The sequence below is a fragment of the Manis pentadactyla genome, chromosome 14 (assembly GCF_030020395.1).
Source record: "Manis pentadactyla isolate mManPen7 chromosome 14, mManPen7.hap1, whole genome shotgun sequence".
Taxonomy (NCBI): domain Eukaryota; kingdom Metazoa; phylum Chordata; class Mammalia; order Pholidota; family Manidae; genus Manis; species Manis pentadactyla.
Genome location: NC_080032.1, coordinates 65,574,159 through 65,779,902, shown reverse-complemented (window position 1 = coordinate 65,779,902; position 205,744 = coordinate 65,574,159). Strand labels below are relative to the sequence as shown.

Below are 205,744 nucleotides of genomic sequence, written 5' to 3'. Positions count from 1 at the left end.
TGCAAACAGAAGTTTATTAGTTTTAACCATATAATCATACAGCTTGAACTTTATATAACCTAAGATAAATGCATTGAACTTTATATAACCTCACATGCTTAAAAGCAAAAGCATAGCGCACACTCTATCTCACGCCGTTTTCTGTCTAGCACCTAGCACGCAGCTCTTATGAATCACTAATCAAAGCAGGATGAAAGAAAGTTAGAAATGAAATGTTAAAAAGAAACTGTTCAAAGAAGTGTTGATATGTGTTCATGTTTAAGGGTAATGAGCTGGAATTATGCAGAAACTGAAAGGAAAAAAAGGATTGTATCATTGATGATCAAAGAAAGATATTTTGCTACATGTAGAATTAAAATGCTATAAAAATGAAGACACTGCTGGCTTATGCTAGGAGATGTTTCACACTGATTCTCGTCTCCTCATTCACCAACACTGTCCTTTCCTTCGTCGTTTCCACCCCAGTTGGAGCTGGACTCCGACAGGTGAATGTTGAAACCATAATGTTGTTCATGTGAAACCTTCATAAAATTATATATCAATGATACTTTAATTGGAAAAAAAATAAGTCATACAGTGTTTATCTTTTTGTGACTGGCTTACTTCACTTAGCATAATGTCCCCAAGTCATTCAAGTGGTAGCATGTGACAGTATGTCCTTCCTTTTTAAGGCTGAATAATATCCCACTGTGTGTATCTACTACATTTTACTTATCCATTCATCCATTGATGGACAATTGGCTTTGCTTCTACATTTTGGCTATTGTGAACAGTGCTGCTATGAACCTGGGTGTGCAAATATCATTTTCAGTTCCATCCCTGCTTTCAATTCTCTTGCACACATAACCAGAAGTGGGATTGCGGGATCATACGATGATTCAATTTAAAAATTTTTTGAGGAACCTCCATACTGTTTCCATAGCAGCTGCACCATCCATGGGTTCCAATTTCTCCACAAACTAGCCAACATGTTATTTTCTGTTATTTTTTAAATAGTAGCCCTCCTCATGAGTCAGCTGATTTTTAAGCAATGCATCAAAACCATTCAAGGAAGAAGGAATAGTCTGTCTTTCAACAAATGTCACTGAGATAGATGTCCACATGCAAAAGAATGAATCTGGTGATTTCACTTGTTTGTGGAGTACAAAAACAAAGAGACACAGAAGGAACAAAATAGCAGTAGACTCATGGACACCAAGAAGGAACTAATGGTGACCAAGGGAGGGGTTGGGAAGGGTCAAGGGGAAAGTGAAGGGGATAAAGGGGCACAATAATTAGCAATCACAATATAGGATGGTCACGGGGATGGTAGTAGAGCACGGAGAATACAGTTAAAGATTCTGTAACATCTTACTACATGATGGACAGTGGCCACACTGGGGGGGGTGAGGACTTGATAATATGGGTGAAAGTTGAACCACTGTATTGTATATTTGAAATCATCAATAAGATTGTATATTAATGATACTTTAATAAAAATAAAGAAAAGAATGGATTTGGATCCCTACCTCAATCATATACAAAAGTTAACTCAACATGGATCAAAGACCTAAATGTAAGAGTTAACACTACCACACTCTTAGAAGAAAATATAGGTGTACGTCCTCAGACCTTGGATTAGGTACAGTTTCTTAAATATGATACCTAAAAGAACAAACAACAACAAATAAATTAACTTTGTTAAAATTCAAAGCTCTTGTGCTACAGAGGATGTTACTAAGAAAATAAAAAAACAGCTCAGCATTGGAGAAGATATTTGCAAGTTCTATATCTGATAAGGGTCTAGAATCATAATTAGTACAATCAACAATGAAAAGACAACCCAGTTAAAGTGGGTGAAGGATTTGAACAGACATTTCTCCAAAGAAGGTGTACAAATAGCCAATAAGCGCATGAAGAGATGCTCAACATCACCAATCATTAGGGAAATAAAATCCGAACCATAATGACATACTGCCTCATAACCAATAGATGGCTTTAATCAAAGAATTTGACAATAACAAGTGTTAGTGTGGATTTGGGAAAATCGTACTTCTCAATCATTGCTGTTAGTAATGTAAAATGGTGGTTACAACCACTCTGGAAAACAGTTTGACAGTTCCTCAGAGTGTTAAACAGTAGTGCCATATATTCGGCAATTCTAAGAAACCTGAAAAGATATTCACACAAAAACTTGTACACGAATGTTCATTGCAGCATTATTCACAACAGCCAAAAGGCTACAACAACTCAAATGTCCATCAGCTGAAGAATGGATAAGTTGTAGTCTATCCAAACAGTGGAATGGCACTCCCCTGCAAGAGGTAATCAAGTGCTGATATCTGCTGCAGTACAGATGAACCTTGACATCATCTTCAGTGAAAGAACGCAGGCACAAAAGGCCTCATGTATGATTCTGTTTACATGAAATTTCCAGAGTAAGCAAATCCATAGAGATAGAAATTATGTTCATGTTTGCCAGGTGATGGGGGCAGGAAGAGGCAGGACTAGGAGGTGTCTGCTAATAGGTATGGCTTTTTTTTGGCGGGGTAATGAAAATGTTCTGGAATTAGATAGATAGTGGCAATGGTTGTGTACCCTGTGAATACAGTTTTATAAAACAGTGAGTTGTATGCTTTTAAATGGTGAATTTTATAGCATGTGAATTCTACCTTATTTTCTTAAAGACCAAAAAAATGTTAATTGGAGTAAGGAAAACAGAAGTGAAAGGACTGGTCTAAAGAAAGTCAGGGGATCGCCTTGCCTGGGCCAGGAGAGGATCGGGTGCTACAGGGAGTTTCATGAACAGAACCGGGTTTCAGAAGTACCACTGAAACGGCAGTGGGGAGAACGGGGTGAAAGGCAGTTGTAATAATGAACCCGCCATAGAGAAATGAGGGTGGAAAGAAGTGGACGATGTGAGAACTAAGTCCCTTAAAATGAACTGAATGTTACAAAAGAATTCGCATGTAGTCACACACACAGGGTCCTAAAGGGAGAACCAAAAAAGGGAAAATACCTGACTCAAGAGAAATGTGTTCACCAGAACCTCATAACTTAGTCTACAGGGATTCCATGAAGCAACTGAAATTGTATGCAAAGTATTGTATGTTTATGTGTATTATTTTCTGGGGGAGAGTCGATATGTTTTATCAGGTTCCCAATAGGACCCTTGATCCTTCAGACATTTTTTAAAAAAACGTGCTTTTTAATAGATTTGCTCTTCTCTGTTTTAGTCAGCAGAGGGCAGAATAACAATATGATTAGCAGAGCCAGCACCCTGAAATAAATTCCTAAAACTCAAGTCCTCAATTTCTGCCATGTTTCGTGCCTTCACTTTAGCTTTCCTCTGGAATAGGACCCCCTGCCCCCTTCCTCAGCCGTCGGAATCTTACTGCCTCCGACTACCCGCACTAAAGGCAGACCTTCTTTTTTTTAAGTCTGAATTGGATTTTTTTTTTTAGATAATTATTTTTTATTGAAGGGTAGTTGATGCACAGTATTACATTACATTAGTTTCAAGTGTACAACACAGTGATAAAACATTTATATACATAATTCTAGGTTCCAGCTATCACCCTACCAAGCTGTTGCAATATCTTGACTATATTCCTTATGCTATACATTACATCCTGGTTACTTATTTATTTTACCATTGGAAGTCTGTCCTTTTTTTTTTCTTTTTTTTTGTGAGGGCATCTCTCATATTTATTGATCAAATGGTTGTTAACAACAATAAAATTCTGTATAGGGGACTCAATGCTCAATGCACAATCATTAATCCACCCCAAGCCTAATTTTCATCAGTCTCCAATCTTCTGAGGCATAACAAACAAGTTCTTACATGGAGAACAAATTCTTACATAATGAATAAGTTACATAGTGAACAGTACAAGGGCAGTCATCACAGAAACTTTCGGTTTTGCTCATGCATTATGAACTCTAAACAGTCAGTTCAAATATGAATAATCATTTGATTTTTATACTTGATTTATATGTGAATACCACATTTCTCTCTTTATTATTATTATTTTTAATAAAATGCTGAAGTGGTAGGTAGATACAAGATAAAGGTAGAAAACATAGTTCAGTGTTGTAAGAGAGCAAATGTAGATGATCAGGTGTGTGCCTGTAGACTATGTGTTAATCCAAGCTAGACAAGGGCAATAAAACATCCACGGATGCAGAAGATTTCTCTCAGAACAGGGGGGGTGAGGTTCTAAGCCTCACCTCTGTTGATCCCCAATTTCTCACCTGATGACCCCCCTGCGACTGTGCCTGTCTTAGGTTGTTCCTCCCTTGAGGAATCTTACCCGTCTCTGGCTAAAGGCAGCCCTTCTTTAATTTCGATGGCTTCACTCCTTCCTTTCGGTTTCTGTTTGCATTCTGCTGACATCTATGGTGGTTACCACTTTCTTCCAATTCAAAACAGCTACTGATTTAATTATTACTGTTCCTGAGGACCTTGGGCAACTATGGATATCAATTACCACATAATTATTGTTTTCTTGAAAGGTGAAAATAAAGATTATAGCTAAAACAATCTTTCTCAAGTAAGTTTCCTTAACATGTGTGCATCTTTCTCAGAGGGATAAATTTTACATGAGTGCAACATGGCAAAGGTAATGTTGCAAAATATGTGATAAATTTTGTCAAAAAGTAATAGGTGCCAGCTTGCTGGTCAATGTTGCTAAACAAACAAACAAACAAACATGTCCCACCATGAACTGACCTTTGCCTCGGTTGCCCCCGAATGTCTCCTGAGCATACTTCCTCATGTTACCTTCATTGTTATCACTTGCTTTAAATCTGTTCCCCTCTGGCCTGGCCGCTCCTGAGGGTGAGTTCCATGCCTGCTTGTTCTGGTTCCTGTGCTTAGTGCACTCCCACACACACACAGGAGGCCTCAAAATATATTAGCTGCATTACTGAATAATGAGACCCAAGTAAAAGCCGAGGATGAGAAAACTCAGTGGCAAATGGATAAATGGGCTTTGAAAGGATTTCGGTACCATGTGCCAAATGCTAAAAGATATCTGATATCCACATTACTGGAGACTCAGAGGATATGTCTGCAAAAGAGAGATTGCTGCTGTAGACACAGCAGGCAATAGACGGTTATGCTAGAATACGGTGTGAAAATTTCACTACTAGCTGGAGAGATGGAAAACTATTTAATGCCATCATTCATAAATACAGGCCAGACCTGATCGACATGAATACTGTTGCTGTTCAAAGCAACTTTGCAAATTTAGAGCACGCTTTTTATGTAGCAGAAAAAATTGGTGTTATAAGACTTCTGGATCCTGAAGATGTTGATGTCTCCTCACCTGATGAAAAGTCGGTAATAACTTATATGTCATCTCTCTATGATGCGTTTCCGAAAGTCCCTGAAGGCAGTGAAGGCATTGGTGCAAATGCTCTGCAAGGACAGATTTCAAGTCAGCAGGTTGCTGTAGAAAAACTGAAAAAAATGGCTGAAGTGCTTTTAGATGCCAAGGGATCTTTACTTCCAGCCAAGAATGATATCCAGAAAACACTGGATGACATTGTTGGGAGATATGACGACGTGTCCAGGTATGTCACTGAACGAAATGAGAAACTCCAGATAACCCTGACCTGCTCACTGAGTGTGCAGGATGGCCTGGACGAAATGCTGGACTGGATGGGAAGCGTGGAGGGCTCTATGAGAGAAACAGGTCAAGTGCCCTTAAATTCTGCTGCTCTTCAGGATGTGATCAGTACACACGTTATGCTGGAACAGGATATTGCAGGGCATCAGAGCAGTATAAATGCCATGAATGAGAAAGTGAAGAAATTTATGGAAACGACAGATCCGTCCACGGCATCTTCATTGCAGGTCAGAAAGAAGGACTTGTCTGTTCGTTTTTCAGAAGCAAGTCATAAACACGAAGAAATACTCACCAAAATGTAGGACCTAAAAACCAAAGTTGAACTCTTTGAGAACCTCTCAGAAAAGCTCCAAATATTTTTAGAAACAAAAACTTAGGCTCTTCCTGAGGCAGCTGTGCCAGGAAAAGATGTTACTGAATTGCCTCAGTATATGCAGGAATCAACTTCTGAGCTCTCACTCAGAACACAAAAAAGATCTTGAAGTTTTACATAGTCTCTTGAAGGAGATTTCCAACCATGGCTTGCCAGGTGATAAGGCTCTGGTTTTTGAAAAAACAAATAATTTGTCGAAGAAATTCAAGGAAATGGAGGATACCATCAAAGAAAAGAAAGAAGCTGTGTCTTCTTGTCAAAAACAGATGGATGCTTTCCAAGTGCTTGTTAAGTCATTCAAGTCATGGATAAAAGAAACCACAGAATGTGTTCCCATTGTTCAGCCTTCCTTTGGTACAGAGAACTTAGGAAATTCTTTGGGAGAAACTAAGAAATTACAAGAAGAGGGGAGTTTAAAAACACCAGAGATTCAGAAAGTAAACAACAGTGGGATCTCACTATGTAACCTAATAAGTGTGGTGACTACCCCTTCAAAGGCCATAGCAGCAGTTAAATCAGGTGGAGTAATATTAAATGGTGAAGAAGCAGCCACAGATACTCAGGATATTTTGGCAAATAAAGGATTAACATCCATTTAAAAGGATATGACTGACATAAGCCACGGTTATGAAGATCTTGGCCTCTTACTTAAGGACAAAATAGCTGAATTGAATGCTAAGCTCTCCAAACTGCAGACGGCTCAGGAAGAATTGAGTGCAATGATGCAGTGGTTACAGAAGATGAACAGAACTGCAGCACAGCTGGATCAGGCACCTGCACCTACGGATACTCAAGCCGTGAGGACTCAAGTTGAGCAAAATAAGTCATTTGAGGCAGAACTGAAGCAAAATGTAAACAAAATACAGGAGTTGAAAGACAAGTTGACAGAACTGTTGGAGGAGAACCCACATACTCCTGAAGTCCCCAAGTGGAAACAGATGCTGACAGAAATAGATTCTAAGTGGCAAGAACTCAGTCAATTGACAGTTGACAGACAGCAAAAACTGGAAGAATCCTCTAATAATCTAACCCAATTCCAAACTGTAGAAGCTCAGTTAAAACAGTGGCTTGTAGAGAAAGAACTGATGGTCAGTGTTCTTCGTGAACATCCTTCTTTCCATGGGGTTGTGAAAGAGCAACTGGCAGCTGTGACCCAAAAATGGGAGAGCCTAACAGGACAATTGAGTGACAGATGTGCCTGGATTGACGAAGCCATTGTTAAAAGCGCCCAGTATCAGAGTCTGCTGAGAAGGCTTTCTGGTAACCTGAGTGACCTGGAACATGAACTCAGCAGCAGTGTGGCTATGAGCACACACCCTGATGCTATGAACCAGCAGCTGGAAACCGCCCAAAAAATGAAAAGGGAAATAGAACAGGAAATGAAGCAGATAAAAGTGGCCTGAAAAAGACAGATGCACCCCTATGTTTATTGCTGCACTATTTACAATAGCCAAGATATGGAAGCAACCTAAATGTCCATCAGTAGATGAATGGATAAAGAAGATGTGGTACATATACACAATGGAATATTATTCAGCCATAAAAAAAACAGATCCTACCATTTGCAGCAACATGGATGGAGCTAGAGGGTATTATGCTCAGTGAAATAAGCCAGGCAGAGAAAGACAAGTACCAAATGATTTCCCTCGTATGTGGAATATTAGAACAAAGGAAAACTGAAGGAACAAAACAGCAGCAGAATCACAGAACCCAAGAATGGACTAACAGTTACCAAAGGGAAAGGGACTGGGGAGGATGGGTGGGAAGGGAGGAATAAGGGCGGGGAAAAAGAAAGGGGGCATTACGATTAGCATGTTTAGAGTGTGGGGGGCATGGGGAGGGCTGTGCAACACAGAGAAGACAAGTAGTGATTTTACAGCATCTTACTACACTGATGGACAGTGACTGTGAAAGGGTATGTGGGGGGGACTTGGTGAAGGGGGGAGCCTAGTAAACATAATGTTCTTCATGTAATTGTAGATTAATGATACCAAAATTAAAAATAAATAAGCAAACAAACAAGCAAATAAATAAATAAATCGAAAAAGTGACCCAGACCCTCTGTGAGGATTTGTCAGCACTGGTTAAAGAAGAGTACTTGTAGGCAGAGCTTAGAAGGCATCTTAAAAATCATTTAAGGATATTGAATGCAAAGTAGAGAGTCATATTCAGCACCTTCAGTCAGCCTGTGCGAGCTCTCATCAATTTCAGTGAATGTCTCAAGATTTTCAGGCTTGGTTGGATACAAAGAAAGAAGAGCAAAGCAAGTCTCATCCAATATCCGCCAGACTTGATGTCTTGGAGTCATTAATTAAAGATCAGAAAGACTTTAATAAAACTTTGACTGCTCAGTCTATTATTTATGAAAAAACCATCACAGAAGCTGAAAATCTGTTAGTAAAAACACAAGGGTCTGGGAAGGCAGCCTTACAGTTACAAATAAACACAATTAAGACCAATTGGGACAGGCTTAATAACCAGGTGAAGGAAAGAGAAGAGAAAGTAAAAGATGCATTGGAAAAAGCTCTCAAGTATAAAGAGCATGTAGAGACTCTCCAGCCATGGCTAGACAGGTGTCAGAATGTGCCAGGAGCCATGCTACTCAAGCTGTGTAGCAAAGCTCAGGCTGGAGGAAGACCCCCACAAATCAAGGGCCTTTGCAGCTGGCTCCCTCTATTACCCACCTTGATTTTGTTATTCTCCATTATACTATTGGCTTTGCTTTTGCTTGCATTTTTGCCCAAGACTAAGCTAACCTTTGATAAGCAGCATGGAAAGGAGGAGAACATAAACTTCCCCAAAGCTTATCAGGACAGTACTCCTGAAGAATAGAACATGCAGGGGCCAGATGGTAATCTTGGCATAGAATACCGAAACCTGCAGTCAGTTAGTCAAACATTGACTACCCCATCTCCACCTAAGTAGGAATGCCTCCCTTGTTTGCAATGATAGTGAAATTAGTGATGAAGAGTTTTGTAGGAAAATTAGAGAAATAGAGTTATAGGGGAATACTGAATGGAATAACCCTGATACTTAATCAATCTTCTCATGTTTTCTTCCCTCTGCTACTTCTATAGTTTTTCTTCTTCCTTCCTAATTACAGCCCTTTACTAGAATTTGTGCCTCATATGTGAAATTACCAAGTACCATAATTCTTCCAAGTGATAAAAATACCTCATGACAAGTGCTGGGCATAGAAGCCACAGGGCATAAATCTGCAAAGAAGTGAAAAGCTAACGTTTTCAAAGAACATTACTTCTCCCTCACTTACCAGCTTTACATCTCCCTGCATGGCCCTGGAAGATGGCTGGTTAGACAGAGACGGGTAAGATTCCTCACAGGAGGAACAACCTAAGACAGGCACTATAGCAGGGGAGCCATCAGGTAAGAAAATGGGGACCAACAAAGGTGAGAATTAGAACCTCACACCCCCCCTGTGTTGAGAGAAATCTTCTGCACCCGTGGATGTTTTGTTGCCCTTGTCTAACTTGGATTAATACTTAGTCTATAGGCACAAACCTGATCATACACTTGCCTTCTTACAGTTCTAAATCATGCTTTCTATCTTTATCTTGCATCTACCTATAATAGAATAAATATTATGAGGGGATAAAATGTACCCATTGCATTAAAAATATAGATGATGATAACTGCCTAGCTAACTGTAGTAGTGAGTGACCTGTATTTCACCCTGAGCTGATAGACTCCATAGTCACTGCTACATGCTGCATGTTTCTGTGGTCACATGCATTACTTAGAAACCACTTTGCATAGTAACGTAAAACATAAAAGAGTACATGTTGCTAGGAAAAGTTTCGGTCAAGGAACGGAAAAAGATCGCCTGTCTAACACTTGACCAACCATGAATAGATTAGAAAGAAGAAGAAAAAAGCTTGCCTATACCTATTAATCAACTGCCTATACCAATTAATCAACAGAACAATAAAAAATAATCATATCCTTGTGCAAAATGGTATAAATAAAGCTGTCATTGGCACTTTGTCAAGAGACCACCTCCATCTGACTCTGTGTCCTGTCTCTCCGTGCACCAACTCCATCTCATCCTTTTAGGCTTCACACACCCCCACTGGAGCTGGACTCCAGCAAGAATGACCTGCAGGAAATAACATTTTCCTTGGATCCTGCTGAAACAGAGGATTCTGTTAGCAAATTAAAGTCTCTGCAGAAGGAGATGAACCACCACTTTGGGATGGTAGAAGTGCTAAACAGCGCAGCCAATAGCTTGCTCAGCATCTGTGAGATCGATAGAGAGGTTGTTAAGGATGAGAATCAGTCACTGATCCAAAAGGTAGACATGGTCACTGAACAACTTCACAGTAAGAAACTCTCTCTTGAGAACATGGCCCAGAAGTTTAAGGAATTTCAAGAAGTTTCCAGAGAAGCTCAAAGGCAGCTTCAGTGTGCAAAGGAACAGCTGGAGGCCCATAATTCCTTAGGACCCCAGGCCTACAGTAATAAATATCTGACCACATTGCAGACTCAGCAGAAGTCACTTCAGACCTTGAAGCATCAGGTCAGTTTGGCCAAAGGACTTGCACAGGACCTCGTGGTGGAAGCCTCAGACTCAAAGGGAAGCTCTGATGTTCTCTTACAAGCTGAAACCTTAGCTCAAGAGCAGAGTGCCCTATGCCAGCAGGTTGCTGACAAGTGTTCCTTTTTAGAAACCAAGCTTCAGGGCATTGGGCATTTCCAGAATACCATAAAAGAAATGTTTCCTCAGTTTTCAGAGTTTAATGATGAACTGGATGGCATGGCCCCAGTGGAGAGAGATACAGAAACTCTGCAGAAGCAAAGGGAGGCTATTAAAGCCTTTCTGAAGAAACTGGAGGCCCTCATAGTGAACAACGGCAATGCCAATAAAACCTGCAAGATGATGCTGGCCATGGAAGAAGCCTTGCCTGACCTTGTTGGAATCAAAAGGGACTTGGAGGCTTTAAGCAAACAATGCAACAAGTTGCTGGACCGAGCCCAAGCCGGAGAAGAGCATGTTGAAGAGACAATTGAGCATCTAGAAGAATTCTACAGCAAACTGAAGGAATTTTCTGCTTTGCTTCAGAAGGCTGAAGAGTCTCAAGGTATTCCAAGAAGAAGAGATGGAGCCCTTGCAGGTTAAACAGCAAGATGTCAACTGGCTAGGTCAAGGCCTTATTCAGAGTGCTGCTAAAAACACCAGCACTCAGGCTTTGGAGCATGACCTGGACGAAGTCAATGCATGGTGGAAGACTCTCAATAAGAAGGTGGCTCAGTGAGCAGCACAGCTGCAGGAGGCCTTGCTGCACTGCGGAAGGTTCCAGGATGCCCTGGAGTCCCTGCTCAGCTGGATGGTGGACTCTGAGGAGCTCGTGGCCAATCAGAAGCCCCCATCAGCCAAGTTCAAAGTGGTGAAGGCCCAGATACAGGAGCAAAAGCTTCTCCGAAGATTGTTGGATGACCGCAAATCTGTTGTGGAGGTAATCAAACGAGAAGGAAAAAAAATTGCTGCAACAGCAGAACCTGCAGATAAAGTGAAGATTTTGAAACAGCTGAGTCTCTTGGATACCAGATGGGAGGCATTGCTTAATAAAGCTGAGATATGGAATCGTCAGTTGGAAGGTATCTCCGTGGTAGCACAGCAATTTCATGAAACCATAGAACCACTGAATGAGTGGTTTACAACCGGAGAAAAGAGGCTGGCAAATTCTGAGCCCATCGGAACCCAAGCACCTAAACTTGAGGAACAGATCACCCAGCACAAAGCCTTAGAAGATGATATCAACCCATCACAATAAACATTTACATCAGGCTGTTAGCATTGGCCAGTCCTTAAAGATTTTGGGCTCCAGGGAGGATAAAGATATGGTGCAGAATAAATTAGACTCCTCTCAAGTGTGGTACATTAAGATCCAAGAGAAAAGTCACAGCAGGTCTGAGCTTCTCCAGCAGGCCTTATGTAATGCTAAGATTTTTGGCAAAGATGAAGTTGAACTGATAAACTGGCTGAACGAAGTGCATGACAAACTGAGCAAACTCTTAGTCCAGGATTACAGCACTGAGGGACTGTGGAAGCCACAGACGGAACTTTGGGTTCTACAAGAGGACATCCTATTCAGGAAACAAATTGTAGATTGGGCCTTACTAAATGGTTTAGAACTACTTAAACAAACAACTGGTGATGAAGTTTTAATCATTCAACATAAATTGGAAGCCATTAAAGCAAGGTATAAAGACATTACTAAGCTGAGCACAGATGTTGCCAAGACCCTGGACCATGCGCTGCAGCTGGCACAGTGGCTGCACTCTACACGTGAGGAGCTCTGTACCTGGCTGGGACAAAGTGCAGGTGGAAATGCTTTCATATGAAATTCAGGTCCTGCAGGGAGAAGTGGCAAGCCAAGCCCAAGCAAGACAACAAGAGCTGAAGAAGGAAGCCCAGAGCAACAAAGCCTTACTGAATGCCCTTAATGAAGTGACCAGTGCTTTACAAGAACTGGTGCCCTGGAGGGCCAGGGGAGGGCTTGAGAAAATGGTGGCTGAGGACAATGACCACTAGCATCTGATGAGAGACACCATGACTCAGAAGGTGGAGGAGATCGATGCTGCCCTTCTGAGGTCACAGCAGTTCCATGACAAGATTGACCAGGTCCTGGAGAGCCTCAAATGCATCATGGAGCTTTTGAGGCAGCTGCCTTCTATCTCTGCTGAGGTGGAGAAGATTAAGGAGCAGATCCGTGAAAATAAGAACGTGTCAGTAGACATGGAGAACCTACAACCATTGTATGAAACTCTTAAACAGAGAGGAGAGGAAATGATTGCTCACTCTGGGGGCACTGACAAAGACGTATCTGCCAAAGCTGTTCAGTATAAGCTTGAGAGAATGGTTTCCTTTTGGGAGAACACACACACACTGGTGGAAGTAAGGAAAGCCAAACTACTGGATGTAATGGAATTAGCAGAGAAGTTCTGGTGTGATCACATGTCGCTGGTGGTTACCACTAAAGATGCACAAGATTTCATCTGGGAATGGAAGATCCTGGCATTAATCCCTCAGTGATAAAACAACATCAAGAAACAGCAGAGTCCAAGAGGGAAGAAATAGATGGGCTGCAGGAAGAGCTGGATATAGTTATCAACCTGGGTTATGAACTCATCACTGCATGTGGGGAACCAGATAAACCCATTGTCAAGAAGAGTATAGATGAGTTACATTCAGTGTAGGATTCTCTAAATAAAACTTGGAAAGACTGGGTGGAAAAACTCAAGGAGGCAATGCAAGCTGCTGTTCAGTACCAGGATGGCCTGCAGGCAATATTCGACTGGGTGGATACTGCAGGGGGTAAATTAGCTTCAATGTCTCCAATTGGAACAGAACTTGACTTCGTTGTTAAGCAGCAAATTGAAGAGCTAAAGAACAAAGTGTCCTTATAAATCCCTCTTTTTTAAAAAAAAGTAATTTAAGTCAGAGGCCTACCAACAACCAATAGAAATGGAAAGACTGAACCACCAAGCAGAGCTTCTGCTGAAGAAAGTAGCAGAAGAGAGTGACAAACACATTGTTCAAAACCCATTAATGGAACTGAAATCGATATGGGATAGTCTGAATGAGAGAATTATCAATCAACAGCATAAGCTGGGGGGTGCTCTGTTAGCACTGGGGAAGTTCCAGCATGCTCTCGACGAACTGTTGGCCTGGCTGACTCACACCGAGGGCATGCTGAGTGAACAGAAACCTGTAGAAGGAGACCCTAAAGCCATCAAAATTGAACTTGCCAAGCACCATGTGCTTCAAAATGATGTATTATCCCATTAGTCCACTGTGGAAGCTGTTAACAAAGCAGTAAATGATCTAATTGAATCAAGTGCAAGTGAAGAAGCAAACAACCTTCAGAACAAGCTGGAGGTTTTGAATCAACACTGGCAAAATGTTTTGGAAAAAACAGAGCAAAGGAAGCAGCAGCTGGATGGTGGCTTGCGCCAGGCCAAACGCTTCCATGGTGAAATTGAGGGGTTGCAACAGTGGCTGACTGACAGAGTGTCATCTGTTAGCATCCAAGCCTCTGGGAGGTTTGCCAGAAACAGCCAGGGAGCAGCTGATGCCCACATGGAAAACTGTGCTGCCTTTGATGATAAAGAAGAACCATATAGAAGCCTCATGCAGAAACACCAGCAGATGCTTGCAAGATGCCCCAAATCTGCAGAGACAAATATTGACCAAGACATAAATAACTTGAAAGAAAAATGGGAATCTGTGGAAACCAAACTCAATGAAAGAAAAACTGAACTGGAAGAGGCCCTCAACTTGGCATTGGAGTTCCACAATTCTCTCCATGACTTTACCAACTGGCTTACCCAGGCTGAACAGACCCTAAATGTAGCTTCTCAGCCAAGTCTTATCTTGGACACAGTCTTATTTGAAATGGATGAACATAAGATCTTCACAAGTAAAGTAAATTCCCACCATGATCAGATAATAGAGCTGGACAAAACTGGAACCCACCTGAAGTATTTCAGTCAGAAACAAGATGTTGTCCTAATTAAAAATCTACTGATCACTGACTCTCAAGATGGCAGCATGAGTAGAGCAGTGGAAATCTCCTCCCAAAACCATATATATTTTTGAAAATACAACAAATACAACTATTCCTAAAAGAGAGGCCAGAAGACAGAGGACAACAGCCAGACTACATCCACACCTGCAAGAACCCAGCACCTCGCGAAGGGGGTAAGATACAAGCCACGGCCCGGCAGGAGCCGAGCGCCCCTCCCCCCAGCTCCCGGCGGGAGGAGAGGAGTTGGAGTGGGAGGGGGAGGGAGCCCAGGACTGCTAAATAGCCAGCCCTAGCCATCGCACTGGAGTGCAGACACACAGTGTGTGGTGTGCTGGCTACTGGGGAAACAGCACAGTAAGACCTGTGAGCAGGTCCCCTCAGCCGGCGCCCCTGGGACAAAGAAAAGTGGGTGCCCTTTGAAAATCTTCAAGGGACACGGACCCCACACCTGAACAGAAGCACCCCAGTGCAATCAGCCCAGTAACTGGGAATCCCAGGGAACTCCAGGTTCCCCAACCCCTCGGGCAGTGCAGCTCGGAGGCCCCTCACAGTGATAAACAGCCTCCCACCCGTTCCCCCTCCAGTGCAACCCCACCATAGAGGCAGTGGCCACGCCCACAGCAACAGGAAGAGCTTCTTCCACAGCGGCCGGGCAAGAATCAAACACACTATCTGCACGCAGCTGCCCAGCACAAGCCGCTAGGGGTCGCTCTTCTCCCAGGAGAGGAAGGCCACAAACCAGCAAGAAGGGACATGCTTCCAGCTGACACATGCACCAGCTCCCCACAACTACCTCTATCGCCATGAAAAGGCAGAAGAATTTGATACAGACCAGATTAACCCAGACATTCTCCCCTGAGAAGGAATCTGGGGAGATAGACCTAACCAATCACCCTGAAAAAGAATTCAAAATGAAGGTCATAACCATGCTGATGGATCTTCAGATAAATATGCAAGAGCTAAGGGATGAAGTCCGGAGGGAGATTACAGATGAAACAATCTCTGGAAGGACTTAAGTTCAGACTGGATGAGGTGCAAGAGGCCATTAATGTAATAGAAATCAGAGAACAGGAATGCAGAGAAGCTGACACAGAGAGAAATAAAAGGATCTCCAGGAATGAAACAATATTAAGAGAATTGTGTGACCAATCCAAACGGAAAAATATCTGCATTATAGGGGTACAAGAAGAAGAAGAGAGAGAAAAAGGGATAGAAAGTGTCTTTGAAGAAATAACTGCTGAAAATTTCCTCAAACTGGGGGAGGAAATAATCAATCAGACCATGGAAGTACACAGAACTCCCAACAGAAGGGACCCAAGGAGGACAACACCAAGACACATAATAATTAAAATGGCAAAGATCAAGGACAAGGACAGAGTTTTAAAGGCAGCTAGAGAGAGGAAAAATGTGACCTTCAAAGGAAAACCTATCAGGCTATCATCAGACTTCTCAACAGAAACCTTACAGGCCAGAAGAGAATGGCATGATATATTTAATGCAATGAAACAGAAGGGCCTTGAACCAAGAATACTGTATACAGCATGATTATCATTTAAATATGAAGGAGGGATTAAACAATTTCCAGACAAGCAAAAGTTGAGGGAATTTGCCTCACACAAACCACTTCTACAGGGTATTTTAGAGGGACTGCTCTAGATGGGAGCACTCCTAAGACTAAATAGATGTCACCAGAGTAAATAAAATCAGAGCAAAGAAAGCAAACCAACCAAATACTAACCAAAGGCAAAAAATAAAATCAACTACCCACAAAAGCAGTTAAAGGAAACACAAAAGAGCCTAAAAAACCCTAAAGACTCCACTCCAAAACTACTAGAACTGATATCAGAATACAGCAAAGTTGCAGGATACAAAAATTAACACACAGAAATCTGTAGCTTTCCTATACACTAACAGTGAACCAATAGAAAGAGAAATCAGGAAAACAATTCCATTCATAATTGCATCAAAAAGAATAAAATACCTAGGAATAAACCTAACCAAGTGAAAGACCTACACCCTGAAAACTCTAAGACACTCTTAAGGGAAATTAAAGAGGACACTAACAAATGGAAACTCATTCCATGCTCTTGGCTAGGAAGAATTAATATCGTCAAAATGGCCATCCTGCCCAAAGCAATATACATATTTGATGCAATCCCTATCAAATTACCAACAACATTCTTCAATGAACTGGAACAAATAGTTTAAAAATTCATATGGAACCACCAAACACCCCGAATAGCCAAAGCAATCCTGAGAAGGAAGAATAAAGTGGGGGGGGATCTCGCTCCCCAACTTCAAGCTCTACTACAAAGCCATAGTAATCAAGACAATTTGGTACTGGCACAAGAACAGAGCCACAGACCAGTGGAACAGATTAGAGACTCCAGACATTAATCCAAACATATATGGTCAATTAATACACGATAAAGGAGCCATGGACATACAATGGGGAAATGACAGTCTCTTCAACAGATGGTGCTGGCAAAACTGGACAGCTACATGTAAGAGAATGAAACTGGACCACTGTCTAACCCCAGACACAAAAGTAAATTCGAAATGGATCAAAGACCCGAATGTAAGACATGAAACCATAAAACTCTTAAAAAAAAACATAGGCAAAAATCTCTTGGACATAAACATGAGCACCTTCTTCATGAACATATCTCCCAGGGCAAGGGAGACAAAAGCAAAAATGAACAAGTGGGACTACATCAAGCTAAAAAGCTTCTGTACAGCAAAAGACACCATCAATAGAACAAAAGGTACCCTACAGTATGGGAGAATATATTCATAAATGATAGATCCGATAAAGGGTTGACATCCAAAATATATAAGGAGCTCACGCACCTCAACAAACAAAAAGCAAATAATCCAACTAAAAAATGGGCAGAGGAGCTGAACAGACAGTTCTCCAAAGAAGAAATACAGATGGCCAACAGACACATGAAAAGATGCTCCACATGGCTAGTCATCAGAGACATGCAAATTAAAACCACAATGAGATATCACTTCACACCAGTAAGGATGGCTACCATCCAAAAGGCAAACCACAACAAATGTTGGTGAGGTTGTGGAGAAAGGGGAACCCTCCTCCACTGCTGGTGGGAATGTAAATTAGTTCAACCATTGTGGAAAGCAGTATGGAAGTTCCTCAAAATGCTCAAAATGGACATACCATTTGACCCAGGAATTCCACTTTTAGGAATTTACCCTAAGAATGCAGCAGCCCAGTTTGAAAAAGACAGATGCACCCCTATGTTTATCACAGCACTATTTACAATAGCCAAGAAATGGAAGCAACCTAAGTGTTCATCAGTAGATGAATGGATAAAGAAGATGTGGTACATATACACAATGGAATATTACTCAGCCATAAGAAGAAAACAAATCCTACCATTTGCAACAACATGGATGGAGGTAGAGGGTATTATGCTCAGTGAAATAAGCCAGGTGGAGAAAGACAAATACCAAATGATTTCACTCATATGTGGAGTACAAGAACAAAGAAAAACTGAAGGAACAAAACAGCAGCAGACTCACAGAACCCAAGAATGGACTAACATGGGTATAATGTACTAATAGGTAACATGGACTAACAGTTACCAAAGGGAAAGGGACTGGGGAGAATGGGAGGGTAGGGAGGGATAAGGGCAGTGAAAAGGAAAGGGGGCATTACGATTAGCATGTGTAATGTGGGGCGGGGCACAGGGAGGGCTGTGTAACACAGAGAAGACAAGTAGTGATTCTACAACATCTTACTACGCTGATGGACAGTGACTGTAATGGGGTTTGTTGGGGGGGACTTGGTGAAGGTGGGACCCTAGTATATATAATGTTCTTCATGTAATTGTAGACTAATGATAACAACAACAACAAAAATCTACTGATCAGTGTACAAAGTTGATGGGAAAAAATGGTTCAACGGTTGGTAGAAAGAGGAAGATCCTTGGATGATGCAAGGAAGAGGGCCAAGGAGTTCCACGAAGCTTGGAGTAAACTTATGGAGTGGCTGGAAGAGTCAGAAAACTCTTTGGATTCTGAACTGGAAATCACCAATGATCCAGACAAAATAAAAATACAACTTGCACAGCACAAGGAGTTTCAAAAATCACTGGGAGCCAAGCATTCTGTCTATGACACCACCAACAGAACTGGATGTTCTCTGAAGGAGAAAACCTCCCTGGCTGATGACAGCCTGAAACTGGATGACATGCTGAGTGAACTCAGAGAGAAATGGGACACCATCTGTGGAAAATCTGTGGAAAGACAAAACAAGTTGGAAGAAGCCCTGTTATTCTCTGGACAATTCACAGATGCCCTGCAGGCCCTCAATGACTGGTTGTATAGAGTTGAACCCCAACTGGCAGAAGACCAGCCTGTCCATGGAGACATTAGTTTAGTGATTAATAAGGTCAAAAATCACGAGGTCTTCCAAAAAGAGCTGGAGAAGAGGGCCAGCAGCGTGCAGGCCCTGGAGCGCTCGGCCTGAGAGCTCACAGAAGGCAGCCGAGACGACTCCTCCTGGGTCAAGGTCCAGATGCAGGAGTTAAGCACACGCTGGGACACCGTGTGCACACTTTCTGTATCAAAGTAAACACGGCTGGAGGCGGCTCTGCGTCAGGCGGAGGAGTTTAACTACGTGGTGTACCCCCTGCTGGAGTGGCTATCAAACGCAGAGGAGACCCTCCTTTTCCATGACGTTCTCCCAGAGGATGAGGATGGTCTTTGGACTCTCATTGATCAGCATAAAGAATTCATGAAGAAACTGGAAGAAAAACAAGCAGAACTAAATAAAGCTAGAAGCATGGGAAACGCTCTGCTGGCCCTCTGCCCCCCTGACTGCAGCACCACCTTTAAGCACTGGATAACACTCATCTGGGCCAGGTTTGAGGAGGTGCAGGCGTGCGCCCAGCAGTATCAGCAGAGGTTAGCTGGTGCCCTGGCTGGGATCCTCACTATGCAGGAACTGTTGGAAGCTCTGCTGGTGTGGCTGCAATGGGCCAAAACCACACTGAGTGATAAGGATAAGGAAGTCATCCCCCAGGAAACTGAAGAGGTGAAAGCCCTCATTGCAGAGCACCAGACCTTCATGGAGGAAATGACCAGAGAACAACCCGATGTGGATAAAGTTACCAAGCCCTGTAAAAGGAGAGCAGCTGATCCCTCCTCATTACAGTCCTATATTCCGGCCTTGGATAAGGGACAAGCAGGAAATAAGCAGTGGTCAATTTCTTCAAAATAAATATGGTTAAGCAAGAAAAAGAAAAAAAAAAAGAAACAAAATTCAGCCAAGTTGTTTCTGCTACCTTGGAGCCTGTAGAGGGCTACTGGGAACGGGACTTCCGAACCAGAAAATACATCTGGAAGGCTGTGGTCCAAGGCCGTTGTTGCTGGCTATGAGCAGGGTCTCTGGAACCAGAGGGAACCCACAGCTCTTCTTAAAACTGAAGGTGTTTATGCTCAGATGAAACTGACTTCTATGTAGGCAATAAATGTACAGAGCAAAGAAGAGCACAGTGACTCCTAGTGGCAAACCAAACAAAACTGGAGTGAATCTGGGGAAATGTAATTTGTACCCATAGAAGTGTAGCCTGGTTCCTGCCAAATTCTGAAGCAACCTTCCTACTAACGCCATTGAGCATAGAATCTGTGTGATGCTGTACCTTCAAGGATTTAAAATTATTGAAAAGTAAACAAATAGCAGTGTGTATTTGTTAAAAAAAGGAAGAAGAAGAAACAAACACAATTTAGGCCTGACCTGACTTGGGGATGCATCGTTTTATGACAAACTACCCAGGAGTGGAATCTGTGCCTTCTTTCTGCCTTCCAAGGCATTCAATAAATGTCAAATTGAACTGAAATGTCAAATTAAATCGATGGTGAAATTTCAAACCAAACTGGCTTACGAGTGAGTGGATGGGCCTGCCGTTAAATAAGACCACGAGGCCTGAAATGCTCTGCAGCCGCTGTGTAGCCACACATGCACAATTTATGTGTGTTTTGGAAAAGGAAGTCCTCATCCTCCCCTGTGATTTTGTGCCCAAACCATAGCATGCAACTTGACTTACAGCCACATTTGTAGACTGATCCCACAGACGTTTAACATTCTAACAGAGAAAAAGGAAAACGTGGGTCTGAAAACCATGAGGCCAGGAATGCATGTTCCTCTCTGGCCTTGGGTATAATGACCTCAGGAGATAGCTTGATTGACTCAGGAATGAACAGACCATTACTAGCAGAAGGAAGTAGCCACTATCTTTTTAATAATTAAAAAAATAATAATATGAATGTATTAAACACAGACACCAAGTCGAGGGCTGGTTGTTAGACTAAGGAAACCTAGCAGTAACCATCCAGTTCAATTCAGGAGTTTTAGCAATGCTGCCCCAGGAACTGTGATCAGTTTGGATGTTGAAACACACCGGCAATTCCAGAAAAAAGTCCAGGGAACTCAAAGTTTAAGGTATGAAAGGCTGTGAGAAGAAGATAGATCATCATCAGGCGGTGTCAGGAGATCAGGATCATTAAAGTCAATATTGTACTGAGTACACAGGAGCAAAGTCAGGCCCTTGACAAAGCAGGACTCTCCAAAGTGGGGAAATAAAATATTAGAACTTCTATCCCTGTACAGTGAGATGAGGAAAGAAAGCGTCAGAACTTCTCTTTGTATTTATATTATGGAAAAGTAAAACTCTAATATGGGCTTTTTCAAATGTGTACAATATAGAATATAGTAGCCCATATCTATAATTTGTGAATTAAATATCACATACTGGGGTATATGCTAATTTTTTTAACTTGTAGATATTCAAATATGCTAGACTTTAAACTCTATGATAAAAGCAACCATCTATCTTGATATCCCAGGACCTAGTACAGTATGTATACAATAGGCGATAAGTAACAACTTAGGAGGGCAGGGGGCAGCCAGGAGGACTGGCTGCACATATGGTGGGGCCCATGGCCGCAGCCATCCAGCCAACCTCAAGTGCATGTTGCTGTGCCCGCTGGAGCCAGGGGGCCCTGCAAACAGTGCTGGGCACACCCGGGCAGTGCAACTATTCCCCAGGAAGAGAGTGATGTGTTTTTGGACCCAACACAAACTCTGGAATACATATAAATGTGGTGTGATGTCCTGGCCTTCTATACAACTGACCTTAGCATGAGATCTGCCAGGGAACGTTGGTGACTTTAGCAAAATTTGTTATTCAGCATCTCTAAATCTCAGCTTCTTTATCTATGAAGTCTAAATAACAATGTCTATCTCAAAGAACAGTGAAATGATGTATAATAGTAACACACAGAATGATGCCTGCCCAGACAGGCCATCGATAAATGTCAATTTCCTTCTCTCCAGCATCTAATATACTGTCCTGTACATAACGACTAAGATCATTAGGGTTGTATGTGTAGGGGCTGGGGAGAGGTGTAAAATTAGGGACATCATTAATCATGAGGGATGTTGCAGGAAGACATAAACAAAAGTATATTGATATTTCAGGCGCAAGAGGTCATAAGCCAGTTAGGTAGTTTTATTAGAGTTACCTGAAGAATACTCCTGTTTCTCTTTCTGACAGCCTACCCACACCCACATTCATCAACTACCATGTCTTCATAATGTCGTAAAATGACATTGTCATTGTTGTCCTGATAGAGCATGGAAATGGGGGACAGCTTGATGGGGATACAGACAGCCTGGGGGATCTCTGGGTCAACTGCTTGCATTAGTGCTTGCATGAAAGCATAATTGGAGCTGTTGAGGGAGGTGGTCAGTGAGAAAGGACACTCTCCATGGCAATAATTTGCCATGAACCCCCTGGGAGCAATGATCCACTTGTGCCAGCCCAGGTCCTGGAAGCTGATGAAGAGCTGATGACGATGGCAGAGGTTCTTGCAAGGGGCCTGAGGGACGGGGATGGCTGCCCTCCTTTTTCGGGAGGAACGGCCGCACTGCTCAGGGCTGAGAGTCACCACCAGCAGGGAAGCACGGAGGGAGCGCCGCAGTCTGGCACAGGTGTCCTTGAGCTGAGAGTCCACCCCGGGGTCTCTGTCTCCTTTGACCTGTATCTCCAGGAACAAACCCGAGTTCTTCTGGGGGTTGTCGTTCCAGTCCTTAGCCATGTGCAGCAGGTTGAAGTGAAGGATGCCTTGAGGCCATGGTACCGTCTGCAGTACAAACACTTTACCTGGCTTAGGGAAGAACCTGCCCCACCCAGGAGGCTCCTGAACCAGGGACAGAGCCAGCTCCAGGTCTGGTCCCGGGTTATAGTAAGTGCTGGGCCCCAAGTCCAGGCCCAGCTGGGCCATTGTTAACTGCTCCTTATCTTTAGTGGTCGACAGGTTAAAGTAGAGGAGTTTCTCCAGGCAACAGGAGGCTTGGGAGAGTTGCTTGGAGTAAAGAAAGACACCTACATGGTAACAGAGAGACATGAGACGCACCATATTTTATTTCATATCCACCTATATGATAAAAATATCAGATGTTATATGTACATCCACATATACAAATAAGGGCAGGAAATCATCACTTCTGCTCAAACCCTATGGTTTAAAGAAACCCTCCTTCAAGGCCAGAGGTTCTTAGCTTCACATCCACAGGTCCCCAAGGGGTCCTGGATGGAACTTAGAAGGTGCCTGAACTTGGATGGAAAAAAGAATTACATTGGCTTCAAGAGACCTGCCAAAGGGGCCCCTGGCACAAAAATGTTTAAGAATATCCTAGGCTGTCAGGTGTTGCTAGCCAAAATCTAACCACTTTGATGGACTTCAAAATACACTCTCTCCCCCAGCCAGCTCTAGCCTTCCAGAAACCCCTATGTCTTATCCTTAGATAATTCCTTATCCAAAGGCCATGGTTGTCAGTATCAACAATTTCTAGCCTGGTATCTCTGAGTACTTCGTCTCACTGAATACTGAGGTGCACTTTCCCCACATGGACCCCCTTCTCTGTACTTTTCGAAGTGTAGATGAGCTCTCACTGTTTTCAGAGCCAACTTTTCTACCTGGATTTTCAAACCTCATCTATTCCTCTGAGGAAAAGGCACAGTAGACTTTAGTGGGTTTTTGTTTTCTTTTGTTCTGTTTTTTGGCACCTTCAAGTTTTCCCTCCCTGGGAATAACTTCTTTGGCCTAGAGCCACCATTGTTTGGTGGGGTAGTGCCACCCTAATTAGGGGTAGAAGGTCATACAGCTTGTGGATAAACTATAACAGAACCCGAATGTTATAGCCACACTACCATAATGCCTCTTAATTCCCAAGCCTCATTTAAAAAAATGACAGCATTTAAAAAGCGTTTAGCATCTCTCCTTTTCATTGGCCATCTTTTAAAAAGATCAGTCTGTGTTTGCTGTCTCTGCTCCTTACTTAATATTCTTCTGTTATGTCCCAGCTCTTAGCCTCCAGTTCCACAGAAACATTTTTCTTCAGGTTGGCTGTGAAGTGCAGGGCTGTTTTCACAGATCTTATCCCTCTCAACCTCTCAGAAAAGTTTGTCTTTCCAGGTTAAGGCTCTAATTCTAATTCACTGGTCTCCCTTTTTACTCATATCACTAATCACTAGGCATGAAAGAAAACCCAAAAGCCCACATGGAAAAGAAATGGACAGATTTGAGAGCATGAACATGAAAAACTTCCATCTGGTAAAGGCATCACTAACAAGATTAAAAACACAAAGAACCAAGAATACTTAAAATATGCGTGGTGAGTTAAAACTCATAATTATAGCAAGCTCTTCCAAATGATTAAGAGGCCTTAAAAAACCCACTATGAAAACAGAAGAATCCACAGTAGGAAAATGGTCACATGCACAAATAGACAATCTTTTGAAAAATAAAAATGAATGAATCATTAACCATTTGCAAATGCATTCCACCTCATTAAAGCAATAAAAATTAAAACAGTGAGATCATGTTTTGCTACTAGATTAACAAAAATTAAGAACTAAGACAGTGTTGTTACCCAGTGGCCATCCAGCAGCACAGATAAGCAAATTGTCATGTAGTAAAAGTATGAAAGACTACACAGAATGGATAAATCTCACCAGGGTAATGTTGAGCCAAAGAAGCCAGACACAAAAAAGGATACCTTCCACATTTCCATTTATACGAAATTCAAACAGAGGCAAAAGTAATATGTGATGTCAGATGTCAGATCAGAGAAGTAGAGGAGCTGTGATTAGCCAGAATGGGGCATAAAGGGTCCTCTGGGGTCCAGTCATGTTCTTTATGCTGCTAATTCTGTAAACATTCATTGAGCTCTTCTCTATGATTTATGTGCTTTTCTGATTGTATGTTATACTTCAATAAGTTTTTATTTCTAAGGAGACTGCTGTCAAATTTTGGAGAAGGGAGGCTTCTCATTTACTCACAGTTTGGTTTAAATTTTGGAGGACATTTGCTATATAAATGTGCCTACTTTTAATCCAACAATCCCCTTCTAAGAATTTACCCTAGGGAAATAATAGAAAAAAAGTAGACACACAAAAATGGATGTAAAGCATCTTACTACACAGATGGACAGTAACTGTGAAGGGGTATGTGGGGGGGACTTGGTGAAGGGGGGAGCTTGGTAAACATAATGTCTTTTATGTAATTGTAGATTAATGATACCAAAATTTTTTTTAAAAATAGATGTAAAGCTGACTTATTTATATTGTGACCATGGCATCACCAGAAAATTGGGCCTGTAAATCACAGCATGTCTATTCAATGGAATATCATGAAACCATTAAAATGAGGTCAACGTGAATTTTTGTTCTGAATTGTACAAGATGTTCATAATACTGGAAGATAGCGTAGTGTGGTTCCATTTATAAAAAATACTACAAGTTTCTACTATGCATATGCAAAGACAAGAAGTCTGAAAGCATACACATCAACTATTAATGGTGGTTTTCTCCAGGGGAAGGGCTAGGGAGGGACAGTGGTGAGATTACATCCTTTTCCTGTATCATTTGACAGGACTATGATCACCACAAAAATCAAAGTTTTTTCCACGGGGGAGGAAGGGAAGTATACTCAGCTGTTTTCTACACTTTTCATGAAAAGTCTTCAAACTAGCTCCCCTTACCTCTTAACCTTCCAGGAATTTTCCCAGAACTCCCACCCCCAGGCCCTTGAGCCTCTAACAGGATACTTAATCCCAGGTGCGAATGTTCTCTCCCCTCCCCTCCCCTCCCCTCCCCTCCCCTCCCCTCTCCTCCCCTCTCCTCTCCTCTCCTCTCCCTCTCCCTCCTACAAACTCTTAAAGGGCATACTTTATCTTTAATCTCTGTATTCTCATAGCTTTACACAGTTCCCAGCACACAGGGTATCCAATAAATGCTTCTTGGACAAATAAATATTTAAATCTCCGGTTGCTGTAAAACTAACCAACCAGAGTTCTCAATTCCTCATCTGAACCACCTGCGGGATATAAAGAAATGTACATTGCAACACCCATCTCGAACTTTGAAAAAGAATTGGGTAGGAGAGTGGGGGTCAGGAACTGGGCTGGAGAATCAACTCTTAACAGACCTGGGTAATTTTGGTGGGGGTTCAATTTGGCAAATTATTTAATGATACTCTGATTCTTATATAAAGGGTATGACAATGACATATAGTATTGCTGTATATTCACAGATCTAGAATAGCCTTTCACACCCAACAAAAGTAGTGGGAATGTGTGAAGGGAAGCAAGACTCATGGTCAAAGCAAAACTAAAAATTGTCACCCCATGCTCGGCATACCAAGGACACCAGGATACAAATTGTGGGCTGAAGAGTGGGAGACTGAACCGTAATTCCACCCTCGCCCCTCCCACCTAAACTGCAGCACAAAGCTGTTGATTCAGCAAAAAAACTCTTTTGAGTCCTGACTATGTTCACGTTCTAGTTTAGGATCTTGACTAGGTTACAAGTTATCTACTGTCTGAGCTTTAATTTCCTTATTGTTAAAAAGCCGATAAGAATACCTGCCTTCTGGGTCTCAGGCTGTGCTTGGGATTAAGTGAGATAAACTATGCAAAATACGAGCACAAAGCCTTCTACAACCCTCGTGATTACTTCACTTTATTTCATTTCTTCACCCCACCCACTGCCAGATTGTCCTCTAGGAAACCCTACAGTTTCCTTACCTTGATCTGGGAGAAGTCGGAGTACATTCCCACGGACACCCAGATCCTTTACGTAGCATGAGTCTTGGGAGTCCCCAGCGGCTGCTGCTGCCTCTCGATCCTGGAAAATTTTCCTCATGATATAAGGCACAGGTTGGAACTTCTGGGGTGAAGGCACCTTGTCCAAACCCAGAAACTGGATGAAGACAGAGTCCTGGAACTGGAATGTCTGGCCCCAAGCCAGGATTAACAGGCCCAGAGCCAAGACTGGCAGGGAGGGAATCATGGCCTCTGAGCTGCCCCAGAGCTGGCTAGGCAGGCTGCAGGGAGCTCTAGCTCCTGACTGCCCAGCAATTCGGTTGCGGCTAATTTATCTGATGTGAGATAATCAGGTGTGAATTGCTCTCTTCCCAGCTCCTCAAAGGCAATTGGATGTGAAAAGACACAGACTTTTTTTTCTCTTCCCTTGTTCTCTTCTCTTCTAGAAAAAAGGTTCACAAAACAAGTTTACCAATGCATAGACCTAACTACAAAAATCTGAGGTTTGTCAGCAGTAGAAAGAGTGGAAGGGTGACATGCACTTATTCACTTAACAAAGATTCATTAGGCATCTATGTTCAAGGCTCTGGGATAGGTGTTTGGAACATAGTAATGAGTGATTCAAAGTCTGGTCATTCATAGTCTAATTAGACAAATACATAGGTAGACTTCTATTAGATTGTTTCCACAGCTTTGTGGGCAACCCCTCCCAAGGAAACTGATCTACACTCCCCATCTACTTTCAGCTCTAAAAGGGACTGAATTTTGTTCACTAACTTTGTTCTTCCTGGTGACAAGTCAAGTCAGACTGACTTTAAAAGGTTCCATTACTTATTAGCTATATGACATTGAGCAAGTCACTTAACCTTCCTAAGTTTTTGTTTTGTCAACCGAAGATAAAAACCGACCTAATCTGCCATAGCATATGATTAAGTGATGTGTTTAAAGTGCTCTGCACAATGCCTGCCGTATGGTAGGCACACACAGACAGTGTTCACAGAGGAGATAGCTTCGAAGTTTACATAGACATTTTTCAGCAAGACAATCAGGCATTCAAGGTTGGAGGAAGTCCGTGTGGAAAAGCACAGAAGTTTTGAGAAGATTAAGTGTGGTGGCATGTACCAATTTCTGTGTTTTTGTTTCATTTTACTAAACTACAAGATTTTCAAATGTTATTGAAGAATTAACCTGTTTGTTGCCAAAACAGTTTTCATGCTTTTATGAGAAGAGGGACTTTATCATTTTACACTATTTTATCCCACGTATTATAAGAACTTGTTTCCCCTAAAGGAATAATGCAATGTTGTATCTAATATATAATAGTTTCCCATAATTGATGGGATAAAAATCTAAACTCTTTAGCATGGCATTTAAGTACTTTTCAGGCCTAGCACCCACATCCCTAGACAGCTCCCTTCCTACCACCCACCATCATCAGTGTTAATGCTCCAACGTATTGACCTAACTGTAGTTCACCTATGAGCTCATTTCTTCTGAGAGCCTTTGCACACACCAAGTTCAAAGGTCACTTCTACTGCAAAATCTTCCTTGACTCACCAAATTAGATTTAGATGTTTCTTCTTTCTCCCACTGACCCTTCCAGGGGCACGCATGATAGCACTTAACACAGTGCCTTTCACCCTGCTGTGCCTGTGTCTCTCCCAGAGCATACGCTTCTTGGGGACCGGAATCTTGTCTTTTCATCTAAGGGTCTCCATCCCCCAGGAAAGTGTCTGGCAGGTAGTAGACATTCAATAAATGTCCGTGCGATATAGACATGAATGAATGAATTGGTGCTGTTTCCAGAGTTCTCACTCTCCTAGATAGCAAGTTTTCCCTGTTCCCTTGTCTCCTATCTCCTCCTGCTTGCATCCTGATTAACACTTTTAATCTACAATCTCTGCCTGTTTTCAACACTGAGTAGTGGGTTGTATTTGATTTCTTTATTTAACTTTCATGACCTAAAGTCAGAGCTCAGACTACCTGGTTTAAATCCAGGTTCTATGACTTATTAGTTGTGTGATCATGGGCAAGTCACTCATCTGTGAAGAAAGACTAAACATTCTTTCTAAGGTGCTCAGGGAACCTGATGAGACAATGCATGTGTAATGCTCAGGACAATATCTGCCAGATGGTAAGCATTTGATAGACTGAATTTGTATATCAGGACCCAGAAAATGTAGGCCATTCCAGAGTCTGGCTCCATGTCGCAAACCTAAACCTAAGTTAGTCTGTGCTTACAGGAAACACCTATTAAGGAAACCTACCATACACCAGCCACAATCCTCCTGCTCAGCTTTAGCTCATTTTACCCTAGAAAATAGGAGCTGCCAACCTTATAAGGACATCTCCCACTTAGTCAATCATGCCTTGTTTCCGAGCTGCCTCTCCTAATGCTCTATAAAACTCATTCTTGCCCCAAACTCCTTGGGAATAGTGGCCTACTGCTTGTGAGGCCTTGCACTCCCCCAACCCATGGATTGTATTCCCCTTTCATAAAGGACATCAAATTCATTACTGAATTGTTTTAGTTTCATTATTTGACACACTCAAAAGTTAGCTGGTATTAATTATTGTTATCATTGTTATCATTAGTATTTATTAAAGGGGAGCTTGATTTGATGTAGGGAAAGGAAGAATTGAGGGTGTGTAGTCACTAATAGAGCAAAAAAGCACCAAATCAAGAGTGGGAGGATCTGAGTTCATCCCACTCCTTCAGCGACTATGAAATCATGGGCAATTCACTCAGTGTGAGCATTGTATGATACATACCCAGGGCATGGACATTTTTTAAATAGAAGGATTTGAACGGTCTGAGATGTCATAAAGGGTTAACCTATTTGCCCTCACTTTCTTTACCTAAGCACACAATGTTGAATTTGATCATCTTTAAGGGTTCTACAAACAAAAGATTGTAATTCTGGACTCAGCCCAAATAGAAAATCAGAAATGAGGCAATATGGCTAAATAGCATAGAACTAGTTCTGTTGTCATGGACTTAGATTAAAATCATACCCCTGTCACCCACTGGCTGTAGGGTCCTGAGCAAACTGTTTCTCTGGCCTTTGGTTTTCTAGTCAATAAAATAAGAACGGTATCACTCCAGCAGCATTATTGTGATCATAAGCATGAAAAATATTCAACATCACTAGTCAAAAAAAGAAAAAAGGCAAATTAAAGCAATGAAATGTCTTTGTCTATCCAATTGGCAAGATGAAAAAAAACAATAGCCTGGTAGGTGAGGAAGGAATTATTATCATAAATAGGGCAGATCTGGGGTATTCATTAATTTATCTGGAGGAAAATGTTGCAATTTTTATTAAAAGTTATTAAACAACCCATGTCCTTCTTTTATAAGGCATGTAGAGGGGTCAAATTCATAAGAGACAGAAAACAGAATAGCAGTTGCTGGGATCTAAAGGTGGAGAGGCTGGGAAATGGCAAGTTACTGTTCCATGAATTACAGAGTTTCTGTTTTGCAAGATGAAAATAGTTCTGGAGATGGTGGCAATGGTAGCACCACCGAATGTACTTAATGCTATAGAACTGTGCTAGGAATAATTAAGATGATAAATTATATGGAATGTGCATTTTAGCACAATTTTAAGAAATAAATTTTTAAATACCCACGTCCTTTAATTAACAATTCCAATTCTAGATAATTGTTCTAAGCCACTAGAATGTAAGCTACACATGTGCAGGAAAAGGATGAGCAATTGGTAAATATTTGTGAGTGAATCAAACAATTGGAAGTGGTCAAAGAATAAAAATTTACTCATTTTACTATTATTTTTTATTTATTTTATTTTGGTATGATTAATATTCAATTACATGAGCAACCTGTGGTTACTAGATTCCCCTCATTATCAAGTTCCCAACACAAACCCCATTACAGTCACTGTCCATCAGTGTAGTAAGATGCTATAGAGTCACTACGTGTCTTCTGTGTGCTATATACTGCCTTCCCTGTGCCCACCCTCTACATTATGTATACTAATCATAATACCCCTTTCCCCCCTTATCCCTCCCTTCCCACCATCCTCCGCAGTCCCTTTCTCTTTGATAACTGTTAGTCCATTCTTGGGTTCTGTGAGTCTGCTGCTGTTTCGTTCCTTCAGTTTTTCCTTTGTTCTTATACTCCACAGATAAGTGAAATTGTTTGATACTTGTCTTTCACTGCCTGCCTTATTCACTGAGCATAATACCCTCTAGGTCCATCCACGTTGTTGCAAATGGTAGAATTTGTTTTCTTCTTATGGCTGAATAATATTGCATTGTGCATATGTACCACATCCATTCATCTACTGATGGACACATAGGTTGCTTCCATGTCTTGGCTATTGTAAATAGTGCTGCAATAAACATAGGGGTGCATCTGTCTTTCTCAAACTGGGCTGCTGCATTCTTAGGGCAAATTCCTAGGAGTGGAATTCCTGGGTCAAATGGTATTTCTATTTTCAGTTTTTTGAGGAACCTGCTTTCCACAATGGTTGAACTAATTTATATTCCCACCAGCAGTGTAGGAGTGTTCCCCTTTCTCCACATCCTCGCCATTTGTTGTTGTTTGTCTTTTGGATGGTGGCCATCCTAACTGGTGTGAGATGATATCACAATGTGGTTTTGATTTGCATTTCTCTGATGATTAGCGATGTGGAGCATCTTTTCATGTGCCTGTTGGCTATCTGAATTTCTTCTTTGGAGAGTGTCTGTTCAGATTCTCTGCCCATTTTTTAATTGGATTATTTGCTTTTTATTTGTTGAGGTATGTGAGCTCTTTGTATATTTTGGATGTCAACCCCTTATTGGATATGTCATTTATTAATATATTCTCCCATACTGTAGGATGCTTTTTTGTTCTACTGATGGTGTCCTTTGCTGTACAGAAGCTTTTTAGTTTGATATAGCCCCATTTGTTCATTTTTGCTTTTGTTTCCCTTGCCTGGGGTGATATGTTCATGAAGAAGTTGCTCATGTATATATTCAAGAGAGTTTTGCCTATGTTTGCTTCTAAGAGTTTTATGCTTTCATGACTTACATTCAGGTCTTTGATGCATTTCAACTTTGCTTTTGTGTATGGGGTTAGACAATAATCTGGTTTCATTCTCTTACATGTAGCTGTCCAGTTTTATCAGCACCATTGTATATCCATGGCTCCTTTATCGTTTATTACTTGACCATATATGTTTGGGGTAATATATGGACTCTCTATTCTGTTCCATTGGTCTATGGGTCTGTTCTTTTGCCAGTACCAAATTGTCTTGATTACTCTGGCTTTGTAGTAGATTTTGAAGTTGGGAAGAGAGATCCCCCCTGCTTTATTCTTCCTTCTCAGGATAGCTTTGGCTATTCAGGGTTTTTTGTGATTCCATATGAATTTTAGAACTATTTGTTCCAGTTCATTGAAGAATGCTGTTGGCATTTTGATAGGGATTGCATTGAATCTGTAGATTGCTTTAGGCAGGATGGACATTTTGACAATATTAATTCTTCCTAGCCAAGAGCATGGGATGAATTTCCATTTATTCATGTCCTCTTTAATTTCTCTTAAGAGTGTCTTGTAGTATTCAGAGTATAGGTCTTTCACTTCCTTGGTTAGGTTTATTCCTAGGTATTTTATTCTTTTTGATGCAATTGTGAATGGATTGTTTTCCTGATTTCTCTTTCTGCTAGTTCATCATTAGTGTATAAGAGTGCAACAGATTTCTGTGTATTAATTTTGTATCCTCAACACTGCTGAATTCAGATATTAGTTCTAGTAGTTTTGGAGTGGATTTTTTAGGGTTTTTTACAATATCAGGTCATCTGCAAACAGTGACAGTTTGACTTCTTCCTTACCAATCTGGATGCCTTTTATTTCTCTGTGTTGTCTAATTGCCGTGGCTAGGACCTCCAGTACTATGTTGAATAAAGTGGGGAGAGTGGGCATCCTTGTCTTGTTCCCAATCTTAGAGGAAAAGCTTTCAACTTCTCATTGTTAAGCATGATGTTGGCTGTGGGTTTGTCATATATGGCTTTTATTATGTTGAGGTGCTTGCCCTCTATACCCATTTTGTTGAGTTTTTATCATGAATGGATGTTGAATTTTGTCAAATGCTTTTTCAGCATCTATGGAAATGATCATGTGGTTTTTGTCCTTTTTGTTGATGTGGTGGATGATGTTGATGGATTTTCAAATGTTGTACATTCCTTGCATTGCTGGGATGAATCACACTTGATCATGGTGTATGATTGTCTTGATGTATTTTTTAATTCAGCTTACTAATATTTTGTTAATTTTTTTGCATCTATATTCATCTGGGATATTGGTCTGTAGTTTTCTTTTTTTTATGGTGTCTTTGCCTGGTTTTGGTATTAGAGTGATGGTGGCCTTGTAGAATGAGTATTCCCTCCTCTTCTACTTTTTGGAAAACTTTAAGGAGAATGGGTTTTATGTCTTCTCTATATGTTTGATAAAATTCAGTGGTAAATTCATCTGGTCTGGATGTTTTGTTCTTGGGTAGTGTTTTGATTACTGATTCAATTTCATTGCTGGTAATTGGTCTGTTTAGATTTTCTGTTTCTTCCTGGGTCAGTCTTGGAAGGTTGTGTTTTTCTAAAAAGTTGTCCATTTCTTCTAGGTTATCCAGTTTGTTAACATATAGATTTTCATAGTATTCTTTAATAATTCTTTGTATTTCTGTGGCGTCTGTAGTGATTTTTCCTTTCTCATTTCTGATTCTGTTTATGTGTGCTCTTTTTTTCTTAAGTCTGGCTAGAAGCTTATCTATTTTGTTTATTTTCTCCAAGAACCAGTTCTTGGTTTCATTGATTTTTTTCCTATTACTTTATTCTTCTCAATTTTATTTATTTCTTCTCTGATCTTTATTATGTCTCTCCTTCTGCTGATTTTGGGCCTCATTTGTTCTTCTTTTTCCAATTTCAATAATTTTGACTTTAGACTATTCATTTGGGATTGTTCTTCCTTCTTTAAATAGTCCTGGATTGCTATATACTTTCCTCTTAGAACTGCCTTTGCTGCATCCCACAGAAGTTGGGGCATTGTGCTGTTGTTTTCATTTGTCTCCATATACTGCCTGATCTCTGTTTTAATTTGGTCATTGATCCATTGATTATTTAGGAGCATGTTGTTAAGCTTCCATGTGTTAGAGAGCTTTTTTGTTTTCTTTGTACAATTTATTTCTAGTTTTACACCTTTGTGATCTGAGAAGTTGGTTAGTACAATTTCAATCTTTTTGAATTTACTGAGGCTTGATTTTTGGCCTACTATGTGGTCTATTCTGGAAAACGTTCCGTGTGCACTTGAGAAGAATGAGTATCCTGCTGCTTTTGGGTATAGAGTTCTGTAGCTATATGTTAGATCCATCTATTCTAGTGTGTTGTTCAGTGCCTCTGTGTCCTTACTTATTTTCTGTCTGGTGGATCTGTCCTTCGATATTAGTGGTGTGTTGAAGTCTCCTAAAATGAATGCATTGCATTCTATTTCCTCCTTTAGTTCTGTTAGTATTTGTTTCACATATGTCAGTGCTCCTGTGTTGGGTGCATAGATATTTATAATGGTTATGTCCTCTTGTTGGATTGACCCCTTTATCATTATGTAATGTCCTTCTCTTTCTCTTGTGACTTTCTTTGTTTTGAAGTCTATTTTGTCTGATACAAGTACTGCAATACCTGCTTTTTTCTCCCTATTAGTTGCATGAAATATCTTTTTCCATCCCTTCACTTTTAGTCTGTGTATGTCTTTGGGTTTGAAGTGAGTCTCTTGTAGGCAGCATACAGAAGGGTGTTGTGTTTTTATTCATTCTATTACTCTGTGTCTTTTGATTGGTGCATTCAGTGCATTTACGTTTAGGGTGATTATCAATAGATATGTACTTACTGCCATTGTAGGCTTTGAATTCATGGTTACCAAAGGTTCAAGGGCAGCTTCTTTGCTATCTAACCATCTAACTTAACTCACTTTTTATGCTATTATAAACACAGTTTGATGATTCTTTATTTCTCTCCCTTCTTTTTCTTCATCCTCCCCTCTTTATATGCTAGGTGTTTTATTCTATACTCTTTATGCTTCCCTTGACTGATTTTGTGGATAGCTGATTTTATTTTGCATTTAATTAGTATTTGATTGGTCTACTTTCTTTGCTGTGGTTTTATTTTCTCTGGTGACAGCTATTTAGCCTTAGGAGGGCTCCCATCTAAAGAAGTCCCTTTAAAATACACTGTAGAGATGGTTTGTGGGAGGTAAATTCCCTCAACTTTTGCTTATCTGGGAATTGTTTAATACCACCTTCAAATATAAATGATAATCTTCCTGGATATAGTATTCTTGGTTCAAGGCCCTTCTGCTTCATTACATTGAATATATCATGCCATTCCCTTCTGGCCTATAAGGTTTCTGCTGAGAAGTCTGATGACAGACTGATGGGTTTTCCTTTATAAGTGATCTTTTTTCTCTCTTTGGCTGCTTTTAATACTCTGTCCTTGATCTTTGCCATTTTAATCATTGTATGTCCTGACGTTGTCCTCCCTGGGTCTCTTGTGTTGGGAGATCTGTGGACTTCCATGGTCTGAGAAACTATTTCCTTCCCTAGTTTGGGGAAGTTTTCAGCAATTATTTCTTCAAAGACACTTTCTATCCCTTTTTCTCTCTCTTCTTCTTCTGCTATCACCATAATACGAATATTGTTCTGTTGGGATTGGTCACACAGTTGTCTTAATATTCTTTCATTCCTAGAGATCCTTTTATCTCTTTCTGCCTCAGCGTCTCTCTATTCCTGTCCTCTGATTTCTATTCCATTAACAGTTTCTTGCACTTCATCCAATCTGCTCTTAAATCCTTCCATTGTTTGTTTCATTTCTGTTATCTCCCTCCTGATTTCATCCCTTAGCTCTTGAATATTTCTCTGCATCTCCATCAGCATGCTTATGACTTTTATTTTGAATTATTTTTCAGGAAGATTGTTGATTTCAGTCTCACCAAGCCCTCTCTCTGGTGTTTGAGGGATTTTTGGACTGAACAACATTCTTTTGCCTTTTCATGGTGATGGGAGTGGTTGCCCGCGAGTGGTGCATGTGTCAGCTGGGAGAACAAAGTCCCTTCCTGCTTGCCGGTTGCCTTGCCTGTCTCTGCTATCTGTACCAGTCAAATGCACATGGGAGCAGCCTCTGGGTTAATCCCCTAAGCTGCCATGGGTGGGGTGGCCTTCGAGATGGCCTAGAGCAATGGCAGGGGCCACAGGCCTGTAGCACATGTTCTGCTGTAAGAGCAAAGCCTCTTTGTGCTTCCTGGTCTCTGCACCCATCTCCTCTTTCTGTGCTGGTCAACTGCGAACAGGGAGCAGCCTCTGGGTTAATCCCCTTAGCTGCCATGGGTGGGACGGTCCACAGGATATCCAAGGGCACTGGCGGGGGTCGCAGGTGAGCAGTGTGTGTTCTGCCGTGAGAACAAAGACCCTTTGTGCCTCCAGGACTCTGTGCTGGTCAATGCTGTCCATGCCACTCAACTGCGCACAGGGAGCAGAGTCTGTTTGGGCTGGTTAGCCCCATGCAGTGAGAAGCCTCTGTGCCAAGCTGTGTGGTTGCTTTGGCTGGGGCTGCTCCCCCACTGGTCTGCAGCAATGGGGGGGAGGGGAACAGGCAGTTTGCTTGCAGTGCCGGCAGAGGGGGGATGAACAGCAGGCTGCTTATTGCTGTGAAGAGGTTTGGAGCTGCTTTGCCTTTCAGGGGATTAGGGTGCCTGAAGTTCCTTAAAGTTCCCAGCCTGCTGAGCTGAGTGTGCCAGGATGATTTTGTCCATCTGTTAAACCCTTGTCCCTTTAAGACTTTTAAAGCGTCCATTTTTCTTTTGTCTCAGGGCAGCCTGCTGTGGGAACCTGTTAGCAGTCTCAATCTCAGACCTTGTTTTTCTGCTCCTCCAATATCCAGTGCACCATGCAATGTGTGTCTGTGCTCCAGGGGCAGACCACCAGGGATGGTTATTTAGCAGTCCTGTGCTCCCACTCCCTCCCCACTCTGATTCCCTTTCTCCCTCCTGTTAGCTGGGGTTGGGGGAGTGCTCGGTTCCCACCAGGTCATGGCTTTGTATCCTACCCTTTTCTGTGGGATGTTGGGCTCTCACAGATGTAGCCTGGCTCATGTACTGTATCTTCCGGTCACTCTTTTAGGAATAGTTGTATTCGCTGTATTTTCAAAATATATATCGTTTTGGGAGGAGATTTCCACCACCCTACTCATGCCACCATCTTGAGAATCTTGCTACTATCATTTTTTATAGTGAAAACTTGATCAGTTAACTTGCAATAGTAAATATATTTTAGAACACCTATAAATTAGATTAGTCAGCCACAAATAATGTTGCAAAAGAATATTTAATGGCATAGAAACTTGTCCATGAATATTATTAAGCAAAAAAAAAAGCAGATTTTTGAAACAATATACAAAAAATAATCTAATTTCACAAAAATATGCACCAGAAAAATCTCAAAAGATTGTTATCAGAAGGCCAACAACTATTATTTCTTAGTAATTTTTTATAAGTTTTCTTTTCAAAGTTTTTCTAATAAATATGTATTATTTTTATCATCAGAAAAAGTTACTTAAATAACACAATATAGTCATAACCACTAAAACAGTGATTTAGATTTTTCAGTCAGTAGACAAGTATTTATTGAGTTCTAAGTACTAAGGATAGACTAAAGAATTGGGTAAACTTACATTAAAAACTAAGGATAACTCCAAACATATAGTGAATCTGTTCCAACCATGACACTGACCTCATTATTCACACCCTCATAGTGATATTTTTTTTTAGTCCCTTTTCCTATAATAAAAAGAGGTTGGGATTTTTTTCGTTTTTTGTTTTTTAACCTTTCTTCCTCATCTGAATTGTAGACACATCCTGTACCATTTCTGAATATGTGAGCAGGACATAGTATGGACATAAAAAGAAAAGTTGAGATGAATCTTTGGGAATTAAGGAAAACTCATTGAGATTTTACATACTAATTAAAACCCACACCTTGGTGACTTCTCTTGCTGGTTTTTAGAGAAGAGAGGAATGGGCGCGGACAGTGAGGGATTACCAAAGTAGGTAGAGTAAGAATTTGCTGAAGACACCTGCATAACCAACACACTGAAAATAAATTTTTGGAAAGAATGGAATGTTTTAAAAATTGAGGTAGCTATCAAGGAAAAAATCTGAATTTTTTTTAACGTCCTTAGATGTGCTTTACTATTAAATATTTATTTATAATTATGTCTAGTGGGTAGGTGAATGGCAAAAAATATTGTCTGAATCAGAGTAGTAATAGGATGATAAGGAAAGACCCCAGAAGGTACACAGGATTAATATTTGTAGTATTTCTGACATCCTGGGAAACCTCATTTAGTATTTCTTGCACCCTGGGAAACTGCATTTCATTTAACAGCTTGAACATTTTATCATACTACCAAAAACAAAAGCAAAACAATAATGAAAAAGAATCCCTTAGAATCACATGAATGGGTACGTAGTAATATTACTTTGAATGGACATACATTTTACCCATTTAGGAACTTTAAAAAATTTTGAGACACTAAATATGTCTTTAACTGTATTTCATTACATGCCAATTAAACTTCATCTGTAGTTCATATTATATCCTTATTAAATTACAAGTCTAATTATCACTTGGTTGTCCATAAAGGCTCTTAAGGGTCTTAATTCTTTTGGACAAATTGGTTTAGATAATGTATCATTTTATACAGCCAGCAGCAGTTGTGAATCAGAGTTCATTCGTAATAACTCTGGCTAGCCTGGGATAGTCTTTCTCCTTTAACTTTTAGAAATGAGATATATATGATCGATCCTTTATATTTAATTTAGATGTATTTCAGGGGGCGTTATTCAGCCTATCATACATTGGTTTTAGCCCCAAAGCTGCATTCTTAAATTTACTTTCAGAGAGCAATGTGGGTTCTCAGTTATATCAGACAGAACTGTTTTCCACAATACACATGTCAGGCCCTGGTCCTCATGGTAACTAATAAAACAGTTTGATCCTGGATGTAAACCAATACATAAAAAAACCTTTGTAGGTTTTTGTGAATTTCAGGTGTCTGGGGTGCTACCCATCAAATCATTTAAAATCACTATGTATCTGTCTGTCTGGAAAAAGTTGATGAATAATACTAGAGGAAGCAGTCACACCATCACCATGCAACCCAAAGTCAAAGAGTGTGGAACTGTGCCAGCATTTACCAAATTTTATCACCATTTTCAGGAGGTTTTGCATGTGCGTGTGTCCATTATTAAAGATAACATTTTGTGTTTTATCAGCCACCAACTGTTTCTCATCACTAGCAAGACCTCTCTGTAGCACAGTGCTACCCTTTGGGCCTCCACACCATTGAACTTCTTTCTGATAGAGCTACCAAGAATCATCCCAGCCCCTCTCCACTCATTGTGATTTCTTTTAGTTTAAAGTGTTTATTTTTCCAGAACGAGCAGTCACTAAATAAGGTAGTAATTATCAGTTGACATGTAGTTTAGTTTTTTTTTAACAAGTTTCACAATTACAAACAATGCTAGAGTAAACCACCTTGTACTCATCATTTCATATGCTTGATTTCAGAATAAATGCCTAGAAGTGGGATTTTTACAAAAGGATTTGCATATGTTTTATAATTCCTGTCTAAGGCTTATCTTTGACATGTAATTTAAAATGTTCTTCTAAAAGGGTGTACAAATTATATCCTGTCATGAAGGACTGCTAGTCATGCTATTCGAGAGGTCATAGGACAGAAAAGCTCACAAACCAAAATAAGATGTTCAAAGTTCATTTATCAAAAAAGTAGGGTAACACATAATAGAAGGACCATACTACCTACCACCTGAGTTATTGATTGTTCATATGTCTAGTGTCCCTTTCTGCCACACAAGTCTTTTCCACTGCTGGTTGAGTTTTGAGAACCAGAGTTGAACTTTGAGCAGATGCCTGGAGCTAATATGGACTTGCTTTGTCAGAGATACAGGGGCAAGGACGCCTGCCTCTTGGCCTGCTAGGATGGAGTACAAGTGGGATAGAACGGAACCATAATGGGTGTCCTCAGTGGGTTACCAATCTGGGATGACAGCTGTCAGACAAGAGTTGGCACCATTTCTATGTGTACTTGAACCCCATCCCCTTCTAATTATGATTAATACCTTTGTTCCATCATATATCTTATTTATTGTATTATCTTTAATATGTCTTACAGGTACTAACTTACTTTATATTTAGCATATCTAATGAATTCTATGTCTCATGAACATCTTGTTTACTCATTATGCATATTAACACTTCTTAGGAGTCTTGTCCATATTTCACCAGCTACTATAAGTCATATACATATTCTTGAGTTATACACTGCAAGCTGTTCTATTAGTTGTTATCCACTGGTAGGGATCAGGACATACTACCCCAAAATATGGCACCTTGGCCTGAAGAATATCATAGGCTGAAGGAGTTTGAGAAGATGACAGAAGCAGGAAGGTCACTCTGGCCTTCCCCCACACTTCTCCCCTAAGATAAGTCATACAACCCTTATATGAGAGGTGGCCTCCCTATACCCAAAGGAAGGAGCATCCTTATCTCCAAAGACAAAGGGATGCCAAGAAGAATTGTAACAAAGAGACCATGCTATGTTTCTCCCAGTTTACGTACTTACCTCATATTCCTTAACTTCTCATGTTTCTACATGACTGCCATCAACCTTTGCATAAAAATACTCAGATCTGAAAAAAAAAAAATACTCAGCTCTAACTGTTTCTATGGGTCTTCATATCCTTATGAAGACTCCTTTGTCCCATGTCATTTTTTTTAACATTAAATAAATTTGCATGCTTTCTCCTGTTATCTGTCTTTGTCAGTTTAATTTTCAGATCCAGCCAGGACCCCTAAAAGGCGGGTGATGGAACTTTTTCCTCCCCTGCACTGTGGTCAACACTGCTTGCCAGTTTCATCCATCCCATTTGTTTTCATTTTGTTCTATAACGCAAGGTAATAGTCTCAGATGACACAGTGCTTGCTGCAGACCCTGTAGCAGTACATTTAAGTACCATTATCCCCCACCTTATGCACTGACACTGCTTCACCAACTTGTTTTTGTTTTTATTTTCCCTAACCCAGTAGAGAGAAAATGCATAATTGTTTTCGCTTAAATTTATTGGACTTTTAACACAGTTCACAATTTTTTCATTTGTTTCATGGCTATTTGAACTCCATTTAGAAACTCCTTTACCCATTTTTCACTTGAATTATTCATCTTTTAACATTTAAATTAAGAAATAATTAACAAATTATTTGGATAAGAACTTTCATCTGTCGTATTTGTCAAATCTCTTCCCCCCAGTTTACATCCATTTTTCAACACTGTTTAAAATGGTTTTTGCCACTAGGAAATTTTTAACCTTTATTTGGTCAGGTTTTGAAATCTTTCATGGTGTTTGATTTTTGTTTCATGCTTAGACAAGATTTTTTCACCATGAGAATATAGACTGACAACCATATTTTCTTTCTAATATGTATTTATGAATCTTGTGTGACTTGGCAAGGTAATTATCAGCTCAGTTCCTCACCTGTGATTCAATTTTTTCATATGTAAAAAATGAAGTTAATAGGAATACACACTGATAGGGTTATGAGAAATAAATTGTCGCTCCATGTAAAAAACATAAAAGAGTGCATAGTACTTAACAAATACATAATCGGTGTTCACTGCCATTAGCTCTGCATCAATATCACACAAGTTTGAACACTTCAAGCATACTACTTGGGTTCACGAAAGTAAATATTTTTTGTTTGACCTATATCCAAGCCAGAAACATAAGGAAATAAAAATAACCTCACCTGCAAAAATAATAGGTGTTAATGGATTAGTGACTATTGCCCAGATATTTATATTCCTGTGGTAATAAATATATATAGAGAGAGAGAATTATTGCTTGCCTTATATAAAACGGAGCTATACTACACACAGATTGCTCTGCTTCAAACTCTGTCACCTAACATCTCTTGGACAGCTGTACCCAAAGCTGTACTTCATTCTCTTTAGTGGCGATATCCTCAACTCAATAATTTACTTAGCTGTTTCCAATTTTTCATATGACAAACATCTTTGTTTATTAACCACAAGGGCTTCCTGGGAATCACACTAAATTTCTGACTCTTCCAACATGTTTCTCTTTCTTTGAACTTCTAACATCTCTCATCCTCATTCTCACTTGTTCCTATTTCTCTGAGAAAACTGAAGGAATCAGCAGAACTCCCAGCACTTCCCACAAGCACACCGAGCGCCAAGGCGGCCCTGCTCCGTGCCTGCCTCTTCCTGCTGGTGGACTCTCCGGTCCGGCTTGCATGCTGACTGCATCCCTCTCTCTTACTCCACGTCACCACTCGGCACTTTTCTCTTCATTCTCACCCACTTTTCCCTCTTCACTGGATCCTTCCTAGCAGTAAATAAATATGCTTTTGTTTTTCCCATCTTAGGCATTTTTAAAAAATCTTTTAACCTACTTTCCACAATACCTACTGATCCATTTCCTGTTCCCTTTTGCAGAAAACTTCTTGAAATAGTTGATTATATTTGCTGGGTCCAGTTCTTATTCTTTCATTCTACAGCACGGTTTTTGTCTGGGTCACCAATGGGTTCACGGGGCCAAATCCAGAACCCAGTTGTCATCCTTTGTCTCACTTTATCCCTCAGCAGCATTTGACACAGTTCTACCTTACCTGGCTCCCTACTTCCTGTCTTACCTGGCTGCCAGGACAGCTCCCTGTCTTGGTTTACCACCTTCCCCATTGGTCACTCATTCTCAGCCTCCCTGTCTGGTTCCTCTTCTCACAGGTCTCTTGCAGTTGGGGTGTCCCAGACCTCAGGCCTCAGGTTATATTCCCTTCTCTAATTATGTTCCCTTTCTTAGTGAGTCTCATCTAATCTATGGCTTCAAATACCATATACATGCTGGTGACTTTCAAATGTATATGTCTAACTCGACTTTCTCTGAATTCCAGAACCATTTTATTTAGTTGTCTCCTCATTTCTTCTTGGATGTCTACATATTCTATATTGGATTCTAAGTATTTATATTATCTAAAGTGGAATCCTGATCCAGGCACCCTACCCCTCTTCACTACACCTGCAGGCTTTTCCACATGAGCTAATGCCAACTCTGCCCTTGAGTTGTTCAGGACAGGAATTACCTTTGACTTCTTCCTTTCTCTCATACCCCATATTCAATTCATCAGGAAATTCTACTGGCTCTACCTTCAAAATATTTTCAGAATCTGGACTCCACCACTACCACCCTAATCTGAGATGCTATTATTTCTCATCTGAATTGTAACATAAATCTAAACGGATCTCTAATTCCAACCTTGTCCTGTCTCCAGTTCAGTCTGATTTCCACACACAAGCCAAATTCTTTTACAAGCTCAGTTGACTCATTCACTCATCTGTTCAAAACCACCCACTGGCTCCCTATTTCACTCAGAGGAAGCATCAGTGTCTACAAAATCCCACCTAGTTACCCCACTCACTGACTGCCCCTTGCTCGCCCACTCGCTCTGCTCCATCCACCCTGGCTTTGCTGCCTCTCTACTTCCTCACGTACTTGCTGTTCCCTCTGCCAGGAAGACTCACTAGACGTCCCCACATCCAACTTTCCCACCTCCTTCAGTCCTAACCCATTCCTCACCTGCTCCTTAAACTTTATCCTTAACTTTCTATTTTAATCTCACCTACTGCCTCTCTCCCACACTTCAATCTCCTGTTCTATTTTGTTCATAAAAAGAAAAAACAAACTGTTCTATTTTATTCATAGCAGGTATCTTCTAAAATACTGATAATTTCATTCATCTGTTCAGTGAACAATTGTGCCAGCATTTGGGATGTAGAAGTGAATCAGATAAAAATCCCTGACCTCAAACAACTAACATTCTAGTGGGGTAAGTCAGGACACAATAAATATAATAAATAAGTAATATTACTTGTTGAATAAATAAATGAAAATAGTTTTGGGCCCAGAACCAAGTACTTCTACAGAACAAATTTCTGGAAAAAAAATTGCTGGGTCAAAGAATATACACATTTTAAGTTTTTGTATATAATGGCCAAATTTCTGATCAATAACCAACAGGAAAAAATAGGTCTAGCATAATTATGTACTGTAAAAATTAATAAAGGGACACCTTGCTGACATGGTGTCAGATGGCCTGCAGGGGAGCTCTCATGCCCACCATTCCCTATAAATCTCAGACCCTACTGGAAGAGGTACACCAAACTGTTCAGCTACTTTACTCCCGGGCAGAAGCAGGAAGGTCTCCGCCTTCTTTCCAGAAACATCCCAACCAATGAGACACTGTCTCAACTCAGCCAATGAGAAGCCATAACATGTGGGATTCCCAGTTTCCTCCAGTGGACTTTTTACTGTGAACAGCCCCCCCCCCAACTACCCGCCTCTTCCTCTACTAAAGAGGGGGCCTCTCCTTCTTTCTCTGGACATGTTTATGCTGTAGCTTGCATGTCCCCAGTTGCAATTCTCTGCTATTCCTAAGTTAAACCTATGTAATCAGTAAAAATTTTTACTGGTAAAAAACTTTTATTTTTAAGGTTAACAGTACACACACACACTTGCATATATTCATACACAAATATTTGTTATTTGAATAACAACAGTCTCTTCTGGGTCTGGCCTGTAACTTAACCTGAGAATATATTTTTATTTTATATTGTATGATGTGATTGTGAGAGTAAAATGGTGGCATTTTTTTCATTAATTTTTTACTGGGGAAAAAAACACATGGAATATTTTTGTGAAAAGAAATGGGAAATGTAATTGACGTAAGTTACCGAACTTACATCTAGAAAGTCTAGAATCGCTGACTTAGAATACTTGGTATTATCAATGTTTCTCTTTCATAATAAAGATGGATTTTTTAAAGTTAAGACTTAAATCTTACCAAGGAAATTGTTACCTTTGAACTATAAATTTATATCCTCAGAAGATTTTCATAATCAGAATAGCCTCCCTCAAAGTATTGCATTTGAAAAAACTTAACTAGGAACAAAAATACATATAAGCATATATCAATAGTGGATAATATATCCTTATATATCTATATTGTACACATATATATATATGAATATTCATATTACATATGAATAACTTTGTAAATTAAAATTAGGTGAAAAATAGGGGGGGCAGAGCCAAGATGGCAGTATGAGTAGAGCAGGGGAAATCTCCTCCCAAAACCACATATATTTCTGAAAATACAACAAAGACAACTTTTCCTAAAAGAGAGACCAGAAGACACAGGACAACAGCCAGACCACATCCACACCTGCGAGAACCCAGCACCTTGCAAAGGGGGTAAGATACAAGCCCCGGCCCAGCAGGACCCGAGCGCCCCACACCCCAGCTCTGGGAGGGAGGAGAGGAATCAGAGCGGGGAGGGAGAGAGAGCCCAGGACTGCTAAATAGCCAGCCCTAGTCATCCATACCAGAGGGCAGACACAGTGCATGCGTGGGGTGCCGGAAACTAGGGAAACAGGACAGTAAGACCTGTGAGCGGGTCCCTGCAGTCAGCACACTGGGACAAAGAAAAGCGAGTGCTTTTTGGAAGTCTTAAAGGGACAGGGACCTCACGGTCCGACGGAAGCGTCCTGGGACACGTAGTCAAGCTGCAGGGAATCTGGGGAACTCTGGGCACTCTAACACCCTGGGCAGCAGGGAGCACGGAGGCCCCTTACGGAGATAAATAGCCTCCTGGCCGTTCCCCCTCCAACACAGCTCCACCATATCAGAGAAGCTGCCCAAGGCAGGCCACGACCACAGCAACAGTGGAGATAAACTCCATAGCAGCCGGGCAGGAAGCAGAAGCCCTGTCTGCATGCAGCTGCCCAGCACAAGCCACTAGAGGTCGCTGTTCTCCCAGGAGAGGAAGGCCACAAACCAACAAGAAGGGAAGTTCTTACAGCCGTCACTCGTGCCAGCTCTGCAAACTATTCCTATCACCATGAAAAGGCAAAGCTACAGGCAGACAAAGATCACAGAGACAACACCAGAGAAGGAGACAGACCTAACCAGTCTTCCTGACAAAGAATTCAAAATACGAATCATAAACATGCTGACAGAGATGCAGAGAAATACGCAAGAGATATAGGATGAAGTCAGGAGGGAGATCACAGATGCCAGAAAGGAGATTACAGAAATGAAACAAACTCTGGAAGGATTTATAAGCAGAATGGATAAAATGCAAGAGGCCATTGATGGAATAGAAATCAGAGAACAGGAACGCATAGAAGCTGACACAGAGAGTGATAAAAGGATCTCCAAGAATGAAACAATATTAAGAGAACTGTGTGAACAATTCAAAAGGAACAATATCTGTATTATAGGGGCACCAGAAGAATAAGAGAGAGAAAAAGGGATAGAAAGTGTCTTTGAAGAAATAATTGCTGAAAACTTTCCCAAACTGGGGGAGGAAATAATTGAACAGACCATGGAAATACACAGAACTCCCAACAGAAAGGACCCAAGGAGGCCAACACCAAGACACATAATAATTAAAATGGCAAAGATCAAGGACAAGGACAGAGTTTCAAAGGCAGCTAGAGAGAAAAAGGTCACCTATAAAGGAAAACCCATCAGGCTATCATCAGACTTCTCAACAGAAACCTTATAGGCCAGAAGAAAATTGGCATGATATATTTAATGCAATGAAACAGAAGGGCCTTGAAACGAGGATACTGTTTCCAGCACGATTATCATTTAAATATGAAGGAGAGATTAAACAATTCCCAGACAAGCAAAAGTTGAGGGAATTTGCTTCCCACAAACCAGCTCAACAGGGTATTTTAGAGGGACTGTTCTAGACGGGAGCACTCCTAAAACTAAACAGATGTCACCAGAGAAAATAAAATCACAGCAAAGAAAGGAGACCAACCAAATACTAACTAAAGGCAAAAAATAAAATCAACTACCCACTAAAAGCAGTTAAAGGAAACATGAAAGAGCACAGAATAAAACAACCAACATATAAAGAATGGAGGAGGAGGAATAAGAAGGGAGAGAAGAAAAGAATCTCCAGACAGTGTATATAACAGCTCAATAAGCGAGCTAAGTTAGGCAGTAAGATACTTAAGAAGCTAACCTTGAACCTTTGGTAACCACGAATCTAAAGCCTGCAATGGCAATAAGTACATATCTTTCAATAGTCACCCTAAATGTAAATGGACCGAATGCACCAAACAAAAGACACAGAGTAACAGAATGGATAAAAAAGCAAGACTCATCTATATGCTGCTTAAAACAAACTCACCTCAAACCCAAAGACATGCACGGACTAAAAGTCAAGGGATGGAAAAACATATTTCAGGCAAACAACAGAGAGAAGAAAGCAGGGGTTGCAGTACTAGTATCAGACAAAATAGACTTCAAATCAAAGAAAGTAACAAGAGATAAAGAAGGACATTACATAAGGATAAAGGGCTCAGTCCAACAAGAGGATATAACTATTCTAAATATATATGCACCCAACACAGGAGCACCAGCATATGTGAAAAAATACTAACAGAACTAAAGGGAGAAATAGAATGCAATGCATTCATTTTAGGAGACTTCAACATCCACTCACCCCAAAGGATAGATCCACTGGGCAGAAAATAAGTAAGGACACGGAGGCACTGAACAACACACTAGAACAGATGGACCTAATGGACATCTATAGAACTCTACACCCATAAAGCAACAGGATATACATTCTTCTCAAGTGCACATGGAACACTCTCCAGAATAGAACACATACTAGGCCACAAAAAGAGCCTCAGTAAATTCCAAAAGATTGAAATTCTACCAACCAACTTTTCAGACCACAAAGGCATAAAAGTAGAAATAAATTCTACAAAGAAAACAAAAAGGCTCACAAACACATGGAGGCTTCACAACATGCTCCTAGATAATCTATGGATCAACAAACAAATTAAAATAGAGATCAAGGAATATATGGAAACAAATGACAGCAACGACACAAAGCCCCAACTTCTGTGGGACACAGCGAAAGCAGTTTTAAGAGGAAAGTGTAAAGCGATCTAGGCACACTTAAAGAAGGAAGAACAATCCCAAATGAATAGCCTAACATCACAATTATCAAAACTGGAAAAAGAAGAACAAATGAGGCCTAAAGTCAGCAGAAGGAGGCACATAGTAAAGATCAGAGAAGAAATAAACAAAATTGAGAAGAATACAACAATAGAAAAAATCAATGAAACCAAGAGCTGGTTCCTTGAGAAAATAAACAAAATAGATAAGCCTCTAGCCAAACTTATTAAGAGAAAAAGAGAATCAACACACATCAACAGAATCAGAAACGAGAAAGGAAAAATCACGACAGACTCCACAGAAATACAAAGAATTATTAAAGACTACTATGAAAACCTATATGCTAACAAGCTGGAAAACCTAGAAGAAATAGACAACTTCCTAGAAAAATACAACCTTCCAAGACTGACCAAAGAAGAAACACAAAAGTTAAACAAACCAATTACGAGCAAATAAATTGAAACGGTAATAAAAAAACTACTACAGGCACACACCTGATCATCTACATTTGCTCTCTTACAACACTAAACTATGCTTTCTACCTTTATCTTGTATCTACCTACCACTTCAGCATTTTATTAAAAATAATAATAATAAAGAGAGAAATGTGGTATCCAAATATAAATCAAGTATAAAAATCAAATGAGTATTCATATTTGAACTGACTGTTTATAGTTCATAATGCATGAGCAAAACCGAAAGTTTCTGTGATGACTGCCCTTGCACTGTTCACCATGTAACTTCTTCACTATGTAAGAATTTGTTCTCCATGTAAGAACTTGTTCGTTATGCTTCAGAAGATTGGAGACTGACGAAAATTAGGCTTGGGGTGGATTAATGATTGTGCATTGAGCATTGACTCCCCTATACAGAATTTTATTGTTGTTAACAACCATTTGATCAATAAATATGAGAGATGCCCTCACAAAAAAAAAAAAAGTACACACTTCCAATTGTAAAATAAATAAGTAACCGGAATGTAATGTATAGCATAAGGAATATAGTCAAAATATTGTAAGAACTTGGTATGGTGATAGCTGGTACCAAGAATTATCATGTATATAAATGTTGAATCACTGTGTTGTACACCTGAAACTAATGTAATACTGTGTGTCAACTACCCTTCAATAAAAAATAATTATCTACAAAAAAAAAAAAAAAAAAAAAAACTACCCAAGAACAAAACCCCCGGGCCAGACGGATTTACCTCAGAATTTTATCAGACATACAGAGAAGACATAATACCTATTCTCCTTAAAGTTTTCCAAAAAATAGAAGAGGAAGGAATACTCCCAAACTCATTCTATGAAGCCAACATCACCCTAATAACAAAACCAGGCAAACACCCCACCAAAAAAGAAAATTACAGACCAATATCCCTGATGAATGTAGATGCAAAAATACTCAATAAAATATTAGCAAACCGAATTCAAAAATATATCAAAAGGATCATACACCATGACCAAGTGGGATTCATCCCAGGGATGCAAGGATGGTACAACATTCGAAAATCCATCAACATCATCCACCACATCAACAAAAAGAAGGACAAAAACGACATGATCATCTCCATAGATGCTGAAAAAGCATTTGACAAAATTCAACATCTATTCATGATAAAAACTCTCAACAAAATGGGTATAGAGGGCAAGTACCTCAACATAATAAAGGCCATCTATGATAAACCCACAGCCAACATCATACTGAACAGCGAGAGGCTGAAAGCTTTTCCTCTGAGATCAGGAACAAGACAGGGATGCCCACTCTCCCCACTGTTATTTAACATAGAACTGGAGGTCCTAGCCAAGGCAATTAGACAAAACAAAGAAATACAAGGAATCCAGATTGGTAAAGAAGAAGTTAAACTGTCACTATTTGCAGATGACAGGATATTGTACATAAAAAACCCTAAAGACTCCACCCCAAAACTACTAGAACTGATATCAGAATACAGAAAATTTGCAGGATACAAAATTAACACACAGAAACCTGTGGCTTTCCTATACACTAACAATGAACCAATAGAAAGAGAAATCAGGAAAACAACTCCATTCACAATTGCATCAAAAAGAATAAAATACCTAGGAATAAACCTAACCAAAGAAGTGAAAGACCTATACCCTGAAAACTACAAGACACTCTTAAGAGAAATTAAAGAGGACACTAACAAATGGAAACTCATCCCATGCTCTTGGCTAGGAAGAATTAGTATTGTCAAAATGGCCATCCTGCCCAAAGCAATATACAGAAACAATGCAATCCCTATCAAAATACCAACAGCATTCTTCAACGAACTGGAACAAATACTTTTAAAATTCATATGGAAACACCAAAGACCCCGAATAGCTAAAGCAATCCTGAGAAAGAATAATAAAGTGGGGGGGGGATCTCACTCCCCAACTTCAACCTCTACTGCAAAGCCACAGTAATCAAGACAATTTGGTACTGGCACAAGAACAGAGCCACAGACCAGTGGAACAGATTAGAGACTCCAGACATTAACCCAAACATAGATGGTCAATTAATACTTGATAAAGGAGCCATGGACATACAATGGGGAAATGACAGTCTCTTCAATAGATGGTGCTGGCAAAACTGGACAGCTACATGTAAGAGAATGAAACTGGACCACTGTCTAACCCCATACACAAAAGTAAATTTGAAATGGATCAAAGACCTGAATGTAAGTCATGAGACCATAAAACTCTTAGAAAAAAACATAGGCAAAAATCTCTTTGACAGAAACATGAGTGACCTCTTCTTGAACATATCTCCCCGGGCAAGGAAAACAAAAGCAAAAATGAACAAGTGGGACTACATTAAGCTGAAAAGCTTCTGTACAGCAAAAGACACCATCAATAGAACAAAAAGGTACCCTACAGTATGGGAGAATATATTTGTAAATGACAGATCCGATAAAGGCTTGACATCCAAAATATATAAAGAGCTCACCTCAACAAACAAAAAACAAATAATCCAATTAAAAAATGGGCAGAGGAACTGAACAGACAGTTCTCCAAAAAAGAAATTCAGATGGCCAACAGACACATGAAAAGATGCTCCACATCGCTAATTATCAGAGAAATGCAAATTAAACCACAATGAGATATCACCTCACACCAGTAAGGGTGGCTACTATCCAGAAGACAAACCACAACAAATGTTGTCAAGTTGTGGAGAAAGGGGAACCCTCCTACACTGCTGGTGGGAATGTAAATTAGTTCAACCATTGTGGAAAGCAGTATGGAGGTTCCTCAAAATGCTCAAAATAGACTTACCATTTGACCCAGGAATTCCATTCCTAGGAATTTACCCTAAGGATGCAGCACTCCAGTTTGAAAAAGACAGATGCACCCCTATGTTTATTGCAGCACTGTTTACAATAGCCAAGAATTGGAAGCAACCTATGTGTCCATCAGTAGATGAATGGATAAAGAAGATGTGGTACATATACACAATGGCATATTATTCAGCCATAAGAAGAAAACAAGTCCTACAACTTGCAACAACATGGAGGAGCTAGAGGGTATTATGCTCAGTGTAAAAAGCCAAGAGGAGAAAGAGAAATACCAAATGATTTCACTCATCTGTGGAGTATAAGAACAAAGGAAAAACTGAAGGAACAAAACAGCAGCAGAATCACAGAACCCAAGAATGGACTAAAAGGTACCAAAGGGAAAGGGACTGGGGAGGATGGGTGGGTAGGGAGAGATAAGGGGGGGGAGAAGAAAGGGGGTATTATGATTAGCACACATAATGGGAGTGGGAGAGAGGGGAGGGCTGTACAACACAGAGAAGACAAGTAGCGATTCTACAACATTTTGCTATGCTGATGGACAGTGACTGTAATGGGGTTTGTGGGGGGGACCTGGTATAGGGGAGAACCTAGTAAACATAATATTCTTCATGTAATTGTAGATTAATGATAACAAAAAAAAAAGAGAAAGGAAAAGGGGATTACTCCCTGATAGGATAAAACTAACTGCAAATCAACGAGTAATGCATGCTTTACATATCCTTAATTTTGATCTCTTAAAGGGTGTCAGATGATCAGCTATGGAAGTACATTTTTCTGATAATATTCCTTTCTCTTAAAAAAAAAAGCAGTTCCTGTGTGGTGATCTCCAACAGGTTTTTCACAATGGTATAAAGGTCATATCAAAGTGTGGGCAAATGGTTTGTTTGTGTTTATACAGAGGATGAAAGCCTAATTTGGCTACACAGAAAATGAATTAAGATACAATATGAGGAAGAACTTCCAACATCAACATCCTCTGGAAGAGTCATTCTAGAAGATGATCATCAAAAAACTTCAACAAAGATCCTGGCGCTGTTGGCAGTTGTAGCTGCATTCATCCCACCAGTTCCTGGACTTGCCATGGGAATGAAGGAGATATCTAAGCTGGCCTGTGCATACAGTAAAACAACAGATTTGACTGGATCTATACTCTCCGAACTCAACCAAGAATTAGGAGAAGTGCAAGTTGCAGTGCTCCAAAATTGTGCGACTATAGACTATCTACTGTTGAAAGAACATATGGGATGTGAACAGTTCCCAGGAATGTATTATTTTAATTTGTCTGATTTTTCTCAAACTATTCAAATTCAGTTAGACAATATCCATCATATCATTGATAAGTTTTCACAAATGCCTAGGGTACCTAACTGGTTTTCTTGGTTTCACTGGATATGGCTGGTAATTGTAGGTCTGCTTTGGTTATGTAGCTGTATTCCTATTATGTTAATGTGTGTGCGCAATTTAATTAGTAGTTTAAAACCTATACATGCTTATGTTACTCTACAAGAAGATATGTCAAAGAAATAATCAATCTTCCCATGTTTTCTTCCGTCTGCTACTTCTATAGCTTTTCTTCTTCTTTCCTAATTACAACCCTTTAGTAGAATTCGTGCCTCATATCGAAAATTACCGAGTATCATAATTCTTCCAAGTGGTAAAGATACCTCAAGACAAATGCTGGCATAGAAGCCACAGGGCATAAATCTGCAAAGAAGTAAAAAGCTAACCTTTTCAAACAATATTGCTTCTCTCTCACTTACCAACTTTACATTTCCCTGTATGGCCCTGGAAGATGACTGGTTAGCCAGAGATGGGTAAGATTCCTCAAGGGAGGAACAACCCAGGACAGGCACAGGCGCAGGGGGGCCATCAGGAGAGAAATTGGGGATCAACAGAGGGGAGGCTTAGAACCTCACCCCCCGTTTTGAGAGAAATCTTCTGCATCCGTGGATGTTTTGTTGCCCTTGTCTAGCTTGGATTAATATTTAGTTACAGGCACAGACCTGGTCATCTACATTTGCCCTCTTACAGCACTAAATTGTTTTCTACCTTTATCTTGCATCTACCTACCACTTCAGCATTTTATTTAAAAAATAATAATAATAATAATAATAAGAGAGAAATGTGGGATTCACATATAAATCAAGTATAAAAATCAAACGAATAATCATAAAAAAATTAGGTGAAAAATAATATTACATTATAAAACTTTAATATTTTATACATTATGATTAAGAAACATTCTTAAGTGACAATTTTACATTTAAATAAATGTTTGTGAACAAATTTCTCTTCTGGATAACAGAGTTTTGAATCTTTTTGGTTTCTCCAAAGGCAAGGAAAACAAAACAATGCTAAAATGTCTAAATTGTCTATCTTATCTAAAAGACTACTTTTACTGTCTGGGCCTAGGGCAAAGAAAACAAAAAATAATTCTCCTTTTCAGCAAGAGTATCAATACAAGTTGATAAGGATTGGTGGGGTCATTTTTTACTGCCTTGGATAACAATGTTTTGTAAGTCTTGCATTCTCAGATAACTATCAACTATCTTAAAAGTATTCTTGTTTAAGGCGGTGAGAACACAATAGAAAAAATGTTGCTGGAGGCCTTTACTCTTAAGATTAACCTCTTTGACCTCTTTTGAGATTTTAGGAGCTCCAAGTTTATCTTTGTTGTTTCAAAACTAGTGACAGAAGTTTTAAGGGAAATGAAAAAGCAAAAACCAAAACAAACCTGAAAACAAATGCACTCATTCTCTCTGCACCCTGTGACTTAACTATATACAGTACGAAATACACATGCCCAAGTGACTTCAGAAGGAATGAGTGAATGGTTACAGACATTATGATGCACCAACTTTGCTCCAGGCAATGACTTGCACTGTTTGTCAAGCTTTGTTTTGACTCATTAAAGAATGGTGAAATAAATTTTGTGTCTCTACCAGCATTAAAAGAAAAAAAAAAACTATGTAGAAAATATCAAGAGCGCCTTATACAATGGCTAATAATTCTTTCCTGAAACTTTCTAGCTTTCTAGTTGCTAACCTGTTAATATTTACCTGGACATGCTATGGAGTGTATTTCTTAATGTGGGTTGCTGGCAAGAAGGTGTGAATGCCGCCATACGAACAACGCTCTTGGACAGCAGGGGTTACCCTTTCTGCCATGGAGTTTACATTATGGTGGCCTTTGTAAGCAGACCAAAACTAAATCTGTAGATGCCCTAAGTTTACAAAATCAAAATACTAAGGACAACCAACAGACAGTCAACTGGCTTCAAACTACAGCCAATCAACTAATTTCCTTTCTCTGCTTCTGCACTTTCTCTGTATAAACCCTTCCCCGGTCTTCTGTCCTCAGAGTGCTCCTAACCACTTTCAGTTTGGTGCTGATTGATTGGAATCAATTTTTGCTCAAATAAACTCAAAGATTTTAATATGCCCCAGTTTTTCTTTTAACAGAACAAAACACAAGGGAAAATTTACTTCCCTCGGTATTGTGGACGCCAAGTGAACGTATTTAGAATGACTTTCTGAAGAGGGTCAAGTATTCCAGAGAATAAAGAACTGAATAGTGTCCACAGGGTGTCCAGAGGGCTTGGATAAACATGAACAGAACAGCTACAGAAAAAGCTGTTCAGGGGAGGGAACTCCAGAAGGGCCACAGGTTGAAGGGTGAGACCAGAAAAGGAAGGCACACATACTGAGAAATCAGCACTGCATGACAGGTGACAGATGAAGTGGCAGTGAAGCTTCCCCATGGGCTGCCTCTGTGCGGTGGAAACAGACTCTGGGCCATTATGACCTTGTCTTGCATCTGCCACTCTTTTGTGATCATAAGTGAAAAGTTACTCCATTTCTTCAAAGCTTGTAAACCCCACAATGATCATAAGTGGCCTGAAAATTACTTCCCACTGTATCAAATATCTCCAGAATCAAAATCTGGGGGACTATAGCTTTGATCTCAGTATTATTTTCTATCATTGACAACTGCCTTAACATAATCTTTACTTTGGACCAGTGCCTCCCAATTATGCCCAGTTTATGTTTATGTTTTAGTTTTTTCTCAGTTGTGATAAATATATATAACATGAACATTTTAATCATTTTAAAATGCACAGTTCACAATGTTGTACAACCATTACCACTATCTGTATCCAAAATGTATTCGTCATCCAAAATTGAAACTCTATAACCATTAAGCAATTACTCCTCATCTCTCCCCAGCTCCCGATAACCTCTACTCTACTTTCTGTCTTTAGGAATTTCCCTATTCATATAAATAAAATCATGCAACATTTATCATTTTTTGGCTGTCTTATTTCACTTAGTTTAATATTTTCAAGGGTCATGCATGTTATAGCTTGTGGCAGAACTTCATTCCTACATATGGATGAATAATATTCCATTGCACTCACATACCCATTTTGTTTACCTATTCATCTGTTGATGGACACTTGAATTTTTTCCCTTTTGGCTCTGGTGAATAATGCTGTATGAACATTGGCCTGCAAGCATCCTTTTCAGTGTCTGTTTTCCATTCTTTTGGTTAGGAGTGAAATTGCTGGGACATACAGTAATGCCATGGTTAGATTTTTGAAGAACCATGTCAGTGCATTTTCGTGCTGATTCCAGTAACTCCTCACCCAGTGCTATCTGAATATTTTCATTGAGTTTGGTAAGTAACAAGACTGCCTTGTCTTGCCCTCATGTCTCCCCTGGATAAACTTCTCCAGAACTGCTGACCTTACTCTGATGCATGCAAGTACTCTACTGCCACATGTATAGTCTGCCTCTCCCTGCTGTAGACTTCACATATCTACATATTTACTGGATGGAATATCTTTGCACTGGGATGCAGAACCAAATAAACAACAAATACTCAAGTTCAAGAAAGCAAGCATCTGTAGGGTTTTTATTAAGAATGATTCAAGCCTCTGTAAGTCTTTGTTTTACTAAGATACTCTGATCAGGAGATGGAGGGTAAGGGTTTTTTACCTGTTCTGTTTCCCTGATTTAAACCTGTTGCGGAGAGATCATAGTGGCTGCTCAGTAGGTATTTGTTCAATGAGTGAATAATTGATCATCCTGGCCTATTATTGTTAAGCCTAGATAACAAAAGGAGAGCTTTTTATTCTGTGATCTCTGGCACTTTGGCAACAAAGGTTGTTCTCGTCATTGATAATTTAATCAAGTGAGATTCATATGGACTCCACAGTAAGGTCTAGCTAGTGATGCAGCTTTAGAGCACTTGACCTCAAGCTGTATATATTTTTTAACTGAGGTATAAGTGACATACACTATATTAGTTTCAGGTGTACAGCATAATGATTTTATATTTATACATAGTGCCAAATGACCAAGCTATATATTTCAACCAATTTTCCCCAAATTCGTAAGTTCAATATTGGTATTCTTCCTAACCAGAAATTTATCTACATCCTTGCAAAACCCTTGACTTCCACATTAATGGGCTTTCATTGGCTGAATGGAAGATAAAAGTGGTAAGAATACATATCCTATGGGATTATGGTTATGTATTACATATATCAGGGTACCAGAGTCTAGAAAACCACATATATTGGATGTGTGATCCTGTCTTCAGGAAAGGTCATTAGTGTGGATGCTCTTCTGTATTCTCTCATGTCTCCTGTGGGTCTGTAACATTTGGCTTCTTAGGTCACCTTAGAGTGGCACATGAACTTAGGTATTAGAGAACACCTAAAGTATCGCTTTTAAGGGGGTTTTACTTGCATTCTTGTAACCCACTTAACCAAAGCCATAATGTTCCTGTACCATTAATATGGTTTTCTAATAAGGTCTCAGATCAGTGTTTCTGCCCTAACAGGATATAAGATGTGTTCATTTCCTATTGCTGCTGTAACAATTACAAGGTTGGTAATAACTTAACTATCTTACAGTTCTGGAGATCAGAAGTCCAAAATGTGCCTCCCCAGGCTAAAATCATTTAGGCAACGTTTCTTCGGGATCCTCTAGAAGAGACTCTGTTTCCCCACCTTTTCCTGCTGACAAGAGTTTATCTTCATCCCTTGGCTCTGTGGCCCCCCCATCACCCTTGGAGTTTCTCCCTCTGCTCTGTTGTCACATAGCCTTTTCTCCATCTGACCCTCCAGATTCCCTTGTATAAAAACCCTTGTTATTACTTTGGCTAGACCTGGATTATCCAGGACAAACTCCTAATGTCACAATTCTTACCTTAATCTCATCTGCAAAGTCTCTTTGCCGCCTAAGGTAACATATTCACAGGTGCCAGAGCACAGGACATTCCCTGAGCGCCAGTATTCAGCCTGCCACATAACACTTCAGAAAACCCTCGTGTTCTGCAAAATTACACATGTGCTTAAACACCCGCACAGATAGTCGTTATGAGAAATATGGGGCTATGGGGCAAAAGCACTCAAAAGTCTGTGAAACTCCAGTAACAATTCTAATATAAACATACTAGCGCTGTTAGAAAGATATTCAAAACTCTTAATAAAGATGAAGTTGCTTGATGGAAAGGAATGTAGAGAGGTCTGGGGCTGCTGACTTTTTATAGAGAACAAAATGCAAGGTCCAACTACCAAAGCTGGACTCTGGAGGGAACAGAATATATTTTTTAGAACAGCTTAGATTTACAGAAAAACTAAAACTAAGATAACACAGAGTTCCTGCATGCCCCACACCCAGTTTCTCCTACTATTATCTTACATTAGTATGTTTGTTAACATGAATTAAACCAATATTAATATAATTAAATGAGTCTATTTAGATTCCCTTAGTGTTTAGTTACTGACCTTCTGCTCCAGGATCCCATGGAGGATCCCATGCTATTCTAGCTGTCATGTCCCCTTTAGCTTTTCTGGCTGTGGCAATTCCTCAGACTTCTTTTGTTTGATGACCTCGACATTTTGAGGAATCCTGGTGAATATTTTGTAGGATGCCACACAACTGGGATTTTTCTTATGTTTTTCTCACGATAAGACCAGGGTTATAGGCTATTGAAAGGAAAATCACAGAACTAAAGTTCCATTTTCACCAGATCATACCAAGGGCACGTACCATCAGCATGACTTATCACTATTGGTGTTCTGGCCTTGATCACCCAGATGAGGTAGTGTTTGTTAGGTTTCTCCACTGTAAAGTTATTCTTTTTTCCCACTTTCCATACTGTACATTTTGAAATGAAGTCAGTATGCGCAACCCACACCTAACGAGTGGAGAGTTATGTTCATCCCGCTTGAGGAAGGAATATATACAAAAATTATTTGGAATTCTTCTGCATGGGAGATTTGTTTCTTCTCCTCTACTTACTAATTAACCAATCATTTATTTGTATCTATATGGACTCATAGATATAATTTTATACTTTCAGTCCAATACTACTTCATTTTTTCGATCAGATTGTTCCACCTCTTTCAGTTGGTTCTTGTATTCCTTGTGCCTATCCCTGTCAATGTGTATATTGTGGGTATCAGTTTAACACTTCCTTAGTTTGTGACACTACAAGGTGTTCTGGACTTATCTTGTGTACTTCCTGTCTCAGTCCTAAGAAATAACCATTTCCCGAAGGAGCCTTGGTTCCTTTTACTGGAGAATTAAACCAAGATCCAGGCATAAGGCATGGTCATTACTACTAGGGTGTCATTTTTTAGGCCATCTCAGCTAACAGAGCAAAAAGTATGTGTTCATACTAATGTGTGAATATATACATGCATTTTTAATTGGGTTTTTATATGTCTTTGTAGTCTTGCATTACATACCTAGGAAGTTCTCAAGGGGTGCAAGATCAGGGGAAAAACAATACTTGGTCCCTGGATTTCCTTTCTAAAAAAGACAGAGGTAGACTGTCAATTGAACAATTTGTTCAGGGGCATATGGATGGCACTGCTCTGATCTCTGGCCAGGTATTTTTAGCTGACTTAGAGTCCTCATAAGTTAATACTTCCAATTATTATACAATGCCATATCCCCAAGTTCTATTTTCACTTTCCTCGTCCAAACTATCTTTCATTTCAAATTGTTAATATTTCATCTCAATTTAGTGACATTAGAATTCTTCAACACTTGCAGTCCATGAAACCTAGTGCTTCCTCCTGGTGCCAATAAATAAAATGGAATAAAAGGTCACTGAAATCAGAAAGGCATTCAAAGTACAGATGACCCTTGAACAATGTGGGGGTTATAGGCACAGACACCCCCTCTCCACCACAGTCGAAAATCCACATTTAACTTTTGACTCCCCCAAAACTTAACTGCAATAGCTTACTGCTGGAAGTCTTATCGGTAACATAAACAGTCGACTAACACATTTTGTACATTATATGGGTTACATACTAAGTCTTATAGTAAAGTAAGCTAGTGAAAAGAAAATGTTTTTCAAATTGTCAAAAACCTTCCCTAATTTTCCAATATATTTATTGAAAAAAATCCACATATAAGTGGACCTGTGCATTTCAAACCTCCACTGTTCAAGCGTAAACCGTACACTGCTAGCTCATAAAATGGGGGTATGGGAGGAGAGAGAGAGAGAGCTGGAGGGAAAAAGACACCTGGGATCATGGGAATCGGCCTATGGGAAGTTAGGAAGCAGTGGTGTCTCACCTTCCTGCCCTGTTCTCCTGGTAGAGGGGATGGGGTTGGTATCAGAGCTGAGGCCCTCTACCAGCATTTCACAAGGCTGGTGAACGAAGACAAGAACTATTTAGGGTGGGCTGCACACCCACCCCCGAGGTCCCCTGGCCCTCTTCGATCAGACACCCTCTCCAAGGAGTGAACAGTGGACTGGAGTTCTTCCGAGGCAGTCAAAGGAAACACGACAACCCTTTGCCTGAGTCCCTTTCTCAAAAAGAGAAGCCGAGGCAGTGGGTCAAAGAAACAACGGAAGCAAAGGCACAAGGCATCATCCCTTTAACCTCTGGACTAGATTTCCAGAGCTGAAATTCCAAGTTCCACTTCGACCAGATCGTGTCCCACCAACATTACTTACTTATTTATAAGGCGAACCTTATAAATCAAGAAAACAAATCTTGTCTTGAGATCTCATCCTTAAGCAAACCTGAGAGTGCTGACACTATTTGCTACTCACCCCTGATAGCCCAGGTGACTAGGGAACCGGTCCTTCGCGGTCCCAGCTCCACCCACACCCTCCCGCCCAGACCTGCCCCGCACGCTCCTTTAGAGGCCTGTCCTCTTGGGAGGCCACCACGCAATGGCTTCCACGAAGCTACTGAGCAACTGACAAGACCCAGGATTTCGCGTCACTGCGGAACTTCCGGCGCTCGGGTGAGTCCCGGGCCAGGGAGGCAACCGAAGGTGGGGGCGTAAGGGAGGCACAGTGACCGCGGCCCGCGCAGGGACGCGCGACCCCAGCGCCGCGGCCTCGTGTGCGGGATCCGGGCGGGGGCCTGGGCGCCGGGACGCACGGGGGTGGGGCGGGGCCTCGCGCGGAGGCCCCCAGGACCCCAGACCCACGAGAGAGAGAGAGAGAGAGAGAGAGAGAGAGAGAGAAGCGGAGATTCTGCCCCCGTCTCCCCGCCTGAGGCGGATCAGAATCGGAAAGTTAGACTTCACCTGTTACCCTGGCTGGACGGGGCCATTTCACTGCTCGTATCCATCCCTGCAGGGCAACTTCGGTTAGGAAGTCCAAGGTGTCACACACCAGTGAGAAATTAAGACCTAATTTAACTGAAGTCGTAATCTTACGTGTAGTTCTTCCCTTTCTCCCATCCCCATTTATTTTTTTTTATTTAATTTTTTACTAAGATATTACTGATATACACTCCTGAAGGCAAATTATGGCGCGCTAAGACCCCCACCCCTTAAGATCCAATCACCAACGCAGAACACACCCTACTCCTTAAAAACGCACTTCCTCACCCACAAGCTGCTGCTCCCTCTCTCTGGAGGCAGCTATTTTCTCTTTCAGATAATAAAATCTCTTGCGTGGGCCCGTGTCTCCTGAGTCGTTTTGGGTAAGGAGGGTCACGCGGGATACCCTTTCATTGGTGCCATGACTTCGGATGAGGTTTTTCCACTGACCTTGCTCTTCCTCCGGGAACCTGAGCTGCTCTGGGAACCCTCACTGCCCGATCCTCCTCCACGGGCTCACCATCCATTTCCCCGGTCACTCATCTTCTCGCCCAACACTGGCCTTCGATTTGGTGAGTCTCCCCTTCATGGTCGACTTAAATGTCCCTTTGGAACCTGGGAAGTGACCGTTGAGTGTCCGGTACCCCCAAGGGCTCCTCCGGGACAGGGGCACCCCCCAACCACAACTTTCAGAGTCATGGTTGATCCCCATAGTCGACCCTTCTCTGCCTCCCCATGGTGAGAATCCTCATTCACTGAGGCTGGGTCTCCCTTTATCTACTCATAAATTCCTGGTACCAGGTACTGATCCTCCTCAGCTTTTTTGCCTCAACTGCTCAGTTAGAGGTAGTGACGACCCCCTAACTGTGTCTGGTCTTCTCCATGACCATCTCAATCGCTCTGGGATGCCTCAGCGACTTGTGAACGGTCTCATTCTCACCATGGGATCTGGCCCCTCCATTCCCGCAGATTCACCGCTGGGGTGCTTAACGCAATAATCTAAAAACCCCTCCTCCTCACTCCAGACCTCAAACCTTTTAAGCTTATTTGCTACTGTAATGAGCTCTGGCCACAATATTCTCTAGATAATCAGTCCAAGTGGCCATCCAATGGCTCATTAGATCCTAATATTCTCCGAGATTTATATAACTTCTGTGAGCGCATGGGCAAGTGTAAAGAGATTCCTTATATCCAGGCTTTCTCCTACCTCCGAACCAAGCCTTCTCTCTGCCTCCCTTGCAATCCTAAACATCTCCTCGCTCTAAAAAACTTCACCCCACCACCCACCAATTCCCACCAAGTCCTCTAACTTTGACCCTGCTGATGAACCTCCTCCCTACTGATCTCAAACCCCTACAGCTCCCCCTCAACCACCAGTTCCTCTCCCGCCCCAACCTCCTTTCTTCTCTGCAAGATCAAATCCCAACCCTCCCAGCTCCCCTAGTTCCATTGCAGGAGCCGCAGCACCTCCTCCTCCTCCACAACCAGTTCCCCTTCCCTCACCCAGTCCTGCACCAAGCCCTCCAGCCACTCGCTCTCGAACCCAGATCCTAGCCCCACTATGGGAAGTAGCCGGTACAGAGGGCGTTGTCCAGTTCCATGGCCCTTTCTCTCTCTCCGACCTATCTCAAATTGAGAAAAGATTAGGCTCTTTCACCTCCAACCCAGCTACTTACATAAAAGATTCCAGGACCTAACTCAGTCATATGATCTTACCTTTCATGATATTCACATGATCCTATCCAACACACTTTTGCCCGAGGAGCATAGTCGAGTCTGGGAACAGGCTAGAACTCATGCCGATGAGGTTCACCAAACTACTCCAGCTCATCCAATTGGTGCTGAGACGGTTCCTGACCGAGACCCTAACTGGGACTATAATATGGCAGGGGGAGTCACCAGTCAAGATCAATTCATCACCTGCCTCTTGGTGGGTCTCAGGAAGTCAGCCAATAAAGCCATTAACTATGAAAAACTCCAAGAGGTTATTCAAGATAACAATGAGAATCCCTCTATGTTCCTAGACCGCCTCACCAAAGCTCTTTTACAATATACAGACCTAGACCCTGAGACCCCAGATGGGAGACAATTATTAATGACCTACTTCTTCACCCAGAGTTTCCCTGACATTAAGGCTAAACTTAAACATCTGGAGAAGGGACCCTTAACTCCTCAGGCAGAAGTCCTGGCAGTGGCCTTCAAAGTATATAATGGAAGAGAAATAAAGGCCCATAAACAAAAATATCAAATGCTGGCTAAGGCCTTTCAACCTACCCCAAACTGGTGCTCGGGTATCCTCACTTCCTAAGAAGCAGCCAGGAGGACCTCCTGCTCCATGCTTCAAGTGTGGTCAAAGGGTCATTGGGCTAGAGCCTGCCCAAATCCCCAGAAGCCTCCCGGTCCATGCCCTAAGTGCCATCAGGAGGGACACTGGGCTGTTGACTGTCCTCGCACACCAAGAGGTGCCAGGCCATCCAGCTCTAACACTCCACACGTAGACCTTCTGGGTCTGGTAACTGATTGAGGGGGCCCAGGACTCCTCCACCCGACCACTACCATCACTGTACAGGAGCCCAGGGTAACCACTGTGGTAGTGGGTAGGCCCATCTCTTTCCTTTTGGACACCAGGGCCACCTACTCAGTCCTGAAGGAGTTTTGGGGACCTCCCTCCCTCTCACAGTCCTCTGTAGTCGGGTAGAGGGCACACCTTATCAACCTTTACAGACTCCCATGCTTCACTGCATCTTTAGAGGCATTACTCCCTCTCATTCCTTTTTAGTGATTCCCCGTTGTCCCATTCCCCTTATGGGAAGAGACCTTTTATCCAAGCTAGGGGCTCTTATCTCCTTTACCTTTGGCCCACGCCTCAACCCCGACTCGCCTTCGATCCCTTTTCCACTTGCTCTCCAAACCATTCCAGACCCACCTCCCTCCCCTTTTCCCTTGCCCCCTTGCCAAATAAACCCCACAGTCTGGGACACCTCTACCCACCTCTATCGCCTCTATCACCACTTGCCCATCAGTAATTATCAAACTCAAAGACCTTACCTCCTTCCCTTCACAATCTCAATACCCCTTCTATGAAAGGGCCTTTTGAGACCAGCCAATTCCCCTTACAACACCCTGATACTGGCTATCAAAAAACCTAATGGCTCTTATAGGCTAGTTCAAGATTTAAGAATTATCAGTACAGCTGTTATTCCAATCCATCCAGTAGTCCCTAACCCCTATACTTTATTATCCACTATTCCCACCTCTTCTACTCACTTCTCTGTCGTTGACCTCAAAAATTCATTCTTCATGATTCTCCTCCATCCCAATGGGACCACTTACACCTTCAACTCCACAGACTACAAATTCTCCAGTAACCTACTCTACAACCCAAACAGGACCTCCTTAAGCTGCATAAGGCGGCATATGTGCCCTACTCCAAGAAGAAGGCTGCTTCTATACCAACAAATCCTGTCTTGTCCCGGATGGCACAAAACACCTGCGTGAACAAGCCTCCAAACTCCTAGAAAACTCCCCTAACAATCCGTTCCCTTACCCCTTCAATTGGCTCCTGCCCCTCCTAGCCCCTATTACCTTTATTATTATTATTCTGCTTTTCCTTCCCTGCTTCATTAACCTATTCCAAAAATGCGTTCAAAATCACATTTTGAAAATTTCTAACCATACTGTCAACCAGTTACTCCTCCAGGGCTATCAAGGCCTTCTCACGAAGAATAATGAAACCAGCTAGATGACATCACGAACCATCTCAGGATGCCCGCCCTTCCCCAACTCTACACCAATGGCCTCGCTAACCCCAGAATCTGCGCCCCCTTCCAGCAGGATGTAGCTAGAGAATGAGATTCTACGCCCAGTTCCCCAGAGGCCCAATTAAGAAAAGAAAAAGGTGGGACTGAAGGCAAATTCTGGCACGCTAAGACCCCCACCCCTTAAAATCCAATCACCAACGCAGAACACACCTTCCCCTACTCCTTAAAAACATGCTTCCTCACACACAAGCTGCTGCTCCCTCTCTCTGGGGGCAACCATTGTCTCTTTCAGATAACAAAATCTCTTGTATGGGCCTGTGTCTCCTGAGTCATTCTGGGGTAAGGAGGGTCGCAGCGAGATTCCCTTTCAACTCTTATGAAGGTTTCACATGAAAAAACAATGTGGTTACTACATTTACCCATATTATCAAGTCCCCACCCGTACCCCAATGCAGTCACTGTCCATCAGTGTAGTAAGATGCCACAGATCCATTGTGTGCCTTCTCTGTGCTACACTGTCTTCCCCGTGACCCCCCACACCATGTGTACTAAACATAATACCCTTCAATCCCCTTCTCCCTCCCTCCCCACCTGCCCTCCCACACCCCTCCCCTTTGGTAACCACTAGTTCCTTCTTAGAGTCTCTGAGTCTGCTGCTGTTTGTTCCTTCAGTCTTGCTTCATCGTTATACTCCACAAATGAGGGAAATCATTTGGTACTTGTCTTTCTCCGCCTGGCTTATTTCACTAAGCTTAATGTCCTCCAGCTCCATCCATGTTGTTGCAAATGGTAAGATTTGTTTCTTTCTTATGGCTGAATAGTATTCCATTGTGTATATGTACCACCTCTTCTTTATCCATTTATCTACTGATGGACACTTAGGCTGCTTCCATATCTTGGCTATTGTAAACAGTGCTGCAATAAACATAAGGGTGCATATGTCTTTTTGAATCTGAGAAGTTGTATTCTTTGGGTAAATTCCAAGGAGTGGGTTTCCCCGGTCAAATGGTATTTCTATTTTTAGTTATTTGAGGAACCTCCATATTACTTTCCACAATGGTTGAACTGGCATACATTCCCACCAGCAGTGTAGGAGAGTTCCTCTTTCTCTGCATCCTCGCCAGCATTTGTTGTTCTTCATCTTTTTTATGCTTCCCATCCCCATTTCTTAACGGCAAAAGGTTTACTCAAAACCCATACAGATTCCCGGTCCATCCTACCTGGGTTCTAGTCAGAACCTTCCCAGAAGTGAGTCTTGGGAGACTGAAAGGTTCTGTGCTGTTAAAAGGTAAACATGGGCATATTAAAAATTGTTGAGTTTATTTGAACAAAAATCGATTTGTATTGGGCAGCATTCGATGTAGCAGATAGAAAGGAGATCCATTGTATAAAATGAAGGCCTTTTACAGCCAGAAAGGAGCAGGAACAAGCTGGTTACACCAGCATCAGCAAATCCATTCTGTCTCATTAACAGTACATTGTTGATAGTTTTCTCCCTTGTAGATTTTTTTCTTTGCTTTCCTGTTTTGCCACTGGAGGGACCTATACTTGTTCTTCCTGTTTGAGGAGGTTTACTTAATCACATTCCTCCTTCAAGGGCTGGAAATAAATACAAAGAATATGGATTTCCACCATTGTCAAGAAAGGGGATAATCTGTCTAAACTGTGTCTTTCCATGGAAACTTTTCTTTTCTGGTCATCTGGGAATACTCGGACTCAAACCTGAGTAAATTCCTGTGGTGGGCCCATGGAACTGTAGTCATGGCTTGAAGGTCCTCTTATATCTTTGGGTCTGGACAGAGAGGTGTGACATTCAGGGCTTCCCCAATTAGACCAGACTGCCTATAAATGGTAGGTGAAACCAGCCTGGAAATTGAATTCTTACCTCCTTTAGCCTAGCACATAAACCCATCTGCCAGCCCTTTAAAGATGAATGAACCTTTGGCTGAAAGAATTAGGTGGGTGGGTACTGAGATTAAATAAATAATTATATGATTCCAATTCTAGTCTCTTACCACAACTACACCTTCTGCTAGTGTATTGGATCATTGAAAGAGGGTATCTCTTCTAGTTGTATCTCTTTGAGCTTGCCTAAAATCTCCCTGACTTACAAGCTGGGACTGGCTGTTCTAGGGAGGGAGAATGAAGCATCAGAGAAAGTTTTATATCAGAAAGCTTTTTCTGGAGCTCTGGAATTTCAGGTCTGGAAATTCTGTCTTCCCCAATGCATAGAAAGGTTTAATTTAACTGGGACTGTTGGCTTAGAGGTTTTTTTTTTTTGTCAAACACTTGTTCAGCCTCTTGTGTCTGTCTCACTTTGTCTTCTGCTGAAGGGAATGGAGTACATGCAGAAACAAGGAGCAAAGCGTTCAGGCTCTACAAGAACAAATGATATGCAACTAGTACGTAAATGAGTCCTGGAGAGTCACATGCACAGCATAGTGATTATAGTCAAAAACACTATTATAAACTTCAAAGATGCTAAGAGGATAGATCTTAATTGTTCTCACCACAAAATAATTATGTGATGTGATAAAGCTATTAGCTACACCATGGTGGTAATAATACTATAGTACATAAATGTATCAAAACATAACACATTAACCTTATACAATGTCAGTTATATCTCAATAAAAATAAATAAATAAATAAAACTACTTCATTAATATTGCCCCCAAAAGAGTAAATCATGCAGTTCAATAAATTGATATCAGTTAGATATGTGTTGTGCAGTTTTGATGTTAATTTACTTTTTAAAATTTTTAATGGAATTGTAACCTTTATGAGCAAATTAAGTTTGATAAATTGACTTTTCAGGGGCATTGCTGCAAGGGGAAAGAGAATGGAACCAGGGGAAACCTGGTAGGAGGCTCTTCCAATAAGACATGATACCAGATGTGGAGTCACCACAAACCATGCCAAGACCCTTCAGGCAGCTCGGGGAAGATGGGGGTTGACCTATAATTCTGAGAAGTTTCAAGGCTCTTCCAGTTTCTGCCCTAATCCCCAAATTCCTTTGCCAGTACTATGTAGTCCATGCCTTGGCTCAATCCAGCAAGACAGATTTTGGAAAGGTCCCCTTGCCTTCTCCTTGTGCTGCCTTTCTGATAATAAAGCTTTCTCTGATGCCTCATTCATAAATAGACAAAAAATAAATAAAACTAACTTAGCTTGGTCTTGATCTTGTGTAATCACATTTGGCAGCCCTTTTCTTTCCACCCTTTGTTCTCTTAACTCCTCAAACCTTCCACACACTGTAAGGCCCCCAGCCCGCAAAACCCCTTAAGTGTGAAAATTACGCAGTTCTATTTCCTATTGTTTTTCTAAGGATTCTTTTTTAATTAGCTGTTTAATCTACCTAGAATTTGTTTCACAGTGGGAGGTGAAATAAAAATTTAAATTATCAACATCATCCACCACATCAACAAAAAGGAGAACAAAAACCACATGATCATCTCCATAGATGCTGAAAAAGCATTTGACAAAACTCAACATCCATTCATGATAAAAACTCTCAACAAAATGGGTATAGAGGGCAAGTACCTCAACATAATAAAGGCCATATATGACAAACCCACAGCCAACATCATACTTAACAGCGAGAAGCTGAAAGCTTTTCCTCTAAGATTGGGAACAAGACAGGGGATGCCCACTCTCCCCACTGTTATTCAACATAGTACTGGAGGTCCTAGCCATGGCAATAAGACAAAACAAAGAAATACAAAGCATCCAGATTGGTAAAGAAGTCAAACTGTCACTATTTGCAGATGACATGTTATTGTACATAAAAAAACCCTAGAGCCTCCACTCTAAAACTACTAGATCTAATATCTGAATTCAGCAAAGTTGCAGGATACAAAATTAATACACTGAAATCTGTTGCTTTCCTATACACTGATGATGAACTAGCAGAGAGAGAAATCAGGAAAACAATTCCATTCACAATTGCATCAAAAAGAATAAATACCTAGGAATAAACCTAACCAAGGAAGTGAAAGACCTATACCCTGAAAACTACAAGACACTCTTAAGAGAAATTAAAGAGGACACTAACAAATGGAAACTCATCCCATGCTCTTGGCTAGGAAGAATTAGTATTGTCAAAATGGCCATCCTGCCCAAAGCAATATACAGAAACAATGCAATCCCTATCAAAATACCAACAGCATTCTTCAACGAACTGGAACAAATACTTTTAAAATTCATATGGAACCACAAAAGACCCCGAATAGCCAAAGCAATCCTGAGAAGGAAGAATAAAGTGGGGGGGATCTCGCTTCCCAACTTCAAACACTACTACAAAGCCACAGTAATTAAGACAATTTGGTACTGGCACAAGAACAGACCCACAGACCAGTGGAACAGAATAGAGACTCCAGATATTAACCCAAGCATATTTGGTCAATTAATATAAGATAAAGGAGCCATGGACATACAATGGGGAAATGACAGCCTCTTCAACAGCTGGTGTTGGCAAAACTGGACAGCTACATGTAAGAGAATGAAACTGGACCACTGTCTAACCCCATACACAAAAGTAAATTTGAAATGGATCAAAGATCTGAATGTAAGTCATGAAACCATAAAACTCTTAGAAAAAAACCTAGGCAAAAATCTCTTGGACATAAACATGAGCAACTTCTTCATGAACATATCTCCCTAGGCAAGGGAAACAAAAGCAAAAATGAACAAGTGGGACTACATCAAGCTGAAAAGCTTCTGTAAAAGCAAAGCTTTTACATCAAGCTGAAAAGCTTCTGTACAAAAAAATAGAACAAAAAGGCATCCTACGGTATGGGAGAATATATTAAATGACATATCCAATAAGGGGTTGACATCCAAAATATACAAAGAGCTCACGTACCTCAACAAATAAAAAGCAAATAATCCACTTAAAAAATGGTCAGAGGAGCTGAACAGACAGTTCTCCAAAGAAGAAATTCAGAGAGCCAAAGACACATGAAAAGATGCTCCACATCGCTAGTCATTAGAGAAATGCAAATTAAAACCACAATGATATATCACCTCACACCAGTAAAGACCGCCACCATCCAAAAGACAACAACAAATGTTGGCGAGGTTATGGAGAAAGGGGAACTCTCCTACACTGCTGGTGGGAATGTAAACTTGTTCAACCATTGTGGAAAGCAGTATGGAGGTTCCTCAAAAAACTCAAAATAGAAATACCATTTGACCCAGGAATCCCACTCCTAGGAATTTACCCTAAGAATGCAGCACTCCAGTTTGAAAAAGACAGATGCACCCCTATGTTTATCGCAGCACTATTTACAATAGCCAAGATATGGAAGCAACCTAAGTGTCCATCAGTAGATGAATGGATAAAGAAGATGTGGTACATATACACAATGGAATATTATTCAGCCATAGAAAGAAAACAAATCCTACCATTTGCAACAACATGGATGGAGCTAGAGGGTATTATGCTCAGTGAAATAAACCAGGCTGAGAAAGACAAGTACCAAATGATACTTGTGGGTCCCACAAAAGTCCCACAAAAGTATAAGAGCAAAGAAAAACAATTAAGGAGCAAAATAGCAGCAGACTCACAGAACCCAAGAATGGACTAACAGTTACCAAAGGGAAAGGGACTGGAGAGGATGGGTGGAAAGGGAGGGATAAGATGGGGGGGAAAGAAAGGGGGCATTATGATTAGCATGTATAATGTTGAGGGGGGCATGGGGAGGGTTGTACAACACAGAGAAGACAAGTAGTGATTCTACAGCATCTTGCTATGCTGATGGACAGTGACTGTAGTGGGGTTTGTTGGGGGAACTTGGTGATGGGGGAGTCTAGTAAACATAATGTTCCTCATGTAATTGTAGATTAACAATACAAAAAAAAAATCTAAATTGCTGTATTTCTCCCATATTCTTAACAGGCTTTCACAACTGAACGTATTTTTTTTAACTATAATTGTGTGTCACTAAATTCTTAAATCATTCTCATTATCCAGATTCCTGCAATATGGTATTCTCCGTGTTGATCCCTACATTCATTTTTGCTCCCCTTCTCCTGTGCATTTTGCATTGGGTTATCCCCCAACCCCACCCTGCCCTTTAAGTTATATGTGCATATTCTGTGAAGTGGCAAATACTTCTAGATTTCTTAAGACAAGCGCCTGTCCCAGCTTCTGTCTCCTGTTGCCCTCCCCATTTCTCCAACAAGTACTCACTTTAAACTTTTTGGGGGACTTATATTTCTCTGTATTTTCAAAATAGCAAGTTTATAGTATTTATTAAATTCTTTCTTTTTTGTTTTGTTTTGTTTTAGGCATTATTATTGACTTCAAGCACACAGATTTAGCTTTTTCCTCTCCCCTACCACACACTCCCATATTTCCAAATTCCTCATCCTTCTAATTTGGTTATTTTCTGTTTTAGTTAGGTCAACATTCCTGGTCAAGGTTATAGTGTGCTTTTGAAGTGTAATTTAAGAATATTCAATTCTGCAATAGAGGGGAAGAAATGGGGTGGATGGAACTCTCCAATATTAAGAATAGACAGTAAACTAGTAGCTTATGAGGCAGAGGTGAAACTCATAGTAACTGTGGATATGAGTAAACAAGTGGCAAGTGAAATGTAAGCAGGATTCCTAAGATGTGTTTAAATATATAGTACATAAAATGGTAACCTGTAAAATAGAAAGAAGTTATTACTTACAGAAAGAAAAAGGTGGAAAAAACAAGTCATGATTGTATCACTGTGGACTGATGACTGTCTCCTAACCATCACCCATTGGTGGCACCCACTATTATCCCATTGTGGGTCTGCATTATCTGTCCTAGAAATAAAAGTAAAATTCATGGTTGTCATGGCTAGGCTAACTGACAAGCTACAGCTATGGCCAGGCCTGTGTCACTGGTAGAATCAGTGTATGTCATTGGTACCTGGCACTCTGTCTTAGGGGCCCTTTCCTGCAGCTCAATTCTGATCCTTATAACCACCCATCAATGGGAAGGATTGAAGCAGTGGGAAGACAAAATATAGGAACACTGTGTAGAAAAAATTTTTCCTTGACCTTGTTAAGCTCTCTGGCTGGGTTTGAAAATGAGACTGACAAAAGCTGATTAGCAGAAGAAAAACATACAAATTTATTGATGTACATTTTCATTAAATAGGAGCCTTCATAAAGAAATGAAGATTTGAAGAAATGGTTAAACCTGAATGTTTTTACACTAGGTTTGATGACGAATGGAATGTCTTGGAAAAATACAATAGGACAAAGAATAGGAGCTTATTGTAGTAAACTGGGGGCAATTGAGCAAGGCCAGGTCATTAGCTTCTTCTCAGTGTCCCTTGTCTTGAAGATAAGATGTTCCTTTCCTCCTACAATACGGAGGCACCTCTCACAGGAGGTTTTTATGGCTTGGTTCAGTAGAGAGAAACAGGGAGGAGGGTCAGAGGAAGATTAGAGAGACATTCCTGCTTCTGCTGTTTTCTCAAACTTCTTCAGCTTAAAATATTCAACTTGCCAAGGTGCCATATTTTAGGGTAGCATGATTTGAACCCCAGCAACTGAATCTCTCTTAATTTGGGAAGTAAAATCCTTCTGCCTATCTTGTAACCTCTTAAAGAATAAAATTCAGTGGAGTAAATGTTAAAGATCTTATTGGCTTTATTCCGTGATTCATGAATCAGGCAGCACACAGTCTAGCAGACAGAAAGGTGCTCCAAAGAGCTATACAAGGAAAGATATTTTATAGGCAGAAGGCAGCATGAATAAGGAAGTGCTAGACAAAAAAGCAGGTTGGTTATTACAGGATTACTTTCCTTTAGGGAATGGCAGGGATCTATTAGACAGATTACCTAACTACTATTGATTCAGAAACTCCTGGTTGACCGGTGTAAGATTCTGCACCTGGGAAAGCCAAACTGTAACTAAGTTAAATCTCAGTTTGGTGACATATGGCTTAGCATGAGCCACTCCATTTGGGGCCTGTTGTCTTGTTTTTAACATTGTAAATATGTTAGCTTACTCCATTCTTTTTGCCTTGGTTTTTGCTGTGCATCTTAAATTGACTTTTAAATAGTAGAAGCTTTTAAATACAGTCTGTGAGACTTTCTGTTTCATGACCTTTAGAATAGTTTACCTGGCAGTGTTCTTGTATCAAATCAATTTCCCACAAAAGAACCCATGTCAGTGGTGTCATTTTTGAGAAATGAAATGTCTGAAAATGTTCCACACTTGTGTAATAGTTTGGCTGAATACAGAATTCTAGGTTGGAAATCATTTTCCTTCAAAATTTGGAAGGTATTTTCTACATTATCTTCTAGCATCCAGTTGTAGTGGGGGATCCGAAGCCATCGGATTTCCTAATCTTAGATTCTCATTTTCTCCTATTTTCTCTTGTATTTTACAGCTGCAGTTTTGCTCTACTCAGAGGGTATCTTTGATTTAATCTTCAAGCCCTTCTATGATGACTGCTCCAAATGCAGCACCAGATTTCAGCTCCTTTCTGGGATCCGGTGAGATGAAGAAATGACAATGGAACACTGGGGGTAAAAAGGCTTATACCAAGCTTTGTTCTCAGTGGGGTAGGTCGAATGGTAGAATCACGTCCACATCCAAGAGTCTGCAAGGCAGTAATCTATCTCCATCTCTTCCTCCGCCTTCAGCACAGAGCACTGGGTGAAAGTCTTTATATAGCAACATAGTTGATAATGGCTCATTGCCAACACGTGTGTAAGCATGAGCCTGCGCAGTAGGCTGTTAGGGTCCAGGACTCCGGGGTTTCCCCAGAGAGCAAACCACATAGACACAGAGATGTAAATCCAAGCAAAGTCTTTATTCAGCTAGCTAGCTGGGGCCGACAGCACCTCCCCTGACACGCAGGCCGAGTCCGAGCTGCCGACCCCTAGGCAACTTTAGGTAGGGATTATATAGGGTTTTCACAGCCGTTGCACTGAAGCCCGCGCATTTCTACAACCAATAATTTTCAAACATATTCTATATATTCTATATTTTAACCAATGGAGTTGAAACGAGAACGCCCCGGTTACCTAACCGCTTCCCGTAATCTCTAGCTCACACAAGCGTGTCTACGTGACTTATCATGGGTTATGTCCCGAGGCTACTGCCCACCTCTGGTTATCTAACTTAGGGCAGGCGTATTAGCTTTGGGCAGTTTCTACGAAAACTGGGTGGCTCTTGCTCTAGGGTTTAGCTAGGTTTTATTAGTTCTTTTTCCTGACTTTTGCTGCCCTTTGCACTTCTTTACATTCCCCCCTTTTCTGGATCAGACCGAGGAATCTTCTACAGCGGCACCTAGGGCCTGATACTTTTGACGAAGGACCAGAAGTTGGACGGTGTTAACCCTCTCCCGTACAAACCTAAGCAGCCTGTTTATTATGCACGGACCAATTATAAGCAACAACAACAGGATGACTAATGGCCCCGCAATGGCCGAGAGGAGGGTAGCGAACCAAGGCTTGTATTTGAACCAAGACTCAAACCAGCTTTCGTTACTTTCATATTCTTTATGCCTCTTCTCTAGATCCGTTTTTAGTTTGGCTAAGGAATCTGACTGCACCTGTCTTATCTACATAGAAACAGCACTCTTCCTTTAGGGCTGCACACAGTCCACCTTCCTTTAAAAACAAGAGGTCCAGGCCCCTTCAGTTTTGTAGGACCACCTCTGACAAGGAGGTGAGGGATTGCTCCAGGTCTGATACTGACTGTCGGAGTTGTTCTAGGTCCCTGTCGACTGCCAGCCTCAGGGCTGTGAGCCCTTTTTCCCGAGTTACAAGGGCTGCTACCCCAGTGCCTGCCCCTGCTATCCCTAGGGAGAAGAGGGTCCCAATGGTCAGGGCGGTAACAACCTCCCTCTTGCTCCGGTGGAGGCTCGGCCTTTCTTCCCAATAAGAAAGGAGAGATTCATGAGAATGATACATTAGGCGAGGTAGAATGGCCACCAGCACACAAAACTCACTGTTAGCATTGAACACAGAGGTGGATAGGGCCGGAGTGAGGCCTGTCTTTGAGCAGAGCCACTAGCCCGAGGAGGGTATAATCCACTTTTCCTGCTCCCACGTGGTGTAAGTGGAGGAAGAGCATACCTGGCCCTGGGCCGTCAAGACTGTGCCTACACACGTGCCAGCGACTGAAACCTGAGGGATCGTAAGTCCCCACAGTTTCCCGTCCCAGTAAGTGGGATGGGAGTTGCTGATAGTGTAGGAGCCATTTATCCCGATTGCCTCATAGAAGGGGGGTGAACCTGGGTAATATAGCCAACAGGGATCGGTGAGGGAGGGAGTGGTGTGGTTAAGAGTCTCTGCTACTGCCTGCACCATTTCCCACATGGGGTTATCTGACCTGGAGGGACCCAGACCCGGTCCTCTTGTGGGCTCTGGAATCAGGGCTACAGCACCTACTGGAACCAAGGCTACGGCTACCAGCAGGGCTACGGGCCAGGCTATGGTGGCTCTGATGACTCACCCCATGGCTATTACGGCTACAGCCCCGGCTACTACTACAGGTGGGTCCGGGGCATGTGTTCTGGCGGTTGGCTGGCGGATGTGGCCGTCGGTGCCCGCCAGGGCGCCCCTCAGGGAGCTGAGCCGGGCGTGAGGTGCAGGTGTATGTCCAGTCGACATTTTCTCGTCCCTTTGGCCCAGGCCCTTGTCCTGGATCAAAGGTGTCTGGGGATGTATAACCAGGTTGGGACCTACAGCGGTGCTGGGAGTTGACACGGCTAATTTGATGGTGAGGATTGAGCCTTCATGTTCCCTATGTCCCCCATATTTATAGTACTTTATCTCCCATTTTAGTCCTTTTATCCAGTGCAATACCTCAGTCTTTTTGCCCGTCTTGGTGAATTGAATTCGTACCCAATCCTGGTCCCTTCGGTCACAAGCCTTGTCCATAGGCACGTGATGAGGGATGCCCTGGTTGACATAAGAAAATTTGACAGCATCCTTTTTTGTAACTGGCCATCTCCGATCCCCGTCGTTCGAGGTCACACAGTCCCCTATGTTGGCACACCAGAAGGGCCCCCACCCACATGACTCTCCTTTACCTGCTTCTGGGCAAGCATAAAATCCATGGGAGCGAGCCAAGTTTTGAGAGACATTGGGCTGCCCCCAAAGGGTTCGGTAACCTTGGTTGATCCGTCGAAGGCAGAAAAACAGGTCAGGCCACCAGGTTCCGAGTGGCGCAGTGTGTTCTGTGGTACTGATGACCTCCCCAGTTGCGCCGTTAACCAGCATCCAGGTCAGGTCCCATGGCTGAGGGGGTTGGTGCCTTCAAGCGTGCTTCCTTGAAGGTCCATATTAAGGTGCTTATCAGCAGGATCCCCTTCATCTTCGGCTTAGGTGTAGTTTTAGGGGATTCGCAGGATGCTGCTGCACCTTCCACTCTTCCTTGCGGGCCCCTGGATCTTTATGAGGCAGGACCTTCCGAACGTGGGTGTGATGCACCCAGGGAGTGATACCATCAACCTTGAGAGCAGTGGGGGTGGTAAACAATACAACATAAGGTCCCTTCCACCTGGGCTCGAGAGTCCTCACTTGGTGTCTCTTGACCCATACCATATCCCCTGGGACTATGCCATGTTCCGGGCTTGGAATTTTCCCACCCTCGTAATATGCTCTGATCAGGGGCCAGATTTCCTGTTGCACTTTAGCAAGAGCTTGCAACACATTCAGATAGTCAGGGGCCGGGTCCTCTGCACCGGGAAGCTGCACTCGCCGAGTTATGGGTGGAGGGTCCCCATACATTATCTCAAATGGAGTTAAACCATGTACATAGGGGGCGTTCCAAGCGTGGAAGATGGCTAAGGGAAGGAGGGTCACCCAGTCCCTACCAGTCTCCAATACCAGTTTAGAAAGGGTCTCCTTCAAGGTCTGATTCATTCTCTCTACCTGCCCAGAGCTTTGTGGGTTGTAAGCACAATGTTAACTTCCAATCCACCCCCAAAGCCAGGGCTAGTCCCTGCAGGACTTTGCTAATGAAAGCCAGGCCGTTATCGGAACCTATGGCTTCAGGGACCCCATATCTAGGGACGATCTCTTCAATTATTTTTTTTGCTACCACCTGGCTGGTATCATGCTTGGTTGGGAAAGCCTCCACCCACCCCGAGAAGGTATCCACCATAAACAGCAAATACTTATATCCATACTTCCCTGGTTTTTCTTTGGTGAAGTCTATTTCCCAATTCTTCCCTGGAGCCCTCCCCCTTTCCCGAGTACCTGCCGGGTGCAGCTCTCTTGGGGTTGGTCTTAGCATTGCACAGCTACTACATTGTTTCGTGATCTGACGAGCTGCCTCATTCTGGTGGGGAAACACCAACTGTGCAGACTGGAAAAGGCTGAGCAGCTTTTTCCAGCCTAGATGGGTGGACTTATGCAGATTAGCAAGCATATACTGTCCTAATGCTTCTGGCAGAATCAATCTACCTTCTTGGTCCCTACCCCAATTTCCTTCCCCAAACACTTTCCCTGAGACTTGTTTCCTAATCCACTCGAGGTCCTGAGGGGAATACTCAGGTTTGGGTGGCAGGGCCGGCAGTTCAGGTATGGGTATCTCGAGGGCTGCAAGTACAAGGGAGTTCGAGAGGGCCGCCCTCCTAGCTTCCGCATCAGCATGGTTGTTGCCGATGGCCTCAGGTGTCTTCTTTGGTTGGTGGCCCAGTACATGTATAACTGCTACCGCCTTTGGTTTTTCGATAGCGGCTAGTAGTCTTTGGACTTCTTGTAGATTCCTCAGTTCCTTTCCTTCCGCGGAACGGAATCCTCTTTCTCGGTAGATGGCACCGTGGAAGTAGACAGTGCCAAAAGCATACCTGCTATCTGTGTAGATGTTGGCCCGCTTGCCTTCGGCTCTTTCCAGGGCCTCAGCGAGAGCAATAAGTTCCGCCTTCTGTGCTGAGGTGCCAGGGGGCAGAGCTGCGCTCCAGACAACTTCCCCTTCGTGAGTCACTACCACTGCCCCTGCTCTCCTGACCCCTTCCTGCACAAAGCTGCTCCCATCTGTGTACCAATTTAGCTCACAGTTCGGTAACGGTGTGTCTTTCAGGTCTGCTCGCACCTGTATAATTTTGGAAAGGATGTCTCTACAGTCATGGATGGGGGTTGACAGATCTGGGTCTGGCAGAAGGGTGGCAGGATTTAGGGTCACCGAGTCAGAGAAGACAATTCGTGGAGAATCTAGTAGGAGCCCTTGGTAGTCGGTGAGTCTTGTATTCGTCATCCATTTTCCTGGAGGATGCCTGAGGATCCCCTCTACAGTATGTGGGGTTTTTACCCTCAGGTTCTGGCCAAAAGTCAGCTTGTCTGCCTCTTTTACTAGTAGAGCAATGGCTGCTAGGATATGCAGACAAGGTGGCCACCCAGAGGCCACTGGGTCCAGCCGCTTGGACAAATAGGCCACAGGTCTCTTCCACAGGCCCAGCTGCTGAGCCAGGACTCCTTTAGCCACTCCCTTCTTTTCATCTACAAACAGGATGAAGGGTTTTTCTGGGTCTGGCAGAGATAGGGCGGGGGCCCGGAGGAGAGCTTCTTTCAATCTGTCAAAAGCCTCTTGTTGTTCCTGATTCCATTGCCAGCCCGGCCCTTCTTTGGTCGCCTCATATAGCGGTCGGGCTATTTCTGCGTATCCTGGAATCCAGAGCCTGCAGAACCCGGCTGAGCCAAGAAATTCCCTCACTCCCCGGGGTGAGGAAGGGATGGGGATAGTCAGGATAGTTTGTTTCATGGCCTGCGTTAGCCACCTGGCTCCATTAGATATTTTATACCCCAGGTAGACCACTGACCTCTGACAGATGTGGGCTTTCTTGGCGCTGGCTCGATAACCCAGTGCGCCTAGTTCAGCCAGCAAGTTCCCCATGGCTTCTTCGCACTCCTCACGGGTTTCTGTGGCCAGCAACAGGTCATCCACATACTGCAGCAGTGTCACGTGGGGGTGGCTCCTGCGAAAGGGCTCCAGGTCCTGGCTTAGGGCTTCATTGAATAAGGTGGGAGAGTTCTTGAAGCCCTGTGGCAGTCTAGTCCAGATAAGTTGCCCATTTCTTCCTCCCCCGGCTCCTGCCACTCAAAGGCAAACAAAGGCTGACTAACTTCAGAGAGTGGGATACTGAAGAAGGCATCTTTCAGGTCCAGAGTAGTATACCACACATGTGAGGGTGGCAGGTGGCTGAGTAGGGTGTAAGGGTTGGGCACTGTAGGGTGGATGTCTTCTATTCTCTCATTGACCTTTTGCAAGTCCTGCACCAGTCTGTAATCCCCACTGCCAGGCTTCCTTACTGGAAGCAGGGGCGTATTCCATGCAGATTGGCAGGGTTTAAGGATTCCTGTCTCCAACAGTCTGTGGATATGGGGTGCTATCCCTTTCCTAGCCTCTTCCGGTATTGGATACTGCCGGACCCGGATGGGTAGGGCCGCGGCTTTGAGTTGAACAACAACCGGGGGCAGATGTTTGGTGAGACCGATTCCTCCGGTTTTGGCCCATGCGGAAGGGAACCTCTGCAACCAAAAGTCAATTTCTCCCTGTTCTCCCTGGCCCCCCTCTTCTTGATCCGCCTGAAACAGGCGATGTTCATCGGCCAGGGATAGAGTCAACACATGTACTGGTTGTAAGGGCTGCCCTTCTTTGTCCATGATCTTTATCCCCTCAGGTTCAAAATGGATGTGTACCCCGACCTTGGTTAGTAAGTCTCTGCCCAGCAACGGTGCGGGGCTCTCGGGTACAACCAGAAATGAGTGAGTGACCTGATGCCTTCCTAGGTCCACTTTTCTGTTAGTAGTCCAGGCACTTCTCTTGGACCCTGTCGCTCCTTGGACTATACTTGTGCGTCGTGGGTTTAGGGGACCATGGGCTTGGTTGAGAACTGAATACTGTGCCCCAGTATCTACCATGAACCCAATGGGAGTCCCCTCCATGCACAGGGTTACCCAGGACTCGGGGAGGGGTGCCAAGCCCCGTCCCCATCAATTCTCCTCTCCTAGGTGTAGGGTCTTAACGGGGTTCCCTCCGCCTTGTTCCCTCCTTTTGGGGCACTCCCTCTTCCAATGCCCATATCTCTTACACAGGGCACATTGATCTCGTCCTAGTCGGGATTGGCGGGCCCCGTTCTTCGAGGTGATCTAGGGCTCTCCTTCACCCTGGCCAGGAATATCCTGGCCATCTCCTCCCTCTGCTTCTTATTCTCCCTCCTCTGAAATTCTCTGTCTTCTTTCCTATTTTTCTCCTGCATTACCCATTTCTCTTTCCTCAGCCTTTCCTCTCTGTCTTCTGGAGTTTCCCTAGCATTGAAGACCTTCTCCGCTTGTTGCAGGATTTCTCTAATAGATATTTCCCCCAGGTCATCCCGCTTGTGGAGTTTCCTCCGAATATCAGGGGCTGCCTGGTTGATGAGTGAAAGGAGTACAGCTGATCTATGTTCCTCTGCTTCTGGGTTTATGGGGGTATATTGCCTGTAAGCATCAAACAGCCTTTCCAGATACGCGGCCGGGCTTTCCATTTCCCCCTGAACAATAGTTTTTACCTTAGCCAGGTTAGTGGGCCACCTGGCGGCCGCCTGGAAACCACTCATCAGAGTCTGGCAGTAGACCCGGAGACGCTCCCTACCTTCTGCAGTCCCGAAGTCCCAATTCGGGCGCGCAAGTGGGAACGCCTCGTCGATGATGGGCTAGAGGGTAGTGGGTCTTCCATTTTCTCCGAGGACATTTTTCCTGGCCTCATTGAGGATACGCTCTCACTCTTCTGTTGTGAAGAGGGTGCGGAGCAATTGCTGGCAGTCATCCCATGTGGGACAATGGGTAAACATAATGGACTCCACCAGACCTATAAGACACTTGGGGTCCTCCGAGAAGGGAGGGTTCTGAGTCCTCCAATTATAGAGGTCACTAGATGAAAAAGGCCAGTACTGATATTGTTGAGCTCCGTCCAGACTGCCTGCACCGATGGCACGCACAGGCAGGACCGGCACTGCTCCTTCTGAGGTGGAGGAGGGAGCCTCCCCTTCTTGTTCCCTGGCCCCCCGAGGCCTTAACTGCATTCCTCCCACTATCCCTGGCCTCCTGCCCTCTCTTGCTGGAGAGCCTGGAAAAGCTGCGGCCATTCCTCCTGCTCTCCCTGGCCTCCTGTCTTCTCTTGCTGAAGAATCTGGAGAAGCTGCGGCCGCCTGGTCCCTGCTGGGCTCCCCAACCTCGTTTTCTACCCCCCCGGCGGCTTCACCCCATTCCTCCCTCGGAGCCGCATACGGGGGTGGCCGCTCAATTGGCAGAGGGGGGTAGAGGGGAGAACTGTCCGGGAGAACGGGCGGTGCACTCAGGGTTCTGGCCCTGCAATCAGAGGGCTTTAAATCTTCCCGGGCAACTAGGACGGAGGTCTTTAGTGGGTCTGTGTGAGGTTTCCCCACCAAAAAGGGCCTCAGCCAGGAAGAGGGATTCTCGGCCAAATTTTCCCAGACAAGAATATAGGGAAGTTGGTCGGGGTGGCCCTCAGGGTCTGGCCAGGAGATAATGGCTTTGAATTTGCTGATAAGGTCCAAGGAAAGAGACCCCTGCGTCGGCCAGCCTACTCCAAAGGAAGGCCACTCGGCCGAGCAAAGGGTGTCAAACTTACCTTTCTTGATGCTAAGACCCATATTTAAGGCCTGTTCCTTGACCTTCGGAAAATGGGAAAGGTTCAGACCTTTAGGAGTAGCCCGAGTTTGGCCCATAGTGAAGAAGACAAAGGTGAAGGATAGAGATGCCACTTAAAACAAGATGACTGGTGTATGTGCTTGTGAACGGGTGCCTGTCGTTGCACAGTTTTTTCTTCTGCGGGGGACGCAAATTTATCTGGGATTCGCGGCTGTGACCCCCTTATCCTGTCATGGGAATCTTCTGGCGGCGGGCGCCCTAATGGCTCTTAATTGCCCGACCCGTGCCCGTGGGGAATGATTTAGTGGCAGAAAGGAGGAACGGAAAGAACAGGAGAACCTCAGAATAGGGGAAACTTAAAATGAAAAGCGCAGAAAGAAATATAAACCAAAACACAATAAAACAAGCAACAATAACACTAAACACACACACCACATCTGATCGCACTCGCTCGGACCGGTCCTTCTCTCACTCTGGTGCGCACCACACTCACCACTTTCAGGATCCTCAAAAACTCGTGATTCTCCTGAAAGGCGTCCACTCGGACTGCCGCAGGGTGATGAGCTCGATCTTTTCCTCCTCGGGTGCCAGGTTCCTGCCGATAGGACTTGCCTTCCCAAGGCCGAGTCACTCGGACCCCAGGGCCAGGATTGGTTACCTGGACTTCACCCAGGGTCGCTAACCTGGGGGCCGGGACTACCAACCAAAACTTCCTCACTCGGGGTCACTAACCCGAGACCATACACGGGATGGTGACTCCCGCTTTATAATGGGTTTATGCAGACACGAGGGGGCGACCCTCGAATTACACTGCCCCGTCCGGACAATTAGACCTTGCCTCCAGCCGTCCTTTGTTCTCAGGGAAGTCGCTCAGATCCTGAACGAGCCCCCAAAATGTTAGGGTCCAGGACTCCGGGGTTTCCCCAGAGAGCAAATCACACAGACATGGAGATGTAAATCCAAGCAAAGTCTTTATTCAGCCAGCTAGCTGGGGCCGACAGCACCTCCCCTGACACGCAGGCCGAGTCCGAGATGCCGACCCCTAGGCAACTTTAGGTAGGGATTATATAGGGTTTTCACAGCCGTCGCACTGAAGCCCGCGCATTTCTACAACCAATAATTTTCAAACATATTCTATATATTCTATATTTTAACCAATGGAGTTGAAACGAGAACGCCCCGGTTACCTAACCGCTTCCCGTAATCTCTAGCTCACACAAGCGTGTCTACGTGACTTATCATGGGTTATGTCCCGAGGCTACTGCCCACCTCTGGTTATCTAACTTAGGGCAGGCGTATTAGCTTTGGGCAGTTTCTACGAAAACTGGGTGGCTCTTGCTCTAGGGTTTAGCTAGGTTTTATTAGTTCTTTTTCCTGACTTTTGCTGCTCTTTGCACTTCTTTACAAGGCCAATCATAACATCATGGCATGTGCCCAGTGGGCAAGTAGATCTGGGTCAGGTGAGGATCCTAGCCATGGAATCTTCTATTTTACCTATGTGTTTTTTTATTTCTAATTTCAGACTTAAACAATTTCCAGATATTCTTTTTTTTTCTGAGTTTTCCTTTTTAAAAAAGAGTGTTCTGTTTGTTTTAAAAATATATGCCTTATCTCTCAATAAAATTAGTGATAGTTTTTCTTGGCATGTTCTTTTATGGTCTTATTCCAAGTTGCTTCATGCTACTTGTCTGGCTTTTTATCTCATCTTTTTTACTATAAAAATACATGGCACTATGTAAGAATTTGTACTCCATGTAAGAACTTGTTCGTTAAGCTTCAAAAGATTGGAGACTGACGAAAATTAGGCTTGGGGTGGATTAATGATTGTGCATTGAGCATTGACCCCCCTATAGAGAATTTTATTGTTGTCAACAACCATTTGACCAATAAATATGAGAGATGCCCTCACAAAAAATATATATATATACACGCACTTCCAATTGTAAAATAAATAAGTAACCGGGATGTAATGTATAGCATAAGGAATATAGTCAAAATATTGTAACAACTTGGTATGGTGATAGCTGGTACCTAGAATTATCATGTATATAAATGTTGAATCACTGTGTTGTACACCTGAAACTAATGTAATACTGTGTGTCAACTACCCTTCAATAAAAATATAAAAAAATACATGGAAGCTTTTTTTATCTGATCTTCTTAAGCATATTTAGGGATTGTGTTTTCTCAACTATCCTGTCTCAGGATTTTTACCTTCTGTTGCTTTTCCGTCTGCCTCTGTCATATTTATGCAAACTGAAACTCCAACATCTACATCCCACATCCTCCTCTAGCAATGGTTCACTTACCTTTTTTTTACATCTGGATTTCTTGAGTGAGTGTATGTCCGTTCTTTTCACTGTCTCACCTCGTAATTTTAAATCCCCTGTACTTTGGTCTTGGCCTGACTTCTCCAGTGGAATTCTCACCGATTGCAGTAGGAGAAGCTTCCAGGGCAAAAGGGAGAAGAGCCAAGAGCACAGCAGGAGTAGAAAGTGAAGACCGCCATGAAGTGTGCTGAAACTTTCCCACACTTCAGAATCACCTGCGAGGCTTGTTAAAACGGCGTTGGCTGTGCCCCAGCCTTTGATTCAGTGGGTCTTGGCTGATGCTCAATCATTTCTAATGTTACCAGGTGCTGTTGACACTGCCTGTCCTGAACCACACTTTTTCAGTTGCTCACAATGGTGACTGTACTTAAATTCATAGTTCAAAACGAACTAAAATTTACAGGTCCAAAAGACATGTTCATAAAATATCAAGCTATTCAGCTGTTTATAACAGGCATTTCATTTGTCCTGTGTGTTCCTTGACTAGCATCCACGGGTTTAAGAGATGAGTCAGGCAAGATAACTTTAAGGAAACTTTCTCCGTTAACTTAATTGGGAGTTCATCAGCAGTGGGGGGAAAAAACTACTAATTAGAACACTTGAAGCTCAGTTCACAAAACAGTAGTCAGCTACAGAAGTAAAAGCTTGAAAAAAAACTGACGTAAGGCAACGTGAGGGAGATATAACTGCAGAAACTCTAGATAAATTTTCCTGCGACTTGACAGAGGGCGTGATTGTTTTCACGCAGAGCAAAAGAATTATCCTATTAGTCCACTAATAGTGCAACACCCACTCACCTTATCCCTTTAACAGTAGCATTTACATTAAAATAGCCTGGCTGATTGGCTTACATACAGTTTTGAAGAGGAAACTAGACCTATAACTTTATATATTACTTCTTTCTCTCCCTGTAGTTTGTTGAGGGTTTGGGGGTTTTCTCGCTCTTTCTGGGCTATCTGGTTCTTTCCAGGCTACTTTGTAACAGTGTGAGACTTGAACATCGCATTGCACTGCAACGCAGACATCTAGGAAGGAGCTTCAAGCTGTGTCTCGGCGTGCAATGGATTCGCCTAAGTTTAACCCACAGTGGACCCCGGAGATGCCCGGTGAAGAAAATTCCCAGGGAGCTTCAGGTAAGCCAGATAGTGCCCCTGACTACTGGGGGTTCGGGAAGTGAGGAGGCTGCGTCCTTTCCACTTTGGCTGGAGTCTTTTGAAGAGGAATGCATGTTAAGTACGCCTCTTAGCAGAGGACGGCCAGGGGCTTAGGTCCCCCGGGTGAAAAAAAGGACAGAGAAAAGGGGGGAGGGGTGTTGAATCGCACTGTTGGTTTATTGCGCGCTCAGAAATACTTGAACCTCTTACTTTCAGGCGAAGAGCAATCGGGATTCTAGGTTTGCGCTCGTGGTGTCGGGCCTCCAGTATCTCCCCCATCAGCAATTCAGGTCTGGGATGTTAAAAGCAAAAAACCTTCAATTTAGCCTAAAGGTTTTTTTAATCTCACATTTTCGGGATTGGCTTTCCAGCCTTCAGGAATGTTAATAAACAGGGAAATGGCTTTTCAGAGGAAACTGAAGGAGGGGCGGATTTATGAAAGCCAGTGAGTGTGCTCTGTGATGTAAATCAGCAGGTCGTGCGGTGAAGGGCTGCCTCCTTAGAAACGGTGCTGCAGAAATACTTCTAATTAGGTTCCCACCTTCCTGGCTATTCAGCGGCGGAACTCCTCTCTTTTTGGAGCTGCGGCCCAATCCCAGGCGTAGGCACGGGGGCTTGAAACCTTATTACCCTAGTGGCTGGGCTGCGTGGCCTGGAGCCAAACACCCCCCACACACACACACAGCTACCTATCCACAGGACGACTACGAAACTGGGTCGGATGCTTGCCACCCCCGCCCACCGCGCCGTCCAGACTGCTTCCCCTGCGTCTTGAGGAAAGTATCCTGGCCGATAATATATACAACGGGAAACTAAAGAGTATCAAGATAATATATCCAGTCTCTTTTTCCTTGAATCCGCCTTAGCGCCTGGCGGTTTCACAACCAGGGCTCTTTATTTCCGTGTGTATAGTCCCTAAAAGTTGAGCGCGGCCCGACTCTTAATATTTAATACGTTTCTATACGGGGAAAGTGAGTGTTACCTGCCTTACTTACTGTGTTGAGATGTGAGTGAATGCGATATGCATAATAGTTAGAGTTTGGATGGGAGAGGCAAGAGTTGAGTAGTTGATATCCCAAAACACTAAGGTTTGAGTGGAAAAATCGTATTAATACCATGAAACAGTTATATAACTGGAGAGGATAACAGCCACTTCAATTTCCTAGTTCTGCAAAAGGACAGGAATTTGGGGAGAGACAATATTTGGGGTTTGTCTACGTTGCTGTCTACGTATGCTAGTTGATGTCTAACAAGGTTCCCCACCCGCATTCCCAGTCCCCAGCAAAATGTGACTGGTTTTTTATTGTTAGAACTGCAGACACTTGTTCAGAGACATTGCCTTGCATTTAATGCTTTATGTCCCCACATTTACATTAAAAATTCACACAAACGCAAAACTGCCCGGATTTCATTTCTGTTCCATATTATTCCACTTGGAGTCGTATACTTAGTGTGTGTCCTCCCCACCCCCATCCCCGCCCCTCTCCATGGGTCAAAAGGAACCTAACATTCTACCAATAACCGGAAGAGAAAGGATTATTGAGAATGAAATGTTTCTCATCACAATGGATTCTAAGCAAGGTTCTCATCATCTTGCAATGTGTGCAGCGTGCTAGACTCAGTAGGTGTGGTACGTGTTCTTTCTAGCTGAAGAACCTCCCATTCACGTCCAGCGTTCACCTGGTTAAGAGCGGAGCTAGTTAGAGCATGAGAGGAGTGACGTCTGGTTAAGGCAGTTCACCTTAACGCATCTTAACTTTTTCTTTCAGCTGCCTCTCAATCTATTTCAGAAGCACTGATAAAGAACCTCAGTAATTTGACTCTCAACCCCAGTACCAAATTCTCTTCCCTTGTACCGGAAAATCCGCCCCAAAAGCAGGGCGGAGAAAACACTCAGAGGCTGGACGAAGGCGCGCTCTACATGAGGCGGCGGCGAGTGAGGACACTGTTAACTGCTCGGAAAGAAAGGATGGAAAGGATGATCCAGATTATTAAATACCGTTACCTCAACCAGCTTCCCCAGGTGGGTGATGTGGGCGGTCGGGACGCCCAGCCCTGCGGGCGGGCCCCTCACGTCAGTTAAAAAGGTAGAGTGATGAGCAGGTCACTCACCTGCACTCCGAGTCCAGGATATGTGTAACACGTTTTTGAGATTCTCCAGCTTAGCTTAGGGTAGATGTTTAACATGAGTGATCCAACTAATTTTCTTGATAGTTTTCAATGATTTTTTTTTTCTTGAAGATTCGAAGAGAAGGACGGCCAAAGGACGTTGGGGTAAATAGAAGTTATTTCTTAAATGTGTGGGTGGGTATCTGGCTTGGTGTTGAGTTTTTTCCTTTTTTTTGAGAGGAAAGGGGAATTGGCTTGCACTTGATAATTCTGCAGGAACCTGGAGAAATCCATTCATGTTTACACTTCTGAACATATTTTTCGAGCAGTTTTAGTTGACAGCAAAATTGAGCAGAGTTCCCATCTACCCGCTGACCCCACTCATCTGCTCCATAGTCAACTTCCCACACCAGGGCAGCACGTTGCTAGTTGATGATCCTACATTATCACCTAAAGTCAATAGTTTATATTCAGGTTCAGTCTTAGTGTTTGAGCTCTTTTGCAAGTGTTATCACATGATTCTCATGGCAATACAGTGTAGAACAGCCGGAGTTACTCACATTTAAGGCATCCACAGAGCTGACGCTAGGATATATTTTGACAATCAGCAGCTGTTAACAACATTACAAAAATTACCCACAATTTGACATTCTTTGGTACCCATACATGTCAACTTATTTGCCTTTTCTGATTCCTTAAAAAGTTTTTTTTTTCTTAGTGTTTCACATTCCAAAGCCTTTTCTAATAGATGCTATATTTGAGGGTTGTTCATCTCTTTGGGTGTAACTAATCTGTTTCGTTATTTTAACCCGATTAATCCCTTTTTACCCCCAGGTTGAATCGAGGATGGCAAGGTTTAGATGTAGCTGTCATTACTGCCTGTATCATAGAGATCTTTCTGAGGATACTGGCGCAGAGAAGAATGACAGCACAGAGAATAATTAGGATGACGTGGAGTCGATTTAGCTGTAAACCTGATTCTTACTGCCTTTCTTTGTAATAATTCTAGGATCATTAGGCAGCACCTTGACTAGGCTACTCTGCATGGATAGACTGTATACCATTATTTAGATGTAAATTCTGTGATATCTTTTTCTTGCATCTTGTTTGATACCAGTAATTTATGAGGAATCTATATAGTTTGCATTTGAATGACTCCACTATACTTTAGTTCACTTTTTAATTTGAACCAAAGCAGCACTATTGAGTCTCCAGGATTGCCCCTGTGTTTTAGAAGCCTGAAGCCAGTAAGATGAAATCCAACATTAAGAATTTGAAGCCAAGCAACTTGTGCAGAAGGAATATAAAGAAAACATCTGGTGGTTTGGCTAGAGTGTGGTTAGGGCAGGCAGAATTAACTAGACTTTCTGGTTTTCAAAAATTTGAATAGTAATTTTTTTGAAGTGTGTTTTCAGTAGCAAATAAATGTGTGTATACAGGATTTTATTAAAATTTGAGTACCTTTTAAAATGTTCTCTTATTCTTTATATTTTGTTGCTATGTATTTAATGAATAATTCTTGTTCTCATCACATTCCTAGGTTGTAAATATTTAGCATCCTAGTATTTGTTGATGTTGTCCTACTGAGAGGGAACTTCACATTTGGGTACAGTTAGAAAACAGGGCACAAATATTGTACATACAAGTCCCTGGAAAAACTAAAAAATGGATGTGGATAGATGGGTGAAATAGGTGAAGGGGGGTAGGCAGAATGCTTGTCTTTTTTTTGTAAGTTCCTTTTAAAGTATTGTTGATAAACAATCTTACATTGGTTTCAAGTGCACACAGTGGTTCAACAGTTACCACAGTAAGTCTTCACCCCCACTAGTGCTGTTACTGTCAACACAGGAAGATGTTACAGAATCACTGACTGTATTCTCCTTCTCCATGCTGTACTGCCATCCCCGTGACCAGCTTATGATTGAGAATTTTTGTTCCCCTGACCCTCCCCACCCTAACCCCTCCCACATGGTAACCACCAGTCACTTCTCAGTGTCTGTGTCTACTCAGAATACTTGATATCTTGATGACTGCTTAAGTGTCTACACATGTCAAAACTGAGGTGTATGCACTAAGATTTGTGCGTTTTACTGTACCTCTATAAAACATTTACACAAAAGAAAAAACGAAGTAGAAGGGAAGTAGAACATAATAGGTTGTGATTGGAAGGAATTGAAAGAAACAGTTTGAGATTTCTGACATTAGGGTGTGGATATTTTGGGGGAACCATTTCCTCCAATTATATAACTTTAAGGCTAAAAATTTTTTCAAAATAAGTTTAAAAAATGGAGTAGTTATAATACTAAGGGAAAATGCCATCCAATGATATTTTACTTATTTTTGCTAATGACCTATCATGTACACAGATATGAATTTTTTTGTGGGATACAAAAAAAGAAAATTTGTCTTCTGCCCTCCAATTGTCTTGTGTTCACTATTTTGTTCACTTAAAAGAATCAGAATTGAGTACCTACAGAGAAGCAGCTGGAGGTCTGGGGTGGAGAAATAAATGGCTCTGCTGATAGGTACATAAGGAAAAATAACCTGTTATATTCAGAGTGGAGTGGAAGCAGAAACACCACAAACCTGGGGGGTTCTTGTATAGGCCTGGCAAGTTCGGTGATGAGTTATAATGGGATATTCATGTTAACATTAGCTCACACTACTAAATTTGCTCTTCAGAGGTTATTCTCCGTAGAACTTCCCAAGCCATCATGGTCTAGTGACCTAGGTAAGTGTTAGTCTAGAGGTTTTGTTAAACTGGAAGGTTCCTAGTAGCACAGCCATCTTGACTATTCTGTATGAATTTGAAAATCTTTGATTAGTTAGGAAGACCCAACTTATTTTTATTGTAATTGTGTTAAATTTATAAATGAGATTTAGCAATCAAGAGCACAGATGAATAAAATACATCCTAATGACCTTTAGTGTCCTTCAGATGTATTTAAATTTTAGTTTCACATTGTTAGGTAGTCTTAAGTATATGCATTAACTCATTTATTATGAGATGTTACTTTTCATATCATTTTACAGGAAACTGAAGCAGAGAAATAACTTGTTAACGGCTACATAGTAATGGGCTAACATGAAAGTTAAATGAGTGTGTTTTGGCAAATATTCTCTAGTGTGTACCTCTTAACAACTTTTGGGTCCTTTTTAAGGTGTTTCAAGGTATCTCCATCAGATTTTCTAACTGGTTGCAATATGTGTAAGCTGTGAGTTTCTACTTTTATTCATCCAGCATTTTTCATTTTAACTTTTTAAAATTCCAAACTACATAAAACTTCCAAGTTAGGACAATGAACTTTTGTGTACACTTCCCCTAGATAACAGCAATGGTTAGCATTAGCCACATTTACTTTTTTTTATTATTAGAGTATCATTGATATACAATCTTATGAAGGCTTCACATGAACAACATTGGGGTTTCAACATTCACCCATATTATCAAGTCCTCACCGCCCCTCCTCCCCCTGCCGATTGCAGTCACTATCAGTGTAGTAAGTTAGCCACATTTACTTTTAAAACTTTTTTAGCTGAGATATTTGAGAGTAAATTTCTGATTATAACCCTTCATCTCCAAATACTTAAGTCTATATTTTAGAATAACATTGTCTATGACAGAGGATCGAATTCAAGAAATTTATTAAATTGTCTACCTTTGCCTATTGATATTCAACCTTTTTGAATCACTGTGTGACATCTATAGCAAAGATTCAAGTTTTGTGTAATACAGTCTGGAAGAATTTCAGTGGGTGAAAACTCATTTCATCACATCAGCTATGTTTGTGTGTATGTGTGTAGTTCCAAAGGAATTTAGGAGGGTTCTCATTTTCTTCCTAATTGTTACTGTCATGACTTAAACGTCATAATGCCTTTACTTCCTTTAGTACCTCTTTTTCTAGTGTGGACGATGATTATTGTACATCTCCTCTTCCCCCTCCCTTTCCCGTCTACCTCTTAAGTCAGTTAAATTATCTTCCAGTGTTTTGTGGTTCAGAATTGCCAGGTTTGATTTATAACTTTTAAACCCAATTACGTATGGAACCACTTAACTCTATAATCTCATCCCTTCCTTTCAAATTTGTTGTCATCTCTATTAGATTATCTGCATGCTTTTTAAAGTGTCTTTTAAATCTATGGTTAGATACATTTAATGCTCATTGCCATCTCTGCTGTAGGCAACCCAGTTACTTCTCAACTGACTTCCTCCATAGTGTTTTCTTCAGAAAAGACTCTGTGAGTTCTTTCACGTCCAGAACTGTCCTTTTTTCTTGAAAGAATGCTTGTCTCACTCCTCTTCAAGGATATTGGTAAGTATTGTTCTAATGTTGTGAATGTTGACTGTTGATGAGATCTGAGGCCAGCTTGCTCCCTTCGCTGCCTCAAGTGTCTTATTTTTCTGCTCAAAAGTGTCTCTCTTTGACCGTTTAGTTTGCCAGAGTAGCTCTGCTTTGACCATTGTGGGTCATTTCCTCTTGGAACATGGTGTGTTCTTTAAGTTTGTTTTCTTAATTTTTCTTGAATGGTATCTTCAGGATCGTTCTGTTCCATTATTGTTACTTTCTTTGGGGAGTACAGTTGTGTGTATTTTGGATTGCTTTTGCTTGTCTTTATTTTTCTCTAATCTTTGTAAAATAGTTATTCCCACTCAATAACTCTTCTATCTCCTACTGAGTTTTCCAGTTTCTCCCTTGTGCCTCCCACACCATGTGGTTTCTGAGTTTTGCAAGCTCACATTTTCTTCCCTCCTGTGCTCTTGGAGTTTCTTCCCTGATTCTTGAATTTGATTAATTTCTTTATGGTTAGAGGTCCTTCATGGTCCCCTGTTCTATGTAATCTTTCTCTCAGCTCTGGCAAGTTTGCTTAGTGTTATTCTTCCATTTCTCATTTAAGAATTGCATTTGATATTTTAATAGAGGGCAGTATTTGGTAGTGATTAAGTAGGTGGACTCTGAAACGGGTTGCCTGGTGTCCAGCCCGAGTTCTGCTACTTGCCACCAGTTGTATGCCTTGTACTTAAACCTCAGTTTTCTCATCTGTGAAACAGCAGTCCCTGTCTTTCCAAACTGATGCCTTGTACTTTTCTTCGGTTAAGTTCCCACAGCAAGTCCGCTGTGTAAGGTGGGTGCAGCAGTCTGGGTTCAGGGGTGGAGAAGGGACCTTGGTGGGTTTGGCTGCTGTTACTGATGCTCTTTCCACATCCCCTCTGCATCCAGAGGCATCTAGTACCGCAAATTCTAGCAGTTAACCTGGAGTTCTGAAGCACCAAAGGATGTATGTTGTGTGGCTATCTCATTCTCAGGCTTAATTTTTAGTCTTCTCTGGACAGCAAAATAGAGAGCCAACTTCTTGGGAGAACTCATAAGTGGTCTCTGACCCTCTGTCTACCTCCCTTAGGCTTTTTTCCTCTGTAAGCACTTGGAGCATTCAGGAGTCGGCAAGAGATCTCCAGATAGACTCTCTATCCTAAACCAAGTGAATTATATTTGCAAACCAGAGTTAATATTATCAATGTAAATACATTTCCCCAAATAGTATAGTGCCCTTTTTCTTGTTTCATATGAAACATAATTTTAGCTGTCTATTATCACAAATTAAGTAATGGGAAGTTTTTATAGATTTAAAAAATGGATAAAAGAGTTGTATTAGACATTCCATAATTTAAAATAAACTCTAAAAACATTCTGAAAGATACATTTATAATTTCTCAATGCTTTTTTCCAAAATGAGTATTTATATATGGTTGTATGAATAGAAAAGTTAGATCTTTTCTGACATAAGTCTGATTTAACTAACTGCTTTGAAAAGATTGGCTTTGCAAATTAAGTTCAGTCATAGCCATTGTTACAGTAAATGTGAAACAAGAACAAAAAGAGAAACCATTTCATCCTCCCCATCTTCTCGCCACTGCCTTTATTCCCTTGGAGCAGTATTAAGAAGCTCTGCCATCTCTTCCCCATTCCAGAGTGCCTCCCTGTGAGTGAAGAATGAATTACTTTGTCCTGAAGTAGCAAGTCTGACATCCTCTGGGTCCATTTCTTTCCTGAGAGGATTGCCGCTCAGGTGCAGTTTGCCTGCTCCGGGCTTTGAGCGGTCCTGGCCTGGCATGGTTGATCAGCTCTCCCCATGAGGTGACCACGCCTAGACTTGGGAGCACCTTTTGGACCTTACTCTATCCCGTATTTCACCATTCAGTTTCACCATCAAAGCTGACAGTTGTATTATCTGGATCCTGTGCATATTTATTTTGGTTAATTCAGAACTCTTTGGGGATCGGGTGTCATGAATTGGGTGAAGGAGTGAGCATGAGCACAGAGGGACTTGTAGAAATAGTTCCCAGGTTTGAGTTTTGGACGGTGGTAAGTGACAGGGCAGGAAGAGGAGGGACAGTTTTGAGAATAAAATCTAGGGCTTTGGTTAATGCTTAAACTCTGAGAAGTCTACTTAAGATATCCAAGTTGTTTGTTTGATTAAACCAGTTCGGAGTCTGAAAATTTCAGTACCAAAAACATAAAATAGCTGATTGGGAACTTGATTAACAAAAACCGAAGTCTAGGTGCTCATTGCAAAACTACCTCCCCTTTGAAGAAGGAGGTCAAACTGAATGGCTTTGACACCTGTGTACCCTGAGCAGGCTCTTGCCAGTTATGCTATATGCAGAATTGTGAGTCACTGGGAATGGGAAAGAAAGATTAATCTTCTAAGTGCACCTACATTGGGCCATGGAGCCTTACAACCTGTTGTCTGTCTGATCCACTTCACCCTGCGGTTTCCCTCCTCACGCTTCTTCCTGTGGAAGCCCGGTAAGCACTGCGATGCCAACTCTGCTTGTTTGTTTATAAGTTTACATACATATCTTGGTCTCCCCCTTCTCGAGTGTAAACTACAGTCTAGGGAAGGAATTCACATGGCTGTATGCCCTGCACCAGGAATAGGGGGCTGCTCCGAGTAAGTCTTCAGTAAATATTCATTTGTGGACTCCCTAGTTAACAGCTTCTCCCTAATTCTCTTAACCCTAGAAATCACAGGTCTTTGGATTTTTCCTGAAGTTTTCTGATGGCTGTAACTACCAGTAAACAGATGGGGTAAGATTAAAAATAAGGTGCAACCTAACCTTTTGGAGACATTTAAACACCTTTCACAAAAGACACCTTTCGTTTCTTTTGTTATTGCCATGCATGTGGAGCAAAATCTGATATTCTCTTCACTTAATTTTTTAATCATTTATCTCATCATCCTGGTTTTAAGCAATGTATTCTCAGGCAGGTAAACTTAGAACATACCTACTACAGGCTTTGCTATAAATCGATAGCCTCTATAGAATCTATTATAGACTTCGCTAATCAAAGAGATATTTAGATGGAAGGACGAAGCTAGTGGGGAAATAGATAATGAGAAATAACAATTAGACTGACTAAGGAATCTCTCCCAAGAGTTCAACCAAGATTTAACAATTAGAGGGAAGAACGAGAAGGAATAGTTTTGAGGTAGAGGCCATCCACTGAGATGTTTTAGGATCCAGACCAATGAGAAAAAATGTCTTTTAAGCTGTAAACATGCCAACACAATGTGAACCCTGTTTGATCTCTTGCCCCACTCCCACTGATGGGACCTAATGCCCCTAACATGCCTCTGCCCTGCCCACTGGGCCACCCCCTTTTTTGTTCCCCTTTTTCTATTAGAATGTAGACTACAAAGGTGTCCCCTTGAATATACAATGCTGAAATGAGAGGAACAATGAGAATTTTAAGTAAGTCAAAAAAGGAGTGAGAGAATGACAAATACTTTTTCAGAATGAAAGAACTAGGTGTAGGTCCAGGTCGGGTAGGAAATCCCAGCAGAATGTGTTGACTATGACCAGAGAGTGTGGCAAAAGCCACAGCTGAAGAGGACAAATCTAGTTAAGCATCGGTAGATGTTTTATTCACCTCGTCTTCACCCTGTAGGTGAAGGAGGGAGGCCTACCCTAGCGATATGGCCCGTTTACACAACACTTGACACCGGACAGGTAAGGGTGACTGCAGTTTAGTCTCCCATACAAGCCTAGGGGGTAAGGCCATGCAGGCCACACAGTGGGGGTTGCACTTGGGAGCAGAGAGAACAAATAGAGACCATGCGAGGCGGGATTTGTAGTAACTAGAAGGAGGGGTGCCCCTGGTTCCTGTAGGAAGACGTGATCGGCTTGTCTGATGATTTTTGTGAGCTCCAGGGAAGGGAAACCTCATAGCTCGGGAAAGGCAGAGTACCGCTAGTCCAGCTGCGAGTAGAGCCAGCTGGATGGGGGGCATCTGGCCAGAGCAGGGAGTTCTGAGATACCAAGCTAGGCCCCTGGGTTCCTAAGAAGTTCTAAGATACCCAGGCAACACATGAAATTTTAGTCCTTGCAATTCAGGAGTACTAGGAAACATTGAGCACAAGCTCTTCAGATGAATCAATAGTTACAAGACATACAAATCAACAGTTTTAACTTCCCTAAGTCTTCTTACCAGGGAACCAGCATTGGGGATGCTCGTTTAACAGGAATGTCTAGTGTTTGGAGTAAGAAGAGTATCAGTTAGGTTTTGCTGTACAACTGCTTACAGCTTAGTCTTAAAACAAGCCGCCATTCATTTTGTTCACAGTTTTGAGGGTCAGCAATTTGGGCTGAGCTCCAGTGGGTAACTCTGGTTTGGACTTAATTTGACCCATCCCAGTTGGGCTCACCCTTGTGTCTGCAGTCAGCTGGTGGGGTAGCTGGGGCTGGCTGGTTTATGATTACCTGTATGGGATGGCTGGGATGATATGGAAGAATGGTATCCACCATTTGGCATCATCCTCTAATGGGTTAATCTGGACTTACTTATATGGTGGTAGGAGGATTCCAATAGTAGCAAGAAAACAGGCCTAATGTGCCTTGTTAAAATTCCACTGAGTGCCTTTGAAGATCTAATTGGCTTTATTAAGTGATTCGTGAATCAGACAGCATCCCCTCTAGCAAGAAGGGAGATGCTCCAAGCAGAAAGGGGGAGTTTTCTAAAGACAGGACAAGAAAGTCATAAGCAGAAAAAAAGGATCCTTTCAGGTGGGGTCACCTTCATTTGGGGACAAAAGGGTCTTATTAGATGGATTACTGCATCTTTGGAGAGGACACAGGTGACATCTTATGGATGCTGAGCAGGGAATTCCTGACTGACCACACTTCTGGGGGAGGTTGAGACTGCAGTTTGGTGAGGTATTAAGCTCAGACTTGGTGACTTGGCCCAGCAGAAGTGACCCAGGTTGGGCCTGTGTCTTTATTTTTAGCATATGCTTTTCAAGTCCTCTGTGCAAGCAATTTACCAGTCCTTTCAAATGATAACACTAAAAGACAATCACTGTCTTACACTTAAAATGTTATTATTTAATTCAAATGCAAGCTGCAGCACAATAAAGTTGCTTCATCATGTAAATTTAGGGCCTATAGACTTAATTTAGGAAGTAGCTTGTTGACAAAGAGAAAAGCTCTTTACACAGTGGCTTTTCTTTCCTCCCAAAAGTCCAGCCCACCCAGAAAAATAATTTTCAGGAAAAAAATACAAACGTATTAGGAACACTAGTCAGGATTATGTTAATTTTAAGGATTCCCCCCCCACCAAGCCAGGGGCAGTCCTTTAACATAGACACACACCCTGGCCTTGGCCCTGTTGGTTTTAGGAGGAGGCAGGGAAAAAAAGAGTCAAAATATGTTCCCTCTACTTTCAGTCCTAGAGTTGCAACAGTCATTCCCACTGCAAATGCATTTTGTTCTTCCAGATGATGGCAACAGTGTCTCTTTCTCCCAACAGTTTTACCCAGGCCTTGCATACTTGCAACATGAAAATTAAAGGGAAAAGCATACACCATACAGGAGAGCAGGGAGAAAGAAAGGAAAAGTATTTGCACATTCTCATACATAGTCTCTTTATATCTTCCACCAAAAACTTACCATCTAACCTGAACCCTATGTACATAAGCTTGAAGACTAGATCTTTTTCCTTAGTTGATATTGAAATGCCTCTTAAGGCAAAGTAGTTGAGGGGCAGGTAGTCCTGAATTCATGTTAGAAAGTGATAGTATTAAAACTACATGGATCTGGACCCATTTTTCTGGGGATCCCTGAGACCCATCCTCAGAAAAATGAACATTAAATATATTCACATACAAGTTTGCATATAATATTTTTTATTGGAAAATGAGTTCCTTTAATAAGGAAATTATGACAGTGACTGCAATGATGGGATGGGAACTTGATAGTATGGGTGAATGTTGAAACCACAATGTTCATGTGAAACCTTCATAAGACTGTATATCAATGATACTTCAACAAAAATAAATAAATATTAAAAAATTTTTAATTTCTTTAAAAAAGGAAATATAATGAATATGGCTTTCTCATTCTCATTTTTCTATGCAAAAAAATCAAGGGCCACTTTATTAAAAAATAAAAACAAATTTTAAAACACAAGACAAAATAAAGTTTAAGTCATTTGAAATGCAAATCTTAATGAGAAGTTTGTTATTATTTTCCATGGATAAGAAGGGGAAAATTGTCAAGTAATCGTTGACATGGCAGACATCTTTAACTCCCAGTTAAGTTTTACTGTTTATTTCAGTGAAGGTGCTGTGAACCCAGGGTCTCAAAGGCATGGAAAAATAGGTTTTCCAGAGTTTGAGTTGCAGTGAGAGGGTGGACCTATATTTAAACACCAAAATTACCTTGGAGTTGAATTTCCTTCTCTGACTTATTTTTATTACCTAACAAATACAAGTTAATTTATGAAATCTACAGAATATATCTGATATTTCATGTCTTCCCATCCAGGTTCTACCTCACATAACTCTTTATTCAGCTCTTCCCCCAGGAAGGTAATTTTTATCTTGCATTAACAAGCTTCCTTGATCTTCCTTCTGTTTGACTAAAGGGAGGGACAAGTACAAGGTTGGAGGGATGGGAAAGAATGAAGTTGATGTATTTATTTTTCTGGCTTAGAAATGGGTTTGGTAATGATACACAATCAGCATATGACATCATCCTCAAGATAATTCATGATCTATCACAGCCGCTAGAGCTCCAGCCATCCTGACTACACTGCAAACCAGAAGAAGGAAAGAAAGCAAATTAGTGCATGACCCTTTCCTTTTCCTTTCTTAATTATACTTTTTATCGAAGTAATTGTAGACTCACATGCAGTTGTAAGAAATCATACAGAAAGAGCCCAATTACCCAGTTTCCCCCAATGCTAACATCCTCTAAAACCACAGTACAAAATCACAACCAGAATGTTGACACTGATATAGTCTCAAGATTCATTACCATCAGTGTAAGGATACCTCATGTCACCCTTTTAAAGTTATACTCCCTTCCATCCTTACCTTCTAGTATCCACTCATCTATTCTCAATTGCATTATTTCAAAAATGTTCTATAAATGGACCATACAGTAGTTAACCTTTGGAGATTGGCTTTTTTCACTCAGCATAATACTCTGGAGATTCGTGCAGGATGTTGTGTGTGTATCAATAGTTCATTCCTTTTTATGGCTGAGTGGTGTTCCATGGTGTCGATGTACCACCATTCACTGTTAACCATTCACTGATGAAGGTGTTTCCAGTTTCTGGTTTGGAGCTGTAACAGTAAAGCTGCTATAAACACTCACATAAAGGTTTGGATGTGACCATAAGTTTTCATTTCTCTGAGGTAAATGCCCAGGAACACAATTGCTGTGTCACATGGTCGTTGCATGTTAGTATTTTAAAGAAACTGCCTTATCTTTTCCAGAGTGGCTGTACTGGTCTCCATTGCAGCAAGGTATGAGGGATCTTGTCTCTGCACACCCTCACCAGCATTTGGTGCCATCTCTACGTCTGTTCATGTTTTTTGCCCATTTTCCAATTGGGCTACTTGTTTTTTTTTTAAACTATTGAGTTTCAAGAGTTCTTATATATTCTAGATACTAGTCCTTTGTGGGAGACATGATTTGCAAACACTTTCTCTCCACACTGTAGCTTGCCTTTTCATTGTCTTAACAAGGATTTTCATGAAGCAAAAGTTCTTAATTTTAACAAAGTCCAATTTATTGATTTTTCCTTTTATGGATTATGGTTTTAGTGTAGCTCTAAGAACTCTGCCTAGTTCTAGATCCTGAAGAGTTCTTCTGTGTTTTTCAGTTTTATGTTTTAAATTTAAGTCCATAATACATTTTGAGTTAATATTTATATAATATATGAAACTAGGTTGGGGTTCACTTCTTTTACATATAGATGTCCAATTTGCTCTAGCAGAATTTGTTGAAAAGTCTGTCTTTCCTCCATTGATTATTGTAACTTTACCAAAGATCCAACCCATTCCTCCCTCCCTTTTTTTAAACTGTGGACAGATGTACCATAACATTTATCATTTTAGTATGTTGTAATTGTACGGCTCAGTGGCATTAAGTACATTCACGTCATTGCACGGACATCACCACTGTGCATCTCAACTTTGTCATCCTCCCCATCAAACACCAATGCCCCACTCCCTCCTCCCCCTAGCCCTGGCTAGCCACCATTTTACTAATAGGAATTCGACTATTCTAGGTCATATAAGTGTACCTTCACAATATTTGTCCTTTTACGTCTGCTTATTTCATTTAGCATAATGTCTCCAAGGCTCTCACCTGTGTTAGGTAGCATGTGGCAGAAATTCCTTTTTAAGGCTGAATAACATCCCACTGTACCATACGTATTTGCCACATTCTGCCTATCCATTCATGCTTCCATCAATCTGTTCCTCTTAAGAACCCTGTGGGAAGCCTCATATAACACATCTACTTGGCCCTCTTTGGCTGGAACTTAACCCTGTGGCCATATCTAATTATAAGAATAGCGTGGAAATGTATACATTTACCTGAACAGCAATATCTCAAGCTAAAACTCAATCTTTTGCTAAGGAAGATAGTGAATTCAATCTCTGGTCACAGCCGTATGAGATGGCATCTAAAGGAGTCACCTGGACTGCAGAACTGAGCTCCTTCCGCTTTTCAGTGCTCAGGACAGTGAATTCTAGAATCTTCTTCCCGTTGCTTAGTATTCTACTTTTGAACTATATATCCTGATTCCCCAATTTCTGTGAGTGAAAAAAAGTCTCATTCTTAGTTCATTTAGCAAATATTTAAGAACCTAAGAAGATTTAAAAAATAATAATTATGCTAAAGAAACTGAGGAAAGATTTACACATGCTACAGTCAGAAATACAAAACAGCAGCTCTCCAAGTCTCTCATCAGAGGGCACTGGATCTCATAGATTCTTAGAACACTAAAGGGAAAAGTTTTCAAGAAAGTTAATACAACTGCTCAGATATTCCAAGTTCATCTATGTGTTTAAATGGTACCATCTGGGCATCATCGTGTGAAAGAGGACAGAAACTACATGCTGAGTTATAATTAATATTAAGTCCTTAACTTTATTAAGAATGACATAGGCTTTTCCCACCATTTTGAAAGAGGGAGCCCACAGCTCTCCTTAAAATTGAAGGTGTTTATGCTCCGATGAAACTGATAAATTACATCTACAAGAGATGTACAAAGCAAAGAATACAGTGACCCCTAGTGGCAAACCAAACAAAACTGGAGTAAACCTGGAGAAATGTAACTTGTACCCAACGGAAACAGGAGCATGGCTCCTGCCAAATTCTGAAGCAACCTTCCTGCTACGGCCATCGGACACAGAATCCATGCGATGCTATATGCCTTAAAGATTTAAACTTATTGAAAAGTAAATAAGAGTATGAATTTGTTAAAAAAAGAAAAAGAATACCAGAAATGATGGTATGATGATAATTAAATAATTTAGTGATCCATGTATAAATTGCTAAGTAATAAATCCCTGGGGTTTTTTAATTCTTTTTTTAAATTGAAGTATCCTTAATATACAATGTTACATTTGTTTCAAGTATACAATACAGTGGTTCAAGTGACCCCTGTTATTAAATCCTCACCCCCACTAGTGCTGCTGTCAACACAGAAAGATGTTAGAATCATTGACTATATTCTCCATGCTGTACTACCATCCCTGTGACCAACTTATTTATCTAAGTATCACTGGTATATAATAAATTCCTGTTTTAATTTGCTACCAGAATAAAGTTTAATTCTCTTGAAGAACTGCTGCTATGTTCTCTTGTGAAACAATATAATGAATAAGTCACTCTATTTCCTTCTTCACTGCCCTGACAAGGAAGATTACTACAGAATTTAATGTTCAAGCATGGTTTCTAGAGATAGAGCTACCACAGCTAGTGAATTTGCTTTGTTCTCTTTTACAAGGTAAAGATGCTCTTTTTATTTTAACTGGGTTTGTTTTAAGTATTTATCTTATTTTAAGCCACTTCAAATCCAATTTTGGAAACTAATTTCAATGATCAATATTTTTCTTAAATTTTGAAGATTTTCCCCACATATATTTAGAAAGGAATCTAAAGTCTCTCCTCTGTTTTCAGACAAGCTGCATCCATGTTTCAGATATTTGGACCTACTGGAAAATCATCCTTTGCCCCAGCAAGTTTTATCCATGAAAAAAATATATTTTGAGCTGAATCATTGCTTGCTGCCAGCATTCCTTCAAACCCTGGATCACAGATTCTCAGCAGAGGTTGTAAATAGACTAACCTGAGGCACTTTTTTTTTATTAAGGTATGATTGATGTGAGAAACACACTCACTGGTCCAAACTCAATAAGTGGACACGGAGACAAAGAGAACAGTGGAGCGAGGCTTTAATGACAGTCTTGCAAGATCAGGTGTCTGGTGGGCAGGCACACATGTGGGGAGTTTGGCGCCAATAATTTATCTCCTAGTACGCGAGTCCCTCCCCTGGTTCCTCATTGGCTGAGTACTACAGGGCTCACATTCTTGCCCGGACGTCGCCTAAGCCGGTTATATCTTTCCTTTACATTTGTCTTATTCTTATTGGTAGGTTTGAAAAACTCAAACAGGTATTGCCAGGCCCTTATCAATTCCCCACCCCCACCCTCAGCCCGAGCAGCTTCCACCACGTGGCCCTTTGTTCATACCTTACTGTTAAAATGTTTAAACATCCTAGTGGGGATAAATCACATTTAGGTTTTATACTCTTTCCTAACAATTGATATACACTCTTACGAAGGTTTCACATGAAAAAATAACATGGTTGCTACATTTACCCGTATTATCAAACCCCCCCATACCCCAATGCAGTCACTGTCCATCCGTGTAGTAAGATGCCAGAGATCTACTATGTGCCTTCTCTGTGCTACACTGTTCTCCCCGTGATCCCCCACACCAAGTGTACTAAACATAATACCCCTCAATCCCCTTCTCCCTCCCTCCCCACCCGCCCTTCCCCACCGCTCCCCTTTGGTAACCGCTAGTCCCTTCTCGGAGTCTCTGAGTCTGCTGCTGTTTTGTTCCTTCAGTTTTGCTTCGTTGTTATACTCCACAAATGAGGGAAATTATGTGGTACTTGTCTTTCTCCGTTTTAAAACTTTTTACTCCCAATACCTCTCAGACTAAGAAGGTAGAATCAGTTTGACACTGAGAGCAGTAAATACTAAAGTTCAGGGAGGTGATAAACACAGTTAAGTAGTTCTCCACTGGGGGCAATTTTGTTCCCCTCCCCCCAACCTGGGGATGACTGGCAATGTCTGAAGGCATTTTTTGGAGGTCACAACCAAGGGAGTGCGACTGACACTAGTGGGTAGAGGCACGGGAATGCTGCTAAACATTTGAAATGTGGAGGATCGCCCTCCCCACCCCCATTCCCATAACAAAGAATGATCAGATCCCAAATGACAATAGCACTGACATGTTTACCAGAGTCCTTAAGTCCAGAATTTTTTATTCCTTCAGTTCCTGGAGAAATTGAACATAACACTTCCACACATTTAATACTATGATTAGAAAGTGAATAGATGATTACTGAGGATGAAATTTAGGAGTGAGAAGGGGGTAAAAAGCATGTTTATGTTGAGGGAGGACAAGATCCTCTGTGCTGTAGGTTTTTACACTTTTCCAAGCACTTCTGTAAACATCAGCACATTTGAATTTCACAATGTAGTTTTCTCTATGCTGATTGGTAATTCAACTCCAAATTCTTTACCAGTCATCCCAGTTCTCCCGTGGAGCCTTCTGAGCACTCATGGGCACTGTTGCTCTCTCTGCCTGTGCACACTTGGCACTCACCATCATCCTGGGGCGATGTGTGAGATCTCCTTTTTCCAGATCTTGCATTTACCTCTTTTTGTGGTTTACATCCATATTTTGATGAATATATCCTCTGCAGCTTCCTAAGAAAGGAAGCTTGCCTATCTGAAATGCCTTTATTTTATGCTCACTCTATAGTATATTTGGGTATAGAATTCTAGGATACTATTTTCTGCCTGTTATCAAATGGCCAGAGTTCTGAGGGACCTTCCTTCTCCATAATAACCCCATAAAATGTGTCCCCCTACTGGGACACAATCCTTAAGGTATTGTTGATTTTATAGGAGGTTTAAGAGGACTTCCATTGTTTTGCTCTCACAAACTAACAAACAAACATGCTGTTCTCTAAGCATCTGAGTCCAGAGAAGAGAGGTAAGATTGCAGGTGGCAGGAGCTAAACCAGGGCCAGGGTTGGAGCAGTAGGGAGTCAGGAGCTTTATACAGGCTTCCACTTAACTTTGTCAGATACGTTCTTTAGTGAAAGTGGCATTTATTTTTGACTGTGAATGCATGGTGGTGTAGAATATAGTGACCTCCAGTGTGTGGTTTGGTGTCCCTAACTTGATTCGTGCAGTTTCACCCACCATTGCCTTTGCACCATCAGTGCAAATGTCAACACAATTGTGACAGGGTAACCATGAGATTTTAAGTTGTACAGCATTTTGAATATTTCAACACTACTAATATTGGTAGTGGTGCTTTGCTACTCACTGCCCACCTCAAGCCAAGGAAGTGGATGCTTTGGACAACCACTCAGAGAATTAACATGTGCTTTTAGAGTTTGGGAGACCTACCTGTCTCATTTCTTTAAAAACAAAAATGTAAAGGTGAGTGGTCCAATGATCTTCCTGTTTGTTTTCAACTCCATTTCCATTCTTCAGTGGGATGAAATGTACTGGACCCCTCTAAACTGCACTTCCTGGAATCCGTGGGCAGCCAGCTTCTAGTTGTTTAACCAGTGCGGAAAGCACTGGGGGAAATTGGAAAACAGGAGCTGAGGAGACATCATCACTCTTTCTCTGTGTTTGTGGAACCATCTCCTGCAACAATGAGTGGCTGCAGGCTACAGCCTTTTTCCGTTTCAGCAGCAGGAACTAGGGGTCTAATGGCAGGAAGAGTGTGCCTGTGCAAAGGATCTTCCAGCCCTGGGTGTGGAGCAACTGCCTTATGTAAACACTGAATTCGGGGTTAGCCTCCCTTCCCAGTTTTGCTCTATGAGTTCTTCAAATATTTTTGTGACAGATCCCCTTGATAAATTTCTATGTGTGAAATACCTGGAGTATTTTCTGCTTTCCTGTCTGGACCTGACTGATAGAGTAAGACTTCAAAGTAGCCTAGCTTGGGTGGACAAGGACAGAGGGCTCTGCTGGCAACTGCCCACACTTCCAGAGTCGAGAGGCCTGTGTTGGCTTCCTGCCAGGCACACTGGCTCCCTCAGAAGGGCGGTAGACGTGAGTCTTCCTCAAAGGGGCTCCACCCAAGAGTAACTCCTGCAAGGCCAAGGGGAACTCAGACTCTGCGGGGTGGATAACTGGCAGCCACTATTTGGGGCATGAGTCCTGAGCCACAAAAGGCATAGCCCTTTCCAAAGAACTGTATGTTGAAGGTTCCCAAAGGGGGATCTCTGAAGAACTGGCAAAAATATTTCAGGTAAAACATTTAGACATCTGCCATTCCCAGTGGGTACCAACATTAGATTAAAGCCTCCCAGCAATGCAAGACTGTTCTTTTTTTCTCATACACAATGCACGCTAACCTCTCTGAGCTCTGGAAAGAGTGGAGAAACTTTTGAGAAAATGAGAGAATAAAGTTTTGTCTACGTCAATATTTAAATATTTAAATAGGTAATCTATTAATAGATGAGCAAGACTAGAGAAGCTCTGGATCTAGACAAAGTTGCATTTAAGGGCAGGAAAGAACTACTGAAGTGAGAAGAGTAAATGGATAATTTTTTAGAAAGAAGTTTGTTTATTTCTTGCACCCTACCAGGTCCAGCTCATCCCACACTATTACACTGTGTTTTTTAAAATATTTTTTTAATTAAGGTATTATTGATATACACTCTTATGAAGGTTTCACATGAAAAAACACTGTGGTTACTACATTCACCCTTATTATCGAATCCCCCCTATACACTGTTGCAGTCACTGTCCATCAGTGTAGTGAGATGCCACAGAGAACTACTTGTCTTTTCTGTGCTACACTGTCTTCCCCGTGATCCCCCACACCATGTGTGCCAATCATAACACCCCTCAATCCCCTTCTCCCTCTTTCCACACCTGCTGACCCCCACCCCTCCCCTCTGGTAACTGCTAGTCCCTTCTTGGAGTCTGTGAATCTGCTGCTGTCTTGGTCCTTCAGTTTTGCTTCACTGTTATACTCCACAAATGAGGGAAATCATTTGGTACTTGTCTTTCTCCACCTGGCTTATTTCACTGAGCATATCTTTCAGCTCCATACATGTTGTTGGGAATGGTAGGATTTGTTTCTTACGGCTGAATAGTATTCCATTGTATATATGTACCACCTCTTCTTTGTCCATTCATCTCCTGATGAACACTTAGGTTGCTTCCATATCTTGGCTATTGTGAATAGTGCTGCAATAAACATAGGGGTACATATGTCTTTTTGAATCTGAGAAATTATATTCTTTGGGTAAATTCCTAGGAGTGGAATTCCCAAATCAAATGGTATTTCTATTTTTAGTTTTTTGAGGAACCTCCATATTGCTTTCCACAATGGTTGAACTAGCTTACATTTCCATCAGCAGTGTAGGAGGGTTCCCCTTTCTCCGCATCCTCACCAGCATTTGTTGTTCTTAGTCTTTTCGATGCTGGCCATCCTAAGTGGTGTGAGGTGATATCTCATTATGCTTTCTATTTGCATTTCCCTGATAATTAGTGATGTGGGGCATCTTTTCATGTGTCTGTTGGCCATCTGAATTTCTTCTTTAGAGGATTGTCTGTTCATATCCTCTGCCCATTTTTTAATCAGGTTACTTGCTTTTTGGTTATTGAGGCATGTAAGTTCTTTATATATTTTGAATGTTAACCCCTTGTCAGATATGTTGTTTACAAATATATTCTCCCATACTGTAGGATGCCTTTTTGTTCTGTTGATGGTGTCCTTTGCTGTACACCAGCTTTTTAGTTTGATTTAATACCATGTGTTCATTTATGCTTTTGTTTCCCTTGCTCAAGGAGATGCATTCAGAAAAAGTTGCTCATGTTTATGTTTAAGAGATTTTTGCCTATGTTATATTTTAAGAGTTTTATGCTTTCATTACTTACATTCAGGTCTTTGATCCATTTCTAGTTTACTTTTGTGTATGGGGATAGACAATAATCCAGTTTCATTCTCTTGCATGTAGCTGTCCAGTTTTGCCAACACCAGTTGTTGAAGAGGCTGTCATTTCCCCATTGTATATCCATGGCTCCTTTATCATATATTAATTGATCATATATACTTGGGTTTATATCTGGGCTCTCTAGTTTGTTCCATTGGTCTATGGGTCTGTTCTTGTGCCAGTACCAAATTGTCTTGATTACTGTGGCTTTGTAGTAGAGCTTGAAGTTGGGGAGCATAATCCCCACAGCTTTATTCTTCCTTCTCAGGATTGCTTTGGCTATTCAGGGTCTTTTGTGGTTCCATATGAATTTTAGAATGATTTTCTCTAGTTTGTTGAAGAATGCTGTTGGTATTTTGATAGGGATTGCATTGAATCTGTAGATTGCTTTAGGAAGGATGGCCATTTTGACAATATTAATTCTTCCAATCCATGAGCACAGGATATGTTTCCATTTATTAGTGTCTTATTTAATTTCTCTCCTGAGTGTCTTGTAGTTTTCAGTGTATAGGTCTTTCCCTTCCTTCGTTAGGTTTATTCCTAGGTATCTTATTCTTTTTGATGCAGTTGTGAATGGAATTGTTTTCCTGATTTCTCTTTCTGTTAGTTCATCATTAGTGTATAGGAGTGCAACAGATTTCTGTGTATTAATTTTGTATCCTGCAACGTTGCTTAATGTAGATATTAGATCTAGTAGTTTTGGAGTGGATTCTTTAGGGTTTTTTATGTGCAATATCATGTCATCTGCAAACAGTGACAGTTTAATATCTTCTTTGCCAGTCTGGATGCCTTTTATTTCTTTGTGTTGTCTGATTGCCAAGGCTAGGACCTCCAGTACTATGTTGAATAAAAGTGGAGAGAGTGGGCATCCTTGTCTTGTTCCTGATCTTAGAGAAAAGGCTTTCAGCTTCTCACTGTTAAGTATGATGTTGGCTGTGGGTTTGTCATGTATGACCTTTATTATGTTGAGGTACTTGCCCTCTATACCCATTTTGTTGAGAGTTTTTATCATGAATGGATGTTGAATTTTGTTGAATGTTTTTTCACCTTCTATGGAGATGATCATGTAGTTTTTGTCCTCCTTTTTGTTGATGTGGTGGATGATGTTGATGGATTTTCTAGTATTGTACCATCCTTGCATCCCTGGAATAAATCCTATTTGATGATGATGAATGATCTTTTTGATGTATTTTCGAGTTCAGTTTGCTAATATTTTGTTGAGTATTTTTGCATCTATGTTCATCAGGGATATTGGTCTGTAATTTTCTTTTTTTGTGGCGTCTTTGCCTGGTTTGGTATTAGAGTGATGCTGGCCTTGTAGAATGAGTTTGGAAGTATTCCCTCTTCTTCTACATTTTGGAAAACTTTAAGAAAAATGGGTATTAGGTCTTCACTAAATGTTTGATAAAATTCAGTGGTGAAGCCATCTGGTCCAGGAGTTTTGTTCTTAGGTAATTTTTTGCTTACCAATTCAATTTCATTGCTGGTAATTGGTCTGTTCAGATTTCCTGTGTCTTTCTGGGTCAGTCTTGGAAGGTTGTATTTTTCTAAAAAGTTGTCCATTTCTTCTAGGTTATCCAGTTTGTTATCATATAATTTTTCATAGTATTCTCTCATAATTCTTTGTATTTCTGTGGTGTCTGTAGTGATTTTTTCCTTTCTCATTTCTGATTCTGTTTATGTGTGTAGACTCTCTTTTTTTCTTGAATAGTCTGGCTAGGGCTTTATCTATTTTGTTTACTTGTTCAAAGCTCCTGCTTTCATTGATTCTTTCTATTGTTTTATTCTTCTTGATTTTATTTATTTCTGCTCTAATCTTTATTATGTCCCTCCTTCTACTGACTTTGGGCCTCATTTGTTCCTCTTTTTCTAGTTTCATTAATTGTGAGTTTACACTGTTCATATGGGATTGTTCTTCTTTCCTGAGGTAGGCCTGTATTGTAATACACTTCCCTCTTACCATGGCCTTCACTGCATCCCACAGATTTTGTGGTGTTGAATTGTTGTTGTCATTTGTCTCCATATATTGCTTGATCTCTGTTTTTATTTGGTCATTGATCCATTGGTTACTTAGGAGCATATTGTTAAGCCTCCATGTGTTTGTGCAAGTTCTCATTTTATTTGCAGAATTTATTTCTAGTTTCATACCTTTGTGATCTGAGAAGCTGGTTGGTACAATTTCAATCTTTTTGAATTTACTGAGGCTCTTTTTGTGGCCTAGTATATGATCTATTCTAGAAATGTTCCATGTGCACTTAAGAAGTATGTGTATCCTGCTGCTTTTGGGTGTAGAGTTCTGTAGATGTCTGTTAGGTCCATCTGTTCCAATGTGTTGTTCAATGCCTCTGTCTCCTTACTTATTTTCTGTCTGGTTGATCTGTCCTTTGGAGTGAGTGGAGTGTTGAAGTCTCCTAGAATGAATGCGTTGAATTCTATTTCCTGTTAGTAGTTGTTTCACATATGTAGGTGATCCTGTATTGGGTAAATAGATATTTATAATGGTTATATCCTCTTGTTTTATTGATCCCTTTATCATTATGTAATTTCCATCTTTGTCTCTTGTGACTTTCTTTGTTTTGAAGTCTATTTTGTCTGATACAAGTACTGCAACACCTGCTTTTTTCTCCCTATTAGTTGCCTGAAATATCTTTTTCCATCCCTTTGCTTTTAGTCTGTGTATGTCTTTGGGTTTGAAGTGAGTCTCTTGTAGGGAGCACATAGATGGATCTTGTTTTTTTTTATACATTCAGCGACTCTATGTCTTTTGATTGATGCAATAAGACCATTTACATTTAGGGTGATTATCAATAGGTATGTACTTATTGTCATTGCAGGCCTTAGATTCATGTTTACCAAAGGTTCAAGGGTAACTTCCTTACTATCTAAGAGTGTAACTTAACTCACTTTGTATGCTATTACAAACACAATTTAAAGGTTCTTTTGTTTCCCTCCAATTCTTCCTCCTCCATTCTTTATATATTAGGTATCATATTCTGTACTCTTCTTCTATCCATTGACTGACTTTCGTGATAGTTGATTTAATTTTGCATTTGCTTAATAATTAACTGTTCTACTTTCTTTACTGTGATTTTATTACCTCTGGTGACAGCTATTTAGCCTTATGAACACTTCCACCTATAGCAGTCCCTCCAAAATATACTGTAGAGACGGTTTGTGGGAGGTAAATTCTCTCAGCTTTTGCTTATCTGGAAGTTTTTAATCCCTCCTTCAAATTTAAATGATAATCTTGTCAGAGGGAAGAGTATTCTTGGTTCGAGGCCCTTCTGCTTCACTGCATTAAATACATCATGCCACTCCCTTCTGGCCTGTAAGGTTTCTGCTGAGAAGTCTGATGATGGCCTGATGGGTTTTCCTTTATATGTTATATATTTTTTCTCTCTGGCTGCTTTTAATAGTCTGTCCTTATCCTTGATCTTTGCCATTTTAATCACTATACGTCTTGGTGTTGTCTTCCTTGGGTCCCTTGTGTTGGGAGATCTGTGCACTTCTATGGCCTGAGAGACTATCACCTTCCCCAGATTGGGGAAGTTTTCAACAAAAACCTCCTCAAAGACACTTTCTATCCCTTTATCTCTTCTTCTTCTGGTACCCCTATACTATGAGTATTGATCCGTTTGGATTGGTCACACCGTTCTCTCAATATTCTTTCATTCCTAGAGATCCATTTCTCTCTCTGTGCCTCAGCTTCTTTGTATTCCTCTTCTCTAGTTTCTATTTCATTTATCATCTCCTCCACCATATCTAATCTACTTTTAAAACCTTCTATTGTATTCATAATGATTGGATTTCCAACTGGAATTCACTTCTGAGTTCTTGAAAATTTTTCTGTTCCTCCATGAGCATGTTTGTGGTTTTTATTTGGAAATATCTTTCAGGAAGATTGACAAGGTCAGTTTCACTTGATCCTTTTTCAGGTGTTTGAGAGATTTTTCTTTGAACCAGGTTCCTTTCAGTTTCATATTTGTGTGTGGCGCCCTCTAGAGCCCAGAAACTCTACTCTCTAGAGCTGCTAGGCCCCTGGAGCAATGTCAGGGGTCACAGGGGACTGGTGCTGGTGCCTGGGGGTAGGAAAGAGCTGTTTCTTGCTTCCTGTCTATTATGCCTGTCTCCACTGCCAGAACCAGTGGGCCAAACACATAGGTGTAAGCCTCTATGCTTTGTGTTTGTAGTTACCATAGGTGGGGCTTCCCTCTGGCTGGCCTGATGCCAGGGCATGGGCTGCTGGTTTGCAAGCCAGGTGTGGGCTGGCTGGGAGGAAGGCGCAGCAGGCTGCCTGTCACAGTGGGGGGCCTTGGAGCTGCATAGCCAGCCAGGGGAATGGAGTACCTGTAGCTCCTGAAAGTTCCCAACCTGCTGAGCAGAGTGAGCCTGGACAATTTTGTCTACCTGTCCTTTCTCCTGAGCAGTAAGCTCTGTGCAGTCCTTGCCCCTTTAGCAGCCCTCTGGCTGTTAGGAAGCCTCTCAGACTGCCTGCCTTTCTTTTGTCCCAGAGCAGCTAGATATGGATCCCTGTTTTCCACAAGCATCTGGAATCTCAGTCTCTCCAGGTATTCCACCTGTCTTAGCTTTCCAACCACACTAATCACCAGAGCACATGCAATGTAGGTTCAGGCTCCCAGAGCAGATCTCCAGGGTTAAGTGTTCAGGAGTCCCAGGCTTCCACTCCCTCCCGCTCCTTTTCTCTTCCTCCCGCTGGTGAGCTGGGGTGGGGAAGGGCTTGGATCCCACCAGGTCATGGCTTTGGTATGTTACCCTGTTCTGTGAGGTCTGCGCAGCCTTCTTTCCCGTTGCTCTTTCAAGATTAGTTGTATTAATTATATTTTCGTATTATACATGGTTTTAGGAGGAGGCCTCTGTCTCACCTCTCACGCTGCCGTCTTTAATCCAATCATCTACACTGTGTTTTATGATGACCATTTAATTCTCCAGCAGCTACAGCTTATGAAATGGGTGTTGTAGGTTTGGACAAGGGTCATGGGGTAGAAACTTGAGGAGAAGTCAGGGACCAGAGAGCACAGAGTCAGCTTCAAGCAATGGTGTGGTATGATACAGTAGAGTCTTATGGAATATTTCATAGAGTTTAGGTTATCAAGGGAACAAAGGACATTTTCCAAACTTTCAAAATGGCATTCCATATTTTTGTGTGAAAAATATGAAAGACAAAGCTTTTAAAAGAAATACTATGATCCTGCTCACATGATGCCTGGAATAGAAGCAAAAATATCCTAGAAACTTCAAGGAAAAAAATACACTATAGAACTACAGAAAATGTTGAACATTATTGTATCCAAGATAGGAAAAGCTTCATAGACGTTGGCATGCCACAGAATACCAAAATTCACAAAATGAGAAAGGGGAAGTTATTTTTTCATGCTGCATCTATCAGCACATTTTTTAAAAAGAACCAGCTAAATTTTTCTGTCACCAAGATTTTTCACACAGTTCATTCAGAAGCGCACATATTGACAAACTTGAAGGGCCATCAAATCCACTAGGCCTGTCAGGATGGGAGGCCCTTGTGAGGTTCTAATTTCAAAATACATTTCTGTTGATGGTATTAAGGTTTCTTTTTATTCTAGGGTGTTTTTCTCACTGGATGCCCTCTCTATGATTGAGAGATCATGTTAAATCTTGTACAACTAATGCTTTTAATTGGTTTAAATGGCAGTTCATTAAAGGCTAAACTTCAAGGTCCATGGCCACTGGGAGCACAAGAGGCAAACACACTCTGGAACCACTCCCTGTTCCAGCCCTGCTCCCATCCGTGCATGCTTTTATCTGCACTCTCCTACAAAGACAGACAAGGCAGTCAACACTTACAGCTTCACAGTTTTAAACGTCATTAGCAAAGCCCAGACCCGACAAATATAAATCTGGAGACTCTCAGGAGCTTCTTCAGACTTATAGAAGTATAGCATAAACCATTCTCTACCCTTCCACAGATTCTGCCAGAATTTTATATTTTACTTTTGTTTTTCTCACCTAGACAGTAATTTTTCTCAACTGTGTATGCTTTTAAGTCAAGGAGCCTTTTGTTGAAATAAAATCTGGTTTAGAAGCAAACATAATCAGTGATGGGCAAATGCAAGTCAAAACCAGAATGAGATACCATTTTATGCCCTACGTAAAGAGGATGTGGACCCACAGCATCTCTTACATATCGTAAACAGAGTGTGAACCATCTGGTAGAGTAACTTAAGCACTCAGAAACTCATGACCTGAGTGTTACATTCCCAGGTTCATAGCCAAGGGAAATTCTGGCTGGTGTTCAATAGACGACAGGCCCAGAATGTTCACAGCAGCCTTGCTCACAGTGATAAAAACCTGGAAACAAGCCCATCTACAAGAAAGCTGATTAGTAAATCATAACACATTCAAGCAATGGAATATTAGACAGAAATCAGAATGAATGAACTGCAGTCAAACGTAATACTGTGGATGCATCTTAGCCAAAAAAAAACATTAAGTGAAAATAGAGAGTCTCAAAAGACTGCATATGTAGCTCAATATCCATTGGAAAGTTACAAAACAATACAAATTCAAATACATACACTCTATAGTGGTACACACAGAAGGCACAGACATCTCAAAAAGAAAGCAGGGTAACGACGAACAAAGGATACAAGACTATTACCTTGAACACAGAGAAGCAAGAGGATGGGATGGTGGTGTGATGGGCAGTGATGCCTGCCTCCAGGAGATGTCCACATCCTAATCTCTCGCATCTGTGAATTTGTTAGGATATGTAGCAAAGGGGAATTAAGGTTACAGATAGAATTAAGAGTGCTAATCGTCTGTTTTTCAGATTATCTTGGATTATCTGGGTGGGCCCAGTGTAATCAGAGGGTATTTAAAAGTGGAAGAGTGAAGCAGAAAAGCAGAGTGAGTCAGAGGAAGACGGGGCTCTGGATGAAGGTCAGGGTCTGATGCAAGCTGTGAGGACTCAGCCCGCGTGGCTGACTGTGAAGATGGAGGGCCGTGAACTGAGGAGTGAGGGTGGCGCCAGCAGCTGGAAAAGGCAAGGAGAGGGCTTCCTCCCCAGACCTCCTGAAGGGAGCCTGGCCCCACCAGCACTCCAGCTGTAGCTCATGGGATCTGGTGGACCTCTGACCTGCAGAACTGTAAGACAATTAATTTGTGTTGTTCCAGTCCACTATGTTTGTGGTGACTTGTTCCAGCTGTGATAGAAACTTAACATAGGTGAGGGGATAATATGAATAAATCACTAGTTCTCAACAGGGGCAGAGGGCCATTTAGCAATATCTGCAGACATTTTTGCTTGTTATGAATGAAGGGAGGGTGCAACCAGCATCTCGCGGGCAGAGGCCAGGCTGCTGGTGAACATCCCACCATGCACAGGACGGCCCGCAACAGAGAATCACCCAGCACAAGATGTCAATAATGCTGCTGCTGGGAGACTGACGAGAAATGAAGGTCATTGTCAAGGTCCTGGCATTTGTTTTGAATACTGATTTCATGGGTGCTTATTTAATTATTAAAACTAACTAATGGCATATTTGATTCAATAAATAAAGGCAGGCCCTTTGTGGCCCAATGAGGACTTGACTCTAATGGTCACAAACCATGGATTATGACTGATCCGCACCTGTCCCAGATCGAAAGTCTGTCACCAAATCCAAACTCAAGATTCAAGGAGTCAATAATGATTAAATAAATACATAAAAGTAGCTATGAAAAAGTTTGAGAGTTAATTCACCACATCCTCACTACCAGGTTATAAGAAATAGGTGAGCTTCACACCGAGTACTTAGTCACAGTCAGATATTTGACATTTACTGTTTGAAAAGGATCCATGAAACATTTCACACAATCTATTCTATAAACTCCGTGGCATTCTGGCTTTCTGTCTCCTGACCAATACCTTTCATGAAAAGTTCATGGCCACATATGTAACAACATGCGAGAAGCAACTAAAAGTTCTGTCAAACAGGGAAAGTTAGTGTCAGCTGCTCATTATGATCAGGACTTCAGGATTCTTACTCTCTCTCCATGCAAGAAAGGAGAATGTCTCTAAAACATTTCTGCCAATGCACATCTCTTAAATACCTTTACTTTCACCACATCCTCCAACTCCATTTCTAAAATTTATCATGCTTATTAACAAGTCTCAAATTTCCTTAACAGAAACCATCTTTTCACTCTGCAAATTCACAATGTCTCAGGTTTTAATCAAGAGATGAATAATGGGAGCCTTTTTTCATAGAGGCACATAAGTGCCTCTAGAGTGTGGCCTTTCTTATAAAATCCTGACTCTCCCTGGAGTATGGATATTGGATTAAGGCAGTTAACTACCCATGAAGTGCAGACTAACTAGTACATACAGCATACCACTGTTTATGATGAAATGAGGTAAGGTAAATTATAAGCATTATATTACTAGAATGTAAGCCTTACAAGAGCAGAAATTTCATAAAAATTAATTAATTTCATAAGCCAAAACATCATGAATCTAAAAATATATATTCATATATATTTATTTCTGTAACAGAATTGAATTTCCTATTGGAGAAACCATTCCCTCTGACAGTAAGCTGAATCGAGTCATTTCCCAGAAAGTCAAGGTTCAGATTTTCTCCTCTTGCATTTCCATTAGCTTTAGTAGCTAATAGGAATGCCATAAGGTTCGTGGGGAGATGTGTCCACTTTTTGAACTTGTACTCTGATTCCCATGAGAATTCAGGTTTAACTCATCCTGTTTGGGTCTGGGTGGTTCCACTCCACACCGACATTCTGCGAAGATGTGTCCCTCCTGCTGGAACGGGGCAGGGCTCTTCCAAGGCAGTGCCCATCCACCCAGCTCGCATGTTCCCTTCCAGGCCTTCTGGCTCACTCTTTCTCTCCTGGGTCATCAGAACTTTTCATTGTCATTCTAGCCTCTTCAGGACCAAAGACAAGCCCAGTGGGGGGTCTCCAGTCTTCTCTGCATCATCTCTGTTCTCAGAACCAGCACCTGGCAGTGACCCCATGTAGGAATTCCCTGCGGGCCTTACCGTAACTGGGAACTTACTTTGTACAAGGCATGCATGGTTCCTCTCCTGTCTCAGATGTCCAGGAAGAGAGAATTCCTTACACTCCCACACCTGCACTTGGCCTCAGGCAGGGGCAGGCTATAAACTACCTCAAAGTGACCTAGAACTCTGTAGCAGCTCCCACCCCAAGTCCCTCCTCATCTTAAGGGGTCATCTGGTTGCGGAAGGGGTAGGATTAAGCTTGGGCCACCTCCGTGCATCTTTCAAATCTCTTCCATTTTATACCAGGGCTGTAAGCATGGAAGACAAGGACCCAAACAGTGTACCTCTGCTTTTGCCACGCCTGTACTAGAAGGGAGAGTCTCCTCAAGTGAATACGGGATCCAAAAGGGAAACCAGGCCTCCATTAATATCTCACCTACACCCACCACAATGGGCTACGGATACTTGACATGTAGCTCAGATTATTCCTGATCTATTGCATCCTAGTCAACAGAGAGGCCCCTCAAGATAAGGGCTGAAAATTACCCACTGGGAGTCACAATGTGAAGGTTATCATCGGTCATGTAAATTTGAGCAGTTTCTCTGGAGTGGTAGGAAAATTGAAGCAGCAAATATAGACGTTATTTTTGAGAATTATGGATGGGAAGAGGATGTAAAATATTTGCCAAATTTTGGGTTTTACTTGCTGCTGTTCTGATAGGAGGAACTTGAGCACATTACTCGAAAGAGGAAGCAGCAAGTCTGTGAACCAGGTGGAAAAGGAATGAACAGCAGGGCGCTGGTGATGGTTGGCCCGAAGCAGGAAGGGGCAGCCAGGGCGCTTCAGCCTTGAGGGTGTAAAGCAAGAGATGGGTGCTCGGGAGCAGAGGTGACTTTATGCATGGGGAGAAGAATTTTCTCATATAATGGCCTCAGTTTCTGAGGTCAATTCAATTTCAGTAAAGTAGGAAGAAAGGCCATCTGCTTAGAGTGAGGGAGACAAAATTATACGGTTGACATGGGAACTGGTGAATAATAAAACAATACTGATCCTCATGAATTATTTATTGAATGTTCTAGGTGCCAAGCCCTACGCTGGGTACTGTACACACATTTTCCCATTTACTCCTCACAGCAGTATGCAACAGGAGCTCTTCATTATTGCCATTCCCTGTCTGAGGAAGCAGGTTAAGTGACCTGCCCAAGCTCATACCAGTCACGGTGTGGAGTGTGGAAGGGAGCCAAGGCCATTGACTCCAGGCAGAAAAGAACTGCACAGGGATAATTAAGGGACTGATTTCACTGCCCAACAGAGATTTAATGTGAGCCACATATGTAATTTTAAGTTTTCTGGTAGATACATTTAAAAATTTTAGGGAAATACTTTAAAAAAGCAATGCTACATTTAACCCAATATATCAAGCATATTATCATTTCAAGTAATCAACATACAAATTATTGATCAGATATATATATATATATATATATATATATATATATTTTTTTTTTTTTGTATAGTGCCTTTGGAATCTGGTGTGTATTTTACACTAACAGTACTTCTCGATGCTTCATTTTGGAGAGTTTCTATTGCTGTCTTTGAATTCACTAACCATTCCTTCTGCCATGTCTAATCTGCTTTTAACTTCATCTAGTGTATTTTTAATTTCAGATGTAATTTTCATTGCTGCATAACTTCCACATCTCTACTTAATATGGATGATCTTGTCTCTAGTTTCTTGAACATATTAAAATATAATAATATGGAATTATGATCATTGTTTTAAAGTCTTTGTCTACTGAGTCTATCAACTTGCTTATGTAACCTGTCTAAGGCCATTTCGGTTTGGTTGTGGGTGACTGGTTTTTCTCCTCATTATGGGTTTTATTTTCCTTCTTTGCATAGCTGGTAATTTTTTATTGGATGCCAGATATTGTCAATTCTACTTTGTTGAATGTGGGATATTTTAGTATTCCTATAGAGATTCTTGAGCTTTGTTCTAGGACACAGTTAAGTTACTTGGAAAAAGTGTGATCCTGTAGCTTTTTTAGGTAAGATCAAAGCAGCTTTTCTAAAGGGCTAGCTATTCCCCACAACTGAGACAAAGCCTTCCGAGTACTTTAAACAATACCCCGAAGTTGTGTTTTTCATTCTGGCTGGAAGGAACAGGCACTGTCCCTGGCCTCTTGTGAGTACTGAGTGCTGTTCCCTCTTTCGCTCAGCTCGGGGGGGTCCTTTCTCTGATCTGGGGTAGTTTCCTCATATGCATGCACTGGTCACATGGCTGAGGACCCAAAGGGATGCTCTGCAGATTTCCAGAGCTTGTTCTCTCTGCAGCTCCCTCTGCTCTTTCTGCCCTGAAACTTCTACCTGCCTTGGCCTCCCTGGACTCCCAGCAGTACCCCCCCATCTCAGAGAGACAGCTGGGCTCTGCTAGGTTTCTCTTGTCTGTGCTGTGGTCTAGAAACTCTGTTTAGACCTTAGGCTGAGACAACTGTAGGGCTTGCTTCCCATGTCAGGGGTCACTCCCTTCATTGCCTGATATCCAGTGTGTCGAAACTGTTATTCCATGTATTTTGTACTGTTTTTCTTGTTGTTTCAGGTAGAAGGATAAATCTGGTCCCTGTTACTCTGCCTTGGCCAGAAGTCCTTACAGTGTATCTTCATTTGGACCAGCCGCATTTCAAGACCTCAGTAGCTAAACGTGGCTAGTGGCTACCATGTTAGACGGTATAAGGCTAGAGGGACTGAGAATCTAGATGGAGTTGAAAGTTATGAACTAATAGTAAAATAGTTCTTCGGGGCAACAGATTTTTCAGTTCTAAGCGAAACAGGAGTGGTAATAGGTACTTTGGAATGTAACATTGATTCATCTAGGGTGTGAGATTTGCTGGGCAGGTGGGATGAAAAGACAGAGATACAAAATAAGTAATGCTACTGGTAAAAGGTTCAGATGTTCACCTCAGGGATCCAGGCTAGTTAAGGCAATAAGAGAAACTAGGAGGATCTTACAGTCTGCAGGTCATGAAAAGGGTAGGGAACTGAAGAGGGCATGTGATTGGGAGGGTGACAGAGATCATGCACTGTCATGCTTGGAGGTGGTTCAATTTAAGGATTCATTCTAGGATGCTGAGATTCTTGAAGCGTAGCATTTCTAGGTCTGTCTATGCAAATATTTAAGGATAACATACATCTACATGTGAAATAGAAGGTTTTGCATTCCTTTGGCTAGTGGAGTGGGAGTCTTAGAAGTGATAAAGAACCAAATAAATAATTTTTAAAACACTGAGGAGTAATACAAACAGGAGCCTCTGAACATCTTTAGCATCACCAACCTACATATATTGAGACAAAATGCCTTTTCTTTTTCAATAAGTTTTTTTTTAATTGTGCCAGTCCAAGAATTTCACTTCCAAGGGCACAATACGAATGCTTCAGCTGTTCCTCTTACTCATGGCCTCAATTCCAAAACCCAACAAAACCAGTTCCATGACTCCAGCTGTGGTATCTGCTGCAGCGTTATTCACGATAGCCAAGACACAGAAGCAGCCCAAGTGTACGCAGATGGGTGAATGGATAAAGAAGATGTGGTCCATATACACAATGGAATATCATATTCAGCCACAAAATCCTGCTATTTGTGACCATGTGGGTGGCCTTTGAGGGCTTTATGCTAAGTGAAATAAGTAAGAAAGAGAAGGATAAATACCATATAATCTCACTTAAATGTGGAATCTAAAAATGTCAAACTTACAGAAACAGAATAGAATGGTGGCTGCCAGGGGCTGGGGTGTGGGCAAAATGGGGCAACGTTGGCCAAAGGGTCATATACATAATGAATATACAAAGGATTTAAAGTACAGCATAGTGACTATATTTATCAAGATAAAATTATATACTTGAAAGTTGCTATGAGAGAAGAGCTTTGATGTTCTCACCATCACAACAACAAAACAATAATGATGCGAGATGCAGGATGTAACTATATTGTGGTAAATAGTTTGCTGTATGTACATATATCTAATCATCACATTGTCTACCTTAAACTTATGCAATGCTGTACGTCAATTATATCTCAATAAAGCCGGAAAAATGAGAGAATATTATGTAAATCCTCACCCTGATAACTTTGAAAATGTATATAAAAATGAAAAAATTCCTAGGAAATCACATGACAATAATATCTAAAGGAGGAAAAAATCCGGAGTTAGTTTTAACTGACTTTAAGTAAAACCTTTGTGACAAAGAGAAAAAAAAATAGGTTAAAGTACTATTAAATAACAGCAGCTGCAGCCTTAAAATATAAACAAACACTGAGCCACAAACCACAGTCACTCAGTCCTCAGTCCTGTAAGGTCCTAATTAAATCAGGAGCAAGCAGTCCCAGACCATTGACTGCTCTGTCCTCCTGTTTAGAATCGGAAGCATGAAGTGATGTTCCCCTTCCTACCAGCAGATGGCGTCATTGGGACATGTACAACTTCTGAGAGAAAAAAGCTAAATGCATCTTAAAAGAGATTCTTCTGTGATGATTTAAGAGTTGAATGCAAGGAGTCCTTCGTGATTGAAACTGGCAAAGTTCCTGATGCGAATGCAGCTAACCTGTAGGAATTTTTAGTCCTGGTAAGGCCAGCCCCCAGGAATACAAAAGCTAGGGTAAACTGTGCTTACAGGGAGAAGCAGGCATTTTATTTAGGTCCAGAATCCCAGCCAGAAGGAAGTTAAAAGTGAAGTCCTCCTTCCTGCCTGTGACATCTGTGATGAGAGACCATCTTTCGCTCTGATCCAAGAGAAACGTGATGGGTACCATGGAGCCTGTCCACAGGCAGAAGAGGAGCCGGCACTCCAAAGCTCCTCTTCTGACTAAAACCACAAACAGTAAAAACAACCAAAATTTAAAAAGAACCTCTTCCCAAAATCTATGAGTACTTATGACTTAGGAAGACAGGGATTTCAGTTTGAATATTGTTACCTTTACAACGTATTCTCAAGCAAGGAAACCAATGAGAAAAGTAGTCTACAGAGTTTAAGGTTCTATTTTATTGCTGGCAAGATAGAGGTTTGGAGGGAGGACTGGGCCTTGGTTAGAAAAGTTCCGGGTCAGACAATGCAGGGTGAGGTCTGGAATATATCCAGTAAGAACCATTAAAGGCATGAAAGCAATGCGGTGATAGGATCAGATTACGTTTTGAATTATCTCTTGGTTAAATGGAGAGAGATTTTTGGAGAAGGGTAATAGGTGATGTGAGTAGATAAGTTAGGATTTTAAAGCATTCCTTTCAAGAAGTAATGGTATCCTGGATCAGGGATGGCGTGGAGATGGGGAGATGAGAACAAATTCAAGAGATGTTTATGAGGCTGAGTCTGCATGACTTGGTGACAGATTGAAAATGGAAGACTGGAGAGACCGAGGTCCCTAGCACACCTTCCCGGTTCCTGAACGCACGACCAGACGGCAGGGGCTGCCTTTCATAACACAGAACCAAAAATGGGTTTATGGTAGACACAGTCTACACTAATCAGTGAGAGGGAAAATAAGTTCAATGTAAAAATTTTTAAATTCCAACTTTGAATGTAGTGTTTTAAATTAAAGGATTAAAAAAGACAAAAACTTTCTGAGTAACACTGCCGAGCATAAAGACAAGAAATGTTCACAGATAGGTAGAAAATCAAGTGTCAAAGAAGCCAAGAGCAAAAGTAAGGTCTCACAGTGATAAAAAATTTTCCATATTTTTATAAACAGCCATGTTCAAATACAGTATTATTTTTCAGCTAGTAAATTTTTCCTTCACTTCGGTGGCTGCATTAAATAAGTGAATATGCTGTGTTTCACAAAGAGCATCAGGATTTACAGATCTCTGCCACCCAAAAATATGCATGTATAGATTTTTTGTAATGAAAAAATAAATTAAAATGAAATTTTATGAGACACCATTAGTCTAATACCCACATACCTGTGGGTGCGATTACAGCATCTATTATTTCATGCCTTAGTGGGGAGTAATCAGTGATGTCCGCTAGTGTACCTGGACCTAATTTCAGTGTGTGTGTGTGAGTGTGTACGCGTGTGTAGGGGGATTCCTCACATTAACAAGCAATTCTTAGGAAACCAGCTGGTTTTCAGACAAGGCAACACTATCTACTCAGATTCCACAGGTTAAGACCTCAGTTCCGTAAGAAAGCCTGCCCTCCCTCTGCACCCCCAACTTCAGATGTCAGTCACAAGTCCAAGTTGTCACCAGGGCTTCTGAGCAACCTGCTATTGACTGGAGGTTCCCGTGACTCCCTCCTTGGGCTCAGTTTTCTAGAGCCGCTCACAGAAGTCTAAGAAACATCTTACTTCCTAGATTGCCAGCTTATTATAAAAGGATATAACTCAGGAGCAGCCAGATGCAAGAGATGCCCGGAGCAGGGTGTGGGGAAGGGACACGGGGTTTCCTTGCCCTCTCCAGGGGCTCGGCTCTCCCTATATACCCATGTGTTCATCAATCCAGAATGGCTTCCATACAAAGTAAGCAACAGAGTTCATATAATCTTGAAGAAATATATTCTAATGTTTTTGTTTTATATCCCTTAGCATGGCCCTAAAATGGGAAAAGAAAGAGGGAAACATATTTCCAGAATTGTCACAACTAGCTGACCCCTGAGGACAACTCTGCAGGTAGAATTTTTTTTCCTTTATACTTTTCCAAGTATCTTCCTAATAGCCCCACATATTTGGAGGAACAGACACTACTAATTATGTTAAACACATGAGATTAACAGAAGAAAGATATTGACTTCCTTTGGATCAGTTGAATTGAGAGGTAAGTTAAGAGAACCTTTTTCAAATGATATCAATTTTACTGCTGTTCTTATTATAAGACACTAATTTATCCCTTCTTCATAGATTAGGGTAAATATTAAAGAAGATTACACACAAAAAGTGCTCAGAATAGTGCCAGGCACATAATAAACACTCAATAAATGATAGCTAATACTATGGTAACATTTCTCCTCTCCAATATGCTCCTGATTATCATTTTATGTAGCACTAAGAAAATAAAAATACTGCCTGATAAACTATGATACTTCAACTGGAAGGCACATCCCAATTTCTGAGTTACTAAAATGTGAAAAAAAGGGCATCTTAGAATTAATGAAATACAGCACTATTTTAAATATTATTACTCATAATGTCACTTTGCTAGAATTATTACTGCAAAGTTGTATATATTCTCCCCCCTTTTCCCTCTTGCTATACATTTCCTGTTCAAAGGAAGTTCCCCCAAATGACAACTGGTTCCAGAGTTGTCACAACCAAATTTGAATGTAAGAAACAAATTAATCTACATCTATCTTTTCCAGAATGGATCAATAAATAAAGGAATAAAATGGATACATATGTTGACAATGTAAGATGAAGAATTCTGAAAACTGGGAAGAGGCAAACACTAAAAACTACAATTTACGGAGTTAGAGAAAGCAAATTTCTCTGTGTTTATCCTCATTTTAATACTTTGTTTTCCTGCTAGAGTGAGGTTAGGATCACTACGGGATATGCCGAAAGGAATTTATCAAAATAACAGATCAGATACCAGTGCTTTTAACCTTCCTTTAATAGGATTTTAGTCACGTCACATCTTTCTCCTACTTGGCTGTCTAATTTCACTCTCTAATGAGTTCTTTATCATTGCTAGCATCTATGTCATTTTTTTATCTGACTAACGTTTAAAATGCTACTACTAAATTATTGGCTGGCTCTACGAAGAAGCCCCAGGACTCATGGAAAGCATTTTTAAATCAATGAGGAAATGAAAGACAGTATCAAAAATGAGAAGCAGAAACTTCCAGTTCGGATTGTGGCTGAATTGCTTGTATCAGGCCAGTCCCCTTCAAGAACAGCTAAGAAAGTGGAGAAACACAAAAACAACTATTTGAAAGCATCAGGGAGCTTTCAACAGAGCAAGGAATTTAAGAGCCAAGACGTCAGAGAGCAGGGAAGCCTGGAGGTGGCCTTTGCTCTGGAACAGAACCTGAAAGACTGGGTAGCTGCCGAGAAAGAGGCAGCTGAGGGGCTGATAAGCTGAGTGGAGTTTTCAGAAGTCTGACAGGGCAGGAGGGAAAAACTGGAGATTCGGAGCCACCAGGAAGCCCCCTGGGAATTAAGGAGAACTGAAAATAGACCCTTACCTCACAAAGACTAACAGCAGCAAAGTAAGTTTTTCTCTGGAAAAAGGTAAGACCATTTAGCTGCATATTTCTACGACTTTTAAAATGAACTTTATATTATAGCATGGTTTTAGATTTACAAAAAAACTGAGGAGATAGTACAGAGAATATATATTACATACCCAGTTTTCCCTATTATGATTTTTTTTATTAGTGTGGTACATTTGTCACAACTAATAAGCCAATGATGATACATTATTAACTAAAGCCCCTACTTCATTCAGATTTCCTTCCCTAACATTCTTTTTCTGTTTCAGGATTTGCCCAGGATGCCACACTACATTTAGATCTTCAGGTCTTGTGAGATGTCTCCACCTTGTCTTGACCTTGATGGAGGAATATTGTTCACATATTTTGTAGAATATCCCTCTTTTGGAATTTGATGTTTTTCTCATGAATAATTGGGCAATGGGTTTTCAGGAGGAAAACCAGAGGTAAAGTGCCATGATCCCATCTTATCAAGGGTACATAGCATCCACATGCCTGCTGTTGCTGATGTTCACCTTGATAACCTGGCTGAGGTAGTGACTGTCAGGCTTCAATTGCCTTTATTCTTCCTTCCTACTGTGTCTCTTTGCAAGGAAGTCTCTATGTATAGAGACGGGCTCGTATTTAAGGAGTGGAAGGTTATGCTCCACCTTAGGTTTTTATACATAAAATGTCTTATCCCACTGAAAATACTTAGACATGCAAAAATAATTGACCTAAAACCTAAAGTAAAATAAAATCCATATCCAGAGTTATTAGAATCAAATGTAACATACTTATGATTAGTATGTTCAAGAATGCAAGTAATAAATTTCAGCAGAAACTAGACATTATTTAGAAATTAAATATTTAAAGTTAAAAAATAAGGAATTCAACAGATGAGTTTCCCCACAGATTTAAGCACAGCTGAATAAGAAATAAGTTTACTGAAAACTAGGTGAGAAGATATTTTCTATAACTGCAGAAGAGACAGAGGACAGGAAATGCAGTCATAAGCAGCATATATGGGGCACAGTGAAAAGGCCTGATAGACATAATTGAGTCGCAGAAGGAGAACTGGAAGAGAATGAGGTAGAAGCAATTTTTGAAGATGCAATGGCCAAAAATTTTCCAAAACTGAGGAATGACATCAAGACAGTCAAGATATTCCTCACACCCGTGGGTTTATGAAATTAACAAAACAAAATAACAACACAAAACAAGAAACAAAGAGAATATCTTCAGAACACACAAAAAAAATGGAAATCAAAATACTATGAAGGGTAAAGTTTATGTAGAGAATGATGGCTTTTAACTATTTAATACAGTAGCTTAGGAAATGTATATATATGTATGTATATATATTTGGATATTCGATGTTTTTTTATTGAATATTCTCAATAAATAGCAGTGGAAGAAAACTCTTATGTTGGTTTAATATCAGTACCAATTGAATATGTATAAAAAGAAAATTAAAGATTAAAATTAAACATAAACTACATTTAATTTTTTTTTTTGTTTAGGTCCTTATGTCTTGGCAAACATACATTCCACAGGGAAAATTTGAGCTCATCTTATTCCAAGGCCATAGGTTTTGGAGTTCTTGATATTCCTTTGAGAGATTTCTATGACCCTCTCACTCCCCACACCCCCCACCTAGGCTTGTGCTGATACTTTAAAAACCTGGGTATGATTAAAAAGAAAAAGAGACATGCCAGATCACTCCATGAAAAATAAAGTTATTACTTCTGTCAGTGTTCTAGCTAGATGGCATTCACTCTTGAGCATCCGGAGATTTTTACCCTGTATATGGCATTTAAAAATTTGATTCCCATCCTTCAATAGGTCTGTCAAAATACTTCAATTTGTTAAAATATTCACTTTATAATATTCCTATTAGAAATTAGGCTGAAATGTAAATACTTGTAGCATAAATGCTTTTGCACACATCTCAGGTGGTTTCCTGGAAGTAGCATTCCTTCCTCAAATGGCCTGCATGTTTTATATTTGGTAAGTAGGGTTGTTCTCCAAAGTAGCAGTCGAATAGGATGATGATCAGAAAGACTCTGGAGAAACTGTTGAGGGAGGGAAAATGTACAACTATGTGTAAGAGGCTTGAAACATAGTCCAGGAGTGTTATACTCAAGTACTAAGTGTCCATTACCTGGTACCCACTGTTCTCATGTGGGGTAATAAGAATTCTGAGATCTTTGGCCTTAACAATCTTAATTATTATTCAATAGCTTTCAGCGATATGTTAAGACTAACTCTGTTTTGATAGATTGTGGCTATTCCCCTGAAGTGGAAAAGGTAGAAAGTGTGGATGGTTGGGCCATTCAGCTCACTAGCTAGGAGACAAGAATACTTTACTCAGGAAAGTAGGAGAGTTTTTAGGTATGTCGGAGGGCCTTCTGTTGATCTGTGATGGTGCGGTAGATAGCTCTTACAGGTCTGAGCTGGAGGCTTTGCTGGTGGTACATAGGATTGACTAGATACAAAAGTGGAAACCCACTGGGATACCAATGGGAAAGTACCTGGATGTCTAATGCAAACAGAAATATCAAAGGACAAAACTAGAGAAATGGCAGAAAGAAACTCAGAAGCAACTACACTCCAAGCCTTAATAAGGGAAAGCTGCACCCACAACTGACCCATAACTTTGTAGGCGTATTTACTTTGGCATCAACCTTGCTACCTATCGTAACATCCTCAACCCAACCCCATCAAAGACAAACACCTTGACCAACTGACATCTACCCAGAGAATGTTACTCTGCAAATAATACTATTTTGGAGGATAACTGCAGCTATCAAAATACAAAAATATGCCTGCCATTCGAGAAAGTAATTTACCACCAGGAAACTACCTTAGACATGTGCAAAAAGATTTATGTTCAGGTATTTTCGTTTCAACATAATTTGTAAGAAGAATATTATAAAGTAAATATTTTAACAAATTAAATAATTTCTGATAAAATCTGGGCCTGCGTACCACCTTTCGAATAAGCTCACCCACCATCTCAGAGAGACCTAGGTGTCGTTTTACCTAGGCTACAAGCATTCTCCAGAGGACACGTCAGCAAGCCACAAGCCCACCTTTCCCCTGACCCCTCCCCTCAAAGAGCCTGCCCAAAACCCTGGTCATAAAAAGCCTCTTGACCTGTTAGAGACTCTTTTTCCTTTGTTCTGCTGGCCAGACAGAGGGGTTCCTCTCAGGTTCAGCAGTAAACCTGCTTGGACTGTTGAGTTCTCATCCCCTCTCTTCTTTCAATTTCTATGTTATGGAATTATCTTCTGACCTTGTAGAAATGAGGCTTTTCAGAACTGGAAAGAATATATACCTAATATCTGTATTTCTATTTTTTTAAGTTATGTATGTAGAGGCTTTTAAGAAGAAAATCAAATTGACATTAGAATTTTCCCTCTACCTACCATCAATTGCACCCATATACTCTGCCTTTTCTCCTGTTATAATGGATGACCTATCTATGCTCCTGATCAATGTCAAGCTCAGCATTTTTGCACTAGATCCCATCCCCTCTTATCTAGTCAAGTATGTTGTTCTAGCTATTCACCTCTCTTTCCTTCTTTATCAGGTATTTTTTTCTCTGTAGATTACTCCCAGAAGCATCAAAACTGTTCTCATTCCTCCATTCTAAATGAATCTTCTTTTAAAATTAAATTTGCCATCAGCTACTGCCCTATAGCTTTGCTCCTCTTTGGAGCCAATTCCCCAGAAGAGTATAATATTTCTTGCTCATATCACAATCCACTCGGAACATTCTTGGCCAGGTGGCTTCCCACAAGGCCGAGATCTAGGTTTCTTTTATCATCTGTGCTGCCATTTTCTAGGTCCTAAGAGTTTTTTCCATTCAAAAGGTAGATGTGAAAAGGAGAGAAGGGACTGTGCCAGAATCATAAGGAGTGCCCCTCACTTCTACTCACATTTCATTGGCCAGAATTCAGGTACACAGTCACCCCTAATTGCAGAGAAGGTTGAGAAATGTAGTGTAGCTGGGTGACCCAAAAGAAAACACAGCTTTGGTGAATATTAGCAACTGATCTCTGCTATCCAGGCAACTTTCAAAAGGGTGAGATTGTGAGTTACAACCTTGAGTCCTCTGACCCGTCAACTTTCTCTGTACCCTTTTGTAGAAGTACTACCTGCTACATTTCCTGCCTTAACCATGCTCCATAATTACAATCACTTTTTTTTGTATCATTAATCTACAATTACATTAGGAACATTATGTTTACTAGGCTTCCCCCTTCACCAAGTCCCCCCCACAAACCCCATTTCAGTCACTGTCCATCAGCGTAGTAAGATGCTGTAGAATCATTACTTGTCTTCTCTGTGTTGCACAGTCCTCTCCATGCCCCCCCCCCACATTATACATGCTAATCATAATGCCCCCTTTCTTTTTCCCCCTCCTTATCCCTCCCTTCCCACCCATCCTCCCTAGTCCCTTTTCCTTTGGTAACTGTTAGTCCATTCTCAGGTTCTGTGATTCTGCTGCTGTTTCATTCCTTCGATTTTTTTCTTTGTTCTTATACTCTACATATGAGTGAAATCATATAGTACTTGTCTTTCTCCGCCTGGTTTATTTCACTGAGCATAATACCCTCTGACTCCATCCATGTTCTTACAAATGGTAGGATTTGTTTTCTTCTTATGGCTGAATAATATCCCATTGTGTATATGTACCACATCTTCTTTATCCATTCATCTACTGATGGACACTTCCATTTCTTGGCTATTGTCAATAGTGCTGTGATAAACATTGGGGTGCATCTGTCTTTTTCAAACTGGGCTGCTGCATTCTTAGGGTAAATTCCTAGAAGTGGGATTTCTGGGTCAAATGGTATTTCTATTTTGAGCTTTTTGAGGAACCTCCATACTGCTTTCCACAATGGTTGAACTAATTTACATTCCCACCAGAATTACAATCACTTTTGCAAATATATCAATATCCCATCCTTCCCACCACATAAAAAAACCCATCCCTCCAGGTCAGGCTGCAATCCCAAGCCAGTGGTCAGTCTCAGCCATATTTTTGTGCAACAGCTAGAAATTATGTTTGACCTGATGTGAAGCTATATAAAATGGCATCAATTATCTTATATCATTGCCAATAACATTATATTATTACCAATATTATTTAACTTCCAGTTGATAAAAAATATAAGGACAAGCTATGTGACAAAAAGAAGAAGTCATCAGAAAAATCCAAAATAGGACATATTCTGGAAGATCTAATTTCTTAGCATGTTGATGTTATGAAGAAATACTGCTCTAGATTAAGAAAGACTTAAGGGATGCAACAAACAAATGTAATGCCTGATGTTAGATGGATAGTGGCTTGGGTGGTGGAGCTTCTCGACCAGGGATTCTAAGACCAGACTCTAAGAAATGGGTTGAGGTTATTGGAGGTCCTCATCATGGCAATCAGACAACACAAAGAAATAAAAGGCATCCAGATTGGTAAGGAAGAACTCAAACTGTCACGGTTTGCAGATGACATGATATTGCACATAAGAAACCCTAAAGAATACACCCTAAAACTACTAGACCTAATAACTGAATTTAGCAAAGTTGCAGGATACAAAATTAATACACAGAAATATGTTGCATTCCTATATACTAACAACAAACTAGCAGAAAGAGAAATCAGGAAAACAGCTCCATTTACCAATTACATCAAAAAGAATAACATACCTAGGAATAAACCTAACCAAGGAGGTGAAACACCTACACTCTGAAAACTACAAGACACTCATGAGAGAAATTAAAGAAGACATCGATAAATGGAAATACATTCCATGTTCATGGATAAGAAGAATTAATATTGTCAAAATGGCCATCCTGCCTAAAGCAATCTACAGATTCAATGCAATCTCTATCAAATTACCAACAGCATTCTTCAATGAACTAGAACAAACAGTTCTAAAATTCATATGAAACCACAGAAGACCCCAAATAACCAAAGCAATCCTGAGAAGGAAGAGCAAAGCTGGGGTTATTACACTCCTCAACTTCAAGCTCTACCACAAAGCTACAGTAATCAAGACAATTTGGTACTGGCAAAAGAACAGACTAGAGAGTCCAGATATAAACCCAAGCAAATATGGTCACTTAATATATGATAAAGGAGCCATGGATATACAGAGGAAATGACAGCCTCTTCAACAACTGGTGTTGGCAAAACTGGACAGCTACATGCAAGAGAATGAAACTGGATTATTGTCTATCCCCATACACAAAAGTAAACTCAAAATGGATCAAAGACCTGAATGTAAGTCATGAAACCATAAAACTCTTAGAAGACAACATAGGCAAAAGTCTCTTGAATATAAACATGAGCAATTTTTTCCTGAATACATCTCCTCTGGCAAGGGAAACAAAAGCAAAAATGAACAAATGGGACTACATCAAACGAAAAAATTCTGTACAGCAAAGTACACCATTAGCAGAACAAAAAGGCATCCAACAGTATGCAAGAATATATTCATAAACAACATATTTGATAAGGGGTTAACATCCAAAATATATAAAAAGCTCACACACCTCACCAGCAAAAAAAAATAACCCTATTTTAAAAAATGGGTAGAGGAGCTGAACAGTTCTCCAAATAAGAAATTCAGATGTCCAACAGGCACATGAAAAGATGCTCCACATTGCTAATTTAATTGCTAAATGCAAATTGAAACCAGAATGAGATACCACCTCACACCAGTTAGGATGGCCAACATCCAAAAGATAAGAAACAACAAATGCTGATGAGGATGGGAAGAAAGGGGAACCCTCCTACACTACTGGTGGGAATGTAAATTTGTTCAACCTTTGTGGAAAGCAATATGGAGGTTCCTCAAAAAACCAAAAATAGAAATACCATTTTACCTGGGAATCCCATTCCTTGAAATTTACCCAAAGAATACAACTTCTCAGATTGAAAAAGACATATGCACCCCTTTGTTTATTGCAGCACTTTTTACAATAGCCAAGATATGGAAGCAACCTAAGTGTCCATCAGTAGATGAATGGATAAAGAAGAGGTGGTACATATACACAATGGAATACTATTCAGCCATAAGAAAGAAACAAATCCTACCATTTGCAACAACATGGATAGAGCTGGAAGATCTTATGCTCAGTGAAATAAGCCAGGCGGAGAAAGACAAATGCCAAATGATTTCCCTCATTTGTGGAGTATAACGATGAAGCAAAACTGAAGGAACAAAATAGCAGCAGACTCAGAGACTCCAAGAAGGAACTAGTGGTTACCAAAGGGGAGGGCTCAGGGACGGTGGGTGGGGAGGGAGGGAGAAGGGGATTGAGGGGTTTCGTACACATGGTGTGGGGGATCATGGGGAAAACAGTGTAGCACAGAGAAGACGAATAGTGAATCTGTGGCATCTTACTACACTGGTGGACAGTGACTGCATTGGGATATGGATGGGGACTTGATAATATGGGTAAATGTAGTAAACACGTTGTTTTTTCATGTGAAACCTTCATAAGAGTGTATATCAATAATACCTTAATAAAAAAAAATATATATAAAATAAAATAAGAAAAAGAAAACAAATGCTACCATGTGCACCAACATGGATGGAGCTAGAGGGTATTATGCTCAGTGAAATAAGGCAGGCAGAGAAAGATAAGTGCCAAATTATTTCACTCATTTGTGGAGTATAACAACAAAGCAAAACTGAAGGAACAAAACAGCAGCAGACTCACAGACTCCAAAAAGGGACTAGCGGTTACCAGAGGCAAGGGGTAGGGGAGGGTGGATAGGGAGGGACAGAGAAGGGGGTTAAGGGGCATTATGGTTAACACACATTATGTACGGGGGGTCACAAGGAAGGCACTATAGCACAGAGAGGACAAGGAGTGACTCTATAGCATCTTACTACACTGATGGACAGTGACTGTAATGGGATATGTGGGTCGGACTTGATAATATGGGTGAATGTAATACCATAACATTGTTCATGTGAAACCTTCTTAAGATTGTGTATCAACGATACCTTAATTTAAAAGAAAAAAAAAGAAATGGGTATAAGCTAACTGCCTTCTTCACGATTGAGAAGTAGTCTGGTTTCTCATTTTGTCTAACTGACTTACTAAAACCGAGAATCTCAGATGATTTAGGAGCAATAACTAGAATGGTTATTGAGAAACCATTGGACTAATTGCCTTTTCCACGAAGCACTCCATATCTTGGGTAACTGAAGCCAACATAGGCAGAATTATTAACCCTTACAAACTACCTAGGAGATAGTCCCTTATTCCCCAACTCACCACCATCTACCCTGAGGTCTTTTCTCCTCATCTGTTCTTCTGCATCCCTGAACATATCTTCCTTGTGTACTCAGGATTTACGACAGTATATACCAGTTAGCTTTGTTGGTTCTTCAGCTCTCTCATTCTTGAGACTGAATCTCATTGGCCCTCCTCTGGGCCAATATGAAGGAATATATCTTTGCAAGGCAGGGCTGGATCTTGTCTAGCCAATGATGACATTATATAAGATCTCAGCAGAGGTCTCTGTCTTTCCCCAGGGTTCTCATGACTCCAGTCCTCCTTTTCTAAAGAGATTGCGTCCACAGTCAACCACACAGAAAAGGGAAGTCCATCTACTCCAGTGGTGCTCAAATTTGGCTACACACTGGTGTCACTGGGAGGGAATACTGACCCCTGGTCTCTACCCGCAGAGATTCTGATCTAATTGAACCAGGATGTGCCCTGGATCTCAGGATTTTTTTTAGAGTTCCTCAAGGATTTCCAGTGTTGACAGCCATGGGTCTAAACTGATACTTTTCAAACTTTTATGAAACACTAAAGGGTCTTGTTAAAAATGCAGGCATTACTTCAGTAGGTGTTGGGTGGGACCCAATTTTGAGAACGAGTTTCATATGAACACGATTACATCAGGAATTTCAATCATCTCATTTTCTACAGCCAATTGGGAAAAATTATTTTTAATAAATTAAGATGTTTTAATGGCCTCCTACCAGATATCCCCAGATGGCTCTAGAATTCTGCATTAACGTGTTTATATGCTGACGGGAAATACCAAGTACTGAGGGAAACAGTGATGACAACAGAGCCATAAGAATTCCCGGAGTAATGTCCAAGAACAGTTAGAGCAGGTGAGATCAAGCAGAAAACAGGAGGTCCTGACTGGTCAGCAGGAGTGTGGATACTTTATGCAAGGACAGTGTCAGGATGCACAATTGTACTGGCTTTTCTTGCAGTGTCAGGAGGCAGAGAATATCTTCTTAGATCTAGTAACTTTTTTTTTTTTTTTACCATTAACTTTTTGTGAGGAAGGCCTGCCTTCTCAAAGCTGGACACAGGAGAAGCAGTTCTGAGAAGCTCAAAACTGACAATATGAAGAAATTAAAATCAAAGAGTTTTTGTAACGACTGGAATTAAGAAATAAAGTTTTAGTCCCCCAACCTAGAAATGAGAAAATGGTGGTTCTGAATTTTGTGCTGAGATTTCTAGATAACTGTTGGGGAAAAAGGGACCCTGTTCTTCTGTCACAGGAGCGTCCCCTGTGCTTGGGGCGCCTCTCTGCTCACACAGGCACCGGGCAGGGGCCGGACCTCGCTGCCTGGAACAGATGAACAGCCACGGATCAATCTGCTTACTGTTTGCTGTTTGGATACATGACTTATTATTTCTGTTCATGGCATTTCTGGGAAGATAGCTCCAAACTGTTGTGTCCTAAATTTAACTCATGTCGATTAATAAAAACATGACATTTTTATGATTATAAAAAAAAAAAAAACACCAGCAGTGAATAATGATCTGTACTTAGTGGGGAAGCTAACTCCTTACTTACAGGGTCTAAATCTTACATCTCAAGTCACTGTGAATGTGCCCACTCTGCTCTCTCCTCACTGCTTATTCACGCAAGGATAAACTGACAGGTGAGCAAATGCGGTACGTCTGAGGAACTTTGCATTTAAAAGCACACGAGGCATAAAATAGTCTGCTTTTACACGTTTTGTCTGGACAGATAAAAGAAGCAAAACTAGGTATTTTTTTGTATAAACAAAACGTGTGTCATTTTTTGATCAAATGTGCTGTGTGTGTGCATGAAAAGTCATGTTTTAGCATTTATATACAAAATAAAAAATATATTCTAAATACTAAATATATCTAAGGCCATACATTAAAATGACACTGAAATCATATAACATGTTTAACCAGTAGCTGTTTTACTTTAGACAGAATATTGTTTAGGGATGCCTTATTTACTAAAATCGTACTGTAGGAAACCTGGTACTGCAGTTATGGCAATGAAGCCAACCCTGTAGGTCCTTCCCCACACTTTTTGATGAATTTCATTCAATTTAAAAATTCACATAGATGCGTTCATATTGTCTGGTAAATGCGTTTCTTTTGTAGATGTATAAAAATCTATTCTTACAGGATACCTTGTTATAGTGAAAAGAAAATAGCTTTATAATTTCTCACTAGAGATTGCCTGTTTTCATACTTAGGGGAGAAAATGTCTCAGAGTAATACATCTCAATAAATATTAGTGTACAAACATTTTTGCACTGTCATTTTTATTCTTGATGTTCAAACACATTTGAGAACAAGAAGGATTTAAAGAGCAAAAGAGCTAAAATCTCTAATAAACACAAATGCAATTATTAAGGCCAAAGCCTTAACTCTTCCACCAAAGATTTTGAGAGCCACACAATTATGACAAGCAGATTAAGATTTCTTAAGAAATTATGGACAGGCCCATTAAAATGCTTGCTCCTGCCCCATGACTTTCATCAAATTACAGAAGTAACCAGTGATGTTATCTCATACTGTGAAGCTCTTATTTGTTGTTTTGACCTGCTTTTATAGGACAAGTCCTCCTTCCTGTGGAGTTCCCGTAAATGAACTGCAGTGCAAAGGTTCATTATCATTCACATAACCCACAACACCAAGAACAAGAATCTGGACAACATAGACATTGCAAAATAGTCCTGGTACCAAGGATGACCCTGTGGACCGCATTTTCCTGAAGCATGATGCAGTCATCATCATGTAGCAAACACACAGTACATGCAAAGGGCCTTGTGCACACTGGCATCCCCGGCTGGCATGCAGTTTCCTGGTGTCTGGTTCATCCTGGCTTTTCTGGTGTTTCAACTTTCAGTCCAGGAAACAAGGATGTACAATGATGTGAACTGTGTGTGAATGTTCCTGCCTGCTTTCCAAGCTGGTTCCATGTGCTACTGAGCCAATTACAACCTTGACTATGAGATTGTGATAGGTAAGCCCAGAAATACTGTTTAAACTTTAAGGCAGCACCTCCTTTGAATTATAAACTGACATAATATGGCCAGTAACATATGCGATAGCTGATTATATTATTTGTACCAACACAACATTGTAAATACACGCATATCTTATCACAATGAACTGATGAAGGATGTTGGAAATCCACAGGATAGATTATTATTCATCCATTAAAACTCACATGTTTTGAGATATGTTTAGTAACAGGAAAATATCCTTGATGTAATACGTGAAAAGAAAGTCAGAAAAAATTGCTAGGGGGTTTAAGAAGGTAAGGAAATAAGCACTCACTAGTAGTCCCAAAAAAACAAATTTAAAAATTTTCCCAAAAAAGGACTATATAAATCAGCATATATATGGTTTCACAACTTTGTCTATATTGCACAAACAAGTGTACATATATTAAAATAAAAAAATAAAGAGACCTCAAAATTAATATTTCTGTATCCAACTGGTGGGGCAAAGGTGATTATAATTTTCTTTTCCTTTTGTTTACTGCATTTCCTTCAATATGCCCCAAAAAATTATTTTGTTAGTTAGAAATATGTAACTACTTTTCTTTAAAGCTCTGGTCCGATCTAGACCACGTTTTCACCCAAAATAACTCCGTAACTGACCACATGTCACTCTTCAACCGCAACCTGGTCACAGCAACCCCCACGCAGTTATTTTTTTAGTCATTCTTCTAATTAATCAAGAGTTGCCACTATTCTCATGTTCGCTTTGCCTCCGTTTTTGGTTAATTTGTCGGCACCTTCCTCTTCGATTCCCGGTAAAGCCTCAGTGTTTCCTCTAATGCATCTTGTCCAGATCCGGAGTTTCTTGGTTTTTAACTCAAATCCCTAAGTCATCTTTCTAAATTGAATCATATCTCCTCATTCTAATATTTATATCTGTCTCTCAACCTGGTCTTGATATTCTAGTCAAATTCTAGCCATTTTTTAAGTATTGTTTTTACCTTCATATTTACTTTTAGCCTATCTTTACTGAACACATACTGATGGACAGCATGTAATGGAAAATGCAAAAGGGAGGCTAAGAGTAAACACCCAAAAGAACCACATGTGGGTGTTATGAGGGAAAAGCCATGAGTGCTTAGAGGGAGAAGTATGGTTAAGGGAGACTTGTTCTTTTAAGATGAGAGAATTTTGAGCATGTCTAAATACTTACAGGCAATAACCTAATATTCTTTCAAGTCGCCTCAGATTAGTTGTGCAGTGAAATAAATATTGATCTGTTGCATTTTCTTAATGTTTCCATGGAGTATCACAACCCCAACCCAGCCCTAATAGCTATGTGGAAGCAGGGAGGGAGGGAGGAAGAAAATGCCCAGAAGTACTGGAGCCTGGAGCAGCTAAAATCAAAACACTGATTTCTCACAAAGAGCATTTCCCAAACAAAATTCTTCCCAAGGCTCAAGTGTTGAAACAGACCTCTCCATCACTCACACACACACATTGCAGTGAGCACTGGGTGATAGCTCTGAGAAATAAGCAGGGAAATCAGAAAAGAGAGAGAAATGTTTTTCACAGTTTCACATTCTAAATGGGTGCCAGTTTTCTAGAAAAAATATCCCTCCTATGAATTTTAAAGTTATTTAGAAATTTCTCAATTTCTAAGGGTTAACTGTGATTCTATGCTTCTCATTTCCTGGAAAAAATCCACCAGTCTTGCAAACACTTCCCTTTTCTCACAATTATGTAAGCTCTCCCAGCTCTGGTCCCATCTGCTTTACTCACTGATGTGAGCGGAAACCTAAAAGACAGCTGAGCACATAACAGGTCTTCAGTAAGAAGCTGATGAATTAATCAGTAATGACTTCTAATGCAGTCCTGTCTTCTTGCCAAATTTAGCCGTTGGCAATAAGGGCACTCAAACTGGTTTTCCCTGGGACTCTCCTTCAATTTTTAGTCTCAATGTCATGTGCATGAATGCCCTCTTTTTTCTATTACTTCTCTTTTTGACCCCTGGCTCCCCAAGGCTGAATTGAGCTTGGACTGCTACCTGTTCTCTTATGAGTGTTCTTTACTACACTGACCAACAGGAGAACGTTCAAGCAAAGTCTGGCATGCGTGCTGCTCACCGGGCCAACGCCCCCTCCACCCACGTTCAGCCCTGTGCCCAGTCTCTGCTGTTTCCACCTATTACTCTGTCATTTCTTAGAAAGAGCGAGCCCAACCACTGGGAGAATTTCCCCACTCGTTATCACGTGTCCTATCAGTAGAAAATCTTCCCCCTAGGTTTCAGAATGGTAGCTCAAATTGTTGGTGATTTCCCAGCCTGCACCTTTAGGGGAATGGCAGAGACTGATAGAGGGTCCTGAAAGGGGACCCTCCCCAGCTTCTGAAACCCCAGAACTTCATACTCCAAGGCAGCCATCACTTTGCTGACGCTCCACACTGTGCTCCCTGGTATCTGTTTCCCTCAGGAGTTCCCCTACCTCTTCCGTGTGTTTCAGTTGAGTTTTTAACACAACCGCTTCCTGCCCACCCCCTCCCCCCAGGTTAGGTCAGAGGAGATGATTTTGCATAGACTCCATTATACTAGAACGAGCGGCAGTGGCCACTCCTGGGAACTTGTTAAAAATGAAAATTCTTGGGTTCTGCCCATCACCTACTGAATCAGCCTCTACACTTCCCACATGATTCTGAGTGCTTCATAAAAATCTGAAAAGCACAAGGCGGCTCTCAACACTAGAATCATGTGAGGCGCTTTAAGAAATCCTGATGTCCAGGACAGAGCCCAGACCCATTAAATAACAGTTTCAGGGGGTGCAGCCCAGGGGTATTTTTTAAAGCTCTTTCCAGTGGCGACAAAAGGTAGCCAAATTTGAGAACCCCCGGAGTAGACAGCCTTTTCCTTTCCTGTATGGTTGACCGTGGGTGCAATCTCTTTAGAAAGAGGACTGCAGTCATGAGAACCCCAGGGAGAAGTACAGCCCTTACTGGAATGCTGACAGCTTATCCAGCCCACGTCTTGGCTAGAAAAGATCTTGTCCTGACTGCCAAAGAATATTTCTAAAGACTGGGCTAGGAGGTGGTAGTGTAGCATAATGGTTAGGAGGCAGACAGGTCTGGGTTCACGTCTTCCACTTACTATGTATGTGACCTTATTAACACAATTTTTAACCCGTAAAATAGTGGTCATAATATCACCTGTCACAAGCTATTTATCTTGAGTGGTCATCTGTTTTTTCCCCTCCAGATTAAAGCCCAGAATCACAGGCCATCTGCTTTCTTAAATAAAAAAAGTCTATGGACATTACATGTTCAAGATAGGCATTATCAGGGAAGTGTGTCTAACGCTATGCCACACTTAAATACATTTTTATTTACCTAAATTGTGCATCTGTGTGTTGATGAGGACATTTCTCTAACCATATTGAAAATACGCTTACTTAGTAAACATTTACTGATACTGTGGACTGATGTGTCCTTAGGGTTTTAAGGAAATACCTTACATCTTTTCCTCTAAACCAACCAAGTGTGCATGATCAGCTGAAGTGACGATAATAAGTCTGTAGGGGGAGTTTTTTCCTCCAGGGATGGCATTGATTTTGCTTTTACAATCCTAGTACCCACCTAAAGTTTATATATGGCAGTGGTGGTTGTGAAAAACATCTGTGTGTGTGTGTGTGTGTGTGTGTGTGTGTGTGTGTGTGCTCAGCCTCTATGTTATCTCCTTTCCTACTTGTAGACAGCTGAAAATTCCTGGTTAAAAGCAAATTTTTTTATTTTTTTGGTGAGTGGATGAAAAATAGCCTGTAGTCACAGGAGCCATAAGAGGTAGGAAACAGTAGCCTGCCTTGCAGGGTTCTCTCTGGGCACACCTTCCTGATAGACTCTAGCTCATCTATACTACTCACAATATATCCTACCTCTTGTGTGCCCATGAGGTGGAACTACACAGGAGTAAGAAGTTCTATCAGGTCAGATTCAACAGAGTTGGGCATGCGTTAGCCTTGATAGAGAAAAAATTCTGAGACATCCTAAAATTAGGTGCCATAAGGGCTGGAGAGTGAGGGAGACAAGGGGAAGGTCAATAGCCATAGCTAACCAGTCTCCAGGCTCCCGGATGAAGTGTTTTCAACAATTACCCAGAAGGCCGCCAGAACCTCTGCATTCCTCCTTCATGCAAACAGTGCCTGACCGTCATCACAACCAACCTTGAGTCTTTTCTGAGGACTCATCGCCTGTTCCCGGACTTCACACACATCGTATCAGCCCACCTTCCTTATCTATAGCTTCTGGGGATTTAACCAGCCTTTTTTCCTTGAGACCCTTTATAAATGTCCCATTTCTTGAGTCTGGTAGATGAGTGGTTTCTGTTAACTGGCTTTGCAGCTGAAGCAGCAGCAACTTTCTGTCCTTTTCTGCCAAGCAACTGTAACGGCTCAATAAAGCCTTTTATTTCAGAGATCTCATGGTCTCTAGAGATTTTGAGTTGTCAGCATCAAAGCCAAAGGCCCACACCAAGTACCTTTAATCAGTCCTGAAGAATCTCTGATATGGGTGGAAACTTGCATTCTCTCCCTAATAAGCTCATTTCTCGGCTGCCCCATCTGGGAGCGAGGATTCCCTCTATTACAACACACACTGGATGCCAAATGAAACTCCATTGTAGGGGCCGGCCTATGGCTGAGGCTGAGTCCCACTATGGCTGAACACTGCCCTTCCACTGTAGCTGACCAATGCCCTAAGATGGCGCCCGCTTCCTGGGCGCCACCCTTCCTGGTTTGGTGGCATTAGCATAAGGAAGTTGCTCCTATAGGCTTGCCCCATGCTTCCGCGCTCATGCTCAACTCATGCAGAAGGCATGCTACCAATCAGCTTAAAGGTCACGCATGATCTTGATCACCGTAGGCCAGCTTCCTAGGCATAAGCAGGAAAGAGAAGGTCTCTCTCTCTCCTCTCATTCTTCCTCTCACTCGCTCCCTCTGGCTGTTGCTTCTTCTCACTCACCTTCTCCCGACCTTCCGAGCAACAATAAAGAACTGAAGTGAACCAGGTCTGTGTACGTATCGCTGTCGTCACCGCCACAAGGAGCGAACGCGATATCTGGTGCCGAAACCTGGGACTTTTTCTCCAACCACCCAGAGGAAAAACTGGCGGACGCGGATGCCATAGAGCTTCTTACCCTGAAGCAGTAGCAGTGGACTCCATTCGGGAGGATCGTTCGGGAGAGCACCTCGAAAGAGGAGGGTGAGTGGATCAACAAGCAAAACAAAAGTAAGCAGCCGAGGTGGGGATTTCTATTCTGTCTGTTCGTCTTGTTCATCCTTGTGCTTATTATTGTGTTTGTTGTTGCTAAGTATGTTAGATGAAGTAAGGGCGCCAGTGAAAGTTTGCGGGATAGCGACGAAGCAAGGAAAGTTCGCGGTATAGCGACGAATGTAAATTAGTGATAAGAGTACCCCCTACCTATAGACATCAGGAGTATATCTTAATCTCTTCACTATTAACATGGGGTCTGAAGGGTCTAGACTGAGAGCAGAAGAGCCTTTGAGAGCATTCCTGAGGGCCAACGGAACATCATTAAAAACAAAAACCGCAAGGGCTTTCCTCCACACAGTAGAGAAGCATGCTCCGTGGTTCCTAGATGAAGGAAGAATCACTACCCCCGTGTGGGAAAAGTTAGGCGAGGATCTGAGCAACGCAGATCGCAGGGAGCCGCTCCCGGCTGGGACGCTCCCCATATGGGGGCTGGTTAGGAGCTGCCTAAGGGGGAATAAACTTAGTTATAGAAAGGCCATAAGGGAAGGAGAGGAGGTTCTTGAGGAAGTGAAAGAAGAAAGAGCCTCTGCGACAGCATCTGAAAGAGGATCTACACAGGGGGGGTCCTCTGATGAGGAAGAGGACCAAGAATTATCAGGAGGAGAGTTAGAGGCTAGGGCTGCTCAGAGAGGACATCGGCCCACATTGTACCCCTCACTGAGCCAACTGAGAATAAGCAGAGAGGAAGGAGAGACTAGTTCGGCCCCTCTCCCCAATAAGAGCAGTAAGGTAGAAGAGATTGTGCCAACCGCCCCAAATCATCCATTTTGCTCTCCAACCTATAGAGCAGAGCCACCCCATTACCAGAGTTACTCATGTTGTGGTGGCCAGGGGTGCCAAGAACAATTGGGCAAGAATAGATGGAGGGAATGGCTAACCATGGAGGGGAATGCAGCCTTCCCAGTAATAGAAGATCCAAACACCCAGCAAAGATACCATCAAGCCCTAGATTTTAAGCTTGTAAAAAGCCTAAAGGAAGCTGCCACCACCTATGGAGTGCAATCAGCGTTCACTGTGGCCATAGTGGAGTCATTAGCCACTCAGAATCTAACACCAGATGATTGGGCTAATGTAGCCAGAGCATGCCTTACTGGAGGTCAGTACCTGCTATTCAAAACTGCGTGGGCAGAGCTTTCACAAGACACTGCCCGGCGCAACGCTGCTGCAGGGAATAATCAGTAGAACCTAGAGATGCTGATGGGCACAGGACCTTACTTAGGACAGCATAATCAGATAAATTACCCGCCTGCAGTGTATATGCAAATAGCTACAGCAGCTGTCAAGGCCTAGAAAACACTCCAGGGCTCTGGTGATTTACAGGGTCAACTATCCAGAGTACTCCAAGGATCAAATGAGCCTTACGCAGATTTCTTGGTGAGACTGATGCAAACCGCAGGCCGTATATTTGGAGATGCTGACACAGCCATGCCCCTAGTAAAACAGTTGGCCTATGAGCAAGCAAATAAATGGTGTAAAGAAGCTATCAGGCCTTGGAAAAATAAAGATTTAAATGTGTACCTCAAAGTTTGCCGACACATCAATGATAGTGTAGTGCAAGGACAAGTGATAGCCACAGCCATAACTCAGGGACTGCAACAGGCGCGTAGCAGAGGTACCCCTCCCGGGGCATGCTTCCATTGCAAGCAGATGGGTCATTTAAAGCGAGATTGCCCGAAATTAGGCGGAGGAGGAGCCAGTGTGACCAACATCAAACCACAACCGAGATTATGTCCCAGATGTAGAAAAGGAAACCACTGGGCAAGAGAGTGCAGATCAGTAGTAGATGTGGAGGGACGCCCACTACCCCCACAGCAGGCAAAAAACGGGAGGCCGGGCCCCCCACCTCAGGGCCCTCAAATGTATGGGGTGATCCAACAAATTCCCAGGACACATTTTCATCTGACAGATCAAGGATCCAGCTTGGAGTTGAAGAACCAAGGAGAGCCACCGCAGGGAGCACAGGAGTGGACATCCGTGCCACCACCAGACTCGTATTGACACCCGAGATGGGGGTCCAGTTAGTAGAGTCAGATTTTAAAGGTCCATTACCTAAGGATACAGTGGGACTCCTATTGGGCCAGAGTTCCACAACCAAAGCAGGATTGATAGTACACCCAGGAGTTATTGACCCAGATTATGAGGGAGTAGTAAAGATTATGGTCTCCTCCCCAAGAGGTGTTACAGCCATCAATTCTGGAGACCGCATTGCTCAAATTCTTATGCTTCCTAGTAAGCATAGACAATATGGACATAAAAACATGAAAAGAAGTCAATCAGGATTTGGATCATCTGGGGCCCCTCTGACCTGTTTCACAATGGAGCTGGGAGACAGGCCTATGCTTGTCCTCCTAAAGATGAGAGATAGGAACTTCTTAGGACTGTTAGACACAGGGGCAGATCGCAGCATTATAAGGGAAGCTGAGTGGCCTAAAGATTGGCCTCTAAACCGAGCTGCTCAGACTCTAAGAGGGCTGGGCATAGCTCAAGCCCCATTATGTAGTGCTGCCACACTCCCCTGGAAAGATCCGGAAGGGCATGAGGGAGTAGTTCAACCTTATGTGCTGAGCATACCGGTGTCTCTCTGGGGAAGAGACATACTGACCCAGATGAATCTTAAACTAACAACAGAAACCTTCTATAGTAATCAGGCAAAGTCCATTATGAGGAAGCAGGGCCATACAGGGACCGGAGGCATAGGAAGAAACCTGACTGGCAGAGAGACACCCATCCCGCTCTCAGGAGTGGTACCCAGTAGGATTGGAGGCCCAGGACTGGGTTTTTCCTCGGGGCCATTGAGGACAGACAAGAACTAAAAATACAATGGCGATCAGAGGAGCCCGTGTGGGTTCCTCAGTGGCCCCTTACTAAAGAGAAAAGGGAAGCAGTCCACACATTAGTGCAAGAGCAAATTGCTGCAGGGCATCTTCAAAGTTCTACTTCCCCATAGAATACACCCATATTTGTCATAAGAAAGAAATCAGGAAAATGGAGATTGCTGCATGATCTAAGAGCTGTAAATAAACAGATGATTCTCATGGGATCAGTACAATTAGGTTTACCATTGCCTATAGCCCTGCCAAAAGATTGGAAGACCATTGTAATAGATATCAAAGATTGTTTCTTTTCCATCCCTCTTCATCCTGAGGATTGTAAAAGGTTCGCCTTCACGGTACCACCCATCAATCATGGTCACCCAGATGAGCGGTATGAATGGAAGGTGTTGCTACAAGGCATGGCGAATAGCCCTACTATGTGCCAATTGTTTGTACATAAGGCCCTGGCAGAAGTTAGAAAAAGGTTCCCTGAAGTGATTATCTATCATTATATGGATGATATTCTCTTATGTCATGAAAGGAACAGTGTAGTAGAAGAAGGCCTCTGCTTCTTGCAAGAACATTTTAAACAATTGGGCTTAGAACTAGCACCAGAAAAGGTACAGGTAACTTGTACCAAACAGTATTGAGGAATAAAACTGGAAGATACTATTGTTAGACCATTAAAAGTGATCATAAGAACAGATCATCTAAGCACCCTCAATGATTTTCAAAAACTCCTTGGAGATATAAATTGGGTAAGGCCATTCCTAAAGCTTACAGATGAAGAGCTCAGTCCATTATATGAGACACTGAAGGGCGATTCTGATTTATCATCTCCGCGCTCTCTCAGTAAGCAAGCCAAGGAAGCCTTGAGCCTAGTCCAATCCCGCTTGCAGCTTGCCCAGGTAGATAGAATAGACTATGGCAAATTGCTATTCCTTATAGTGATACCCAGTAATAATAGCCCAACAGGGGTACTTTGGCAGGAAGGGCCAATTCTCTGGGTATATCTGGCCCACTCTCCAGGAAAAACATTAAAATGGTATCCTCAGAGTATAGCTGATTTGATCATCAAGAGAATCAGGACAGCTATAAAAACATTTGGGATTCCCCCAAACATAATAATAACACCTTATACTGCTGAGCAGATTGAATGTCTTACTGCATGCTGTGATGCATAGGCTGTTGCTTACACCATCACCAATGCTTCCTTTGACAACCACTACCCAAAACATCCTTGGCTACAGTTCTGCCTCTCTAATCCCGTCATCTTTCCTAAAAACACAAGATGTAATCCCATACCCAAGGCTAAGGTGGTGTTCACTGATGGGTCAAAGAATGGCATCGGGACTGTGGTCACTGGTGACCAATCTTAGACATTCAGTTTTCCAACCACTTCAGCCCAACAAACAGAGCTGTTGGCTGTAGCACAAGCCTTTACACTTTTCTCACAAGAACCTTTTAACCTTTTAGCAGATAGTCAGTATGTAGTGAATGCTGTGTCCATCTTAGAGAATGTAAGTTATATTAGCCAGTCTTCCCCCGTTGCCAGTATTTTTAGAAAGCTACAACAACTGATCTGAGATCGATCAACACCTTTCTTTATTGGACATGTAAGAGCCCACACTTCCCTCCCAGGACCCATTGCTGAGGGAAACAGACGTGCCGATGCCCTGACCCGTGAGTCTAACATCTCAGTGATATTTGACCATGTAGAACAAGCCACACAATTTCACAAACAATTTCATGTGAATTCAAACACCCTTCGCTTAAAATATAATATTACTAGAGACCAAGCTAGAGCCATAGTAGTAAGTTGTAAATAGTGTGTTACACTCTTACCCACCATTTCAGAGGGAGTCAATCCAAAGGGACTACTACCCAATCACATTTGGCAAATAGATGTCACTCATATTCCAGAGTTTGGCAAGATGAAATATATTCATGTGTCTGTTGACATCTGCTCAGGCATCATTTTCGCCTCTTGCCATACAGGGGAAAAAACTAGAGATGTCATAACTCACTGCCTTCAGGCGTTTTCGGCCTGGGGAAAGCCCAAGCATGTAAAAACTGATAATGGACCAGCATATACATCCCAATCCTTTCTTAGATTTTTAAGGGTAATGGATATCACCCATACCACAGGTATTCCCTACAACCCTCAAGGGCAAGGCGTGGTAGAGCACACCAACCTGACCCTTAAAAATGCTCTCTATAAACAAAAAGGGGGAATAGGGGCAGACTTCAGATCCCCCAGAGACAAACTTAACATCATATTATTCATTTTAAATTTTTTGACATTGGACAAAGATGGCCACAGTGCAGCAGAGCGGCATAATTGCCATTCCAGGCCTAAAGACATGCCCGCAGTTATGTGGAAGGATGTATTGGAAGGATCATGGAAAGGCCCGGATCCAGTGTTAATCTGGAACCGAGGCTCTGTTTGTGTTTTCCCACAGGACCGAAACAATCCCATCTGGGTGCCTGAACGCCTGACACGGAGAGTGGCAAGACCAGAACCGGAAGTGCTAGATGCCGACCCCACTGATGCTGATCCTGCTACTGATCCTTCAGCAGGCGATAGCAGAACCCAGAGAACTATGGGGTCTGGTGAAGGCTTGGCCTCTACCACTCCTGGTGACTGAAACTGCACATACCTTTCCCGCCTTTTTCTCTACCAATAGTACACTTAATCTCCCATATCTGCCCTTTGACAGCTCTATGTGTTACTGGCATTCCTTTTCATAACCTCTCTAAAGCTGCCAATCTGTCCAGGGAATTAGGCAAGATGTTATCCACCAATTGGTCCAGTGAGTTTGACGTGCTCACCACTCAGCTACGGCTAGAAATATTGAATGTTAGTTCCCAAAAGGTAGAGGTGCTGTCTGTAGCTCAGTTTGCTGAAGCCGTGCTAAATGCCACCAAAGCCTGGTCAGGCATGGGTGTTATGGGTATATTACTCCTTGTAGGTCCTCTCCTACTTGGGAGAAAAGTCTGTTCCATGCAACGGCAACATCGGGAAGTGCGGATGGCTCTGGTGCAGGCCATGGCAGCTATAGAGGAAGGCATCTCCCCTAGGGTGTAGCTCAATATGTTGGACCAGTAGTCAAAGACGGGTAAGATCAGGAGGTACGCATACCAACCTAAGACAGGGCGCAGACCTTAGCTGTCTGTTGCCCTATGACGGGTAACGATGCTGCGCCTCCCTCACAACCTAAGACAGGCATGGTCCCCGAGCCTCATTGTGTTAAAAAACAAAAAAGGGGGAGATGTAGGGGCCGGCCTACGGCCAAGGCTGAGTCCCACTATGGCTGAACACTGCCCTTCCACTGTAGCTGACCAATGCCCTAAGATGGCGCCCGCTTCCTGGGTGCCACCCTTCCTGGTTTGGTGGCATTAGCATAAGGAAGTTGCTCCTATAGGCTTGCCCCATGCTTCCGCGCTCATGCTCAACTCATGCAGAAGGCATGCTACCAATCAGCTTAAAGGTCACGCATGATCTTGATCACCGTAGGCCAGCTTCCTAGGCATAAGCAGGAAAGAGAAGGTCTCTCTCTCTCCTCTCATTCTTCCTCTCACTCGCTCCCTCCGGCTGTTGCTTCTTCTCACTCACCTTCTCCCGACCTTCCGAGCAACAATAAAGAACTGAAGTGGACCAGGTCTGTGTACGTATCGCTGTCATCACCGCCACAAGGAGTGAACGCGATACTCCATTACTCAAAAATACCTGCCCCATTGACTGCTGTTTACCCAGAAGCCTCTTGAATTGTATCCTATTTGTGATCAAGAGTCTGTTGTTAGTTTGTTCACTGTTGTTTTCATATTTATCGTCCTGAAATCTGGATGGATATAGGTTCAGAGCCATCATGGAGATAGTTCCCACTGAAATGGAATGTAGTAACAGACGTGTTCCTGTGTGTGTGCGTGTCTGAGGCAAGGGTGATTTAACAATCAAGTTTCTTTGCTTGCTCACGGAGATGTGCAAAGGATGTGTCAGTGTTTATGTTTTCCTGTGCAAAAGGCCCTCCCAGATTGCAAAAACTATTTATCAGAAGTGGTAGCACTAGTATCTACTCATAAACCATGAGCCTTAAAATTAAAAAACAGAAAAACAACAAAAACAAAAAAGAAAAAAACAGTATTTTCTCATAACTTTTAAAGTATTACATTTTCACCTTGAAGAATTTAAATAATATAAAAAAGAAAAAAAAATCAGTTGCAATCCAATTACTCAGAAAGAACCAGCCTGAATATTTTTGTAGGGTTTCTTTCCACTCCTAATATCTATATACAACATGACATATACAATGTAAAGTTTCTACCACCACATGCTTAGAGCCCTCATGGAGGTGAACAGGAGACTGTCCCAGTTGCATCTGTAGGGCGAGAGCCCAGATCTGAAATATCCATTTGTGCTTGAGAAGGAAACAGAAAAGTGAAAAGCTTCCCCACAAGGTGATTCCTGGGGTCAAAAGGGCCATTACCTGGGGGTTTGTAAAAGAGCAGAGTATTTGGCATTCAGATGAGCACCTGCTGCTTTTCACCTAATAGAGAATTTTTCTCAAGAAACAAGTTGATGGGATTCCAGCCTTTTCCTGTTTTTCTTTTCTTAGATTATCCTCCATGGTGAAGTTCCCGTGTTCATTAAAAACCATTTTAGACACTTCTCTCAGAGCCCTCAGAAGACCCTGTAAGTTCTTGATTTCAGACGTCCATCCTCCAGAACTGAGACACAAATTTCTGTTGTTTAAGCCACCCCGTTAGTGACCCTTTGCTACAGCAGCCTCAGCAAACTAACACACAAACCAAATTTAACTTCATTGAAAAGAGGTGAAAAATATGTCTCAGGTCTTAAATATACTGTTTTCATCATACTTTGATAATAAATAATACCAAATATGACTCCTCTTTTAAAAATATTTTAAGTCTCTGATGTAAAAATACTGGGCATGACCCTCTGAAAGATGGAATTTGCATTTCATGTTTAGAAAGTGCCAGCATCTCAAACACCAGAACATTTTCTCAAGTACATGTGAAAATACATATTAGGGTTATTTGAGTTTCTTAAAACACCACATTGACCAGAACTGGAGTTGCTGACAGAATGCTTGGAAACATTGCCACAGAGGCCGTGAGAGTCTTTCACTCTGACTGCCTTATTGTTTAAACCTTGACTTTTCCTGAAAGCTGTTTTGTGGGAAATACCTAAAACAGCAGCTCTTTATGGTTCTTACAGACAGTCATGCTGTGACATAAGAGAATACTGAAGTAAAAACCTGGCACTTTTAATTGATTAAAATTCAAAGGAGGGCAGTCCTCAGATAATCCCGTTTATCTTCAGCTGCTATTGCTCTAGAAATGACCATTTTTGCTCTTTATTCTCTGAAGCAAACTTTGAGCCCTCCCTTGTGATGAGCTGGAGATCAGCTCTCCGCCAGTCATTGACTCATCTACCAGGACTTCCAAGCTCAGCCATGAGCCCATCTGTTTGTCAAACTCCAGATGGGTATGTGATGTGGGGAAGCAATGTGGCCCCTGGACACCAGCACTGACATCACCGGGGAGTTTTTCAGACATGCAGATTTTGAGCCTCCTCTCTGAACTATTGAATCACAAATTCTGGGACTGGAACTCAGAAGCCTCTGTTCAAGGCCTCCTAGGGATTATTACGCAGGCTAAAATTGAGAAACACTGGCCAGGTAGGGGTGGGGAGTGGGCAGGGGTTAGCGGTGGAGGGTGGGAGAGTACCTCGCCAAAGGGATTTTGCTGGTCCCATTTCAGTAATTCTACACCTGTTGCTCTCCAACAGCATAGTTATAAGGAACATTTGCAAGAAAGAAAATGTAGTAGAACCTCGGTGTTTACCCTCTATTAGGTTGTTGTTAAGCAGCTTTGTCCTCTGAGTAAATGCGCTCCTTAGAGCGCTCAGGTTTGTTCATCTGCGTTTTGGCTGGAAAGGTTTAGACTCACGTCTTTTTATCACTTACATGCAGTGCTGTTCTTTTTCACTCTGGAAATGCAAAACCTTCTGTTGATGGTTATTCCCAAACACCTAGAAACATCAGACCAGAAATGCCACCCATGATGATTGGCAGATCCCCCAGGGATGATCTCTCCAGTTTCCGGGATAACTTCCCTCTTACATTTATGATTAGGAGGCAGACAGCTTGTCTTCCTCTCCAGGCTTTGCCATGTAACTAATCTGTGACTTAAGACAAGTTACTGGCCCACTGTAAACATCAGGTCCTTCTTGATAAAGTAAAAACTGTTCATCGCTTTTATCCCAGAAATTTGTTTTTAAGCATTAAATAAAAATTATTTAATATCTAGTTCCACAATATATTCTCCTGCTAATCCAAATTTAGAAAGAGAGAAAAAGATTCTCACCATTCTCTTTCCATCAGACCCTGCAGACAGAAATTTTAGGAGGCCAACATGGTAAGAAACATTACCTTCTGCCAGCCGTCGGCAGATGTCCCAGCACCTCTCAGCTGCAGCAGCCTCGGAGTGAGCAATGTCCAGTGAATTAAAGTATCCTTACAGCTACGCCAGCTGTTGGGGAAGAAGAAATTTCCTTACACCTCAAGGTTCTTCTAGCTGGTCTAAAAATCAAATTGACATGAGACAGATTAACAGGAGAAAAACAAAAGTTTAATTACAAATGGAAAGGGAAGCCACAGACTTGGGTTCCAAAGACAGTCGGGGAGAATGAGGTCTATATGTCATCCCGAACCAAGGAGAAGAGGGTAGGGGTCTGAGGCTTCAAAGGAAAAGGGAAGCAATTCGCAGGAATATGTTAGATAACCAAATATTTGTTGAGTCGCACAGTAACAATGAAGGGGCACAAAGAGGAATTTGAACAAATCCGACCACATCCCTCCCAGTCTACCACAACTAGTTTACATTCCAATACAGCTCCCTAAGGGGACAGCGCTCCTCCTGAAGCATGTCCTCTATCTAAATTCTTTTCATGCAGTTGGGCTATGGGTGGTCAAAGTTTCTTTCTGAGTCTTTTTGGCCTTGATTTTTCTCAACTCTGAAATGATCTGCGTGTCACAATGTCACATCTCAGGGCAACCTGCCCTGGGTCCCTACATTTCCTAATTTTAGTACATGTTATTAAATAGTAAACATTCAATAAACAGTTAATATTGTTACTGTTTATTCATTAATCCTTATATCACCCAGGGAGACCCCTGGTCCTCTTTCCGTAAGCAGATATCCTCTTTCTTCACTCGTTGAGAAAAAACAAAGCCGTTATGTGCGATTTTCCTCCATTCCTTTCCCTTCTCATAGTTATCCTGCATGCCACCTGATGGGACCTAAGGCCAAGGGATTCCTCTTTTTCTCCTTCTGGTCAAGACTAACCACTTGCCTTAGCCCTTAATTCTTTCTCCTCTGCCTGCTCCAGAGACTTTTTCTTCCTTTCCCTCCTTCCTGTTCCTTCCTTCCCTTTAAACTGCCCCCACTATGTTTCATGAAATCTTCACCCATCTCTCTCCTCTTTCCATTCAAACTTTGGCAAGGGTTATATATATTTCTTTGCCCATTTTCCCCCAGTGCCACAGAAAATGCTTACAGTAAGATTGCTGGTGATTATCTTTCTACAGTCAGACTGATTTTCTGCTTTAATGCTATTGTTCCAAAATATATGCATCTTCTGAGCACTGGTCTTGTCATTTTAATCAATGTGTTGAATGCTCCTCATCCAAATTAACCATTTCAGTACTGTGCTGATGACTCCCAAGTTGACTGTCTAGCTCCAACTTCTCCTGAGATTTTAAAATTCATATCTCCAACTTCCAGTGATATATCTTCATTTGTATCTGCAAACAAATAATATTTGAAACTAATTTATATGCCCAACTACTTCTCCTCCAAAATCTGTGTTAGCAGAAGCACCATGCATGAAGCTAGAAACCAGAGAATTCCATCAAACCAGCTCCACCGAAGTAGGATGACATGCAAGAAATTAATAGATGTGCTCCTTTCTCTGTGATCCCTTCAACACCAGTTCATTGACTTGGACTCTGGCATGGCAAAATCAGAGAATAAAAATGCCCAAATGCCTGGCTTCTAAGTCCACATGTACAGTCTTGTTTAAGATACAAAAGATTTTAAAGAAGATGCAATTAAGCAGAACTAGCTTTGCTCTGCTCTTCTCCGCTGCATAGAGATGAAAGACCCTTTCACATGCGAAGAAGGAATTTGGAGTCTAAGTCACAGAGTGTAGGAAAGAAAAAGCTCTCCTTAACTTTCTTAGGGTCCCTGGAGGGTCTGAAGATTACACTGACAAAGACAGATTAATAGGAGAAGGCATACAAATGTATTTAATGTAAGTTTTATGTGGCACAGGAGACTTCATAAGGAAATGAAGACCCAAAGAAACAGACCTGAGCATTTTTATGCTAGGCTTGCTGCAGAGTAGAGAGTTGTGGAGGATATCACAGGTTAAGGAGTATGACATGGTTGTAGTGAACTGGGGGGAACTTGACGAGGCCTGTTTGCTCAGATTGTTCTTGGCATCACTTTGTCTTCCGAGATAAAGATGTTCCTTTCCTCAGGGTAAAGGGAGGGTGCCTCTCACAGAACAACTCTATGGCCTGTTTCAGGAATGAAGGGGAGGGAAGGAGGGCAGAGACACCTTCCTTGCTTCATTTTCTCAAACTCCTTCAGCTTAAAATATTCAGTATGTCAAGGTGCCATGTTTTGGAGTAGTGTGTCCTGAACCCCATCAAGAGCATAATGTGAAGGAGCCCTTGCATCTAGACTCTGCCTCAAATACAATCCAAGACTTGGTAGTATGAGAGAATGCCCTCTTTTAAGAGATCTCAGAATAGAGATAACTCCACGCCCTGATTTATAAATAAGTTCTCTGCTAAGGCAGACCATTAACTAGAACAGGGCCTACTCAGTGTCTGTCCCTTGAAAGGGCCAGGTTAGGGCCAAATTTCCCTGGAAGATGACAATGGATATTTTAAATGAAACAAAACAATGCTAATGATACTGCTCCAGACTGCCTGGTCCTGCTCCTCAAAGCATGGCTGGGAAAAAAGAAACATTAATTTGTTGGAAACTTTGTGATCTAACTCCTAGGATGCCTGGGATTTTTAAGTGTCCCTAACTTTTTTTTTTTTCTAGTTTTTATCAGGTTTTCGTGGACAGTTGGAGGGGCAATTTTTGGCTTGAATATATAATTAGAAGAAAATAGCTGCCTATATAGAAAAAAAAAGAAAGACATTGGTCACAAGTAGAGTGGAGATGGTGACAATTCACCACTTTTCCACCCTGAAAATCCAGAATTTCTATTGGCTTTTACAGGATTGTAGGTAGACAAATCTCAGCTTAATTAACAAACAGTAAAATATGTGAAATTAGTTCGTTCCTTAATCTTATAGTGCGGCATACATGGCTGACATTGCAAGATTGCAAGGATACAGACAGGTCTGGCAAAGGAAACAGTGCCTGGATATGTTATCTAGTTGTGTTCCCAAAGACCTGGACCTCAGAGTTTGGGATTTTAAGGAACTGCTCTTAAAATCAGTGGCTTAAGATTGTTTAAAGAATTATTCGCCTGAGATTTAACACGTTCTTTACATAATAGACTGGTCAGCCATGGAGAGAGGTTCCTTTCCATATCAAAAGTAATTTGAAAAATATCACTGGAAATGCATTTAGAATTTCATGACACTGCTTGTACCTCCCAAGCCTGAAAGGGCCTGACTCAAGGAGAGGATAGCCAGATTAAAGAAAAAAGGCAAAATCTGACATTACTGGTAGAATGCTGCCAAGTGTGCCCTCCAGGCATGGCAGAGATCCTGCTCCAGTATTTTTTCCCCAAGGTATTGTCTGTTGTTTTTTGAGATTATCTCCCTGATAGGTGTCTTTTCCATAAATTTTCTTTATGAGAGCTTGTCTTGCCAATGGGTTTCTGCCCTGGGCAAGTTCACTATGGATTCATTGAGACCAAGGAATAACAATGGAATGTTCTTGGGGTGAAAGGGTTTATACCCAACTCTATTCCCACGGTGACAGCTCAATCAAGTCTGCGTGCAGCAAGCCGGTCTCGGCCTCTGGGCCTCTCTACCCATGCAGCCGTCTAAGTCTCTGTCCTCGGTGCTGCCACCACTCTAGCCTCTGCTCTCCTGCAGCCCTGCAGTCATGCTATCATGTCGCCCAGAGCACTGGGCGGAGCTCTTTATATAGAGTCAGTAACAACGTATTGCCCACACAGGTGTGTAGCAAGCTAGCCCACCAGGGCCAGGTGAGAATCCCAGCCACAGGAACCTTCACTTTATCCACACTCCACCCCTCCAGGTTCTCACCTCTCAATCTATGTGCCCTCAGTCCTCTGCAATGATCCCTATGCAATGAAGCTGAGACATTGTACCTGAATTCCATAATATACAAATAACAAATTACTATGAAAAATTTTAATAACCCTCAAGCCTAAGGAGATCCATTGCCATCCTGTCTGTATTCAGACCAGTTCTACTCAAATGCAAACTGGGACATTGTAACCAAATTCCATAATAACAACAGAGGCTATGACAATGTACAAATAACAAAAATTACCACAAATTATAATAACCCTCAAGCCTGAGGAGATCCATTGCCAGCAAGTGGTCATCCTGGCTGTGTTCTACTCAAATGAGTTGACCAAAAGGACCATGGGTGGGCCTCACAATAACTACCTTCTCCAACCTCTCCAGTAGAAAGTCTTGCAGACACACAGGCTGATCTTGTTGCTTTGTCTCTGGCTTCTGCTTAGTCCTCAGCGGCCAGAACCGCTGCTCCCTTTTCAATTGTTGCCACAGCTCCAGTAAGAGTCTATTTGACTTGCCATCCAACTTCTCTCTGTCTGCTTCTGCCTTTATCAAACCAACCCACATCTGGGTCCTGGTGACCTTCACGGGGCCCTTTAAATTCTTCCTTTCAGTAGCAGACCGTATTTCCTTTTGTGCCTCCATTGTGTGAGCCTAAGGATAGGAGCGGAGCATGCAGTGCTTCATAATCTGAGGAGGTGGCTGCACCTCTCCTGGAGGAACCCACAGTTGCTGAGTCTTTATTTCTTTCGGGCTCTCCACCAGCTTTCAACAGGGTGGGGTTTCAGCCGAGGAGGGCTGATGCCCAGGCACCGGCAGGGCCTCCATCCCCACCTGTTCATTAGACCTTGGCTCCTCCATTTCTGGGCCGAGGGCTCCATGACATCCTTCACCTGCCCTAAGGCACCGGCAGCCTGCGCTCTCGGGCTGCTGCCCCTTCTCCTGCTGCTGCCCCATGGCCCACCACGACATCCTTTACCATTTCCACGGCACCTCATAGTGACACCATTTCAGTCACCAACAAATTTTTTACCTCCTCAATGGCACCTCGCAGCTCATGTTCTCGTGCTGCCTCTTCTCATGCTTCCTGCAGGAGGGCGTCTTTCTCCCTAACAGCTTTTCTCAATATTGTGAGAAAAAATCTCCCCACCATTCCCCCAGCCTCACGGGCAGTCTGTTGGCTGGGAATAAGGAGTTCCCTACTTTGCTGAGCGCCAACTTCACTGCCTCAGGTGTTGCCCCCACCCCTTCCCAGTCTCGGGGTGGGGCCCAGTCCTATAGGAAGTAAGTCATATCGGACCACATGTCCACTGGGGGACACTTGGATGTCTCCCCAACCTCAGGGGCAGCTGCTGAAACACTCCTCCCATGAGGGTAGCCTGTTCTTTTCCTTGGTCAACAATGAATCTTGCCACTGTCACTAATTGTCTTTCCCATTGGTTTCAGCCCTGGGCAAGTTCCCAATGGAGTCAAGGAGACCAAGGAATGCCAGTGGAACATTCTTGGGGTGAAAGCATTTATACCCAACTTTCCTCCCACGGGGGCAAGTCAATCACTAGAATCCCGTCCACTCAGAACGAGTCTGCATCAGCAAGCTGGTCTCCACCTCTGGGCCCTCTGCCCCTGCAGGAGTCTCAGTCTCTGTCCTGGGTGCTGCCACCACTCCTGTCTAGTCTCTTGCAGCCATACCACCATGTGACCCAAAGCACTGGGTGGAGCTCTTTATATAGAGTCAATAGAAATGCATTGCTCACACATGCAGTGTGTTAGCTGACCATGCCCAGGTGAGAAACCTGGCCATAGGAACCTTCATTTTATCCACAGAGCTATACCTCTTAACACCTAGGACTCCCTCCTCAGCACCACTCTTCTGGTAGTCAGTGTCCCTTTCAATTGCTCGGGTGGATGACCTGGGATGCCATAGGCAGCAACCTATCATGACAAACCAGATACAGCCATGTCGGATGGCTATACATGTGGCTTATGTACCTCTGATCAGCTTGACAGTGAAGCCTCTACAAGCAAGACCCTGCGTCCATAGTAGTCACCATGCACAGCTCCTGATTGCCTCTCACCTTCAAAGAGTCTCAGGCTCAAGCCAGTTGTCAGTCCTTGTAGTCCCAAGCACAAAAGTTAGGGATACCCCTGTATGAGGGATACTGAGAAACTCTTCACTTGATGGAGACTGGCAAAGGGGCAACCCTTTCTTCCACCAGAGTGTGAGGCTGGTGTGTGCAACAGGGAAGGAAAGCACAGACCATCCTCAACTCTCTTTAAAGAAATTCAGTTACCTTTATTAATTGTTTTCCTTGTCTCACAGACACTTCAAATGGGTGATAAGCCAATAAGAGCAAAACCTCTATCATAATCTCTTAGCATGCCTTACATAGAGCGTCTAGCCCCTCTTGTTCATATCTCTGATAAAACCCCAAAACAAAGAGTCAAATCTGCAAACCAATTAACAATGTATTTAGGGTTATACCTTTAATAAACTGGCCACCTGAAAATGTTCTCACAAAATCTGCCACACATTCCACAAGTTTGAATTCCCTCTGATTTCATAAGTGCAGATGAGTAGATAGAATTAGCACTAAACATAAAAAATGCATACAAAGTACAAATCTGACACTAATTCCAATGTGTGGGTTTTTTTCCCACACCAAGGAATTCTGACACCAGCATTTCCTACAATTCAACTCAATTCTGACACTGTCTGCCCTGAGATAACTTCAGATTCCACAGGTTAAGGCTCAGTCCCACAGGATTGTCCCCTATCTGAGGTGCCACTTGTAAGTCCAGGTTGTTACCTGTGCTTCTGGCTGATTGGTTGTAGGGAAAATGGAAGTTCCATGGCCAGGATCATTACCTGATCCTCATCTACCCTCCCACTGTGTGCGTGCAATGATGTAATACTTAGCCTACTGTGCAGACATGTGCTTGCATACCCATTGGCAATAAGCCATGATTGCCTGTGTTGCTATAAAAAGAGCTCCACCTGGTGCTAAGAGCCGAGGAGAGCAGAGGCTGGAGGCAAGAGCAGAGCCTGGAGTGGAGGCAGTGCCTTAGGCAGAGGCTGGAGCAGAGGCAGAGACAGACTGACTTGCTGATGGCAGACTGCTCCAGAGGCGGATGGGATTCTAGCACTTGACCTACCACCTTGAGAATAAAGCTTGGTATAAGCCCATTTTTACCCAAAATGTTCTGTTGTCATTTTTCAGTCTCATCAAATCCAGAGTGAACTTACCCAGAGATGAAACTTCCTTTGGCCCTGAGCCAGTACAAATCAGAGGTTCCTGTGACTCCTTCCTTGGATTTGATTAATTTGCTAGAGTGGCTCACAGCACTCAGGAAACCAATTTACTTACTAGATTACTGGTTGATTACTAAAGATGTTAAAGGATACAAACAGACAGCCAGACTAAGAGAGGCATAGGAAAAGTCCTGAGCACAGAAGCTTCTATCTGCACGAAGTTTGAGGCCCCGCACAGCTGCACGTGGATACGTTCTGGTTCTCCAATCTGGGAGCTCTCCAAACCCCATCCTTTTGGGTTATGGAGGCTTCATCACACAGGCTTGATTAAATAATTGGCATTGCTGACTGAACTCGGTCTCCAGCCCCGCTTACCTCCCTGGAGGTTGGTCAGGAGTGGGACTGAAATTTCCAAAACTCTAACCACATGTTCGGCTCCCCCACAAGGAGCCCATCCTCAGCTTAGCTAGGGGCATTCCACGTCACCATCACCACAACAAAAGTCTCCTTTAACACTGTCATCACTTAGGAAATTCTAAGGGTTTCAGGGGCTCTGGGCCAGGGACAGAATAAAGACTAAATACAGCTGACCCTTGAACACCAGTCTGCTTACATGCATGGATTTTTTAATACATATATATATTGGAAAACTTTTTGGAGATTTTTAATAATTTGAAAAGACATTTACTTTTCTCTAGCTTACTTTATTGTAAAACCATACAGTATATAATACATATAACTAAAAAACATATGTTAATCAACTGCTTATGTTATCAGTAAGGCTTCTGGTCAACAGTAGGCTATCAGTAGTTAAGTTTCTGGGGAATCAGAAGTTATACATGGATTTTCAACTGCATGGGGAGTTGGGGGTGGTCAGCATGCCTAACCCCCCACATTGTTCAAGGGTCAACTGCATATATTTCTTATCATAAATTATAAATCACAACATTACACTTAGTTCTCTGTGAGACCAAAGCATCATGTAGCAAAGACATCTGGTTCCTCTCAGCAGGAGCCAGTGAAAGCCATGTTCACCATGCTGTTGGCGAGAAAAAAGGCCCTCCGAGGACCTCCTCAGATATCCTCCCAGCTCACTAACACTTGGTGTTAGCTCCTAATTTGTGTCACTTCTATACCTGTAGGAGTGATAGGAATACAACTGGAAATCCAATGGCCTGTTCTTCCAGCAATCTTGCCATGGGAGTAGAGAGCTTCTTCTAAAGCATTTTTCTGCAGAAATATGTCACTTTCCTCCTAGTTTCCAAATAGTGACATAGGTGAAAAAGATGCAAATGAATATAAAATATTGTATCTTCTGTGGTGTACATGACTCCATCACGGGTACTTTTTGCTCAACTGAGTGAGGCATAACTTCAAGGATCCACCTGAAATGGCTGTACTCTTGTCTGACTTGAAAACTCATGCTTATTACCAAATTAAAGTTTCTGCTAGAAATTTTCAGATGCATTTTGGGAAGATTAGCACTGCCTGACATATTGGTGCCAATGTAGATAAAATTGATCAATGTGTAATAATTTTGGTTGGCATTACCTTATTATAGTTTCAAAAATTCTCTAATTATCCCTGCTTTTCTTCTATTTTTCATATCACTGCTGTTTTTTGTCTTACTTTTTCTTTTCTTATTGAGGTACATATAATAAAATGCATAAATCTTAGTGTAGAGCCTGATGAATTTGACATGTATGTGCTGCCTACAAGGGGCTCACTTCAGACCTAAAGGTACACACAGACTGAAACTGAAGGGATGGAAACAGATATTCCATGCAAGTAGAAATTTTTTAAAAAGCAGGAGTAGCAGTACTTATGTCAGACAAAATAGACTTTAAAAAAAGGCTAACAAGAGACAAAGGGCATTATATAATGATTTAGGGTTCAATCTAGCTAGAAGATGTAACACTTGTAAATATCTCTATCCACCCAACAGAGGAGCAACTAAATAAATAAAGCAAACAATAACAGACATAAAGGGATAAATTGACAGTCATACAATAATATTAAGGGACTTTAACACCCCACTTACATCCATGGATAGATTATCCAGAAAGAAAATCAATAAGGAAACAGTGACACATTAGACTAGATGGACTTAACAGATATATATCACTCTTATTAGAAGTCTCATTGTTGCTGAAATATGGCTTTAAAACTCATCAGTTTTCAGTCAACTATTCTCTGACAAAGCTCAAAGGTACCATCAGCTGACCTCTTCACCTTCCACCTGCTGCTTTCTCCACTGTATATTGTATAACCTCCATCATGAAATTGATTCAGGACCTAAAAACTACTTACCATTTATTAGCAGTAGACTCATAGACACCAAGAAGGGACCAGTGGTTACCAAGGGGGAGGGGGAGGGGGAGGGATGGGTGGGAGAGGAGGGTGAAGGGGATAAAGGGGCACAATAATTCACAATCACAATATAAGTTGGTCACAGGGACGGTAGTACAGCATGGAGAATATAGTCAATGATTCTGTAACATCTTACTACGTTGATAGATAGTAACTGCACTAGAGGGGGTGAAGATTTAATAATATCAGTAACTGTTGAACTGCTGTGTTGTATATGTGAAACGAATATAAGATTGTATATCAATGATACTTTAATAAAAAAATTTAAACTACCATTTAAATGACAAACCAAAATTAATTTAACACACACTGTCTCAGACAATGCAGTATGATTTTTCTGGGTCTTGTTTCTTTATCCATTCTGCCACTCTGTGTTTTTGATTGGTGTATTCAGTCCATTTACATTTAAGCTGATTACTGATAGATATGTACCTATCTATCAATATAGGTGCCTATATGTACCTGTCTTGCCATTTTATTAGTTGTTTCTCTCTTAAACTCTTTTCTTGTTATTGATAGTTTTCTTCAGTGTTGTAATTAGATTTCTCTTTTTTTAATTAATTTATTTTTGTGTGTATTTATTGTAGGTTTTATTTTTGTGCTTACCAAAGTTTCAAAGATAACTTCCTTACTGTATAACAGTCTATCTTAAATTGCTGATTACTCTATTTCAAACAGTCTAAAGGTATTCTTTACCTTCTTCTTCCTCCTCCACATTTTTCATAATAGATGTCATTATCTGTACTTTTTCTGTATCTCTTGACTGATTTTGTGTATAGTTGATTTTGATTCTTTTGTTTTAATTTCATACTTGCTTGGTAATTAATTGGCTTACTACCTTTACTGTAGGTTTATTTCCACTGGTGAAAGCTATTTAGACAGGGTCATTTCCATCTACAGCAGTCCCTTTAACATATCCTGTAGGGCTGGCTTAGTGGTGGCGAATTACTTTAACTTTCGTTTATCTGGAAATTGTTATTACCTGCTTCAAATTTAATAATCACCGGGTAGAGGATTCTTGGTTGGAAGTCCTTCTGTTTCTGTACATTAAATATGTCATGCCACTCCCTTCTTGTCTGATGAGTTTCTGTTGAGAAGTCTGCGGATAGCCTGATGAGATTTCTTTATAAGTGATTTTTTCTCTCTCTTTGGGTGCTTTCAACACACTCTCCTTATCCTTGATCTTTGCCATTTTAATTATTATATGGCTTGCTATTATCTTCCTTTTGTTAAGGGAACTCTGCACTTCCATGACCTAAGTGTCTATTTCCTTCCCTAGATTGGGGAAGTTTTCAACAAGTACTACTTCCTTAAAGAGACTTTCTATCCCTTTGTCTTTCTCTTCTTGTTCTGGTACCCCTATTACACAAATATTGTTTTGTTTGGAGTGGTCATATAGCTATCTTATCATTCTTTCATTCCTAGAGATCCTTTTTTCTCTTGGTTCCTCAGGTTCTTTGTTTTCCTGTTCTCTAATTCCCCTGTCTTTCACTATCTCCTCTACCTGCACCAATCTATTCTTAAATTCCTCCATTGTATATTTCATTTCAGATACTATAGTCTTCAGCTCTGAGTGGCTCTTTTTCTGATTCTATCTCTTTGTTGAAGTCCTCCCTGAGATCTTGAATACTTTTCTGCAAATTTGTGCACATGTTAATGATTTTTATTTTGAAATCTTTACAAGAAGATTGGTTTCATTTAGCCTTCTTTCTAGGGTTCTGTCTTGTAGTTTTGTTTGGATCATATGCCTCTGCCTACTCATTTTGTCAGGGTTTGTGTGTTTCTTCCTTTGTATAAGATGTCTCTACTATACTTTCTGGCCTATAAAGTAATAGTGTTAGAAAGAAGACATCCTATCATGCCCAGAAGCTCAAGATTCTTTACTCTCTAGTGCCTGGGTTCTATTTTGTGGGGGCCCCAGCAATTGGCATATCATGGGCAGGGCCACCTTTCTGTCTGCCTTCTGTAGTGGTCTGAGTCTGGGTGGGCAGTTTGCTTCAGCCACTGCCTTTGTGATCAGCTCAGGAGTCACTGTTGAGCTCACAATGGGCAGGGTCACCCTCTGCCTGGCCTGCAACAATGGGGGGAGGCTGCAGGAATAATGGGGTAGTCAGACTGATGTGCAGCTTTGCCCTGGCTGGACATTCTGCACTGGATTTGGACACCCACAGGGAGGAAGGAGCTCCTGAGGCTGGCTTCTGCAGGCACCTCTCCGGCTGGGCTGAAACAGAGCCAAGGTAGCTAGGAGTCTCCTTCTGCCTGCCAGACAGCAAAGTCTGATATTGCTGCTGGGTCAAGTGGGTTGGCTCCTGGCAGTGTGCACAAGGAGGAGCCTCAGGGCTGCATTGACAGCAAGGGGGATGGAGCTACTGGGGCTCCTGAGAGTTTCCAATCTATTGGGTCAAGGAAGGACTGGAGAGATATCCTCTACCTGCCCTTTCTCCTGAGGAAAGAATTCTATCCAACCCTTGCCCCTCTGGTACCCCTCCTACTACTGGCAAGTCTTTCAAACTGCCATCTCTGCTTTGGGTCTCAGGACTGGCAGAGTGTGCCTGCCTTCCACACTGGCTGGAGTCTCAGCCTCCCAGAGTGTTCTGTCTGCCCCTGGTGTCCAGTCCTGCTCATCACCAGAACCCAATGTGAGGTGAGCTTGTATTTCCCAAGCAGATCTCCAGGGCCAGGTATGCAGCACTCCTGGGTTCCTATACCCTCTCCACTCCATTCTACTTTCTCCTACCAATAGGCTGGGGTAGGGGGATGGCTTGGGTTCCACTTGATTTCAGCTTTGTCACTTTACCCTTTTCTATGTGATCTTCCTTTCTTTCTCAGGTGTAGGTGGTCTGTTCTGCAGTCTTCAGGTCATTTTCAGGTTTAGTTGTATTAAATGTATTTTCTTCTTTTATGTGTTTTTGGGAGGAGACTTTCACCTTACCTTCCTATTCTGCCATTTTTTTCCAGAAGTCCCCGTACTTTATTTGTTTATTTTTGTAGTACATTTTGAAGTAATTTTTGGAAATATTTTATTTAAAATAGTATTTATTTTATTTTTTGAGAGAGATTCGTTTGCATTTTATTTGCTTTTGTTTATTGAAATATCATTGATATACAATCCTATATTGGTTTCAAGTATACAACACAATAGTCCAACAGTTACCTATATTACTAAATCCTCACCCTTGCAGTACAGTCACTATCAGTCAACATATGAAGATGTTACAGAATCACTGGCTGTTCTACCATCCCTGTGACCAACTTACATTATCATTAAGAATTTTTGTGCCTTTATCCCCCTCACCCTCCCACTGGCCCACTCCAACCCCCCCCACATGGTAACCACCAGACACTTCTCAATGTCTATGCTAATAGTTCGTTTAATTTTGCTTTGTTTTTAAATTCCACAAATAAGTGAAATCATACAGTATTTGTCTTTCTCCACCTGGCTTATTTCACTTAGCATAAAACCCTCTAGGTCCATCCATGTTGTTGCAAATGGCAGGATTTCATTTTTTTTATGGATGAATAATATCCCATTGTGTGTATATACCACATCTTCTTTATCCATTTATCTACTAATGGATACTTAGGTTGCTTCCATATCTTGGCTATTGCAAAAAGTGAGGTGATAAACATAGGGGTGCATGTATCTTTTTGAATTAGGGGTTTTGTTTTCTCTGGGTAAATTGCTCAAAGTGGAATTACTGGATTGGATGGTATTTCTATTTTTAGTTTTTGAAGAACCTCCATAATGCTTTCCACAGTGGCTGCACCAATTTACATTCCCATCAACAGTGTAGGAGGGTTCCCATTATTTTCTATTTTTTAAGCAAAACCAGAATAAGGAAAATCAAGATGAAATTCCACAAGTTTGATTTTTTTTTCAAATTAGAGACATTCTGGGGAATGGAACATTCACTCATTTACTTATAAGAGCTTTTGAATGTGTTTCTACAACAATAATTTTTTTATCTCTTTCAGGACTTTCCTTGGGTAAAGCTGTCTAGTGCCAAGAGTCTTTTTAGCTCTAACAATTAAGCAGAACAACTAGGAGAGAAGACCCAATGCAAGACAATTATGGACCTATGGATAGAAGCTGGTGAAAACTTCACAAATCAAAACGTTGTAGTACATACAAACTCAGTAGAAACCAAATAATAATAAAATTCCTTTGGAATAGATTAAGTATGGCAACATGAGAGGAGAGACAGAGGCTTCCTCCTAAAACTGGATACAATTAGAAAATTTAATTGGCACAACTAATCCTGAGAGAGTAACAGGAAAGAGGACGGCATCAGACTGCACACACCTGGAGAAAAGAGCAGACCTCAGCAAACGGGGTAACGTACCAGAGCTGTGGCTCCATGGGACCCAAGTCCCTCCCCCACCCCAGCTCATGGGTGGGAGGAAGAGAAACAGAACAGGGAGGGAATGGAAGGCCTGGGACTGCTGAATACCTAGCTCTGGAGATCTGCTCTGGGAGCACAAACCTACATTTCATGGTGCTTTCACGAGACTCACATGACTACCAGCTTGGAAAGTTAATACAGGCAGAGTTCCTGGGGAGAATGGGATTCTGGCTACTTGTGGAAAGCAGGGATCCATATCCAGCTGCTCTGGGACAAAAACATACCTGTGTGACCGGCCCACTGGCTCAGGCAGCAGAGACAGGCACAGCAGCCAGGAGGCAGGGAACAGCTCTTTCCTCCCCCCAGGTACCAGTACCGCTCCCCTGCGACCCCTGACATTGCTTCAGGGGCTGAGCAGTTCTAGAATAGAGCTTCCGGACAGTAGAGGGTGACATATACAAACATGAAATGCCAAAGGAACCTTTTCCAGAGTAAAATTATTAATACAACTCCCGAAAAAGATTTAAATGATATGGACCTCGTGACTCCTCCTGAAAGGGAGTTCAAAATAAAAATCAACATTCTAATGAAGGTACGGAAAGACATCCAAGAACTCAGGAATGAATTCAGGTCGGAGATCCAATCATTGAAGAGCATGATGGAGGGTATTAAAAGCAGGTTGGATACAGTGGAGGAGACATTAAATGAAATAGAAACTAGAGAAGAGGAATACAAAGAAGCTGAGGCACAGAGAGAAAAAAGGATCTCTAAAAATGAAAGAATATTGAGAGAACTGTGTGACCAATCCAAGCGGAACAGTATTCACATTATAGGGATACTAAAGAAGAAGAAAAGAGAGAGAGAGGGATAGAAAGTGTCAGGCCATGGAGATCCACAGATCTCCCAACACAAGGGACCCAAGGAAGACAACACCAAGACACATAGTAATTAAAATGGGAAAGATCAAGGATAAGGACAGACTGTTAAAAGCAGCCAGAGGCAGAAATAAGATCACATACAAAGGAAAGTCCCTCAGGCTAACATCAGACTTCTCAGCAGAAACCTTACAGGCCAGAAGGGAGTGGCATGATATATTTAATGCCATGAAGCAGAAGAGCCTGGAACCAAGATTACTTTATCCGGCAAGATTATCATTTAAATTTGAAGGAGGGATTGAAGAATTTGCAGATAAGCAAAAGCTGAGAGAGTTTACTTCCCACAAACCATCTCTGCTCTCTATGTTGGAGGGACTGCTATAGATGGAAGTGTTCCTAGGGTTGGATAACTGTCACCAGAGGTAGTAATACCATGGTAGGAAGGGTGGAGCAGCTGATTGCAAGGCAAATGCAAAATTAAATTGACTATCCCCAAAGTCAATCAAGGGACAGACAAAAAGTACAGAATTTGATACCTATTATATAAAGAATGAAGGAGGAATAAAAAGGAGGAGAAATAGAAAAGAACCTTTAGATTGTGTTTGTAACAGCATACTAAGTGAGTTAAGTTAGACTCTTAGATAGTAAGGAAAGTAACCTGGAACCTTTGGTAACCATGAGTCTAAAGCCTGAAGTGGCAATAAGTACATACCTATCGATAATCACCCTAAATGTAAATGGACTGAATGCACCAATCAAAAGACATAGAGTTACTGAATGGATAAAAAAACAAGACTCATCTATATGCCACTTACAAGAGACTCACCTCAAACCCAAAGACATGCACAGACTAAAAGTCAAGGGATGGAAAAAGATATTTCGTGCAAACAACAGGGAGAAAAAAGCAGGTGTTGCAGTACTAGTATCAGACAAAATAGACTTCAAAACAAAGAAAGTAACAAGAGATAAAGAAGGACATTACATAATGATAAAGGGCTCAGTCCAAACAAGAGGATATAACCATTATAAATATATATGCACCCAACACAGGAGCACCAGCATATGTGAAAAAAATACTAACAGAAAAAAAGGAGGAAATAGAATGCAATGCATTCATTTTAGGAGACTTCAACACACCATTCACTCCAAAGGACAGATCCACCAGGCAGAAAATAAGTAAGGACACAGAGGCACTGAACAACACACTAGAACAGATGGACCTAATAGACATCTACAGAACTCTACACCCAAAAGCAGCAGGATACACATTCTTCTCAAGTGCACATGGAACATTCTCCAGAATAGACCACATACTAGGCCACAAAAAGAGCCTCAGTAAATTCAAAAAGATTGAAATCCTACCAACCAACTTTTCAGACCACAAAGGTATAAAAGTAGAAATAAATTGTACAAAGAAAGCAAAAAGGCTCACAAACACATGGAGGCTTAACAACACACTTCTAAATAGTCAATGAATCAATGACCAAATTAAAATGGAAATCCAGCAATATATGGAAATAAATGACAACAGAAACACAAAACCCCAACTTCTGTGGGATGCAGCAAAAGCAGTCTTAAGAGGAAAGTATATAGCAATCCAGGCATATTTAAAGAAGGAAGAACAAACCCAAATGAATAGTCTAATGTCACAATTACCAAAACTGGAAAAAGAAGAACAAATGAGGCCTAAAGTCAGCAGAAGGAGGGACATAATAAAGATCAGAGAAGAAATAAAGAAAATTGAGAAGAATAAAACAACAGAAAAAATCAATGAAACCAAGAGCTGGTTCTTTGAGAAAATAAACAAAATAGATAAGCCCCTAGCCAGACATTTTAAGAGAAAAAGAGAATCAACACACATCAACAGAATCAGAAACGAGAAAGAAAACATCATGATGGACCCAACAGAAATACAAAGAATTATTAGAGACTACTATGAAAACCTATATGCTAAGAAGCTAGAAAACCTAGAAGAAATGGACAACTTCCTAGAAAAATACAACCTTCCAAGACTGACCAAGAAAGAAACACAAAATCTAAACAAACCAATTACCAGCAAAGAAATTGAAGTGGTAATCAAAAAACTACCCAAGAAAAAAAACCCAGGCCAGATGGATTTACCTCAGAATTTTATCAGACATACAGAGAAGATATAATACCCATTCTCCTTAAAGTTTTCCAAAAAATAGAAGAGGAGGGAATACTCCCAAGCTCATTCTATGAAGTCAACATCACCCTAATACCAAAACCAGGCAAAGACCCCACCAAAAAAGAAAAGTACAGACCAATGTCCCTGATGAATGTAGATGCAAAAATACTCAATAAAATATTAGCAAACCGAATTCAAAAATACATCAAAAGGATCATACACCACGACCAAGTGGGATTCATCCCAGGGATGCAAGGATGGTACAACATTCGAAAATCCATCAACATCATCCACCACATAAACAAAAAGAAGGACAAAAACCACATGATCATCTCCATAGATGCTGAAAAAGCATTCAACAAAATTCAACATCCATTCATGATAAAAAATCTCAGCAAAATGGGTATAGAGGGCAAGGACCTCAACATAATAAAGACCATATATGATAAACCCACAGCTAACATCATACTGAACAGCGAGAGGCTGAAAGCTTTTCCTCTGAGATTGGGAACAAGACAGGGATGCCCACTCTCCCCACTGTTATTCAACATAGTACTGGAGGTCCTAGCCACAGCAATTAGACAAAACAAAGACATACAAGGAATCCAAATTGGTAAAGAAGAAGTTAAGCTGTCACTATTTGCAGAAGACATGATATTGTACATTAAAAACCCTAAAGACTCCACTCCAAAACTACTAGAACTGATATCGGAATACAGCAAAGTTGCAGGATACAAAATTAACACACAGAAATCTGCAGCTTTCCTATACACTAACAATGAACCAATAGAAAGAGAAATCAGGAAAACAATTCCATTCACAATGGCATCAAAAAGAATAAAATACCTAGGATAAACCTAACCAAAGAAGTGAAAGACCTATACCCTGAAAACTATAAGACACTCTTAAGAGAAATTAAAGAGGACACTAACAAATGGAAACTCATTCCATGCTTTTGGCTAGGAAGAATTAATACAGTCAAAATGGCCATCCTGCCCAAAGCAATATACAGATTTGATGCAATCCCTATCAAATTACCAACAACATTCTTCAACGAACTGGAACAAATAGTTCAAAAATTCATATGGAAACACCAAAGACCCTGAACAGCCAAAGCAATCCTGAGAAAGAAGAATAAAGTAGGGGGATCTCACTCCCCAACTTCAAGCTCTACTACTAAGCCATAGTAATCAAGACAATTTGGTACTGGCACAAGAACAGACCCATGGACCAGTGGAACAGATTAGAGACTCCAGACATTAACCCAAACATATTTGGTCAATTAATATTCGATAAAGGAGCCATGGACATACAATGGGGAAATGACAGTCTCTTCAACAGATGGTGCTGGCAAAACTGAACAGCTACATGTAAGAGAATGAAACTGGATCACTGTCTAACCCCATACACAAAAGTAAATTCAAAATAGATCAAAGACCTGAATGTAAGTCATGAAACCATAAAACTCTTAGAAAAAAACATAGGCAAAAATCTCTTGGACATAAACATTAGCAACTTCTTCATGAACATATCTCCCCGGGCAAGGAAAACAAAAGCAAAACTGAATAAGTGGGACTGTATCAAGCTGAAAAGCTTCTGTACAGCAAAGGACACCATCAATATAACAAAAAGGTATCCTACAGTATGGGAGAACATATTCATAAATGACAGATCCGATAAAGGATTGACATCCAAAATATATAAAGAGCTCACACACCTCAACAAACAAAAAGCAAATAATCCAATTAAAAAATGGGCAGAGGAGCTGAACAGACAGTTCTCCAAAGAAGAAATTTAGATGGCCAACAGACACATGAAAAGATGCTCCACATCGCTAGTTATCAGAGAAATGTAAATTAGAATCACAATGAGATATCACCTCACACCAGTAAGGATGGCCACCATCCAAAAGACAAACAACAACAAATGTTGGCGTGGTTGTGGAGAAAGGGGAACCTTCCTACACTGTTGGTGGGAATGTAAACTAGTTCAACCATTGTGGAAAGTAGTATGGAGGTTCCTCAAAATGCTCAAAATAGACTTACCATTTGACCCAGGAATTCCACTTCTAGGAATTTACCGTAAGAATGCAGCACTCCAGTTTGAAAAAGACAGATGCACCCCTATGTTTATCGCAGCACTATTTACAATAGCCAAGAAATGGAAGCAACCTAATTGTCCATCAGTAGATGAATGGATAAAGAAGATGTGGTACATATACACAATGGAATATTATTCAGCCATAAGAAGAAAACAAATCCTACAATTTGCAACAACATGGATGGAGCTGGAGGGTATTATGCTCAGTGAAATAAGCCAAGCAAAGAAAGGCAAATACCAAATGATTTCACTCATCTGTGGAGTATAAGAACAGAGGAAAAACTGAAGAAACAAAACAGCAGCAGAATCACAGAACCCAAGAATGGACTAACAGTTACCAAAGGGAAAGGGACTGGGGAGAATGGGAGGGTGGGAGGGATAAGGGCGGGGAAGAGAAGGGGGGTATTATGATTAACATGTATAATGTGGGGGGTGGGGGAAAGGGGAGGGCTGTGCAACACAGAGAAGACAAGTAGTGATTCTACAACATCTTACTATGCTGATGGACAGTGACTGTAATGGGGTTTGTGGGGGCAGAGCCTAATAAACATAATGTTCTTCATGTAATTATAGATTAATGATAACAAAATCTTAAAAAAGAAAAAATAATAATAATAATAAAATTCCTTGCCTATTATCTTTTATTCCATTCTTCATCATTCTTATACCCATAAATTCACTGTGGATTGACTCCTTATTTTTAGGCCACACAGGTACATCTAGCTCATAGAATTACTGAATTAACCTGAACTGCATTGTAAATCCATCATTGGAGCACCGCATCAATGGCAAAAGCTGTGAAGAGACCATGATTTCAATATTACAATTTTTAGCCCATATGTGGTGCATACGGGCCACCTGTAACATTCCAAGTTTAAGGTGCATGAGAAAGCCTTCCTAAATAACTCAAATGCTATTTAGTCTGCAGATATCCCACGGAATTATTAGTATGATAGTTTTCACTAATGTACTTAAACACAACACTACTATTATACAGGGTCTAACATTAAGGCTGTATCTAACGTAAAATGCAAAAGTCCTCATTCACTGGACATTCTACTTCATTCCCACTTTGTAACCACAAAGTGGATTACTTTCACTTCTGTTGTTTCAGACAATGCTGTCACATTCTTATTCATGTCTCCTGAAGTACATCTGCAAGATATTCTATATGCATATATCAAGGAAAAAAGAATGTAAAGTTTTACAAGAGAATGCCAAATCGTTTTCAAAAATCTTTATCAATTTACACTTTTACCAATATACACAGAAGTTCTTGTCAATCCACTACTACCTAGCACTTCCTATTATTGTATTTCTTCATTTCTGCCTATTAAACAGGTATAAAATGGCATCTCATTCTTATCTCCACCTTGATTACTGTGCAACTGAAATTATTTTCAAACTATTGGCCATTTAGATATATTTCTGACTCCTTCCCCCAGACCCCTTTTTTCTGTTGGGCCATTTTTCTTTTCCTTACTGATTTATGAAAATTCTTTATATGTTATAAATGCCAATAATTAGTCATTATCTGTTACATATATTTTCTACAGATTTATGGCTTTTCTACTTTATTTATGGGCTCTTTGGTGGACAGTTCTCAATTTTAATATATATTTGATCAATCTTTTCTAGCATTATTTATTAAATAGCCCATAACTGCAATTCTCCTCTACCATATATCAATTCTTAATTATACACATGGGTTTATTTTTAGACTCACTTTCAGCTCCAGTGATTAATTTGTCCATCTGTACAACACTACTTCACTGTCTTAGTTACTATTCTTCCTTTTAAGTTTCTAATTATATTCTTCTGATGTGGCTTGGTTATTTTTAAATTACTAATTTCATTTAGCAGTATAAGTAGAGGGGTCATATAATACATAGTTTAAACCAAAGTACTTTAGAGTAAAAGGTGATGTTACCAATATTAATAATTATGCCAGAACATGGACATATGACAGAACAATCCTGGGAAAACTGCAACATATGGAGAAATTTTCTAAAAACTATTTATCTTACCAAAACTCTCTCAACAAGAAATAGGAAACCTGAGTAGTTCTTTAAGTAACATCACTCATACCTTATTCATTTCAAGGTAATAACTTATTTTTAGCTAATTATCATTACAAAGACATGTATTAATTTCAATATAGAGCTCTTTTTCTTATTCAGTATATTTAAATCCAAAAATAAATTATTTTTAAACTATTATTTTCCTGAACATCTTCATTGATTTGGTAACTACTTTTTCTTTCCTCTCTGCTTCCCACCAAGGGACAACATTTCTACTTTATGAAAATCAAATGGCTTCACACTGAACAATGTTGACTAATGTAACTTAAATTTAGCTACACTTGATTTTATTCCACAGATTTTGCTGTACAGAAACAACAAGATATGCCTTGTGATCAAAGTCCAAAGCAATCAAATAGGAATCATGGTGAAGATGAAAGAAGGGGAAAGAAAATACGGAGAGAAGAGGAGAAGGCAGAAGAGAAACTGGAAGAGGAACAAGAAAAGGAGGAAAAAGAGGAAAATGAGGTTCAAAATTCCCAGAAAAAATTAGTCAGCAAACCTCTCATGGACACTCTCTGGGCAACATTTAAGTTAAACAACTGCCCCACAATAGGAAATAGTCTGTCACTTGCATTTGAATTTGGCATGACAGGAAAACAGGTATGACAATATATTTCTTTACTGACAAATTCATACGACAAAGTGTTATACTATTACCCATACAAACCAATATCCATATTCCTGGATTCATCACCTCCCCCACCTCATTTTTTTGTAGATAACACAATGGTTTTATAACAAGAGGAAGAAATACCATAAAGAAATGAGCAAGCGTAAATACAAGAAAAGATGTAAGAGGTAAGAACATTGTTTTATATATTTATATTTTATAGACTACTAAGTTTCAAGGAAATAAACACAGAATATATTGATTTTTGGAAATTGTGTTCTCACAGTTCTTATATATCCCATAAATTTTTCACGGTCAGCCAGTGGCACAAAGAACCATTTACTGCCCTATTTTCCACTGTGCTCAACACACAAAAATGTGTATGTACACGAGACATGCCACTGTCTACCAGGTAATCCTGTTACCAAATATATAGCAACAGCCATTACTTTTTATTGATTACAATACAGAATTAATAATTTTGTCTCTTTTTTCTTTAGATGCTGAATATATTTGATATATATCTTTTCTTTCTACCTATTGGCAGAACTTAATGCACTGGAAGGAATTAAGAACATCAACATTTTTTTTTGTTAAGCTATGGTCGCTATACTTGCTAAGGAATGAAGTAATATGCTTTGAGGTCTTTTTGGCATTTTACTTTCCTTAATGTATTTTTTTATTTAGGTATCATTTATATACAATTTTATGAAGGTTTCACATGAGCAACATTCTGGTTGCAACATTCACCCATATTATCAAGTCACCCCATACACCCCATTGTAGTCACTGTCCATCAGTGTAGTGAGATGCAATAGAGTCACTACTTGTCTTCCCCATGCTATACTGTCTTCCCTGTGCCCCGCCCCTACATTATTAAGTGTGCCAGTCATAATGCCCCTTAATCCCCTACTCCCTCCCTCACCTCCAACCCTCCCCAACTCCTTCCCTCTGGTAACTGCTAGTCCCTTCTTGGAGTCTGTGAGTCCGCTGCTGCTTTGTTCCTTCAGTTTTACTTTGTTGTTATACTCCACAAACGAGTGAAATCATTTGGTACTTGTCTTTCTCTGCCTGGCTTATTTCACTGAGCATAATACCCTCTAGCTCCATCCATGTTGTTGCAAATAGGAGGATTTGTTTTCTTCTTATGGCTGAACACAACATCAACATTTTTAAGAGCACTAGACTGTATATAGAATTTTTATATATTATTTATATATATTTATATATAAACATTTTGTATTACCACACTTTATCATCACTCAGAACCATAAATGAGCAAACTGAATTGCTGGGAAGTAATGTGATTTCATCAAGTACCCATTCCTAAATGTCTAAGCCTGAATTTGCCTTCATCTCCCAGCTACAAATGCTGTGTTTTCATCTATAACCTGGGAAACAGTCTAGGCTCTATAAATTTGGGTTTCATATGTAGTGGCTATATACTACAGATGTTCTCTATTAAAATTCCACTGTGAAAGTATTTCAAATGTCTTGTGTCTTCTTCACCTCCATAACTTTTAGTTAATTAATTAATTGATTTTTTTAGGTATCATTATATATCTAATTACATGGGGAACATTATGTTTACTAGACTCCTCCCATCACCAAGTCCTCCCCACATATCCCATCACAGTTGCTGTCCATCAGCGTAGTAAGATCCTGTAGAATCACTACTTGTCTTCTCTGTGTTGCACAGCCCTCCCCATGCCCCCCCCACATTATACATGCTAATCAGAATGCTCCCTTTCTTTCCCTCCTCCCCTACTTATCCCTCCCTTCCCACCCATCCTCCCCAGTTCCTTTCCCTTTGGTAACTGTTAGTCCATTCTTGGGTTCTGTGATGCTGCTGTTGTTTTGTTCACTCAATTTTTTCTTTGCTCTTATACTCCACATATGAGTGAAATCATTTGGTATTTGTCTTTCTCCACCTGGCTTATTTCACTGAGCATAATACCCTCTAGCTCCATCCATGTTGTTGCAAATGGTACTATTTGTTTTCTTCTTATGGCTGAATAATATTCCATTGTGTATATGTACCACATCTTCTTTATCCATTCATCTACTGATGGACATTTAGGTTGCTTCCATTTCTTGGCTATTGTAAATAGTGCTGTGATAAACATAGGGGTGCATCTGTCTTTTTGATTCTGAGAAATTATATTCTTTGGGTAAATTCCTAGGAGTGGAATTCCCAGGTCAAATAGTATTTCTATTTTGAGCTTTTTGAGGAACCTCCATACTGCTTTCCACAATGGTTGAACTAGTTTACATTCCCACCTAAAGTGTAGGAGGGTTCCCCTTTCTCCACAACCTCGCCAACATTTGTTGTTGTTTGTCTTTTCAATGGTGGCGATCCTTACTACTATGAGGTGATATCTCATTGTGGTTTTAATTTGCATTTCTCTGATGACAAGTGATATGGAGCATCTTTTCATGTGTCTGTTGGCCATCTGCATTTCTTCTTTGGAGAACTGTCTGTTCAGCTCCTCTGCCCATTTTCTAATTGGATTATTTGCTTTTTGTTTGTTGACGTGCGTGAGCTCTTTCTATATTTTGGATGTCAACTCTTTATCGGATCTGTCATTTATTAATATATTCTCCCATACTGCAGGATGCCTTTTTGTTCTATTGATGGTGTCCTTTGCTGTACAGAAGCTTTTCAGCTTGATATAGTCCCACTTGTTCAGTTTTGCTTTTGTTTCCCTTGCCCGGGGAGATATGTTCATGAAGAAGTCACTTGTGTTTATGTCCAAGAAATTTTGCCTATGTTTTTTTCTAAGAGTTTTATGGTTTTATGACTTAAATTCAGATCTTTGATCCATTTTGAATTTACTTTTGTGCAGGGGGTTAGACAATGGTCCAGTTTCATTCTCTTTCATGTAGCTGTCCAGTTTTGCCAGCACCAACTGTTGAAGAGGCTGTCATTTCCCCATTGTATGTCCATGGCTCCTTTATTGTATATTAATTGACCATATATGTTTGGGTTAATGTCTGGAGTCTCTATTCTGTTCCACTGGTCTGTGGCTCTGTTCTTATGCCAGTACCAAATTGTCTTGATTATGTGGCTTGTTAATAGAGCTTGAAGTTGGGGAGTGAGATCCCCCCACTTTATTCTTCCTTCTCAGGATTGCTTTGGCTATTCGGGGTCTTTGGTGTTTCCATATGAATTTTTGAACTATTTGTTCCAGTTTGTTGAAGAATACTGTTCATAATTTGATAGGGATTGCATTGAATCTGTATATTGCTTTGGGCAGGATGGCCATTTTGACTATATTAATTCTTCCTAGCCAAAAGCATGGGATGAGTTTCCATTTGTTAGTGTCTTCTTTAATTTCTCTTAAGAGTGTCTTGTAGTTTTCAGGGTATAGGTCTTTCACTTCCTTGGTTAGGTTTATTCCTAGGTATTTTATTCTTTTTGATGCCATTGTGAATGGAATTGTTTTCCTTATTTCTCTTTCTATTAGTTCATTGTTAGTGTATAGGAAAGCCACAGATTTCTGTGTGTTAATTTTGTATCCTGCAACTTTGCTGTATTCCGATATTAGTTCTAGTAGTTTTGAAGTGGAATCTTTAGGGTTTTTTATGTACTGTATCATGTCATCTACAATAGTGACAGTTCAACTACTTCTTCACCAATCTAGATTCCTTGTATTTCTTTGTTTTGTCTAATTGCCATGGCTAGGACCTCCAGTACTATGTTGAATAACAGTGGGGAGAGTGAACATCCTTATCTTTTTCCAGATCTCAGAGGAAAAGCTTTCAGCTTCTCACTGTTCAATATGATGTTGGCTGTGGGTTTATCATATATGGTCTTTATTATGTTGAGGTCCTTGCCCTCTATACTCATTTTGTTGAGAGTTTTTATCATGAATGAATGTTGAATTTTGTCAAATGCTTTTTCAGCATCTATGGAGATGATCATGTGATTTTTGTCCTTTTTGTTGATGTGGTGGATGATGTTGATGGATTTTCGAATGTTGTACCATTCTTGCATCCCTGAGATGAATCCCACTTGGTCGTGGTGTATGATCCTTTTGATGTATTTTTGAATTCGGTTTGCTAATATTTTGTTGAGTATTTTTGCATCTACATTCATCAGGGATATTGGTCTCTAATTTTCTTTTTTGGTGGGGTCTTTGCCTGGTTTTGGTATTAGGGTGATGTTGACTTCATAGAATGAGTTTGGGAGTATTCCCTCCTCTTCTATTTTTTGGAAAACTTTAAGAAGAATGGGTGTTATATCTTTTCTATGTCTGATAAAATTCTGAGATAAATCCATCTGGCCCAGGGGTTTTGTTCTTGGGTAGTTTTTTGATTACCGCTTCAATTTCATTGCTGGTAATTGGTCTGTTTAGATTTTCTGTTTCTTTCTGGGTCAGTCTTGGAAGGTCATATTTTTCTAGGAAGTTGCCCATTTCTTCTAGACTTTCCAGCTTGTTAGCATATAGGTTTTCATAGTATTCTCTAATAATTCTTTGTATTTCTGTGGGGTCCGTCATGATTTTTCCTTTCTCATTTCTGATTCTGTTGTGTGTTGATTCTCTTTTTCTCTTAAAAAGTCTGGCTAGAGGCTTATCTATTTTGTTTATTTTCTCAAAGAACCAGCTCTTGGTTTCATTTACTTTTTTCTATTGTTTTATTGTCATTTTAATTATTATGTCATGGTGTTGTCCTCCTGGGTTCCTTTTGTTGGGGGCTCTCTGAATTTCCATGACCCGAGTGGCTATTTCCTTCCCCTAGGTGGGGAATTTTTCAACATTTCCTCAAAGAGACTTTTTTATTCCTTTGTCTCTTCTCCTTGTGTGCCTGTTATGCAAATATTATTTCATTTGGATTGGTCACACAGCTCTCTTATCACTCTTTCATTCCTAGAAATTTTTTCCTCTCTACTCCTCAGCTTCATTGTGTTCCTGTTCTCTAATTTCCATTTCTTTGATTGTCTCCTCTACCTCTCTCCATTGTATATTTCATTTCAGTTACTGTATTCTTCAGCTCTGAGTGGCTCTTTTTCAGCTCTTCTTTTTGTTGAAGTCCTCCCTGAAATTTTCAATATGTTTCCACAGATCACTGAGCATATTTATGACTGTTACTTTGAAATCTTTATCAAGAAGATTGGTGATCTCCATTTCATTTAATCCTCTTTCTGATGTGTCTTATCCTATAGTTTTACTTGGAACATATTCCTCTGCCTCCTCATTTTGTCAGGGCTTCTGTGTTTCTGCCTTTGCATTAGATGGATCTGCAGCACTTCCTGGTCTAGAGAGAAATGTGGCTTTATGAAGAAGGCATCCTGTGGTGCCCAGAAGCTCAGTACTCTCAATACTCCACTTGCAGTGGAGCCTCAGTTGCTGTCAATGGGCAATTTGGCAGCTGTCAGTATGCTGGCAGTGGTCAATCTCAGTCCCCCACAGATGGCAGTTTGCCTCAGGCAGCCCTATTGTGACAAGAACAGTGGTGCTTCTGCTGGGATCATTCTGGATGGGGCTGCCCTCTGCTTTCCCTGCAGCAATGGTAGGGCTCCTTGGTTAATGGGGTGGGCAGCTTGAGGACTGGTACATGGCAGTGGAGACAGCACTGAGGCACAGAGCACTGGGCTGGGCCACCCACAAGGAGGAAGGAATGCAGAGAGCTGGCTCCTGTAGGTGCCTCTCTAATTGGGCTGAGACAAGGCCAAGAAAGCTGGGAGAGCCTCCCTCTGCCTGCCAGGCAGCAAAGCCTGACTCTGCTCAGCCAAGTGGGCAGGCACACAGACAGTGCATAGGGCACCTTGGGGCAGAGCCACCAGAAAGAGGAGCTGGAGTGTCTGGGGTTCTTGAGAGTGCCCACCTGTTGAGTCAAGGGAGGGCTATGGGTGGTATTGTCCACCTGTCCTTTGTCCTGCAGAAAGAGCTCTGTCCAACCCTCGCCCCTCTGGTACACCTCCCACTGCTGGCAAATCTTTTAAACTGCCATGTCTGCTTTGGGTCTCAGGGGGACAGTGGAGTGTACTTGTCTTCCAGAAGTGGCTGGAGTCTCAGCCTCCCACAGCGTGCCACTTGTCCAGAGTCCAGCCCTGTTAATCAGCAGAACCCAAAGCAATATGGACTCATGCTCCTGCAGCCCATCTTCAGGGCCAGGTGTGCAGAGTTCTGAGTGCCTATCCCCTCCCTGTTCTGTTCCTCTTCCTCCTGCCTGAGGGCCAGGATAGGGGAAGGGCTTGGGTCCTGCTTAATCATGGCTCTGCAACTCTACCCTTTTCTGCTTGGCCTTTCCTTCCCCAGGTGCAGGTGGTCTGTTCTGCAGTCTTCAGGTTGTTTTCAGGGTGAGCTGTATTTGCTGTAGTTGCTTCCTTGGTGTGTATGTGGGAGGAGGTTTCTGCCTTGCCTTCCTACTCCACTCTCCTTTTTCCTACTTTCTTCCCAACCAGGTCTTACAATCGCACGTGCCCCCTCTTCTGTAATGTGCCCTGAGGGGTCAGCAAGGGGTTCATTAGCAGGGAGGTAGCTCCTTTGGTGGCTATCTGGCTGCACTGGAAGCAGATACCATAGCAACAATACAGGCATTTGCAAGAGAAAACAGATTAAGATAATGATTCCCAAAACATTTATTTTCTCAGAAAGCCCTGTAATCTGAATCACCAATTTATTAAGTCCCCTAGGCTGGGAGCTGAATCATTCAAGGCATTCACGTGGGTCCTCATATGATTTAATAAAGATGATACATTAGCAGGCTCATCAGGTATGAACACACTGCATTCTGTTTGCATAATGGCACAGATGCCTCCTTGCCAAGCAGTATAATGTCCAAGAACATCCTATCTTGGAGGACATATTTTCTCCTTAGAGACATTTCAGTGCTTAGTAAGGACACTTTGTTGCTATCATGGAAGACCTGCTGAGTGAATTTAGTAAGGGCTTCCATGTAAGCTAAAACATCCACCAGGCCAATAGAGGAGATAAAGACAGAAGCCACATGATCATACCAGGGAAAATGGAACATGTCTACTAGGCCTTGAGGAGAGGGAGGTTGGCAGCTTTAGACACTTAACTGGTTGTGGTTACCACACTGCACATTGGCTGGGGAGGCAACACATTGTCAGACATGAGGATATGGACTGGGGTGAGATCTACCAGACCAGGACCACCCCACCCCCGTCAATAGTGCATATTTCATTCAAGTATAGTACATTTTAACGGTCCAGCTTGCAGCAGGTTAATGGGACCCCAGAGGAGACTGGGGAGTTTCCCTTCACCTAGGAGGGTGAAGTAACCCAGCTATCCTGGTAGGATGTTCTTTTTCAGGCATGATGGGACTTGGTGTTCTCAGCAGTAATGCACATTGATCCGCAGTGAGAATCAGGGCAATGGCTGTTTTCCGAGAGTTTCATACCTTTATGGTGTTGGGTGCCTCAGCAAGGGTCCTCAATCTGGAATACGGGGCAAGGGCCCTAATGGTTGATCATTCAAATGTATTAAAAGCCTGGCATAGTACTTTAGTCCACCCAGCCAACGTTGTTTTACTTGTTAGTAATTTCATCTGCTGCTTTAATATTCTATTTTTCCTTTCTACCAAGCCTGCTGCTTTTGGGTTTTATGGGAGATGGATGTCATGTTCTTTTGCCCAGTCTTACATATCATGACCTTTGAAATGTGACCCCCAATCACTGTCTATTCAAAGAGGGCAACCATACATGGTACTGAGCCAGATGCAGTGACCACACAAATGCAGACCATTTTTAGAACTCTCATTTAGAGGGAAGAGGCCAATATAATTAATTTTCCAATCCTTCACCAGTTGGGAACTCTGGTGGACTGACTCCTCTGGCAATTGCTTTGGGTGTTATTTAGAATAGACAGAATGTGCTGTTCCTGCATTAACCAACAAACACATTAACTGTATTTCAAGAGCAATCTGGCATCCTTGGCAATATACCAGTCCACTCAGTGGCCACTTCTTCTATGCACCCAATCTGGTGTATCTACTTATGGGGCAGTTGCCATCTAAGGCTGGTACCAGAGCTAGAGTATCAGCTCCCTGATTGCAAGGGGGTATCAGCACTTTATGAGCCAGAAAGACAGTGAGGCCTGCCTCAGGCTCTTGCAGGTGGACCCAAATGTGTTTCCAGAAATCCTTTCCAGAATCGTATTCATGATCACCCACCCTTTGGCCTCCCGTTGTTCAACCCGGAGGGCTAATCCCTTTAGAAGAGTCCGACTGTCAATGCAAAGGGTGAATAGCCAGGGCTCATGAGAGATCACCAGCCAAACCTCTCTGTGCTCAGCCCACTGGCTGCTGCAGTTTGTTCCGGTTTCTATCCAGATGGTGTCAGTGTTGAGCTGAATAGTGACTGTATCCCACGTGGGCAGCCTGACTTGACTAGATCCATCTGTACGCCAGGTTTAGCAGGAAGTTCCCCCACTCCTTTTACAGGCTTCAGGGGCCCCACAGGTACAGTGCAGGAGCATTTGGAGCATTTACATATTCTACAGGGCCTGGTAGCACCGCATTTCTAGACAGTGTCTGGCAGACAGGGTGCTCCTCTGCTGCAAACAGGCAAGCCACTCGGTCAAAGTGGAAGTCTGAGCCATGGCAGAGTTGGGTCAATGGAGCACGTTCTCAACTCTCCCTTTAACAGGAAGGGAAGTGGTTACCATGCCAGGCTGTTCCTTCGTGAGAGGCTGGACCTGGAGAAGCACTGTGCACACTGCTAGGAGCTGCTATTCCATGGGGCTGTATCAGCTTTCTGCCTCCTTTCAGAGCTGGGACCAAAATCCTCGGGTTACTCTCTCCTGTTGTCTTTGCCACTATACCCAACCCATACCTTCCAGAGTCACAGATCCATCTAACTCAAATGGCAGCCTTGCTTGGGAGGCACCTAGAGCTTTAATCTGCTTCACTAGTAATTTTGCTTTCTCAAAGGTGGCTTGTTGCTCTGAACCCCATCCCATACCTGCCCGGTCTTTACTAGGCAGTATATGGGATGGAAGCACCATGCCAAGTGGGAAATAAAAATCCTCCAAAACCCCTACAAAGCCTCGCACCTTTCACATTCTTAGGGGTTGGATAGGCTTGTACCTGATCAATCTGACTCTGGAACAAGATGTCTTACCAGACCGAACGACTCCCAGTTGGTGCCTGGGCATTGAATTTTCTGTGGGTTCACCTCTCCCTTCCTCTCCCTCACTGATGGTCTGGCAAAGCTGGCAGGGCGTCCTGCAGCAGAGGCAAGTCTTCACATGTTGACAATGTACCATCAATGCAATGGGCCCAGTTTACTGATGTGGGGAAGGAGAACAGGAGCAGATCTCAGGCTGCCATCCCATGACACATGGTGGGCCAGTATAGGTGGCCTTGGGGAAGCCCTTGAAGGTCACTGGGGCCCCCCCCATGTGAAGGCAAAGTGATCTTGCGACTCAGTAGCCAGGGGTAGACTGCGCAAGGCATTTGCTGTGTGTCCAGTCCAGCACGGTGCCCTCCTAGGACCCTGGCCAAGGGATAAGATGGTGGCCCCGCTGGGAGCAGCCGCTGGATGGGGGGACCACCTTGCTCAGTTCTCGGAGCCCACCACCATCTGCCATGAGCCTCCGGCCTTTTCACTGGCCCACCAGGCTGTTGAAAACACTGTGGGCCAGGTGCACAATACCCACTCAGTGCAGTTCTCGGGGTAGTTTCTTCTGTCTCCTTATGCCCCTCAGGCACTTTATATTGTTTAACAGTTACCACTCTTTATAGGGGCTGCAGACTTACTAGTTCCCAGTTGGCATTTCCCCTCAGCACTGGCTTGATATCTCTAACCCTGTGGCAGAACTCACAAATAGAAGTCAGCAGAGTTTGGCCTTGTAAGATATCAATGCCCAACATGTTCTCCAGTATTAAGAGATTCTCAGGGGAGAATGTCCAATTTACAGTGTCAAAGGGACCTTCCTGACAGTAACTATTTGCCCTCTGTAACCATCAGTGGTGCTTAGGGGGCCAGAAAGCTTCTGAGGGTTACCACGTATTCGAGTACATTCAGCTCAGGTGTCAACCAGAGCCGTCATCACCTGTTGTTTATGTCTTGGGGGCCAGTGAAGAGTGAGCTCAGCATGAGGCCTCTGATCGCCTCCAACAGGGTGGAGGCGATCTTGGCCTTCATCCTATACCCAGGGCATGGGAGGCGCCCACCCCGAATAAGACTATATCCATGAGGTCTCTGCAGGAACAGGTGGGGCACTAGGGGGAAGGAGGGACAGGTCTGAACTGTTGTTCAGGTTTTAAGGCAACTCACAGAACAACACAGTGTTGGGTTGCTGGTCTATATCTGTTCAAGTGGGATACCAGCGACAGTGAGGTCAAACCACATTTGCATCTGGGGATACTTTTACCAGATCCTGTATAGCTGATTAGGACAGAATTTTGGCTCTTCAAGCCTCCTTTCCATCTCACATCTTTCCCACAGACCTCACCCATTCCCGGACTGTCAGTTTCCCTCATATCTGCAATGGATTGCCCAACATCATAAATGTCCCATGGCTGAGCATGGATGTCAGAGTCTCCTCCCAGGTGCTCGAGCAGACTAGAGTATCTTGTCTTTCATTCCTGCAGTGAATGTGGCCTGACTGGCGTCTTCACAAACGGGGACACAGATGGCCTGTCTCATTCCCAACTCCCTGAGAATTTGCTGTACCTCCCCTGTAGATTTCCAGGGTTCCATGTGCCCAGGGACGTCCCCTCATTGAAGCCTCACTGCAGGATAGAGTAATCAATCTGTAAGGGAGGGAGTACCTTGAACCGCCCAGGGAACCACGCAGGGGTTGCTGGAAGGCAGGGTATGTGCTGATGTTGCTCATTTTCTCTGCCTCCTACCCAGTCAGAGAAACGCCAACCTTCAACCCCCACCACCATCCCATAGCTACACTAACCGTGCCTGGACACTTTCTCCGGTCTTTTGCTGACCTTGGCAGGTGTATCAATAAGCTCAGCTGGCATATATTCTCTCATCATCAGTGTTTCCCATGCTGAGGGCTGCCCGGCTGGCTGGGGCTGCTCTTGCTTTTGCATCCCTCTGTGTAAGGGCCAGGATGGCAGGAGCATTTCATCCACTTCACTGTCAATCACAACATCCTTCTCTTCACTCTCCTCACCTTCCCAGGGATTCCCCCTCTCAGCATCCCAATCAGGCTTTGTCACAAGTGCTCCCATCTTAAACCACAGCAGCTGGCCCCCTCCTAGCTAGCTCTGCAAATGGCACACTAAGGTGTCCAAATTACCCTGCTCTTCCACCTCGTCTGTCAGCCCCAAAGCTAGCAGAATGCTGGGCAACCTCATGTCCTTCTCTAGCCTCAGCCATGTCCTCCAGCCTTCTCAGGGGAACTTCAGCCTGAAGTTGGGCAGTGGTGGTCAGCTGAACCACCCACAGCAGAGGCAGCCACCGTGGCAACCATGTGCTTCCCTTCTTTGCCGCACTGTGCTACGTGCAGCTCCTCAAACCAGCTCAGCAACCAGCCAGTGTTTTCAGGGCATCCCAGTGGCCTATGCGTAGCTGATACATGAGCAACCCTTATCTTGTTGGTTGGGAAGACCTAGAGCAGTCAAATCACAGACAGAAAGGAGAACGGTGGTTGCCAGGGGCTGGGGTGATGGGGAAGTGGGGACTTACTGCTGATTGAGTATAATGTGTCAGCTTTACAAGATGAGAAGAGTTATAGAGATAAATGGTGGTGATGATTGCACATTATGAATCTATATAATACAACAGAACTGTATGTTTAAAAAAGGTTAAATGGTAACTTTTATGTTCTGTGCATTTTACCACAATAAAAAAATTGCAGGAAAAAACAATATGAGAACATATAGTACCTTCAGGATAGAGAAAAATTTCTCAAACAAGCCACAAAAAGCATTAAGAAAGACAGATCAAATAGACTGCATTAATATCTTCTGTTCATTAAAAGATATAAAGAACTAATACAAATCAATAGGTCATCAAAGAAACCAATAGAAAAATGGGCAAAAGACACAGACATTTCACAAAATGCCTACCTTTACTGGCACCATCAAAGAAATACCAGTTAGAAACACAATGAAATATCATTATATACTCACAGGGATAGGTAAAATTTCAAAAATAGAGAGTGCCAAACATAGACAAGGCTACAGTAACTACCTCATACAAACTGTTAACAGGACTATAAATTGGCAAAAACATTTTGAAAAAATGTTTTGCAGTATCTTATAAAGCTAAAAAACACACATACCCTATAAATCAGCAATTTCAGCACCAGTATATGTCCTACAAAAAATGTAGCCTTGTTAGTAATAGCCCTAAACAGAAACAATCCAAAATTGATCAACAACAGAATGCATAAATAAACTACAATCTAGTCCTATGACAGGATAGTACGCAGCACTACAAATGAAGAAGTTACAGCTTACACACAACTGAGATAAACCCTGAGGCAAAATGTTGAGAAAAAGAAATCAGACCCCAAAAAAATACATATTATGTGATACATTCATATTTTTTAAGGCAAAATTGAACTGTACATTTTGAGGCATGCTTAATTCAGTGGCAAAATTATAAAGAAAAGCAAGGAATTAAAAACCACAATAGAAAAGACTAGTGCTGACCACTCAGAGGAGGGAAGGGATTGTGATACAAAGGCACATTGGACCCTGGAAATCTACAGGGGAGGGCAGCAGATTCTTAGGGAGCTGGGAATGAGACAGGCCAGCTATGTTCCTGTCTTTGAAGACCCCGATCAGGCCATATTCACCACTGAAATGAAAGCCAAACCACTCCAGTCCTCCCCCAGCACTTGGTAAGAGACTCTGATATCCATGCCCAGCCATGGACATTTAATGGTGGGCAATCCATTGCTCGTCATATCTGGGAATGGGAAGAGATCAAACAGCAGCATGAGGATGCAATTACAAATGTATTTTTCTGTACAGTGATATTGCTGGATAGATGCTTTCTATAGCTAAAATTTTTACAGATAGGGCCCAATAGCCCTCTGAAGAAGTCATCACAATTTACATTTACATTTACATTCACATTATATTAAATGACCATTTCAACTGGTACAAGAACAGAACCACAGACCAATAGAACAGACTAGACAGCCCAGATATACACCGAAGCATATATGGTCAATTAATATACAATAAAGTAGCCATGGGAATACAATGGGGAAATGACAGCCTCTTCAACAACTGGTGTTGGCAAAACTGGACAGCTACATGCAAGAGAATGAAACTGGATTATTGTCTAACCCCTTATACAAAAGTAAACTCGAAATGGATCAAAGACTTGAATGTAAGTCATGAAACCATAAAACTCTTAGAAGATAATATAGGCAAAAATCTCTTGAATATAAACATGAGCAACTTTTTCCTGGACGCTTCTCCTTGAGCAAGGGAAACAAAAGCAAAATGAACACATGGAACTACATCAAACTAAAAAGCTTTGTACAGCAAAGGACACCATCAACAGAACAAAAAGGCATCCTAAAGTATGGGAGAATATATTCATAAATGATATATCCGACAAGTGGTTAACATCCAAAATATATAAAGAACTCAACACACCTCAACACCCAAAAAGCAAATAACCTGATTAAAAAATGGGCAGAGGTATGAACAGACAATTATCCAAAGAAGAAATTCAGATGGCAAATTAAAACCATAATGAGATTTCACCTCACACCAGGAAGGATGGCCAGCATCGAAAAGACTAAGAACAACAAATGTTGGCGAGGATGCGGAGAAAGGGGAACCCTCCTACACTGCTGGTGGGAATGTAAGCTAGTTCAACCATTGTGGAAAGCAATATGGAGGTTCCTCAAAAAACTACAAATAGAAATATCATTTGACCCAGGAATACCACTCCTTGGAATTTACCCAAAGAAAACAACTTCCCAGATTCAAAAAGACATATGCACCCCTATGTTTATCACAGCACAGTTTACAATAGCCAATATATGGAAGCAACCTAAGTGTCCATCAGTAGATGAATGGATAAAGAAGAGGTGGTACATATACAGAATGGAATACTATTCAGCCATAAGAAAGAAACAAATCCTACCATTTGCAACAACATGGATGGAGCTGGAGGATATTATGCTCAGTGAAAAAAGCCAGGTGGAGAAAGACAAGTGCCAAATGATTTTCCTCATTTGTGGAGTATAACAACGAAGCAAAGCTGAAGGAACAAAGCAGCAGTGGACTCACAGACTTCAAGAAGGGACTAGCGGTTACCAAAGGGGAGGGGCGGGGGAGGGCGGGTGCAGAGGGAGGGAGAAGGGGATTGAAGGGTATTATGATTGATATACATGGTGGAGGGATCATGGGGAAGACAGGGTAGCACAGAGAAGGCAAATTGTGACTCTGTGGCATCTTACTACAGTGATGGACAGACAGTGACTGCAATGGGGTATTGGTGGGGGGACTCAATAATATGGGTGAATGTAGTAAACACATTGTTTTTCATGTGAAACCTTCATAAGAGTGTATATCTATAATAACTTAATAAAAATAAAATAAATAACTGTTTCACTCTATCAACTCCTGGTCACACCATGTATTTTCAAATGTCTTCATTTTTACCAATCTTGTGGGTGATAATAGTATTTTATTATTTTTTAATTTCTCATTCTTTAATTGTAAATGATATTGAGTGCTTTTTCCTATTCACGATTCATCCAAATTTCTTTTTCTGTGAACTTATGCTTAGTTTATTAGTGTTTTTCTTAAGTTTTAAAAGGTCACTATATATGAATGAAATAAACCTTTAATTTAAGCTATTTTGCAAATATTTCCCCTTTTTCCACCATTTGTATTTTTACTTTGTAGATGGTGGTGTTTTTTTCTGTGAGAAAGAAGCATATTAAATTTTTGCAGTAAAAAGCCAATCTTTCACTTATAACCTCTCCCATATTTTCTCCTACTATTATGTTTTGTTTCATTTTTAATAAGTTTTATCTTTAATAAGTTTCATCTGAAATTCTCTGGTAGATATGGGAATATAAAGATCTAGACTTATTTTTTTAATGAATGTTCTTAAATTCTCATAACTTCAATGAGATAATATGACATTTTCCTGTCCTCTTTTTCCTGTACCATGGCTAATTCATAGTTATCTGTGTGATTTAAACACATTGCCTGATTTTTCTTTTTTTTAACTAAAATTTCTTGGGCAGTAATTTATAGATAATTATAATTTATAGACAATTACAGGCAGTTGCAAGAACAAATACAGAGAGAGTCCATGTACCCTTTACCTAATTTTCATAATGCTATATGTTCTCCATCTCCCACCCTTTCCACCTCATATTAGAGAAACAGGATTTCAGACCAGAATCCACTCTCACACTAGGCTTCACATGGCACTGTGCGCCTCCCTGGAAACTCCCCTCCCTCCCCCAGAGCAGCACAGTATCACCAACACTTACAAAGTGCCCAAAATTTAGTACATAACCAATAAATGTTAGTTAAATGAATCATCCTAAATAAATGAACACTTCCTTTTTCGTTCTAAGACCAGAAGCAACAGTAAAGGCGGTGCCAGCTACAGTTCAGGTCGCAGCACAAGCCCAGAACTTCAGACTTCACGGGGCCGGTGAGAAACCAAGCAGAATGCTGCGCCAGCACGGACCTCTGGATAGGTCTTCTGAAGCACTTGCTCAGGTGCATGTCATTAGAACTATAATATGCTTTCTTAAGGGACATAGAACCAAAGGTTTCATTTCTCATCCCCACCCCCACCCCGTCAGTCTGTAACAAGTGTAACACCACCACCAACTTCCGCAACCAGATCACTTACATATCTGAATCCCAAATGCTGGAGGGCAATGTAAACCATCAAAAATGCATTTTATTTGACTTTAGAAGGAAATCTTTCCCCTTCCCTACAAGGTTTACCAGGACTTCAAGCTTATTTACCTACCAGTTCAGCTTCTGCCCTGACCTACATCGTCTGGAAAACCCACAGGACTTGAACAAGTCCACCCTGTGGTCCTTCCCTTTCTGCATATTCTTTAATAGATTTGCATCCTTCTTCCTGCCTTCTCTGAAACCCCAGATGAGATTGCCTCCCTGTTCTTCATTATCATCCAGTTCATCTGTAATCTCCAGCCCACCCATTCTTATCTTCTCTGAAATTTAAGAGCACACTCCTTACCCATTTGTGTTCTAATGTCTTCAGACTATTGCAACATGCATGATAGAGGCTGAAAATCCATAACTTTATGTTCTATCAACTCTATTTTCTCTTCCTTCAACTCTAAATATATTGCAAGTATCAGCCAACCTATTAAACAGTCAGAATCTAAAGAGACTTAGTGCAATTCTCGCTTCCACCATGCGAGTGCATACTTGCTCAGATCTCTTTTAGCACTGAATATTCAGTATTTTTAATTTTTCCATTCTGTAGAGTAAAAATAACATTATGTTACTGCACATTTCTGTGAACTTTAATGAAATTAATTATTCTTCCATAGTTGATTAGCCATGTGCTTTTCCTTTCCAGCAAATTGCCTGTTCACATCCTTAAGTCGTATTTATGTCATGTATTCTGGATTTGTTTTTACTAAGTCGTGAGCTCTTTTTTTTTTTAATTGAAATAAGATTGATATACAATCTTATATTGGTTTCAAGTATACTATACAGTGGTTCAACAGTTACCCATATTATTAAATCCTCACTCTGACTAGTACAGTTATTATCTATCAATGTAGAAAGATGTTAAGGAATCACTGACTATATGCTCCATGCTGTACTACTATCACCACGACCAACTTACATTATGATTGAGAATTGTTGTGCTCCTGTATCCACCTCAACCCCTCCCCCATGGTAACCACCAGTCACTTCTCAGTGTCTATGAATCTACTGCTGTTTTGTTCATTCTGTGCTGCTTTGTTTTTATAGTCCAGTAGTAAGCTCTTCTTAATAACAGATTTTCAACATCTGTCATGCATGTTGTAAATCTTTTCCACCAGTCTATTACTTGTCTTCTGACTCTTCCCACACAAAAATTCATAATTCTTCTACAGTCAAATCTTCCAATCTTTTCTTTCATGGCTTCTGAGTTTCCTGCCTTGCATGAGAGTTTCTTCTACCTGAAACATTTCACATGTTTTTAAAAATTGTTTGTTGTCTTATGGATTGTATTTCAAATATAAATCCATCCAGAATTTCGAGTCAGGTTAAGGTATGTGTATACATATAAATAAATAAATACACACACACACACACACACACATACACGATTTTTTTAATGATTTGTCAAGTATGGCAGTATATTTTGAAAATAAATCCTTTTTCTACTTTTGATTGCCTAGTAAGAAGTAGGTAAATCAAAATCAAAATACATTAATAACATAAGATCCTGGGATTTATGAATGTGCATTCTATTTTTCTCTGCAATCTTTTTTTTTTTGTATCATTAATCTACAATTACATGAGGAACATTACGATTACTAGACTCCCCCCATCACCAAGTCCCCCCCACGTACCCCATTATAGTCACTGTCCATCAGCGTAGTAAGATGCTACAGAATCACTACTTGTCTTTTCTGTGTTGTACAACCCTCCCTGTGCGCCCTCCCACATTATGTCTGCTAATTGTAATCTTTTTTTTATTATTGAGGTGCAATTGACATACATTATGCTAGTTTCAGGTGGGTAACATAATGATTTAATATTTGTATATATTGCAAAATGATCACCATAATAATTCTAGTTTGTATCTATTACATAGTTACAGAAGTTTTCTTCTCATTAGGAGATCTTTTAAGAATAATTCTCTTAGCAACTTTCAAATATGCAATACAGTGTTATTAACTAGGTCAACATGCTGCACATTATATCCCCAGCATTTATTTATTTTATAAGTAGAAGTAGCTTGTACCTTTTGACACCCAATTCTCCCACCCCTACCCCTGACTCTGGCCATCACCGATCTGTTCTCTGTATCTATGGGCCTGCTTTTTTCTTTTAGATTCCACACATAACTGAGATCACGATATTCATCTTTCTCTGACATTTCACTTAACAGAATGCCCTCTTGCTCCTTTCCATGTTGCAAATGACAAGATTTCATTCTTTTGGTAGGGGTGTGGGGGGGGTGAGGATGGGGGTGACGAAATATTTTATTTCTTTTTATTTTTTTATTGAAGACTGGTTAATATACAATATTATATTCATTTTGGGTATGCAACGTAGTGGTCTGATGATTTTATACTTTACAAAATGCTCACCATGATAAGTTAGTTACCAAGACTTCATTCTTTTCTATGGCAGAATAACATTCACATATATATTCATATATAATAATAAATGTTTATATTGAAAATTAATTAATAATATAATTATATTCACTTATAATATTATAATAATATTCACATATATCTATCACATTTTCTTTACCCATTTATCCACTGATGAAGATTTAAGGTTTTCCCATATCTTGGCTGCTATAAATATTGCTGAAATCTTTTCAGGTTAGTGTTTCTGTTTCTTAGGGTAAATACTTAAAGTGGAATTGATGAATCATAGAGTAGTTCTACTTTTAATATGTTGAGGAACCACCATGCCATTTTCCATAGTAGTGCCAATTTACATTCCCATCCACAGTGCACAAAGATTCCCTTTTCTCCACATCCTCACCAGCATTTGTTATCTCTTGTCTTTTTGCTATTAGCCATTCTAACTGATATGCAGTGATACCTTTGCAGTTTTGATTTGCATTTCCCTGATGGTTAGTGGCGTAGAGCACCTTTACATGTACTTGTTGACCATCTGTATGGCTTCTTTAGAAAAATGTCTGTTCAGATCCTCTGCCCATTTTTAAATCAGATGTTTTTTTGCTATTGAGTTATATTAGTTCTTTACATATTTTGGATATTAACCTTTATCAGATATGTAACTTGCAAATATTTTCTCCCATTAAGTAGGTTGCCTTTTCTTTTTGCAGATGGTTTCTTTTGCTGTGCAGCAGCTTTTTAGTTTGATATAATCTCACTTGTTAATTTTTGTTTTTGTTTCCTTTGCTTTTGGTGTCAAATCCAAGAAATCATGTCCAAGACCAATATCAAGGAGCTTACTGCCTATGTTTTCTTCCAGAAGTGTTATAGTTTCAGGTCTCACATTCAAGTCTTTAACCCATTTCAAGTTTGTTGTATATGGTGTAAGAAAGCATTTTGGTCTCATTGTTTTCCATGTAGATGTCCAGTTTTCCAATACCATTTATTGAAGAGACTATTTATTCTCAGTGTATATTCTTAGCTCCTTTGTCATATATTAATCGATCATATTACATGTGTGGCTTTACTTCTGAGCTTTCTATTCTGCTTCATTGATTCTTGTGTCTGTTTTTATGCCAGCACCATACTGTCTTGATCACTTCTACAATCTTGACTTTCACTTCTAATAGTTGCCTTCATAGTGTTATTATTATATTTTTCTACATTATATGCATCCTTGCATTCCTCAAATCTCATGTGAAAAAACATGGGTTAAAAAATATCTCTCCCTGAATATAAATACTTCAGCATTAATCTACTACATACAATATAAAATCTAATCTTTTTTATTTTTTTCTGACAAAACCTGTGGCCTGAAAAAGGTGTGAGCCTGTGTATTTAAGGAGCTGAGAATGTTGGAGAAACAAACGGCACGCTTGGACAAGAGATGTGGGAAACATTTCAAAAGATGGAATTTGAGTCCCAAAGGTAAAAAAGTTGTTAAGGTAGAAAGAGATCTGGAAAAAAGAAAAATGGGAGTGAGAGGAGTGAGACAGGCCGAGGGACAGATCTCAGAGATTCTTCTATGGCTTGTTAAAGTATTTATTACTTATAAGTAATGAGTGGCAGACACTGAAAACTTTAAGCAGGAAGTGTCATGTTTACACATATGTTTTAGACCTATTACTCTAATATCCATATAGAGGATGAATTTGAGAGAGACAATATGCTGCTTTGCTATATTGAATATTTTGAGTTGTAGGAGCTTGAAAAACAACAAATGCAAGGAGACACTTTTCTCTGACCTCCCTTTATCTGCCTGAAGACAAATCCTGCAAAAAGAACCCAATTGTCACAAAGCCCCTCCCAGGGATTTTCAACAACCAGGGAAAATGGACTCAGCACAGGACAGACTAGAAGGCAGTACCACACCCAGACAGACTGTATCACAAACTAATTTACCTCCTATCTTCTAAGGGCCATTCATCTTTTCTAAAAATCATTTACTCCCTAAGAGGCCCAGATTCCCTCCTTTTCTTTCTCTGTTAGAATATTTAATCCTGGATTAAAGAGCCAGGATTAGTCACTGAGCGAATCATTTTTCCCTAGGTATCTCTCATGTATGCAAAAGTATACATCTTAATAAACCATTACTTTTCTCTTGTTAATCTGTCTTTAATTACAGGGTTCTCAGCTAAGAAATCAGAAGGGTGGAAAGAACACTGTTTTTCTTCCCCTACAGTAGTAAATAATAGCTAACATTTCTTTAGCACTTCCCACACACCTGGCATTCTGCTATCACCTCACATGTTTTTTCTCTTATTATTCCTACAAGGACTCTGTGAAGTAATTACTACAGCTACTGACATTTTACAGATATAGAAATTAAGGCTCTGTAACATCTTTGTATGTTGGCAGATAGTAACTGCATTAGTTGGGATGAAGATTTAATAATGTGTGTAACTGTTGAACTACTGTGTTGCATACTTAAAACCCCTCTAAGACTGAATATCCATACTTCAAAAAAAAATAATTAACAAATTAATAAAAATAAAAAAGAAACTGAAGCTCTACATTAATGAGTAGGATTTGAAAGCCTGTCTTTCTAGCTCCAGAGCCAGAAACTCATCCATTGAACTCAAAATGCCATGGGCAAAAACAACAACAAAAACTGAGATTCTTGTTATATTTACAAATTTTTAGTCACCACCTCCTCTTTCTCCAAAATTCGAATTTACAGCTTTTGGAGTCAGGCCATAGACTCTTAAAGCTGATTTTTTTAACACCTTCATCAAGATGTAATTCATGCATATACAATTTACCAACTTGAAGTGTACAATTCACTGGTTTTACATCATTACTGTTTTTGGAATTTCAGATTTAACAGGCATCTTAGTTCATTCTGTAGATGTGCCCAAAATACCATTTTGAGAAAAATGTTCTTAACCACTATGCTGTATGCCTCGCAGCAGAATACACAAACATGCCCAACACAGTATCTCTCCAGTAAAATGAAGAACTCAACCCATGTTGAATATGAATGTTCAGCCTGCAAACAACTATGAAAGGAGTGTTAACACTGATCTTCCACTTCACATCAGACATCATCATGAAAGATTAAAATTTAATATTTAGTGGAATCAAATACCAGTTTTTGGTAACTAGGTGACAGAATTTTATAGCAAAAATATTTTCTTCACAGTGTAATTTGCTTTTATGTAGTATAATGAACAGCTTTTTTTCAACTCGCAATATTACGTAGCCCATGGCTCCTAGTCATCAAACTCTGCATTAAAAATATTTTTCTTCATTTATCATTTATTAAAATATTTACTGAGCATCTTCCTATAAACAGATATAAATTTAGGTCTAGATGAATAAGATATATAAAGATCTTACTATCGTGGAGTTTCCATGATTGAAAAGTCCATGGGGAATATTTAACATCAATCATTTGACCAGTTTCTTAATTTTCAAATTATTCTAGGCTATTATTATTTATCCATGCATTTTGATCATAATCAGATGCCATAATTACATTAGCAACCTATGTTAAAAGATAAGTGGTCATCCACATGAAAAGATGCTCCACATCCCTAGTTATCAGAGAAATGCAAATTAAAACCACAATGAGATATCGCCTCACACCAGTATGGATGGCTGCCATCCAAAAGACAAACAACAACAAATGTTGGCAAGGTTGTGGAGAAAGGGGAACCCTCCTACACTGCTGGTGGGAATGTAAATTAGTTCAACCATTGTGGAAAGCAGTATAGAGGTTCCTCAAAATGCTCAAAATAGACATACCATTTGACCCAGGAATTCCACTCCTAGGAATTTACCCAAAGAATATAATTTCTCAGAATCAAAAAGACAGATGCACCCCTATGTTTATTGCAGCACTATTTACAATAGCCAAGAAATGGAAGCAACCTAAATGTCCATCAGTAGATGAATGGATAAAGAAGATGTGGTACATATACACAATGGAATATTATTCAGCCATAAGAAGAAAAGAAATCCTACAATTTGCAACAACATGGATGGAGCTAGAGGGTATTATGCTCAGTGAAATAAGCCAAGCGGAGAAAGACTAATACCAAATGATTTCACTCATATGTGGAGTATAAGAACAAAGAAAAACTGAAGGAACAAAACAGCAGCAGAACCACAGAACCCAAGAATGGACTAACAGTTACCAAAGGGAAAGGGACTGGGGAGAATAGGAGGGAAGGAAGGGATAAGGACAGGGAAGAAGAAAGGGGGTATTACGATTAGCATGTATAATGTGGGGGCGGGGAATGGGGAGGGCTGTACAAACAGAGAAGACAAGTAGTGATTCTACAGCATCTTACTACGCTGATGGACAGTGACTGTAATGGGGTTTGTGAGGGGGACTTGGTGAAGGGGGGAGTCTAGTAAACATAATGTTCTTCATGTAATTGCAGATTAATGATAAGGAAAGAAAGAAGAAATAAATAAAAGAAAAGGAAAGAAAGAGAGAGAGAGAGAGAGAGAGAGAGAGAGAGAGAGAGAAGAAAGAAAGCAGGAAGGAAAGAGAAAGAAAGAAAGAAAGAAGAAAGAGAGAGAGAAAGAGAGAGAGAGAGAGAGAGAAAGAAAAGAAAGGAAGAAAGGAAGAAAGAGAGAGAAAGAAAGAAAAGAAAGGAAGAAAGAAAGAAAGAAAAGAGAAAGAAGAAAGAAAGGAAGAAAGAAAGAAAGAAAGAAAGAAAGAAGGAAGGAAGGAAGGAAGGAAGGAAGGAAGGAAGGAAGAAAGAAAGAAAGAAAGAAAGATAAGTGGTCATCAAAGAAAATTAAGCAACAAAAATAACTTTAAAAATTTGAATGGATACTAGAGAAAAATAGACCTAAATTAATCCTTATTTTTACTGTGGCATGTTTCAGTTTTTTTTTTTTCTCTCCATTTTCTCTTCCTATCTTAGATTAATGATTGGAGGGTTAATATATTTCCTGTGATGGTACAATAAAAGCATGTTTTAGAGAATATATTCATAAATGACATATCCAATAAGGGATTAACATCCAAAACATATAAAGAGATCACGCGCCTCAACACCCAAAAAGCAAATAACCTGATAAAAAAATGGGCAGAGGATATGAACAGACACTTCTCCAAAGAAGAAAGTCAGATGGCCAACAGGCACATGAAAAGATGCTCCACATTGCTAATCATCAGGGAAATGCAAATTAAAACCACAATGAGATATCACCTCACACCAGTTAGGATGGGCAACATCCAAAAGACAAACAACAACAAATGCTGGTGAGGATGCAGAGAAAGGGGAACCCTCCTACATTGCTGGTGGGAATGTAAGCTAATTCAACCATTGAGGAAAGCAATATATCGGTTCCTCAAAAAACTAAAAATAGAAATACCATTTGACCCAGGAATTCCACTCCTAGGAATTTGCCCTAAAAATGCAGTTTCCCAGTTTCAAAAAGACATACGCACCCCTATGCTTATCACAGCACTATTTACAACAATAGCCAAGATACGGAAGCAACCTAAGGGTCTATCAGTAGATGAATGGGTAAAGAAGATGTGGTACATATACACAATGGAATATTATTCAGCCATAAGAAGAAAACAAATCCTACCATGTGCAACAATATGGATGGAACTAGAGGGTATTATGCTCAGTGAAATAAGCCAGGCAGAGAAAGACAAGTACCAAATGGTTTCACTTATTTGTGGAGCATAACAACAAAGCAAAAACTGAAGGAACAAAACAGCAGCAGACTCGCAGAACCCAAGAATGGACTAGCGATTACCAAAGGGAAAGGGGTTAGGGAGGGTGGGGGGAAAGGAGGGAGAAGGGTATTAAGGGGTATTATGATTAGCACACATAATATAGAGGGGGCATGGGGAAGGCAGTATAGCACAGAGAAGATAAGACAGTGACTGTAATGGGTATGTGGTGGGGCCTTGATAATAGGGGGGAATCTAATAACCACAATGTTGCTCATGTGAAACCTTCATAAGATTGTATATCAATGATAACTTAATAAAAAGAATTTAAGTTAGATACAGTTTTGAAATAGATATGTCTCTGATTCAAAGTCAAATCAATTATTCCAAAAAAGATGAGACAGTTTTGTAAATGTGGTTGCAAATATTAAAGGAAAGAAATTTCTGTAGTTGGATTCAGTTCCTAGAAAAAGCTTAGGTATGTTTAGAACACTTTGCAAATATATTTTTCAACTACACTTCATGAAATCTAATACAGATAAAACATTTGTGATGAAAATTTTGTGTCTGAATTCAGTTGTGCTCTAAGTTAAAAGACACATTTCAATGACAGTGTGGAAAAAAGAAAGTGAAATCTCATTAATAATGTTCTTATTGATTACATGTTGAAATGACAATATTGTACATGTTAAATAAAATATATTAAAATTAAAAAATAATAATAAATTCCATGCAGAAATGCCATCCTTCTAACCTGCTTCAAGCCAATGCATATGCACAGTGAAGTTTTATCATTCAGAAATCATACTCTGTTATGGTGAATAAATACTAAATTGCTCTACAATGAAGCACTGCAGCACAGAACAGAGTACACTGCCCGACACATGGGCAGAGCTGGAAGAGCACGTGTGGAATGGGTTTCACAGGACACTTACTGGGTGATCGGCATCAAGCTCAGAACCATACATGGGGACTCTATGAAAGCATTTGTCTAATTCAGAGATCTTCCGGGGGACCCAGGGCACATCCTCTAGCTCTGCTGAAAACAGTGCAGGTTCAAAAACATTAGCTCACAGAGTGTTTTCCCCTTTGCCACATTTGTCAGATTGCAAAATTACCAACAAGAAAAACCTGACCTTGCCTTCTTCTCCTGTCCAAATATTCTCCGGCAGATTCAGCGTCACAAATATAGTTTGAAATTTCAGCAACTGAATGAGCTCCTTGAATTCAGTTTTGCCACACTCACAGTCCACGAAGGTTTCAACCTCCGAACTTCTTCACCGGGATTTCCTGGACCTAGTATGAAACATGTTCACATGTTTTTCCTGCAGAAACATAAGCAACATCTCTAAATCACCTTGAGGGCACAATAAAAGGGATACCACGGGCTGTTGCTGTTCAACTTTTCAGCAACACGGTGCCAAGGGCCCAGGAAGGAGGAAGGAAAAGACAATCTCCTTGCTCTTTGGTTGACTGAAACATGGAAATGTGTTCAATAGAGACTGTAGGTAGCTTTTTATATCTCATTAAAAAGGGGGAGAGGCATTAAGGTATAAAAGGAACTACACAATGTATTATAATTATGAACACCATTTCCCAGAGCAGTCCACATTCCACTGGTGGTGTGTTTGATTATTTGGGGGGAAAGTTAGCTTATCCTATTATCATATAATCCCCATTTGTATTTTTATTTTCTTATGATTCCAAAGAACATAATTAAAACTCAAACCCCTGGTTTTCTAGGGATATAAAGTTTCCCTTATGAATTAAAGTTTAGAAATAAAATAATCTTTGAAAAAATAAGTGAATAGTACAAATGGCAGGCAAATGAGACAAAACTGAGGAGTTGGTAGGAAAATGACTGATGTTTGGGAAACACGGCCAAAGTGTAGCACACATTGTAGGAAAAGATAAGGAAGCAAGGTAAGTGTCCATCAGTAGATGAATGGATAAAGATGTGTACATATACACAATGGAATAATATTCAGCCATAAGAAGAAAGAAATCCTGCCATTTGCAACAACATGGATGGATCCAGAGGGTATTATGCTCAGTGAAATAAGGCAGGCAGAGAAAGACAAATCCCATTGGTTTCACTTATTCGTGGGATATAAAGACAAAGCAAAACAGAAGGAACAAAATGGCAGTAGACTCAAAGACAGTGAGAAGGGACTAGTGGTTACCAAGGGGGAGGAGATGGGCCAGGTGGGGCAGAGGGGGAAGGGAATAAAGGGGCACAATAATTTGCAATCACTATATAGGTTGGTCACGGGGACGGTAGTACAGCACAGAGAATAGAGTTAATGACTCTAAAACATCTTACTATGTTGATGGACAGTGACCACACTGGAGTTGTTGAGGATTTAATAATATGGGTGAATGTTGACCCACTGTGTTGTAACAAATCCCTTCCAACATCTTATAGTTCCCAGTAACTCCCTGTATGAATAAAGAAAGATTATAACTCAGGATGTTTGAGGACTTGGGAATTTACTTGGCACCATGGATAAATTCCATTTTAAATATTTTTGGATAAAGATTATTTAGGAAAGTGACAAAAATTTCTCAAAGAAGGGATCTAAATGTTGACTGATAATGACAAGAGGGGAAAAAGCTAAACCTGGTAAATAAATGTTAATGTATTAGGGGTTTTACATACATTATCTCATTTAAGCCTCACATTAACCCTGTGGGATAATAATGTCACTATGAAGGGTAGCAGAATATGCCACCCCAAAATATGGCACTTTTGCATAAGGATTATTTTGAACTAAAGGCACTGAAAAAACAGCAGATGGAAGAAAGGTGCTCTGACTTCCCATTTTCTCCTGAAAGTAGGAGACAAAACTCCCATATGAAAAATGTCCTCCCTATACCAGAAGTAAAAGAGTATTCTTACACCAGAGATGGGGAATGTGGGTCCAGAGAAATCTAAGTAAGCCTGTTAAAACCCTTATCTTCCTTTAGTGTCCCTATATATTTTAGTTACTTTTTCAAAATTACTAGTCTTTTTTCAACTTTGTTAGAAACATTTACATACTAACTGCTTTTGAGTCTTCATTTTCCTGTGAAGAATCCCATGTATATAAAAATATTAAATAAACTACTTCTCTCTTATTAATCTGTTTTATGTCAACTTAACTCTTAGGCCCAGCCAGAGACCCTCAAAAGACGGAGGTGAAGTTTTGCCTTTCCTCCAGATGTTTTGCAGGTAGTGTAACTTGAAAATCCGACAGGTTATATTAACCTGCCCGAGGTCAAATTGCTGGAATAATGACAGATCCGGAATTCAAACCAATGTCTTTGACTAACCCCCAACTCCTACCTTTCCAGGTTCCCCCAAACCATACCACACTACTTACAATTTATAGGAATGAGGGTAGAAGGATGGGATTAACCTGAGGGAAATTTGCCAGGGGAAAAACAGAATCCCAAAAGTCTAGAGATCTCCCGTGACCACAGGATCTTCATCTTTTTTGGCTATAACCGTGGACGTCTGGAGAACAGACGCCATCCAACTGGTAATAAAGATCTTAAGGAAAGATATCTTTGAAAGCAATGAGTATGGAACAAATAATATGTTCTGGGAGCAGGCAATAAATTCAAGGAGAGGAAAGGGCTGGGGAAACGGGAGATCGAATGCTAGAATAGATAAGGGCATGGGTGAAACAGGAGTCCTTAAAAGAAAACAGACCAACCTGTCACAGCCAAGAGGGGCCTTAATGACATAATGGAGACATAATGACGAAATGTAATGTGGTATCCCGGATAGGATTCTGGAACGGAAAAAGCGCTGTGATCCCTCCTGCCGGGCGGAAGCGGCAGCAAGGCGGAACCCAGCGGCGGGCGCCCCTGCTCGCGGCCGGAGCCGGAAGGGGCGCGGCACCCCGGCGCGGACGCGGGGCCTGGAGCCAGCCGGCAGTGCTGAGCCCTCCCGGCGCAGCCCGGGTCTGGCGGCGGCTCTTAGGGACGGGGACGGCTGCCGCTCGTGGGCCCCGCCTTAGTATTTAGAAATGATGGAAATAGAGGAGATGCCACTCAAGTTATAGACCATTCTGGGTTCACCTGGAGTGTGTAGAGAGTAAACGTTGGCAGGAGGTGAACTGCCGACTGCCGTGACCCCAGCTGCTCTGCCTGGTCCCCCCTGGGCCTGGACAGGGGCGCAGGCCGTGGAGCCCACGCTCTCGGCGCGTCCCGCTGCCGCAAGAGCGTTTCCCTTAGAAACACCTGACGATGCTTATTCAAGCAAGACTGGGTGGGAGCCCTCTCAGACTGCTTCATCGTTTATATCGGAGAGAGTTGGCTTAGCTGGTCCCATTACACGTTTTCTATCTGAAGAATACAGCTTTCCCAGATAGCATTTGTTGTTCAAAAATATAGGGTAGTTGCCCTAGAGTGTTCTCATCTGGAGACAGTTTAATTACAGTTGTACACAATTTTATGCCTAGGATATGTTCAGAGGGGTGAAATACAAGTTTCTTCCGCCAACCCACACTCAAAGCTGCCCTGCCTTGTAGCTGCATTGTTGATACTGCCATCTCTTTCCCTTGCTCAACCCTCCCAGTGCCTTTGGGCCACTAGCACTAGCCTAGAAGGGCATTTTATATGCACCTTGACACCTGGAGAGTTTCCTCAGTTTGCTTTCTCATCTCCAGTAGAAGGTTAATGTTTTCTTTGAATTGCTTTTCATATTGCAATTACTGTTAATTCTTTCTTCCATTGAAAACTAAAAATATTCTCTTCCTGAGAGTAAACTTACATGTCTAGACAAATAGGGACCAGACATGTGCTACCTACAAGAGTACTAGGCCCTTCTTTCCATTCTGATTACCGCCACCCTTACTGTATCATAGCCAGAATATTACAAAAGAGATAGTGGGGACAGTACCAACCTTAAAAATATTTTATTAAGTAGACTCAGTTATTCCACTTTTGTCAACACCTCTAATTAAGTTGTCTAAAATATAAAAGATTATATGCACAAACATGTCTGGGTAGCATTACTTGGAATAGATCACTTAAAAGTTTATAAACCACTTAAAAGTTTAGGGCTAGAGTCAGCAAACTTTTTCTGTAAAGGACCAGAAAGTGATGTTAGGGGTTCTGCCACCTATATCAGTGATATAGGTCTCTGCCACAACTTCTCAACTCTTCTGTTTGTAGCACAAAAATAACCATAGAAAAATACCTAACTAATGGTCATGGCTGTGTTCCAATAAAACTTTATTTGCAAATGCAGGGCCATAGTTTACCAACCCCTAGTCTAAGGCAATAGTCAATAGATAGATAGATAGATAGGTAGATAGATAGATAGATATAGATATACATAGCCAATGAATGACACTGTTATGTATTCATTAAAAATTAGTAATAAATATGATGAAAAATATGAGAAAGTATTAAAAGAAAAGCAAGATAGAAGAGTATATGAATGGGTACAGTTATGTCTGTAAATAAGCTACCAAGCGTATAATGGAAAGGTGACAAGATAAATTACTAACTGTAGTTACAACGGGGTGGCAGGGTATGAAGTCAAATGGATAACTTCATGTTTCTTCAGTATTTATGTTTTTCTTTATTTGTATCACTTTTATAATGAAAATATTTTAACATTAAAAAATAGATAAAAACTTAGAAAATATGACTAAAGTATGAACTTCAGTTAATGGCAATGTATCAATATTGGTTTGTTAATCACCATACTGATGTAAGATGTTAATAACAGAGGGAAGTAGGTATGGAGTATGCAAGAACTCTGTGTATTATCTTCTCAATTTTTCTATAAATCTTAAACTATTCTAAAATAAAGAGTTAATTTTTTTAATTATCAAAAAAGACCTAGAATATTATTTTGTTTGTTCAGTATGTTTGCTAATATAGTTTAAATAATATCAAGTGTTTTTAATGTATTTTTTAAAGATCAAGAAAAACTATATAATCCAAATGAAAAGAACTTTGTTAATGACAAACGTCAAATTCAAGAAACCAAATCAATCGAATGCTATCTTCAGCACCTAGGTGTTAACTTTCTTTGAGTATATTCACTGATAACATACAAAACAGCTAAATGGGGGTTCTACTATAGAAAGAGAACCAGTACGATATATATATATAGTTATATAAATATAGATATGTTTATTTAGATAGATAGATATTATAATAATAATGTATTTTATAGATATAGATATTTAAGGAATTGACTTATGTGATTGGGGGAAATGGCAAATCCAAAATCCATAGGGTGGGCCAGCCCATCAGGAACTGTTAGGCAGAAGGTAAAAAAGTCCACAGGTGGAATTTCTTCTTCCTCGGTGAAACCTAGGTTTTGCTCAGAGCCTTTTGTCTGATTGGATAAGGCCAACCCAGACGATTAAGAATAATGTCCTTTACTTAAAGTCAGCTGAGAGCGGACATTAACTACATATACAAAATGCTTTTACAGCAACACCTAGAATAGTGTTTAATTGAATAGGACACTATAGACTATCCATGTTGACACATAAAATTAACCATCATAGCTCACACCTTGTCAACTTGACACCCATATACATCTCCTTAAACCATATATAATCTCCAAATAAAGAAAATAGCAAAGTTATACTTTGCCTAACATAATACAACTACCCTGTGTACAACCAAAACCATACTCTTTCCCAAAAAGATGATGCAAAGTCTTTGGTTGATATTCACTCTTCTTGACATCCTGCAATTTAAATACTATGATGTAAAGTTAACTATTGCTACATCTTATGTTAGATGATATGGGGATAAAGGAAGGATGTAAACAAAAATATTTCACACACATATATACACACACACACACACACACATACACACACTTGTAACTTGTATGGGCTGAATTTTGTCCTCAAATTCATACAATGAAGCCCTAACTCCCAATGTGACTATGTTTGCAGATAATACCTTTCAAGAAGTAATTAAGGTTGAATGAGGTCATAAGGGATGGGCCTTTATCCAATAGGACTGATGTCCTTATAAAAAGAGGGAGAGGTACCAGGAATACACAGACACAGAGGACATACCAAGAAGGCAGCCATCTGCAAGCCTGGAAGAGGATTCTCACCAGAAACCAACCACACCAGCACCTTGATCGGGGACTTCCAGCCTCCAAAACTGAGAAAATTAATTCTGTTGTTTAAACCACCAAGTCTGTCATATTCAGTTATGGTGGACTGAGCAGACTAAGTAACACAGTAACAAATGCAGTAACAAGAAAGGGAAGAAATGTTTGTAACAGTTACAGTCTTTGTTTCTGCAACTGGTCACGTGGTCATAAGTGGTATTATACCTTCCTTCTTCTACCGCCCATTACATAGTCCCTCCACATGCAATAAGCACTAAGAAAGATCTAATGCACATTATAGTGAATATAGACAATATTGTATTATAATCATCAAACTTGCTTAGAGGCTAAAAGATATTCCTTTTGACCCCAGCAAGCACTTAAGGTAGTGATCCTTTGCCTGGTGAGGTGACCTAAAACTTCATTCTTGAAGGGCCTGGGCTGAGATTGGGTTGGTGTAGTTCTCTATTGACTGTAATCACATGGTATGATCTCCAGACCATCATAGCTTAAGGTCATGGGGACTGAAAGCAGAAATTTTGCTAGTGAATCACTAGGGATAATAGTAGGTGACACCACTCTCATTTCTACCTCCTGGATTCCTGGACTTAAAGTCCTGACTATGGGAGAAAAACCACCATGTACTGGATACTGATTTGCAGTACATGCAACCTCCTAGAGGACATTGCCCCTGTCCTGAAAGGTATTACCACCTAGCTGGCACAGTAGCTGAGTCTTCCAAAAGCCACCACCATCCTAGCAGGCCAGCTACTTTAAGACTATAGGAAACATTATGAGACAATTGAATTCCATAAACATGAGCTCATTGCAGCACTTCCTTTGCAATGAACTGGACTCCTCTGTCAGAAGCAGTGCAGTATGGAATGCCACGATAGTGAATGATGCATTCTCTAAGTCCAGCAAATGGTGGGTTTGACAGAGGCATTGCATGCAAGGAAGGCAAATCCATATCTAGAGTAAGTGTATGTTCCAGTAAGAGCAAAAGGTTGCCTCTTCCAAGATGGCAGTGGTCCAATGTAATTAACCTGCCACTAGGCAGATGGGCAATCACCCACCAGAGGGAATGGGGCCATCGGGAGGATGCAGTATTAGTCTCTGCTGCGGCAGATGGGCACACAACAGTCAGTCTTGGCAGCTGGAAGTCCATGCTGCTGAGCACATGCGTGATCTCCATCCCTGCCATCCTCTTGGTCCTCTCCATACCCCATTGTCTTCTGAATCCCTGCCTTGTTCAGTCTGAGTGGGATCTGCCACATATCTTTACTATTGAAATGCTTATTTGCCCTTACATGAAAATTAAGGGGGAATTGAGGAATTCTTTTTATTTCCATGTCTCTATCAACTTTTATCTTATAGTCTGTCTACCTGTCCCTAAGATGTCTGAGCTTGCAACCTTGCTCTGCCTATTCACTCTGGTCGATTTCAGAGCTTCAACTTCCAGCCATACACTATGAGCATGCTAATCTCTAGGAGATGAGACCTTTTTCAAGAGTTTTGTCCCTTATTTCAACAACATCTGGATTGTATCTCAGATACATTAATCTAAACATACCTGAAATGTGATTACCTCCTCCAAAATGATTCTCTGCTTGTAATTCAAAATCAAGCAGGCGGCAACTCTAGCCAGAAAAAGTGGCCTAGTGTTCTCCACTCCTCTTTATATCAAAATAGTTTTCAAGCCCTATCAAGTCTACCTACTAATACAGGTTGCACACCTGTTCCACTCCCACTGCATGGCTCCCACTTCCACAGAGACTCATCACTTTTGTATAGCTCCAGAGTCAGCACACTTTGTTCTTCAAAGGGTCAAGTAGTAAATATTTTAGGATCTGCAAACTATATGGTTTTTGTGACAACTAAACTCCACTGTTGTAGCATGAAAGCAGCCATAGACAATACATAAATGAATGAGTGCAACTATGGTCCAATAAAACTTTATTTAAGGACACTGAAATTTTAACTTCATGTACTTTCCACAAGTTAAAAAATACTAACATTTTAATTTTTTTTCCCCTAAACCATTTAAAAACTGTAAAAAATCACTCTTAGTTCATGGACCCTATGGAACAAGTAGCCAACCCAGTTTGCCAGTCCTGGCCTAGATTATTGCATTTGGCCTTGAATGGGTCCTGCTCCATTCTCTTCCTCAATTCCTCTTTAGGTGTTCTTACAACACTGATTATATCATCCCCCACCTAAAAACCCTTCTGCGGCTCCACTGCCTTTACTGTGAAATCCAAGCTCTAGCATGGCAGAGACCTGGATAACCTAGCTCCTAGCTCCTGGCTATAGCATCATCTCTAGTCCCCAGTAGATGTCAGGCTTCTTCATGCTTGCTTCCTTTTTTCCTACTGCCTGCCCGTCCTTCAGTACTGAATTCAAGTACCATTTTTTTATGATGATATTCCTAATGCATTTTCCTCCAAGATAGAAGTCACTCCTTTGTACTCCTTCTGTATCTCACCTGTATTTATGGCACAGTTCCAGTAACACTTTAATGCTCTCATTTGTTTGCACGGTTTCTTCTCCCTATTACACTATAAAATACTTTGGTATGAGAAGCATGCATAATTCATTTATTTCTCCCTGCACCTGGCACTTCAGAGATGCTTAATAAATAAATATTTGTTGAGCAAATGAATTAATGGATCCCTTAAAATATAGCCTAGACAGAGAAAATAGTAACAGTTAACATTTATTGAGCTTACAGATAAGCCCCGTACCTTTGTGGTCAATGTGTCGGTTTATTTACTTGTTATTTACATGAAGAAAACTGAGGCACTGAAATGTGTAACTATTTGTCATACAATTAGTGGGTGGAAAGAGGATTCAAATGCAGGCTGTCTGACTCCATGTCTGAAACACCAAGTAATTTGATAAAAGTCTAAGGCGACATTGGATTTTGAGATTCCTGGGCCTTTAGCAAAAATGCAGGCTGGCTTCCTGGTGTGCTAGAAATGCCTGCTATTTCCATTTGGGTGGTGGTTACTTCAGTTGTATGCATAAGTAAAAATTCATTAAGCTGTACAACTTGAGATTTGTTCACTTCGCTCTATTATTCTTCAATTTTAATTAAAAAAAGCTTTGCCGTATTTCCTCATCTTCTTGCCCTAACCCTTTCTAATGCCTTCAACAAATGCTTCCTTAAATTTGAATTCCTCTTCTAACACCATGCTACTTGCTTAGCTTTGGACTCTTTCTTTTCTAATTAAACTTATTTATTCCTGGGAGGCAGGCACCTTTTGCTCCCTCTTCCTCTAATCCCTTTATATTAGAATTCTCTGGTGTCTTGAAATATTCTAAGTACAATATTTAAATGCCATCTTATTAGGGTTAATGCTTTAATTCATCCCACTACCAGCTAATTAAAGCACCACTAAGGTGCTAGATTTTCCCCTTTATTCTCACCACCACTTCACTTTCTTCAACTCCACCCACCATTACCTATTTTTTTCTAAATTCTCCTTCCTCATTCTCTAACACCTACTGAGAAACCGAGGAGCCTGTTCTCTTTTGGTCCAATCATATGTATCTCATTGTCCCAGGGGAATTTTATACTTTGCTAAATTTTGGTAGCCATTCCTAGATGTTCCTCCCCTCCCTGGGGACTAGACCTCACAGAGGGAGGAAAAAGAAATCCCTTTTCACGGGGGCAAAGATCCCCTGTGGGCAGGGTGGGAAAGAGGGAGTAAAGCCCTAATATCGGTAGGGTTGCTCAGGGTCAGAACTCTGATAGTTCAGTTTAACAGTTTATCCTTCTGAACTCTCTACAAGAAAACCTTAGAATTTGGTACACATAATAATTTAGTCCTTAAATATTAAAATCCTTTTTAGTTAGAGTAAGATCTGACAAATACAAATGAGA

General features: G+C 41.1%; 4 protein-coding genes and 1 pseudogene across 7 annotated transcripts; 4 read left to right on the top strand and 1 right to left on the bottom strand.

The window, feature by feature from the left end:
- Nucleotides 1-5,023: 5,023 nt before the first annotated feature.
- On the top strand, nucleotides 5,024-19,811 carry LOC130680631 (dystonin-like). Its single transcript, XM_057491582.1, is given in 14 exon segments — nucleotides 5,024-6,070; nucleotides 6,072-7,379; nucleotide 7,574; nucleotides 8,034-8,108; nucleotides 8,111-8,568; nucleotides 10,094-11,073; nucleotides 11,075-11,759; nucleotides 11,761-12,312; nucleotides 12,314-12,998; nucleotides 13,001-13,398; nucleotides 13,433-14,010; nucleotides 14,012-14,073; nucleotides 14,076-14,515; nucleotides 18,406-19,811. Coding segments are annotated over 14 exon segments (8,469 nt in total). The 5' UTR covers nucleotides 5,024-5,194; the 3' UTR covers nucleotides 19,777-19,811.
- A 49-nt stretch (nucleotides 19,812-19,860) lies between these two features.
- LOC130680544 (60S ribosomal protein L35a-like) lies at nucleotides 19,861-20,227 on the top strand (annotated as a pseudogene).
- Nucleotides 20,228-21,933: 1,706 nt separating this feature from the next.
- Nucleotides 21,934-150,572, bottom strand: GDF3 (growth differentiation factor 3). Of its 2 annotated transcripts, none has more exons than XM_036909923.2 (5): nucleotides 150,335-150,572; nucleotides 149,208-149,307; nucleotides 40,348-40,414; nucleotides 26,647-27,106; nucleotides 21,934-22,942 (listed from the first exon to the last, which is right to left on the bottom strand). In XM_036909923.2, exons 4-5 carry the CDS (start codon nucleotides 26,909-26,911, stop codon nucleotides 22,113-22,115), a joined length of 1,095 nt encoding a protein of 364 aa, XP_036765818.2. In that variant the 5' UTR covers nucleotides 26,912-27,106; nucleotides 40,348-40,414; nucleotides 149,208-149,307; nucleotides 150,335-150,572; the 3' UTR covers nucleotides 21,934-22,112. The 2 variants fall into 2 exon arrangements, with proteins under 2 accessions (XP_036765818.2, XP_057347610.1); XM_057491627.1 differs by lacking the exons at nucleotides 149,208-149,307; nucleotides 150,335-150,572 and adding exons at nucleotides 56,075-56,184; nucleotides 59,681-59,759.
- On the top strand, nucleotides 60,196-88,077 carry DPPA3 (developmental pluripotency associated 3). Of its 3 annotated transcripts, XM_057491628.1 has the most exons (7): nucleotides 60,675-61,239; nucleotides 72,809-72,947; nucleotides 83,447-83,623; nucleotides 84,345-84,492; nucleotides 86,283-86,536; nucleotides 86,755-86,787; nucleotides 87,457-88,077. In XM_057491628.1, exons 4-7 carry the CDS (start codon nucleotides 84,420-84,422, stop codon nucleotides 87,565-87,567), a joined length of 471 nt encoding a protein of 156 aa, XP_057347611.1. In that variant the 5' UTR covers nucleotides 60,675-61,239; nucleotides 72,809-72,947; nucleotides 83,447-83,623; nucleotides 84,345-84,419; the 3' UTR covers nucleotides 87,568-88,077. The 3 variants fall into 3 exon arrangements, with proteins under 3 accessions (XP_036765819.1, XP_057347611.1, XP_057347612.1); XM_036909924.2 differs by lacking the exon at nucleotides 60,675-61,239 and adding an exon at nucleotides 60,196-60,361 and having other exon boundaries at nucleotides 83,447-84,492; XM_057491629.1 differs by lacking the exons at nucleotides 60,675-61,239; nucleotides 72,809-72,947 and having other exon boundaries at nucleotides 83,214-84,492.
- Nucleotides 145,936-198,778, top strand: NANOGNB (NANOG neighbor homeobox). Its single transcript, XM_057491280.1, has 4 exons — nucleotides 145,936-145,942; nucleotides 170,547-170,851; nucleotides 170,970-171,049; nucleotides 198,547-198,778. Exons 1-4 carry the CDS (start codon nucleotides 145,936-145,938, stop codon nucleotides 198,776-198,778), a joined length of 624 nt encoding a protein of 207 aa, XP_057347263.1.
- The last annotated feature ends 6,966 nt before the right edge of the window (nucleotides 198,779-205,744 follow it).

Bases quoted from the DNA above. Each gene is read 5' to 3' on its own strand.
- GDF3 (XM_036909923.2), bottom strand. From the start codon at position 26,911: ATGATTCCCTCCCTGCCAGTCTTGGCTCTGGGCCTGTTAATCCTGGCT. The intron at 22,943-26,646 runs GTAAGGAAACTG...GTTACCATGTAG, and splicing joins CCGACTTCTCCCAGATCAAG to GTGTCTTTCTTTACTCCAAG.
- DPPA3 (XM_036909924.2), top strand. From the start codon at position 84,420: ATGGATTCGCCTAAGTTTAACCCACAGTGGACCCCGGAGATGCCCGGT. The intron at 84,493-86,282 runs GTAAGCCAGATA...TTTTTCTTTCAG, and splicing joins AAATTCCCAGGGAGCTTCAG to CTGCCTCTCAATCTATTTCA. The intron at 86,788-87,456 runs GTAAATAGAAGT...TTTTACCCCCAG, and splicing joins GACGGCCAAAGGACGTTGGG to GTTGAATCGAGGATGGCAAG.
- NANOGNB (XM_057491280.1), top strand. The intron at 170,852-170,969 runs GTATGACAATAT...ATTTTTTTGTAG, and splicing joins TTGGCATGACAGGAAAACAG to ATAACACAATGGTTTTATAA. The intron at 171,050-198,546 runs GTAAGAACATTG...TATCCCGGATAG, and splicing joins TACAAGAAAAGATGTAAGAG to GATTCTGGAACGGAAAAAGC.